This window comes from Equus asinus, unplaced genomic scaffold (genome assembly GCF_041296235.1).
Source record: "Equus asinus isolate D_3611 breed Donkey unplaced genomic scaffold, EquAss-T2T_v2 contig_89, whole genome shotgun sequence".
NCBI classification, from domain to species: domain Eukaryota; kingdom Metazoa; phylum Chordata; class Mammalia; order Perissodactyla; family Equidae; genus Equus; species Equus asinus.
Window position 1 is genome coordinate 1 of NW_027225543.1, and position 288,358 is coordinate 288,358.

Here is a 288,358-nt window from a genome sequence, read left to right on the forward strand (position 1 = left end):
CAAACCTCTGTAATGAGGAGAAAATAGACCTAGATTGGTTGGTCTGTGAGCTAAAGATCATATCAGACTGGGGAAAAGGTCGATGTGTATGTGTATTCCAAGTGGCAGTTTGGATTTATTCAAATTGAAAGAATTGTATGCAGATCTCAAGTTGGTCTTATGTTACACACACACACACACACACACGCACAGAGGCATACATTGGGGATATTGTGGGTTTGGTTCCAGACCACCACAAGAAGCAAATAGCACAATAAAGCCAGTCACAGGAACTTTTTGGTTTCCCAGGACATATAAAAGTTATGTTGACACTATGCTATAGCCTATTAAGTCTATTAATATTAAGTGGCATTATGTCTGAAATATATACATGCCTTAATTAAAAATACTTTATCGCTAAAAAATGCTAACCATCATCTGAGCCTTCTGTAAGTCATAATCTTTTTGCTGGTGGAGGGTCTTGCCTCAATGCTGATGGCTGCTGACTGATCAGGGTGGTTATTGCTGAAGGTTGGGGTGGCTGTGGCAACTTCTTAAAATAAGACAACAGTGAAGTTTGCCACATTGATTGATCTTTCTTTCATGAATGATTTCTCTGCAGCATGTGATGCTGTTTGATAGCATTTTACCCACAGAACTTCTTTCGAAATTGGAATCAATCCTCTCAAACCCTGCTACTGCTTTATTGACTAAGTTTATGTAATATCCTAAATTCTTTGTTGTCATTTCAATAATCTTCACAGCATCTTCTCCAGGAGTAGATTCCATCTCAAAAAACCACCTTCTTTGCTCATCCACAAGAAGCAACTCCTCATCTGTGAAAGTTTAATCATGTGATTGGAGCAATATAGTCACATCCTCACGTTCCACTTCCAATTCTAGTTCTCTTGCTGTTTCCACCACATCTGCCGTTAACTTCCTCCGCTGAAGTCTTGAACCCCTCAAAGTCACCCATGAGGTTTGGAATCAACTTCTTCTAAACTCCTGTTAATGTTGCTATTTTGACCTGTTCCCATGAATCACAAATATTCTTAGTGGCATCTGGAATGGTGAATCCTTTCCAGAAGGTTTGCAATTTACTTTGCCCTGGTCCATCAGTGGAGTCACTAACTGTGGCAGCTATAGCATTACAAAATGTATTTCTTCAATAATAAGACTTGAAAGTTGAAGTTACTCCTTGGTCCATGGGCTGCAGAATGGATGTTGTGTGAGGAGGCACGAACACAATATTAATCTCGTTGCAGTCTCCATCAGAGCTCTTGGGTGACCAGGTGCATTGTCAATAAGCAGTAATATTTTGAAAGGAATCTTTTGTTCTGAGAAGTAGGTCTCAATGGTGGGCTTGAAATATTGACTCAACCATGTTGTAAATAGATGTGCTGTCATCCAGGCTTTGTTGTTTGATTTATAGAGCTTAGACAGAGTACCTTTAGCATAATTCTTAAGGGTCCTAGGATTTTCAGAATGGTACATGAGCATTGGCTTTAACTTGAAGTTACCAGGTACATTAGCCCCTAATGAGAGAGTCAGCCTGTCCTTTGAAGCTTTGAAGCAAGGCATTGACTTTTCCTCGCCAGTTATGAAAGTCCTAGATGGCATCTTCTTCTAATATAAGGCTGTTTTGTCTACATTGAATATCTGTTGTTTAGTGTGGCCACCGTCATCTTTATCCTGGTTAGATCTTCTGGAGAACTTGCTGCAGCTTCTATGTCAGCACTTGCTGCTTCACCTTGCACTTTCTTGTTATGGAGATGGTTTCTTTCCTTGCAAGTCATGGACCAACCTCTGCTAGCTTCAAACTTTTCTTCTGCAGCTTGCTCACTTCTCTCAGCCTTTGGAGGATTGAAGAGTTAGGACCTTGCTCCGCATTAGGCTTTGGGTATAGGGGATGTTGTGGCTGGTTTGATCTTCTATCCAGACTACTAAAACTTTCTCCATATCAGCAATAAGGCTCTTTCGCTTTTTTATTTGCGTGTTCGCTGAAGTAGCACTTTTAATTTCCTTCAAGAACTTTTCGTTTGCATTCACAGCTTGGCTAATTGTTTGGCATAAGAGGCCTAGCTTTCAGCCTGTCTTGGCTTTTGATATGTCTTCCTCACTAAGCTTAATCATTTCTAGGTTTTGATTTAAAGTGAGAGACATGCGACTCTTCCTTTCACTTGGAACACCCATAGGCCATTGTAGGGTTATTAATTGGCCTAATGTTAATATTGTGTCTCAGGGAATAGGGAGGCCAGAGGAGTGGGAGAGAGAAGGGAAATTGCTGTCCGAACACACATCTATTCAGTTTGCTGTCTTATGTAGGTGAGGTTTGTGGTGCCCTAAAACAATTATAGTAGTAATCTCAAAGACCACTGATCACAGATCATGATAACAAATATAGTAATAATGAAAACATTTGAAATTTTGCGAGAATTTCCAAAATGTGGTGCACAGACATGAAGTAAGCAAATGCTCTTGGAAAAATGGCACCAACAGACTTGCTCAAGGCCACAGACCTTCAATTTGTAAAAAGTGCAATGTGTGAGAAGAGCAATAAAATGAAGCGCAATAACACGAGGTATGTCTGTGACTATGTTTATTTTTTTTTTTTTTAAAGATTTTCTTTTTCCTTTTTCTCCCCAAAGACCCTGGTACATATTTGTATTATATTCTTCGTTGTGGGTCCTTCCAGTTGTGGCATGTGGGACACCGCCTCAGCGTGGTTTGATGAGCATGCCATGTCCGCGCCCAGGACTCCAACCGACGAAACACTGGGCCACCTGCAGTGGAGCGCGGGAACTTAACCACTCGGCCGCGGGTTTATGTTTTTAAGCATTGTGGCATGCTGACTATTATATATAAAACATCTAGGAAAGCAAAGAACTCGATAACCTGGAATATAAGAAAAAATATACAATATGGCCATATAGAGTAGTGATTAAGAGGGCAGTGTCTGATCTGAATTTCAGTTCCATGACCGTGGGACTTTGTGTCTTGGTTTCCTCATCTGGAAAATGTAGCTAACAAGTGTTTATCTGCCTCAAAGGGCATAAGGATTACATGAGATAACCCAGATAAAGGCTTAGTATAGTGATATACTAATATTATAGTATTCATATATAGTGTTATTCTATAGTAAAATATTGTTTTGTCAATAAGTGCAAGAAAAGAAGACGGGTCAAAAAGCACTTTCCGAATAAAGTCAAAATACGACACTAGCACTTTCAGGTCAATGGGACTGACCTGGACCCCCCACGACAAGGTAGACGGGATCAAACGACGTAGACCGCCTTAGCAACAGGCCCCCAACGAAGGTGTGTCTTCGCAGCCAATAAGCGCCTGCGCCGCGGCGGAGGGAGCCGGTGGACGACGGGACGCGGCAGAGGGAGGCCGCGCCACCTCTCCTGCCTGAGCCTCGGCCCCACAGAACGGCGGCGGCGACGGCGGCGCTTTGTTTCCGCGGCTCCTGCGGCGGTGGCGGCGGCAGCGGCCTTCGAGCTGTGGGGAGGATCCAGCAGCAGCTGCGGTGACGACGACGACGAGGCCGGTGCATTTCTGTGGTAACCGGGCGCCGGGAGCGCAGAGTGGTGCCCTCCGCTCGCTGAAGCCAAGTAGGCATTGAAGCGAAACCGTGACTGCTGAACCCCTGAGGTAAAACAAGCCCGTCTCCCGGGTCCTGGCGGCTGGGCCTCCGCGCCCTCTGCGTCGGGAAGCGCTGGCGTGAGGGCTGAGGCTGGCGCGTTGCTTGGCGGCGAGAGGCATCCTTTTCCCTTTGGGGAGAAGGCTTCGGCGCTAGACTCAGGCCGGGGTGGGGGTGGCGTGGGGGGCGCTCCCTCCAGCCTCCTGGGCCGCCGCGGCTCAGCCGCCCTCCTCTGTTGCTTCTCCGGAGCTGGTGGGATTGAGACTCCCAAGCCGGAGGCGGGTGTTGGTATCCCGGTCATTCCTCCTAATCTTGGGGCTGGAAACTGCGTGGGGCAGCGGTGGGGGTGGGGGGTGGGAAGCGGGGGAGGGGCGGGCGAGCGGGCGGGAGGATGCGAGATCCTGGGACAGCTCAGTGGCGTTTCGGCTGCTGGAGACGGGAAGTACCCCGGCCTTGCGGAATGTTTTTTTCGGCAGCCCCTGGGGTCAGTCCGTTTTTTGGGGGTGAGTGGGAGGGCTTGCCTGGCATTTCCGTTCTTTCTGTGCGCTGATATCCTTGGGTCTACCTCGAGGCGGGGGATACTAACGCAGGGTTTTCCTCCTGGAGGACTCGTGTGCGTTGCTTTTTGTGAAGTCTGGCTTTAGTGGGTGGGAAGGCAGACCTCAAACGTTTCTCCACTTTCTGGGCAAATTTCGAGCAAAAGTAATTAGAGCCTATTTATTTCTTCCACGAGGGATGGGAAGCTGGTTAACGTGGGTTGATGGGAAGTAAGATTTATTGCAAGGGAAGCTGTGCCTGGCAGGCCACCTCTTAGCAATCAAGTGCGTTTGGAGGCTGTTTTTCTCTTGTGCTTTTTTTTTCTTTTAAAGATTGTATTTTTCCTTTTTCTCCCAAAGCCCCCCAGTACACAGTTGTGTATTTTCAGTTGTGGGTCCTTCTAGGTGTGGCGTGTGGGACGCCGCCTCAGCGTGGCTTGATGAGCGGTGCCGTGTTCCCGCACCCAGGATTATGAACCGGCGAAACCCAGAACCGCCGAAGCGGAGCGCAGGAACTTAACCCCTCGGCCCTGGGCCGGCCCCTCTCTTGTGCTTCTGATTTGCGTCCTGATAGTGTCTAAAAATATGGGTTGTTCATATCAGATGTATACCACTTTTACACAGCTGGCTGGCTTGCTTTTCAGGCAGTTTGACGTTTGACTTTTCATCCCTAGTGAATTAAGTAATTTTTCTACTGTGAGATGTATCCTTGGCGCCTAGTGGCAAAGTAAAGAAAATTACAGGGAGCAGGGATCAGAATTCCATTCGTAGCTGGCAAAAAGGTGCCTTTGAGTAACTGTTAGGATGGTATACGTTTCTAGAGCACTTTAGCTAGCGTGTAGAGTTTGGGAATGAGCCTCTGATACCTCTTATGCCTATTTTTCTGCATTAACAAGCAGTAGATAGATGTTTTTTTTCCCCTCAAGAAAAAAAAATACGCTTTGGTTCTTAGATTATGGATCCGTAATTGTGTAAAGATTGTCGCTTTGGTTTCTGAACTTGTGTTAATTGGCCCAAGTACAATAAACCTTTATTTACGGGTTATTGGGCACATGAGGTACCCAGTACAACTTGTTGGTTGTTTATTATCAGGCATTCATGTTCATATACATGAAGGGTGTACCTTACAGTTAAATATGACCTTTAGATTTCACTAAGTCTCACAAAGTCTGCATTTAAGACCATAGGTTGAACTTGGATTTTCTCTCGTTCTTTAGGGTGAACAAATTATTTATGTCTAGACTTTCAGGATAGAATTATTCATGTTATGCCAGGGTCACTTTTTCTTATGGGTCTTGAATTTCTGTAGATCTTGTTGCTAAGAGTAATAATCATAACTAAAATCGAGTGCTTATTGTTAACCTTTACCTGTATAATCTTGATTACTTCTCGAAACAACCCTATGGAGAAGGTACGTGGTGTTCCTCATTTTACAGATGAGGAGGAAACTGAGACAGAGAATCAAAGAACTTGACCAAAGTTATGTAGTTTGTAATTGGTGGAGCTGGAATTGAACCCACTCTTGACTCTGAAGCTTATGTTCTTAACCACAAGACGTTAATGCCTCCTTGAGCTGCCAGATGTAACGCGATTCTGACCATTTTAATTTGGCCCCAGTATTATAATGGAAGAAGTTCATGGTAGCTACTGTTGTGGTCATTTGGTGTAGGTCTTTGAGTTTGTAGCTGTTTATAATATTTTGACTTGTGTGTCCAGATGAGATAGTGAGATAACCGAAACATTTAATTCCAGGAGAGTCTTAAGCTATGTGAAAAACCGTCTGTAAAGAACCACAAATATAAATGTAGAGAATTAATTTTAAAAAGTTTTTCCTTCCTGATTATTTACTATGAAGGAGCTCAAAGTGGGTGTTGAGAAGAACTTTCTCAGGCTGAAGTGTCATTCATCTCAAGTCATAATCGTAGTTAAAGGATAATGTAACAGTAATGCTTGAGTGAGTTGAACCCACAATACTGAATCACTCTTGATTCTCTTATAATATGAAATAATACGAACTATATAATACATTATCATTAACTTTATTTTACACAAATAGTTCCAGGTGTTTTCTTTATCAGATCTTCTGTCGAACACTAAGAGCAAAGATTAGTTCTAATTTTTACTTGTGTTTATAAACAAAGAAAGTTTTCTAGGGTTTTGTGGTGGAAAAATAGCACAAAGGCAAGAGGCAGGAAAAGAAACGGATGACCTGGCTAAATCATACATTGAAAAATCAGTGGGGGAAAAAAAAACCTTTAAAGGTTTTGTTATTGTTTTTAGAGAGTTTTTAAAATTTGTTTTATTTTAAATAGGATTGGCTTGTTTTTTCAAATGTTTGGCATTATGAAAGACCAGCCTCTGATTGACAGGTAAACTTAGCTGTAATTTATTTTCATGTAAACCTCTTTGAGATTTGATGTGACTTGTCATTTTAATCCTTATGGCAGCTGATTAGTTGAAAAGCTGACAGCAGTATAACTAGTTATTGGTCTTAAATTTAAAAAGGCAGAATGTCTTAAGAAGTGTCTGTTAGGCTGGTAGTTCACAATCAGTTACACACTACGCTAATTTTTTTTTTTTTTTTGAAGATTGGCACCTGAGCTAACGTCTGTTGCCCATCTTCTTCTTTTTTCTTCTTCTCCCTGAAGCCCCCCAGTACATAGTTCTATATTCTAGTTGTAGGTCCTTCTGGCTCTGCTCTGTGGGACACTGCCTCAGCATGGCCTGATGAGCAGTGCTAGGGCCGCGCCCAAGAGCCGAACCAGGGAAACCCTGGGCCGCCAAAGCAGAGCGCTTGAACTTAACCACTTGGCCACGGGTCCGGCCCCCATACTAACCTAATTTTTGAAAAATGTAACCTGTGAAGTGTTTGCATTCTCACTATGTGGAAAGCATTAAGCCAGGCCTGTGGTGGGAGAGTAGATGCAAATTTTATAAAGGGTTTTGAAAGCATTTAAATACCAGCTGTTTGGTTATGTTATTGCTTGGGGCTTTAATTTTGATCAGGGCAGTTCTCATTATTGGCACCCTCTGGTGTAGTTGGCCATGAGTTTTCAGTTATATGTTGTATTTCTAGAGATGAGATAAATGTGGTACTTAAAGGAATTTCTGTATAGATATAGGTGTGTGAAATAATTTTTTTCTGTAAGAAATTGTGTGAATTTATGTGCTTATTTCACTCTTGGAGTCTGAATAAGTTTATGGATTGGGTGACAGGATACAGGCAATTGTTGGGTTTACATGAGGTCCTTTCCTCTAGACCTTGAATGTTTTCTTGGACGTGGCAGAAGCTGTTCAAATGGTTTAAGTCACTGGAAAATGGTGTATGGATCTTTCTTTAGGAATGTTGAATCTAGCAGGGCAGTAAAAGGAGTGTCCAAGTAGGATCTCTCTGTACCTGGGTTTTTTTTTTTTTTTGAGATTTTATTTTTCTTCCTTCTCCCCAAAGCCCCCCAGTACATAGTGGTATATATTTTAGTTGTGGGTCCTTCTTGTTGCGGTACATGGGATGCCGCCTCAGCCTGGCCTGATGAGAGGTGCTGGGTCTGCGCCCAGGATTCGAACTGGTAAGACCCCGGGCCACCGAAGCAGAGCACGCAAACTTTGCCACTTGGCCATGGGGCCGGCCCCTGTACCTGTTTCTTAATGCTTGTCTTATGATTGGCTTGATAGCTGACATACAGGATGGTTAACCTCCATTTCTCCATCTGTGAACTGGGAGTGAGTTTAATAGATACTGCTAAAGTGTAAAGTTGTTCAGGGGGAGGTAACATGGTTGTAACAGCAGTTCTTAGAAGACAATAAACTAAAGCTCTTTGGGGTCTTTGTTAATTTTTAAGTGTTTTAAGAGCATAAAGAGATCCCGAGACTAAAAGTTTGACAACTGCTGGTGTAGAGGAATGAACACTGAACTTGGAGCTAAACCTGGTTTTCTGGTTATAGCCCTGTTGCTTAACTGATTGTGTGGCCTTGGACAAATCATTTATCCTTTCTAGAGCTCTACTTTGTCATTTACAAAATGAAGTTGTACTAGATGTTCTATCGTTATTTAAAAACTCCTGCTTATGTGTGTTGATCCTTTTTTGATTTTACTTGCCTTTTGTGGGGGTAGAGAGAAGGGTGGTGATGAGGTTAAGTTTCTTTATTCAATGTATGCATATCTTTTTTGCCTTAAAGCTTACGTTGGTTGGGATACAGGTGTTTTGTTGCTAATATGATGTCATAGTATCATGTACACATACTTTTGCAAACGTTTATTGGAAAGGAAAAACTTTTTGATGGGAAGTTTGTTAATGTGCCTTAGGATATCTTCTGTTTTGAAAGATTACTATATTCAGTGTATTATATTTCTGCCCTTTAATGATTGGAGATGATGCTTTTGAAAAGACCTATATTAATTCTAGTCATTAATACTTTCTGTCCTGGGAAAAGTTTCTGCGACTTTTTTACTGTAGCCACTATTTTCACCTCCTGACTCTGAGACTCTCAGTTTTGGTTTGAAGTAGCAATTCTTGGTATCTGTAGTCTGGCTTTTTTGTTAACTGTTCCATGCAATATTTGTTTAAGAATTATTGGTATGGCTGTGGTGTTCATGTATGTGTGTGTGTGTGTGTGTATCTCCTATACTTTTTATTTTGGGGGAATGCTTTATTAGTCGATCAAATACTTGAGTATCAGCTAGGGACCAGGCACGGTGCTAGGGTATCCAAAGGGTAATAAGATAAAATTCCTGCCTCCTTAAGGCGTTCTTTTTTCTTTTTTTGGAGGTAGATTCTCCCTGAGCTACCATCTTGCCAGTCTCCCTCTATTTTGTCTGTGGGTCACCACCACAGCATGGCTCCTGATGAGTGGTGTAGGTTTGTGCCTGGGAACTGAACCTGGGCTGCCAAAGCGGAGTGTGCTGAACTTCACCACTAGGCCATGAGGCCAGCCCCCCTTAAGGCATTCTTAATCTAGTTAGGGAGATAGTAAGTAAATAAGCAGTTACAAAGCAGTGCTAAAATGGAGGTATATTGGCTGTGTTAGGCATCAGAAATGAAGGAAAGCCTAATTTGGGGGATGTCTAGGAAAGTTTTTCAGAGGAGATGGTATCTGTATTGGGTGTCGAAGATGAGTTAGGATGAGTTGAGGATTGGCTGTGAAAAAGGGCAGTCCAGGCAGAGGGATTAGTATGGTTAAAGATTAGTCTTATTTTCCACATAGCAGAGCAGATAAGATATGTACACAAATAGTTTTAAACCAGGATATAAAATGATGAATGCTGCATTAGGTCAAAACTAAGTTTCTGTGGGAGTTCAGAGTAGGAAGAGATTTGTGATGAGGTCCGGGAAAGGCTTTATGGAAAGATAGCATTTGAATCTTGGAGAAGGGGCACAGTTTTGACAAAGAAGACTGGGGCAGGATTCCGGATGTGAGGTATAGCAGTTTGAGCAAGGAATGTATAAATTAGTGTTTTCTGTTTGGAAGAAGGTCAACTTAAAAGCTCAACTCCTGGACGAATAGTGTATAATGATTGTGCAATTAGTATGTTTTTCCCAGCTCTATTGATATGTAATTGACGTATGTCATTGTGTAAGTTTAAGGTGTGTAGTGTGATGATTTGATGGATGTATATATTTTGAAATGATTAGCACAATAATGTTAGTTGATACATCCTTCACCTCACATAATTAACGTTTTTGTTAATTATGTTGTTGTGGTGAGAGCATTTAAGATCTACTCTCTAGCAACTTTCAAGTACGTAATACAGTATCATTAACTATAGTCTCCACGCTGTACCTTAGATCCTCAGAACTTTTTCATCTTATAGTGCAGTTTTGGTATGCTAACTTTTGTGGCTTCATCTTGTAAAAGCCACGTGCCCTTGTGAATGATCCTGATAATTTCAGTTCAGAAGAACTGTCAAAAGTATTTCTCACTTTTCTTAAGGATTGTGTAGAATTTAACACAGATTTTGAATGACTATGATTGTTCAAAATCTGTCCTTAGTTGTCTTTGCTTTGGTCATTTGATGTGGTCAGTTGACTTTTGGGTGACATTTGATTTATAAAATGAAAAATCAAAAATAATTTATTTTCCAGTAATACTAGATTTATTTTGCCTTTTGAATTACATTGTTTTTTTTTTTTTGGTTTATTTGCTAGCATTCCAAACTTAGTTCTGCTGTAATGCTTGTTTTGAAAATGTTGATTTGGTTGAACAAAATTAATCTATCGGAACAATTTGAGCCTAAGACAAAATTTGCATTTGCAAATAAACAGGATTTGGTCTGCAAGGTCAAGGGTCAGCAAACTATGGCCACTAACCAGTGGCCTATTTTTGTGAAATTGGAATACACCCAAGACCATTTGTTTACATTGTCTGTGGCTACTTTTGTACCACAGTCTCAAAGTTGAATAGTTGCAATAGAGACCTAATGGCCCACAAAGCCTAAAATGTTTACTATCTGGCCTTTTATAGAAAGATTCTGCCCTAGGTGAATGCAGAAAACTGCATCCAGCTGAACTGAGCTATATTAAAATACATGGATATATGTGCACACACCTCAAACATACATCAGCTCCCTCAGTTTACCCCTTGTGTTATGAGCCACATCCATCACATCTGTTGTTACAGTTGTCCATCCAATTTCAGATAACCGTCCTTCCATCACTTTATAATAATTCATAAGCTGCAACCCTTCTGAGGCCCATTTCCACAGGCACATGTCATGTCTTTTTCAAGGTAAGTGCCATATTACTGTATTTGTGTATTTCTTAATCACTTAACATGTGTACACTTGTGCTACTGTGTTTTTTAGGTTTCTATCTTTTTAAAAAATGTGTCACTGATGAAACTTTTTGAGTCTTACTGCTTCTAAGTCCATTTTTCCTGTGAGTCTTATGGTGTTCGTTGCATAATATTGCATAACCTGGTGATTTTTAGGAACTCATGTTGTGTGATTGCAGAACTGACTGTAATTGTCATCCTTCGAAAGTACTAATTCATTTACCAGATATTTCTTGGACTGTGTGAGGATTAAATGAATTAGTGGACACAAAACACTTAGATTAGTGTCTGGGACATAATAATTACTCAAATATTAGTTATTACTGATTACTATTACCATGTGCCAATAACTGTTCTAAGAATTGCTTAGGTGAACAAGACAAATTAAGACCCCACCCCCATGGAGCTTTCATTATGCTTTAAAAAACCTGTATTAATATACATTTTGGCTAGTAACTCAGTCCTCCCCACAAAAGACATTGTTTGTTTTTTTTTCCTGCTTTTTCTCCCCAGATCCCCCCAGTACGTAGTTGTATGCTTTAGTTGTGTGTCCTTCTAGTTGCGGCATGTGGGATGCTGCCTCAACATGGACTAATGAGCCGTGCCATGTCGGCACTCAGGATCTGAACCAGCGAAACCCTCGGCCGCCAAAGCGGAGTGCGTGAACTTAACCACTCGGCCATGGGGCCAGCCCCAGACATTTTGTTTTTATAAATAATATTTTTTTAATATCTATCCGTTTGCTTAAAACAATTTTCTAGTCACTGTCTCATTGACCTTATGTAATGTTTTATTGAATAAGTTTTTGAATTTTTTATAACTATAACCCCGGGAAATGAATCTGATCTACCTTCAAGGAGATAATTATCTCCTTTTTTACTATAGTTCAAAATAAAAAGGTAAACAATATAATTTCAGACTTAGAAAATTTTACAAATTAGAAAATAATACAAAGATTCTCATATGCCCTTCACCCAGATTTAGCACATGGTAATATTTTACCACATTTGCTTTATCATTCCCTATTATTATTTTTCTGAGTCATTTGGGAGTAAATTTCAGACATGATCCTTCTTTACACTGAATACTTTGACATGTATTCCCCCCAAATAGAAGTATTTTCTTATGTAACCTCAGTATAGTTAGCAAATTAGAAGTGAACACTGATAACGATACTATTTCTAATCTATAGACCTTATTCATATTTTACCACTTGCTCCATAATGTCTTTTATACTGAGAGACAAAGATTTCTTTTTTTTCTGGCCCGGGATTCAATTCTGGGACATGCATTGCATTTCATTGTCATGTCTCTTTAATCTTCTTTAATCTGGAGCAGTTCACCTTGCTGTTTTCTCCCTTCAGTCTTTTGAAGAACACAGGTCCATTAATTGGGGTTTGTCTGATGTTTCTTTGTGATTCTGTATTTTGCTAGGAATACTATGAGGTGATGTGTCTTTCTCTCAGCACATTTTATCAGGAGGCATATGATATCTTTGCTTTTACTGTATTTTAAAGTGATTTTGCTTTTAATACTGATTGTTAATCAGCTCATTCTCTGCCATTAATGTAGAGATTTGAAGGTAGGCTTGGTTAATTTCTATAGAGTCGGAGAGAATTTCTCCACCTCTCATTTCTCTTGTCATTCCCCTTCCCTCCTTCCTCAGATACCCCCCAAATTCAAAACCAAAACACCCTGTTTATGAACTCTCGTTGTGTATTCTGAGTATCTACTAAAAATAGAGAACTAAGAGTGAATGTCTCACATTAAAGTGACTGAACCTGTTACTCATTAAGTATGTGAAATAATACATTTCGTTCAAAGGCTGACTATAGTGCATCCAACACAGCTTACTGAATACCTCACTTTAGAGACAGAAGGGAAAATATTTGAGGGCACTGAAAGACTTCAGGGTTTTAAAAAAATAGCTCAACAAATCACCACTCTGTTAAGGACTCCCTCGCCAGGCATTATCTTCATTTTAATAAACATTTATTATTCCTCTGTACAAGGCAATTGGTTATTTCCCACGTGGGGAAAAAGAGCTGAACCCAGACCAGTTTCCTTCTTTGAGGAGCTTACACTCTAGTAGAGAGTACTCGGAGTTTTAAACAAGGAACTACAAGCAGAATGTATTGCTTATTATAAGAGAAGTAAAAGAAAATTCAGTGGGAGAAGAAGGGAAAGAGAACCTTCTTTGAGCTAAGAGTTGTGGTAAGATAAGATTGGAAAGTCGTGTGAATTTCTTGCAGAGAGCTTTGAATGCTATGCTTAGGAATTTGTACTTTATCCTTATTTATAGACATGGGAAGCCTTTGAATATTTTGAGCATGGAGGTGACAGATGTTTGAGTCTATACTCGATTATGCCAATTACTGGAAATACTGAGAAGATAGTACAGTCCTTTAGGCAAGGAGTATTTTTAGGAGGACATAGGCATATACTTGTAACTCCTATCCCCCCCCAGAAAAAAATAGGAGCATATGCTGAGCACCAACTGAGTGCTACAGGTAATATGTGGTATAATGATAGAGTAGTTTAGTACTCAGATGAGGGGTAGAATGAATTTGGGTAAAAGATGGAGTTTCAAGGCAGGTAAAGATGACTTTTGGGTACACCTTCTTCCTCCTTCCTTCCCAATTTCAAATGTAGTATTAAAATATTTAGATAACTTGTATTCCTTCATACTACCAACTGCTTATTACTGTTTTCCGTGATTTGTCTCTGACATCTGAATTCTAAATGTTTGTCCAATTATTTTTGATGGGAGCTAGGGTTACCTGTCTTACTTGATGGATGAATTGTGGAAACAGGTGCCGTTTTCTGCCTCTAAAGTCTAAACTCATTAAAATTGTGTGGGGTTTTTTTCCCTGCAGAGAAAGAGAACCCCTGTTCTCTCCTAAATACCCTTTTCTTATAATTCCTCACAACAAGAATAAAACTTTTTGCTTTGCTTTCTTGCTTTTGTCACATTCTTTGCCTCCTGTCTCCATTTGAAGAGTCTGCCTTTGGGTGGGGGTTTGGAGTGGTGTATCGATGAAGTTAATGTATTGAGTAAAGCAAAAATCAGTGCACCAAATAAAATGAAACATTTCTTAAGTTCCCAGTAATTTGGCCCACATGAACATGTGACCTTTATTGCAATGTAAGTTTTATTGTTTTGAGTATTATATAGAGACCACTATTTAAACATAATAAGGTAAAATGCAGATCTTATTCAAATATTGCCGCTCTGTTACTAAAATATGTTATTTCTGGGGCTGGCCCGGTGGGGCAGTGGTTGAGTTCGCACGTTCTGCTTCAGCGGCCCAGGGTTTGCCGGTTCGGATCCCAGGTGTGGACATGGCACCGCTTGGCAAGCCATGCTGTGGTAGGCGTCCGACGTATAAAATAGAGGAAGATGGGCAGGGATGTTAGCTCAGGGCCGGTCTTCCTCAGCAAAAAGAGGAGGATTCGTAGCGGATGTTAGCTCAGGGCTAATCTTCCTCAAAAAAAAAGAAGGTATTCCTTACCTCCATCAGAACATTTGTATCTTGTATTTAAAACAATAGACTAGAATTTGTTCAGTCCTTTGTTGTTTCTTAAGTGTTTTGGAAAGCTTGACATTTTCAGACAAATTCTGAATAATGTTTGTTTGCCCAAGGAGGTTCTATAGTACTGAGCCTTATAAAACCAGGAATCCCTAGGTTTTGCCCTTAAGTGCTTTTAGATTAAAAATAAATAAGAAAAGATATTTCGTAAATGATATAAATATATTTTCCTGGCAACGAATATGGAGATAGCGTATACATGCACACCTGTGAACTTTCATAACAGATTTTAAAGATGACTCAGGCTGGAAGGGAGAACATTAATGGACAAAGATTGGGGTTACTAACCTTGTTATTTGTATATTCCTTTTCTGTTTTTTTAAAATTATGGTAAAATACACATGGTATAAATTTTAGTATTTTAACCACTTTAAAGTGTACAATTCATTGGCATTAAGTATATTCACAATGTTGTGCAACCATCATCACTAATCTCGGGACATTCCCTTTACCCTAAAAAGAAACCCTGTATCTCCTAATGCTCCTTTCCCCATCCCCTTGCAAGCACTAATGTACTTTCTAACTCAGTGGATTTGCCTGTTGTGGAAATTTCGTATAAATGGAATCATATAATATGTGGTCTTTTGTGTCTGGCTTCTTTCACTTAGTATACTGTTTTGAAGACTTATCCATATTGTAGCATGTATCAGTACTTCATTCCTTTTTTTAAAAATTTTTATTGAAAAAAATTTTTTTGAAGATTGGCACCTGAGCTAACAACTGTTGCCAATCTTCTTTCTTTGCCCTGCTTTTTCCCTCCAATCCCCCCCAGTATATAGTTGTATATTTTAGTTGTGGGTCCTTCCAGTTGTGGCATGTGCGACATCGCCTCAGCGTGGTTTGATGAGCGGTGCTGTGTCCCTGCACCAAGGATTATGAACCGGCGAAACCTGGGGCCGCTGCAGCAGAGCGTGTGAACTTAACCACTCAGCCACAGGGCCAACCCCAAGTACTTCATTCGTTTTTATGACTAATTGATACTCCATTGTATGGATATCCTACATTTGTGTATCCATTCACCAGTTGATGGGCATTTGGTTTGTTTCTCCCTTTTGGCTATTGTGAATAGTGCTACTATGAACATTTATGTACATTTTCTTGTTTGGACATATGTGTTCATATCTCTTGGATATAAACCCAAGAGTGGAATTGCTGAGTCGTAATCATAATTTATGGTAATTCTGTGTTTAACTTATTGAGGAAATGCCGAACTGTTTTCTACAGTGGCACATCTTAACATTCCCATCAGCTGTCCTTGAAAGTTTCAGTTTCTGCAGCTCCTTGCCAACGCTTTTCTGGTGTTATAAAAAAAAATATGGCCATTCTAGTGGGTGTGAAGTGATATCTCATTGTGGTCTATTTTATTTTTTTATTTAAGCAAGTTTATTTAGAACCTGTTTAAAAAGACCAAGCAATACTCAGTATAAAAAAACAATTTCAACCAAGATACTTTTAGTATGAGATTATAAACGCTGTAAAATGTGATTAGGGACTGGAGACGAGTAGTGAGAAATAATTTGTACTAATTTTGAATAAAATTTACTATGTACTGTTTATTAAAATAAAAGTTTTGGAGATTCTTTTACATATTTGCGAATGTCTGTGTATTATGGGGAACCCAGCTTTTCTCTCATAGCATAAGGGGAAGTATAGCTTAATGGTAATAAAGACATGGGTTAAAATCTTAATTCAGTTCCATGCTTGCCTTGGAAACTCATTCAATCTCTGAATCTTGATGATTACTTCTACTGAAAATGGGTATTAAAAGTAAAGAAGTGGGGCTGGCCCCGTGGCCGAGCGGTTACGTTCGCGCGCTCCGCTGCAGGCGGCCCAGTGTTTCGTCGGTTCGAATCCTGGGCGCGGACATGGCACTGCTCGTCAGACCACGCTGAGGCAGCGTCCCACATGCCACAACTAGAGGAACCCACAACGAAGAATACACAACTATGTACCGGGGGGCTTTGGGGAGAAAAAGGAAAAAATAAAATCTTAAAAAAAAAAAAAGGTAAAGAAGTAATTGGAAGTGAATATTAAATAAGATAATGTCATGTACATTTTAAGAGTTCAATATTATTATTGATCAGAGTAGATGTTGTAAGGTGGGATGTTGCAATTTCATAAGGTGCTGTCTTAGTAGGAGAGAAGGCCATAGAGGAAACAGGGGCTCCCATCTTGTAGGACCTGCAAGAAAACCTTAAGGCTTTGGCTTTGGCTTTGTTTATTTAATTGTAATAAAATTTACAAAACATAAAATGTACCATTTTAACTATTTTTAAATGTACAATTCAGTGGCGTTAAATAATTCACATTGGTGTGCAGCCGTCACCTCCATCCATCTCCAGAACTTTTTCATTATCCCAAACTGAAACACTGTACCCATTAAACAATGGCTCCCCAATCCCCTCTCCCCCCAAACCTCTGGTAACTACCATTCTATTCTCTGTCTCTGAATTTGACTTTTCTAGATACCTCTATATAAGTGGAATCGTGCAATATTTGTCCTTTTGTGTTTGGCTTATTTAACTTAGCATAATGTCCTCAAAGTTCATCCATTTTGTAGCCTGTATCAGAACTTAATTCCTTTGTAAGGCCGAATAATATTCCATTAATTGTATGTATATACCATGTTTATCCATCCATCTGTTGATGGACATTTGGTTCGTTTCTATCTTTTGAGTATAGTGTGTAGTGCTGTTGTAAACAGTGGTGTACAAATGTCTGTTCTCGTCCCTGCTTTCACTTCTTTTGGGTGTACACCTAGAAGTGGAATTCTATCTGTAATGTCTTGAGGAACCAAAATCTGTTTTTTACAGCAGCTGTACTATTTTACATTCCCTGCAATGTATAAGCATTCCACTTTCTTCACATTCTTGCCAACAATGCTTTTTATTTTATTTTTCTGATAATAGCCAACCTAATGGATGTAAAGTGTTATCTCATTGTGGTTTTGATTTGTATTTCACTAATGATTACTGATGTATAGCATCTTTTCACGTGCTTATTGGCTGTTTATGTATCTTCTTTAAAGAAATGTCTGTTGAAGTCTTTTGCCCAATTTTAAATTAGGGTGTTTGGTTTTTTTTTTGTTTAGTTGTAGGAGTCATTTATAAGTTCTGGATATTAATCCGTTATTAGATAGATGATTTGTGAGTATTTTTTCCCTTTCTGTGGGTTGTCTTTTCACTCTCTCGGTTGTGTTCTTTGATGCTCCTCTGTGGTGTCTACATGGGCATCAGGGAATCCGTATTCTGTTTTATCTGACCTGTTGTATTTTTCATCTCTAGTATTTCTAGTTGGTTCTTCTTTATAATTTCGATCTGTTTTGTGAAGTAACTCCAGAACTCATTGACTTGTCTGTCTATATTTCCCTTTACCTCATTGAATATTTTGAGGATAGCTATTTTGAACTCCTCTTCACTTAGTTTACCCACTTCCAAGCCCTCAGGACCTACTTCTGTATTTTTATTGTTTTCCTTTTGGACTGGAGCTTTTATAAATTGCTTGATGGTAGAGGAGCGGTTTTTTCACACTGCTATTATTAGGCTGCAGTTACAGCCTGTCGCCACTAGATGGGGGTCGAGAGGCTTCTTTTCTGAGCCCTGCGCCTTCAGCCAAGATGGCCGCGCCCAGCGTGGGTTGGGGGAGGAGGGGCACTTTCATTTACGCTGACCTGGATTGGATCAGCTCTCACTTTCTGGTCTCCCGGGGCCCAGGCTTGCTGGGGCTCTCATACGCGAAATCTTTCCCCTGTTAGAGGGTTTCACTGCATGGGCAGTGGGAGTCCTGGACAATCCCCTGAGGTGCAGCCCCTCCCCCACTTCTTCCCTCACCTGCGGCAGTGATCCCAGTCTCTAGGGGAGGTAGCGATGTTCTATCCTACCTTGTTGCAGCTCCTCCGAGGCTGGCTGCAGTCTCTCCGCCTTCCATCGTTTGGCTGCTGTCAGTCTCTGATGATTTCTGTTATTAGGATTGTTTTTTTGGTTGGGAAGCAGTTGCTCTTTTTGGTTGTACTTTGGAGGGGAGAGAGTCCTGGGTGAGCTCACACCGCCATGTTGCTGATGTCCCATATTTCATTCTTTTTAATGTTATTGTAAATGGAAGTGTTTTCTTAGTTTCCTTTTTGGATTGTTCATTGCTAGTGTATAGGACTATAACTTTGACTTTTGTGTGTTGATCTTATATCCTGAAACGTTGCTGAATTCATTTATTAGCTCTAGTAGCTTTTCTGTAGATTCTTTAGGATTTTCTGTATATAAGATCATGTCCTCTATGAATTACTTCCTCCTTTCCTATTTGGATACCTTTTATTTATTTTTCCTTTCCAATTGCTGTTGAATAGAAGTGGCAAAAATACATACTTGTCTTGTTCCTGATCTTATGTGGAAGGCTTTTAGTCTTTCACTATTAAGTATGATGTTACCTTTGGGTTTTTCAAAATTCTCTTTATCAAGTTGAGGAAATTCCTTTGTCTTCCTAGTTCTTTGAGTGTTTTTATCGTGAAAATGTGTTGAATTTTGTCAACTGCTTTTCCTCTTTCAATTTAGATGGTTATGTGATTTTTCTGCCCTTTGTTTATGTGGTCTATTACATCGATTTATTTTTGTGTCACGCTTTGTATTCCTTGGATAAATCCCACTTGGCCATGGTGTATTATTCTTTTAATGTGTTATTGAGTTCTGTTTGCTAGTATTTTGGTTAGGATTTTTGCATCAGTATTCATAAGGAACATTGGTCTGTAATTTTATTTTGTTGTGCTGTTTATGTCTGACTGGTGTCAGGGTACTACCAGCCTCAGAGAATGAGTTAGGAAGTATTCCCTCCACTTCTAGTTTTTTGAAGAGTTTGAGAGGGATTGGTGATAATTCTTCATTAAATGTAAGGTAGAATTTACCAGTGAGGCATCTGATCCTGGGTTTTTCTCTTTTCGGGGTGTTTTTGATTAGCAACTCAAGGAAAGAGTTTGAATAGTTACAAGCCAAAAAAAAAATATATATATTAGTTTTGGTATTTACCTATGTAGTTAGTTTTACCATTGTTCTTTATTTTACAGTATAGGTCTGTGTTACACTGTGGTGTCCTTTGATTTCAGCCTGATGGACAGCCTTTAGCATTTCTTGTAGGGCATGTATACTAGCAACAAATTCCCACAGGTTTTGTTTTTTGGCACATTTCTTCTTCACTTTTCAATGATACGTTTGCTGGATATAGAATTCTTGGTTGTTAGGACTTTTTTCCCAGCACTTTATCTGTTTTCACTGTTCTCTAGTCTCCTTGGTGTTCAACTGTTAATCTTAATGAGAATCCCTTGTAGTTGTCACTTCTCTTGTTGATTTTGCAATTTTCTTTGGCTTTTGACAGTTTATTTATATTTTGTCTCAGTGTGGATCTCTGTTTATCCTACTTGGAGTTCATTGAGCTTCTTGGATGTGTAAATGCATGTATTTCATGAAATTTAGGGAGTTTCTGGCTGTTGTTTCTTAAAACATTTTTTGTGCTCCTTTTTCTCTATTCTTTCTGTGGCTCTTATTATGCATGTGTTGGTATACTTGATGGTGTCTCTGATGGTCTGTTCATTTTTCTTTATTCTTCTTTCTGTTCCTCATACTGGGTAACTTCAATGGGGCTATCTTCAAGTTTACTGATTATTTCTTTTCCTTGTTCAAGTCTTCTGTTGAACCTCTATGGTGAATTTTTTTTGGTGAGGAAGATTGGAGCTAACATCTGTGCCAGTCTTCCTCTATTTTGTATGTGGGATGCTGCCACAGCATGGCTTGATGAGTGGTGTGTAGGTCTGTGCCTGAGATCTGAACCCGTGAACCTTGGGCTACTGAAGCGGAGTGTGAGAACTTAACCACTTTGCCACTGGGCCAGCCCCATGAAGTTTTCACTTCTGTTATTGCACTTTTCAGCTCTCAAATTTTATTTGGTTTCTTTATGTAATTTATTTTTCCGGATTTTCTTACCTTGGTAAGATATCCTTGTTTCCTTTAGTTCTTTGTTCATGGTTTCCTTTAGCTCTTTGAGTGTATTTCAGACAGTTGATTTAAAGCCCTTGCCTACTAATTCCAATGTCTGGGCTTCCTTAGGGACAGTTCTGTTAATTTCTTTTCCTGTGAATGGGCCATACTTTCTTGTTTCTTTGTATGCTTGTAACTTTTTGTTGAAAATGGACATTTTGAATATTGTAATGTGGTAACTGGTAAACATCCTTCTCCCTCCCCAGAGTTTGTTGCTGCTGCTTGTTGTGGGTTGTCGTTTTTGCTTGGTGAACTTTCTAACTTATTTTTATAAAGACTATTTTTTGTCTTGTGTGGACACTGAAGAGTTTGTTCTGGTAGCTTACTGGTCTGTTAGTGGTTTAACAGAACTTTCCTTAAATGCCTAGAAGCAAAAACAAAAAACAAATCAACTCTCCCAGTCTTTGCAGATTGACTCAGTGTTGGGGCACTTTGCAGTGCTTAGCCAGTTCATTTAAGACTCTTCCCTAGCCCTTACTTCTTGATTGTGTGGAGGCTAGAGGTCAGCTAGAGGTGAATGCTTGTAGCCTTGTCATGTCTTTTCTGAGCTTGTCTCCAGCCTTGGGCGTATGTGTGGCCTTCCAAATTTCCTGGTATGTGCAGGAGCCTTTTGGAACCCTTATTCCTTCACGTTCTCTTTCTTCAGCTTCTTTCTTCCCATTCTTTTATGTCTGTTTAGTGCCTGGCCTAGTTGTTATCCCTTGTCCCACATGGCTGTAAATGGTATATTTGCCTTTAAATGCTTTAGACAAACCCCACTTGTCTCAGGAACTTCTCCTGAGAAAGTTCTGAGGTGAGTGAAAAAAGGAGAACCCCTGCCCTAATCTGTCAGATAACGACCAAACAAGTCAAAACCACAATTCTTTAATAATAAGGTTGATATTTCCCTCTTTGCATGTGCAGGTTGCACTAGGTATGTGGGCCACTGTCTTCATGGCTGCCACCTAGATGGGGGGTGGGGTATGGTAGGTGCATAAGTTAAAACACCACAGTGCTCTCATACCAGAGTTTAGCACCTCTTTCTGTTATGTGTTCTCCTGGCGATTGTAAGTTTTTGATTAGCTTGTAGAGTTTCAAAAAAGTTGATTCTGATGATTTTTACCAGCATAATTGTTGCCTTAGTGGAGGGATGGAGTTTTGGAGTTACCTGCTCCACTCTTGTGTATGATGTCATTCCTGGTGTGTTTGTCTTAATCCCTATGCCAGTGCCACGTTTTCTTAACTATCACTTTTTATGAAGTCTTGGTATCTGCTAGGGCGTTAATGCCCACACTGTTCTTTGTACTGTATTGTGTATCTTGAGCCTGTACTGTTCCATATTATGTATTCCTTTTTATGTTTCTAAGTTCCTTGATAAATGTTTTATTCTATTTTGATAAACACTTTAAAGGCTTAACGTGAGCCAAGTATTGTTTTGGATCAAGGTTTCTTAACCTTGGCATTATAGACATTTTGGTCCAGATAATTCTTTGTTGTGGATTGTGTCCTGTGTATGGATTGTGTTCCTGGCCTCTACCCAGTAGATACCAGTAGTGCCCCTCCCCCCAGTTGTGACAACTGAAGATGTTTAGAGACATTGTTAGATGGTCCCTGTGGGTGGTAGGGTCATGTATGAGGGTGGCATAGTCCTCCTGTTTGAGAACCATTGTTTTAGATGATAAGGATTCACAGATAATACTGAGCTAAGTAGAAAAATAAATAGTTGAAATGCAGTAGTCTCCTCTTATTCACAGTGTTGCTTTCTGTGGTTTCAGTTTCATGTGATCAACCATGGTCTGAAAATATTAAACAAAATTCCAGAAATAAAGAATTCATAAGTTTTGAGTCATGCACCATTATGAGTAGTGTGATGAAATCTCATGCTGTCCTGCTCTGTCCTGCCAGGATGTGAATCATCCCTTTGTCCAGCATATCCACACAGTATACACTACGTGCTCGTTAGTCACTTAGTTGCCATTTTGGTTATCACATCACCTGTTGTGGTATCACAGTGCTTGTGTACAAGTAACCCTTATTTTACTTAATAATGGCCCCAAAGTGCAAGATTAGTGATACTGGCAACTTGGATATGCCAAAGAGAAGCTATCAAGTGTTTTAAGTGAAAAGGTGAAAGTTCTCAACTTAATAAGGAAAGGACAAAAACATATGCTGAGGTTGCTAAGATCTGTGGTAATTTTTATTACAGTATGTTGTTATAATTGTTCTACTTTATTATTGTTGTTAACCTCTTACCGTGCCTAACTTGTAAACTGAACTTTATCGTAGGTCTGTATGTATAGGAAAACATAGTATAGTTAGAGTTTGGTGCTATCTGCAGTTTGAGGCACCCACTGGGGGTCTTGGAATGTATCCCATGCGGGTAAAGGGAGACTACTGTACGCTGTGATGTGGTTAAGTACAGTTACAAAGATATGAACCAGGAAATGTGGAAGAACAACAAATTTGCCTTGAAGAGTGGATGGCAAGTATTTTCCAAAGAGAGAGATGACAATTTTGAGTTGGGTCATAAAGCAAGGTGTTGGTGTTGGTTAGGAGGGTGGATATTCTAGGTGGTGAAAAGGGCGTGTCTAGAGGCTTGGTAGAAGGGCCCTTGTCTGCCTTGAGAACAGTGAGGCATTGAGTGTGATTGGAGAGGACAGGTGAGGTAGAGTTGAAAAAAAGGAAGGTAGTTGGAGTTGTAACCATGGGTCTACTAGGACTGGTTCACCTGACCCCATCTTATCAACAGAGTAATTAAGAGTTGTGTTTCAGGAACTGAGAGTTCCCCCTTGTCCAGTTCAGGCCGGTTGGGACCACCAGCCCATCAACTGGGCCTCCGCAAATGCTCTAAAAGTGTCCTTTTGACGTCAAGGGCTGAAAACTCCACCCTCAGATCATACTCCCACAAGCGTTTGAGAACACGTGTCCTGTGAAGAGCCCTGAAGCTTGACTACACTTGCACAGATCATCAGTTACCTCACTTATCCTCACCTCCAATCCTCTGTCTCCATACTTGAGACCACCCTGCCCTCTGTCCCATACATTTTACCCTAAGCCCTGGATTGGGGAGACAGATCTGAGAGCTTATGCGTTCTGTCTCTTTGCAGGTCGATCTTGCAGTAACGCTGTGTTCTTTTATCAAAAGCTGAAGCTGTAATGATTGGCTCTGTATGTGCATCAGGCAAGAGAACCCCAATTTTGTGTGTAACAGGGTCAGATTTCAAAAGGCTTTTTATGCTGTTTCAGTTTTTGCCTTTTCATTATAGGAAACTAACAAATACTTTAAAAGTCTTTAGAGTAATATGATCAAGTTTTTTAAAGGAACAGTAATATAGTGAAATGATAAAAAGCAGATGGTTAATATTAAACTCAAGAAGATAACTCTAGCCTATAAAGTAGGAAAATAGGAAGGGATGGAGATTTATGTAAAACTAAAACTACATGTCAGAAGTTGCTCTCAAATCACATCACCTTGTGTGTAGACTTTTTTCATCCTATATTTGTGAAAATTCTTGTATATTATCAACACTGATGATGATTCTTGGTATTTAAAGCAGGAGTAAAGTTGGCAAATGTGCAAAGTTGTGTTTTTTCAAGCAAGTTGTTAGAGTGATATATTGTAAACTTATCTGCTTTCTTGGATTGGACCGGTAGTCGGATTAACTGAAACTGCTCCTATAATAGTTCTGTGCTCTGAGAAAAGGAAAATACTTGAAGAAGAGTTAAAATGCTACATATTTTCTGGTGACTTTTATTGTGATATTATTTCACACTTACGTAAGCATTACAAGACTAGTACAAAGAACTCCTGTTTACCCTTTATCTAGAGTTCCATTGTTAACATTTTGTCCCAACTACTTAATTAGTTGCATTTTCTCTTCTTATATTCATTTTTTTTCTGAACCATTTGAGAGTGAGTTGCAGACATCATGCTCCCTTTCCCCTGAATTCTTCAGTATTTCGGAAGGACAAGAATATTCTTTTATGCAAATAACAAATCAGAAACTTTAAATATGTATAATACTCTTATCTAATGCAAAATCCATATTCAGAGTTTCCACTTGCCCTGATGTCTTTTAATTTGGAACAGTTCTTCTGCCTCTCATTGTCTTTCTTAACTTTGATATTTTTGAGGAGCACAGGCCAGTTATGTTTTTATAAGGTCCCTCAGTTTGGGTCTGTGTGATGCCTCCTTATGATTAGATTAAGGTTATGCATTTTTGGTAGAAATACAACAGAAGTGATACTGTGTTCTTTTTAGTGCATCTTGATAGGAGACACATGATGTCAATTGATCCCAAGACTAGTGATGATAATTTCGATCGCTTGGTTAAAGTGGTATCCACCAGATTTTTCTATGTAAAGTTAATTATTCCCCATTTTTAACCACTAAATAATTTGTGGGGAGATACTGAGACTGTGTAAATATCTTATTCCTTAATAAACTTTCACTTACTAGTTTTAGCATTAATTTATTACTATGACTTTTAAAAAATGTGGTGATTGATTTCATTTATTTTACGCTTACTGGCATTTACAAAGATGCATTTGAAGAACAACATTTTTAAAAGTTATTTTATCGTGGAGAAACGATGGTGTAAAACAGTAATAGGTCTCAAATTTGAAAATAAATTGCTATGATGAAACAAATGAGAATGTGGAGTCATAAAATATAATAGAAAATAGGGGTGCATGGGATTCTTGGGATTGCTGATTTCAGGTTCTTAGGATAGATACCCAGTAGTGGCATAGCTGGGTCATAGGGTATTTCTATTTTTAACTTTTTGAGAAATCTCCATACTGTTTTCCATAGTGGCTGCACTAGTTTGCATTCTCACCAACAGTGTATGAGGGTTCCCTTTTCTCCACAACCTCTCCAACATTTGTCACTTTTTGTGGTTTTGGATCAGCAATCCTAAGAATCCCATGCACCCCTATGTTCATCGCAGCATTATTTACAATAGCCAAGACATGGAACCAACCTAAATGCCCAGAAACTGACGACTGGATAAAGAAGATATGGTATATATACACAATGGAATACTACTCAGCCATAAAAAAGGACCAAATTGTTCCATTCGCATCAACATGGATGGACCTTGAGGGTATTATGGTAAGCAAAATAAGCCAGACAGAGAAAGACGAACTCTATATGACCCCACTTATAGGTGGAAGTTAACATATAGACAAGGAAAACTGATCGGTGGTTACCAGGGAAAAGGGGGGGTGGGGGGAGGGCACACAGGGTGAAGTGGTGTACTCACATCATTACTAACGATAATGTACAACTGAAACCTCACAAGGTTGTAATCTATCATAATCTTAATAAGAAAAATCATAGAAAAAATATAATAGAAAATAATACAAAGCCAACATATGGATAGGTCTATGGAAATTGTGTTAAAAGCCTGCCAATTCCAGATTTGTTCTATTTCTTGTAATTTGTTTAAGAACAGTTTGCAGAAAAATAACCCATGTGTAACAATTTGCTGCTTTTCCCATTTTTGACCTTTGGTTCCCGACCTTTCTCTAGAATAAAAAATACGGATTGAGGGGGAGATTTGTAGGGGAAAGAAAAAGAGCCCCAACTGCTGAGCCTTTAATGAATTTTTATTTACCCTGCAGTCGTTAAAAACAATATAGACACATTAAATAAAAGAGAACTCTCCAAAAATCTTGTTAAAGCAGGATTTCTCAGCAGGATCACTGTTGATGCATTGGGCCAGATGATTGTTTGTCGTGGGGGCACTCTTGGGTGCGTCGTAAGATGTTTAGCAGTATCCTTCGCCCCTTCCCCACTATATGCCAGTGATGACCCCATCCGCTGTTGTGATCTCCAAAATAGTCTCCAGACATTGTCACATGTACCCTGGGGGCAAAATTGCCCCCAGAGAGAGCTGCTGTCCTCCAGCGGTGTTTTGCTCCAGCTCCCGTGGTGCTTTAAAATTCCTTGGACATGTGCATGTATAATGTTCACATAGTTAGAAATAGTTTTGATTAAATTTGAGAATCAGTATTTTCACTTAAAAATGTAGTTTACGTAGTTATTTTTTCCATCTTTTTTATTGTGGTAAAAATATACGTAGCATAAAATTTACCATTTTAACCATTTTTAAGTGTACAGTTCAGTGTCTTTAAGTAAATTCATAGTATTGTGTAACCATCGCCACAGTCTATTTGCAGAACTTTTTCATCATCCCAAAGAGAACCTGTGTATCCATTAAACAGTAATTCCCCGTTCCTGCTCTCTCTATCCTCTGTTAATTTCTGTTCTGATTTCTGTTTCTTTCAGTTGTTTTTAATCCATTTAGCTATAGTGTAATTTACTCTATTATTCTCTGTGACAATGGCTTCATTCATTCTTATAAGGCGTTTTAAAAGGTGATTTCTTTAGTTTATATTCCTAAGAGAGGGATTAGTGAATCAAAGGTTATGACGTTTATGATTCTTCTGTAATTTACCAATTGCTTTCTAAAGGGTTTATACTTATTTACACTGTTAGCATAATGTGTGAGAGTACCCATTTCACTGTACCTTCATTGGGCATTATATTTTCAGTTGTTGGGTGTAAAATGGTACCTTGCTATAAAGAGGTTAAAGGTAGTTCAACACATTTTACTAATTGCATCTTTTGTGAGAATTGTTCTATTCTTTGTCCTTGATGTCCTTGTCTATTCCTTTGATGACAAAATTTTTTAAAATGTATTTGATATCTTAATAGAATATAGATGTTAGTTTTTCATCATATTTCTGGGGGTATTTTTCTTGGCTTGTTTTCCTTTTTATTTAAATTGTTACGGTCTTGAAACTTACAAATATAACTTGGCTTGGCTTAGGTCTTTCACCATAACAGATTATAGTTGGCAGGGATGGGGAATAGCATTCTGTGAAAATCAGAAGTAATTTTTATGTGACTGGAAATGTTCTTTTAACATGTTCATAGTCATGTCTAAGAATATACTGTTTATACTGTTTTACCTTTTTTTTTTTGAGGAAGATTAGCCCTGAGCTAACATCTGCTGCCAGTCGTCCTCTTTTTGCTGAGGAAGACTGGCCCTGAGCTCACATCCGTGCCCTTCTTCCTCTACTTTATATGTGGGACGCCTGCCACAGCATGGCTTGACAAGCGGTGCCATGTCTGCAGCCAGGATCTGAACCCGTGAACCCCGGGCCCCCAAAGAGGAACGTGCAAACGTAACTGCTGCACCACCGGTCTGGCTCCTGTTTGCTTTATCTTTAATAATTTAAGTGGATTTTTCTAACTTTTGTTTTATTTCTAGTGTTGTATTTGAATTTGCTATTCCTTTCTCTAAAAGAGAGCTCTGCAAGTTTTTATGTAATAACGATTTTAGAAGTGAAATTTTCATGGTTTTGAATCTTATAATGGTATGGCTAGTCTTTTGCTTTCTAAGAACTGGCTAAGACCATATGCGTAGATACATTTATTTCCTCTTATTTACTGTATTTCTGTTTTTCAAGAAAAGTACCTGAGGACAGGATTTTTCCTCCATGTGGACGCTAGACATATTTAATGATATCCTTCTAAGGAAGCAAGGGTATGGTTCATATTTCCTTAGTTTTGAGTAGTGTGGCCTAGTTGTGATCCAGTTATAAAAGAGTGAGGAGTTCAAAACATTTCCTTTTATTCATAAATTTGTTTCATCGAAGTTATTGTTAAAGCCAACATTTATTTGTGTAACGATAGGTAATAAATCTTTGTTATTTGTTGCATGTGCTTTTCTAAAAATTAGGAAACATGGTAGGGGGAGGAAGTCTGTTTTTACTCTTGGGCCAGATCTCTGTGAGGATTATTGAGTCTCTTGCTTTTGAAAAGATAATTAGTTAACAATGATAAACAGTGGAATGATGGGCAAAGTAGATTTATTATATGACACAGCTCCCGTTCAGCGATGATAGCTAGCTTGATTTACACTTAGACTTAAATAGTTGGTGAAGGAATGAAATAACTTTGAAACTTTGGGTGATATAAAGTAAGTCAAGGTATTATCAGGTTATGGGTAGTGTTTTTAATAGAATGAAATATTGAAAAAGCACTGGAGTAATACCATGCTTTCTGTAACTTAGTTCTGGGTCTTCTATTACTTGTGTGTCCCTAGGTCTCAATTCTTTCTTTCTTTCTTTTTTATTTGTGTGAGGAAGATTGGCCCTGAGCTGACATCTGTTGCCAATCTTCCTCCTTTTGCTTGAGGAAGATTGTTGCTGAGCTAACATCTGTTCCAACCTTCCTCTATGTTATGTGGGATGCTGCCACAATGTGGCTTGATGAGCAGTGTGTAGGTCTACACCCAGGATCCAAACTGGGGAAACCCGTGCTGCCAAAGCGAGTGTGTGAACTTAACCACTTGGAAAGTCAAATATAAAGTTGGATTGATGATCCCTTTCAGAAGCAAATTTAATAGCTGGAACGTTATCTTAACAGTCATCTAGTAAAGTTCTCTCATTTTACAAGTGAGGAAATTGAGCTCTACTGAGGTTGCAGTTTGCTTAAGGTCATAACTCTAAGTAGTAATTAGGACTAGAACCAAGATTATTTGACTCCCAGATCAGGGTTCTTGGTGCAGTACTATGCTTTTAATAGCCCATTAGGATTTTTTGTATGTATTTTATAACAATGAAGAATGTAGAATATTTTTCTGTAAGTCATGTCAGAACTCTTGTTCAAGAAACCAAAGGACACTTGTTATGTCTTAAAGTAATTTTTACAGTTTTGTGTCATTGCTACAGTCTCAAGGAAGTAAATTAGCTACAATTCTATTGTTGTGACAGTGGATTATTTAGAATCTTCTTGATTCCTTGTGTTTTTGTTCATATGCTTCAGAGTTGTTTCCTTACTATTTAAATTAAGATAAGGTGATTATTTACTGAAATCACTACAACATAACTCAGAAGCTAAGGGAACTTTCTAGGAGTGTGCAATTAGTGACATAGTTGTTTTCGATCAGAAAAGTTTCCTTTTCTAATCTCAAAGTAGTTTGTATGTGTTCTTTGTTCTGATGTACAGTTTCTACTTTGGATTTGCATGCTCCATAGTTTTGACTCTGTTTTAAGTTCCATAACCAGTTTAACAGTATGACCTTTAGAGGTCAGAATAAATTCCATTTGCTAGGTGGAAAGGTCTTGATGCCTACCTATAGCAGGAGGAAGTCTGGAATAGGAGAAAAAAAGTGAGAGTAAACCAATTCTAGTCTTCTATAAAATTTGAGTAATTTAAACTAATCTTTCTGCTGTGAAAAAATATTCCTTATTTGACCTTTCCATCGTATGTCTTATATTAGAACTTGGAATTCCATTTCTTTATTACCTATGTGATTTTATTATGGTGAAAAATGTGGAATAAGTTAGAAGTTGGCCAAAGAACAGTTACCCTTCCCTTACATTCTTTGATCAGAGTGGGGAAAGTCCAGAAGCTTGGATCAGATTTATGGAACTCATGTCAAGTCCTGGTAACTCTCTTACTACTTTCCTAAATGCACACTATAATAATAGATCAAGAAATATGGAGGTACCCAGAAGATTTAGAACTTAATTGTCCATAAAAACAAGGATCAGTATCTTTCTACAAGATTATCGTTTAATGGGGAGCCAGGATTAGTTACACCTTTAATACTATAAATAGTTGAAACAGCTTATTTTATCTGCAAAGTAAAAAACATCCAACTATACAAATAAGATAAGGATTGTTTTAACCATTCAGCTTATTCAGCAAATACTTATTAAATGGCTGTTTATTTACTAGGGGATACAGTCGTGACGTCCATACTATCCTGTGGCTCTAGAGAGCTGTTTCTTTCTAGTGTCATATGTATTTGTGGAATTTTTATGTAATCAAGTAGAATATGTTTAATTATAGCTGTGTTTGATTTGCTGTAAATTCAGGACATTGGACTCACTTGTTTAAAGCCCCCATCTAATTACAACATTGCTAAGAATTGTTTTTCCTGAGTACTTTCTTTTTTTTCTTTTTTTCCTGAGTACTTTAAAAATCTCTCCCCATTTTTTACTTGCTATATTAAATGAAAGCAAACCTCTACTTCTTAAGTACTTTGTAATTCAGATCTGGCTAAGGTATGATTTGGGAGTTATCAACTACATTTAGATTCTGGCTCCACAATTTATTTACATTGTGACTTCGGGCAAGTTACCTAACCTCCCTGTGCCTCAGTTTTCTCATCCGTACAATGGAGATAATAATAGTACCTATCTTATAGGGTAGTTCTGAGGATTACCTGAGATAATGCGTGTTAAGCACTTAGAACAGTGCTTAACCCAGTAAATGTTACCTATGGCGGTTGAATCTTCTCTAGGAACACCCAGTGAGGTGTAAGGGCAGGGGACGCTTGAAATGAATGACTTGTATGTTTTTATGTCATGAATTCACAAATAAGCATTAATCCATGTTTAACTGAATATAATCAGAAGTGTGTGAGTTTAAATTCTAGATTTCCTTACTTATATAAATGCTTATCTATACAAATTTGAGTACCTACTGTTTATAGGCCACTTATTCTAGGGTATAGAACACTGAGCTAGGTGTTAAAATAATATTCTTTATATATTTAACTTTCTTATTCTGGAAAATCACAAGTGTATTCAAAAAGAAGAAAATAGAACCCTGCCAAGTACCTGTCACCAAGCTTCAACAATTACCATCTCATGGTTAGTTGAATTTCATATATACCCACCCAGGTCCCCCCTCACTGGATTATTTTGAAACAAATTCCAGACATCATATTATTATATTGAATTTTTTTGTTTTTTAAAAAAACTGTGCCGTAGAGTGTTTGCCTAAAATGAACTATTTGCAAAAAGACAAGTTGATTTTTTTTTTATTTTCTTTTGGTGCCAATACAAGAAACAGGTAGCATTCTTGATTTCCTTTAAGTGGTAGTATCTTTGGTGTTTGGCGTCCATCATAATTGTAGTTTAGAGGTTATTATACTCTCATGTTATTTTTTTAAAGATTTTTTATTTTTTTCCTTTTTCTTCCCAAAGCCCCCCAGTACAGAGTTGTACGTTCTTCGTTGTGAGTCCTTCTAGTTGTGGCATGTGGGATGCTGCCTCAGCGTGGTCTGATGAGCAGTGCCATGTCTGTGCCCAGGATTCGAACCAACGAAACACTGGGCCGCCTGCAGTGGAGCGCGCAAACTTAACCACTCGGCCATGGGGCCAGCCCCTACTCTCATATTATTGAAGTATAAATATTTCAACATTTTATTATGAAAAATTTTCAAACTTACAGCTAGATTGAAAAAATTTTACATATACTTACTGGAGTCTACCTTTAGTATTTTACTGTACTTATTTCATCACATATTTATCTATCTATCCAACTCTCCATTGATGTAACAATCCATCTTGTTTTCTTATTCATTTCAAAGTAAATTGAAGAGATCAGGATAATTGAAGTTTAATTTTTAAAGTTGCCTTTTCAACTAGATTTTATCAGATTTCTTGTTCTGCATAAAATTTGTTGTTGTGAATGATGGTTTATATCTGAAGTTCTGAGTTGTGACAACTCATTCTCTGTGGTTTCAGTGCTTCTCATTTTGAACTTTGCTTTCATACACTGGGAACCTTTCTTAGAGTATTTAGCTTATGTCCCAGTAATTCATATTTAGCCAACACTAAATAGAATGAATAATGAGGGTTTTGCATGTGTGTTTTCACTGGTCTTTTAAAAAACACTATTCTAGGAAGTCCTTGTGTGTCCCAGGGTGATACAGCAAACTAATATGCTATTTTAGGAATCTCCTTTAAATTTTTCCATTTAACGATTATTTTGAGGGCCAAAAGTCGCTGTTTTGGTGTGTAGCTCTTTTTCTTGGATCTTGGTATTCTGTAAAGTGCCTAAATATACTTTGATCTCCACATGACTGTGTAACTTGTGACAGAAAAAGCTGTTCTCCACACCATGAGCTTCTTGAATGCTAATGATAGCCATGTAGTAAATGCTTATTGAGTAAATAAGTAAGGCAAATGTATCAATTCTTATCTTTATTTTGTTTTTTGAAGTTTTCGTTTCCCTTAAAACTTACATGAAGGAAAGAAGGCTACTTTTATTCTCTGTAGAACAAAGTGAAGTAAGTTGTTTATATTCTAAATACTTCGTTAGCATATTTTCAGACTTAAGTTATTGTAAGGTAGAGGTAATGAGAGTTCTAGAACATGCACACTCTGAATTTATTTAATTGTGAAATATTCCAGACAAGAACACCATATAAATACCTTTCCACCTACTACCCAGCCTTATGAAATCTTATGTCACATTTGCTTCAGATTTCTTTTAGAGAAGTAAAACATTACAGGTAGACGTGAGGTCTCATGGATTTTAAAATATTGTCTACATATATGAACATATAATGGACACGTTTTTACGTAGTCATAAACATTATTTAGAATTCTTTTGGTTTCCTAAGTTTAAGTTGCACCCTACAGTACATATTATTTTACAGCTTGCTTTTTTGTTTAGTGTTGTTTTGGGGAGTATGAAGTAGCCTCAGATCAGCACTATCCAAAACAATAGCCACTATCTCTGGCTATTGAGTATTTGAAATGTAGCTAGTGTGAATTGAGATGTGCTGGAAATGTATTTGCACAATGGGTTAAGACAAAATGAAAAAATTATGTAAAATCTCATTACGAATTCCTTTATATTGTATATTGAAGTGATAATTTGGATATATTGGGTTAAATAAGATATTAAAATTAATTTCACCTGCCTTTTCAATTTCCTTAACTTGGCTTCTAGAAAATTTTACATTATATTTGTGGCTCATGTTTGTGGCTTACATTACATTTCTTTTGGACAACACTAATCTAGATTGCTCACTTTTCATTCCTGTTTAGTATTAAGTTGTATGAGTAAACTGTAATTTATCTACCCTTGGTGGATTTTTGAATCTTTTTCTAATTTGGTGCTATTAAATGTGGTTCCATAAACACTCTTCATCATGTCTCCTTTGAACATATGCTAGCGTTTCTTCAGGAGATCAATTTTACTTAGGTCATAATAGTTTATAACATTGTGAAATTCCAGTTGTACATTATTATTTGTCACTCACCATATATATGTGCCCCTTTAGCCCTTATCCCCACCCCCGAACCTCCTACCCTTAGGTAACCACTAATCTGTTCTCTGTCCATGTATTTATCTTCCACATGAGTGAAATCATACGGTGTTCATCTTTTTCTGTCTGGCTTATTTAGCTTAACATAATATCCTCAAGTTCCATCCATGTTGTTGCAAATGGGAAGGTTTTGTCTTTTGTTATGGCTGAGTAGTATTTCATTGTATATAACTACCACATCATCTTTATTCAATCATCAGTCGATGGGCACTTGAGTTGCTTCCACATCTTGACTATTGTGAATAATGCTGCAAAGAACATAGGGGTTCATGGGTCTATTTAAATTGTTGATTTCAAGTTCTTTGGATAAATACCCAGCAGTGGCATAGCTGGATCATATGGTAGTTTTATTTTTAATTTCTTGAGAAATCTCCATGCTGTTTTCCATAGTGACTGCACCAATTTGCATTCCCACCAGCAGTGTATGAGGGTTCCCTTTTCTCCACACCCTCTCCAACATTTGCTCTTTTTTGTCTTGGTGATTATAGCCATTCTGACAGGTGTAAGGTGATACTTAGTGTAGTTTTGATTTGCATTCTCCTGATGATTAGTGATGTTGAACATCTTTTCGTGTGCCTGTTGGCCATCTGCTTTGGAGAAATGTCTGTTCATATCCTCTGCCCTTTTTTTTTTTTTTTTTGGGTGGCTCAAACAGCAGAAGTTTATTTTCTCATAAGGAGGCTGTAAGTCAGAGATGAAGGTGCCACCAGAATTGGTTTCTGGTGAGACCTCTCTTCTTACCTTGTGGACAGCCACCTTTCCCTGTGTCCTCACATTCCTCTGCCCATTTTTTGATTGGGTTGTTTGTTTTTTTGTTGTTGAATTGTATGAGTTCTTTATATAGTATGGAGATTAACCCCTTGTTGGATATATGACTTGCAAATATTTTCTCCCAGTTGGTGGGTGGGTTGTCTTTTTGTTATGTTCTTGGTTTCCTTGGCCTTGCAGAAGCTCCTTAATCTGATGAAGTCCCATTTGCTTATTTTTTCTTTTGTTTCCCTTGCGAGAGTAGACATGGTATTTGAAAAGGTACTGCTAAGACCGATGTCAAAGAGTATACTGCCTATATTTTCATCTAGGAGTTTTATAGTTTCACGTCTTATCTGCAGGTCTTTAATCTCTTTTGAGTTGATTTTTGTGTATGGCGAGAAAGATAATGGTCTACTTTCATTCTTGTGCATGTAGCTGCCCAGTTTCCCCAGCACCATTTATTGAAGAGACTTTGCTTTCTCCATCGTATGTTCTTAGCTCCTTTGTCGAGGATTAGCTGTCCATAGATGTGTGGTTTTCTTTCTGGCTTTCAGTTCTGTTCCATTGATCTATGTGTCTGTTTGTGTACCAGTACCATGCTGTTTTGATTACCATAGCTTTGTAGTATATTTTGAAGTCAGGGATTGTGATGCCTCCAGCTTCATTCTTTTTTCTCAGGATTGGTTTCACTGTTTGGGGTCTTTGGTTGCCCCATATGAATTTTAGCCTTCTTAGTTCTCTTTCCCTGAAGAATATCATTGGGATTCTGATTGGGATTACATTGGATCTGTAGATTTCTTTAGGTAGTATGGACATTTTAACTATGTTTATCTTCCCAATCCATATGCCTGGAATATTTTTCCGTTTTATAATGTCATTATTGATTTCTTTCAATAATGTCTTATAATTTTCATTGTATAGGTCTTACCTCCTTGGTCAAATTTATTCCTAGATATTTTATTCTTTTTGTTGCACTTGTAAATGGGATTGTATTCTTGAGTTCTCTTTCTGTTAGTTCATTATTAGAGTATAGAAATGCAACTGATTTTTATAAGTTGATTTTGTACCCTGCAGCTTTGCTGTAGTTCTTCATTATTTCTAGTAGTTTTCCAGTGGATTCTTTAGGATTTTCTATATATAAAATCATGTCATCTGTAAACACTGAGAGTTTCACTTCTTCATTGCCAGCTTGGATTGCTTTTATTTCTTTCTCTTGCTTAATTGCTCTTGCCAAAATATCCACTACTGCATTGAATATTAGTGGAGATTGTCTTCTTCCTGTTTGTCTTAGAGGGATGGTTTTCAGTTTTTCCTTGTTGAGTATGATGTTGGCTGTCAGTTTGTCATATATGGCCTTTATTATGTTGAGGCACTTTACTTCTGTACCCATTTTGTTGAGAGTTTTTATCATAAATGGCTGTTGGATCTTGTCAAATGCTTTCTCTGTGTCTGTTGAGATGATCATATAGTTTTTATTCCTCATGTTGTTAATGTGGTTTATCACATTGATTGATTCGCAGATGCTGAAGCATCCGTGCATCCCTGTATAAATCCCATTTGATCATGGTGTATGATGCTTTTAATGTATTGCTGCATTCAGGTTGCCACTGTTTTGTCGAGGACTTTTGCATGTATGTTCATCAGTGATACTGGCCTCTAATTTTCCTTCTTTGTGTTTTCCTCATCTGGCTTTGGGATCAGGGTGACAGTGGCCTTGTAGAATGTGTTAGGAAGTGTTCCATCTTCTTGAATTTTTTGGAAAAGTTTGAGAAGGATAGGCACTGACTCTTCTTTGAATGTTTCCTAGAATTCTCCAGAGCAGCCATTTGGTCCTGGACTTTTGTTTTCTGGGAGGCTTTTGATTACTGTTTTAGTCTCTTTGCTTGTGATTGGTCTATTCAGATCCTCTGTTTCTTCTTGACTTAGTTTTGGGAGGTTGTATGAGTCTAAGAATTTATCCATTTCTTCTAGATTGTCCCATTTGTTGACATACTGTTTTTCACAGTCTTCTCTTATAATCCTTTGCATTTCTGTGGTATTCGTTGTAATTTCTCTTCTTTCATTTCTAATTATATTTACTTGAGCCTTTTTCCTTTTTTCCTTAGTGAGTCTGGCTAAGGGTTTGTGAATTTTGCTTATCTTCTCAAAGAACCAGCTGTTAGTTTCATTGATCTTTTCTACTGTTTATTTGATTTGTTTCATTTTTTTCTGAACTTAGTTTTTATTATTTTCTTCTTTCTGCTGACTTTGGATTTTGTTCTTCATTTTCTCTGTTAGGCATAGTTTAAGATTGCTTATTGGAGATTTTTCTTGTTTCCATGGTGGACCTGGATTGCTGTGAATTTCCCTCTCAGGACCTCTTTTGCTGCATCCCATATGACTTTGTATGATGTGTTTTCATTTTCATTTGTCTCCAGATATTTTTTGATTTTTCCTTTGATTTCTTCAGTGATCCATTGGTTGTTCAGTAGCATGTTGTTTAGTGTCCACATATTCATGACTTGCCCAGCTTTTTTCTTGTAGTTGACTTCTAGTTTCATAGAATACAGTTGAAAAAGATGCTTGATATGATTTCAGTCTTAAGTTCTTGAGGCTTGCCTTGTTTCCCAACATATGGTCCGTCTTTGAGAATGTTCCACGTGTACTTGGGAACAATGTGTATTCTGCAGTTTTTGGATGGAATGTTCTATACATATCTGTTAAGTCCCTCTGCTCTAGTTTTTCATTTATATCCCATGTTTCCTTGGTGACTTTCTGTATGATCTATCCATTGATGTAAGTGGGGTGTTAAGGGCCCCTACTATTATTGTTTTGCTGTTAATATCTCTGTTTAGGTCAGTCAGTAGTTACTTTGTGTACTTTGGTGCTCCTGTGTTAGGTGCATATACTTAAAAGTGTTATATCCTCTTGGTGTAGTGTCCCTTTTATTATTATATACTGCCTGTGTTGTCTCTCATTGCCTTTTTTATCTTGAAGTCTACTTTGTCTGATACAGGTATGGCAAGACCTGCTTTCTTTTGTTTTCCCTTAACTTGGAGTATTGTCTTCCATCCCTTCTAAGCCCGTATTTGTGTTTAGAGCTGAGATGTTTCCTGGAGGCAGCATATTGTTGGGTCTTGTTTTTTTAATCCATCCAGCCACTCTGTGTTTTTTGATTGGAGAATTCACTCCACTTGCATTTATAATGATTATTGACATATGAGGGCTTAATGCTGCCATTTTATCACTTGTTTTCTGGTTGTTCTGTATTTCCCTTGTTTCTCAATCCGGTGTATTTCTGACTGTGAATTAAGTTTGGCGACTCTCTATGAGGGTTTTCTCAGTTTTGTCTTTATTTATCATTTGTGTCTCTGTTCTGAGTTTTTGTTCAGTAGTTATCGTGAGGTTTGTATAAAAGATCTTGTAGATGAAATAGTCCATTTTCTGATAGCCTCTTATTTTCTTAGTCTGAGCAGGTTCCATCTCTTCCTTCTTCCCTGAGTTATTGTTGTCACAACTTAATCCGTTTTGTGAGTTTTGGTTAAAATGAAGTGATTATAGTTATTTTTGATGTTTTCCTTCCCTTTTTCTTTAACGTTATAATTGTTTGCTAACCTGTTGTGATAGAGAGTTGTAATATTCTGTTTTTGTCTATCTCCTCGCTCAAGGCTTGGTTAACCCTTTTTTTTGAGGTATGAGGGCCTTCGTGATCATTTCTTTTATGGGAGGTTTTGTGGCAGTGAACTCCTTTAGCTTTTATTCATCTGGAAAAGTTTTTATTTCTCCAGCACATCTGAAGGATATTTTTGCTGGGTAGAGTATTCTCGGCTGAAAGTTTTTGTCTTTCAGAATTTTGAATATATCATTCTGCTCTCTCCTAGCCTCTAAGGTTTCTGCTGAGAAATCTGAAAGCCTGATAGGGGTTCTGTTCTAGGTTATTTTCTTCTGCCTTGCTGCCCTTAATACTTTTGGTCTTTGATTTTTGCCAGTTTTACTAATACATGCCTTGGAGAAGGTCTTTTTATGTTGATGTAATTAAGAGTTCTATTGACTTCATTTACTTGTAATTCCAGCTCCTTCCCTGGCTTTGGGAAGTTCTCAGCTATTATTTCTTTGAACAAGCTCTCTGCTCCTTTCTCCCTCTGGAATACCGATTATCCTTATGTTACATTTTGTAATTGAGTTGGATATTTTTTCATTTGTTTGTAGTCTTACTTCTATCTCCTCATCCTTCTGAAGCATTTGCATATTTCTTTCTTCTAAATTGCTAATTTTGTCCTCCATAATATCACCTCTGTTTAAAGACTCCAAATTTTTCTTTATCTTATTCATTGTGTTTTTCATTGCCAGCATTTCTGATTTTTTTTTCTATATCTCATTGAGTTTTTTTGTGATAGTTATTTTGAATTGTCCGTCAGTTAGATTGTAATTTTCTGTGGCTTCAGGATTCATTTCTGGGTCATTTACTTTCTGGTCTGTAGTGTTAATATATCTCTTCATACTATTTGATGGGGTGGATTTGTGCTGTTGCATAGTGGTAGTATCTAGTCACAGCTGCCTCTTCCCACCACGGGAGGGCCGGGCAGAACCTGTGTATTCTGAGCCCACTGCAATCCCTGGCAGGTGTGCTTGTCCTTTGGAAGTTGTGCTGACAGGGCCCATCTGCATTTGCCCACTGGCCACCGCTGCTTTACACACATAGGTGTGCAGGCGCTCTGGTGAGAGTCCCTTGCTCTGGATGAGCTGATGTGCCAGGCAGGGGAAGGCCGCTTTCTTTTGCTGCGTGATCCTGGGGGTGCTCCTGCTCTGTACTCACTCTCTGCCCTTCTGGGCTGCTCAGCTTGGGGAAGACGCCCCCGTGATTGCTAAGCCTCCTCTGTGTGGAGTGTTGCCACAGGCTGGGAGACAACTCTGAGATTGAATGCGTTCCCCTGGAGGGCTGCCCTTTCCCCCTCTCTTCTCTCAGAGCCATGCATGGTGTTATGCTCTAGATTGCTGCCGTTCGAGGGGGGACAGGAGATCCCCTTACCTCCTTCCGCTGCCTCCTGTGTGGTCCAGCACCTTCATCTTCAGACATATGGCTGTGTGGATCTCTCAGACATCTCTTGTATTGTGTCAGTTTCCTCTGTTGGTTTATGAGTGTCCTTTTCATTGTATCTTAGGGGGGGAGAGTGTAAGGCAAGACCTCACTCTGCCATGATGCTGATGTCACTCCTTTGTTTCTTATTAGAATTGCCAAATTGCTCTCCATAATGACTTTATTAATTTACACTTCCACTGGCAGTTTGAGAATTTTCTTGTTCTGCAGTTCTTTATTGTGGCCAGTGTGTTTTTGTAGACACCTATAACTTAACACTGAAGTTTTTAACAGCGCAGACAAGCATTGGTAATTCTTTAAGTGAAGATAAAATAAGTGTCACCATATTTTTCTCAGCGAAACTTTTGTAATAGTTAATACACGTAGCCCTTTTTTTTGTGGTACTTATGATCTGAATAAATAAAAATTGATTTTAAAATTTACCAGCTGTGCTATATATCCTATTAGTATGCAGCTGCAATTCTTACAATGAAAGCATATCCCTCTTTAAGTGCTGTTAGCTGGAAAAAAATCTTATGGCATCTTTACATGATGGAATACTATGCTGCCACTAAAAATTATGTTTTAGAAGAATATTTAATGTTGCAGGAAAATATTTACAGTATATTAATGGACAGGAAAGGTTACAAACCAGTAGAGTAACCATTCAGTTTTGTTAAAACCAAATGTGTGTTAACATTTTCCCCTACGATTATCTCTGGATGGTGGGATTTTAGATGACATTCTATTTTGTACTTCACACTTTTCTTTATATTTTACTTTCAGTAGTGGATTTATCATCAGGGAAGAAGGATGTGGAGGAGAGTCCTTAGTAACCATATGCTAAAACTTCCACACCTGGACTATTGTTATAGAAAAGATAAGTGAGTAAATGAGCTGTAATTGTTTTCATTTTCAAAGACGAATTAATGCTTTTCTTTTATTAAATATCAGGCTTTCCTTAAGATGCAAATGGAACCAAGCTATATTATTGTTTACCGGTTGTTTTTCCATTATTAGAGGAATATTTCAAAGAATATCTCATAAATTATTTAGGGATTGTCATTTAACTTAAGTAAGAGGTCTATTTGCATTTGGTATTTTCTCTTCTCGGGGAAAGGAAGTAGAGGAAAATCGATTAATCTCCAATCCTTTGGAATACAATTCAAATAGTTTGAGCTCTACTCTCAACTTGCTTTCATTTGGAATTACATGATATAGCGATAGATTTGGGTTCAAATCCAATTCTCTTGCTTTGTAACTTTGGGTGACTTTGGAAAGTTGGTTTTTCATCTGTGCAATGGAAACAATAACACCTAAATGAAAATCTTTATAAGATGTTTAGCATAGTGTAAGCTCTTAACAAAATTGACTAGCTTTCTTTTCTTTTTTTTGAGGAAGATTAGCCCTGAGCTAACATCCGTGCCCATCTTCCTCTACTTTGTATGTGGGATGTCTACCACAGCATGTCTTGCCAAACAGTGCCATGCATGTCTACACCTGGGATCCGAATCGGTGAACCCCAGGCCTCTGAAGCAGAATGTGCACACTCAACTGCTGTGCCAATGGGCCGCCCCCCCCTTTTCTTTTTCTTAAGATTTTATTTTTCCTTTTTCTCCCCAAAGCTCCCTGGTACATAGTTGTGTATTTTTACTCGTGGGTCCTTCTAGTCGTGGCATGTGGGATGCCGCCTCAGCATGGCTTGATGAGCAGTGTGCCATGTCTGTGCCCAAGATTCGAACCAGTAAAACCCTGGGCCACCAAAGCAGAGCCCGTGAACTTAACCATTAGGCCACGGGGCCAGCCCCTTGACTTTCCTTTTTTGCTCCTTTTCTATTTTTTGGAGTGGATTTACTTAACAGTTGGAGAGAGAATTGATTAGGTATGAATTCTATGAAAAGAGCTATGAATAGCTGTGATGTACATATCCCAAAGTATGGAAGTTACCATATAAGTTGATTCTGATTTTTCATACCTTCCTTCTCAGGTGTCTATCACCTGGAGTATCGAGTTCACTACATTCTAAAGATGAGCTAAACACTGTTTTTTCGAAGATGATCTAATGTGTTTATATATCTTTTGCCTCTGGCATGATGGTTTTATTGCTTGTGTAAAAAACTTAATATTATTTCAGAGCTTAATTAATATTTTTCAAAACTCTGTTTAGATAGCCACTTGTGTTGCAGATTTTATCTGATTCAGTTTTTATTGATTAGGGAAATAAGCTTTGTTTTTATCTGGAGAGATTTGCTTTTTAGCACTCTCTCAAAATTGAGTAGTAGTCCACAAATTAAATGGTTACCATAGTAGCTTGTGGATGGGCTTAGTTATGACACTAAATATTTAGCTATAGAATAGGAACGTGACTTTTGTTTTCTCTCAGGAAATCTAGATTTTGGTTTTCTCCACTTTCTTCTTTACCAAAAGAGAAATAAGGCTTTTATTTAAACTGGGTTTAAGTACTCTTTGTATGACAATATATAGGGATATAAATTCACTCTGAATCAAGTTCTAGAGGAAAATAGATTTTGTTACAATGAGTAGAAGTAAAATTGTATTTCTGCTTCATTTGAGGGTAGTTTGTCTTTTAACTTACTTAAATCTAAATTCATTCCCTTTGAGCTAAAATAAAGTTCATCCTGTTAAAAACCTCCTAAAGGTATGCTTTTGTAGAAAATAAAGGCAGTAATACTTGTTTACTTTTTGTGTTAAAGTGAATAGAATGTATTGAATTTGGGTAGATTTGCCTTGAATGGAATGGTAAATCTAAGCTTTGCAAATATTTACCACCTTCAAGTGATCTACGTTTTCCCTTGACTTTATGTTAAACCATTACACCTTTCTCTTTTAATACAGGAAACATTTGTGGTTCAGTGTTTGCTTTTCCAAGGTATTCTTTCAGGAAATTCCTGACCCTCTAGCAAATTTTGGTTCTTAAAATGGAGGTTAGCAGTTGTTGGAAATAAGGTAAAGAGTTTTAACCCTAAAGGAAGCTGTATAAAAATTAGGTGTAGTCAAAGATTTAAAAAGCATTAGGTAATTCATAGTTATAGGGACGGACCCCCCTTTCTTCCCTAGATTACTCCTGGGCTACTTAACAGCCTTTTTTCACTATTAGATTGTGAGTTCCTTGAGGTGAGGTCTTAATATATTTTTTATTCCAATACCAAGTGTCCAGAATAGATTCAGCATTTGGTAAATATTGTAAAATGACTAAGTGAATCTAACTCCTCATGAATAAGACGTGAAATCTGACTGGTTAACTGGGGTTAAAACCCTTATCAATTCGGGAAGAGTTTAAATGGAAGTTTTCCAGGCAACAGATATTTGTGAAGGTGACCTGAATTGCCTTTGCTTTGTAATTTTAATGCTACACGGTTACTTTAAAGGATTTTCAAAAAAGCATCAACCATTAGAAAGTTATATCTATTAGTCTTGTTTCCTTATTATATTGTTACTCCTAGATTATGACTCATCTTTCCCCTGAGGCATCAGCCTGCTAAAACAGACCCATATGACTTTTTCATGTGTTAAACCAGACTGGAAAATTCGAAACTCAGGATCTTTGGCCATTTCTGAATCTCTTTTATTAATCATAATGGAATTATAAGAAAACCATTTAATAGTTAAAGAAGATAGGCTATTTGCATTCTGGGAGTGGTATTAATTTTAGTTTTCTGAGATCGGTGCCATCAGCTGAAAAGAAATGAATGAGGAAGTTTAACCAGAGTGACAAGGAATGAGTTGTAGTTTTGGGTGGTAAGACGAGAATTAGGTTTTACGTACAGGGCAAGATGCTCAACTATCAGAATGAGTACACACAGACTAGGAACTCTAGTTGTCTTGAGGTAGGAGGATTAGAGCTGATGTTGGACAGGTTTGTTGGGTTGTATTCTACTCCTCATCTATCAGAATTGCAGAACTTACTGATTTTCTCTTGTTTCTTCTTAGTTGAGTCCTCTCTTTATGCTAATCTTCATGTAACTTTAATGGTTAGGCACGGCGTACAGAATTAGTTTGCTTCTGATCAACTCCTTATGAATTCTTCCGTTTACTTCTGCAAAGTCTTAAGATGGCTTCTACAAAATGTAGAACCGCTATTCTGAGTTTTTACTCAAATGAGTTAGATCCAAGGTTTTGTGAAAAAAAGGATCGCCTCCTTTTTGTTTTTAGAGAAATCTTCAGTGGTATTCAAGAGATTTTCCGTGGCTCTTTGTATGCAGGATACTTATTTATGAAGGACTACCTTTTAATGTATCTTGTGTGAGGACTCAAAGAGAAGGTCTTAGGTTTCAGTAATGCCATGTTGGTTGTGGTAAACTTTGGACGCTGTCTTTAGAAAAATAAAATTAATCTTCTAAGATGACTATTCTGTGTTACCCATGCTGGTGTGACCTGTTGTCTCATATACTTAATTTTTATATCCTTAGATGGCTGGGAGGCCTGAATGGTTTTTTGAGATGATGTAGAATAGACACCAGTCTTGTTTATTTCTTGTTTCAGTATTTTCTCTTCCCCTCCTTTTTTTTCTTTTTGAAAAGGAACAAAAGTTTGTTATATTCCCAGAAATTTTTGAAGTTTAAGATGTTAATATTTCTCAAGGGTCAAGAGAAGCACGTGGGTTTAAAAAGTCTAGGTCTTTTAGAGGATCTCTAGAGAGATCTCTGAAGAATTAAAAAGGGAAGATACCATTTGACTTCCCTTATTTGTGGCACAAGCTTCCTGCCAGACTGTCTGGTACTTTGGTCCTTTCTGTGTCCCAGTACAAAATTAATATTAAGCAATTAATGTTAAATAGAAAGTAATACAATAATAAGATTCAAGTAGAGTTGAAGGCCAAAAAATCTTATTATAGAGAACAGAAATTGTAAAATCACATTGTAAAAACCTTGTGCCCTTGATGAACATAAAGTGTGGACACTTGGTTTTTTTCTTAATACTGAATGTGGAATTTTTCAGAAAGCAGAGCTTCATTAAAGAGTTGATATCCTAGGGTGAGATCCTTGGTGGAAGGAACTTGTGCTGCTTCTGCTCATTTTTAATATAGTCAATCAATGTTCACTACTGCTTGGCCTCAAAAGGCAACAAAATAATTGTCTTGACAGATAAGTTAAAAAATATGTATATTTATAACAGATTATTTTAATTTCTATTTCCATTCCATAATTTTATAATCTCTGCTGAAGCAAAAAATTCAAGCAATTACAGATTGATTACTTCCTATTTATTCCTTTTAAAGCTCAGGATTCAAATAATATTTTCAGATCATGTTAAATCTTTTAGTTTGAGTTAGGTTTTTCCTCCCTCGTTCTTCTTTGGGCTAGAAATTGTATTAAAGGACAAAATTCCAGTGCAATTACTGTCAAAAGATCTATCAGCAATTCAGTTAATGTGCGTCATTTTTTTAAAATAACAGCTTTATTAAAATAAATCACATTCCACACAGTTTACCCATTTAAAGAGTACATTTCAGTGGTTTTAGTATAGTCACCACAATATTTATCACTCCAACAAGAATCCCCATACCAATTAGTGGGCATGCCTCATTGCCCCTCACAACTTCTACCCTGGATCCTAACAACCACTCTTTTACTTTCTATCTCTATGTATTTGTGTATTCTGAATATTTTATATAAAAGGAATCATACAACATGTGGTCTTTTGTGACCAGCTACATTGATTTTAACATAATGTTTTCAAGGTACATCCACGTTGTAGCATGACTTAAAACTTCATTTCTTTTTATTGTTGAATAATATCCCATTCATCATTTGACAGATATTTGGTTTGTTTCTACTTTTTGGTTATTATGAATCGAATTATGAGTGTGTATAAATTTTTGTCTGGGCATATATTTTCTCTTCTCTTTGGTATATACTTAGGAGTGGAATTGTTGGGTCATGTGGTAACTCTGTTTATCTTTTTGAGGAACTTTCAGAACTGTTTTTCAAAGTGACGATACTATTTGACATTCATATCAGCATTGTATCATGGTTCCAATTTTTCCACATCCTTACCAACACATCCTATTGTCCATCTTTTTTTATTATACCCATTCTAGTGGATGTGAAGTAGTATCTCACATTTATTTTTATTGTGGTAAAATATATCTAACACAATATTTATAATTTTAGCCATTTGTAAATGTGCAATTCAGTGACATTAAATGCATTCACAGTATGTAACAATCACCACCATCTATACTCAGAGCTCTTTTATCATCCCTGACAAAAACTGTATACCTTTCTTGATAGTCTCTTCAGTGAATGGTGCTGGGTCAACTGGATATCCACATGCAAAAGAATGAAGATTGGATCCTTACCTTATACTTTATACCACAACTCACAATGGATCAAATACCTAAATTAAAGACCTAAAACTATAAAACTCTCAGGAGAAATCATAGGGGCTAATCTTCATGACCTTGGATTTGCCAGTGGTGTCTTAAATAAGATGCACAAAACACAAACAACAAAAGAAAAAATAGTTTGGATTTCCTTAAAATTAAAACCTTTTTTCACATCAAAGGGCACTGTTAAGAGAGTGTAAAGATAATCTACAGAATGGGAAAAAATATTTGCAAATCATATATCTGATAAGGGTTTACTATCTAGAATATATAAAAAACTCTTACAACTCAGTGACAAAAAGACAAACAACTCAATTAAAAAATGGCAAAGGACTTGAATATACATCCCTTTACTTTTTAAAAAAATATTGTGGTGAACTACCCATACATAACATAATATTTACCATTTTAACCTTTTGTTGTTGTTGTTGTTGTTGAGGTAGATTCACCCTGGCAACATCTGTTGCCAATCTTCCTCTTTTTGTATGTGCGCCACCACCACAGCGTGACCACTGACAGAGGTCTGTGCCTGGTAACTGAACCCAGGCTGCCGAAGTGGAGCGTGCCAAACTTAACCACTGGGCCACCTGGGCTGGCCCCCATTTTAACCTTTAAATGTACATTTCAATAGTGTTAAGTACATTTACATTGTTGTGCAACCAATCTTCAGGACTTTCTCTTCTTGCAAAACTGAAACTTTATACCCATTAAACAACAAGTCCCCATTTCCCCCATCATCCCTTTACTTAAAATCACTATGGTTATGTTTATTTTTATTTACTTATTTATTCATTTATTTATTTATTGAGGAAGATTAGCTCTGAGGTAACTGCTGCCAATCCTCCTCTTTTTGCTGAGGAAGACTGGCCCTGAGCTAACATCCATGCCCATCTTCCTCTACTTTATATGTGGGACGCCTACCACAGCATGGCTTGCCAAGCGGTGCCGTGTCTGCACCTGGGATCCAAACTGGCGAACCCTGGGCCACCAAAACGGAACATGCGAACTTAACTGCTGGCCAGCCCCAATATTGTTATGTTTCAAGTGGGTTTCTTGTAGACAACATATAATTGAGTCTTGTTTTTTAATTCATTCTGACACCTGATTGTATCCACACTGACACTCTGACACATTCTGACTCTTAGTTGATGTATTTAGATCATTTACATTTAAAGTTAATTTTTATATATTTGGATTAATATCTGCCATGTTTGTAGCTGTTGTTTATTCATTGCACTTGTTCTTTGTTTTCTTTTTTCTTTTTATCTTCCCCATTTTGCCTTTGGTTTTAAACATTTTATATGATTTCATTTTCTTTCCTCTTTTAACTTATAAATTATACTTCTTTAAAACAATTTTTATTGGTTGTCTTACAGTTTGCAATATACATTTATAACTAGTCTGAGTCTACTTTCAAATAAAACCATACCATTCACAAATAGTGTAGGTACCTGATAATAGAGCGTTCCCAATTCTTCCTCTTATCTGTAAGGGGATCACACTCACCCGATACATTTTTGCTATTAGGTAAGTTAAGAATAAGAAACATAAAAGATGTTATTTTCCCTTCATTTATTCCTTCTCTAATGCTCTTCCTTTCTTTATCAGATGTGTGTTTCTGACCTATATAATTTTCTTTCTCTTTGAAAAACTTCTTTTAACATTTCTTGCAAGGCAAGTCTCCTGGCAACAGATTCTTTAAGTTTTCATTTGTTTGAGAAAGCCTTTATTTTTCTTTCGCTTTCAAAGGATCATTTTGCTGGATACATTGTTCCTGCTTGGTGGTTTTTTTATTTCCTTTAAACACTTTAAATATTTTATTCCGTGCTCCTCCTGCTTGCATGGTTTCTGACCACATGTCAGATGGAATGCTTATCCTTGTTTCTCTTTAGATAAGGTGTCTTTCTTCTGCCTTCTTAAAATTCTTCTCTGTCTTTGTTTTTTTGCCTGTTTGCATATGATATAGCTCGGTGTAGATATTTGGTATTTATCTTGCTTGATATTCTCTGTGCTTCCTGCGTCTGTGGTATCTATCATTAATTCTGGAAGATTTTCCACCCACCATTATTTCAAACATTTCTTCTGCTCTTTTCTCTCTCTTTCTTATTCCATTATGTGTATGTTACAACTTTTGTAATTGTCCTATAGTTACTAGTTTTTCTGTTTTCTTTTTTTTCTCTCTTTTCTCTTTTGCATTTCAGTTTGGAAAATTTCTGTTGACGTATCATCAACCTGACTGGTTCTTTCCTCTTCGAGCTCATTGATTCTTTCCTTGCCTGTGTCCAGTCTATTGATGAGCCCATCAAAAGCATCTTTATTTCTTTTACAGTGTTTTAGATTTATAGCATTTCCTTTTGTTTTATTTAATAGAGTTTCCATCTCTCTGCTTATATTACCCATCTATTCTTGCACGTTACCTGCTTTTTTTTATTGGAGACCTCATCATACTAGTCACAGTTATTTTTAATTCCCCTGTCTTATAATTCCAAAAACCTGTGTCTTATCTGAGTCTGGTTCTAATGCAGTCTTTGTCTCTTAAGATTGTGTTTTTTCTTGCCTTTTAGCATGACTTGCAATTTTTTTTGAAAGCCAAATATGATATTTCTGGTGATAGGAACTGAGGTAATCAGGCTTTTAGTGTGAGCTTTTATGTTAATCTCACTAGGAACTGGGTTGTGTTTAATATTTGCTGTACCCGTAGGTGACAGAGGCTTCATTTTCTTCTAGTTTCCTTGTTTTAATTTTTTTCTTCCTGTTTTCTTTGGATTTCCCTAAGTAAAAACTCCTTCTTAAACAGAGTCTGTTATCTTGCTGTATTCTCACTTGTAATTCACTGTTGTTATGGTGGATCCCTGTTGATGGGGTGATAAGCAGTTGGGGAGGGAAAGTGTTCTGTAATCTTACGATTAAATCTCATTTTTTTCTAGTGGTCCTGAGTCCCTGGACTGTGACCTTCAAAAGTGTCTTTTAGCCCTCCCTCCCTCCCCCAGCTTCGGTGAGACAAGAAGGCTGGTGGAGGCTGAGGTTGCCTAATTGCTCTTCCTCCAGGTAGATGATGCTCTGCTAAAGTACTTTATCTTCAGGGTGTGACTTTGTTAAGAAGAGAATGTTCTGGGCATATTTCAGTATGGTTACTTTCCCCTTCTCCTGCTCAAAGCAGAAGAGGATTTTCCTCAGATCTTCATTGTGAAAACCTGAAAACCTCCTAGGGTTCCTGGACGTAAAACCCAGGAAAGTGTGGGCCCCCCCCCAAAACTGGGACCCCAAGATATTTTAACTCTCAGGCTGATCCATACTTGGTCTCCTACAGTTTGTCAGTTACTGTTGAAGTGTTCCCACTCCAGATAAGCTGTGATTCTCTGTATCTGCCTGTCTCCAGTGTTTTCAGTGGTGATTTGCCCTGTGACCTCAGTTTTCTAAGATGTTATTGATTTACAGTTTCCTTTATCTTTTTTCTTGTTGTGAGCATAGGAGTGAGGACTTATAAGCTCCTTATGGGCTGTAGCTGACTGGTTAGTGTTTTTTGTTTTTTTTTTAAATGGTCCTATGTGAAATGCCATAGCTGTCTGTGGCTTTAGTTTTCGTACTGTCCTTTGCTTGAAATACTTTTGTAACGCCTGTCAAGTCTTGGTCTTTGTGAGGATCGGTTCCAGTTTTAGTTGGAAGTTTTAGGAATTGATTTTAAAATGATTTACTTTTCTTATTGTTAGTGACTTATCTTTAGTTGCTGCTATGTCCAAGTGAAAATAGTGTGGTAAGCACAGTGGCTTAAGCATGAGCAGTAAAGCCAGAGAACTCGGGTAATTTCATGTGTCCATAAAGTGTCTTATTAAAAAAGTAAATTAAATCAATGAGTGTATATAAAACAATAAAGATAGCAATGAACAAAGATGAAAAACTTTGGAAAAGTATGCTCTAGTAACTGAAAGCACTTTCATGGACGTCTTAGTTTGTCCATAGTCCTTTTAAGTACAGACGGTTCCCAACTTAATGGTGGTTCAACTTAACGATTTTTTGACTTTACAATGGTGCAAAAGCGATACACATTCAGTAGAAACTGTACTTCAGATTTTGAGTTTTTTGAGGATTATCTTTTAGGGTAACTACTTTTTCTATTCATTAAATTATATTTGTCACTGTGCCTGGAGTTCCCCTAAGGGGTGCAGTATAGCGTAGGCTTTGGTTGGAGATAGAATTCCTAATTTTCCACTTAGTAGCTGTAAGTGCAAATTATTTAACTCCCTTATTGCATTCAGCAAATAAGTGCCTTTCTGAGCCTCAGGTTCCTGTAATAAAGTTCTCATGAGGTTTAAATCAGGTCAGTGTGCATAAAATGCACATGTTAAAATTTGGTAAGTTTTTGTAAGGAAACCCAAGACACGTGGACCCACTGAGAAAAATTCCACCATTTACCCTAACAACCGGAAGCAGTGGTTAAGTATTCAGCAGCGTAGTGGAAACCTGTATGGGCCTGTATCACATTTGCGACTAAAATCAAGGCATAAAAAGTTTATAGACAATTAGACTTTATTTTATATGCTTATGTAATTAATACTTGGAAGATTTTGATAGAATTTCTTATAATTTTACTTGAATAAGGACATAAGATTTCTAACACTAAAGCAAGGAGTAAACTTGTAAATAAAGGAGGTGTGAAAAGCTAACTATCAAATACTGTTTGATTTATAACTGAAGTTATTATGGATACTAACAAATAAATGAGCTGTATATTTTATAATGCATTGTAAATAGATACAATAATTTTAAAACTAAAAACACATGCACATATGAGTAATTTCTTGAATGGGAGTGGATTACCTTGCAAAATCTTAGGAAAATTAAGTTTTCAACTTTTAAGTTTAGTTTACCTCATACATCTCCAATCTTCATTTATGAACTATAAAAGAAAATTACATGAATTAAAAAAGAAAACAACTTTTACAGCATAAAAGCGATAAATTTATAATATGAAAAGGTAGAAAAAGATCACCTATAATATTATCATCTAGATAACACCTACTATTAATATTTCTGACAGTATTTTACTGTAATAGTTTTATTTTATTTTATTTTATTTCCTTTTTTTTTTTGGTGTGTGTGAGCAAGATTGGCCCTAGCTAACATCTGTTGCCAATCTTCCTCTTTTTGCTTGAGGAAGATTGTTGCTGAGCTAACATCTGTGTCAATCTTCGTCTATTTTATGTGAGATGCCGCCACAGCGTGGTTTGACAGTGGTGCTAGGTCTGTGCTCAGGATCTGAACCTGTGAACCCCAGGCTGCTGCCAACTTAACGACACTATGCCACCAGGCTGGCCCCCTATTGTATTTTTTTTTGTTGAGGAAGATTGGCCCTGAGTTAACATCTGTTGCTTATCTTCTTTTTGCTTGAGGAAGATTGTTGCTGAGCTAACGTCTGTGCCAGTCTTCCTCTATTTTGTATGTGGAACACCGCCACAGCATGGCTTGATAAGTGGTGTGTAGGTCTGAGACTGGGATCTGAACCCATGAACCCCGGGCCGCTAAAGTGGAGCACGTGAACTTAACCACTATCCCACAGGGCTTACCTCATGTGCTTTTAAACATAGTTGTGATCATATTTTGTCTACAACTTATAGCCTGCTATTTTTGGTTAGCATTGTAGTGTGAACTATTTTCCATATTATAATTGAACTTTTTTGAATTATTTTTAATGGATGGTATGATATTGTATGACTTTTATGCATACCTGTTTATTTAGCCATTATTATACATTTTAATTATTTACAGTGTTTTCGCTGTTGTAAATAACTCATAGATCAGTATCTTTTGTGAGTAAAGTTATTTATTAAGAATTATTTTCTTTGTATAGATAAAAAGAAGCAGAATTACTCAAGAGATCAAAGGCTTATTGCCAAGTTGTTTTCTAAATCCTTTTATTACCACTGTCCATATGTGAGAGTGTCTACTTCAGAGTAAGTTGTCCTACAATGGGTAGTCTTTTTTTCCCTTAAGTATTTGATAAGTAAAAAAAGATATACATTTAACACTTTTTTATGGAGTTAATGATAGGTTACAATCTTGTGAAATTTCAGTTGTACATTAATGTTTGTCAGTCGTGTTGTAGGTGCACCACTTCACCCTTTGTGCCCACCCCCCACCCCACCTTTCCCCTGGTATCCGCTAAACTGTTCTTAGTCCATAATTTTAAATTCCTCATATGAGTGGGGTCATACACAGATTATCCTTCTCTTGCTGGCTTATTTCACTTAACATAATTCCCTCAAGGTCCATCCATGTTATTGCAAATGGAATGATTTTGTTCTGTTTTACAGCTGAGTAGTATTCCATTGTATATATGTACCACATCTTCTTTATCCATTCATCTGTTGCTGGGCACTTAGGTTGCTTCCACATCTTGGCTATTGTAAATAGTGCTGCAATAAACATTGGGGTGCATAGGACTTTTGGGATTGCTGACTTCAAGCTCTTTGGATAAATACCCAGTAGTGGGATGGCTGGATTGTATGGTAGTTCTATTTTTAATTTTTTGAGGAATCTCCATACTGTTTTCCATAGTGGCTGCACCAGTTTGCCTTCCCACCAGCAGTGTATGAGGGTTCCTTTTTCTCCACAACCTCTCCAACATTTGTTAGTATTAGTTTTAGATATTTTTGTCATTCTAACGGGTGTAAGGTGATATGTTAGTGTAGTTTTGATTTGCATTTCCCTGATGATCAGCGATGATAAGCATCTGTTCCTGTGCCTATTGGCCATCAGTATATCTTCTTTGGAGAAATGTCTGTTCATGTCTCCAGCCCATTTTTTGATTGGGTTGTTTGATGTTTTGTTGTTGAGTTGCGTGGGCCCAGGCGACTCGGCCCCCACTGCAGCCTTGGTCCTTCCTGCGGGAGCGGGCGGAGGTGCCGGGTGTCCGTGTGTCCGCTGGCCGCATCCTCAGTGCACCTGCTGTCTGCTGCCCTGTTGACGTTTATGTGACTGGCTCCTACCTTATGGTGTGCGTTAGCGCTACATCCTGCGTTGTGGTTACGTTCTGCCCTGTTGGTACTTTGTGCACTGTCGTTATTTTGGACGTTCTGGTTACTTGGTACTTTGTCGTGACGTTCCACACTGTCGTTCCATATTGTTACCTTGTATGTTGTGGTACTTTCTGCCCTGTCCTGACATTCTACGTTTTGTCGTGTGGAACCGGCACCAAGACTACAGAAGCCAGAATACTCACCCCCTCACCCGATTTTTGAAGAGAAAACTTTCCGGTGTCCTCTGCAGCTTCAGTATGTTTTCTCAGCCTCTAAGGAGCAGGGGAAGCTGGGGCGGGCAGACCCCTTTGTTCCCAGTGCGTTTTCAGGGAGGGAACAGCTGCTTGGCTGCATCTGGGTCCCAGGCTGGGGCCTCAGCGTAGAACCCGCTCCTCCGCGAGGAGCCTGTGGCAGGTCCCCTTTAGTCGTGGGCGGGCGGGCAGGCTTTGCTTCTGGGGAGAGCGCCACCTCCCCGCTGTGCGAGCGCTGGCAGGCGGCCCCAGATCTGCCCCAGATCGGCTGTCCTTGCTGACCTGTTTGTGCCCTGTGCGTCCACACTGAGCCACAGCCGGGGTCCCTGCAGACACCGCCCCCTGCAAGGCCTCCCGCACCCTCAGCAGTCGCGCAGAGAGCTGCTCGGTCAGGGCGCGCCAGCTGTCCCCTCCCGCCTGCACAGCCGCCGGCCCGCCCGCCCGCGGGAGGGGTGGCCTGCCACCCCTCCTCCAGCCATGTGCCCTCCTCAGCCTGTGGAACGCGCGCCGCCTGGGCCGGCCCCCACAGCGCCTGGCCAGCGACTCACGGAGTGCGCTGAGCCCAGCCACCCCAACCGTCCTGCCGGGCGCAGCTGCCGCCCCGAGCCCAGCGGCCCCAGCCAGGCCCAGCCCCGAGAGCAAGAGCCAGAGCGAGGTGCCTGGCCCGGGCCCTGGCGGCCCACGCGAGCCGACATGCGGCTCCACGAGCCGTCGCTGTGCCAGGACCCCAGCCTGAGGCAGGAGCTGGCCTCACTGGCCCGCGGCTGCGACTTCGTGCTGCCCTCCCGCTTCAAGAAGAGGCTCAAGGCCTTCCAGCAGGTCCAGGTCTGCCGCATGTCACCCCCCCGGCCCACCCGGGTCCCTCCCGAGTCCCTCCCTGGTGTGGGGGGGGCGGGGGCTGCTCGCACCCACCCGTGCAGGGAGCGTGGGTCCCGCGTGAAGTCGCTGGGAGAGCTCCTAAGAGCTCGCCCGTTGCTGGAGTTTTGGCGGCAGGTGCCGCGGTGTGGCCAGGATGCAAGCCCCCGGCGCGTGGACAGGTTCTGGCTCGGGTGGGGACCTGACCCTGTGGTCCCGGTGGGAAGCCTGGCCCATGGTCACGGCCATCTCCGTGATGACACGGCCCTGTGGGACGCCTGGCCTTCTCGGCCACATGGTGTTTACTGGGCTGTGGGGATCTGCACACATGGGCCGGGCAAGTGGATGGCTCGGTGCTGATAGTGAGTAGTTGGCGTGTAGACACCCTCTCCATGGTTGTGTGTGCTCAGAGGAGTAAGACCTGCTGTGTCTACACCTTGGACGTGTTACGAGTTAGTTTGAGGGACCCAGTCGTTTGGAAGCATCAGACAGCCCGTGATCCCCAGAGTCTGTCTGTGACTCGAGGGGTCTCTCCGTGGCATATCTTGTCCTCGCCTCAGCTCTGGGCCGGTGCTGGGGGCAGGGCCACAGGGCTTGGGGCCGGGGCTCCTGCTCCTGAACGCCTCACCTCTTGCAGTTAGACACCCGCACTTTTTCTGTAGGCCAGGACTTAACGTCCTGTTGTGGCCAAAAAAAATGACATCCAATCAGACCGGGCCATCTGGGGGAAAAAAAGACCTGCCTTCTGCTGATATTTTAATGGGAGTTTTTCTGGGATCATATCTCAGCTTTTACACAGCTTGGGAATTTTTCCTGTCTTGTGTCTTCCAACTTCTGAAGTTTTGTCTGCAGCTGGGGAAGGTGTGAGTCTGTCCCTAGATTTTAAGGAAAGTGCCTGCATTTGGAGACCCAGGAGTGGAATCTGCCCCACGCGGGTCCTGCTTTGACGATAGGAAAACAGATGTGGGGCAGTTAGGGTTTCTCCTGATGGTCCACTGGGCTGTGTGGGAGACCCGGAAATCCCTCCAGCCTCGCCCAGGATGGTCGTGCCTGGGGGCCCGGCTCCCCACAGAGCCCATGCAGGAAAGTCTGCATTGCTTTAGGGCTGCTGCTTATCAAATGAAAATCACTTTTTGGGAATCAAACTTTATGAATTCATTTCATGGGAAGTTGTTTCTTGTCACAGAAAACATGTCTCAACCTTGCTTCTCAGCCGTGACGATGTGCATTGCGTAACGTGAGTGCTCCCTGGGCTGCAGGCGGTGGACCAGTGGGTCTTTCTCATGGGGGTTGTGGGAGGAGCAGAAGGAGAGTTCTCCTGGCTCCTTTCACCCCAAGATGTTGGAGGGCGGATTCGGGACACAGCCTTGGGGGGGGTCAGCAAACATCTTTGGGAGAGGCTGGGGGTAGAGGGAGAGGCTGGGGGTGGAGGGAGGGAGGTGGTGCTTCAGCCTGACGGCCACGCCACCCGCTCAGTGGGCCCCCCTGGCCCGGAGCAGAGGACCCTGGGGCACGGCTGTGCCATCCACAGTGGAGCCATCCCTGCTCCCGCCTCCCATGTCCACCCGCCCACCCTGCCCAGGGATTCTCGGGCCTTCTGGGCGCCGAGCAGCGCCAACTCCCGGTGGTCACTGCAGGCTCTCTCAGGCCCAGGACATGCTCGGTTCGCCCCGCTGGAAGGGGTCCTGAGCGTCCTGTACCCCGGGGGTCCCCTCGCCCACTCTCCACAAACAGGCTCAGGCACAGTTGACGGGCGCCTCTGCTCCTCCACTCTGTCACCTTGCTGTGGGCCCGGACACGCTGTCCAGCCTCCCTGCAGGGTCCTTCAGGGCACACAGACCCCGCTGAGCGTCATTCCAGACCCCAGTGTGGCCACCCCCTGGGGACAGTCCTGGACTCTGAGCTGACCTCCCCTCCCTGGGGTGACAGCGTGGCCTCCCAGCTCTGCCTGTCCCAGATGGCAAGTGGGCCACAGTCTGGGGTCCTAGTCTGGGTGGGGTCACAGTACCCTGCAGGAAGGGTCATGAATACCCCCTTTGATCCACATTCCCAGGACCCTGGCAGCTGGAAGCGGCCCCTCTGTCCACTCGGCTGTGGATGCAGGTTCCCCTCACAGGCCACTCCAGAGCCGCACACACGCCCCCTTGGGAGCCCGTCCTGTGGGGCAGGTGCAGAGCCAGGCTGACAGTCAGTGTCCAGGCCGGGGACCCCGCTCAGCCGGGCTCCCCCGTCTGTGTCAGTGTTGGGAACACAGCTCTGCTCCCTCCTGTGAACGCGGCTGGCCCAGCAGCCTCCACAGTGAGCCCGGCCCCTCCTGTGCTGGAGGGAGATCCTTCGCACGAACCCGTGTGCAGGGCCTGGCTCCCCCGTTGTTGTCTTTGGCTCCCCTGTGTTAAACTTTGACCTCTGGCTCCCATCTGTCAGCGTGGAGTGTCGTTCACGCGTTTAGTTGGCGCACCTCCTGCCAGCTGGTGTGGAGGGTCCACGGGAGCCGAGGAGAAAGCTCGCGGCCCACAGGGGCCTCCTGTTGGGTGCAGCATCTTTGGGGCCTGGGCTCACCTGGAATCCACAGGCTGTCCCCCTGAGCTCCCTGGCCCCGTCCAGGGCCCCGTCCCGGCCTTGCTGCTGCATCCGGTCTCAGACGGGGCCGCCCAGGACGCTGCTGGGCTTGGCCGCTCCGGCCCAGCGTCCCTGCCTGGCCTGCTCTCATTCTGCCACCTGTGCCCTGTCCTGGCCCGTTGGAGTCGGAGGGACCCATCTGATGTCCCAGCACGTGCCGTCTGACCCCTCTGGGACCTGACCGTCCGAGGCTGGTGTTGGGAGGTGTGACCCCAGAGACACAGCTGGACGGATTTCTGCTGGGCTCCCCCACACCCTTCTGCGGGAGAAGAGATGCCTTTGCTTTATCCCAGGGCTTGGATTTTGGTCGTGGGGGCACCGCTCCGCCCCACTGTGTGTTCTGGGAGGCCCATGGGCGAGTCTGAGGTCCCAGGAGTGGGGTCGAGTCAGGGAGCAGGCGGCTGGGGCCCTCTACAGAAGTAGCTCTCCGTGAGGCCGTGCCCCTTGATCGGGGCTGCAGGGGGCCTGCGTGGGGCGGGGCGGGTGGGAGCCCAGGCAAGAGGCTTGGGGACCCGAATGCCCCTTGGTCGGCTGGTTGCCATTTTTTAAGAGGCCTGAGCCGTACTTTAGGACTCTCCTTTCACACACACACGTGTGTGTTTTTGCCACTTTTGTTCATTCCAGTCATCTGGCCGCGTCCCCTGGAGGTCGGGGAATGCGCCCCACGGTCCCTGCAGGACCTGCTGAGACCTGTTTTGCGGCCCAGGAGGTGGCCAGCCCCCAACGGCGTCCTGTGTGTTGGAAAAGAATGTGAGAGCTGCAGCTGTGCTGGGGCCGCATCTATTTCTGTCCCGGAGATTAAACTTGTAAATCTCCCGTGTCTGCAGCAGGCTGTTTGTTTCTCGTTGTCCGGTCAGCTCCGTCATCGCTCCGGGGAGCTGGGCCCGGCCTCCCTGGGGGCTGGACCTCTGCTTTTCCCTGCAGCGTCTGCCGTGTCCGTGTGGGGCTCCTGGGGCCGGCATCGGCCAGCTCTGAGGCATGTCGTTTCCCCTGGTCGCCTGCCCTGACGCGGTCCCTGTCTCTCTCTAGTACTGTCCACACCTCCACCTCTTGTGTGCACGTCAGTCCAGCCACCCCACGGCCCCTCTACCCTTTTCCGTCTTTTGAGAAGATGTTCACCCTCTGCACCCTTACGTCTTATGTGTGTCTCTTGTGAATAGACACGATTCTCTTTTTCCTTCTGATCTTCATCTTTTAACTGTGCCGTTTGTCTGTTTCCACGTGTTATGACTGTTCGTCCATCTTGGTTTATTTTCGTCCTGTCCTTTCTTGCCTCCTCTTTCTCTTTTCCTCTCCTACTTTGGAGTATTCCCTTGCTCCTAGCTGACTGCTCATCCTAGAAATGGCCACTACTGGATTTTTCCAGGTGAAAAATTAATACCTTTGCCTTCCAGCTCAAAACACTCAGATGGGGGCTGGCCCAGTGGCGCAGCAGTTAAGTGAGCATGTTCTGCTTCAGCGGCCCGGGGTTCACCAGTTCGGATCCCAGGTGCAGACATGGCACCACTTGGCAAGCCATGCTGTGGTAGGCGTCCCACATATAAAGTAGAGGAAGATGGGCACGGATGTTAGCTCAGGCCCAGTCTTCCTCAGCAAAAAGAGGAGGATCGGCAGATGCTCAGGGCTAATCTTCTTCAACAAAAAAAAACAAAACTCTCAGACACTTCCATTCCATGACCCCATTCATTTTATACTGCTGTTGTTGCCTTCGGAGGGTTTTTAAAAAGAAATAAAATCGCCGCCTTATGATGATTCACACAGTCAGCGTGTTGAGATTTGCCCCCCATACGCCCCTTTCCTGCATCTCCGACCTGCGTCAGGAGCACTTGGCTTCTGCCTGACGCACGGTCCCCCGCACATCCTGGACCAGCGTCTGCTGACAGTGGCCGGCTCGCTTTTGCTTTTCTTCCGTTTTGGTCTCAAACTGTCTCCATGTTGGTTTTGTGTGGCAGACACCTCCCGGGAGGTGGCGTTTGGGCGAAAGGGCAGCCGCTCTCCTCCAGCTCTGGCCCCTGCATTTCTGTCGAGAAGCTGGCTGCAGGGCTCCTGGGTCGCTCCTTTGGAGACGGTCCCCTTTTCTGTTCCGTTCCGTCTCCTTGTGGCAGGTTCTGAGGATCTGCCGCTGTCTTGGGTGTTGTCCCGTCTCGTCGTCTGGTGTGCAGTGTGGGTCGCTCCAAGGACTCCTGCTTGGGGTTCCTTGGGCCTCGGGTCTCAGGATGTGTCTCCAGCTCTGCAGCTGCAGGCTCAGCACCTGCGTCTCCTCCCTCCCGGGGCACGAGTCCCTCCCAGCTGTGCTGCTCTGCTCTCCAACCCAGAAAGCAAGTGTGTTTCCTGTTCTTCTGGACGTTTTATTTGGGGCTGTCTTAAGTCTCCTCACTCTTGCATCTTCAAGCCTCTCCCTGTCTTGATATATGAAGCGTGTCGGCTCTCATTCTCAACAACGTCAGAGTCCGGAGTCTTCGCCAGCCCAGCTGCTCCCTGCTTGCCGGCTCTCCCTCATGGTGCCTTCCTTTCATGTGTGTTTGTGCATTTTGATCATGAACGCCTCACTTTCCTTGGAACTTGGGGCGTTTTCTGAGTCCCGAGTTGAGGATGGTTCACCTCAGCACATCTTGCTGCTTCCGGGCACTGCTGATCTGTGGCAGCCTGACGTCGTCGGCTGGAGGGTTTGGGGACCAGGCACAGGATGTACATTTGGTTTGCACACTTGACTGGGAGTCTGCTGTGAGCTCTCGGGAGCTTTGCCACCACCCCTGCCCGCAGCCCCTTGATGCAGCACCAGCTTTCAGGCCTATGATTGTCCTTTCCTTCCTGGGGTCAGAGGTTGGTGGGGATTTATTTCCACTTCATTCTTCTCGCTGCAGGGGCAGCCCCCAGGATCCCGCTCAGGGGGCAGCCTCCGTCGAGGATGCTGGATGTTGCCTCCTGTCCCCGAGCTCTGCAACACTGTGAGGTGACGGTCACTTCACCCCCTTGAGTGCACTCCCTGAAGGCAGCGCCTGTCCAGCCTCTCCTGGCCTCGCTGGGTGCCCCTTCCCAGCGTCCGTGCCCTGAGAGTCCTTCCTCTCTTGCCAGTCCGTGAGGCACTCAGGAAGATGTTTGTCAAGTGCTCTCCCCAGCATTTCCAGCTGCCTTCCTCAGAAGGGCTGGTCCGGGTACCTGGGTCTTGACAGGGCCGCAGAAAGAGCACACATGTTAGCATTTACTTCTCCCTGAGTCGATCCTGCAAGTCCAGCACCAGAACTGGGTCATCCAGTGTTGCGCTGTGCCTCAGGGAGTGAGTTGGTGGGAGACGCTTGCTTCCCCATGAGTGTGAGAGACATGGAAGGTTCCAGGCTGGGAGAGACTCACTGTGGACAGAGGGAAACAGAGTCATGTGGCCAAGTTCTCTGAGGTAGCAGCTTTCCGAACACAGCGAAAGGTGTTTTCCTTTCAGGGGAGCTCTTTGGGATGTGCGTTCCATCACTGCATATTGCTGGGGGCCTGCTCTGTGCCAGGCACTGGAGGGTAGCTGCACCTTCTAGTTGGGATGACAGAAAAGCCTACAGAGCCTGACTGGGATGACAGTACCTGTGAAGGGGCGGCAGGTGGGGTGGGATGTGTGTTCTGTCAGGGATGACCTTGTGACCTGCGGTGATGTATTCTGTGAGGGGGCAGCAGATGGGGTGGGATGTGTGTTCTGTCAGGGATGACCTTGTGACCCGGGGTGATGGTTCCTGTGAGGGGGCAGCAGATGGGGTGGGATGTGTGTTCTGTCAGGGATGACCTTGTAACCTGGGATGATGGTTCCTGTGAGGGGGCAGCAGGTGGGGTGGGATGAGTGTTCTGTCAGGGATGACCTCGTGACCTGGGGTAACGGTTACTATGAGGGGGCGGCAGGTGGGGTGGGATGTGTGTTCTGTCAGGGATGACCTTGTGACCTGGGGTGAGGTTCCTGTGAAGGGGCGGCAGGTGGGGTGGGATGTGTGTTCTGTCAGGGATGACCTCGTGACCTGGGGTGATGGTTCCTATGAGGGGGCTGCAGGTGAGGTGGGATGTGTGGTGTGTAGGATGACCTTGTGACCTGGGGTGATGGCTCCTGTGAAGGGGCAGCAGGTAGGGTGGGATGTTTGTCCTGTCAGGGATGACCTTGTGACCTGGGGTAACGGTTACTATGAGGGGGCGGCAGGTGGGGTGGGATGTGTGGTGTGTCAGGGATGACCTTGTGACCTGGGGTGATGGTTGGTGTGAGGGGACGGCAGGTGGGAGTGGGCTCAGGCGGGGGGTGTTGTGTTGTCTATTGATGACATGCTAGTGGCAGGTGGGATCTGATCATGGTCTTAGATGAGGTAAGGCAGTGTTTGTGGGGCGCCTGGGAACAGTAGGCACAAAGGCCCTGAGGTGGGCAGTGACAGGGGCAGTCATTAGCGCCTCCACACACCCGCTGTGCCCCAGGGAGCTGTGGTGCAGTGGTTCTCAAACTCCTGACCCAGGGGACCGTCCTCCTGTACCAGCGTGTTGGTGGAAGGGACGTGTGGCACCCTCAAGGGAAGCCCTCCTGCTGGCAGCAGCCAGTGTGGCCATGCGGGGTGTCTGCAGGGCGCTGTCAAGAGCACCAAAGACCTGTGGTTGTGTCTTTGCCCCTAAGTTTGTAGCTGTCTCCCTTCCTCCCTCCCTCCATCTGCCAAATTCCCCCCAAATTCCCCCCGTCCGCATGGCTCTGACCACAGGGGCCGTCTCTCACTGCGCAGCCCATGTGGGCGTCCTCCCTCCACCATGGTCAAGCTCCCCAGGCAGTAAGCTCGCTCGTGTCCCACTCTGCTCGTCCTGTGCCGCTGTCCAGAAGGTCATGTCTCATGGAGCTATGCGTGTGTCCTCGGGGCCAGGCCTCAGGGCCCGGAGCAGAGGAAGACAGGAGCTCTGCTGTGTTCCAGGGTCAGAAGGACCCGGGCTGCCGCACGAGGCGAGGGGTTCCTGGAGATCAGCGAGCTGTGTGTCCACCCCCAGGAACAGACACACGAGCTGAGGCAGAGACAGGCCCTCGCGTGGCAGCCCTGGGCGTGGAGGCCTCATGCGTGTGTGTGCGTCTGTGTGTGTGTCTCCATCGCGACCAGCAGGCCCTTCCCCGCCAGTCCTGACTGGGAGGCCCATTTGGCTGTTGGGCCCCATCCCCTTCCTGTTCCTGCCCCTGGAGACAAGCGGACCAGCAGACGGTGGGGGATGGAGAAGGAGGAACAGGTGACTGAGCCGGTGCCATCGCTGTCGTGGGAATCTCTGCGCCATGTGCTCAGGAAGCGGGTAGAAACCGTCAGATGTGGTTCATCCCGTGCAGTGTGAATACTGCCTCCTAGAGTGCTCAGTCTTTGCAGCTTCGGAAGACACGTTGGCGCGTCTCCACCCACAGAGGTTTGGTGAACTTGCTCCTGACGCGTGGTTTCTGCCCCTTGCGAGGCCCACACAGGACCTGGGGCTCCCCGTGCCCTTGGCCCAGGCTGGCCCCTCTGCCCGGGTGGCCCATCAGCTTCTCCCTCTCGGACTGCGGCCGAGCCTGCATCACGGGGGCCCGGTGTCCATCCTCCTTGGAACTGGCCCCCCATGTCCTTCTCTATACCTCTGGCCTCTCCTGTTGTCCGAGGCCTCCCCGCCCAGCAGGGCCATGGGAGGGTCGATGGGCCACTGTACAGACCTCAGACGTTGTCCCCGTGGTGCCGGTCGTTCTGAGTTCGTGAGCACAGGGCACGTGCTCAGATGTCATAAAGTAGCTCCCAGTGCTGCCTTGGACCATCTGTTAGACCAACGAGAGAATGAAGCCGACTACAAACGTGATCTAAAAACTCCCGTGTGGTGACAGACGTCACAAAGTAAATAAAAAGACGTGGGGCCTGGGGACGGAGGACAAAACTCACAAAGCCGAAGACACGTGCCGCCCTGGGAATGGTCAGAGGAGGAACAGAAATGACGGCACAGCGTGGAGTAGAGAAGGGGCAGGGAAGATGGTGTCCTTGCCTTTTAGACAAATGAGGAGATGCTCCACCTGGTTCAGAGTACGGTGGGGGTGGAGCATGATGCCTGTGTGGTGTCTTAGTTCCCCCAGACGGCGGAACCTCAGTTTGACAGCGCCCTCTGCTGACGGGGCAGGAGGGAATGCGGTGTCGGAGATGGTGGTGGCCCCCGGAGCTCCTCCCGCAGGAGCACGTGGACGAGCCACACTCTTGCGGTGCTGAGGCCGTGCCGGCTGCCTCCCTGTGCTCCCATTCAGATTGGGGCCTTTGTAAGCTTCTTGCACTCGCTCACCTTTAAACAACGCAGGACAGGCGCCTAGCCCGTGGTGGGGACCGCCCACCTTTAGGACTGTGGTGTGTGCAGACACCAGCACCAGGGACACCAGGCCCCCAAAGCCCCCTCAGGAGGTGCTTGCATGTATCCTCACGCCTAGGACAGGAGCCACGAGCACTCGCTGCTGCTGCTGCTGCTCCACAAAGGGGCATGCTGGCCTCCCGCCCTCCCCTCACGTGTGGTGGCGGCCGGGTCACCGCGAGGTCACCAGGGCACAAAGGCCACGTTACTTCCCCAGGCAGAGCCACCAGGACCCCAGGGCAAAGCCTTGCTCGCGGATCCCAGCCTGGATTCGCATCTGCGTAGACTGCGGATTCATGAGGAGGTCTGGTCGCCACGCGTGACTTGTGCAGATGAAGACAGACTTCCTCGTGAGTGTCCAGCGAGGTTCCAGAGCTGTCGCTTGGCAGCCCTTGGGCAGGAAATGTCCCTATGTCTCCACAGGAGGGGGGCACAGATAGTGGGCGTGAGCGACACAGGGCCTGACACCACATGTCCAGGACGCCCCAGTGAGCCCACCCCGCTGCTTTCAGGGCTTCGTGTGGTGGAGTCAGCATCACGCCGTCGCCAGCTGGAGTGTGCCTGTGGCCATCCAGGGGGAGGAGGGCACCCATGGGGACGCTCGGGCCAGCCAGGGGGGCGAGGGTGAGCCTCGTGGTGGATTGCTGTGCACTGACAGCCGCAGGAAGATTTGATTTAAGTTCTTTGTCACGTTCTGTCCATTTTGTCAAAGTCCATTTCTCAGGACCGGCCTGAGTATTAACTGTGTAACGGGTCTGGCAGAAGCCGGCTGACACGGTGACAGCAACCTCGTTTTCAGGAATCACACCTGGTCGTAGGCGAGAGGCCGAGCAGTGTGTCTGCATGGAGGCGTAGCAGCGCTGTCATCCCTCTTCCTTGTCCTTTCCCAGGTGACCAGGTGCGCGGCCTCCTAGCGCTGACCAGCAGCGAACGACGTCCCTGTGACTTAGCAGCCCAGGGGTCTGTGTCAGCCCAGCCATGGACTGGGGAGAAGGCACATGGTTGACAACGGCTCCAGAACCAGCCCAGGGGCAGCCACCCCACAGTGTAGGTGCCCTGCCCTCTGCCTGGAGCGCCAGACTCCTTGTGCCTCAGTTTTCCCACCGTGAATACAGGATGCTGGTGGCACGTCAGTCACAGATTGTCCTGAACGCGGCAGTTGAGTGAGATGGCTCATGGGAAGATGTGGTCGGTGCTCAGGAAACACCAACACCGTATTGCACAAAGGTACAAGGGCAGCGACTGTGGCCGACAGCTCAGGGCATTGGGCTCGCAATTCATTCCGCCTCGCGGGAGAGAAGAAAAGAGAAAGACGGGAAAACGGAACCACCGCCACAAGGCAAGGAAACAGGCACTCAGGGGCCTGCCCCGGGGGCACAGCAGTTAAGTTTACAGGCTCCGCTTCGGTGGCCTGGGGTTCGCGGGTTCGGATCCCAGGCGCAGACCTAGCACCGCTCGTCAAGTCACGCTGAGGCGGCCTCCTTCATATGAAGTAGTAGACGATTGGGACAGATGTTAGCTCAGTAACAGTCTTCCTCACAAAAAATTAAAAAAATGAAAAATGGCCCTCAGTCTTTGTTCCAGAAATCGAGGGGAAAAGTTATCTTCCTCAAAGCGAATCGTGGGCACCCCCAGCAGATCTGTTGAACCGAACCCTCTCCTTCCAAGGAGGCAGCTCTGGGTGTGGCTTCCCCTCCCGCCTGTCCCTGGGCCACGGTGGGTGTGGTTTTGGCTCAGTGCTGCTGTGCAGGGCTGTCACATCAGGACTCAGTGATTCTGACACTGTAACCCAATCCCCGTGGAACAGGACATCCCGGGCTGGGAGGAGGGGGATCAGCCTGTGTCCCTGGGTGCTGACTCGGGCCGAGTCTCGTGAAGGGTGGGCCCGAGGTCATCGTCCAGCCTTTGCTCTGCTCTGAGGCTTAGTCCACAGTGTGGTCCTCGTGCTTCCCACCGTCCATGGCAGATCCACCTCGCTCAGCACAGCCGGCCTGCAATAGGTGCCGGAACCTCAGGGCCGCCCTTTGCAGCCTCTCCTTTCTGATCACCGTGCCGTCCACATCTGCCTCTCGGCTCTCAGCACTGAGGTGACCCTGCGTCAAACCCCTGACTGTTTTATTTGCCCTGTTGTGATCACAGGGCTCATTGTCGTGCGTCTGCAGGCTCTCCCCATAGCCCCCCAGTACAGCAGACTCAGGACAGCAACACCTCTGGACGTGTTGCTGTCGTCTGTGGGTCACGTCAGTGGGGCAGGACAGAAAGCGTTTACAAGTGACTCCTCCTCCTAGTGCTGGAGGGAAAACAGACAGGTGACACAGGGCGTCCCGGGACATGACTGAGGGGACGCGAGGCCGTCCCGAGATGTGACTGAAGGGGACATGGGGCCATGCTGAGACGTGACTGAGGGGATGCGGGGCAACCCTGAGACATGACTGAGGGGGACATGGGCCCCTCCCGAGACGTGAGTGAGGGGGACGAGGGACCGTCCCGGGACGTGAGTGAGGGGATGCAGGGCCGTTCTGAGACGTGACTGAGGGGGACGTGGGGCCATCCTGAGACGTGACTGAGGGGACGTGGGGGGCCACCCCAAGACATGAGTGAGGGGGACGTGGGGCCATCCCGAGACGTGACTGAGAGAACATGGGCCGTCCCTGAGATGGACTGATGGACTGAGGAGGACACTAGCCGGTCCCAGAGGCTGCAGCTGGGTGGTGAAGAGGCCCCCGTTGCAGGACGAGATGTGTAGGACACCCGCAGGTTTCAGTGGGGAGCCGTGTTGACTGTGTATCCTGGTGGCAAATTGGTAGTGCTGTTGGTGTCTGGTGTTCCAGCCCCTGGTCCCTGTGGCATGAGGCGGTGGCTGCATGAGCTGTGCTCTGTCACTCGGCCTTGGGGAGGGTGGCTGACATGTGAGTGCCCCGTGGCGCATGGAGGGGACCCCCCACCTGGGCGTTCGGGCCTGCTGGCGGTGCCATTCCTCTGGGTAAGAACCACGCTGTGCCCGGTCACTGGGCCGGCCCTGAACCCTCTGTGGTGTTTCCTCGGCCTGCTGTGTTGTGTGTGTGTCTCCTGCACGCTCAGGGTCTGCAGGTCCTATGTGGTCCCGTGGTGTCCCGTGTGCATTGGGTTCCCCAGACCTTGTTGAGTTGGGGACCCTCACAGTGCACTCTCCTGACCATCTGCCCACTCCCGGCCCCATCAGCCCCCGTGGCCTCAGGCATTGGGTTTTTGCTGCTCAGTCCAGTCCTTCCCCAGTAGGACGCTGGGCTGTTCCTGCCTCCTGAGACTGTGGCCTCGTGTCCCCAGCCCTAGAGAATGTAGGGTGTAGACCGGAGATGCGTCCATGGGCCAGACTGTGCCTCCCCGTCACTGCCCGTCGAGGCCGACCGGGTGCCTGGTCCTCGGCGGCCGTCTACGACCCGGCTCCCAGGAGCTGTTTCTGGCCCCAGAAGGCCTCTCCTGAGTCAGCAGGGAGATGCTGCTGAGTCCTGCTGGGCGACCGTGCCCACCGTAGTGGGAACAGCGAGCCTCATGGGCTCGGCCTCAGAGGAGATTCAGAGCCTCTCCCCCCTCGGTGCTGCAGACCCGGCCTGGGGCCAACTTTCGGCAGTCATTCCTTAACCGGGTCCACTGAACAGCTCTTTCTGCTTGGGGGCATTTTAAACAACCGTGTTTTATATACAGAGTCCCCCCTTCCGCCTGTAACGACAGCCCCACAGCAGGTCAGCTCCCTGAATCCCCGAGGGCACGTCCCGACACCACTGTGTCTTGGAAAGCATGTCAGGAGGTCAAACTTCTCCGAAGTAGTTGCTGCTGAAGGTGCTGGCTTCACTTGGGGTGGCTCAGCTGCCGTTCTGCCTTCTGGCGAGAAAGAGGCTGCAGGGCCAGATCCTTTCCCGGAGGGCCATCCCAGGTCAGGTGACAGACGTACGTCCCATTCTCCGGGAGGCACACGTGGGAACCAGCGACTGCAGGTGTGGGCCCCAAAGAGAGGCCACACCTGTCCTGGCTGTGAGCGAGCGCCATTGACGGCCCGCCTGGAGGACCCTGACCCCAGGAGGACTGCGGGGCAGGCTCCCCACAAGGACCTGTGCCAGCCTCCCTGGCAGCCTGGGCCGTCAGCTGTCACTGTTGCGGGGTCACACTGAGGCAGGGCTGGGGGAGGCTCAGCAGTGTGGATCAGTGGTATGTGACGCTCTCTTGTGGTGTGTGACCTTTCGGATGCGGGTGGCCTCATGGCTGGAGTTGGCCCCCAGGATTGTCTGGCGTTCTGTGCACATTGGGGTTCCGTGGCCCCGTGCGCTCACTTTGAGAACGGTGCCGCCTCTGTCTGTTACGGGTTCATGTGAGGACGATGTTTCCTGTTCCCAAGTCCTCACCACCTGTCTCATTTCTCAGGTCCAGACAAAGGAGGAGCCCCTGCCACCAGCCAGCAGCCAGAGCATCCCCACCTTCTACTTCCCCCGAGGCCGTCCGCAGGGGACAGTGGACGTCGATGCCGTCATCGCCAAGATTGAGCGGACCTTCGCCCAGTTTCCGCACGAGAGAGCCACCATGGAGGACATGGGCAAGGTGGCCAAGGTGGGTGCCCTGCGTGCTGCCTCTGGGCAGCACCACGTTCACGGGTTGGTGCTTGTGTTCTGTTTTCAGGATCTGAAACACAGTGGAGACTCTGTATTAACGGTTGTGCCAAATATTGAAGACAGACATGCCTGTGCGTTGTTGCCCTCCCAGATGGAGCAGCGTTCACCTTTGCATTTTTTAAGCAACTGATCCCCTGAGGTCCAGCCTGGGCCTTCCTCTCCGCCCTCCTGCCCCGTGTCTCTCCCTGTGTAGGGTGGGTGCTAGTGGACCCACAGTCCATGCGCAGCAACATGTCGATTTTGAACTTAGCCTAACACATGATCCCCCGTGCATTGTCTCACCATTTGGTTTTGAAATTCGGTGGCATGTCTCCAGGCCATCCATGTTGACATGTGTAGACACACGTAGACGAGCACAATCGTGGTTTCCCACATCGCCTCAGCCGCGTGGGAAGGCTCCCGTGTAGCCGGCGGCTGGCACGGCCCCTCCTGGGTGCTGGCGTTGACGCGTCCCGCTCCCCCATGGATCGGGCTGCCTTGGGCTGTGCTCCTGAGCTCCGCCTTCAGGCCGCATTGGGGTGCTTGTGCTTCCCCTTTGCCCCTGTGCTTCCGGGGTGCTTTCTCTCTCTTTCTTCATCCCCACCCTCCCCTCTGGAATGTCTCTTCCTATTCTGGATGCTGACCCTCCGTCCATGTGTGTTGTGAGCAGGTTCTGTTCCACCTGCTGAATGGTTCACGTGCTTCCTTTTGCTTGCAGTTTTTAGGGCTTGTCCTCTTTTCTTGTTGGAACTGCTTTATTGAGATATAACTCTCGGACCACAGTTCACCCATTTAAAACGTACAACTCAGCACAATGCAGTGTATGCCCGGAGTTGTGCAGCCATCATCGTAGTCAACTGGAGGACATTTTTGTCACCCCCTAAAAGAAACCCTGTACCCTTTAGCTGTCATCCCCCCTCCCCCACCCCCAACTAATCCACTTCCTGTCTCTGTAGGTTCGAGTATCCTGGACATCTTATGTAAACAGATCCATACCATGTGTGGCTTTTTGTGTCTGCCTTCTTTCCCTCAGCACACAGCCAGACCCGGGCGACACTGGGGGCTCGGCTCCAGGCCCCCACAACAAAGTGAATGTCACCATAAAGCAAGTCACACGAATTGTTTGGTTTCCGAGTGCAGATAAAAGTTAGGTTTATGCTATGCTGTAGTCTAAGTGGGTGATAGCATTATGACTAAAGAAAAGTGCATACCCTAATTAAAAAATACCATATTGCTAAAAAATGCTAACCAGCACCTGAGCCTTCAGCAAGTCATCTTCTCTTTGCTGGTGGAGCATCTGGTGAAAAACGCAATAAAGCAAAGCGCGGTAAAGCGAGGAGCAATAAAGGAAGTGCTTTATTGCAAAATAAAGCAAAAATACAAGCGAGCCTGTGTTTTCAAGGTTCGTCTGTATTGGGGCGTGTGTCAGTGGCACGTCCTTTCAGCGTCCCGTTGTGCATTTATCCATTCATCAACTGATGGACGTCTGGGTTGGCCCACCTTTGGGCTGTGGTGCACAGGGCTGCTGGAACACGCGTGTGCGAGTCTTGGTGTGCAGGTGTAGGGTTCTCTCAGATATACACACCTAGGAGTGGAATTGCTGGGACACATGGCGACACCATGTTTAACGCTTTGAGGAGCCACAAGACCATTTCCCAAAGCAGCTGCCCCATTTTGCATTCCCACCGGCAGCGTAGGAGGGTTCCGATCTCTCACACCCTCGCCAGCACTTGTGTCTTGCTGATTGTAGACAGCGTGTCCTAGGGGGCACGAAGTGTCTCCTGGTGGTTTTGACTCGCATTTCCCTGAAGACTGTCATGTTGAGCAGCTTTTCATCTGCTTATTGGCTATTTGTGCATCTTCTTTGTAGAAATGTTTGTTTAGATCCTGTGCCCGTTCTTTAACTGGATTGTCACTTTATTGTCCAATTGTAAGAGTTCTTTATATATTCTAGATTCAAGTCCCTTATCCAATACTTGGTGTGCATTTTTTCCCATTCTCTGAGTTGTTTTTTCTTTTTTTTAATTATATGTACTCAGCACCTGAAAAACTGAGAATTGACCTGAGTCTTTTTTAACCTTTTCTTTTTTGCTGAGGAAGACTGGACCTGAGCTAACATCTGTGCCAGTCTTCCTCTATTTTGGATGTGGGCTGCTGCAACAGCATGGCTTGTTGAGCGGTGTGTAAGTCTGTGCCCAGGATCTGAACCCACCAACACTGGGCCACTGAAGCAGAGTGTGCAAACTTAACTACTGTACCACCAGGCTGACCCCTTTTTTCAGTTTTTGATAGTCTTCCATGATGCCAAAAAGTTTTTGTTTGTTTGATAAAGTTCACTTTATCTGTTTTTTCATTTGTTGCCCGTACTTTTGCCGTCATATCCAAGAAATCATTGCCAGATGCAAGGTCATGAAGATTTGCTTTTGTTTTTTCCTGAGAGTTTCTAGTTTCGGCCTTTACGTCTAGGTCTTTGATCCATTTTGAGTTAATTTTTGAATATAGTGATGCAGCGGTCAAACTCCATTTTTTACGTCTGGAAATCCAGTTGTCTCAGCACCAAGGCTGAAGAGACCATTCTTTCCCCGTCCAGCGGCCCTGGCCCCCTTGTTGAAAATCAGTTCCCCATAAATATGAGGGTTTAGTACTGGATTCTGATTCTAGCCCTTGACCTGTCCTTGTGTCTTTATGCCAGTTCCACCCTGTCTTGATTACTGCTGCTTTGTAGTCGGTTTTGAAATGGGACGTGTGAGTCCCTTCTCAAGCTTGTTTTGGCTCTCCGTGGACCCTTGCAACTCCTTATGGATTTTAGGGTCAGCTTGTCAGTTTCTGCAGAGACGCCAGCTGGGGTTCTGCTGGGCTCGCGTTGACTCTGTAGATCGGTGTGGGGAGTATGGCCGTCTTACTACTGTCTTCTCATCCGTGTACATAGGACGTCTTCCACTCATTTAGGTCTTAGTTTCTTTCGAAGATGTTTTGTAGTTTTCAAGTATAAGTTTTGCACATCTTCTGTTAAATTTGTTCTGAAGCATTTTATTCTTTTTGATGCTATTATAACTGGAATGCTTCTCTGAATTTTATTTTCAGCTTGTTCATTGCAAGTGTATAAAAATGCAATTAATTCCTGTGTACTGATCTTGTATCCTGCAGTCCTCTGAACTCATTTATTCGTTCTAATAGTGTTTTAGCGTATTCCTTAGGATTTTGTGTGTACATGATCATGTTACCTGCGGCTAGAAATAGTTTCGCTTCTTCCTTCCCGGTGTGGATCTGTTATTTCCTCGTCGCGCCCGACTGCTCTGGGAAGAACCTGTAGCGTGGTGTGGTGTTGATGTCCGAGAGTGGAGGTTCTTGATCCTGCCCTTGGGAAAAGCATCCAGTCCTTCACCGCTAAGCATGCTGTGAGCGTGGGTTTTCACAGATACCCTTTATCGGGTTGGGGACCTTCCTTTCCATTCCTGGTTTGGTCAGCGTTTTTATCAAGAAAAGATGTTAGCTTGGTCGGATGTTTTTCCTGTGTCTGTTGAGAGGCCCGTGTGGTTTGGTTCTTTATTCTATGGATGAGGTGCATTACGTGAGTTGGTTTTTCCAATGTTAAACCAACCTTGCGTTCTGGAGCAAATCCCACTTGGCCATCGTGTGTGGTCCTTTTTCTGCGTGGCTGGATTTCACTGGCTGGTATTCTGTGGATGGTTTTTGTGTCCGTATCCAGAAGAGATACTGGCTGGCAGTTTTCCTGTGATTCCTGTGTCTGGTTTTGGTATTAGGGTAACACTGGTCCAAGAGGAAGATCGGAAGTGTCCCCTTCTCTTCTGTTAGAGATCGCCTTTTTAAAGTATGTTTTTAAATTTTGTTTTATAAGTATGTAAAAACGTACATGGTTCCAAGGTCAAAACTCACAAACCAGATATATTCCCATAAGTCCAGAGTCTACCCCTGTCTGTTCAACTCTGCTCTCTTCCTCCCCCATAAGTAACAGTTTTCATAAATTTGGCTTATCCTTTATTTTTTAATATGAGCAAATACCTACAAATATACATCTGTGTATGTACACACATATTTAATTTCTTCCCTTTCTTGGATGAGAAGTAGCATGCTGTTCTATGCTTGGGTGTGTTCTCTCTGAACATTATGGGTGGCGATCACTCCCCATTGGCGAGGTGGTCCTCGCTTTGCATGTTCGTGTGGGAGCATGAAAGTGACCCCACGAGCTGAAACCTGTGTAGCTTTTCTACTTCTTTGGCGGCTTTCTCCGGGCACGGTTGCTGGGTGAGAAGCAGTGGGTGTCTGCTGTGGACAGTTTGGTGAGCTCCAGTGGGCCTGTCAAGCCGTCAGCACAGTCAGCATGATGAGCGTCTCCACTGGCCCCTAAACTCTGCTTCATTCTCATCCCTCCCGCCCCCAGCCCCAGGCTCCCTGTGGTCACTATTGATTAGGGATTTCTAGAATTGTACATAAACTAAATCATACTGCAGATACTTTCATTCTTTTTATGGTGGTAAAATTCACATAAAGTTCCACCAGCATTTTAACCATTTTAAGATGTACAATTCAGGGGCCTTTATTTCATAGACAGTGTTGCACAACCATTACCACTGTCTGGTTCCCGAACATTCACATCCCCCTACAAGGGAATCCCGGGTTCTGTAGCAGTCACTCCCCATTCCCCACGCCCAGCCCCTGGCAACCATGAGTCCCCTTTCTGTCTGTGGATTGGCCTGTTGTGTTTCAAAAAGATCTGGGCAAAAGTTTTGATACAAATGAAAATAAAACCAAACCCACCTTCCCTAAGCGTCATTTTTTAAGAACAGCCAGAGAAGTGTGATGGTTTGGTGCCTAAGCTTCCTTTCCTGCTGAAATTCTCATCCAGCCTGGCACCAACCTGAAGGAAATCACCTCACTCCTCATGCTCATCGCCCTTCCCTCTTGGGACCTGGGACCTTCCTCCCAGGACCGTGGGGTTAGGGGCTAATAATGGAAGTGAAGTCACTTAGAAAACACAGAAAAGCAACTTTAGGAGATATGTCACTTCAGGTAATCTAATCCCATCCATCAAACAAAATCTGCAAGTGTTTGGTGGTGAGGATGTGGTCTATTTTCCAGAAATCACAGACAGCTTATATTGCTTCCTGTGAAAACTTTTTCACCTCCTGTACAAGCTCCCATCCAACCCAAGTACGTTTCTTAAGTAGTCTCAACAGAAAAACTAACCTGAGAATGATTTAACGGGACTTTCAATTCTAAAAGATCCAGTGTCAAACGCTTTATGATCAACTTCCTTTGGCACCGCAGAGCCCACGGCCTCAGCACGCTCTCCCGGCTGCATCCTCTCTCTCATTGCCTTCTTCACAGCAGCGAGGCGACCCCCATCTGCGATCCCAGCATCATCATGTTTTGGTTCACTCGCTATACCCGAGACAACTTTTTCCTACAAAGAGAAATTATGACATTTACTAAAGCAACTCATTACCATCTTATAAGAAAAATGAATAAAGCATGCCTAAAATATTTCACACATCCATCTTATGCTTATCAAGTTCCTAGTATGTGCTAAACATGCTGGGGGTCAAAGGTAAAGGACAAAGTTCCTGCCCTCAAGGAGTTAGTTGTGGTTGTCGTTTAATGTAAACAAAGATAGGACCCTTCAACATGTCTAAAAACTGATGGAAAAGAGAGAACAAGGCTAACTGATGGGATGAGAGGTCAATGAATAAGAGATCTGGGGGAATGGTTCCAAAGTATAGATAAAAGATTAGTTTGATTTTAACTGTTCAGTAGTCTTAACGGTGGCCTATAAAATAATGTAGGAGAGAAACACTGGTGGTAAGGGGCAGAATTACAAGGCTCCGACATAATGCTGTCTTGACACAGCCGTTATCTGCGTCACTGATGGTGTTATGTCCCCAGGACTAAGCACCCGATAAGAAATGCGCACGGCAGGTCCAAATGTCCCAGCATCCTTCCTGTTTAACAGACTTGAAATTCATTCAATCAATCTCGTCACTGTCCTCAGGGCCTTTGTCATTAGTAAGACATTACTAACGTCTTACTAAGACATTACTTCATTAGTAAAATAAGGAGACTTCATTAGTAAAACAATCCTACAATAATCCTTTAATACTCTAACATCTTAAACTCCTAAGACAGAATTCAAAACAGAGTTTTTATTTGGATTACACAGCATAATAAAGTACCAGTTTAGAAACCTGATTTTACAACCAGAGGCATTTTTCTAAAATCTAAAAGAAAAAGTGGCAGGGCTCCAAGCTGGCTTGAGAAGTAGCAATTCTGAACCAAAAGCTTGGAGTTAAAATATTTTGGGAAAAAAATTAGTACAAATAGATAAGAATGGAATCTATCATGTCAACAAAGCCAATTTTACAGAGAAAATAGGAAATTTTACATGATAAAATTTGGGAAAAGAGAGAGAGTCTAAGAGTCATTGTTCCTCTTTTCTACTTAAAAAGTTCTTTCATTTTGAAATATATCACACACAAGAGTATAGAAAGCAGAGATGGCATAACCTGTGGGTTAAGAACATGGGTTCTGGAATGAGAAACCCAGCTCCACCCTGGGCACGTGCTCGAGTCTTCCTGGCCTCAGATTCCCCACCCGGGGATAACGGCACCCACCTCACAGGACTGTTGTGAGGATTAACTGAGTCAATGTGTGTGAGGGCCTGGGAAGCATAGTTGGCACATTATATAAATTATGTACTACTGCTATTATTACTGCAAAACAATGTATAGGTACAGTTTAAAGAATAAAACACACTGGTACATACCGTTACTTAGCAACTCAGAAGCTCTCAGGAGGACCAAATCCAATCTCAGCCCCACCTCCCCCGCCAGAAATAACCATCCTGAATTTTGTGTTGACCTTTCCTCACTCTTCAAGACAATCAGGACATTGTAATAGATGACACGTTTTGTGAAATGAAAAACCTGAAGCTAAATGTTTCTAAAGCTTAAATTCATTAAAGTAAAAGTCTATATTAGAAATCCACAAATTTACCTGAAACACATCTTTGCTCGTATTGCTGGCTTTCTCCCATCCACACTCCTCAAGTATGGTCAGATTGTTGAATTTCTGGCGTAGATCCTGTATCTGTTAATAAATGAAGCACAAGTTTATCAGATTAATGCTAACCATATTAAATTTACAAATTAATGCCCAAAAGCTTCAAACAAATTGACAACGACTTGGACTGGTGACATAAAATTAGACTGTCATTGTCAATTTTGTATTCAAATGAATTCTTATGGTAAAATTGTTCATTGTTATTTTATGTTAAAAATCTACATAAAGGATGTCATATGTGAATAACTCCCAAACTATTTTGATGACTAAAATGGTAGGAGAGATATCCTAAATTATACAGTGTGAACACAATCTCTCCGTTTTTTTTTTGTTTTTTTGTTTTTTTTTTTACAGTTTATTTATCCCTTCTCCTACTGAGGAGCATATCCATTGCTTCCAAGTCTTGGCAATTATGAACAATGCTGCTATAAACATCTGTGCACATGTTTGTCTGGACACAGGTTTTCAGCTCATTTGGGCAAACACCAAGGAGCGTGACTGCAGCATCGTATGGTAAGACTCTGTTTAGTTTTGTAAGAAACTGCCAAACTGTCTTCCAAAGTGGCTGCACCATTTTGCACCCCCACCAGCTATGAATGAGTGCTCCTGTTGCTCCACATCCTCACCAACATCCGGTGCTGTCAGCGGTTTGGATCTTTGCCATTCTAATAAGTGTGTACTAGTGTCTCATTTTACTTTTAACTGGCAATTCTCTAAGGGCATATGATGTTGAGCATCTTATCTTTTCATACACTTACTTACCATCCATCTGTCTTCTTTGATCAAGTGTCTGTCTGTTCAGTTCTTTTGTCCATTTTTAAATCAGGTTGCTTGTTTTATCATTGTTGAGTTTTAAGAGTTCTTTGTATATTTTAGAAAACAGTCCTTTATCAGATAGGTCTTTTGCAAAAGTTTCCCCTAGTCTGTAGCTTGCCTTCTCTTTCTCTTGACATAATCTCATTTTATTTTCATTTTTATTGTTTTGGTGAGGAAGATCGGCCCTAACATCTGTTACCAATCCTCTTCTTTTTTCGCTTGAGGAAGACTGGCCCTGAGCTAACATCTGTGCCAGTCTTCCTCTATTTTGTACGTGGGTCACCACCACAACATGGCTTGATGAGTGGTGTAGGTCCATGCCTGGGATCAGAACCCGCAAACCCTGGGGCAATGAAGTGGAGTGTGCCAAATTTAACCACTATACCACTGGGCTGACCCTGGCACAATCTCATTTTAAAGGATTCAAATAATATACATACTAGCAGGATGGGAATGTATGATCCCATCCTTCTGGTATTTCCAATCTCCTCAAAGTGGTAACCACTGTCAACAGTTGGGTAAATATGCTTTGAGTCTCTGTTTATACAAATAGGTACTCTATTTGCATTTATACAAATAGGTACTCTCAATCTCCCTTTCTCAAAAAAATTTAAATGTCAAAAAGACTCAGGATTACACTTATGACCAATTGATTTTCAACAAAAGTGCCAATGCAATTCAGTGAGGAAAAGATAGTTTTTTCCAACAAACAGGACTGAGAAAAGTGGATATCTGCAAGAAAAAATATGAATTTGGGCTCTTTCCTACACCATACACAAAAATGAACTCCAGAGCCAGCCCTGATAACCTAGTGGTCAAAGTTCAGTATGCTGTGCTTTGACAGCCCAAGTTCAGTTCCTGGGTGTGGAACCACATGACTTGTCTAGCAGTAGCCATGCTGTGGTGGCAGCTCACACAGAAGAACTAGTAGGACTTACAACTAGAATACACAATTATATACCAGGGCTTTGGGGAGGAAAAAAAAGAGAGGAAGACTGGCAACAGATTTGCTCAGGGCAAATCTTTCCTAGCAAAAAATAATTAATCACAACTTAATTTTTTTAAAAAATGAACTCCAAATGTTCACAGACCTAAGTGAAAGAGATAAAGCTTTTAGAAGTAAACATAAGATAAAATCTTTGTGACCTATGGTTAGGCAAAAAGAGTTCTTGGAAATAATGCCAAAATCACAACATTAAAAAAATTGATAAACTGAACTTCATCAAAATTAAAAACAGCTGTGTTCCAAAAGATACCATTAAGAAAATTAAAGAACAAGCCACAAACTGGGAGGAAATATTTGCAAATATTTCTGATAAAGGACTTGTATCCAGAATATACAAAGAACACTTACAACTCAATAATAAAAAGACAGACCCAATTAAAAATGGGCAAAAAGATTTGAATAGATATTTCACCGAAGACGACATACAAATGTCTAATAATAAGCACATGAAAAGATGCTGATCATCATTACTCATTAGGGAAATGCAAATCAAATCTACAATATGACAGTTCACACCCCACAGGATGGCCAATACTAAGAGAGACAGGAGCAAGCACTGGTGAGGATGCGGAGCAACAGGAGCTCTCACACACTGCTGGCGGGCACGTGAAAGGGTGTAATCAATTTGGAAAGCAGTTTGGCAGTTTCTTAAATAGTTAAACAGAAATTTACCACATGATCCAGCCATATCTACCCAAGTGAAAGAAAACATGCCCACATGAAGATTTGTAAGTGAATATTCATAGATTATTCGTAATCGTCAAATAGTGGAAATGTCCATCAACTGGACGATACAGACTGATGTCTCCATGAACCGCTACTCAGCCATGAAAGGAACAAAGTACAGGCATGTGCTGCAACATGGAGGAACCCCAGAGACACCACGCCGAGGGAAAGAAGCCACATACAAAAGACCACATATTGGGTGATTCTTAGAATGAAACGTTCAGAAAAAGCAAATCTATAGAGACAGTAAGGAGACTCGTGGTTGCTTGGGACTGGGAGTGGCAATGGGAACTGACTGAAAACAGGCAAGAGGCATCTTTCTGCGGTGAGGAAAACGTTCTAAGTTTGGATTGCAGCGACGGTTGCACAACTCTGTAAATTTACTAAACATCATTGACTTTTACACTTAGAATGGGCAGATTTTATCATATGTAGATTGTTTATCCTCAGTATAGCTCTTTAAAATAAATAAAAGCCCCAGGAGCCAACTTGAAGAGGCTCCCACTGGCCAAAACTGGGAAATGAGCATCACTAAAGATAATGACTGTAAAAGATGCCAACACAAATACTTTTAAATCCATAAAATAATTATGATACTAAGAAAGACAAAATTAATTGGTCACCATTGAAGGATGCTAGTGAACCAACTCATTATTATGTCAACTGGTCATAAAGTGACTCCATAAACACTATTCACTTCTGCGCCATATAATTACCAGAATATTGTGTTTCTTCACATTTTTCTCTAGACTTCATCATTGCTTTGCTTTTTGTTTGCTTAGTTTTTTAATGTATCTATCATCAATTTGCCTCTAAAGTCTGCACAGTATGTATAAATTCCCTCTTAATACAACTAGAAAAGCAAACCACTCGGGTATTCTGTTCCGTTCAGCCTCAGAGACAGTATCTCGCCGAGCCCCAGCCTCCTGCTCCAGTCTGAACAGCTGCTTCCTAAGCCTGCTGCTCACCCTCTTTACTCACCTCAGCCACAATTCCCTTAGACTTTTTGGGGATCTGTCCCAGCTCCTTCCCCTTTCTTGGCTTACTCCCTCATTTTTGTGAGGGCCGTTCTCAGTTTCCTGAGAAAGGGTGCCTGGGAGGTAAAATTTCAGACTGTGTGTGTCTGAAACATGCCTTTCCACCCTCAAGCGTGACTGGCTGGGTATACAACACCAGGCTGAGTGTTATTTTCCCCGAGAAGTTCGAGGGCCTTGTTCTCCCAGCTTTCGATGTCGCTGTTGAGAAATCTAGGGATATTCTGATTTTTGACCTTTTGTATGAAACTTGTTTTTGCTCTCTGGAAGTTTCTAGATGTTTCTCCTCATCCCAAGAGTTGTACAATTATATTTCATTGTGCATTGGTGTGTGTCTACACTGACATACAGTGCTAGGCACTCAATGGGCTCCTTCAATCTGGAATTCAGGTCCTCCAGTTCCAGGAAAATGTCAAACTATTTCATTGATCATTTCCTCTCCACTATTTTTTCTGTTCTCTTTTTCTGGAATCCCTGTTATTTGGATATTATACTTCCTAGACTGGTCCCCTTAATATTCTTATCTAGTCTCTCCTCTTTTATCTCTCTCTTTTTGCTCTAATTTATGGGAGATCTCAGCTTCATATTCCATCTTTCTAGTGAATCTTACATTTCTGCTCATATAGTTTTTAACTTCAAAGAGCTCTTGTTGTCGTTCTCTGAATGTTCTTTTTTGCATAGCTGTTCTCATTTGGCAGAAAAAATGCCTGGTCTCTTTGAGCATATTAACACTTGCTTTTAAAGTTCTTTCTCCTGGATCAGCCCACGGCCTCATCCAGACAGCTTCCTTCCTGTGCTGCTGCGGCCCCTTCTTCCAGGTTTCGGGCTGTCTGCAAATGTCTCATGGTTCTTGGCCACTGGTTCTTGAATTAGTATTTTATATGCTTATTTCTAAAATAAGCTCAAAAAGCTAGAAATTGTCATCTCCCTACCTTCACTGATTTTCCTAGTAACGGCCTCTATCAGCGCTTTCTACACCAGATTGGTATGAGGGCTATGTCTGACTCTGATAAAACTATAAACTCCTCTGGGGTAGAGAATGTGCCTATTTGTCAGCTCCTCATACAACGCCTGACACACAGCAGGGACAATAACTGCTCGATGGACCCAGCTACTGAAGACTCGTCCTCATTTTCGCACACATGGAATCATCACAGACTAGGCAACAGCTGAATAGAATCTCAATTTCCAACCCATATAGAAATTACCCTGACAGTATGCAGGAGGAGGGGACAGCAGCCATAAAATTTAGACAGTGCTTTACAGTTTGTAAAGGGGCTAATATCTCCTTTAATATTACAGATACCTAAGCAGCCTCTACTACTCCCATTTTACTACTGTTACCTCACTTCCAAAAACATGCGACTCGAAAGTTAAGCCATTCCAAATCCTGGCCACATACCTGAAGGCTGGCCATGTTCCAGAACCCATCCAGGTCTGCACAGGTGGTATCCTTTTTGCCTCATTTGTATTCCAAATTGTCCACCAGTTCTTCAAGCCGTTTGAATATTTCTGCCTTAAGGAGTCTTTTTTGACCAACTGCGAGGGGAATAAGATCTTCTGCTAAGGAAAAGATGAGATTTTTAAAAGCTAGAGAACAAAACAGGACCTTGATTGCAAGTCAGCCAGCTGATAAGACGACCTCACCCCAAATATCCTGGGGCTTCCAGAATCAAACTCTTACCTTAAAGCAAAACAAAAAAACATCGACTACAAAACTTTGTCATACCAATACTGAGCATTAACTGTCTGCTTCTGTTCCCACTAAAACGTAGCAATATTCATTCTCATATATGTTGCTACATAGTAAACAGCATTCTGCTCACCTTGTATTTTACAAGAATTCAACCTCAAACAACTCACTGTACATCAGCATCTAAGGACTTCACACAGCACACAAATGATTTTTTCTAAAAAGCTTCTCCAAATAAGATTAAGGAAATATCAGAAAATTTGTTCCATATTTATTTAGGTCATTTTCATTCAGAAAATATTTTGCATAATTAAACAATACTAGATATAGATGTCACTCAAAAAGTCATAAAAAATCTAACAATAAATAGGCAAACGTTTAACTCCCAGGAATGATTGCTAACATTCTAATTACTTACACCTTATAAGTCATCTACCATTTTAGCACAGAGATACTAGTGAACGTATGTTGAGAAATGAAAAGTCTTGCTATTTTGATTAACAAAACTATAAAGTTCGGCAACACTAGATTTTTGTTTCAGATAAATGTAGACATATTAAAATAAACAATGCAGAGCCACCCTGGTGGCCAAGTGGTTGGGTCCATGCACTCACCTGCAGCAGCCCAGGGTTCACTGGTTCAGATCCTGGGCCCAGACCTACACACCGCTCATCAGGCCATGCTGTGCTGGCATCCCACGCAGAAGAACTAGAATGACCTACAACTAGGATATACAGCTATATGTCAGGGCTTTGGGGAGAGGGAAAAAAAGGAGGAAGACTGGCAACAGATGTTAGCTCAGGGCCGATCTTCCTAAAAAGAATAAATACATAAATAAAATAAAATAAACAAAGCTAAGACAAAAAACATAAATGTTCCCTCCCCTTTGTTTGGAATCTATACTTCAAGCTTCCTTTCCCACTCAAGGCAGTCGGTCAATATTAATTCCTCTCTTTCATATCAGAGAATCTTTCTAAAATTATGACATGTTTCAGCTTTACAAATGTTTCTCATACTAATATCTAAGTATTAGCAATATGACACTTATACAATAGCGATTTTCCAGAGCTGATGCTTATTTTATGAACTGTGATATATTAAAATCCATAAATACAAGTTGATATCCTATACATGTCCATCTTTCTACACCTAAAACTTACGTGGATGGTTAATGCCAAGAGCAACTTTCCAAGCTAATATTTCTAGTTCTTTCCGTTCTCATTTATCAGAGATGAAACAGAAAGAACCAGACATGCCTGAGTTCTGTCTTTACTTCTGGTATTGCCCATGGAACTGAGACCAACCCAACTGCCCAGAGTAAGTTGAAGCTAAACCCTGTAAGACTGGAATTACAGTGTCAGGGCCTCACAGATTCTAATTAGTAGGCTTTGCTTGTCCAAGGGCGGTAGTTCTCAACACTGGTCAATTTTGCCCCCCAGGGGACATCTGGCAGTGTCTAGAGCACCTTTGTCACAAACAAGAGGAGTGCTACTGGTCTGGGACGTTACACAACATCCTGCGATGCAGAGGACGGCCCCACAACAAGAATTATCCAATCTGAAATGTCAGTAGTGCAAGTTGAGAAACCCCGGCCCAAGATAAATTGAATCTGTCTCTTTATAAAAAGCATCTTAGCAGGAGAAACTGAGGATAGTTTTTTTTCTTAGAAGAAAAAATTAGCTGTTTATATCTAATGAAAACTTAATTAATGAGAAAGGAGACTTGTCTTAGATCCGACATTATTTAGTTGGGTAAATTGCTTATTATCTCAATGTCTCAGTCCAACAACACGGTGGACTAGCTCATCTCTAAAATCCCTTACAATCATAAAACCTTACGTTCTACAAACAGCTGAAGTGGCTCTGAAATATACTCATTCATAATAGAACAAATGAGTATTAAAAGTATAGGAAGATAATATTTCTCCTCTATTTGATTGTCAAAGCCCAAAAAAGTGGTTAGTACTGTATTGGAAAAGATGTGAGAATCTCCTTGCTACATTCACTCAAGAACATAGTATGTCATCATTTCCTGTGTGATGTGGAGCGTTGGGGCCTTTCTCCAGATGCAGTCCTCTGATCTGTGTCCAAGGCATTTAGGTGACATGGCTTTTAGGTTCCCAAACAGGAACTCTAATTTTCAGTCTTCATAGTTGGAGAAACATAATCCTATCTTATGATTTAGTGGGCCAAGGAGCCTACCATCATCTCCCTCTATCCTTCTTTTGTAAAATAAACATTAACTTAGTTTCTTTGTTTGAAAAAAAAAGGTATGATAAAATAGGAACTCCCATATTTTGCTGAGGGAATGTAAATTGAGGTCTTTATTTATTTGCACAGGAGAGGATTGAAAAGCATCCAGGCTTGTTTTTTGCAGGCTTGACAGTAATACTACCAGACTGAACTCAATGGAAACAACCAGCAACAGGGACCTACTAAGTAAATCGTGGTGTAGCCATACAATTGGATACCATGCGGCCATTAAAACACACACAAAAACAGCATGAGAAAGTTCTTAAAGGACTCAAATGGAATATCTCCTACATTTAACATTAAATGAAAACAGAATAGTATGCTACTGTTTACATTTAAAAAAAGTTTATCTACATATGCATTATGTATCTCTGGAAGAATTCACAAGAAATGAATAACACTTGCCTCTGTGGAAGGTTCGAACTGTAGGGTTGGGAGTTCTCACTTGTACCTCTTTCTATCTTTTAAGTTAGCAACCACATGAATATACTAGCCATTGAAAAAGATTTTTAATTTAAAAGATAAATAAAAATCACTCAAGGTCAGTTTCCTCCTAATTCATCTACGTATTATATTAAGGTTAAAATAGTTTAATTTTGGTTTTAAATGTCTAGACATTAATACAAAATGCTTACACTGGGAACAAACGCACAGACCTGAAATGCAGCACATGTCGCTGCTGAGATGTCTGATCCTCCTTTATTTCAAGTGATGGGACTTCTTTTATTGGAAAGCCATGTAAATTTTCAGTAGTAGTTTCATTTTTATTTAAGACACGATCTATAGATTAAAGAAAACATTACATATACATTTCAAAGCAGCAACTCCTATAATGACATCCCCCACAAGACAAATTTCTTAAATCCTTCAATTTTTTCAACATTGAAATTTAAAATTGTAAATAAATTTAAAATTTAAATAAAATTTTATTTCTGCCTCAAAGATTTCATTCATCAGATCTCCTTTTACAGTGTCTCTCAATGTTCTTCATCTCTTGAAATTTACATTTCGGTCCTCCTCTCAGTCTGCAGTCCTCATTCCAGCTCTGTTTCCAGATAGCCCTCCCCATGCTTTTCCGTCTCTTCTGACCCTGAGATCACACCCTGAGCTACATGGTGAGACACATGGTGGAAAAGACTCTAAACGATCTCTGATAAACCATAACCCAGAGAAACAAGTAAAAAATTCATGAAAATACCATACCTGTGCTCCCAACTGTCAGAGAACTCAAAGGACGGCGTAATTCGTCGGAATCTTGATGTACTGAAGTTTCACTTTTGTGTGCCAACATTTCTTTTGTTACTTCTGGAGCCTCATCACTAAGCAAGAGCAAAAATACACTTCGTAAAACATGAACCCATACATCTCACTGAAGGATTTCAAAATTATGTTGTTTTTTAAAAACATGGGATAAAATAGAAATATGTTTCTGTTTTTTAAAACATGTCTAATCTAGAGGGAAAAACCGTAAACACCTCCAGCGGGAAGGCCCGTCTCTGCCCCCTGTGATGAGATCCACAGATGCAAAGCCCTCTCAACCGGACATACACACTTAGGAGTCTCAGATGCCGCAGAGCAGTTCTCGGTCAATCTGCCGCCAGCCAGCCTTTGGAAAGCAACCTTGCCATTTCTTGTAAAGATTCAAACTGATTTTTTCTCCCCACTTTACAAGTTAATCATTTTGTCTTTTGAGATAGCTTTTATAAAGTAGTACTCAGTAAAAAAAACACAAACAAAAAAATCCAAACCATGTCTGAGCTGCAGTATAGCAATTTCTTCTTTCTAAAAATTTATTTCTAAGTGTTGCAATTAAGTCACTTCTTAAAAGCAAAAAAAAGCAAATTGAATCGTGAAAATAATAATGCACAGAAAATATCAAATCTGTCAAATACATTATTGTATCCTTCTGAAAAATTTTTTGGAGAGGTCAAATTTTCATGATTTGTAATGAACATAGTTTACTAACTAAATAACTTAAAAAGCACAGGCCAAATTTAAGAAAGGCATTCGTTCTCCATGTCAGCAAGGAATTCATTAATAACATCTCATTCTGTCACTGGCTGTCAAAGTAGCGGTGCTTGTTGGAGTCTAGGTGTTACGTCATAGCTCTTCAGACCATCTGGTGGCCGAAACAGAAAATCTACTGGTGCGAAGGATGGCCTCCCTTTCACTTCTGCAGGATTTGTCTCAGGTAACTTTTCCACTTTGGATAAGACTCCATCTGGATCCCTTCCGTTTGTCACACTGGTTTGTGATTCCAAAGTATTTACTTCGCTATCAACTTTAAAAGACATGACCTGGATGTGAATAAACAGAATAGAGTGAGAGTCTCTCTTCTTGGGATATATTCCACCAATTTTTTAGGCCCGAAAATGTGAAAGTTAAGAGATATATCCCACGTACATAATTTAAGAAACAAAAACAAATACAATTAAATGTTTACATGGAGTCAGAAGACCAGCTACATAAACCATTGCTATGGTCCAGAAAGAGGGAGAACCAATCCATATTAAAAAAACTATGTAATAGGTTTTAGGTATTACCAAAAATTAAAATATATGAAAACTAAGGTGGAAAAATTCACTCACCTAACAAATACGTATCTTTTTACTTAAATTATATTGATAATTACAAAGGTTTGAGAATCAGAAATCCAATGTTTATTGGATTACCAGTATTGTCAAGGACATAATCTTTTTTAATAACTTTGGATTATTATAAATAAGTTTATCATATGAGCAAAACTATTTTTCAATGTGGCACAATAAGATTAACCATATAAAATGTGAAGCGTATTTTCTTTTTCAAGTCAATTTGTTATTTGGTAGTTTTTTTTTACTGTAATATAATTGGCATACAACATTACATTAGTTTCAGGTATACAACATGATTCAATATTTGTATATTGTGCAATGATCACCCCAGTTAGTCTAGTTAACATCCATCACCATGCACAGTTACAAATTTTGTTTTCTTGTGATGAGAACTTTTAAGATCTACTCTTAGCAACTTTCAAATATACAATATTATTAACTGTAGTCACCATGCAGTACATTACATTCTCTACTTACTTATTTTATAACTGGAAGTTTGTACCTTTCAACCACCTTTGCCAATTTAATCCACTCATTTCAACATAATTTTTAGAGGTTTCTACGTTTCTGAGTTTTAATGAGATACGTATTTCTACCCGGACTAGAGTTTAAGGGTAACACTGTGCTTGAGGCCTGTGTGGCTGCAAAGGTAGACACTAGCGATAATCCTTAAGGAGAAAACCAACCTTGAGGGAGGAGCTGTGAGGTCCAGCTGCTCGCCTGTGAAGATCACCCTGTACTGCCTTCCTTGGAGGATCTATGTCTGATTTTTGGTAAGAACCTAGCCAGGTTTCTTACACTTTGGCATAACTTTGTTTTTTTTTTTAAGGCTAAGGAATTATAGCATGGATTATAAATTAAGGGATTGGGTCCTCGAAATGGTGGCTCTTTTTGAAGACTCTACCAGGCACTATGCTAGATGCTGTCAGAAACGTCAGGTGATTTCATTCTTGAAACTACTCTGTGTAGATATTACATGTTACAGCTGGGAGAACAAACTCATAGCTTCCCCAAGATTATATAGCCAATTGGAAGCGAGACAATAGGCAAACTCAGGCCTAGCTGAATCCAGAGTCAACGCATTTCACCCACTGCACCCATCTCCTAGCCGATGCTCACATGAAGGTTTCCGTCAGCTGTGTTTTTATTTTCTCTCTTCTGTTAACCAAACTACACATTCTCTACCTATAAGGTTTTAAAGATGAGACACCTCACAAACCATAACAGTAAACCCTCTTGACGCTTCCTTGTGCTTCAAGAGGTTTTCACACACGTGGAGGTTAACCTCTTGAAGCAGTTTTGTAAGCTTAATTTCAGCTTCATGAAAATAAAAATGAGATTTTCCAAATGTCTAGAAATAAACAGATACTTATACTCTACCTTGCCTGGTTCTTCTTCGATCTTTTTGGCAGGCCTTCCTTGATCTGGTACTTTTCTTTCTGTTATATTATCTAAAATAAAAATGACATAACAGATCCATTTTGACTAGATAGAAAATTCTGCATTAAAAATGCTAGGTAAGGAGCCGGTCCAGTGGCATAGCAGCTGAGTTCATACACTCCACTTTGGTGGCCCGGGGTTTGCTGGTTCAGACCCTGGGCATGGACCTATGCACTGCTTATCAAGCCATGCTGTGGCAGCTGTCCCACATATAAACTAGAGGAAGATGGGCACAGATGTTAGCTCAAGGCCAATCTTCCTCGAAAAAAATTAAAAAGTACTAGGTAATTTGGGAAAGAAAAAAAGGCAACAATATGAATCTATGCCTTAATGGATTTTATGATTAAAAGTCATTTTAAAATATCCTATTTAAAATACCCTATTTAAATACGATAAATACAGATAAAACTTCCTGCCAAGTATAGGATATCTGTTTACAAAACCAAAGGTGCTAAAGTATTTTACCTTTTGCCTCTGACTATCAAATGCATATTTATTATAGAAAATCAGGAAAAGCAAAGCGCAAAAAACATCACCCCAGAGGGGCTGGCCCCGCTGCGCAGCAGGTAAGTTCACGCTTCTGCTTTGGCAGCCCAGGTGCTCAGATCCCGGGTGCGGACCCACCCACTGCCTGTCGAAAACATGCTGTGGTGGGTGTCCCACATATAAAGCAGAGGAAGATGGGCACGGATGTTAGCTCCGAGCCACTCTTCCTCAGCAAGAAAGAGGAGGATTAGCGGCAGATGTTAGCTCAGGGCTAATCTTCCTCAAAAAATAAATAAATAAAAATCACTCAAGATGACCTTATTCAGAAATCATCACTGCTGACAATTCAGGGTATGCTTTTCCAGTTTTTTTCCTATGTTCACATATTCACATACATATTTTAGAATTGTGATCACACTGTTCAGAATTGGACCTGTTTTCTTTGCCCACTTAATACATCCTGGACCATGTCATGAAGTGTCTTTCACAGGATCGTTCTTAAACGCTACACTGTATTCCACCAAACAAATGGGCTGTAATTTACTGGGGCCATTAATCTTCACTTTGTGGCGCTGCCCACCGGTGCACATGCTTCACCGCTTGAGCGCCCACTGTGTGCTAACTGGATGGTGGGGCACTGAACCTGTCTTGGGGACCTGGAATCTCCCGTTTCCTCCTCGCCTACTCAAAGAAGTACACGATGACTTTAAAAACTGAACACGAAAAACCTCAGGGACCAGAGCATTCTACTTCAGCCACTGATGAAGGAACAGTTCTCACCACGTGCCGCTCGCGTGGCCGGCACAGCCAAGGCTGCTCCCGCAGAGGCTGCACTGGCGGTGCCTGCCCCCGAGGTCTGCTTCGCTCTTTGAGTCATCGACCGAGTGGTTCTCACGCACGTGGGCATTGCAGGCTGCCCTGCTGCGGGAACCATGAAATTAAATGCTTTCGGTAATTACTAAAGCATTGTTGCGGCAACGTCAGAGCTTATAATAATAAGCTACCTTTTTCTCGTTGGACACTTTCTTTTCAGAGGTTTGTCTTTGACCAGATCGTGTTGCTCGAACATCACTCCTATTAATGATCTATTGAAAAGATTAGGTGGTATGTGATTTAATTGCTTGATGAATCAAATTACCACATTTTCAATCGGTATTTTGACCCCTCATCTGAAATCTATTGTAAATGACCCAGCAAAAAATCCACCACCCCAAATAAGATGAGATGAAAAAAGTTTTCCATTATATAGATTTCCTTACAAACTTTTTGTAGAATCCTAGAATTTTGAAAATGCTAATAGCCTAAGCTATTCTAAATAGCTGACTATAATCTTCTGAGAGTCCTTAAACATACCAGCATGTTTTCGCTTCAAAACTTTTGAATTTTGTCTGGAAAAATCTTCTCCTGGATAGAAAACTCTTCCCACAGTGCACTCTGCAACTTCCTTGGAGACTGCATTCAAAGCGCCACCGTCTCAGTGAGGCCCCATCGGAAGCTCACCCTGTACCAGCTTCAATACTCCCCATCTGCCTTCTTTTTTTTTTTTTATTTCCCGCATAATACTTAGGACCATCACATACTATATATTTTTCTTTTCATTGCCTATCTCACATGTAAGCTCCATGAAAACAGGGAATGTTGCTTTATTCATTACTATATCCTAGAGCCTAGAGGAACATGGCAGTGACTCAATTTATTGAATACGTGAAACGGAGCCTTCTCACCTGATAAAGAGACATGCTATTTACCTCCTTGCCCACTTCACTTTATTTTAGTAATCGTCCTATTAACTTTGTCCATAATGGTGTTCTGAAGACCCGTAAGTTTATCCCCCACCCTACGTGCTTTATATCCCTATCTGCATTTTATAGTGACATGGATGCATAATAGAGCCCAGTAAACAAACAGAGTGACACACAGAGTTGGTATAGATCTCATAAGGGATGTTTGGCAATGAATATTTCAAGTGAGTACTTCCTTAGCATCTAGCCAAAACTGCTCTATGTCACCATGCCAATAACAGGGAGTTTGGTACTGTTAACTCTAGTAAAATAATCACTCTGATTGAAGCTGATAATAGATTTAAAATGAATTTACTTACTCTGAGAAAAGGAGCACGATTCATCATTTTAGTAACAATTATCTACTATCAACTTCACCCTAGTCAGCTCCATTTGGGCTTTGGCCTTTGACCTGGCAATCCATACAAGATGGAACAGCATTAAAACAATCAAAAGCAGACAAAGTTAAAAAAAATGAACTGCCATAATTTACTTCCATGTCTCATTACAAAATAAAGTCTCCATTTTAAAGTTAAATTTTACCCTTAGTCATCCAACCCTTAATCATTTATGGCAAAAAGATACTTGCTAACTTAAATTACTCTCTTTTCTGGTTCTGGTTTGATTTAAATTATGCTTAAAAGCCTCAAAACTTACTCATATTTCTCAGTGAGCACAAAGGAGAAATTTCATACTATATTTTCCAGGTATTAGAATCCTTGTTAATATGATGAACTGGAAATATTTGGAAGGGGTCAATGAAGAAACTAGAGTATTAAGATCTCTTCTCTCCTGTTTATGAAAAGATACTGCACAGCTTACTTTCTTAGCTTTGACAGTTTGCCTTCAAATCCAATGATTGTGCACTTGTCCTCTGTCCATAAGAAAATGGAGACCTGATCACAAAGCAAGGAAGAAATCCAGCAAGAGAAGGATTGATTAAAAGTGATAAGTTATTTATCAACTCTAAAATTCCTGAAGAAGCACAATCAGACTTCTTCTGTAGATTAGAAGCCACTTGCTTCTCCAAATCTCAGGGAAGATCTAGTGCTGAAGAAACGAGGCACAAAGTAAACAATATTCAGCGATGGCTATTGTCTAAGTAGAATAAAAAACTACTGGTGAATCGTATTATTTAACACAACAATGTGTGTCTTTTTCCTCCTACATATAACACTTTGTAAATAGCTGTTTACAGTTTAGACCAATGACTGGTGCCTTACATACTCTTGAGAAGCCAGATTAAATTCAGCGCCTTCCAAGAGGTCTTCTCTGATGTTCCTCCAAACAGAAACAATCTCGCCCTCCTCGAACACATACACACCATATTTTTCTGTATCTTTCCACCTTGAGCTACATTCTACTAATTTTGGTCACTTCCACCTTATCCTAAGGTCACATGCAGAGTAATCAAAGGTCTCTCAAATCAATGACATTCCTGAAGCAAACAAAAACAGGCGATATCTTGAGCTTTTATATTATTCAATTCTTATTTAAATCAGGAATGAATACACAGCCAACAAGAGACGACCTTGAAAAGAGCAAATCACCAGTGACTACCTAATTTACAAATCCAGCTGCCTGTGTTCAAACTTCATCCCCCTTAACTCATGGATCATTCTCTTCTTTAGATCACCCCTCCTCCAGCTTCTGTCCTGTTTTAGCTCTCCTGACAATCTGACCTATCACTGGTACCTGACTTCTGCCCACTTGAAGGTGCTCTCTAGTCCTCACTCTTTCACAATGTGTATATCTTTACTGGAGTGGTCTCATTTAGCCCTACAGCTTAAACCCCCATCCATACTCCCAATATCATATCCTAAATCCACCACTCAGCATGGATCTCCGTCCTGATTTTCAAATTTTTATTCCCAACTGCCTGTTATCCAGATGGCCCAAATGAGCTGCAGAAAAAGCAGGAAAAGCATTATCAATATGCACCCACTTAGGCATGTTCCTTTTCCTGCCTTCCACCCCTCTTTTAGCAGCAGCACAATTTATATGGTTGCTCAAACTAATTTATCTTCAGAATCATCTTATCTCCGACTCTTCAATTTCCTTCACCCCTCACCATCTGCTTGGTCCCCGTCAAATTTATCTCCTGAGATGTCTCACACCTGTTTCTTCCTTTAAGCCCACTGCCCCAGTCCCCTTATCCTGTCTCATCTATTCCATCACGACAGTCTCACTACAGTCTTCCTACCTATAAGTTCTTCCCCTTCCAGACTACGATCTTCCAGCCTAGGGTAATCTTCCTGAATTATTAATCTGATCATGGTACAAGCTCATGTATAAGCCTCTCTTGACTCTCCGCATCCGACAGGGTGGACGCCAGATCCTTCGCCCGGCCTTGCCCGTCCAGCCTGGCTCTGACTGCTTTGCTAGTTTTATCCCGTGTCAACCTACCTATGGCTGCACCGAGAGACCTCATCTCCATCTTCTGAACTATTAGGATGTCACTCCCAGCTCCTGCCAACTAGCTAAGTGAATAAAGGGACTACAGGGAAAGGGTTGTTTTAGTCATTTAAACTCTCAAATAATCGCTTCTTGGCCTCTTGGCTAAGATCAAGTATAATCTCTTAAAGAAAAGTCTGGTTAAGAACTATTCCTGAATATCAAGTTATGATACTAAATTTACCTTTTTTGGTTGGTGTGCTGGTATTCATGAAAGAAAAATAGTCTTATCATGTCTATAAACACCCACTATAAATGGTCATCGCTGAAGGTTTCTCAATTTTTTCAGTCGCTTTTCCTCTAGGTATTTCTGGAACATTTGTCTTCGTTGATCACTTAGAAGAGACTTTGCTGATCCTAAGCAGGGGGGAAAATAGCATATAAAACATTCAAATAAAAAGTTATCCAAATGTCTAAAATACCATTATCTAACTTCAACAGCTGCTAAGCAATACTTTCAGTAACTTCGTATTGATTCCTTAGCACGCTAACCACACAAGTCATTTCAACCCCTGTTCTTTCAAAATTTCTCTCCCTTTTGCCTTCTCTTGTTCACAAATTAACTGCTTGCCATCCCCTAGGCATCCATTACTTCACTTTTAAATTAATTAACTTCTATGATCACCCACCTCCAAGCTGACCTCCAACAATTCTCACCTCCTGGTAGTCATGCCCTTGTGTTGTCCCCTCCACACAGAATAGGGCTGAGCTGTGTCACCAAGAAAAGTGTGGGAATGATGGAGTGTGGCTTCCAAGACTGTATCATTAAAGACAGTGCAGCTTGGCCCTGCTCTCTCTCAGATCACTTGCGCTGGGGAAGTCAGTGGCCATGTGGAGCCTTAAGGAGATTCAGGCAGCCCTGATGGGGATTTTTAGGCTGCTTAATTTTAAAACAGTTTATGATGAGGATTTTTAGGCTGGTTACTTTTAAAACTACAGATAAGAAGCAGGCTCCAAGGAGTGGAATTTGTTTGCCCTTTGATCAGAGGCAATTGCATTTGTAAAGGAAATCTTCATGCCTCCCTCTCTGGAATTTGTTTGCCCCTTGTTGGGAAAACATTTACATTTCTAAGGGAAACCTCTATCTGTGAAGATGCCTCCCTCTCTGAGCCAGGAGGAAGGGGGGATGGCCTTATCTTTGGAAACTGTCTGGCAACCTCATGTAACTGACCCCCCACCCCAAAATCCTCCTTTGTCTTTAGCCGAGGATAATATTTGAGCGGTGACTTCTGCCATTTACTCAATCCGGTTTGATTCTTATCTAAAAGTTGTGGGACCGCCAAATGGCCAGACCAAACGGGCACTAATAAAGAGATAACTCACACACCTATGCCTTAAATATTGGCCCCAACCCTCAGTTCGGGGCAGCAGCAGAAGCTCCGACTGCCCATGGGTCCTGTCCCCATGCTATTCCACACTATTCTCTAAATAAAAGAGCACTACTGCCAGATCTTGAGAGTCTAAGAAATCTTTCTTTCGACTCCTCGGCTCACCGACCCCGCGTCAGCCCTATGGAGACACCATATGACGAAGAACTAAGGCCTCCTGCCAAAAGCCAGCATCGACTTGCCAGTCATGTGAGTGAGTCATCTTGGAAACAGCTCCTCCAGCCTCAGTCAAGCTTCAGAGGCATCCCTGGATGACACCTTGACCTGTCAGATTCCTTATCTCCCACCTGTGATTCTCAACTCAGGTTTCTACTATGTATTTTCATGTTTATTTAAACTTGTTTGAAAAATGTGAGTGGCTACTATGTACCAGACATTTTTAGGAAGTAAGAATAAGAGAATTTCTGCCCCTGAAGGGCTCACAGTATCGTGGGGGAGATGAGCACAGTTTCAATTTGGTTTAGCATGGAATGAAGACTACGAGAATGCACAATCGAGAATCAGTATAAACCTGTCTGGGGAGGTCAGGAAAGGCTTGTCAGAAGAGAGAATACCCGAGAAGGTTTCTGAAGAATGAGAGTGCGTTTGCCCACTGGGTGAGGGTTTAAAATAATCCAGGGAGATGACTGCACAACTCAGTAAATTTACTAAACAAAAGGCATTTACTTAAATGGGTGAATTTTATGGTATGCAAATTCTACCTCAATAAAGTTGTTTAAAAGAAATAATCCAGGCAGAGAACAGAAGATGCGAAAGCTCAGATGATGAAGTGGTTAATCATCGATGAAACCCCTATATCCTCAACTTCCCTGAAGTTCCTCTTCCCTTCATCTCTTGATCTAACCGTAACCTGGCTCTCCCCTGAAGACAACGCTCCCCTAGTTGTCCTCTCAAGTGGTTGACTGTTTTCTTCTCCCACAAAGGTCATATCACTGGGCCTGAAGCGGGCCGGGGTGGGGGGTGGTCCCTCATTGCTGTTTCTCAATTATTTCTTCCTCTTCACTAAAACAGCCCAGCTTTATATTTCACATCATCAGACCATACTAGACAGCACCCTGACTTGCCATCTATAGATGGCAAGTTCTTCTCTCAGTATTTTACAACTTAGTAAATGGCCACTCCATTTTTTTAGTTGCTCAGGCCAAAACCCTTAGAACCATCCTGACTTTTCTTTATCAACCTACATCCACTCTATTAGGAAATCCTATTGGTTCAAACTTCAAAATGTAACCAGAATGAAACCACCCAGGGTTGCCGTTCCCACTGTGGTCAACCATGAGCTAAATTATTGCAGTTATCTCCCAGCTGGTCTTCTGGAGGCCATGCTGGTCACCCTACCATCCGTAAGTGATGCTTTAAAACATAAAGCAGATTATAAACACACTAATCCAATAATGGCTTCTCATGTCACTCAGAGTAAAGCTGGTCTCCCTGTAAAGAAGGCCCTTGGGCTGCATATTTCACTGGTCCTGGAAAATGACAAAATTGAAGCAGTGAACATTTAAACAACTTGAGACCTGATTTAGCTACAAAACTTCTATTTTAATGTCCCTTATCAATTAATCTTGTCAACACTTATCTTATTCAAACTCCAGAAGTCAGAACTTACAACACTCCACAAGCGAATGGAACTTTCACAGCCTTTACCTTAAATAGGAAGTATTTAGTCATAGAAAATATCAAGTTATTTAGAATGGTATTTCAAAACTCCATTCTTCTGGTAAGTTTTTTTTTTTTTTTTGATGTGGAAGATTGTCCCTGAGGTAACATCTGTTGCCAAAGCTTCCTCTATTTTGTTTGCTGGATGCTGCCACAGGCTTGAGGAGCAGTATGTAGGTCCACGCCCAGGATCCGAACCCACAAACCTCGGGCCGCAGAAGCAGAGTATGTGAACCTAACCACCACACCACCCAGCTGGCCCCTGGTCAAGGATTTTTTAACCTCAGGTATTAAACCAACTTTTTTCCCCTCTTCAAAGCAGTTAAAATTACAATAGCTCTTTACTTACTTTGCCTCACACTCATCTCTTCTGGAATAGGCTCTTGAGATGTCTCCTCTAATTCAAGATTTCTACCTTCCAAGGTTGGAAGGTTGACATCCGTCAAACCAGAGTGTCTTTTTCGTTCATATTTATCATATCTGTCTGCTTTCTGAGAGAGAAAACTCTCCTCAGCAATTTTAGTTCTAATCATCTCAATACTTAAATCCTTTCTCAGTTGACTGGCAAAATGTGATGCAGCCATCCTGCCAGGGAAAAGAAAGGTAGACAACTTATATAGATTTTCATATTATTTAAAAAATTAAGATTCCAGTTCACCTCCTGCCCCACCTCAGAGCATTCTGAAATAAAAAATTTTCAGTACAAAATGGAATAAATATACGACACTGCAGAGTGGGAAGAAAGTTATCAAAAGATAGTACGATCTATTTTGGGCTTCTACATAGGGCCTTGCTTGACAGATGAAGTGAAGCCCAGGAAGCTGTGGGCCATAACACAAACAAGAGGCTCTAGGCTCACCGCACAGCATTACAAAGTGACAAGAGTGAAGGAAAGGAGAGAATAGGGAAAGTAAGTGAAGGACAGTATACAGAATCGTTTCCTAACCTTTCCCTGTGATGAAGGCAGGCAGCCTGGCATTTTTTCTCAAGCCAAAAAACAAAACAAACCAAACACACGAGATGCCTATTAGACAGACAGGGATGATAAGCAGGCAGTTGGATATACAAGATTGAGCAAAAGATGGGATTTTAGAAGAACTACCATGGTGATACAGAAGGATAAGCATAGTTTGCCATTTGAGGGCATAATGAAATTATTTTCGGCCATGTGAAAAATCATATTGTTTACCTGGCCCATACTCTTTTCTTAGAAAGATTCTTGAGAACGTGTTCAAGCAAAACAAGGGAGAAGGACAAGAAACAGGATGCCATGTGTTCCAGGAAATCCTTCATTCAAATGAGGAAAAGAATAAAGGAAAGTGGAAAGTCTAAGGGAGTCACCTATGCAGCTGGTATAGAAAAGAACCAAGCCCAATGGGAGAAAGATGACTGATTCTCCACAAGTGTTGCTGGCTCAAAAGAAAAAAAAAAGAAAGAAAAAGGGGAAGGTCTGCAATAGGAAGATAGAAAAGTTCTAAGCACACTATACTCTTCAACAACAAGAATAACTGAGACAGTCCACTAGAAAACTCCAGATAAAAGAAAAATCTGCACAAGAAATGCAACCCATTAAAATGTTACATGATTTTAAGCAATCAACAGAGTATATAAAAAATGAGAATTCTTCTGACCTGGATGCTAATAACATTCTCCTGTAAGAGCCCAGGGGAAGTGACAAAGGACTCTACTTTTCAGTAAGCATGCTCCTCTACTATTTGACTTGCCACCTCCTGCAAGTATTAATGTGCTAAATGTTAAACAATAAACCATTAGTTATTTTAAAATACTGCATAGGACTATGCTCCACAAAGAGAGACAGGGTGTGTGCAAAAGCTCGAGTTAATAGTAAAGGCGTGTTTAATTGTCACCTAAACCAGCACAGGTGGTTAGTGTCATCGCTGTTACACAGGTGAGGGAGAGAACTGCCAACAGGCGCTGGAGCTGGGATCTCAAGCCCCGCAGCCTGGCTCTTCACATACAGGACATCTAAGTTCCCCTCTTGGCTGAGTGGAGTTTCTTCCAGCTTGAAAGTCTAGAATGCCTTCGTCTTGCTTGCCTAGAGGTTCCCAACCAGGGCGGGTTTAGTTGTCGCTGGCTCTGGGAGCAGCTACTGGAATTGAAGGTCGGGGCCAAGGATGCTAAGCATCGTCCCGCCCCAGAGGCCAATCACGGCCCAGTGGTGAAACGCTGACTGCTGCATAGATTATGGCAACAAATACTTACTCTTCTGGAGGACGGAGCCATCGGCTGCGGGAAGGACAGGTAAGTGGTCCTAGAGGAGCCTCCCCCAAGCGGCGTCCAGCTCGCCACTGCCCACCTCAGACCCTTCCAGACCTTCTAGGAGGAGGCGAGCCAGCGCCCTTCCTCCAGCTCCCAGCACTCACCTTCCTCAGGCAGCCTGTCGCGTGAAACCTCAGTCAAACCAAAAGGAAAGGAACGCTCCCTGTCTGGAGAGCCGCCGCCGCCGCCTCGGAGCAGTGCCGCCTACACCTCAGCCGCCCAGAATCCGAACTTCCCACACCCAGCCTCTGATTGGAGGGCCTTTGAGCAACCCCTGCGGGAAAGGGGCCCGCCCCTTCTCTCCCACGAGGCTTGCGATTGGTTCTCTCCCTGTGCTATTCGAACTGATTGAAAGGTGAACGCACGGTTCAAAGGATGGGCGGGTACGACGGGATTATGCCTGAGGGGCGGGGCCGGGGCGCAGGTGAGGCGTTAGGGTCCCTAATCCGACCGGAGCTCCAGGGCCCCAGCATCCGAGGAAAAATGAAAGCGCTCCTCGGAGCAGAAGGGATTCACTGTTTGCAGGGCTTTTTAACGTCCTTATTTAGTCACACAAATACAGCTCAGCTTATTGGAACGTTTTCTTCACTTAATATTTTTTAAAAAGGGTTTACTACCGCAGATTTCTCCTTACATCGCTTAGCGTTACTTTCCAACATCGCCAGGCTTTTTTTTTCCCATCCGCTTTTTATTGAGGTAAAATTTAAATACCGTGGAAAGGATTGATCTTTTAGTGTGTGATTTGATGAGTTTTGCTAAACGTAAACAGCTGTGTAAGCACCACCCAATCGGGATACAGAGTATTTCCATCACTGAGAGTTCCCTCATCCCCTTTCCAGGCGCCCACTGTTAGGCAGCCAACCTCTGCTCTGATTTCCATCACCACACACATAAAGGGGGTAGGTCCTCTCCCAGGTGGGCCTTCTTTCTCTAACCATGCTTTCCAGATCCATCCCTACTGTTGCGTGATCAGGAGTTGGATTTTATTGCTGAAAAGAATTCCATCGAATACTTTGTCTACCCATTCACCCATTGCTGGACATCTGGATTGTTTCCGTTTTTAGCGATTATGAATAAAGTTGTGTGGAAATTAATAAATAGAAACTTCATTAAATTGGAGTCTTGGGGCCCAAAGGCGGAGCTCTCACACCCTACCTTCTAGCAGAGCCCAACAGGAAGAAGACAGACTTCTTCTTGACCAAGAAGCTCAGCCAATGAGAGACTATCACAACTCAGCTAGTGAAACGCTGCTATACCTCTGGACTCCATGTTTACAATGGCCGTCCCAACTTGCTCTTCCTCCCAGAATAGAGTTTCTCCTCCATGCTGCTAGCGACTTGCACCTGGCTCGAGATGGTTTCAGACTTTGAACTGCAATTCTTTCCTGGTCCCCCATAAACCCATTTTTGCTGGAGAAATAACTGACTGTCTGTTTAAGGTCAACAGTTGCTATAAACATTCTTGTACAAGTCTTTTTTGTGGGCATGTTTTATTTCTCTTGGGGAAATATAGATGTGGTATTTCTGGGTCATTCTGGGTATGCTTAACTTTATAAGAAATTGCCAAGCAGTTTTCCAAAAGAAAGCTGGCACATTGTTAGGAACAGAGAGGGTCATGGTGCAATGATAAAACATTCTATTCGCCAAGCTAGAGCAATTTTAAACATGTATGGAGCTAATAAAATAGGCTCACTATTGATGAAGCAAAAATCTACAGAACTACAGAGAAAAAATGATGAATCCGCCGTTATCGTGAGTGATTCAACACACCTCTCTCAGCACTGATTGACCAAACAGACACAATTCAGCAACGATATAAAGAAGATCTCAACAAAAGCATTAACCAACTTGACCGAATGGACATTCAATAATCAGAGAACACATATTTTCCTTGAGCACGTATGGAGGAGTTACAAATGATCACACACTAGGCCATGAAGAAAACTTCAACAAACTGCATAGACTCAAGAAAGTTAGAAATTAAAAGCGAAAAATAAATTTAAAATCCCTGTGTAGTAACTTCTGGGTTTAAGATGAAACTTATGATGGAAAATGTAAATGTCTAAAACCAAAAGATAATGAAGAAGCAAATCAAGACTAGTGGGATTAGGTGCTTTGAAAGGAATTTTGAAAGAAATTTTAAATGCTTATATTAGAAAAGAAGAAAATCTTAAAATTAATATGTGTCCCTCTTAAGAAATTAGAAAAATAATAACTGAGTAAAGTCAAAGAAAATAGAAAGATAGTAAAAGAAAGTACACAAACCAGTGAAATAGAAAGTAAAGATACAATAAGAAAATCGACAAAGTTAAAACTTCATTCTTTGAAAAAATTAAAATAGATAAAACTCTAGCAAGATTGATCAAAAAAAGAAGACACAAACAGTATCATGAATGAGAATACACAAAGGGGACTATATGCGTTACTTATTCCTTTGTAGCAGATTACCCCAAAATGTGCAGCATAAAACAACCACCATTTTATTTGCTCTTGATTCAGTGGGTCAGGAATTTGGGCAGACCTCAGTGGAACAAGTCATCTGTGTTTCATGTCTGTGTTCTCAGCTGGGTTGGCTCAAAGGGCCAGGCACTGGCTGGGATGGGTATTGATCCCCTTTCTAATTCTCTCTTCTCATTCTCCCACTAGAGTGAGAGAATCCACGGCCGTCTCGCTCATCTTTGTGGACCCAGTTGCTGACTATCAAGTGGGGCCATTCTCTCCCTTTGGTTAGGCTTTCCTTCCCCAGCAGATTCTCCATTTGGTCTCTCTTGGACTTCTTTGCCTGGTAGCTGGGTTCCTTCTTGGCATATGTGGAAAGCCTCATAAGACCTCGATTTGGAAGTTCCATATTGGCAGAGGAGAAAAACAAGAGCTGGAGGTAAAGGAACTTGCCCACCTTCTGAAGGAAAGTAGACTGTGAAGAGGGCACTGAGTCTGTGTGCTTGCCTGTGCCATCTTGCACTCTCTCTTATTCAGGATGATGTGTAGTTTTACATGAAGTTTAGATCTCAGGAGTAAATATATAGTGTAGTGTGCACTGATAGAGATTACATACAGGAACTTTGATGGAATTTAGCAGGGTGCTGGAATATATCTTTAAAGTGGTTTTACTGTACCAGAGGACATGATTTTTTTTGCGACTCTGATAAAGAAATATTTTGAATGATTTCTTCTTTTGAAAGACGGCGTGCTCATTACCATTGCCTTGTCACTCTTGCTAATTTTTGTTAGTGTTTCCTTCTAGTCGTTTCTCAAGTATTTCTTTTTGGCTAAATTATTTGTTTATCTATATAAAGCTAAGGGGGTTTGTTTTTCGGTGTGGATTTTTTAGCAGCTCTTCCTAATATGGGAAGGAATTTAATAGTGAATTTTTAAAGTAAAGGCCTAGTGCCCATAGGCACATTTTAATGTGTGAATTCTTTATTAAGTATGTCTTATAAATGTTGATGAGGCAGTGTGTTAAAATAGTCATTTATTTTTAACTAACCTAATTTTTGTTAGAAAAGGATTGCATCATTAAAAAAATTAAAATAAAAAAGCTTAAAATGAAAATAACAAAGTCTCCCTCCTCTTCCCAGTTTTCTCCTCTTCTCCCTAGGCCCTAACTCATTTCCCAGAAATCACCTCTGTTAATAGTTTTTAGTTTAGTTTTATATCATATTTCTTCAAGTTTTATCAAGTTTATACAGAATCTATTGATATTCCACTCTGAGGGACTAAGAATTTATCATGATTTAACTCCCCTTCCACCTCTGGATTATATTGTTTATATTTTTATTTTCTAGTCATTGCCTTATTTACTCTAAATAGCATATATAAATGTTTAATTCTTGATTTATCAAATTTACTATGGATTCAGTATCCACAATGAAAGGCAAGAACACTACCCTTCTACTCCTCTTCTCTCTAGTTACCTCCCTATTGTTCTCAGTTATGTTAATATTGTCTGAAAAATACTGTGTGATCTTAATTCATGTTTCCCCTTTTCCATTTTTCCATTCAAGCAGTAACATGCTGTGAATTTTATTGCCTCAGGAGAGGCACAGGGCAGGGAGGAGGGCAGAGTTAGCCAGTCAAATGTTTGCCTGTTTTACTTGTCCACACACCTGAGCTCAGCGAGGAGCACACGACGTTCAGGAGGACGCAGGGGCCCTGGAGGAGCAGGGGCAGGAGAGGCTCCCCCGTCGGAGGTCCGCGAGGGCCGGAGCGGTGCTGAGAAGCTACGTGGGAAACAAACACTGCTCCATGGTGGAGCCCTAGGAGGGGCAAACCTCAGAAAAGGTAGTGGTGTCAGCTATTTGGGGAAAGCAGGACCCTAGCACAGGGTTCCAACCTCAGCTGAGACTCCCATGCCGCGCGTGGAGCCCCAAAGGAGCAGAGATCTGCTGCGCTGCAAAGAGTCATTCATGGAGGCTCCCGGTTACCCGGGTGTGCAGATCACTGAAGCCTGGGGGGCGCCCTTCTCTCTGAATATTTGGCAACTGCATACCTTGGTGGGACCCCAGGAGGGCAGAGAAAGCCCAGGAATGTCTGTGGTTACATTTCCCATCAAGCAGGTCTTATGAGAGAGGTAGAGGGAGAAAGAGAATATTTCCCAGAGGTGGAAATTAAACTGAAATGTAGAAAATAAAGTGATATTTCTTATACACTTGAATTTGTTGGCTGAGATACCCTGCCACGTAATCTTTAAATTGCCAAGATTTATGAGATTTACTTGCTCTTCTGTAATATAATTATTAAATCTTCTGTGCTTTTGACATTGTTTGACACCCAAAAGTGAAAACCAATACACGGCATGTACAATATTAAGATTACATAAGTATTATTCACCGCAAACCAAACATTGCGATTGAACTAATTTAGAAGGAAACTGAAGGCTACGACATTAAAAGTTTGCTGCTTAAATTTTTCTTTTATTTTTTCTGGTTGTACTTAGTTGCCACCATTATGTACAATCTGATGTCTTGGTTTCCCATTTTTGGCCTGAAGAACTTCAAGTAATTGTTTTCTCGTGGGGAGACTGAATGGTAACTTTTTAATTTCCAGATGTCTTCATTTTATCCTGATGCTTAATTAACAATAAGGCTAAATTCAAAAAGTCTTTCCCTAGACCTTTGAAGACATTACTGCACTTTCTTCTATTTTCTTACTTTTGTCTACTTGCTCTAAAATAGATCGAGAGAGGTGAACTGAAGGCTCCATCTCTAGTGGGTTTCTATTTCTCCTTGCATCTCCTACAGTTGTTGCTTGATCGATATTGATGCTATGTTATTTGGTGCAGAGATTTTATACCTTCATTGCAAATTCCCCCTTTAATATTATAAAGTATCTTGTTTTAATGCTTTTTTGGGTCTAAATTCTGACATTACTACAAGTCTGGCTTTGGTTTTTCTCTCAGGCCCAAATACTCTCACGAGGAAGCATCTTGAGGGAACTCCACTGATGGTTGCTCCACAGCCAGCTCCTCCCTTTGAATCCGCTGATGCTGAGCCTAGAGCTTATCTGAGGCTTCCTAGAAAGAACCTGGCTTGGCTTTGGTGTCCTGAGATGCAATTTCTTCTCTTTTGATTTTTACAGGAAATTTCAACCCATTTGCTTTCTATTTTCCAGGTAGTCCTCAAAATTTCTGGCACACTGACGAGACTGTAATCGTTTTCTACAGATATAGTTCTGTGATTTTGAAAAGTGTCTGTGTTGGAATTTCAGTGGGAGATGAGAGAGTGGGGATTAATCATGTGTCACAGCGTACATCTTGACCTGGAATCTTTCCTGCAAGAGATTCTCAATTGTAAGCTCCACATTTATAGAAATAAAACATTGTTCAGTGCCCATCCACTTTCTTCTTCCCTCTCTTCCTCTTCAACATGTATTGCATGTGCACACAAAATCATTTCATTTAACACGTGAATACTTTTCCTTAAGATTCACTAAAACTCTCAGTGCTTGAGTTCTCTTTCCTTCCCATGCTGAAAATGTAAAATACTGGAGAGATCTGTCTGAACAACGTATCTCTAGTGAGCATTCAGAAATTTCACATGGTTTCCTTTGCTGTGCAGAAGCTTTTTAGTCTGATGTAGTCCCACTTGTTCATTTTTTCTTTAGTTTCCCTTGCCCGGACAGACGTGTGACTTGAAAATATGCTGCTAGGACCGACGTCAAAGATCGTACTGCCTATGTTTTCTTCCAGGAGTTTCATGGTTTCAGGTCTTACATTCAAGCCTTTAATCCATTTTGAGTTGATTTTTGCGCATGGTGTAAGGGAATGATCTTTCATTCTTTTGCATGTGGCTGTCCAGTTTTCCCAACACCATTTATTGAAGAGACTCTCTTTTCTCCATGGTATGCTCTTGGCTCCCTTGTCGAATATTAGCTGTCCATAAATGTGTGGGCTTATTTCTGGGCTCTCGATTCTGTTCCCTTGATGTGTGTGTCTGTTTTTGTGCCAGTACCATGCTGTTTTGGTTACTGTAGCTTTGTAGTATATTTTGAAATCAGGAAGTGTGATACCTCCAGCTTTGTTCTTTTTTCTCAGGTGTTCTTTGGCTATTCAGGGTCTTTTGTTGTTCCATGTAAATTTTAGGATTCTTTGTTCTATTTCTTTGAAAAATTTTGTTGGAACTTTGATAGGGATTGCATTGAATCTACAGATTGCTTTAAGGAGTATGGACATTTTAATGATGTTGATTCTTCAAGTCCAAGAGCATGGAATATCTTTCCATTTCTATGTGTCTTCTTTGGGTTCTTTCATCAATGTTTTATAGTTTTCGGTGTACAGATCTTTCACCTCTTTGGTTAAGTTTATTCCTAGGTATTTTATTCTTTTGATTGCAATTGTAAGTGGGATTGCATTCTTAATTTCTCTTTCTTCTGCTTCATTGTTAGTATGTACAAACGCAACTAATTTTTGTACATTGATTTTGTTTCCTGCGACTTGACTGTATTCCTTTATTGAGAAGATATTTGCAAACCATATACCAGATAAGGGGCTGGTATCCAAAATATACAAAGAACTCATACAGCTCAACAAGAAAACCAACAATCCAATTAAAAAATGGGCAAAAGATCTGAACAGAGATTTCTCTAAAGAAGATACACAGATGGCAAACAGGCATATGAAAATGTTCTCAACATCATTAGTTATCAGGGACATGCAAATCAAAATTACAATGAGGTATCACCTCCCTCTGGTCAGAATGGCTATAATTAACAAGACAGGAAACAACAAATGTTGGAGAGTATGTGGAGAGAAGGGAACCCTTGTACACTGCTGGTGGGAGTGCAAACTGGTGCAGCCACTATGGAAAGCAGTATGGAGTATCCTCAGAAAATTAAGAATAGATCTACCATATGATCCAGCTATTCTGCTGCAGGGTATTTATCCAAAGAACTTGAAAATACAAAAGCATAAAGATGCATGCACCCCTATGTTCATTGCAGCATTATACACAATAGCCAAGACTTGGGAGCAAACTAGGTGCCCATCAAGGGATGAATGGATAAACAAGATGTGGTATTTATACACAATGGAATACTACTCAGCCATAAGAAATGATGAAACATGGCCATTTCTGACAACATGGATGGTCCTTGAGGGTATTCTGCTGAGTGAAATTAGTCAGAGCGAGAAAGTCAAATACCGTATGACCTCACTCATAAGTAGAAGATAAAAGCAATGACAAACAAACACATAGCAATGGAGATTGGATTGGTGGTTGCCATAGGGAAAGGAGGGGAGGGCAAAAGGGGTGATTAGGCTGACATGTGAGGGGATGGACTATAATTAATTTTGGGGTGGTGAACAGGATGTAATCTACACAGAATTCGAAATATATTATGATGTACATCCAAAAGCTATATAATGTTATAATCCAATGTTACTGCAATTAAAATATAAATAAATAAATAAATTTCAGAGTGTATATATATATATATATATTTTTTTTTTTTTTAGGCAGATTAGCCCTGAGCCAATCCCCCTCTTTTTGCTGAGGAAGACTGGCCCTAAGCTAACATTCATGCCCATCTTCCTCTACTTTATATGTGGGATGCCTGCCACAGCATGGCTTGCCAAGTGGTGCCTTGTCTGGACCCGGGATCCGAACAGGTGAACCCTGGGCCGCTGAAGTGGAGGGTGCAAACTTAACCACTGTGCCACTGGGTATATTTTAAGAGACATTGCTGTTATGTAGCCATTAGAGAGTGGCATAATTCTGAGGGGAATCACAGCAATTTGTGGTCAGAATACAGAGCAGTATACAGAATACATTATAGTAATAAAAAATATATCAATAAGTTCAAAGTTTTGAATAAATTGCTTGCATGTAACTTTATTCTTATACTTTCTACACATCACCAGGTTCAAGGCATTTTACAGCTAGTGGGTGATAATATTTGCAATAAGTCAGTTTTGTCTTTATATGATAAATACACAAGCAGAGAGTTATATGTTCAATTTAACTATAAAGACATGTGATGTTACTATCTGCCTGATCTTAAATCCTCCTTTTGGAAGATAAATATTTTTTTATTTAATAGAAACATTAGTTCATCTACTTTGTTAGCCCCATCAGCATCTGTATTATCACTTTTCCTTTTGGAAATCGAATGGCTTGAGCCCTTCTCTAAAGGAACCACTTAGCATTGTGCAGACTCACCATGTGGTGCACCTGAAAGCCCAAAACCCATCATCATACAGACTTGTATTGGGCATGTCCAAAAATTTAGACAGACAGCTATCTTGTAGGTAGCAACAGGAAATAAAAGAGCTGCAAGACAGTCATAGTAAAAGGATGCTGGAAACGTTCTAGATCTTGATCTGGGTGATGGTTACACAGGTATATACATATGTAAAAATTCATCAAGATATATATTTAAGATTTGTGCATTTTACTATATGTCTGTTATTCCACAATAAAAAACAATTTGTGAATATAAATGAGAACCAATTTATATAAGCCTCTAAACTTTGCCCAATTATTGAATATAGCAACAGAAATTTTCAGAGGAGTACTAAGTATTAGAAATTTCCCTAAACGGTATGAAACTATTTTATGGTAGTTATTTTAGTTTCCTGCAATAAATTTAAAACATTCTAAAATTTTCAACTTAAGTTAAAACTGTACCATCAACCGCACAACAGTACAATGGATGGATAATCATGGGTATGATCACATTTTGGAACACTGTGCAGCAATGACAAGTAAGGAAGCACAGCGGCACTCATAAACATGGATAAACCTCACAAGTGCAAGGTTGGGTGAAAGAAACAAGTCACAAAGAAGCTATCAAAGGTAGTCAAAAGGAGCTATATCGTTATGCATGCTTACACAGGTGGCAAACCTAAAGAGATGCCAGAGAATGATGAAAAAAGCCAGTCGTTACCCCTCAAGGGAGGGAGGAGGATGCTGATATAGGAAAGAACCACAGATGGCGCTAAGGTACTGGCATCGTTCTGCTATGTTTCTTCACCTGGGGGGTGGTTACACACGGGTTTACTTTAGGATTGCTCTTTAAGTATAAAAGAGCCATACTAACAAGTAAAAATCCAATAATCAGCTATTTCATGGTCCAGAAAGCCCAGGGGTTTACCCTTTGGGAAACTGAAAGTAGTTGCAGGTAGCCGGCATTATGTGTAGAGTTGCCAGATTTAGCAAATAAAAATAAGAAATTACAGCAAATAAAAACACTGGATGCTCAGTTACATGTGAACTCTGATAAACAATGAATAATCTTTTAGATAAGCATACCCCATGTAATATCTGGTCCCATGCAATATCTGGGACATACACGTACTGAAAAATAATGCGCTGTTTATCTGAAATTCACACATTACTGAGCATCCTGTATTTTATCTGGCAACCGTAAATATGTGGCAAGCTGCACAGGCAGAAGCAGTTCTCGGTGGCCCGGTGAGGGGAGTACTCAAAGGAGGGCCAAGGAAAGGGAAGAGAAAGAAGAAGAAAAGTCTTAAATTAGCCTGACCCTAAGCTATTTGAACAATAGAGTAAGTGAATTAGCTGAGTTCAACCATTATTGCAATAGTTCAGGAGTAATGAATTCACACAATGTATCAAATAATTTCTATCAACAAAAAGCAGTATCAGCAAATGTTTAAAAGAGCCATCAGTGTTTCTCCTAAAAATTGTGTCTCTCTCACTACATCAGCCTCTCTTCTGATCACTTGGGATGAAAATATTGTGAAAGATAGCCTTGAGGATGCTCATTCTGTGACTAAGTTTTCTTAATCTGTAGACAGTGATTAGGAGTCAGGTTGCAATGTAGGTTGTTTCATCTTGTTTTTATTCTACAAATATTATCTGACCACCTATCATGTTCCAGGAACCCGTCTTAGACCCAAAGGACAGATAATGAGTGACACAAACATAGTCCCTTCCTGTGGAGCTCAGAGTCTAGGCCCTAGTGGACTATAAAATAGATAGATAGATAGATAGATAGAAAGATAGATAGATAGATAGATAGACAGACAGATAATTACATGCCCTTGGGAAAACATTATCTAGCAATAGTGGATATTTGCTCTTTGCTGCCCAGCATCCCTCTTTCTTTTGGGAAACCATCCAGACTCCATTTTATGTTAATTTGTTTGCCTGGAATTGATCCACAAGCCCGTTGCCACGATTGATGATGTTTGATTCAAAGATTGGTATACAATCCAATTAGAACTGATGAACCCTTGAGAGCCAGTAAGTAGAGGCTTCTGGAAAAGGGAAGCATTCCCCCCTGCCTTTGGTAATGGATAGGGGAGCTATCCAGATGATCAGGGCCATCAGGTACACACCCCTAGAGGACACCATTCACATACGCAAAAGATGAAGTCATGACCCAGGAAAAGCATCCTGGTGACATTGCAGAGCCGTGATTCAAGATGAACTGAAACTCCCCCCAGATTTTTCAGTTACATTAAGCCAACAAATCCACCCACTTCTTAGAGCAGGTTGAGTTTCCGTTTTCCGTCATTTGCAGCATAAAGTCCTAACTGATGCAATAAAAGTCTAAGAGGAAAGAAAAGGTTTCTTGCCTGTTCCCAACCTCCAGTTTCATGCCCCGGAGGTAATCACTGTGATGCTGCGTTCAGACATTTGGGTGCACACGTATGTATAACGCATGCCTTTCATGCAAATCGAATTGTATTGTATACATGGTTCCACCACTTGCTCATTCTAAACTTATGTTGTATTGTGGAGATCTTCATTTGTTGATACAGACTATTCGGCAATTGGATGTATCATCATCAATTTGATCTGTCTTCCACTGGTGAAAATTTATTTTCTCTTCAATTTTTTACTATGATAAACAATACCTTTATACATATATCTGTGTGCATTCATGCAATTATATCCAAAGGGAAAAAACCCTAGAAATGGAATTGGTCTTTCAAAGGGAATGTAAAAAATGTTGCCTTCCAGAATGATTATACCAATACAGTCTTCTCAAAAACACATGAGAATGTTTCTTCTCCACCATTAGTAACACTGTGTTTTGCCAAATATAAGAAATTTTGCCAATATGATAGTGAAAAGCAGTATTGTTTTCTCAATTTGCATTTGTTTGATGAGTGTATACACACACATAGACACACATGGAGAGAGATTCATATATATTTAGGCTATATATTTTATAAATTCATTAGCTATTTTTCTATAAATTCCCCATTCATATCCTCCACAGATTTTTCTCTTGGGTCATTTATCTTGTCCTTATTGATTTGTCTTTACATATCAGGAAAATAGACCCTTTTCTCATACATGTTCCTTTTTTTTTTAAGTATGCTTTTCCTTTTTTTTTGGTGAGCAAGAGTGGCCCTAAGCTAACACCTGTTACCAATTTTCCTGTATTTTTTTTCTCCCCAAAGCCCCAGTACGTAATTGTATATCCTAGTTCCAAGTCATTCTAGTTCTTCTATGTGGGATGCTACCGCAGCATGGCCTGGTGGGCAGTGTGTAGGTCCACACCCAGGATCCGAACCAGCAAACCCCAGCCTGCCAAAGATGAGCACATGAACTTAACCTCTCGGCCACAGGGCCCACACCCATACATGTTCTGAATATATTTTTCCAAGTTTGTTGTTCACCCTTCAGCATTGCTTTGTTTCTTTATCATTTTTTTAAGTATAACATTTCAAGTGTACAGAAAGCAGGAGAGAATTATATAATAGCACCTATATGTCCACCATCCAGTTTTAAAATGTTACCGTGATTTTGCAATATTTGCTTCACCTTTGTTTTTTAAAGAATAAAATGTTACAGGTACAGCTGAAGCTTCTCTTCCACTCTCACTGATGCCGTTCTTCTCCACGTCTCCCCACAGGTGACCACCACCTCGAAGGTGACGTGCATCATTTGTGGAGACCCTTTGTACACCTGAAAACCCCCTCACATGCACCAAAGGTTTAAATATTTTCCTGTGTCTTTTAGAAGAAAAAAAGACAGCAATAATGAATTGTCTGTGGACAGTTGTTCTCAAGTAAGCCTTCCCGGGATCTGCAAGCATCTTTCCAAGAGAGACCAGGTTCACATCGTTGCAACAGTGAGGCTCGCAAAGTTCCCGTGAGAAGCTGTTCACAAACTGTGCCACCTTCTGACTGATGTTGCTAATAAAGAACAGAGAAGAATCTGCCCGTCAAACTTGCCTCAAAGGAGGTCGTTGAGTTGCGATTGGATATATTATATATTATACAATAATTTATTTTGACCCTAGGAGAGGTTCATTTGAAAAAGGCCATAATACCTCTTTCTGCCCACTTTGGAGCAGATTTTAGCTGGGGTCAAAGCTCTAACGTCTGCCTCTATGAAAGGTTGCAGGCAGGGGGCCTGGGGCGTTCCTATCTGCTCGGGCACATGAAAAATGAAGACATTTCCTGAGGAGGCTGATGGAACCAATGTGCTCATGTCTGAACGTTTTTGCAGAAAGAATTAAAGGACGGTAAAAGAAACTTCTGAATACTCTCTAGTCTTTGGATATTCTGAAACTTCTACCTCATTGCTTATTTTTAAAAGAACCCAAATTGGGCTTGGCCTAAACAAGGGAGTCACCTGTGATTTTGACAACACCTTAAACAATACACTCCCATGGTTTTATACTTTTTCACAGATCTGTTTCTTTAAAAAATGTATATATATAATTTTTTAAAATTATAAAGTTTCTATAAATTGCACCAGACTGTGCATATCATTCTGCAATTCAGCATGGTTATTCACTATGACTTCAAAATTTATCCATGTGGATGCATATAGATTGAGATTATTCCTTTTAACTACCGAATAGTAGTCCCTTTTATGAATATATTTTTCTATTTTAAAATTAATAAACATTTAGATTATTCCTTTTTCCTTTAGTAAAAACAATGCTGCATTGACATATCTCCTTGTGCACGTGTCCAAGGATTTCCCTAGTGTGTCTGTCTACAAGGGAGGCTGTTGGTTTGTGAGTCCTGCACCCTCCTTACTGGCTATTGTAAAGTGTTCTTCAGCGTGGTTGTCTCCTAGAGTTCATACTTTTCCCTAGTACTAAGTGAGGATTCCTCTTACCCACATCCTTTCTGTCTCTTGTGTGTATCCTCTGTGTTTGGGAGTTGTATGATTTTGATAGTAGTATAATTTATCAAACTATTGCCTTATGGCTCCTGGCCCGTGTGTGTGTGTGTGTGTGTGTGTGTGTGTGTGTGTGTGTGGTGTAGGGTGGTGTGCGTGTGTTTTGTCATGTTTAGAGGTTTTTGGTCACGTTTAGTTTTGGCAGTAAATGGTTACTGCAGCTTAACTTGCAAATATAGTTTTCAGGTTGTTCATTTTGTTTCACAACGATGACATTAAAAGAGAATAGTACTAATAGTCCAGAAATCTGGTAATCCTGCAGCAGGATTCTATCCAGACTGTGCAACACTTTGCCTGCCAGATATTAAGGGAGGCTAACGGTGAGGTTAAATTAAATTCAGAAACCTTCAATTGGGAAACCATGCTAAACACTGTATGTAGTAGCCAGACGTCTTCGTTGAAAGGCTTCTGCTCACTGCCCAGAGCCGGGTTGTCTAATGCAGCATTGATAACTGTATCAGGTCGAGGGCGAAGATTGATCTGGAGGGTTCAGTACTGATGCTCCTTTCTCCCTATCTTCCTTGTCCTACATCTTTTGAATAATGTTCACTTTCTCCTCATTATCAGGTCAAAGTTTCAGGAAAGTCCTAGATGTAACAAAGTTCAGGCTAAAAATTTTTGAAATGTTAAGCTTATGCAAGACATTAAACTTTGTCACGCCATCCCAGCCAAAAATAAACTAAAACTCCAAACCTGTTGCATAACCAGACGTGACATCTGCAGAGCCGGCCTGTAGAAATAAGCAATAAACTACACAGTGAACAAGGAACATAGCAGGTGTGGTCAATCAGGAAGAGCTTTTTGACACAAAATGATGATATTTTTACTTCTGGAACAATCAGAGGTATGTTCTTATTTTATGTGTTCAATCTTTTTTGTAAAACATATTATTTAATAACAGTATAAGATCTAATAATGGTTTATTGCACTATCTGTGGGGGTGAGGGTAGGGCTTACTTTCTTTCACCATCTAAATGTCCCTAAAAGAATCTTTACCTCAACACGTGCATTCCTCCAAATTATGTGTGAAATTTCCTTTGAAGAGAACTCAAATACTTCAGAAAAGTTTGGATCCTACATAAGCAAAGTCATTTTGATTTTCAATTTTCATGATCTTTAGAAGGCGGTAATGTCTTTAAACCCTTTTGGCTAGAGGTGGATTTTTTAATAAGAACGTGAAGAAAACAAGTCTTGACTCAAAGCACGTGGAAAGACATCCGTAGTTTTCAAAGCCTTCTTAGACCATTAGGGTAAAGTCTTCGTAATCCTATTCTGTCCTCAGCAAACTCTAAGGCACTCATGGTTACAATTTGTGTGGCACATCTCATTTCTGTATGACATTTTGGTTACTTAATTATTGGAACTCACCATTCCATAAATCTGCGCTTGCCATTTGCCTTCTGACTCCAATTCCTGCCTCGTGCCTTCCTGCAACTCCAGCTCTCAGGTGAGATGGGTCAGCTCAGACCTGAGGAGGGAGTGACGGCTGCTTGAGATGATGGAGATGTTGGATTCAGAGCAGCTGCTTGGGAAGCAGGCAGTTGTTCTGAGCAAGAAGGCTCAGTGCTTCAAGGCCGTTACTCTCAGCCCAGGAATAAAATTCTACGGGACACAGTTTAATTGCTTCAAGATTCAATTCATAACCCTTTTTCCTGCATCCTGTCATTATTAGGCCATTATTTTTTTGTCCCTTTTATTACATTCCAACAGATCCAGGCAAATATTTGCAAATATTTTTAGAGATGAAGCTACATGTGACTCTTCACTCAAGTGCTGAGTGACTACTATCATAGGCTACAACCAGTAAGCAGTGAAGCCTAGACAAAGGTCCGGATACGAAGGGTAATAATTAGTATATTCATCTCTCTTGTTTGTAGTTCCCACAGATACTAAGTGGTTAATTTATTAGCTTAAGAAAGATACTTCACTGTATCATAATTGTCAAGGAGTGAAAATATTGCCTAAAAGCATTGGCCGAGCTGTGCCTCTGCTGTGAAATCTTTTATGTAGGAAACGTTAACGTGTCATCATATGCCGATAGGAACCAAGGCCTTTGAGGAAGGTATAAGAAATTAAAGACCAAAATCATTTAATTTGAGAATAGATGCATTAACAAGATCAAATACAAGTTACTTGTCTTTTGTTTCAGATACTACCCTGAGAAAATTTTCCTCAGCACATATTGACTATATTTTGAAGGAAAAGGAGCATAATATAACCTTTGAGTCCTGAGAAGAGCAATTGCAATCAATGGACTTAATGTCTTAAATGGCTTTTATTATCATCATTGGTGGTATATAGAAAAAGGTTAATAAAGCCTCTTTCACAGCTGGAACTTACAAATTAATCCTGTTCAGCAGCATTCTCTCTCTGTGCTCACTAATCAGCTCATGCAGCTGGTGGCTGACGGTCATCTCTTCCTAATTAGAGGAGCACGTGCTGCAGAGCCATCATTCTGAATGAGAGCCATGGTGTTTACTCTGTTTCCCTCACCCTTCCTGCTTCATTCACCGTTAAGCAACCCGTGACAATGACACAGGTTGTCACACAGAGTATGAGGAGATGGAATCACAACATTTGGAGGTAGATTGCTTGGATTTGAGTCTAGGCCTTCAACTAGCTGTGTGACCTCAGGCACGTTACCTAATCTCTCTGAGCCTCGGATTCTCCATCTGTAAACAGTCGTTCCAGTTGCTTCCTAAGTTCTGATGATTAAATGAGATAATACATGGAAAAGCACTACGCAAATATCTTTTTACATTTTTAATTGTTGAAAATTTCAAACCTATTCTAAGGTTGAGAGAAGACAGTTGTACCCTCATGTGCCCATCACCCAGCTTCAACAATCATCCATTCACGGTCAGTGATGTTCATCTATACTCCAACCAGTACTCTCTCTTGCCCCCAAAGGAATCTTATACAGCAAGTTCCAGATGTCATATCATCCCCATGCTTACATATTTTAGTGTGTATCTCTAAAAGGTAAAGTCTCTTTTTTAAAAGCCTAACTATAAAGCCATTATGCTACTTAAAAATTTTAACACATACCTAGTCAGTGGCCATTTCCCAGTTGTCTCATAAAATCTTTTTAGAATTATTTTGTTTGACTCAGGATTTAAATAAGGTCTACACATAGCATTTGACTGACCTGTCTCTTTAGTCTGATCTATAACTGCACTGTTCAACATGGCAGCTACTAGCCACATGTATCCATTTAAATTTAAACACAAATTAATTCAAATTAAATAAAATTAAAAATTCAGTTCCTCCATTGCAACAGCCACATTTCAAGTGCCAAATAGTCGCATGGATAGTGCAGATACGGAACATTTCCACGATTGCACAAAGTGTTATAGGACAGTGCTGATCTACAAGTCTCTCTTCCCTCTCTGTTTCATCCATTTTGATTGTCAAAAAAAACCCAAGTCATTTATGTCATGGAATTTCCCACATTCTGGAGTTTTCTGATTGAATCCCCATGGTGCCATTTAACATGTTCCTTGGCCCTCTGTATATAATTGATGGTTACAGCTAGAGGCTGAAAAGCTGTTTGTCTGTTTCATGAGCTCAAGTCCTACCATGTGACCTTAAGCAGGTAACTTGACCCCTCTAAACGTCCATTCCCTCACATATAAAACAGGAATAGTAACAGTACCTACACCATTGGGTTGTTATGAATGTTAAAGGAGATAATCTGAAGTGCTTGGCCTGGTGCATGGCTCATGGCATGGATTAAGTATACATTAGTTATTATTTGCATTATTATACTTGTTATTAGGCACTGACTCTCAAATCTTAGTCCATGCATTGGCTGTGTCAAAATCCTCCACAGACATAAACAAAAGCTTTCCAGAGATTCTAATTCAGCGGGCTGTAATGCAGTCTCATTATATTTGTTAAAATAAATCTATCAAATCTTTGTCTAGGATTTACTTTTATTAATTGATTTGCATTCAAGTGATTAGGATGATTACAATAATTATCCAGTGAACTCTTAGAATTTTACTAAGATTCCTCTCTTTGGGTATGCTTGGAAAATCTGTCCCTAAATCAATATTGCAAAGTATATACAAAATATTCACCACAGCACCTTTACAATTAAATATTCATTCCATTTTTATTATTATAGCTTAGCCTAGAGAATTAAGTAAACATGTGTTACTTCACTCCTACACACCGTTTAAACGCAGCTAACAGGCTTTCTGAATAAACCAGCCCGCCCCCGGCGGTATCAGGAGTTAGGTTCCGCATATGCTTTCGCCAGGCTGCAGCCGCCTGAGGGGACTCGCCCGGGGCCCCGCCCTCAGAGCTCACACCCGCCTTGCGCTCGCGCCCCAGGGGCCGCCCCCCGACACTCCAGTGCGACTCTGCGTGCACAGGCCAGAGGCTCAGAACCAGCGCCGGGCTGCCCTGCTCGGCCTCCTGGGCGCAGCGGCGTTTGCCCGTGCACGTGCCCTCGCATCGCGCGCTCCGGGGCCGGGCTCCGGGCGGTTCTCGCCGCTGCAGTTCCACCGGGACTTCCGCGCTTCGGCGGCCTGTCTGACGAGCCGCCGCGCCCAGAGAGGTTCAGGTTGGAGCGACACTTCCCAGAGGGCAGCGGTCACGCCAGATCTTTGGCTTCCATTCCGTTTTCGCGCGCTTCTCCCACTTTGCAAGGTGAGTTGAGCTCATTTGTGGATGTGTTAGCACAGGATGCGGGAATCCTGTGAAGCGAGTCAATTCGGAGCCCGACGTGAACCAGGTGGGGTGGCGGCAGAAGCGCTCACAGGGTGGAGGCCCGTAGTAAGGACGCCAGTCCTCAGGGGACTCTCGGGCATGAACGGCAGAGGACGGTGTGTGTCTGTGGGGACAGACGGGCAGCGTGTGGCGGGGTGTGTGTGAGAGACGCGAGTGAGTGGTGGGATGCGCCTCCGTGCCGTGGGTGTGGCTGCGAGGCTGTGACAGGTGCGTGGCTGTGCTGGGGTGACGGGGATTTGGTTGCATGTCCTTTACCTGTGCAGGTGTGATGGCTGTGGCTCTGTGGCGTCACTGTCTGGTGGCTCTGGGCTGCCTGGCGCTTCCTCCTCTTCTCTCCTCACAGCCACTTGGCTGCAAGAGGGAAGTAGGACATTGAGCCCTAAAGAAAGATTTCCAGCCAGGGGGCACCGAGGTTAGTTTGGGAAAGCCTGGGGAGTTCTCTACTTGGGAGCTCTGAGGGGCAGCTACTGTCTCAGAGCCTCGGGGTTCCCAGAGCTCGGACCCCAGGAACGTGCTGTAAACCTATACCCGTAGTCCAGGCTCTGTCGTCTTTTCCATCTGTTTATGTGTATGAGCAGGGCGGGTGTGGACCTGGAGAGTGTCGTGTAAGAGAGTCATTCTGTGCCCCAAGAACAGCCTGGTGCCTGGTGACTTCCTCCTCAGTCCTGCCATCCCCCAAAGAAGAACCTTGGGGAGGGGAAAGAATTGTTTTCATGCAAAAATCAACATTGAGGATAGTTGTTTCTTTCTTTCATAAATTCACTGATTTTAAATTATTGATATAAGAAAAATTTAACAAAACTTTGCAATAATATCTGATTTTTAGTTGTCTTCCCAAAAAGATTTCCAAATACTGATTGAAATACAAGAAAATAAGGAATCGTTTTATTTACCCACATGCCTTTTGTTGCTGCTTCAGGGCACTGAGAGTCTTACTGATGTTCTCACTTTATGAGACGCTTGATCACATCAGCTTCTTTGCGCAGGTTGTGATTCACAAATGTCTCTTTGTTTCTGCTGCATTTCGGCGGGAGGGAAATTTCCTCCTCCTCTTTTCTAGAAACTCTTGATGTATGAATTAAAAATGCATTCTCAAGCAAAAGATCTAATTTTGCCCATTATTTTTGTGAGCATTATCAGAGCAGGGCTGATAAGCACAATTTTACTCTAGGAAGGAGAATCGTTTCTTTTATAATACCCAATTAGGGGACATGCAATGTTCTTCAATAAAAATAGCTAACATATTTATATTTATATGGGATTACAACATATTACTAAGTTTTAATGTAGATCATATTTCTCCAACATATTCATGCTAAGTAAGTGATCTTCGTACTCTTGCCTTTACTGATGAAAAACCCAAGACACTAAAATGTCATGAACTCTAAGAGCAGTTACATTTAGAAAATCTGAGAACAGAATCTATGTCTTAAGTTTCAACTGGATACCATTCCCCGGTTATGAGTGTGTACTTTACACTGGGACCAGTATCATCCTGATTAATAATCCTGTACATGCCATCACACAGCAGAACCAAATTAATTAACCTGTTCCCTGTTAGATTTTTGTGTTTCTAGTTTTTGGCTGTCAAAAACTCTGTATTGAAGATACTCGTACATGCATTTCTTTATCTCAATATTTTCTTAAGAAATGTCTAGAACTAGAATTTGGGGTAAAATAATCAGATTTTTAGTAAATGCTTATCATATGCCAGACCATGCCATCTTAGTATTTGGGGTGATAAAAAGACTCAAATGACACTGTTGATACTCTTATGTTCCTTCTGGTAGGTAAAGTAAACCCTGAATAGGAATAGATGCATTGAAGGCCACTAGGGAGATTCAGATAATGTGACTTGGTGTTTGATAAGGCAGTGATGTCATTCTGACTGCAGCCACCACTGTCGGGTTGCGATCAAACTATGATGACCTATGAGAGCACCATGATGGTAAGGAATTTATGTTGTAAATTTTTACCTTACTTTTTCAGTTGAGATATATACATGATCATAAAATTCCCCCCCCTTTTTTTTTTTGGTGAGGTAGTTTGGCCCTGTGCTAACACCTGTGGCTAATCTTCCTCTTTTTGCTTGAGGAAGAGTGGCCCCGAGCTAACATCTGTGCCCGTCTTCCTCTGTTGTGTATGTGGGGTGCCACCACAGCATGGCATGATGAGTGGTGTAGGTCCATGCCTGGGACCCAAACCTGTGAACCCGGGCCACCAAAGCAAAATGTGCTGAACTTGACCACTACGCCACTGGGCCAGCCCCAAATTCACCTTGTAAAAGTGTACTCAAAAGAAAACTTTTTACTATATTCACAAGGTTGTACAAATCAGTACCACTATCTAATTCCAAAATATTTGATCACCTTAGTAAGAAACCCTGTCCTTGTCAGCTGTCACTTCCTATCCCTCGTCCTCCCATACTCTGGAAACCACTAACACGTCGTCTGTCTCCATGGATTTGCTGAGTCTTGAAATTCAGTCTACATGGAATCATGCAGTATGTGTCCTTTTATGTCTAGCTCCTTTCACTTAGCCTGAGGTTTTCAAAGTTCGTCCATGTGGTAGATAAGCACATCATTCTTTTACTTTATTTTGGAAAGTATACACGGCATTACATTTGCTATTTTAACCACTTTTCAGTGTACAGTTCTGTGACAGTAAGTACATTCACACTGTTGTACAACCATCAGCACCACCCACTTCCAGGACTTTTTCATCTTCGACTGAAACTCTGTCCCATTAAACACTAACTCCCCATTCCCCTCTCCTCCCAGTCCTGGCAACCACTGTTCTCCTTTCTGTGTCTATGAATTTGACTTCTCTAGGACCCTCATAGTAGAGCAATCGTGCAAAATTTATACTTTCGTGACTAGCTCATTTTACTTAGTGCAGTGTCCTCAAGGTCATCCATGAGGAGTCGGTATCAAAATAGCCTTATTTTTCTGGCTGCGTAATATTCCCTTATATCCATAAATGGCATTTTCTTCATCCATCTGTTGATGGACATTTGTATTGCTTCCACTTTTTGGCTGTGACAAATGTGAACATTTGTGTACTAGTTTTTGTGTGAATGCATATTTCCATTCTCTTCAGTATATACCTAAGGGCAGAAGTGCTGGGTCACATGGTAACTCCTACTTTACATTTTTTATTCTGATGATGATGGTTGCTGAGTGAGACTGATGGGATAAGATAATTGAGCAGCTTTCTGGAGGACGTGGCTAACAGGATGGGAACGGGTTCCATGAAGAGAACTTGCAAAAGGATGTAGCCCCGAGACCAGCAACAATACATATTAGCTATACTCAGGGACTTCAGCCATCTGTCTAGACAGTAATCCAGCAATGAGCATGCCTAGAAACCTGAGAGGAGATTGTGTCACTGGTAACTGAAGGAAACAAAAACCATTTAATAAAACAACCCAAATTTAGTACATTTCCCCAAGACCAACTAAACTCTGTTTAGAAGAATGAACTTTCCACATTTTGGAAAACAGCTTCCACTTAACACACAACAAATCTTCACATGCATAGATATTTTAACAAATGAACATTCAATCAGCAAGTTAAGATATACTCAACAAACAAAATCCCCCATCAGGGGCAAAAGATAAGCACTGTCAACATGTAAATGTAAAACTTTCTAGATTTTTTCTGTCTATTGAAGTCTGATGATTTTTCAGTCGTTTGATATTGAGATACACATATGTTCTTCAAATGGTATCATATTGTACCTATAGTTTTATAACCTGATTTTTCTACTGACAGTGTTTCCGGAATGCTTTCCATGTTCACGATATTTTTCCTGACTTCACGTTTATTACGTGGATATGTTGTAATGTGTTTAATCACAGTCAGTTTTTCTGGAATTGGAATACTGAATATTTCCTGACCAGTTCTATGTCTTTTCTAACCTCTTCAACCTCACCTGACCCCAAGGCCATGAGGTTAGGTGTGCCTGGATGGCGTGGCTCCTTTTCAGTCCTGGAAGGTGTGAATGGAGGGAGGAGGACCTGTTCAGGGCTGGGCTGAGCAGCCTAGTCTCAGGTGCAGAGCAGCTTCCCCAAAGTGGAGGTCTGTCCAGAAAACTGTCTGCTGAAGTGTTTGGGTTTCCTGGGCATTAGGGGAAGAGTTTGGGTTTATCTACAGTCCTTCTAATTTTTTCATATTGTTATGTTTGTACAGTTAGAGGTATTATGCAAAATGGAATGGAGGAGCCAAATGTTACTTCCTCTCATGGTAACCCTAAATTATGCTTGCTCTCATGGTCTCTTTTTCCTTTCCCAGCTCTGGATTCTCTTTGTTCTTTCCCAGTAGAGGAATCCCAAGGAGGACTGATCCGTTTTGGCAGGTGCACAACCATGGTATGTGTAAGTTAGTGTTTCCTTCTCATTGAAATAGTGGGACGTAAATGTTTTCATTAATTGTTCTGAAGCTTCCTACCCAAAAGAACCCCATGTTATTATGTGCTTCCCAGTTCCTCCCATTCCAGTGAACTGAACAATGGTTCCAAATAACCTAGTCCTCCTTATGTGGCCGAGTCTCTTCTAGCCAGTGTTTATGTATTCACTGACCAGATTATTCTCTCCTATATGTTCAACTTAGTAATATTAAGAGCTATAATGGAGGAATGAAGAAATTAAGTCCTGTCAAGAAATGATTTGAGCTTCCCGTGTCAGGACTGTAGTTGCATGAGAGATGGAGATCCCATTTGGCCAAGCAGGGAAAGACTCTGACATTCTCACAGACGTGAGTTTTCTAGATACACGTGATAAAGCCCAGCAATGAACGATCTCTGGAGGCTGAGATCCAATGCTCTGTGAGGTTTTTGGAATTGAATAGCAATATGATTTAAGACTTGAAAATATATGGATCATGGTCCTTGGTAAGGGATTCCTGAATGATAAATATGACTATTTTATTGCTGACTAGGATGCGATGAATTTTAATGACTTTGATATAATTCTGGATCATCCTACATTAGTATCCTCTAACTCATGAACCACAGAAGTACTAAGTCGGATTGCTAGTGGCCATAAGAGAGAGTAAAATCATGTCTTAAATTAACAGAGAGCAAGAGCAGAAAAGACCTTAGATATGTTGTCCAACTTAATGTATAAAATCATAATCATCTAAACATGATTAATTCTATTATACCATAAGTTAGAGTGCTATGCAGCCATTCAAAATATTTTTCAAAATAATGAAACTACATATGATAGAATTTAACAAAGAATTTGAGTATTTAAGATATTCTTTAGTTTCTTTTTAAATGCTGTTTTTCTATCTGTTATGACAAACTCTAAGTTTCAATTGGAGAATTTTATCCTTTTACATTTAATATAATTATTGACAGTTAGATTTAGGTCATCCATTTTACTATATGTTTTCTTTTTTTCCGTTTGGCTTTTGTTCCCCTTTCTCTTTTTTTCTTCTTTGGGGTTAATAATATTTATTTAAAATTCCATTTTAACTTGCTTTTTCTATATGTGCCTATTTTTAGTGGTCAGTGTCTGTATTTAAATATATATATATGTATATATATATGTATTTATATATATATATAATTATTTTATTGGATCATATTGGCTTTCAACCTTGTATACATTTCAAGTGTCTATCATTATATTTCGGTTTCTCTTTAGACTGCATTGTGTTCATCACCAATAATTCAGTTTTTATCCATCACCATACATATGTGGCTTTACCATTTCATCCTCCCTCATCCCTTTTTCCTCTGGTAACCACTAATCTATTCTCATTTATGTGTTTGCTTATATTCCACATAGGAGTGAAATCATACAGTATTTCTTTCTCTGTCTGACTTATTTTGCTCAAGATCCATCCATGTTGTCTCACATGGGAGGAGTTTGTCTGTTTTTATGGGTGATTAGTATTCCATTGTATATATATACAACACCTTCTTATCCATTTGTCTCTTGATGGGCACCTAGGTTGCTTCCACATCTTGCCTATTGTGAATAATGCTGTGGTGAGCATACGGGTGCATATATCTTTTTGAATTAGTGATTTCATGTTCTTTTGATAAATACCCAGTAGCAGAATGGCTGGATCATACAGTATTTCCGTTTTTAAGTTTTTGAGAAATTTGCATACTGTTTTCCATAGTGGTCACACCGGTTTGCATTCCCACCACCAGTTTATGAGCATTCCCTTTACTCCACATCCTCTCCAACGTTTGTTATTTTTTGTCTTGGTAATTATAGCCATTTGACTGGTCTGAGGTGATATCTCATTGTCGTTTTGATTTGCATTTCCCTGATGATTAGTGATGTCGAACATCTTTTCGTGTGCCTGTTGGCCATCTGGATATCGTCTTTGAAAAATGTCTGTTCGTATCCTCTGCCCATTTTTTTATTGGATTATTCTTTTTTCTTGTTAATGAGTTGTATGAGCTCTTTATATATTTTGGAAAGTAACGCCTTGTCAGATGTATGATTTGCAAATGTTTTCTTCCCATTGGTAGGTTGTCTTTTCGTTTTGCTGATGGTTTCCTTTGCATTGCAGAAGCTCTTTAGTCTGATGTAATCCCATTTCTTTATTTTGTCTTTTGATTCCCTTGCCTGTAGAGACATGGTATTCAGAAAGATACTACTAAGACCTACATCAAATCTGTACTGCCTATATCTTCTTCTAAGAGTTTTATGGTTTCAGGTCTTACGTTCAAGTCTTTAATCAATTTAGAGTTAATTTTTGTGTATCATGTGAGACAATGGTCTACATTCATTCTTTTGCATGTGGCTGTCCAATTTTCCCAACACTATTAATTGAAGAGATTTTCCTTTCTTCATTGTGTGTTCTTGCCTTCTTTGTTGAAGATTAGCTGTCCCTTGATGTGTGGTTTTACTTCTGGGCTTTCAATTCTGTTCCATTGATCTGTATATCCGGGTTTTTTATGCCAGTACCATGCTGTTTTGACTACTACAGCTTTGTAGTATATTTTGAGTTCAGGGAGCATGATACATCCAAATATTGTTTCTTTTTTCCCCCCTCAGAATTGCTTTGGCTATTCAGTGTCATTTGTTTTTCCATATAAATTTTAAGATTCTTTTTTCTCTTTTCATGAAGAATGTCATTGGTATTCCATTCGGGTTTGCATTAAGTCTGTAGGTTGATCTGTAGATCAATCTGTAGATTGATTTAGGTAATATGGACATTTTAACTGTGTTTATTCTTCCAATGCGTGGGAATGGAATATCTTTCCATTTCTTTGTCTTCTTTGAGTTATTTCATTAATGTCATAGTTTTTGGAGTATATGGCATTCACCTCCTTGGTTAAATTTATTCCAAGTATTTTATTCTTTTTTGTTGCAGTTGTAAATGGGATTATAGTCTTGACTTCTCTTTCTGGTGGTCCATTACTAGTGTATAGGAATGCAACTGATTTTGTGTGTGTGAGGAAGACTGGCCTTGAGATAACGTATTTTGCCAATCTTCCTCTTTTATTTTCTCCCCAAAGCCCCAGTACATAGTTGTATATCCTAGTTGTAAATAGTTCTAGTTCTTCTATTTGGGATGCCACCACAGCATGGCCTGATGAGCGGTGTGTAGGTCCACGCCCAGGATCCCAACTGGCAAACTGCAGGCCCCCGTTATGGAGTGAAACGCAAATGATTTTTGAATGTTGATTTTGTACTCTGCAGCTTTACTGTATTCATTGATTATTTCTAATAGTTTTTTGTTGGATTCTTTACAGTTTTCTGTATATAGAATCATGTCAACCACAAATAGTGACAGTTTTAATTCTTCCTTTCCTTTTTGGATACCTATTATTTCTTTTTCTTGCCTTACTTGTTTGGCTAAAATTCCCAGTACTATGTTGAAGAAGAGTGGCAAGAGTGGGCACCCTTGTCTTGTTCCTGTTCTCAGAGGAATGGCTTTCACTTTTTGACCATTGTGTGTGATGTTGGCGGTGGGTTGGTCATATATGGCCTTTGTAATGTTGAGGTACTTTCCCTCTATACCCATTTTATTGAGAGTTTTTATCATAAATGGATATTGGAAAAGAAATTGAACTGAATCCTCTAAAAAGTAATGTAAACTTCAGATCAATAAGAAAGTTTATGAAATCTATAAAAATCTTTTTCATTCTCATATTTCAATAGTGAAGAAAGAATAAAGTGTAAAACAGTATCATTTGCAATCTCAATAGAAACATCAGACACTTGGGAATCATATTTATGTGGACCCTAACTAAATTTATAAAGAGATTTAATTCATTCAACAAATATTCATTGAACCATTAGTCTTCTGGGTACTGCAGTAAATAAGATAAACAAATGGGAGAAAATGTTTTGTTTTGTACTTGTAGTCAGAAATACAAAATGTAGGCAGGGTATGAATTTTCTGGTCCAAGGTGCTGGGAAGAATATATGAATGGAGCTTGGAGCACCATGGACAGTACAGACAGTCGTGCTAGCATGTTTAGTTGGCAATAATTATTCTGATGCAGAGATCTGGAAGAGTAGGAACCAGAGATAAATCTAAAACCTAATTTGCAGCTATGAAGGTTACAGGAACAGATTCTGTCTCCAAAAAATATGTGGTTCTCCCACTTTTTTCCCCAATGAGTTGAGGTTACTCACTAAAAGACTTCATGATACTATTATTCATTTTCTGACCATTTTTTACATTTTTTTGTGTTACAAGTATAATATTTGATTCCATTATTGAAATAATGTACAATGTGTAATTGAAAAAGTAAATGATTAGACATTATATATGAATGGAGTTATAGCTGAAGCCTTGTTTATTTCTTTCCATCCAAGCAGGACCAACAGAACATCAAAGAGGTATTAAAATATGAAAAAATGTTGCTATGTGATGGAAAACAGCACCTTACAAAAAGCCTGAGAGAAAAGTGCTTTAGGATAAAAGTAAGTGCCCCTGTTCAAATTACAAATAAATATTGGGGCCCTTCCAAAGGCCTGAGGAGTCACAGGCACCTCTATGGAATGAATAGATAATGCTCAGTATTCTTCTAAACTTCATAATCTAGTACAGATATGTGTGTGCATACATGCATACATACACAAACAAAACAGTGGGGTTTGGGGCCGGCCCTGGGGCCAAGTGGTTAAGTTTCTGCTCCCGCTTCGGCAGCCCAGGGTTTCCCCAGTTCAGCTCCTGGGCACAGACATGGCACCGCTTGTCAGGCCACGCTGAGGCAGCATCCCACATAGCACAACCAGAGGCACTCACAACTAGAATATACAATTATGTACTGGGGAGGCTTTGGGGAGAAGAAGAAAAAAGATTGGCAACAGATGTTAGCTCAGGTGCCAATCTTTGAAAAAAAACAGTAGGGTTTATGATTTTGAGGCTTCACTGGAAAGGTGGTATTTCAGCAGATACCTGAAAGGAGTCAATGGTTGAGACATACAGGTATCTGGTGGAGAGCAGAACAGGCAGGGAGAACAGCAAGGACAGAGCTCCTGAAGCAGAAGCTGCCTAGTGGGCTCCAGCAACATCAACAAGGGGGAAAGCTAATGAGAAACAAGGTCAGAGTTAACAGGAGGAAGCAGGCTGTGGGGCTTTTAAAAGACTTTGGGTTTTACTCTGAACGAGATGTGGATCCACTGGAGAGTTTTGACCATGAGAGAGACATGGTCTGACTTACATTTTAAAGGGATAGCTCTGATTGTTGTGTTGAAAATTAAGTGATAGCAGGAAGACTATTTGAAAGACTAATTTCAGTAATCATGCGAAGATGGTGATGGCTTGGCCCAGAGAGGTAGTAGTGGAAGCAGTGAGAAGTGTGTGGATTCTGAACATGTAGTGAGGGTAAAGCCAACAGGATTTACTGTCACCCCTATTAGAACACAAGATCCCTAAAGACTTCTGTGTGTTGTTTATGGCTGCATCACTTAGCACAGTCCTGACAGAAGTCAGCCTCCAATATGTATTTATTAAAAGTACAAATGAATGACTAGACAGTGCTGCTCCAACCATAAGGTGATTCCTCCTAAGACCAAAGGCAAGAATCCCCTCTCCAACATCCCAGATTAATGAACATCTATCTAGGTTTTCCTTAAATTATTAAAAGGAGAGCTCATTATTGTCAGAAGCCCCTTACTCTATTGTTTAGCACCCTGAACTAAATATGTTAATACCCGATTGAATGTAAAGTGTTCTTCCACCTGTGCCCTGACCAGCTTGTCACCTGTCTGGTCTCTAGAAAGTTGAGCTGCTGGGCCTGGGCCTAATGGGTGTCTGCCATACACAAGGCACTAGACTGGGTGCTTTAACTCATGAGACAGAGTTTATTGTTCCATTTATAAACAAAGAAATTGAGGCCCAGGAGGAAGTTTAGTCATTGCCCAAGGTCACACAGCTGGTAAATTGGTAAAATTAGGATTTGAAACCAAGTCTAAGTTTAAAACTTGGGTATAGAAGCATTTCTACAAATATAATTTTATTTCCTTAATTTATAGTGTCTATATGTATTTTATAGGTTATATATAGATATTATCTAACATTTTACTTAATTCCCTAGAAAACTTTGTGGAAATTATTGTAGTCTTCATTTTGTAGTTGGGAGAATGGCTCAAGGATTTCCCCAGTCAGGAAGTGACAGGGCTAGAACCTGAACTCTAACTCTGATAAAAGGTGAGAAATCTCAGATTCTAGGCAGATAATAGAACGTAGGTCATGTGATTTGTTGTCACTCATTTTGATGCTGGCTCAGTGAGCTGAGGAGTCGAAAGAAACATTTCTTGGACTCTCAAGGTCTGGCAGTAGTGCTCTTTTATTCAGGAAGTAGCATGGAGTAGCATGGGGACAGGACCTATGGGCAGTGAAGAGCTGCAAACATGGGTTGAGGGTAGGGCTAAATTTATAAGGCATAAGTATGTGAGTTGCTTCTTTACAAGACAAAGGAAAAATTAGGTAAAAAAAGTATCAGTGCAGGTGGAGTCTGGTTATCAGGTGGTCTTATAACTTTGGGTAAGAATCAGATTGAATGAGGTCAGGATGTCCCATGCTTCTGTGAGGATGATATAGATTGGTATGTAGGCCAGGAAGCCTTGGGCTTTTCTCCCTGAGGCATCCTTGATCCTCATCAGTTTTATCTGCTCACTCACACCACCTATTGTCAACAGAAGCTAGCATTCAGCCTTGAGCTACAATACATACTAGATTGAATTCATGCAAATTTCTCTTCCAACTTTGTAAATGTTCATTCAAATCATGGATGTTTAGAAGACTAAAAGAAAATGTATCAAAATGATAACAATGGTTGTTTCTGGTTTTCTTTGTTATAGCTGTTTTATAGAGGATTAGAATTGGCCACCCCAAGATATATCTCTTTGGCATGAAGATTATTTTGGGCTGGTTACTTTCAAAAACTGCAGACATGAGAGAAACTCTGAAAAGTAGAAGTTACCCTTTGTAAGAGACATTTCCATTTGTAAGGGAAATCTCCATCTGTAAAGATGTCTCCCTCTCTGTACCAGGAAGAAGGGGGATGACCTTGCCTCTAGAAACTCTTATCAATGCGGCAAGGCAAGGACTTAAATCTGCATAATAACCTTACTCTTGTTTACTGTACTTGTCTGGTAACCTCCCATACTGACTCCCCCTACCCACAACATCCTCCTTTGTCTTTAGCTGAAGATGATATTTAAGGTGAGAGCTTCCGCCATTTGGGTGAGTTGCTCAGTTTTCCTGGGTCTCTCCCATGTATACATGTTATAAAGCTTTGTTTAATTTTCTCCTGTTATTCTGTCTCATGTGAATTTAATTCGCTGTCCAGCCAGAAGGACTTAGAGCGTGTAGAGGAAATATCTTCCTCCCCTACAGTTTAAACTTCTTAAATTTCCACAATGATTATAATTATATCTATAATCCAAAATCGACAATAACATTTTCTTTTTGTTTTTTATACACAAAAGTCTCAATTTATTTCTGCCCTATAGAAAGTGTTAAAGCATAGATTTTGTTACAATTCCAGAGCTAGGACTACTTATTGTTAAAGTAGAATGAATTATTAAATTGAATGAATTCTCACTGCCTTTAGGAGCTTCTGAAGAGATACACAGAGATGGATAGTCATTATGAGTGCTTAAATGGACTCTGTCTTGACTTGGAGAGGGAAATTGAAACCCAAAGAGAGCTTTCAATTAGAGTAAAAGCAAACCTCTCACCTCCACATCCACAAACCAGACAGATTCAGAAACTTCTCACTGCCAACCAGAGATGTTCCATGGAGTTCCACAGAGTCATGAAGAAACTCAAGGTACCACCTGTTTTAGTAATATCTTTGTAAATATTGCCATTAATTTCAGTTACAAACCAGTATATTTAAGTCCTGCTTTGGGAGTTGGTGTATTTGCTAATTAGTACATTTGCTACTGAATTAAAGATGGCATGGGTCTGAGAATAGCATGTGCAGGATCCTCAGTGCATCTAGGACCTGCTCATTCAACAAAACCTGAGCTCTGCCTTTGGCCTTAACAATGTGTCAGGGTGCTGGGGAGACAGAGATGAGCAACCGCTAAATCTCTCCTAGTCCAGTGGGTGAGGCAGACATTTGAACAGGTGAGAAGTGCAGTAGTGGACAATGTCCTGGAGAACAAGTTGAAGACAAGACTGGACTGGAAGCTGGGCTCAAGCAGTAAAGCTTAGAGTTCATTTTAGAGATGAGGAGGGGTCACTGGACAGTTATTTTAAGTGGTGGCAGTAATGTGATCGGGTTGCCATTGTAGAGACTTCACTACAGACAAAGAAGAAATGAGTCTGCAGGGGATGATAAGCCTGGTGGCAGAGAGAAGAGACAAGAGGCAGTTACAATTGTCCTGAAGAGATGTGATGGGTGACAGTACTATGGGGGAAGGATTCATAGGGATGGAAAGGATGAAAGAAGTTAAAGAAATATTTGGCAGTTTACAATAGTAGGTCCATGTGCTTGACAGTGGAGGGAGGGGAGGGAAGTTCAGACTGAGCCCCAGGATTTGGGCTTAGCCGGGTTTGTGGATAGTGGTGCCATTAACTGATAGAAAGAAAAAACGAAAGGGAGAAGGCAGGTGAGGCAGGAGGAGAGATCTGGTGTTTAATTTGAGATGTTTTGAGATAGAAATAACTATAATGGAACATCCAGGAAGAGAAACCAAGTAGGCTTTTAGTTGTGAATCTGAGGTTTGTCAGGAGAAAAATCAGGACCACAGATAAAGATGTGGGATCCATCAGCATTTGGTGATAGATAGTACAACAGGTGTGAATGAGGCCACCCAGAAGCATAATAGAGTGAAGATAAAAGAGAACTCTGGAAAAGATCAGTTCTCAAGAGGCAGTAGCAGAAAAGAGAGCAACACATGAGTTTGAGGTTGGAAAAGTCAGAGAGATAAGAGAGAACTGAGCAAAAGTGCCATTGGTCAAGTCAGTGGAGGAGAGTGTGTCAAAGATGAAGTGGTCAAGAGTGGCAGATGCTTCAGACAGCCAGAACATGAATGAAGAGATCCCCTCAATTGTTGACAATAGAGCTTACTGGTGACCTTTGTCAGAGCAGTTTTAGTTGAGTGGTTAGGAAAGAGGCCAGATTGTAAATTGTTAAGGAATGGTGGAAGTTGAGGAAGTAGGAAGCGGTATCTTCCCTACCTAGGTAGATTGCCCCTCAGGCTCTAATAGTCTTCAAAAGCCTAACAATCAGATATCCAGAACTTATTCATGAGGTCCATAGAACCAGGGCATTCAAATTCTTGTCCCCTTTAAGCCACACTTGACAGGTAAGTCCTGAGGCAGGGCACACTCACGTTGGCCACCCAGCTGACATAGGCAGGAGAGGATGTTGAAATGAATCTCACTGGGAAAACTGCGTGATATAATTAACCAAAAGGAGGCAATAGAAAAAGGTGGGTTTATAGGGAAAGGCATCATGTTACATTGTAAACATATTGAATCTGAGGTAACTGTAGGACATCCCTGAGGTAGCTCCAGAAGGAAGTCAGAAATAAGAAACTAGAGGTCTGGAAGTCACTCTCCGAAGACGCTGAGAGTAGAAACTTGGGAATAGAGAGAGGTTCTTCCCTTCTTCCTCACTCCTCAGAGGATAGAGACAAACAAGACAAGCCGCCCCACCTCTTAGTCTTGAGAGTTTAGAACTTCCTCTAAACGTGATAAAAGTTTCATTTCCCAATTTGTTTCATGTTTTCCTGCAAGTATGTGTTAAGCCATGTTACAAAGATAAAGGAAGAACAACATGAATCCATCAGTAAACTTGAAATGGTTTTTATTGATGAAGTGGAAAAGCAAAATGAACTGCTAAGTAAAATGCAGCATCTTCAACAAGATGATGATGTACCATCCAGAGAATTAGGGGACCTCCAGTTGAGCCAGAAAATGGATCTACATATTGAGGTATGATTTATTTAAAATGGATTTAATTAGATTTTAAGTCTTTTTATCAAATAGAAAGGTACCTCTTCATGTGCTTAGAGTCATTTTCATTTATGAAATTAAAAACAGCTTGCAGAGGGGCCAGCCTGGTGGCGTAGCAAGTGGGTTCCTGTGCTCTGCTTTGGCAGCCTGGGGTTCGCTGATTCAGATCCTAGGCGTGGACCTGGCACTGCTCGTCAGGCCATGCTGTGGCAGTGTCCCACAGAGAAGAACCAGAAGGACCTAGAACTAGGATATACAACTATGTACTACTGGGGCTTTGGGGAGAAAAAAAATAGGTTGCAGGATGACAGCTGGCCAGATGTAAAGAGTGCCAAGTCATAGACTAGCCTCCTTTCAGAACTACACAGATATAGAAAAGTAGACTTAATATCAGCAAGTAGGATTTCTTGGAAGGCCAGAATAAGTTTCCAAATGCCTTCTAAAACTTCCTAGATCTGTGACTGGGAGTCACAGACATTTGTATTGTAGCAACCCCACATGGAGTGTCCTGCTCTCACCCAGCAGTGTGAGGCCCCTGCAGTTCCCAGTATGCATGCAAGGCCTGCTGTATGCACAGAAAAGCTGCATCCAGAAGCACTTCAGACACTGTCACAGATTCATTGTTTCGAACAGGTTTTAAAAATGCCAAAAGGCAGAATTTGTAGATGTGCCTCTGTTACATAGCCTATACTGCCAAAATTTTATTATTTAAATTAGAATTATATTTCTAATATAATGAGGATAAATTAGAATTATGTTTACTTCAAAATATTAGAAGTGAAAGTTCAGTAAGGTTATTTTCCCCTTTTTATGATATTTGTCTGATATTTAGATAAAAACTTTCCTAAGATTCAGGAGATTCAATGCTTATTTTTCACACAGGAAATTCTCAAAGATTTTTCGGAATGTGACTTCCACAGCATAAAGATGGAATTTCAACAAGTACTGAGTAATAGGAAAGAAATGACCCAGTTTTTGGAAGAGTGGTTGAATACTCATTTTGATATAGAAAAGCTTAAAAATGGCATCCAGAAAGAAAATGATAGGATTTGTGAAGTCAATATCTTTTATAATAAAAAGATAATTGTAAGTAGTACTTTTTTTGTGCTCATTCTTTTTTTTTGTTTGCTTTAATTTTTCTGCCTCATTCTTAAAAAGACTTAGAGCAACTTAATTTTAAGTATATTTTCTTTCATTTATTTGTATATGCTTCTTTATTTTTTTATTTGAAAAAGAGTGACTGTAAATGTGTTCTTCCTCTAACACATTTTGCTTCCTTAAGGTAATTAAATATATCAACTTGTAAAGAAGATAATAAAATGTTGCAGTATAACAATCCATTTCCACTGGTGAAACCTCAAATCTTGCCATTTTCCTCTGTCCTTTCTCGCTTCCGTAGGACCTGAGCCTTTTCCCCCAAGTATCCTCAAACAAGGTGAGATGCTAGCCTGTTTCAGGGCTGTGGGCAGCACCTGTGGTCAAGCCAAAGACAGCTCTAGTCCACTAATTAGTGAGGCCTTGTGCTTCTCACCTCGGTGCTGTTGCTATCATACGTGCTGATCCTTCAACTGTGAGGTTCAAACATGTGGTTTGTATCATTGTTCCCAAGGTGACCAGCCCTTGTGGACAGATTCATATGAACCAAGATTGCTTGAGATCAGTTTTATTAATTTGTTTTACTTTCCACTGATGAGAAGATTCATTCGGCTTTCTGAAGTAATCTCTACCTCATACACCTGGTAAAATTGTCATTAATCAGAAAGTTGCTTGTTATATAGGCAGTTGGAGCAAAGGGAGCTAGATTAATATTATAGCTCCTAAGATTGGTTTTATATTTCATTTGTTTGGGTAGTTCTTTCCTGACACTTTAATTTCATCTGGAAACTATACTTAAATCACATTGAAATGTAGATAACATTTTTAAAAAAGGTTTTCCTGTGGATAGTGAATCCCATTTGTCGAATACCCCAAGCTAGCAAAACAGTAAATGAGCTTTTAAAATAAAAAAAAATGGTCCACAATCAATGAAGAAAAGCATAAAACCAGTGTTTGGGATAAGATAATTTCCATATAATTCAGTGTTTTTCTCATAATATTGAGGGCTCACTTGTGGTTAGAAAGTAGAGATTTCTGCTCTGTGGATCAGCATGGATATGTGGCTTCTTCCACCATCTGAGCATAGCAATTGATAACTTGGTGTGGTGTGGGGTCAGTAGTCCAGAACCAAGGAGAGTCCAGGGTGCCAGCAAGAACACAACTAATTTAGGATCCGCATCTCACAGAACTACCATAAAGCCACAAAGAAAGATACAGGTAAGGCCAAGAAGGCATTCATGATGAGAGCAAAAAGTACATCCCATAGGAATAGGAAGTAAAAAGATGATAGAAGCAATTTCAGAGTGAGTCAGCCTTTGATGTAACGAGGGTATGGATTGGCTGTTACTCCCTGCACGGAAATAGAAGATTTTCAGATTACGAAAAGTCAGTAAATTTTTTTCCTTATAAACACTGAGGTTTGAAATGAAAGAGGAAAATAGATTGTTATTAAGTTTACTGGGTATGCTCTGCTATTAGATGTCAGTTAATGTTTATATATGACATTATATATGTCATAACATACATAATGATTTTAACCTGACCAGTTCTTCAGATTCCTCTTCATATGTCAGTGCTGATCTAATAGAATGAGATTATCATCTTGCAAATCAATATGAATCCTCTCTAGTCCTTATTCTTCTTTTATTCTCATAATCAATATCCAGCGTCTTCTGAAATGTCAGGAACTGGTGCAAGCCACAAAGAATGTTCACATTCTTTTAAAGTACTATTCTAGAATGTTCTGAATAATGAATTTCAACATATGCCTTGTCCTAGAACTCTAGTATTTTCCATAGTGGTTTTTTTAATACGTAATTCATTTTAGAAGCTATAGTGTTGTCTTTACTACTCAATAGGCTATAATAAATGAATCAACAGAGTTTGAGGAAAGAAATGTGACCATCACCAAAGAATGGGAACATGACCTGAAATCAGTGAAAGAGAAAAATGAAAAACTGTTGAAAAACTATCAAACTTTGAAGATCTCTCGAACATCTGGTGCCCTTGTTAATCCTACTACACAAGGCGATAAGAATCTTCATGTCACATCAAGAGCTACACAACTAACCACAGAGGTATGAGATTTCTTATAAGATGTTTTTCAATTTGCAGCTTCATTGTAGAGTTAAAGATGTATCATATGTAACATTTCAGAGCAAAATCACAGTATTGAAGGTATTAGGGAACATGCATGATGGACTTGTTTTTTAAATATAGTTCTATTGGGGCGCTCACTCAACTAATTATAAAGCTACATGTTACATAAGATCTTACCTTTGAATTATAAAATAGAAGTAACTCATGCCTTAATTTGATTAATAGGTATGTATACCACTTAAGGTGTTATTACCATACATTATAAGTTTTCTAAATCATGTGACTTTCTATTAAATTATAATCTATGTCTATAGTACCAAACTAGTTTAGAGGGAAAGAGCAATTTAGCTTTTCTCTAATTATCATCAGTGTCTTTAATATTGGTTAATGTGATCAAAACAAAAATGGAAGAGGCTAAAAGTATAATAAATTTCTTATACAGATTAACCTGTGCCCAAGAATCAGTACATTATTTGAATAATCCAATAACTGTATTAACTGCCCTTACTTGGGAATCTGTACAGCAAACACGCTGTTTTATTTTGTTAGCACACACGTCTTAGTGGGGAACCCGAGTGAATTACAACTTAGCATTTTTACCAAAATAAATATTTATAATAAAACATCAACTGCCAGTTTAATAATTATTACTAGTGGAAACTAGAAGATCACTAATATAGAGTTTATTGATTTGCTGATCACTACAGACCTCAGTCAGCTGTAGAGGTAAAAATAGTGGAAATATGAAACCCATCTTCCAAAGCAATAAGATAAACAAGCACAAGGAAATCCCATTTTCAATGACCCCAGGAAATACCCCATCAGATAATAAATCGTATGTTATTAGTTTGATAATTAGGCCAAATCAGAGTAGCACAGAGCAGGTCAGTGATGTGGAGGTAGAGCAGTGGGGCAGGCAGAGAGTTGGGCAGTCCACCCAAACAAGTAGGAGAATTCAGTGCATGACAGTAGGAGCAGTCAACTCAGGGGGGAAAGATAGTCTGCTTAATGTTTGAATCAGAACAACCAACTAGCCATCTTAGAAGAATAAGTCTGGACTCCTACCTCATTCATTAAACAAAAGTAAATTCCAGGTGGACCAAAAAGAAACGTTTTCCAGGAAAACCTGCATGTGTGTATATGTGAACAGTCTTATATTATGAACAAATTAAGATATTTTTGTACTTATAAAAAACTGGAAATAACCTAAATGTTCATTAGTAGGTGACAGGTTAACTAGTTTATAGTACCTCCATGAAATAGGATATATTTACCCATGAAAACAAAAATGCGAGAGATCTATGTGTTGATAATGAAAAGATCTGGAAAATATATTATCAAGTGAAAATAAAATTTTTAATTTTTTAAAAAGCAGGAGGCCAGCCCCATGGCATAGTGGTTAAGTTTGCATGCTCTACTTCGGCGGCCCAGTTCATGGTTCAGATCCCAGGCACGGACCTACACCACTCATTGGCAGCCATGATGTGGCAGCAATCCACATATAAAATGGAGGAAGATTGACATAGATATTAGCTCAGGGCTAATCTTCCTCAAGCAAAAAAAGAGGAAGTTAGCTCAGGGCTCATCTTCCTCAGCAATAAAAACCCACAAAAAACCAGAAGTATATATTTATTGTTGTTATGTGCTGTAGAGTCAGCTCTGATTCCTGGCAACTCTATGAATGAGTGATGTCCAATATCCTGTCCTCAAGAGCCCTACTCAGCTCCTGTAGACTCACGCCTATGGCTTCCTTTCTGGAATTACGCCATCTCGTATTTCGTCTTCCTCTTTTCCTGCTGCCTTTTACTTTTCATCATGTCCCCAAGGTAGGATAGTCTCAGTTTTACAATTTTTGCCTCCAGAGATAGGTCAGGCTTAATTTGCTCTTGGACCCACTTGTTCATTTTTCTGGCAGTCCAGGGTATCGGTAGAGCTCTCCTCCAACACCATATCTCAAATGAGTCCATTTTTTCCTGTCAGCCTTCTTCACTGTCCAGCTTTCGCACCCACACATAGTAATTGGGAATGCGAGGGTGTCGATAATCTTGGCCTTGGTCTCTAATGATACTCCCTTACTGTTGATGATCTTTCCTGATTCTTCCATCGCTGCCCTTCTGAGTCACAGTCTTCTCTTGATTTCTTGGCTGCGGTCTCCATTTAAACTGATGACTGAACCAAGGGAAACAAAACCTTTAACAATTTCAGTGTCTTCATGGTCTACATTAAAGTTGTATAGTTCTTCTGTAGTCATATCTGTCTTCTTCATGTTCGAATGCAGTCCTGCTTTGGCTCTTTCTTCTTTCACGCTATTCTGTGTGAACTTTCTTCTTACACACTATTGTGTGTGTGACTTACTGTTTTTGTAAACTGTATATTCACATGCGTAGATACATATAGAAAATTTCTAGAAGGATACACTTGAAAGAGTTTAGTAGTCATCGCTTTAGAGTCAGTGGGGGTTCTGAGATGGGGGAACTTAATCTTAATTATATGCCTTTGGATTTTTCCACATACTTGTATTTTTCAGCATAAAAACTAGGTAATAAAAATAAAGGGAAAGATATGTTACATGTATTCCTCTAAAGTGTCAATTAACAAATATACTTTCTGTAAGTAGTGTTAATTTAAAATGTAAGTGCCTATTTAATATGCTTAGCACCATGCTAACTAGTAAATAAAATAAGTACTAACCTTATATAAAATCTGGGCCTCTTTTAGTCCTAAATGATCAGCTTCTAAATGAAAAAAATAATACATGTATAAATTGAGTGACATTTGGAGTCTCCATCTATCCTATGTTGATGCAATCTGAAAGATTAATACCTATATATGATCTTTGTTTCATATAAACTGTGATTCTGTCTTCAAGGCACACCTTATATATGTGTGTTTTTTTTAATAGAAGATTCAAGAGCTGGAAACTTCACTACGTGAAGCTAAAGAAACTGCCATGCAAAAGGAAGACAAGATTATAAAGATGCAGAAAGAGCTTGAGATGACTAATGATATAATAGCAAAACTTCAATCACAAGTTAATGAATCAAATAAATGCCTTGAAAAAACAAAAGAAATGATCCAAGTACTTCAGGTAACTTAAAACTCATTTTATAAATAAAGGCATAATTTTATAAATTATGCATAATAAATATAAATAAATGCATACGTTTATTTTCATGCCAAATAATGATTGTTTTCATCTTCCTGTAAAAATTATTTTTAAAAAACATAAATATTCTTGACAGTTTAAAATATATCTTATTTTTTTAATTTTTTTTAATTTTTTTACTTTTCAAAGTAAGGAAATTTTTTATTTTCACTTTAATTTCTGAATGCCAAAAATGTAGAGGATGTATGTTTGTATATCTCTAGTAGTATATTGCAACATTTTTTCATAAATATGTTTTTTTTAAATTTTTCATTATTGCAGTAACATTGGATTATAACATTATATAACTTTCAGGTGTACATCATAATATATTTCGAATTCTGTGTAGATTACATCATGTTCACCCCACAAAGACCAATTATCCATCACCACACGTGTGTCTAATCACCCCTTTTGCCCTTCCCCCTCCTCCCTTCCCTTCTGGTAACCACCAATCCAGTCTCTCTTGCTCTGTGTTTGTTTGTCATTTTTATCTTCTACTTATGAGTGAGATCATATGGTATTTGACTTTCTCCCTCTGACTTATTTCACTTAGCATAATACCCTCAAGGTCCATCTATGTTGTCACAAATGGCCAGATTTCATCATTTCTTATGGCTGAGTAGTATTCCATTGTGTATATATACCACATCTTCCATTCGTCCCTTGATGGGCACCTAGGTTGTTTACAAGCCTTGGCTATTGTGAATAATGATGTGATGAACATAGGGGTGCATATATCTTTTATGCCTTTGTGTTTTCAAGTTCTTTGGATAAATACCCAGCAATGGGATAGCTGGATCATATGGTAGATCTATTCTTAATTTTCTGAGGCGTCTCCATACTGTTTTCCATAGTGGCTTCACCACTTTGCACTCCCACCAGCAATGTTTGAGGGTTCCTTTCTTTCCACATCCTCTCCAACACTTGTTGTTTCCTGTCTTGTTAATTATAGCCATTCTGACCAGAGTGAGGTGATATCTCCTTGTAGTTTTGATTTGCATTTCCCTGATAGCTAATGATGTTGAACATCTTTTCATGAGCCTGTTGGCCACCCATATATCTTCTTTGCAGAAATCTCTGTTCAGATCTTTTGCCCACTTTTTAATTGAGTTGTTGGTTTTTTTCTTGTTGAGACTTTCTTTTTATTTTTCAAAAAAATATGCTTCTTATCTAAATATTTAATACTCTGTTAGATAAGTACATTTTAAAATTATATTTTTTTCTACTTAATCCCCTGTTATTGAGTCCCACCTGGTAGCCTATGGGCTTAATCTAACCTGTTTTCTCTAGAAAGAGCAGAGTTGAAATGTTTTTGAGCTTGAATGCCGTTACACAAGTCGCACCCTCCTTCATCACAGCCTTCCTTCCTCGTCTGAGCCACAGCTACTTCTCACTCTTCTGCTACTTGGGTCGGATCCTAATAGGCATTTTGTTCACTGTTCCTGCTCCAGTGTCTCTTCTCTTCATTCAAAAATTAGAAACAAGCCAAGAATGCCTACTCTTTTCATTATTTAACATTGTTCTAAAAATTCTGGTTCTTTCAATGAGACATGAAACAGAGAGGCAAGAGAAAATAATCTTAATTTTGTTTTTAGAAATTGTTAGTATAGCTAAAAACCAAGAAAATCAACTGTAAAGCTTTAAAATCTTTGAGAGTAATTTTTTAATACTTCAAATAACTAAATGATCACATTTTTATTCATTCAACAAGTATTTGTTGAATACCTACTATGTGTTGGTCATTGTTCTAGATGCCATGTGTACTGCAATGAAAAAAAATAAAGCCTCCTTGAAGAGGCTTACATTCTGCTTCATGAAGTCAGAAAATAAACAAGTATATATGTTTGTTAAACGGTGAGAAGTGCAATGGAAAAATATTAAGCCAGACAGAGGTATATAGGTGCAGGGTGAGAGTGGGTGTGAGTAGGAGTGTGATTTTGTAAGGGGAGTTGAGGAGAGCCGCACAATTAAGATGACGAAGTGATGGTGTGAGCTGTCTGGTAGGGAAGGGCCTTCTAGGCAAAAGAAGTAGCAAATGCGAAGGCCACAACACAGAAGTAGTTGAGATGTATTCAAGGAAACAGCAAGAAAGCCAGCGTCTCCTGAGCAGCGTGGGCAAGGATAGAAGGGGAAATAGGTGAGAAGTAGCAGAGAGCCAAATCATAAAGCATCTTGAAAGCTATTTGTAAGCACTTTGGGTTTTATTCTGGATGAGATGGGAAGTCATCAGAGGATTTTGGCAAAATGATATAGTCTGACTTAAATTTTTAAAGGCTGCCCTTTGAAAATAGAATCCAGGAAGGCGTGTTTGTTAGTGACGTGCCAGCTCCTACAACAAAGGGAACCACAAAATGCAATGGCTCAAACAAAACAGAAGCTTATTTCACACGTAAAAGTGTGGGTTCCAGCTTGGCAAGTGGCTCCTTTCCACATGGTCATTCAGAGGCCCCCGTTTCTCCCATCTTGTTTCTCCAGCACTTCCTTGGTGCTGTTTTCATCTGCATGGTTAAAGCCCAGTTGTAAGCTGTCCGTGCTCAGGCTCACAGAAAAGGGACAAGATGGAGAAGCTAAAAATTGTCTTAAAATCTGTACTCATAAAGGCTCTGGCCCAGAAGTGGCACATGTCTCTTCCTCTCATATTTCTTTTTTTTTGCAAAATATTTAGATTCAATTTATCAAAGAGAAAGCCAAACACGTACCTCTCGTATTTCTTGGAGTCAGAGATGATTCCAAAGTTTTTGGCCTGAGCAGCCAAGAAGATAGAGTTGCTACATACGGAAATGGGAAAGACTGCCAGAAGAGGAAGTTTGAAACCAGGAAAGTTCAGTTTTGGACATGCTGAATTGGAAATGCCCCCTGGGGACACCCAAGTTGAGATATGACTTAGGCAATTGAATATCTGAGTCTGAGCAAGATATAGGCGAGAGGTTTAAGTTTGGGGAATCATCAGCATATAAAAATCATGAGACTGGACGAGGGCATAAGCATAATGGAGAGGAGATGTGGAGTAACCAAATGATACTGAGATGGAGCAGCCAGTGAGTGAAAAAGAAAAGGGGGTCTGGGCAACAGAGTGGTTCCAGTTTCTTCATATAAGTGAAGCTAGTGTTTCAAGAAAGAGGGAGTAAGCGACAAATTTCTCCACACTCAGTATAGATTGGTACAGGTGTCTATGGAGAGAGGAATATCTTTCCTGCATACTAAAAGTAACCATTTAGATAATATAATAGAGTATGCCATTGTACAGCATCCATGAGGAAAGAAAGCAAAGTATAGGGTATCCATAAAATCTTTATACAGTTTGAATTTTTAAGAATCTGTTTCTGTATTTTATATAAATATTCTATAAAATGCAACAGTATATTTAACTCGAGATTTGGCATAGTAAAATGCAAAGATATTAACTTTTAACCTATTCACCACTATTTTAATTCACCTGGATATAGCTGTCCAATATAATGTAGGGTTTATTAAGTGAATATAGAAGAAAGTAATTTGAACAAATGACTCATTAACAGTTTTGTTTAAATCTTGATACATTTCCTCTGTTGTATCTTTACAAATTATTTATATCAAGTAGCAGTAAATTTGTTAAAAATTCAAACTGTGCTAGTACTTTAGGGACATCCTGCACAGTGGGAAAAAAAGATCTTATTTATAACTGGCACAAAATATAAAATGCTCAAGTGACTAACCTTAACAAAAAATGAGGCAACATATATGAAAAGAACAACAAAACTCTAAAAGGAAATATAGGAGAGCATGTGGTTTAAAATAAGAAATATGCCATTTCCTAGGTTGTAACCTAAATACTGTACAACCATCAGTTTTTCCCAAATTAATTTCTAAAGTTAATGTAATTCAAATCAGAATCTCAAAGGAATTCTTTTTCTGGTAGAGCAAAGAAAGTTTCTCAGCAGACTCCATCTAAAATAGGATGAGCAGGTGCTGTTCACTGAGAACACAGGCGCTCAGACTCCTCAGGCGGCTAGAGGATGTTTAAGGCTGTCAGCGCTTCTGAGTGCAGCTTGGGCACACGTCGTGTGTTTGAAATAAGGAATTCTCACTGTCTTTCATTTCTAAGAGAGTATTTCCAATTTCAATTTCTTTTACTCAAGAATTGCTTTAAAACTGTTATATATGACTAATTTATTTCATTATATTGTGGCAAAAAAATTACTGCAATTTCTCCATTTTTAGAATATATTGAAATTTTCTTTTAGGTGTCATAAATGAATAAATATTTTTAGAGTTCTTTGAACTTTTAAATCAAAATGTATACAAATAGATCAATGGAACAAAATAGAGAGCCCAGAAATATATACAAATATAGTCAGTTCATCTTTGACAAAAGAGCAAAGGCAATTCAATGGAAAAGGGTAGTCTTATCAACTAGCGGTGCTGAACAACTGGGCACCTTTCACAAAAATTAACTCAATTGATTGTAACCTAAATCTAAAACACAAAACTAGAAAATGCCTAGAAGATAACGTAGGAGAAAATCGAGGTGACCTTGGGTTTGGCATTGACATTTTTTTACATACAACACCAAAAGCATAATCTATGAAGGAAAAAAATTGATAAACTGGACTTCATTTAAATTAAAAATGTTTGCCCTATGAAAGACAAGCCACAGACTGGAAGAAAATCTTTGCAAAACACATATCTTTCAAGAACTGTTATCCAAAATATACAAAGAACTCTTAAAACTCAATAATTAGAAAGCAAACAGCCTGATTTAAAAATAGGCAATGGATCTGAACAGACACTTCACCAGAGAAGATACACACATGGCAAATAAGCATATGAAAAGATGCTCCACATCATATGTCATTAGAAAATTGCAAATTAAAAAACAATGAGATACCACTGTACATCCACTGTATCTCAAAATATAATGGCCAAAATCCGGAACACTGACTACACTAAATGCTGGCAAGGAGTGGGGCCAGGAGCTCTTGCTCACTGCTGGTGGGAATGCAAGTGGTACAGTAGCCACTTTAGAAGAGAGTTTGGCAGTTTCTTACAAAACTGACACCACTCCAGCCAGTCATATGCTCAAGGAGTCCCTGATATCAGCATCTGGTCCAGAAAGCCAGGGTATTTTACTGGTGCCATGACTGAGCAAATACTGGGCTCCTCCCAGAATGGGCTTATCTGACCTAGTCAGCAACCCTCTTAAGCTGAGCATCTCAGCTTTGGAAGCTTGCATCTTTTTAGTCTTTGCTAACTACGTGTGTGTGCAAATGTTTTTATAGGCACTAGGGGTAACGCCTAGAGGAATGAAGAGCTCTCTGGGTCCCTATTTAGATGGGTTTATTTTTGTATTCAATATATAATAGTAATCCATAGTATGGCTGTGGTAACAGCAATAAAAGAAATGAATGATTTATTCAGCAATAATAAGAAATGAGCCATCAAGCCACAAAAGACATGGAGGAACCTTAAATGCACATTGCTAATTTTAAAAAGCCCATCTAAAAACACTGCATACTGTATGACATTCTGGAAGAGGCAAAACTAGGCGAACAGGAAAAGATCAATGATTACTAAGGGTTCTGGGGGAGGGTGGAGGGATGGATAAGTGGAGCACAGGAGATTTTTAGGGCAGTGAAACTATTCTGCATGATACAGTGATGATGAACACGTGTCATACATTTGTCAAAACCCATGGACTATACAATGCAAACAATAGACTCTAATGTAAACTGTGAACGTCAGTTAATAATGTATCGATATTGGCTCATCATTTGTAACAATCATACCACACTAAGATGTTAATAATAGGAGAAACTAGGGGAGGACACGGGTATTACCGGGACTCTATGTACTCTGCTCAATTTGTCTATAAACCTAAAATTGCTCTAAAAAGTTAAACCTATTTATTAAAAAAGATTTTTGTATATGTTTGTATGTATATATGACTGATTTTTTTTCTGAGTCGAAGTAGATGTATGGCTAGATTGAACCAACCTTGAGTACAGAATATCCCCAATAATGTTATATAATATTTTGTGCCTTGAATTCAGTTCTACTTTGATATTTATATTACTGTTCATCTCTTGTCTTATTTTCCTGATTTACCTTTATCTACCCATTTCATTCGTTTCAACCTTTCTGTTTCATTTTGTTTAAGTATATTGTTTTTTAATTGGGAAAAATATTTGTTTTAAGAAATAGAAGTCATAGGTTTTCTAATTACACATTAGCTTCCAATAGCTTCACATGTACTTCACATCAAATATCTATTTGTTACTCATTTTAGGGTTAAAATTTGTGCCTTTCCTCCTTTTCATATGTTTGGAGTTTGCTGTTTTAAAATGTTCCTACTATATTAGGTAGTTAACAAGTCTTTGAAACTGCTCTAAAATTACTTTATTTCTCTTTTCTCTAAAACCTTTAGGACAAAGTTGCTTTAGGAGCTAAGCCCTATAAAGAAGAAATTGAAGAGCTCAAAACAAAGCTGGTGAAAATAGACCTAGAGAAGATGAGAAATGCCAAGGAGTTTGAAAAGGAGTATGTCTTTGTCTTAATTGAATATGACTTTAGTAGCTTAAACTTCCTTTCTAAACTGTATAAATTTAAAATATATTAAGATATTGTTATTGCTTTTTATAAAATAAATACAAACATCTACAGATTTTAAAGTTATTAAATTCTCATTATGTATGCAAAGGTTTTGAAAACAAGCACAATTCTGATCAATTACTGACATACTATGTCTTTGGATACTTCTTGTTCAATCATATAGGAACAGCTTAAAAATGGCCTTTTTTGTTTGAAAGTGAATATTAAGAACGTGTGTGTGTTTTTAGCAGTTTGTCTAAGGTTTCTGTTGGTTCTCTTAATTTCATTTGTTCTTCCTATTGTATTTTTGTGTAAGGTTTTATTTCCTTTTAAATTGTAGTACTTAGTGCCCAAGAGCATATTCCCTTTTTATTGATTTATTTATGTATAGTACCATATACAATAGCATGCCTAAAGTTCTTTGTGGTATAGCATAATGAAAAGAACATTAAACAGAGAGTCAAGGAAACTGAATTAGAAATATAATGTTGCCACTTATTAATATGTCACCTCTGACTCCTCACACTTTTTATTCTTCCTGTAAATGTTTAATAAATGTTTAATGATTATATCTAATTTTGCCCAAAAAGTCGCACTCTGAATCTTCATGCATTCTAACCAGCCTTCTATTGATAGGACTGTTGGTTTTAGTGGAGCATCATTAAAAAGGCAATTTTAGTGGCCAGCCCAGTGGCACGGTGGTTAAGTTTGCACATTCCGCTTCGGTGGCCCAGGGTTCACCATCCTAGGTGTGGACCTACACATCACCTGTCAAGCCATGCTGTGGTAGGCATCCCACATATAAAGTAGAGGAAGATGGGCACCGATGTTAGCTCAGGGCCAGTCCTCCTCAGCAAAAAGAGGATTGGTGGCAGATGTTAGCTCAGGGCTAGCTAATCTTCCTCAAAAGAAAAAAATTTTTTTAAATAAATGCAAAGCAATTTTATATAGAATAGAATCAGCAGATACTTTCAGTCTCTAAGAAAGGCAGAAAGTCTCATAATTTAGCATTGCCAATTAACACTCAAGCAAATAATTAACAGAATGTCTTTTTCTCCTGGGTGCAATGAGCAGACTGTGACCTCTGACTGTGTCACCTCAGATCAGAGCTGCAGTCGAGTGTGCTTTCCTTACAGTGTATACAGAAGGTGCTTTTGGTTTTACGCTTTGGTAATTGTTGTACCTTCAAGAGGTTTCTAGGACCTCATGATAACAACCCAATTATTTGTTTTATGGTGCCCCTGAATGTAATTTTGCTCAATATCCAGTTAATGATACCTATTGGGCTTTCAGAAATTTTAAAAGAATTGGTTTCTCAATGTTAAAAAAAAATTGCCCCTGCAGCCAAACAGAACACTTCCAATTTGATGGTGTTATTTATGGCTATAAAGTGCATGATACCAGGGGGTATCGTGAGGGCTTACCTACTGCTGCTTATGCATATCATATCAATGTGATGTATCTTATCAGAAAATTCTTGACAGCAGTTCTGTTTATTCTTCCATTAAAAATTAGTTGCTGGCCTTTTACATATTTCTGTTGTTATTCTTAATAGAATTACTTGTACAAAAGCCACTGTAGAACATCAAAAAGAAGTTATAAGGCTATTGAGAGAAAATCTTAGACGAAATCAGCAGGCCCAAGATACTTCAAGTAAGTAGAAAATGCTGATATTTCCAGATCTTTTTCCGTCTTACTTCTCAGTATACTTACACATTTTGAAGACTGCTACTATATATATGACAGTCAAGAATAAACCTGTTAATCACTAATTTATAAAGAACTATTTTTAAAATGAATTCATTGAGATCATATTTATCCTGTGATACCTCCTTAAGTTTCCTGTAATCTCAACTATTTATCCATTATAGATTCTTAAAAACTATGAATGTAACCTGTGCGCTATCAGATCTTTACATATCAGTGAAGATACCTTCAGTAGTATACAAGAATGACTTACCTGTCAAGGTAGACGTACCCTTCCCAATAAAACACAAGCATATCTTAATAGATTTTAACCATGTGCACTGTAAAAACATAGTCAGTATACAGTAAATATTATCCTACTTGTTGTTGGTACTGAAAATACAGACTTGATGCTTACTGGCAAACTCTTTGAAACTTATCTTAGATACAGTTTTCAAATCTAATCATCAAATTTCTGCATATACATTCCTCAAACTGTATCTTTTCCCATATTTCTGTCTCTTATGTTTCATTTGAAAAGAGAGAATGCTGAACAGTACTTGGGGCAGCTTTGTGTAGTGGGTCCAGCATCGAAATAACGTCACGAACAGTTCTCTAAGCTGACTGCCCTCACTTAACAGCCTGTGAAATCATGAGGAGAACGCCTGACCTTCTAGATTGGATATAGACTTGTAAGGATCAGGCTAAAAGTTGTGTGTGAAAGCACACTGAAAATTCTAAATGTCAGGCAAATGCAAGATGATGTTTGTGTGTATTATTGTCCATGCATTGTCTGGTGCTTGTTTAGTTTGAACTGCCCTAGTGTCCATTGCAGGATAATTGCAGCTCCTACCTGGAAAACTTCAAGGGGTAAAAATAGAACTTTTGTTGTTAGAGAAGGGTCAGGATGATTCCTTCTAATTTGTGACTTTCAGGTACGTGTTATACCTGAATTCAGAATAATTGAAAAGGAAATGGACATTGAGTGTCTTCCCCACACTCATCTTGCCCCTCCCTTGTAAACAGTCAGTGACCCAGTGGATCATTCCACTTTCTAAGCACCTCACACTTTTATGCAATTTTACCTAAAATTTACAAAACAGTTCTTTACATTACTTGTACACATATGGTGTAAAATACTGAATAGTATATTCTTTAATAGCAGTCTAAGGTTTATTTAGTTAACAAATACGTGTTGAGTATTGGGAGCACATTGACTGCCTTGGGGTGGACCCCACACACGCTGTGTGGTGGAAGCAGCCCTCCAGGGGACCCCACTGGCGTCGAGAGTAGACAGTGAAGGGCAGCTCCGACTGCTGCCGTCACCGTGAGTGATCCTAGCAGGTGGTGGTGGTGGAGGTAGTGGGTGGAGAGAAGCAGGGGTTCCACAGATACTTAGAATCCATGATGGAATTGGCATAGGAGGTGAGGGAAGAGGAGGAAGTCAAGGATGACGTTCAGGGAGATGGTGCTGAGATGCTTTGTTTTTTATAGTGATTTATTGAACTTACTAATGTTTCCTTTATTGTGAACTTTGGAGATAATTAAAATTATCACCTGCCTGTGTGTTTGCCTCCCACAGTGATATCAGAACATACTGATTCTCAGCCTTCAAGGAAACCCTTAACCTGTGGGGGTGGCAGCGGCATTGTACAAAGCACAAGAGCTCTTATTTTGAAAAGTGAATATATACGGCTAGAAAAGGAAATTTCTAAGTTAAAGCAGCAAAATGAACAGTTAACAAAGCAATGGAATGAACTGTTAAGGTAAGATCTGCTTACCTGATACAGGAATTATGCTTATGGTGGTACGTGTGGGAGAGGATGATGCCTACACATGCATATATATTTTTTGCAGTGGGCAACCCCTCACACATATAGGGGAAGTAATTTTTAGAGCTCATGTAATGTGTCTTTTTTAAAAGGAATGAGAATATGGTAGCACCATTCCAGAGGTTTGCTATCCATCAACTGACCTTTTTTTTTTCCTGAGGAAGATTCCCCTGAGCTAACATGCCAATCTTCCTCTATTTTTAGTATGTGGGCTGCCAGCACAGCATGGCCACTAACAGAGTGATGTGGGTCCACACTCGAGAACCAAACCCAGGCTGCCAAAGTGGAGTGCCCGGAACTTAACCACTAGGCCACAGGGCTGGCCCATCAACTGATTTTAGCTAAGCCTGTTTTTAACTAAGCCAAGAACCAAAAAGTAAACCAAGATCTTTGAGGGGAGCTTAAATATGCCACAAATATGCCCAAGTCAGTGAGGCTTTACTCAAAGGAGAATCCCTGAGGTCCATTATTGTAGCCCATTAACCTTTATAAACAGTTGTAAAAAATTTAATTAATTGGCTTCTACCAAAGATTAGAATCTTGTGCTAATCTTTACTAATGATGCAATAGAAGAAAAATAGGCATTAAATAAATATGCAAATAGCTACTGTTCTGTGTGAGGCTATTAAACAACAAAAAAAGCAAACAGGACATTATGAAAGGGTCCAACAGAGGGATCAGACCTTATCTAGATGTGGGGAGGGGCGGTGATCAAGAAACTAATATGTAAGAGTAGATCTGAAAATGAGTAGCAGTTAGGCTTGATGACAGGAGAGATGGCTAAGCCTTCTAGGCTGAGGGAACAGCATGTGCACAGGCTTTGAGTCAAAGAGGAAAGTGGAACAGAAAGACATGCAGTGTGGCCAGAGCATACAGAATGAGGCAGAGTAAGTGCAAGATGCGATGCCAGAGGCCACTGGTCCAGATTACACATTGCAGGTCATTCTGAGGCAGCTGGGGTGGTCTCCTAAATGTAACGGGAGGATTACCACCACTGGAGGATTTTAAGCTGGGGCCTAATGAGCTCATACGGCGTCTCTAGCTGCTAGAGCAGAATGGGGGGGAACCCAAAAGTGTGAGGTTGTATCACAACACTTGGCTGACTGATCAAAGAAAGGAGAGCAGGGCCTAGGATTGCTTCCCAGGCTTCTCTGAAGGAGTGAATAAATGCAGGCAGCATTTCCTGTGGGAAGCAACACTATAAGTAATCCAGAAAAGCACAGTGTAATATATCTTTTAAAATAACAAAGGTACATTAAAGATTCATCCATCCAGAAGACTAACTTATCAAATTATTGCCACAGAGCATCAGTAGATAAACCATGCTGGACGACATCACTGATTCATTTGAAACCTAATATCATACTTTTCAAGATTCTGTGATCACGGAGATTTAGTACAATTTTTCAATTTATATTGACCTCATTTCATTTTCTGAACTGTGGAAATAATCCAAACTTAGGAAGCATTAGGTTGAAATTAAAATGTAAATATGATAAAATGGTAAATTATATGTCACATATATTTTACCACAATTAAGAAAAAAAATTTTATGTAAATATGAATATATTTCTGGAATTGAGCAGTCTTACAGTCTCTTTTATTTTTCCCCACATTTAAGCAATAATCATCATCTTTCCAATGAGGTCAAAATGTGGAAGGAGAGAACTCTTAAAAGAGAAGCTCACAAAGAAGTGACTTGTGAGAATTCTCCAAAGTCTCCTAAAGCGACCGGACCAGCTTCTCAAAAGAGACAGCATACGCCTTCTCAATGCAAGGAACGGAATTTACAAGATCCTGTGCCAAAGGACTCACCGAAATCTTGGTTTTTTGATGGCCGATCAAAGTCTTTCCCAGCACCTCACCCAGTTCGCTATTTTGATAACTCAAGTCTAGGCCTCCGCCCAGGTGGGTAAATATACTGGTTACTTGGGGATCGGGGATAACGGTTGGAACTCATTTGTCACCTGTGGCCCCAAAGGGCAAGTTTAGACAAGAGAAGATGTCATGGAGAAGCTGCACTGCAGAGATGTCATTTGCTGTCTCTGTGAGAAGTTTCTCCAAAGCACAGCACTGAAGTGAAATCACTTTTTACCCCGAGGGAAGTCTTATTCTGCCTCCTGAACCTTCAACTTTTCCCTCAGATAGACAAGCAGCTCTCGAGGACACAGAGAGACACCATCCTACAAACATAACTACTTTTACTGCAAAAGACCTTCTTATCAATTCAATGGGCCAGTATTTCCAGTAGCATTATATTCATTTTACACAAGCCAGATCATAGACTTATATCATTTACATATTCATTCAATGAACAGAAATTTTTGGTCTCCACCTATGTGTCACATATTGCACCCTGATGGTACATTGATAACCAAACCAGATATGGCCCCTGCCTTCCTGGAGTTCACAGTCTAGTGGGTATAGACGGTGATCAAGTAGTCAAAAAAGGTACAGTTCTAGAGTTCAAAAGCCTATGAGTTTTTAATAGGTTGTTTTAGGAACATAAGGAAGTCTTCCTTGAAGAAGGGGACTGAGATCTAACAGGTTAAGGTGAGTTAGCTTAACAAAGAGGGGAGGGGAAGGCGATTCAGGCAGAGGGAACAGGGTCGGCCCAGCTGGGAGAGACCGTAACCAGGGGAAGGGTTGGAAAACCACGTGTGGCCAGAGCGCAGTGCACACAGGTTCCTCTGGGTGAAGTCGGTGAAGCCAGAGAGAGAAGAGCCAGATGCGCAGGACTTTGTGGGTTGTGGAGAGGAATTTTTACTTCATCCTGGGAGCATGCTAGAGGAAGCCGTTGAAAGATGTTAAAGAACAGCAGGAGAACATAATGGGTTATCAATTTGAAAACATTACCTCAGCTGTAAGGTAAACTGTATATAAGCTGTATGTTGTGTTGCAACCAAACGTGTTTTTTAATAAGATGACTTTTGCTTTCTATTTTTTTCTCAGAAGAACAAACTGCTGGAGCAGAGAGTGTGGATCCTCAGCCAGGCCCTTGGCACGCCTCCTCAGGACAAGCTGTGCCCGAGTGCAAGATTCAGTAAACTCTGCTGTCACTTTTCTAGGGGCCTAGTGTTCCTTATTTAGAAATGACTGTATTTGTTACTTTATTTTTCTATCCCTGGCAATGATGTCACAGTCCAACTTAATTTCAATTCAGTTTGCACTTTGCCATTAGAAATTGAGGCATTCCAGTCATTTAGAATGGTGATAGACTGCCTTCTTCCTGAATGTGGTAATACTTTAGAAGTTGAATTGTTTTATTTATTTATATATTTTGTGAAGAATAAAGTTATTGAAGGAAATTTCCAGTCTTTCCGTGTATACATAAAATGTATACATTTTCATTAATCTCGTAATCCACATGTGACTTAGATAATACATAAATTAAAGCATCATTTAATTAACAAAATTCCTAAACCTGGGCTCCCCGCAACACATAAAGCATCTATGGATGGGCTTCACACAATCTGTAAAACCTCTGAAATTTTATCTTTTGTGTGTGGATTCAGTTTTCTAGGATACTAGGGTCCCTACTTTCTTATAACATACTCTCTGAGAGGTCTGTTACTCTATAAGAGGTTAAGAACTGTGGTTTTAGAGAGTATCTGATAGTACTTTTATATCATATGACTTTGAAAAACCATATAAAACAGCAAGTTGCATAAGGTTTAGAACACAGTTAGTGATTTCAAGGCATTCTTGGCTCTTTGGTAAGAAGACTTATTCAAAGGGAGAGATTATTAATTGTATCATAGCCATCACTGTTAAAGTCTATGAATTGGTTATTTCCCTTACCTTAACACACTGTCACAGGTTCACTAGGGTGAAGTGAAACTGTGCCTTCCTATAACGCTGTCCCTCAGGCCTGTCCCTTGGGAGTTTGGTTTCTCCTCTGCACCCAAACCAGACATGATTACAGAGCTGCAGGTTGATTCTCTACGATGTTCACTCCTCCACTGAATAAGAGTATTGCAAAGTAGTAGGTATGTTCACCTGGGTAATAAAACGACTTTAAGGCCATTAAAAATATAATCAGTCTTAAAAATAGATGATGACATAAAGAGATGGAAAGAGATTCCACGCACATGGATTGGAAGAATAAACACGGTTAAAATGTCCATACTACCCAAAGCAATCTACAGATGTAATGCAATCCCAATCAGAATCCCAATGACATTCTTCATGGAAACAGAACAGAGAATCCTAAAATTCATATGGGGCAACCAAAGACGCCAAATTGCTAAAGCAATCCTGAGAAAAAAGAACAAAGCTGGAGGTACCACCATCCCTGACTTCAAAGTGTACTACAAAGCCATAGTGATCAAAATGACATGGTACTGGTACAAAAACAGACACACAGATCAGTGGAACAGAACTGAAAGCCCAGAAGGAAAACCACACATCTATGGACAGCTAATCTTTGACAAAGGAGCTGGGAACATACAATGGAGAAAGGAAAGTATTTTCAACAAATGGTGTTGGGAAAACTGGACAGCCACATGCAAAAGAATGAAAGTAGACCATTATCTCATGCCATACACAAAAATAAAATGGATCAAAGACTTGAAGATAAGTCCTGAAACCATAAAACTCCTAGAAGAAAATAGAGGTAGTAGACTCACTGACATCAAACTTAAAAGGATCTTTTTGAATACCAGGTCTTCTCAGACAAGGGAAACAGAAGAAAAAAATAAGTGGGACTTCATCAGACTAAAGAGCTTCTGCAAGGCAAAAGAAACTAGGATCAAAACAAAAAGCCCACCAAGTGGGAGAAAATATTTGCAAATCATATATCTGACAAGGAGTTAATCTCCATAATATATAAGGAATTCACACAACTGAACAACAAAAAGACAGCACAATCAAAAAATGAGCAGGGGATATGAACATTTTTCCAAAGAAGATATACAGATGGCCAAGAAACACATGAAAAGATGTTCAACATCACTAATCATCAGGGAAATGCAAATCAAAACTACACTAAGATACCACCTTACACCTGTTTAAATGGCTATAATCACTAAGACTAAAAATAACAAAAGTTGGAGAGGGTGTGGAGAAAAGGGAACCCTCATACACTGCTGGTGGGACTGCAAACTGGTATAGCCACTATGGAAAACAAGATGGAGGTTCCTCAGAAAACTAAAAATAGAAATACCATATCCAGTTATTCCATTACTGGGTATCTACCTAAACAACTTGCAATCAATAATCCAAAGAACATATGCACCCCTGTGTTGATAGCAGCACTATCCACAATAGCCAAGACCTGGAAGCAACCCAAGTGCCCATTGACCAATGATTGGATAAAGATGATGTGGTATATATACAATGGAATACTACTCAGCCATTAAAAGAAGACGGATCCATCCCATTTGCAACAACATGGAAGGACCTGGAGGGAATTATGCTAAGGGAAGTAAGACTGAAAAAGACAAACACCAGATGATTTCACTCACATGTGGAATATAAACAAACACATGGACAAAGAAAACAGTTCAGTGGTTACCAGGGGAAGGGGGGTGAGGGGTGGGCATAGGGGGTGAAGGAGAACACTTACGTGGTGACAGACAAGAAACAATGTACAACTGAAATTTCACAATGATGTCAACTCTTATGAACTCAATAGAAATTATATATATATATAAGATCAGTCTTCAGATATCCAGTCTAGTAGAATGTTGCTTAACTCTTGAATTTGGATATCTTTCATTCCTCAGATTTGGGAAGTTTTTGGCCATTATTTCCTCAAATAAATCTTTTGTCCCTTTCTCTTTCCTTCTGGAAGTTCCATGATGCATATATTGGTCCACTTGCTGATGTCCCATAAGTACCTTAGGCTCTCTTCACTTTTCTTTATTCTTTTTTCTTTTTTCTTCTCTAACTGAGTAATTTCATATGACCTGGTTTCAACTTATTGATTCTTCTGCTTGATCAAGTCTGCTATTGAACCCCTCTGTGAATTTTTCATTTTAGTTATTTGTATTCTTCAGCTCCAGAATTTCTGTTTGGTCCTTTTTTATAGTTTCCATCTCTTTAATATTCTCATTTTGTTTGTGCATCATTTTCCTGATTTCATTTAGCTGTCTATTGGTGTTCTCTTGTAGATCATTGAGCTTCCTTAAAACTATTATTTTCAAGTGTTTGTCAGGTATTTGTTCATAGGTCACCATTTCTTTGGAGTTGGTTTCTGGAGATTTAGTTTGTTTCTTTGATTGCATCGTGTTTCTCTGTTTCTTTGTGTGCCTTTTGATTTTTTTGCTGACTTTTATGCATTTGAAAAATAGCCACCTCTTCCAGTCTTTGTGGGCTGCTTCATACAGGGGAAGACCTTCATCAGTCAGCCCAGTTATAGACTGTGGGCCCTCTGAAAGCTTTTGGGCAGATGTGACTCTCTAGGCTTGTGTATGTGATTTGCCAATTAGAGAGGTTTGCCAGTTTCTTTTTCAGGAGCTCATAATCTCTTGCTCCCTCTAATATCTGTCTGTAGTACTGCAGCTTCTTTGGTGCTGCAGCAGGAAGCCACCCCACTCTCCTTTGTTCTCATTGGCCCCCAGGCATCCAAATTACGTCAGCTCCCATCAGCACCCCAAATCAGGTGAGATAGAAACCAGTCCCAATGGCAGCCCTCCAAAACGCTGGCACATAAGACACACGCTCTGCTCTCCTCCCTCCCTCCCTCCCGAGGATGAAGCTTCGAGTTGGGCACCTACTCCTGATGGTGCTGAGCCACGCTAGGCTCTGTCTGGTGCCAGACCATGCCAGTTCCATCAGCAGTTCGGGTCAAGTGAGACAGAAACCAGTCCTTCAGGCAGCTCTCCAAAAAGACGGAACTGTGACTGAATTTTCCTCTCTTTTCTTTCCCCTGCTCCTCACGATGGAGGAGCTGTAAGCAGGGGTGAGCTGTGCTGGCTTGGGGGAGAGGTGGTCGCAGGGAAAATGAAAGGGCTCTTCTGCCTAGTTTCAGGGTGGAAGTTGTTAGCTTTGCCCTTACCCAGGGGACTGCAACTTCTTACCTGGCTTCTGAAGTTCTCACAAAGATACTTTGGTCCATGTATTGCTGTTACGACAGTGTCTCTGTCAGGGAAAAAGAGCCGGGACTTTGTATTCCTCCGTCTTGCTGATGTCTCCCTCAGAATGTTGCTTAACTCTTATGACCTGAGTTTCAGTGTCATGATGAAAGATTGTGAAGGAACAATGATGAAAGTTAGCAATGGAAACTTGCGAGAATGTTAAAAAGCAATAAGATGGTCAGACAACACTAAAATCTGAAAAGTCAAGTCAGGACCAGAGAAGACAAAATACAGTATTGTGCATAGGAAACATTTTCTTGAGAGCCTAGCAGAATCATGTTCAGGAAACTTATTGAGAGCCTGCCATTCATACTCAAATATTTAACTACCTTCTACTGTGTGCTGATCACTGGTCTAGGCACCGAAAGGCACTGCCTTTGTGGGACTCATGTTGTAGCTGGAAAACAAATAACTCATACTTTTAATATGAGCTGATCACAATGTAAGGGTGAAAAAGATATGGTCCCTAACCTTAAACAAATTTAGTCCACTGACTATACAGAGGGGTAAGCAAATATCTGCAATACCATGTGACTTAGGCGGTCGTAGAGTAAGCATAATTGTTGAAGATCTGTGAATAAAGGGAGGCTGAAGACAGCTGCATCGAGAAAGAGGTACCTGAGTTGGCCTTGATTAGGGAACTCTCATATTCATAAAAAGTCTATTCCAAAATCCTCAAAAGTCAAAGGAAAGGTATTGGCGCTGGCCCCATGGCCAAGTGGTTAAGTTCGCATGTTCTACTTTGGTGGCGTGGGGTTCACTGGTTCAGATCCTGAGCGTGGACCTACCACCGCTCATCAAGCCATGCTGTAGCAGTGTCTCACATAGAAGAGCTAGAATGACCTACAACTAAGATATACACCTATGTACTGGAGCTTTGGGGAGAAAAAAAATAAAGAGGAAGATTGGTAACATGTTAACTCAGGGCCAGTCTTCCTCACCAAAAAAAAAGCATAAAAAAAAGAAAGGAAAGATGTTGTTAGGAACACAAGGAGCACAGCTGCGTGTGATTACAGTCATTAGACCCAGTGTTAGAAGCTACAGTGGGGCAATGAGAGACAGTTTTACCAAAGACCTTATGTGAACACAAGCAGAAACTAGGGCAGGGTTTTAAAAAATCTTTAAGGGTAATTTTTACCATCCATTATAATTGGATTTCTAATAATCATTCACATTTTTAAGTACAAATGTAACAAATATTGTACATGCCAAGTCCTTCCTCCTCACAACATCCCTGAGGTAGGTGCTATGCCTACCTTCATTTTACAGACGTGAAACAGGTTTGGTCAGCTGTGTAACTTATTCACTTAGCTGGTGAGGGAAAGATGTGGGACTTACCTGCATCTTTCTGACTCCACAGTCTGTTCTTAACCACTGTGACTGTTACGGATACACTTAGCTCCAAGAACGAAAAACCTGAAAAGTGACTAAAGTTTATTTTTCTCACATAAGAAGTCCAGAGGAGTTAGTTTAGGGATTTTGTCTTAAGCCTGTCTTCAAGGAACTAGGTTCCTTTTCTTCCCTATTGTCCTTAGTGTGTGCCTCTGACCTCAGACCAAGTCACAAAATGGCTGCTAGGTCCCAAGGCACCATATCCACGTTCCAGGACCGCCCCCCCCCAAAAAGGAAGGAGCAAAAGCCAAAGGCCTTTCTATCCAAGAAGAAAGGCCTCCTCAGAAACTCCAGCCCACATTTCATTGGCCAACCCTAGCAGCAAAGGAAGCTGGCAATTTGAGAGTTTTGTTTTCAGCCCCTTGACACAAATAATCCACATCAATCTACAAATCAAAATTGGGGTGAATTTATTATGAGTCAGGTCTGAGGACTAGCCTGGGGCCTTCCTCCCCCAAGGAAGGAAGGGCACCAAAGAAGTGGGGTGTACCGAGTGGTTATACACAGTCTTGGAACAAAGAGCATCCATCATATATGGCAGGAATATCCCTTTTACAATTATCGCGAGATGCTTTGCTGGCCCAGCAGGTCAGAGGTCAGTAGGTCAGTGGTCACAAGGTGGGTGGTCACACGGTGAGCACAGCAGGTCCATAATTAATCCTTAGTTTAGGGAGAGATGCATATTAAAGGAAATGCCGATGTCGGGGGAAGCTACCTCCTTATCTTTAAGGGCATTGTTCTTATCTTTGGGACATTGTAAGCGTTTAAAGCAGATGTACAATGCATGCTCAACAGACCTTTCTGGAAAAACAAGGTCAGGTCAAATTAGTTTCAAACCAAATGGCTTCCTCATATCCTCCAATATAGCCTACTGCTTGTCATTTATTTATCACCCTTACAGTGTAGGAGGCAGGTGAAAGTGAGTTGGGTGGGTGCTGAGTGAAGCCACTTAAACAGCACGTGCACAAACAACCTACACACTCACTCTGCTCAGTTACCTGCCTGAGAAAGTTGGAGTTACGAAGCCTAGTGTAGAGGGCTCACGTGACCCAGTCCTTTCTTTTCCTTCTTGTGTATCTGTTCTCTTCAGCCAGACTTGGCTTTTTGCTCTTACCCAGCATGTTCTTTCCTTGAAGCCTCCACACTCCCACTGAGGCTCAACCTGCTCCCTGACGCCACCGCCAGTGCAGTCAGGACGCCTGCATTCCGCCACTAAGCGTGTATTAGTGTTAGAAGAGACGGCGCGTCACAAGAGAACCACAACCATACCTTCAACGCGAGAGAACGTGTGCTGCCCTCTCAGCAATCATGTCAAGGGCCAGGAGAGAAGGCTCTAGTATCTTCAGTGACCTGGGCTCCTTCTGTTTCGCGGCTCTGCCGTCTTCCACATGCGACTTCTGCCTCATTCCATCTTGAACACCGCAGAACGGCACGTAGTAGACACAAACGACAGGGACTGAGAGGGGTCAAAGCCAAGGGAGTGGTTTCCAGTCCTGAGCATGCTGCGGGGGCTTTTTCCGCTTTTCACCGTTTACTCGGAGTTAGCAGTTCGACCTGAGCTCCACTAGACGGCAGCACGTACACACATTGAGTATACCAATGTGCGAATCCTTAAAAACTCAAGGAAACAGAACCAGCAAACTCGGAAGAAACCTGAACTACACATCCCAGCATTCATCATTAAGCGCCTGACTTGTCTGCACGAAGGTCGGTCTCCGTTTGCCGCTCGCGCAGTGACCTGGAGGACGCCATCCACCTGCTGCTACTCTAAAGTAAGATTTCCTGGTATTTTTTCAATGAAACTTTAAATGGACTGGGAAAAGGAGATGTTTAATTTTTAGATGTTGCTTTGCTCTGCACGTTACTTATTTCAGGAAATCTTAGCAGTTAGATCAGGATAAGGATGCATTTGGAAGTCTGGTATCTTAAGTTTTTCAAAATAACCAAAGAAGAGAGGATTTTTCAGTGTTTTAAGTGAACATTTTTCTTCCGGGCTCACGAAGACAGAATTCCTGAAAATGCTCTGTCTCTGATAATGAAAAATTAACACTTTGATTCCAGTGTTTACAGTAAGAAAGCCATCAAGTTTGCTTTTCATATTGGATTTTACCATTTCAGTCTATGTTTGCAACTCATTTTCCCAAAAACTCTGTTTTAGCGTGGCAGTGCAGTTGACCTAACAGTAAACCTTCGGCTCCAAACTCCGGGCCCAGAAAGGCGGGGAGGCCGCCCGGAGCCCGGCGCCCAGAGCCGCGGGGCGCACGGGCTCAAGTCACAGCGTTTGATCCGCACGCTCAGGACTGGGGGTGGGTAAAGGTTCCTGGAGTCTCTCATTCCTAAAGTACATACTGAAAATATCTCAACTCTCCCCAAGTTTAAAGTGAGTATGAACCTCTCGTGTAAGAAGGGGGAAAACCGGTGAAAATTTCGTTGCCTCAGAGTGGCTGGGCTTCTTGGTGGCTGGCGAGGGCGGCCGCGGTCGGAGCGCCTCGGGCAGCGGCGAGCTGGTCCCGGAGTCGGGCGCCGGCAGCTCGGGGCAGCGCTGGGAGCAGAGGGAGCGAGCGCCCGGGCAGGGGCGGGGACGGCGGGGCACCCCCTGGAACGCCCGCCGCCTGTCCGCGCGTGGACGCCGCGGGCCCCGGGCGGCCGAGGGCTGGACGGCAGGCGTCCGGGCGACACGAGGCCCGCTGGGCCGGCTGGTGGGAGGCCCGGGTGCGACGCCGGCTGGGACGCGGGAAGGAGCGCGCGGGACCGGGCCGCACCTCGGGCCTTCGCCCCGCGCCCCGCCTCCCCCGGCGCGCCCGCCCCCGCCTGCCTGACGCCCCCCGCCCCGCCCCACTGGCGCGCCCGCCCCCGCCTGCCTGACACCCCCCCCCGGCGCGTCCGCCCACGCCTTCCTGACGCCCCCCCCCCGCCCCCGGCCCTCCCGCCCCCGCTTGCCTGACGCCTGCCCGCGTGAGCGCCCCCGGCGGGCGGAGCCGCGCGTGGCTGAGGAGGACGGAGTGGGGCTCGGGAGGAAAGGGCTTCGGGGCCCAGGCTGGAGAAGCCGCCTGCGCCTTCTCGGGCGCGGTGTGTGTGCGCGCGTGCTGCTTGAGTGCGTTCGCTCAACGCCCTCCCAGCTCGCTTCCCTGCCTTTCCCATCCTGAGGGGGGAAGACGGCGCCCCCACACGCCGGCCCCCGCGGCTGCTAGGGCTGGCGGGTGAAACGTGGGCCGGGGTTCTGAGCAGGCCTTCCTTCTTGGGTAGAAAGACCTTTGGCTTTTGCTCCTTCCCTTGGTGTTTTTTGACGCGGATGCGGATATGGTGCCTTGGGACATAGCAGCCATGTTGTGACTTGGCGCGAGGTCAGAGGCACACGTTGAGAACAGCAGGATGGGGGAGAGAGCCTGGCTCCTTGAAGACCACCTCATTTGATCATCGTTTGACTCCTCGCCACCCCGACCTCAGCACTAGCCGTTCCGCGCGCCCTGCAGTCGGCACTGATCAGACCTGATGCACGCCACCTTTCCCCCGGTCACAGTGTCTCAGTCCTGCCTGTCAGAAGTGACTGACTGTGGCTGTTAAAGCGTTAACTCCCGCCGGCTTAAGCTTGAGAAGAGGATCGGCAGCGTTATGGGGAGGCCTGCGTTTCGTCTGTCTCTCTCACCTGGACCAGGCCACATCAGTTTCCTCATCTGTAAAATGGGGGTATTGGACATGATTTGATTTTCCGGTTCTTTTGTTCAGTGACTTTCTGAGGCCGATGGTGAAATCTTTCCAAGGGACAAGGAAAAACCACAGATGAGAGCCAGCCCTGATGGCTTAGTGGTTAAAGTTTGGTGCACTCCACTTCAGCCTCCTGGTTCAATGTTAGCTTAGGGCGAATCTTCCCCTGCAAAAATAAGAATATAAATAAACAAACTAGAAATGATTGATGGTGCAAACCCAACGGAAGTTTACAGGACAGAAAGCAGGAAGGACATGCCCAGTGGCATAGCAGTGCGTGCGGGCACAGCGGGGAGGATGGGGAGGGGAGGACTCCACCCCTTCTGGATCAGCATTGGGTTCTCAAAAAACCGAAAGGTGGGTCAAGTCCAATGTCTGTCTCTTACTGAGTATCAGTTGAGTGGGCTGTGCCAAATGGTTTTGATGTACAAAGCTAGGTATCTAGAGTGGGTGCTCTTGGAGAATTCTCATGGTGGGAATATTTGTGCTGAGGTGCCATCTTCAGGTTCTTAAAGGAGTACATTGAACCATTCATTCTAGATGTTACTGCATAGGACCATGTCTACAGTGCATGCCATTAAATACACGTGTCTGTAGATTAAACCGCAGGTTCCGTTATGGGTCGACTTGATGGGAAGGTCATCGTCCTGACAGCTGCTGCTCAGGGGATCGGCCGGGCCACTGCCATAGTAAGTTACTATCTCTGTTTGCTTCCTGCCTTTGGAGGTGTTGAATCACGTGGACAGATCCCATGGCTGTTTAATTCTGCTCTACTTCTTTTTTTTATTGGCTTTTGTGCTTCTGTTGTCTTAAGTTACAAAAATAAAAGTTGCTACTCTTGATCCCAGGCAGATGAAGCAAGGCTTACCTCACATATTTATTATGTGACGTCTCATAACTTTTGACGCTGAGAACTTATTTCTTTGCCTCAGTTTCTCTGCACTGTAATAAATTTGTTACAGCGGGCCTAAAGGAGTACATAGCCCTCTGAAATCACCTCAGTTCAGACATAGGACTCCAGAGTTCTAAGACTATCAGGTTACCTTTACCTTGTAATTTATAGCAGCTTCTTGCACATTATAGTCCTCACTTGAGCTAATAATGCAGCTTAACTGTAACGGTAGGATTAGTTTGATATTTGTGAAAACACTAGTATACTCTTAGGAGGAAAAGTGTTGAAATAACCCATTTTTCTCATTATTTGGGGTTTAGTCACCTGCTCAGAAATGGAATAAAGGCTGTCAAATCATAGAATAGTAGTATTTTGAGAGGTGTTAATAACAGAATCCTAGTTTTTTAAAAACACTATTGTATTTGATGTTACTAAAAGGGACAAAGTCAGATGACAAGCACAATGTATGTCATGTTGTACTAATTAATGATAAAAATAACAATGGGAAGGGCTAAGTGAGACTAGATAGTTTGAAATTCCACCCATGTATAAGGAAAACAATGAAAATAAGATAAAGGGAGAAAAGGCTAAAGGATTTTCTATTCATGAGAGCAGCTTAACCAAGTAAACAAAGGATTCATTTGTGTGTTGTCTTCCAGGCTTTTGCAAGAGAAGGTGCCAAAGTCATAGCCACAGATATCAATGAGTCCAAACTTCAAGAACTGGAAAAGTACCCGGGTAAGCAACTCAGCAGCTTGAACTTGGGATTCAGAGTCCATAAGGTATTATAAAAAACAGTACTCGTCTGCTGAAAGAAAATTACTTGGCTGGTCAGCTCCACCGGCCATCTTCTTAGAGCCTGATTCTTTGATATCAAATCTATATCCTGTGAACCTACAGACAAAAATCTGTATACTTAAATATATAAAAGTTGTATACTTAAAATTTTTTTTATCCAGCATGTTGAAGGATTCAGTACCTAATTACAAAGTTGTATGTGAAATTTAACAGTTGTTGCGTTAACTTTTAATGACAACTTTCACTTCTGTGCCCTACTCAGCACAGTGCTGTCCAGTAGGAAAATGATGTGAACCACGTGTGTGATTTAAATTTCCTGTGGCTACATTTAAAAAGTAAAAAGAAACAGATGAAAATTAATTTTAGCAATGTATTTTATTTAACTAAATATATCTAAAATACCATTTTAACATACTCAATATAAAAAAAATTTATGGAATATTTTACATTCTTTTTTCATACTAAATCTTTTAAATTCACGTGTGTTGTACACTTACAGCGCATTTCAGTTCTGACTAGCTGCATTTCAAGTGCTTAGTAGCCACATGTGCCTGGTGGCTACCATATTGGAGACAGCTCAGCCCTAAAGTCACATATGATCAGAAACCCTAAGAGATTATGCAAATTATTTCGCTGTGTATCACCCCTTACTGCACCACACTGAACTCAACTCCAGCATCAAAGGACTTCAACTAGAGTTCCTCTGAAAGAAATCAGAACAGACAGCTCATTTGAAAGTTAATTCTTCCAGCAAAATAGAACAGGTTATATAATCAAATGCAAATTAGCACATTGAATTCATGAACGGAATTAGACTATGCTATTTTAATTATTGGATTGTTTATTTATTATTGGAAAATTATTTAATTTTAATAATAGGGAATTTTAACTCCAAGTCAGAAAAACGCTGTTGTACTGAAAAAGTATTGAAAAAGTACTAAGGGAAGAAAGTCCTCCCAAAACTTTCTCCCCTTTCTCTCCTTTTCTATGTTTATAATCTTTTCTTTCTATATCTATAAAAGAATAATAAACCATATTTTTTTTAAAAACATTAAAATAGTGACTTTCTTTTATTAGAGAATGTTTGGGGTTTTTTAGTAACTATTACAGTGTGTCTCTGAGATCCAATGCTGGATCTCTCATGTCTAGCTTTCAAGTGTTTCATCCCTTCTCCTGGCCCCTCATTTCTTCTCCTCGCAATTTAGTGCAGAAATAAGTGATTATACCCTTGACTGACAAAGTTGTTTCCAATAAATAATGGAATTGACATGAAGGTAAAGTGCACAAATGGAAGCAGTCTCCTGTCTCACTGCCCTGCCCTTCCCTACCCCTCACTCAGATAGGATTCAGTGTTCCTGGGGCAGTGACTCACCTCTGGGGAAAGAGCAAGCCTGCGCTCTGTTATTACTGCTGGCTCACTGAGAAGCATCTAATATAGATCATACTTCACTGTAAAGTCTTTTCTCAGAAAAGGCCTTTAGTATTCAATTTAGAGAGTGAAGAGAAAGGGAGGGAAAGAGAGGTGTGTTATTGGGAGTTCAGGATGGGGAGGATTTTAAGATTTTTATTAATGAGATTCTTAAGATTCTTAAGACCCTACCAATGGTCAACAATCCTATGAAGGCAAAATGGACAGATACTGTAATCTTTGTACTTCAAAGCAGCTACATCTACAAGACTAAACATTTTTTATGGGTATAAGTAAATAATTTCCCTTGTTTTATGTTTCAGGTATTCAGACTCGAGTCCTGGATGTCACAAAAAAAAAAACAAATTGATGAGTTTGCCAATGAAATTGAGAGAGTTGACATTCTCTTTAATGTTGCTGGGTAATTCATAACTTTTTAATTTCATTCTCCTCACAGAAAGTTTTCTATGTCTTTTATTAAAAGAAATTTGATAATATGGCCAAATTATTCTTTGTGAACCCTAATATATTCCTTAGGAAATAAAGCTGGATTTTGGACAGAATTTTTGTTACAAGTAAGATTCAGCAAGTAAAACAGCCATAGAAGTTGACATGTGCTTGGGGCCTAAAGGCACTTAAGGATACTCAAGACAACTGCTACCAATCCAACGCTGTTGATCTACCTAAGGCTGGGGACAGGCTCACACCAGTGGACTTGTCACTGATGTTCCACTAAGACTTATAAAATAAAATTAAAAACTGTTTTCCAGGAGTGTCTTTAAGGCAAAGTATATCTGCCAAAAACTGAGTACTCAGTTTATTGAAATGCGAATGTTCCCCATTTGTTGGCACAACATTCTGGCAAGTTCTTTCTACCTCCCAAGCGCAGCATTTCTTATTAGGACAATTAATCCCAGCAAAAGAAGTTTCACTCTGTTGCTTTATATACAGCACAAAGAGAATGGCTTAATTGAACTTGATAGAGTAGTACCAAACTTGCTGAACCATGCTTGAAGGATGAGAGACTGGAGCTGGAGCAGCCCCATGTGGAGCAGCTAGTGCTTGTGCTCACTCTCCCTTTTCAGGCATGACAGTAGAGATGAGGACAGTTGAGGCTTACGCAGGACTAAGTAGATAGAGTCTGATGTTCCACTTTTCTTGTGTGGTGTTAACGTTTATACTGTGGCATTGATAGAAAAATCCTAGAGCCTTCTTATGTATTTTTATGATTCTTCCTAATCATGTTTCAGTATGAAAAAAGTCTGTCTATTCATAGTTTATCATGTGTTACAATGTATGGAAATTAAAGCAACAATTTATGATTATCTATTTTATAAATAATCTGCTCATCTTTCATAGAAGAATATATTCAGAACCATGAAAAAATCAACTAGCAAAATTATTTTTTGAGCATCTATTAAATTTTCAGCAAAGTAAGGGATATAGAAATATAGCATGTGGTTCTTGCTGTCATTTGATTGAACTGGAAGTACAGTGGTACATGGGAATCACAACTGACAATATTTTATAAGTAATTACATAATTTTGGTCCAGGGGACAGTGAAATCAATTAGGACCCCATTGTTATAAAGCTTCCTTGAGGAAATGTGACTTGGAAAATAGCAAAGGCTATTTTGAGGGTTTTCTTTTGTTCTGCTTTGTTTACTCAGTATGTCAGAACTGTACAGTAGCGATATTACTTTGCTGCCCTGAGATGGTGAGATACTTGTTTTCCCTGCAACTTTGATTTCCCTTGAGAATGATAAGTTCTTGCCACCTGAGGGCACTGCTGCTCTTGAAATCAGAGTCCACTGGGGCAAGTGTCCTCAGTTGTTTGTAATGGCGTTGATATTTCCTGTGCATTTGGTATAGAGCTTCTTATGTTTGGGGGCTCCAGACACTTGCCGCCTTCTTTTAAAAGAAGGATCTTGTTTTCAAATAATGAATTTTTTACCTTAAGTTGTTGAGACACTTACTTACCTAATGTACCAAGTGATACTATGTTTGAATTGTTAAAAGTCTTGGTTAGGGAAGGGACAATGGTCTAAGTCAATAAATGAAAATAAAAATGAAAAGGAAGTGGAATAGAAATCGTTTTTAATGATAATTTTTCCCCATTGTTTAATTACTCTTCCAGTTTTGTTCATCATGGAACCTGGTGACTTTTATTGTGATATTATTTCACACTTACGTAAGCATTACAAGACTAGTACAAAGAACTCCTGTTTACCCTTTATCTAGAGTTCCATTGTTAACATTTTGTCCCAACTACTTAATTAGTTGCATTTTCTCTTCTTATATTCATTTTTTTTCTGAACCATTTGAGAGTGAGTTGCAGACATCATGCTCCCTTTCCCCTGAATTCTTCAGTATTTCGGAAGGACAAGAATATTCTTTTATGCAAATAACAAATCAGAAACTTTAAATATGTATAATACTCTTATCTAATGCAAAATCCATATTCAGAGTTTCCACTTGCCCTGATGTCTTTTAATTTGGAACAGTTCTTCTGCCTCTCATTGTCTTTCTTAACTTTGATATTTTTGAGGAGCACAGGCCAGTTATGTTTTTATAAGGTCCCTCAGTTTGGGTCTGTGTGATGCCTCCTTATGATTAGATTAAGGTTATGCATTTTTGGTAGAAATACAACAGAAGTGATACTGTGTTCTTTTTAGTGCATCTTGATAGGAGACACATGATGTCAATTGATCCCAAGACTAGTGATGATAATTTCGATCGCTTGGTTAAAGTGGTATCCACCAGATTTTTCTATGTAAAGTTAATTATTCCCCATTTTTAACCACTAAATAATTTGTGGGGAGATACTGAGACTGTGTAAATATCTTATTCCTTAATAAACTTTCACTTACTAGTTTTAGCATTAATTTATTACTATGACTTTTAAAAAATGTGGTGATTGATTTCATTTATTTTACGCTTACTGGCATTTACAAAGATGCATTTGAAGAACAACATTTTTAAAAGTTATTTTATCGTGGAGAAACGATGGTGTAAAACAGTAATAGGTCTCAAATTTGAAAATAAATTGCTATGATGAAACAAATGAGAATGTGGAGTCATAAAATATAATAGAAAATAGGGGTGCATGGGATTCTTGGGATTGCTGATTTCAGGTTCTTAGGATAGATACCCAGTAGTGGCATAGCTGGGTCATAGGGTATTTCTATTTTTAACTTTTTGAGAAATCTCCATACTGTTTTCCATAGTGGCTGCACTAGTTTGCATTCTCACCAACAGTGTATGAGGGTTCCCTTTTCTCCACAACCTCTCCAACATTTGTCACTTTTTGTGGTTTTGGATCAGCAATCCTAAGAATCCCATGCACCCCTATGTTCATCGCAGCATTATTTACAATAGCCAAGACATGGAACCAACCTAAATGCCCAGAAACTGACGACTGGATAAAGAAGATATGGTATATATACACAATGGAATACTACTCAGCCATAAAAAAGGACCAAATTGTTCCATTCGCATCAACATGGATGGACCTTGAGGGTATTATGGTAAGCAAAATAAGCCAGACAGAGAAAGACGAACTCTATATGACCCCACTTATAGGTGGAAGTTAACATATAGACAAGGAAAACTGATCGGTGGTTACCAGGGAAAAGGGGGGGTGGGGGGAGGGCACACAGGGTGAAGTGGTGTACTCACATCATTACTAACGATAATGTACAACTGAAACCTCACAAGGTTGTAATCTATCATAATCTTAATAAGAAAAATCATAGAAAAAATATAATAGAAAATAATACAAAGCCAACATATGGATAGGTCTATGGAAATTGTGTTAAAAGCCTGCCAATTCCAGATTTGTTCTATTTCTTGTAATTTGTTTAAGAACAGTTTGCAGAAAAATAACCCATGTGTAACAATTTGCTGCTTTTCCCATTTTTGACCTTTGGTTCCCGACCTTTCTCTAGAATAAAAAATACGGATTGTGGGGGAGATTTGTAGGGGAAAGAAAAAGAGCCCCAACTGCTGAGCCTTTAATGAATTTTTATTTACCCTGCAGTCGTTAAAAACAATATAGACACATTAAATAAAAGAGAACTCTCCAAAAATCTTGTTAAAGCAGGATTTCTCAGCAGGATCACTGTTAATGTATTGGGCCAGATGATTGTTTGTCGTGGGGGCACTCTTGGGTGCGTCGTAAGATGTTTAGCAGTATCCTTCGCCCCTTCCCCACTATATGCCAGTGATGACCCCATCCGCTGTTGTGATCTCCCAAATAGTCTCCAGACATTGTCACATGTACCCTGGGGGCAAAATTGCCCCCAGAGAGAGCTGCTGTCCTCCAGCGGTGTTTTGCTCCAGCTCCCGTGGTGCTTTAAAATTCCTTGGACATGTGCATGTATAATGTTCACATAGTTAGAAATAGTTTTGATTAAATTTGAGAATCAGTATTTTCACTTAAAAATGTAGTTTACGTAGTTATTTTTTCCATCTTTTTTATTGTGGTAAAAATATACGTAGCATAAAATTTACCATTTTAACCATTTTTAAGTGTACAGTTCAGTGTCTTTAAGTAAATTCATAGTATTGTGTAACCATCGCCACAGTCTATTTGCAGAACTTTTTCATCATCCCAAAGAGAACCTGTGTATCCATTAAACAGTAATTCCCCGTTCCTGTTCTCTCTATCCTCTGTTAATTTCTGTTCTGATTTCTGTTTCTTTCAGTTGTTTTTAATCCATTTAGCTATAGCGTAATTTACTCTATTATTCTCTGTGACAATGGCTTCATTCATTCTTATAAGGCGTTTTAAAAGGTTATTTCTTTAGTTTATATTCCTAAGAGAGGGATTAGTGAATCAAAGGTTATGACGTTTATGATTCTTCTGTAATTTACCAATTGCTTTCTAAAGGGTTTATACTTATTTACACTGTTAGCATAATGTGTGAGAGTACCCATTTCACTGTACCTTCATTGGGCATTATATTTTCAGTTGTTGGGTGTAAAATGGTACCTTGCTATAAAGAGGTTAAAGGTAGTTCAACACATTTTACTAATTGCATCTTTTGTGAGAATTGTTCTATTCTTTGTCCTTGATGTCCTTGTCTATTCCTTTGATGACAAAATTTTTTAAAATGTATTTGATATCTTAATAGAAATAGATGTTAGTTTTTCATCATATTTCTGGGGGTATTTTTCTTGGCTTGTTTTCCTTTTTATTTAAATTGTTACGGTCTTGAAACTTACAAATATAACTTGGCTTGGCTTAGGTCTTTCACCATAACAGATTATAGTTGGCAGGGATGGGGAATAGCATTCTGTGAAAATCAGAAGTAATTTTTATGTGACTGGAAATGTTCTTTTAACATGTTCATAGTCATGTCTAAGAATATACTGTTTATACTGTTTTACCTTTTTTTTTTTGAGGAAGATTAGCCCTGAGCTAACATCTGCTGCCAATCGTCCTCTTTTTGCTGAGGAAGACTGGCCCTGAGCTCACATCCGTGCCCTTCTTCCTCTACTTTATATGTGGGACGCCTGCCACAGCATGGCTTGACAAGCGGTGCCATGTCTGCAGCCAGGATCTGAACCCGTGAACCCCGGGCCCCCAAAGAGGAACGTGCAAACGTAACTGCTGCACCACCGGTCTGGCTCCTGTTTGCTTTATCTTTAATAATTTAAGTGGATTTTTCTAACTTTTGTTTTATTTCTAGTGTTGTATTTGAATTTGCTATTCCTTTCTCTAAAAGAGAGCTCTGCAAGTTTTTATGTAATAACGATTTTAGAAGTGAAATTTTCATGGTTTTGAATCTTGTAATGGTATGGCTAGTCTTTTGCTTTCTAAGAACTGGCTAAGACCATATGCGTAGATACATTTATTTCCTCTTATTTACTGTATTTCTGTTTTTCAAGAAAAGTACCTGAGGACAGGATTTTTCCTCCATGTGGACGCTAGACATATTTAATGATATCCTTCTAAGGAAGCAAGGGTATGGTTCATATTTCCTTAGTTTTGAGTAGTGTGGCCTAGTTGTGATCCAGTTATAAAAGAGTGAGGAGTTCAAAACATTTCCTTTTATTCATAAATTTGTTTCATCGAAGTTATTGTTAAAGCCAACATTTATTTGTGTAACGATAGATAATAAATCTTTGTTATTTGTTACATGTGCTTTTCTAAAAATTAGGAAACATGGTAGGGGGAGGAAGTCTGTCTTTACTCTTGGGCCAGATCTCTGTGAGGATTATTGAGTCTCTTGCTTTTGAAAAGATAATTAGTTAACAATGATAAACAGTGGAATGATGGGCAAAGTAGATTTATTATATGACACAGCTCCCGTTCAGCGATGATAGCTAGCTTGATTTACACTTAGACTTAAATAGTTGGTGAAGGAATGAAATAACTTTGAAACTTTGGGTGATATAAAGTAAGTCAAGGTATTATCAGGTTATGGGTAGTGTTTTTAATAGAATGAAATATTGAAAAAGCACTGGAGTAATACCATGCTTTCTGTAACTTAGTTCTGGGTCTTCTATTACTTGTGTGTCCCTAGGTCTCAATTCTTTCTTTCTTTCTTTTTTATTTGTGTGAGGAAGATTGGCCCTGAGCTGACATCTGTTGCCAATCTTCCTCCTTTTGCTTGAGGAAGATTGTTGCTGAGCTAACATCTGTTCCAACCTTCCTCTATGTTATGTGGGATGCTGCCACAATGTGGCTTGATGAGCAGTGTGTAGGTCTACACCCAGGATCCAAACTGGGGAAACCCGTGCTGCCAAAGCGAGTGTGTGAACTTAACCACTTGGAAAGTCAAATATAAAGTTGGATTGATGATCCCTTTCAGAAGCAAATTTAATAGCTGGGACGTTATCTTAACAGTCATCTAGTAAAGTTCTCTCATTTTACAAGTGAGGAAATTGAGCTCTACTGAGGTTGCAGTTTGCTTAAGGTCATAACTCTAAGTAGTAATTAGGACTAGAACCAAGATTATTTGACTCCCAGATCAGGGTTCTTGGTGCAGTACTATGCTTTTAATAGCCCATTAGGATTTTTTGTATGTATTTTATAACAATGAAGAATGTAGAATATTTTTCTGTAAGTCATGTCAGAACTCTTGTTCAAGAAACCAAAGGACACTTGTTATGTCTTAAAGTAATTTTTACAGTTTTGTGTCATTGCTACAGTCTCAAGGAAGTAAATTAGCTACAATTCTATTGTTGTGACAGTGGATTATTTAGAATCTTCTTGATTCCTTGTGTTTTTGTTCATATGCTTCAGAGTTGTTTCCTTACTATTTAAATTAAGATAAGGTGATTATTTACTGAAATCACTACAACATAACTCAGAAGCTAAGGGAACTTTCTAGGAGTGTGCAATTAGTGACATAGTTGTTTTCGATCAGAAAAGTTTCCTTTTCTAATCTCAAAGTAGTTTGTATGTGTTCTTTGTTCTGATGTACAGTTTCTACTTTGGATTTGCATGCTCCATAGTTTTGACTCTGTTTTAAGTTCCATAACCAGTTTAACAGTATGACCTTTAGAGGTCAGAATAAATTCCATTTGCTAGGTAGAAAGGTCTTGATGCCTACCTATAGCAGGAGGAAGTCTGGAATAGGAGAAAAAAAGTGTGAGTAAACCAATTCTAGTCTTCTATAAAATTTGAGTAATTTAAACTAATCTTTCTGCTGTGAAAAAATATTCCTTATTTGACCTTTCCATCGTATGTCTTATATTAGAACTTGGAATTCCATTTCGTTATTACCTATGTGATTTTATTATGGTGAAAAATGTGGAATAAGTTAGAAGTTGGCCAAAGAACAGTTACCCTTCCCTTACATTCTTTGATCAGAGTGGGGAAAGTCCAGAAGCTTGGATCAGATTTATGGAACTCATGTCAAGTCCTGGTAACTCTCTTACTACTTTCCTAAATGCACACTATAATAATAGATCAAGAAATATGGAGGTACCCAGAAGATTTAGAACTTAATTGTCCATAAAAACAAGGATCAGTATCTTTCTACAAGATTATCGTTTAATGGGGAGCCAGGATTAGTTACACCTTTAATACTATAAATAGTTGAAACAGCTTATTTTATCTGCAAAGTAAAAAACATCCAACTATACAAATAAGATAAGGATTGTTTTAACCATTCAGCTTATTCAGCAAATACTTATTAAATGGCTGTTTATTTACTAGGGGATACAGTCGTGACGTCCATACTATCCTGTGGCTCTAGAGAGCTGTTTCTTTCTAGTGTCATATGTATTTGTGGAATTTTTATGTAATCAAGTAGAATATGTTTAATTATAGCTGTGTTTGATTTGCTGTAAATTCAGGACATTGGACTCACTTGTTTAAAGCCCCCATCTAATTACAACATTGCTAAGAATTGTTTTTCCTGAGTACTTTCTTTTTTTTCTTTTTTTCCTGAGTACTTTAAAAATCTCTCCCCATTTTTTACTTGCTATATTAAATGAAAGCAAACCTCTACTTCTTAAGTACTTTGTAATTCAGATCTGGCTAAGGTATGATTTGGGAGTTATCAACTACATTTAGATTCTGGCTCCACAATTTATTTACATTGTGACTTCGGGCAAGTTACCTAACCTCCCTGTGCCTCAGTTTTCTCATCCGTACAATGGAGATAATAATAGTACCTATCTTATAGGGTAGTTCTGAGGATTACCTGAGATAATGCGTGTTAAGCACTTAGAACAGTGCTTAACCCAGTAAATGTTACCTATGGCGGTTGAATCTTCTCTAGGAACACCCAGTGAGGTGTAAGGGCAGGGGACGCTTGAAATGAATGACTTGTATGTTTTTATGTCATGAATTCACAAATAAGCATTAATCCATGTTTAACTGAATATAATCAGAAGTGTGTGAGTTTAAATTCTAGATTTCCTTACTTATATAAATGCTTATCTATACAAATTTGAGTACCTACTGTTTATAGGCCACTTATTCTAGGGTATAGAACACTGAGCTAGGTGTTAAAATAATATTCTTTATATATTTAACTTTCTTATTCTGGAAAATCACAAGTGTATTCAAAAAGAAGAAAATAGAACCCTGCCAAGTACCTGTCACCAAGCTTCAACAATTACCATCTCATGGTTAGTTGAATTTCATATATACCCACCCAGGTCCCCCCTCACTGGATTATTTTGAAACAAATTCCAGACATCATATTATTATATTGAATTTTTTTGTTTTTTAAAAAAACTGTGCCGTAGAGTGTTTGCCTAAAATGAACTATTTGCAAAAAGACAAGTTGATTTTTTTTTTATTTTCTTTTGGTGCCAATACAAGAAACAGGTAGCATTCTTGATTTCCTTTAAGTGGTAGTATCTTTGGTGTTTGGCGTCCATCATAATTGTAGTTTAGAGGTTATTATACTCTCATGTTATTTTTTTAAAGATTTTTTATTTTTTTCCTTTTTCTTCCCAAAGCCCCCCAGTACAGAGTTGTACGTTCTTCGTTGTGAGTCCTTCTAGTTGTGGCATGTGGGATGCTGCCTCAGCGTGGTCTGATGAGCAGTGCCATGTCTGTGCCCAGGATTCGAACCAACGAAACACTGGGCCGCCTGCAGTGGAGCGCGCAAACTTAACCACTCGGCCATGGGGCCAGCCCCTACTCTCATATTATTGAAGTATAAATATTTCAACATTTTATTATGAAAAATTTTCAAACTTACAGCTAGATTGAAAAAATTTTACATATACTTACTGGAGTCTACCTTTAGTATTTTACTGTACTTATTTCATCACATATTTATCTATCTATCCAACTCTCCATTGATGTAACAATCCATCTTGTTTTCTTATTCATTTCAAAGTAAATTGAAGAGATCAGGATAATTGAAGTTTAATTTTTAAAGTTGCCTTTTCAACTAGATTTTATCAGATTTCTTGTTCTGCATAAAATTTGTTGTTGTGAATGATGGTTTATATCTGAAGTTCTGAGTTGTGACAACTCATTCTCTGTGGTTTCAGTGCTTCTCATTTTGAACTTTGCTTTCATACACTGGGAACCTTTCTTAGAGTATTTAGCTTATGTCCCAGTAATTCATATTTAGCCAACACTAAATAGAATGAATAATGAGGGTTTTGCATGTGTGTTTTCACTGGTCTTTTAAAAAACACTATTCTAGGAAGTCCTTGTGTGTCCCAGGGTGATACAGCAAACTAATATGCTATTTTAGGAATCTCCTTTAAATTTTTCCATTTAACGATTATTTTGAGGGCCAAAAGTCGCTGTTTTGGTGTGTAGCTCTTTTTCTTGGATCTTGGTATTCTGTAAAGTGCCTAAATATACTTTGATCTCCACATGACTGTGTAACTTGTGACAGAAAAAGCTGTTCTCCACACCATGAGCTTCTTGAATGCTAATGATAGCCATGTAGTAAATGCTTATTGAGTAAATAAGTAAGGCAAATGTATCAATTCTTATCTTTATTTTGTTTTTTGAAGTTTTCGTTTCCCTTAAAACTTACATGAAGGAAAGAAGGCTACTTTTATTCTCTGTAGAACAAAGTGAAGTAAGTTGTTTATATTCTAAATACTTCGTTAGCATATTTTCAGACTTAAGTTATTGTAAGGTAGAGGTAATGAGAGTTCTAGAACATGCACACTCTGAATTTATTTAATTGTGAAATATTCCAGACAAGAACACAATATAAATACCTTTCCACCTACTACCCAGCCTTATGAAATCTTATGTCACATTTGCTTCAGATTTCTTTTAGAGAAGTAAAACATTACAGGTAGACGTGAGGTCTCATGGATTTTAAAATATTGTCTACATATATGAACATATAATGGACACGTTTTTACGTAGTCATAAACATTATTTAGAATTCTTTTGGTTTCCTAAGTTTAAGTTGCACCCTACAGTACATATTATTTTACAGCTTGCTTTTTTGTTTAGTGTTGTTTTGGGGAGTATGAAGTAGCCTCAGATCAGCACTATCCAAAACAATAGCCACTATCTCTGGCTATTGAGTATTTGAAATGTAGCTAGTGTGAATTGAGATGTGCTGGAAATGTATTTGCACAATGGGTTAAGACAAAATGAAAAAATTATGTAAAATCTCATTACGAATTCCTTTATATTGTATATTGAAGTGATAATTTGGATATATTGGGTTAAATAAGATATTAAAATTAATTTCACCTGCCTTTTCAATTTCCTTAACTTGGCTTCTAGAAAATTTTACATTATACTTGTGGCTCATGTTTGTGGCTTACATTACATTTCTTTTGGACAACACTAATCTAGATTGCTCACTTTTCATTCCTGTTTAGTATTAAGTTGTATGAGTAAACTGTAATTTATCTACCCTTGGTGGATTTTTGAATCTTTTTCTAATTTGGTGCTATTAAATGTGGTTCCATAAACACTCTTCATCATGTCTCCTTTGAACATATGCTAGCGTTTCTTCAGGAGATCAATTTTACTTAGGTCATAATAGTTTATAACATTGTGAAATTCCAGTTGTACATTATTATTTGTCACTCACCATATATATGTGCCCCTTTAGCCCTTATCCCCACCCCCGAACCTCCTACCCTTAGGTAACCACTAATCTGTTCTCTGTCCATGTATTTATCTTCCACATGAGTGAAATCATACGGTGTTCATCTTTTTCTGTCTGGCTTATTTAGCTTAACATAATATCCTCAAGTTCCATCCATGTTGTTGCAAATGGGAAGGTTTTGTCTTTTGTTATGGCTGAGTAGTATTTCATTGTATATAACTACCACATCATCTTTATTCAATCATCAGTCGATGGGCACTTGAGTTGCTTCCACATCTTGACTATTGTGAATAATGCTGCAAAGAACATAGGGGTTCATGGGTCTATTTAAATTGTTGATTTCAAGTTCTTTGGATAAATACCCAGCAGTGGCATAGCTGGATCATATGGTAGTTTTATTTTTAATTTCTTGAGAAATCTCCATGCTGTTTTCCATAGTGACTGCACCAATTTGCATTCCCACCAGCAGTGTATGAGGGTTCCCTTTTCTCCACACCCTCTCCAACATTTGTTCTTTTTTGTCTTGGTGATTATAGCCATTCTGACAGGTGTAAGGTGATACTTAGTGTAGTTTTGATTTGCATTCTCCTGATGATTAGTGATGTTGAACATCTTTTCGTGTGCCTGTTGGCCATCTGCTTTGGAGAAATGTCTGTTCATATCCTCTGCCCTTTTTTTTTTTTTTTTTGGGTGGCTCAAACAGCAGAAGTTTATTTTCTCATAAGGAGGCTGTAAGTCAGAGATGAAGGTGCCACCAGAATTGGTTTCTGGTGAGACCTCTCTTCTTACCTTGTGGACAGCCACCTTTCCCTGTGTCCTCACATTCCTCTGCCCATTTTTTGATTGGGTTGTTTGTTTTTTTGTTGTTGAATTGTATGAGTTCTTTATATAGTATGGAGATTAACCCCTTGTTGGATATATGACTTGCAAATATTTTCTCCCAGTTGGTGGGTGGGTTGTCTTTTTGTTATGTTCTTGGTTTCCTTGGCCTTGCAGAAGCTCCTTAATCTGATGAAGTCCCATTTGCTTATTTTTTCTTTTGTTTCCCTTGCGAGAGTAGACATGGTATTTGAAAAGGTACTGCTAAGACCGATGTCAAAGAGTATACTGCCTATATTTTCATCTAGGAGTTTTATAGTTTCACGTCTTATCTGCAGGTCTTTAATCTCTTTTGAGTTGATTTTTGTGTATGGCGAGAAAGATAATGGTCTACTTTCATTCTTGTGCATGTAGCTGCCCAGTTTCCCCAGCACCATTTATTGAAGAGACTTTGCTTTCTCCATCGTATGTTCTTAGCTCCTTTGTCGAGGATTAGCTGTCCATAGATGTGTGGTTTTCTTTCTGGCTTTCAGTTCTGTTCCATTGATCTATGTGTCTGTTTGTGTACCAGTACCATGCTGTTTTGATTACCATAGCTTTGTAGTATATTTTGAAGTCAGGGATTGTGATGCCTCCAGCTTCATTCTTTTTTCTCAGGATTGGTTTCACTGTTTGGGGTCTTTGGTTGCCCCATATGAATTTTAGCCTTCTTAGTTCTCTTTCCCTGAAGAATATCATTGGGATTCTGATTGGGATTACATTGGATCTGTAGATTTCTTTAGGTAGTATGGACATTTTAACTATGTTTATCTTCCCAATCCATATGCCTGGAATATTTTTCCGTTTTATAATGTCATTATTGATTTCTTTCAATAATGTCTTATAATTTTCATTGTATAGGTCTTACCTCCTTGGTCAAATTTATTCCTAGATATTTTATTCTTTTTGTTGCACTTGTAAATGGGATTGTATTCTTGAGTTCTCTTTCTGTTAGTTCATTATTAGAGTATAGAAATGCAACTGATTTTTATAAGTTGATTTTGTACCCTGCAGCTTTGCTGTAGTTCTTCATTATTTCTAGTAGTTTTCCAGTGGATTCTTTAGGATTTTCTATATATAAAATCATGTCATCTGTAAACACTGAGAGTTTCACTTCTTCATTGCCAGCTTGGATTGCTTTTATTTCTTTCTCTTGCTTAATTGCTCTTGCCAAAATATCCACTACTGCATTGAATATTAGTGGAGATTGTCTTCTTCCTGTTTGTCTTAGAGGGATGGTTTTCAGTTTTTCCTTGTTGAGTATGATGTTGGCTGTCAGTTTGTCATATATGGCCTTTATTATGTTGAGGCACTTTACTTCTGTACCCATTTTGTTGAGAGTTTTTATCATAAATGGCTGTTGGATCTTGTCAAATGCTTTCTCTGTGTCTGTTGAGATGATCATATAGTTTTTATTCCTCATGTTGTTAATGTGGTTTATCACATTGATTGATTCGCAGATGCTGAAGCATCCGTGCATCCCTGTATAAATCCCATTTGATCATGGTGTATGATGCTTTTAATGTATTGCTGCATTCAGGTTGCCACTGTTTTGTCGAGGACTTTTGCATGTATGTTCATCAGTGATACTGGCCTCTAATTTTCCTTCTTTGTGTTTTCCTCATCTGGCTTTGGGATCAGGGTGACAGTGGCCTTGTAGAATGTGTTAGGAAGTGTTCCATCTTCTTGAATTTTTTGGAAAAGTTTGAGAAGGATAGGCACTGACTCTTCTTTGAATGTTTCCTAGAATTCTCCAGAGCAGCCATTTGGTCCTGGACTTTTGTTTTCTGGGAGGCTTTTGATTACTGTTTTAGTCTCTTTGCTTGTGATTGGTCTATTCAGATCCTCTGTTTCTTCTTGACTTAGTTTTGGGAGGTTGTATGAGTCTAAGAATTTATCCATTTCTTCTAGATTGTCCCATTTGTTGACATACTGTTTTTCACAGTCTTCTCTTATAATCCTTTGCATTTCTGTGGTATTCGTTGTAATTTCTCTTCTTTCATTTCTAATTATATTTACTTGAGCCTTTTTCCTTTTTTCCTTAGTGAGTCTGGCTAAGGGTTTGTGAATTTTGCTTATCTTCTCAAAGAACCAGCTGTTAGTTTCATTGATCTTTTCTACTGTTTATTTGATTTGTTTCATTTTTTTCTGAACTTAGTTTTTATTATTTTCTTCTTTCTGCTGACTTTGGATTTTGTTCTTCATTTTCTCTGTTAGGCATAGTTTAAGATTGCTTATTGGAGATTTTTCTTGTTTCCATGGTGGACCTGGATTGCTGTGAATTTCCCTCTCAGGACCTCTTTTGCTGCATCCCATATGACTTTGTATGATGTGTTTTCATTTTCATTTGTCTCCAGATATTTTTTGATTTTTCCTTTGATTTCTTCAGTGATCCATTGGTTGTTCAGTAGCATGTTGTTTAGTGTCCACATATTCATGACTTGCCCAGCTTTTTTCTTGTAGTTGACTTCTAGTTTCATAGAATACAGTTGAAAAAGATGCTTGATATGATTTCAGTCTTAAGTTCTTGAGGCTTGCCTTGTTTCCCAACATATGGTCCGTCTTTGAGAATGTTCCACGTGTACTTGGGAACAATGTGTATTCTGCAGTTTTTGGATGGAATGTTCTATACATATCTGTTAAGTCCCTCTGCTCTAGTTTTTCATTTATATCCCATGTTTCCTTGGTGACTTTCTGTATGATCTATCCATTGATGTAAGTGGGGTGTTAAGGGCCCCTACTATTATTGTTTTGCTGTTAATATCTCTGTTTAGGTCAGTCAGTAGTTACTTTGTGTACTTTGGTGCTCCTGTGTTAGGTGCATATACTTAAAAGTGTTATATCCTCTTGGTGTAGTGTCCCTTTTATTATTATATACTGCCTGTGTTGTCTCTCATTGCCTTTTTTATCTTGAAGTCTACTTTGTCTGATACAGGTATGGCAAGACCTGCTTTCTTTTGTTTTCCCTTAACTTGGAGTATTGTCTTCCATCCCTTCTAAGCCCGTATTTGTGTTTAGAGCTGAGATGTTTCCTGGAGGCAGCATATTGTTGGGTCTTGTTTTTTTAATCCATCCAGCCACTCTGTGTTTTTTGATTGGAGAATTCACTCCACTTGCATTTATAATGATTATTGACATATGAGGGCTTAATGCTGCCATTTTATCACTTGTTTTCTGGTTGTTCTGTATTTCCCTTGTTTCTCAATCCGGTGTATTTCTGACTGTGAATTAAGTTTGGCGACTCTCTATGAGGGTTTTCTCAGTTTTGTCTTTATTTATCATTTGTGTCTCTGTTCTGAGTTTTTGTTCAGTAGTTATCGTGAGGTTTGTATAAAAGATCTTGTAGATGAAATAGTCCATTTTCTGATAGCCTCTTATTTTCTTAGTCTGAGCAGGTTCCATCTCTTCCTTCTTCCCTGAGTTATTGTTGTCACAACTTAATCCGTTTTGTGAGTTTTGGTTAAAATGAAGTGATTATAGTTATTTTTGATGTTTTCCTTCCCTTTTTCTTTAACGTTATAATTGTTTGCTAACCTGTTGTGATAGAGAGTTGTAATATTCTGTTTTTGTCTATCTCCTCGCTCAAGGCTTGGTTAACCCTTTTTTTTTGAGGTATGAGGGCCTTCGTGATCATTTCTTTTATGGGAGGTTTTGTGGCAGTGAACTCCTTTAGCTTTTATTCATCTGGAAAAGTTTTTATTTCTCCAGCATATCTGAAGGATATTTTTGCTGGGTAGAGTATTCTCGGCTGAAAGTTTTTGTCTTTCAGAATTTTGAATATATCATTCTGCTCTCTCCTAGCCTCTAAGGTTTCTGCTGAGAAATCTGAAAGCCTGATAGGGGTTCTGTTCTAGGTTATTTTCTTCTGCCTTGCTGCCCTTAATACTTTTGGTCTTTGATTTTTGCCAGTTTTACTAATACATGCCTTGGAGAAGGTCTTTTTATGTTGATGTAATTAAGAGTTCTATTGACTTCATTTACTTGTAATTCCAGCTCCTTCCCTGGCTTTGGGAAGTTCTCAGCTATTATTTCTTTGAACAAGCTCTCTGCTCCTTTCTCCCTCTGGAATACCGATTATCCTTATGTTACATTTTGTAATTGAGTTGGATATTTTTTCATTTGTTTGTAGTCTTACTTCTATCTCCTCATCCTTCTGAAGCATTTGCATATTTCTTTCTTCTAAATTGCTAATTTTGTCCTCCATAATATCACCTCTGTTTAAAGACTCCAAATTTTTCTTTATCTTATTCATTGTGTTTTTCATTGCCAGCATTTCTGATTTTTTTTTTTTCTATATCTCATTGAGTTTTTTTGTGATAGTTATTTTGAATTGTCCGTCAGTTAGATTGTAATTTTCTGTGGCTTCAGGATTCATTTCTGGGTCATTTACTTTCTGGTCTGTAGTGTTAATATATCTCTTCATACTATTTGATGGGGTGGATTTGTGCTGTTGCATAGTGGTAGTATCTAGTCACAGCTGCCTCTTCCCACCACGGGAGGGCCGGGCAGAACCTGTGTATTCTGAGCCCACTGCAATCCCTGGCAGGTGTGCTTGTCCTTTGGAAGTTGTGCTGACAGGGCCCATCTGCATTTGCCCACTGGCCACCGCTGCTTTACACACATAGGTGTGCAGGCGCTCTGGTGAGAGTCCCTTGCTCTGGATGAGCTGATGTGCCAGGCAGGGGAAGGCTGCTTTCTTTTGCTGCGTGATCCTGGGGGTGCTCCTGCTCTGTACTCACTCTCTGCCCTTCTGGGCTGCTCAGCTTGGGGAAGACGCCCCCGTGATTGCTAAGCCTCCTCTGTGTGGAGTGTTGCCACAGGCTGGGAGACAACTCTGAGATTGAATGCGTTCCCCTGGAGGGCTGCCCTTTCCCCCTCTCTTCTCTCAGAGCCATGCATGGTGTTATGCTCTAGATTGCTGCCGTTCGAGGGGGGACAGGAGATCCCCTTACCTCCTTCCGCTGCCTCCTGTGTGGTCCAGCACCTTCATCTTCAGACATATGGCTGTGTGGATCTCTCAGACATCTCTTGTATTGTGTCAGTTTCCTCTGTTGGTTTATGAGTGTCCTTTTCATTGTATCTTAGGGGGGGAGAGTGTAAGGCAAGACCTCACTCTGCCATGATGCTGATGTCACTCCTTTGTTTCTTATTAGAATTGCCAAATTGCTCTCCATAATGACTTTATTAATTTACACTTCCACTGGCAGTTTGAGAATTTTCTTGTTCTGCAGTTCTTTATTGTGGCCAGTGTGTTTTTGTAGACACCTATAACTTAACACTGAAGTTTTTAACAGCGCAGACAAGCATTGGTAATTCTTTAAGTGAAGATAAAATAAGTGTCACCATATTTTTCTCAGCGAATCTTTTGTAATAGTTAATACACGTAGCCCTTTTTTTTGTGGTACTTATGATCTGAATAAATAAAAATTGATTTTAAAATTTACCAGCTGTGCTATATATCCTATTAGTATGCAGCTGCAATTCTTACAATGAAAGCATATCCCTCTTTAAGTGCTGTTAGCTGGAAAAAAATCTTATGGCATCTTTACATGATGGAATACTATGCTGCCACTAAAAATTATGTTTTAGAAGAATATTTAATGATGCAGGAAAATATTTACAGTATATTAATGGACAGGAAAGGTTACAAACCAGTAGAGTAACCATTCAGTTTTGTTAAAACCAAATGTGTGTTAACATTTTCCCCTACGATTATCTCTGGATGGTGGGATTTTAGATGACATTCTATTTTGTACTTCACACTTTTCTTTATATTTTACTTTCAGTAGTGGATTTATCATCAGGGAAGAAGGATGTGGAGGAGAGTCCTTAGTAACCATATGCTAAAACTTCCACACCTGGACTATTGTTATAGAAAAGATAAGTGAGTAAATGAGCTGTAATTGTTTTCATTTTCAAAGACGAATTAGTGCTTTTCTTTTATTAAATATCAGGCTTTCCTTAAGATGCAAATGGAACCAAGCTATATTATTGTTTACCGGTTGTTTTTCCATTATTAGAGGAATATTTCAAAGAATATCTCATAAATTATTGAGGGATTGTCATTTAACTTAAGTAAGAGGTCTATTTGCATTTGGTATTTTCTCTTCTCGGGGAAAGGAAGTAGAGGAAAATCGATTAATCTCCAATCCTTTGGAATACAATTCAAATAGTTTGAGCTCTACTCTCAACTTGCTTTCATTTGGAATTACATGATATAGCGATAGATTTGGGTTCAAATCCAATTCTCTTGCTTTGTAACTTTGGGTGACTTTGGAAAGTTGGTTTTTCATCTGTGCAATGGAAACAATAACACCTAAATGAAAATCTTTATAAGATGTTTAGCATAGTGTAAGCTCTTAACAAAATTGACTAGCTTTCTTTTCTTTTTTTGGAGGAAGATTAGCCCTGAGCTAACATCCGTGCCCATCTTCCTCTACTTTGTATGTGGGACGTCTACCACAGCATGTCTTGCCAAACAGTGCCATGTCTACACCTGGGATCCGAATCGGTGAACCCCAGGCCTCTGAAGCAGAATGTGCACACTCAACTGCTGTGCCAATGGGCCGCCCCCCCCTTTTCTTTTTCTTAAGATTTTATTTTTCCTTTTTCTCCCCAAAGCTCCCTGGTACATAGTTGTGTATTTTTACTCGTGGGTCCTTCTAGTCGTGGCATGTGGGATGCCGCCTCAGCATGGCTTGATGAGCAGTGTGCCATGTCTGTGCCCAAGATTCGAACCAGTAAAACCCTGGGCCACCAAAGCAGAGCCCGTGAACTTAACCATTAGGCCACGGGGCCAGCCCCTTGACTTTCCTTTTTTGCTCCTTTTCTATTTTTTGGAGTGGATTTACTTAATAGTTGGAGAGAGAATTGATTAGGTATGAATTCTATGAAAAGAGCTATGAATAGCTGTGATGTACATATCCCAAAGTATGGAAGTTACCATATAAGTTGATTCTGATTTTTCATACCTTCCTTCTCAGGTGTCTATCACCTGGAGTATCGAGTTCACTACATTCTAAAGATGAGCTGAACACTGTTTTTTCGAAGATGATCTAATGTGTTTATATATCTTTTGCCTCTGGCACGATGGTTTTATTGCTTGTGTAAAAAACTTAATATTATTTCAGAGCTTAATTAATATTTTTCAAAACTCTGTTTAGTTAGCCACTTGTGTTGCAGATTTTATCTGATTCAGTTTTTATTGATTAGGGAAATAAGCTTTGTTTTTATCTGGAGAGATTTGCTTTTTAGCACTCTCTCAAAATTGAGTAGTAGTCCACAAATTAAATGGTTACCATAGTAGCTTGTGGATGGGCTTAGTTATGACACTAAATATTTAGCTATAGAATAGGAACGTGACTTTTGTTTTCTCTCAGGAAATCTAGATTTTGGTTTTCTCCACTTTCTTCTTTACCAAAAGAGAAATAAGGCTTTTATTTAAACTGGGTTTAAGTACTCTTTGTATGACAATATATAGGGATATAAATTCACTCTGAATCAAGTTCTAGAGGAAAATAGATTTTGTTACAATGAGTAGAAGTAAAATTGTATTTCTGCTTCATTTGAGGGTAGTTTGTCTTTTAACTTACTTAAATCTAAATTCATTCCCTTTGAGCTAAAATAAAGTTCATCCTGTTAAAAACCTCCTAAAGGTATGCTTTTGTAGAAAATAAAGGCAGTAATACTTGTTTACTTTTTGTGTTAAAGTGAATAGAATGTATTGAATTTGGGTAGATTTGCCTTGAATGGAATGGTAAATCTAAGCTTTGCAAATATTTACCACCTTCAAGTGATCTACGTTTTCCCTTGACTTTATGTTAAACCATTACACCTTTCTCTTTTAATACAGGAAACATTTGTGGTTCAGTGTTTGCTTTTCCAAGGTATTCTTTCAGGAAATTCCTGACCCTCTAGCAAATTTTGGTTCTTAAAATGGAGGTTAGCAGTTGTTGGAAATAAGGTAAAGAGTTTTAACCCTAAAGGAAGCTGTATAAAAATTAGGTGTAGTCAAAGATTTAAAAAGCATTAGGTAATTCATAGTTATAGGGACGGACCCCCCTTTCTTCCCTAGATTACTCCTGGGCTACTTAACAGCCTTTTTTCACTATTAGATTGTGAGTTCCTTGAGGTGAGGTCTTAATATATTTTTTATTCCAATACCAAGTGTCCAGAATAGATTCAGCATTTGGTAAATATTGTAAAATGACTAAGTGAATCTAACTCCTCATGAATAAGACGTGAAATCTGACTGGTTAACTGGGGTTAAAACCCTTATCAATTCGGGAAGAGTTTAAATGGAAGTTTTCCAGGCAACAGATATTTGTGAAGGTGACCTGAATTGCCTTTGCTTTGTAATTTTAATGCTACACGGTTACTTTAAAGGATTTTCAAAAAAGCATCAACCATTAGAAAGTTATATCTATTAGTCTTGTTTCCTTATTATATTGTTACTCCTAGATTATGACTCATCTTTCCCCTGAGGCATCAGCCTGCTAAAACAGACCCATATGACTTTTTCATGTGTTAAACCAGACTGGAAAATTCGAAACTCAGGATCTTTGGCCATTTCTGAATCTCTTTTATTAATCATAATGGAATTATAAGAAAACCATTTAATAGTTAAAGAAGATAGGCTATTTGCATTCTGGGAGTGGTATTAATTTTAGTTTTCTGAGATCGGTGCCATCAGCTGAAAAGAAATGAATGAGGAAGTTTAACCAGAGTGACAAGGAATGAGTTGTAGTTTTGGGTGGTAAGACGAGAATTAGGTTTTACGTACAGGGCAAGATGCTCAACTATCAGAATGAGTACACACAGACTAGGAACTCTAGTTGTCTTGAGGTAGGAGGATTAGAGCTGATGTTGGACAGGTTTGTTGGGTTGTATTCTACTCCTCATCTATCAGAATTGCAGAACTTACTGATTTTCTCTTGTTTCTTCTTAGTTGAGTCCTCTCTTTATGCTAATCTTCATGTAACTTTAATGGTTAGGCACGGCGTACAGAATTAGTTTGCTTCTGATCAACTCCTTATGAATTCTTCCGTTTACTTCTGCAAAGTCTTAAGATGGCTTCTACAAAATGTAGAACCGCTATTCTGAGTTTTTACTCAAATGAGTTAGATCCAAGGTTTTGTGAAAAAAAGGATCGCCTCCTTTTTGTTTTTAGAGAAATCTTCAGTGGTATTCAAGAGATTTTCCGTGGCTCTTTGTATGCAGGATACTTATTTATGAAGGACTACCTTTTAATGTATCTTGTGTGAGGACTCAAAGAGAAGGTCTTAGGTTTCAGTAATGCCATGTTGGTTGTGGTAAACTTTGGACGCTGTCTTTAGAAAAATAAAATTAATCTTCTAAGATGACTATTCTGTGTTACCCATGCTGGTGTGACCTGTTGTCTCATATACTTAATTTTTATATCCTTAGATGGCTGGGAGGCCTGAATGGTTTTTTGAGATGATGTAGAATAGACACCAGTCTTGTTTATTTCTTGTTTCAGTATTTTCTCTTCCCCTCCTTTTTTTTCTTTTTGAAAAGGAACAAAAGTTTGTTATATTCCCAGAAATTTTTGAAGTTTAAGATGTTAATATTTCTCAAGGGTCAAGAGAAGCACGTGGGTTTAAAAAGTCTAGGTCTTTTAGAGGATCTCTAGAGAGATCTCTGAAGAATTAAAAAGGGAAGATACCATTTGACTTCCCTTATTTGTGGCACAAGCTTCCTGCCAGACTGTCTGGTACTTTGGTCCTTTCTGTGTCCCAGTACAAAATTAATATTAAGCAATTAATGTTAAATAGAAAGTAATACAATAATAAGATTCAAGTAGAGTTGAAGGCCAAAAAATCTTATTATAGAGAACAGAAATTGTAAAATCACATTGTAAAAACCTTGTGCCCTTGATGAACATAAAGTGTGGACACTTGGTTTTTTTCTTAATACTGAATGTGGAATTTTTCAGAAAGCAGAGCTTCATTAAAGAGTTGATATCCTAGGGTGAGATCCTTGGTGGAAGGAACTTGTGCTGCTTCTGCTCATTTTTAATATAGTCAATCAATGTTCACTACTGCTTGGCCTCAAAAGGCAACAAAATAATTGTCTTGACAGATAAGTTAAAAAATATGTATATTTATAACAGATTATTTTAATTTCTATTTCCATTCCATAATTTTATAATCTCTGCTGAAGCAAAAAATTCAAGCAATTACAGATTGATTACTTCCTATTTATTCCTTTTAAAGCTCAGGATTCAAATAATATTTTCAGATCATGTTAAATCTTTTAGTTTGAGTTAGGTTTTTCCTCCCTCGTTCTTCTTTGGGCTAGAAATTGTATTAAAGGACAAAATTCCAGTGCAATTACTGTCAAAAGATCTATCAGCAATTCAGTTAATGTGCGTCATTTTTTTAAAATAACAGCTTTATTAAAATAAATCACATTCCACACAGTTTACCCATTTAAAGAGTACATTTCAGTGGTTTTAGTATAGTCACCACAATATTTATCACTCCAACAAGAATCCCCATACCAATTAGTGGGCATGCCTCATTGCCCCTCACAACTTCTACCCTGGATCCTAACAACCACTCTTTTACTTTCTATCTCTATGTATTTGTGTATTCTGAATATTTTATATAAAAGGAATCATACAACATGTGGTCTTTTGTGACCAGCTACATTCATTTTAACATAATGTTTTCAAGGTACATCCACGTTGTAGCATGACTTAAAACTTCATTTCTTTTTATTGTTGAATAATATCCCATTCATCATTTGACAGATATTTGGTTTGTTTCTACTTTTTGGTTATTATGAATCGAATTATGAGTGTGTATAAATTTTTGTCTGGGCATATATTTTCTCTTCTCTTTGGTATATACTTAGGAGTGGAATTGTTGGGTCATGTGGTAACTCTGTTTATCTTTTTGAGGAACTTTCAGAACTGTTTTTCAAAGTGACGATACTATTTGACATTCATATCAGCATTGTATCATGGTTCCAATTTTTCCACATCCTTACCAACACATCCTATTGTCCATCTTTTTTTATTATACCCATTCTAGTGGATGTGAAGTAGTATCTCACATTTATTTTTATTGTGGTAAAATATATCTAACACAATATTTATAATTTTAGCCATTTGTAAATGTGCAATTCAGTGACATTAAATGCATTCACAGTATGTAACAATCACCACCATCTATACTCAGAGCTCTTTTATCATCCCTGACAAAAACTGTATACCTTTCTTGATAGTCTCTTCAGTGAATGGTGCTGGGTCAACTGGATATCCACATGCAAAAGAATGAAGATTGGATCCTTACCTTATACTTTATACCACAACTCACAATGGATCAAATACCTAAATTAAAGACCTAAAACTATAAAACTCTCAGGAGAAATCATAGGGGCTAATCTTCATGACCTTGGATTTGCCAGTGGTGTCTTAAATAAGATGCACAAAACACAAACAACAAAAGAAAAAATAGTTTGGATTTCCTTAAAATTAAAACCTTTTTTCACATCAAAGGGCACTGTTAAGAGAGTGTAAAGATAATCTACAGAATGGGAAAAAATATTTGCAAATCATATATCTGATAAGGGTTTACTATCTAGAATATATAAAAAACTCTTACAACTCAGTGACAAAAAGACAAACAACTCAATTAAAAAATGGCAAAGGACTTGAATATACATCCCTTTACTTTTTAAAAAAATATTGTGGTGAACTACCCATACATAACATAATATTTACCATTTTAACCTTTTGTTGTTGTTGTTGTTGTTGAGGTAGATTCACCCTGGCAACATCTGTTGCCAATCTTCCTCTTTTTGTATGTGCGCCACCACCACAGCGTGACCACTGACAGAGGTCTGTGCCTGGTAACTGAACCCAGGCTGCCGAAGTGGAGCGTGCCAAACTTAACCACTGGGCCACCTGGGCTGGCCCCCATTTTAACCTTTAAATGTACATTTCAATAGTGTTAAGTACATTTACATTGTTGTGCAACCAATCTTCAGGACTTTCTCTTCTTGCAAAACTGAAACTTTATACCCATTAAACAACAAGTCCCCATTTCCCCCATCATCCCTTTACTTAAAATCACTATGGTTATGTTTATTTTTATTTACTTATTTATTCATTTATTTATTTATTGAGGAAGATTAGCTCTGAGGTAACTGCTGCCAATCCTCCTCTTTTTGCTGAGGAAGACTGGCCCTGAGCTAACATCCATGCCCATCTTCCTCTACTTTATATGTGGGACGCCTACCACAGCATGGCTTGCCAAGCGGTGCCGTGTCTGCACCTGGGATCCAAACTGGCGAACCCTGGGCCACCAAAACGGAACATGCGAACTTAACTGCTGTGCCACCGGGCCAGCCCCAATATTGTTATGTTTCAAGTGGGTTTCTTGTAGACAACATATAATTGAGTCTTGTTTTTTAATTCATTCTGACACCTGATTGTATCCACACTGACACTCTGACACACTCTGACTCTTAGTTGATGTATTTAGATCATTTACATTTAAAGTTAATTTTTATATATTTGGATTAATATCTGCCATGTTTGTAGCTGTTGTTTATTCATTGCACTTGTTCTTTGTTTTCTTTTTATCTTCCCCATTTTGCCTTTGGTTTTAAACATTTTATATGATTTCATTTTCTTTCCTCTTTTAACTTATAAATTATACTTCTTTAAAACAATTTTTATTGGTTGTCTTACAGTTTGCAATATACATTTATAACTAGTCTGAGTCTACTTTCAAATAAAACCATACCATTCACAAATAGTGTAGGTACCTGATAATAGAGCGTTCCCAATTCTTCCTCTTATCTGTAAGGGGATCACACTCACCCGATACATTTTTGCTATTAGGTAAGTTAAGAATAAGAAACATAAAAGATGTTATTTTCCCTTCATTTATTCCTTCTCTAATGCTCTTCCTTTCTTTATCAGATGTGTGTTTCTGACCTATATAATTTTCTTTCTCTTTGAAAAACTTCTTTTAACATTTCTTGCAAGGCAAGTCTCCTGGCAACAGATTCTTTAAGTTTTCATTTGTTTGAGAAAGCCTTTATTTTTCTTTCGCTTTCAAAGGATCATTTTGCTGGATACATTGTTCCTGCTTGGTGGTTTTTTTATTTCCTTTAAACACTTTAAATATTTTATTCCGTGCTCCTCCTGCTTGCATGGTTTCTGACCACATGTCAGATGGAATGCTTATCCTTGTTTCTCTTTAGATAAGGTGTCTTTCTTCTGCCTTCTTAAAATTCTTCTCTGTCTTTGTTTTTTTGCCTGTTTGCATATGATATAGCTCGGTGTAGATATTTGGTATTTATCTTGCTTGATATTCTCTGTGCTTCCTGCGTCTGTGGTATCTATCATTAATTCTGGAAGATTTTCCACCCACCATTATTTCAAACATTTCTTCTGCTCTTTTCTCTCTCTTTCTTATTCCATTATGTGTATGTTACAACTTTTGTAATTGTCCTATAGTTACTAGTTTTTCTGTTTTCTTTTTTTTCTCTCTTTTCTCTTTTGCATTTCAGTTTGGAAAATTTCTGTTGACGTATCATCAACCTGACTGGTTCTTTCCTCTTCGAGCTCATTGATTCTTTCCTTGCCTGTGTCCAGTCTATTGATGAGCCCATCAAAAGCATCTTTATTTCTTTTACAGTGTTTTAGATTTATAGCATTTCCTTTTGTTTTATTTAATAGAGTTTCCATCTCTCTGCTTATATTACCCATCTATTCTTGCACGTTACCTGCTTTTTTTTATTGGAGACCTCATCATACTAGTCACAGTTATTTTTAATTCCCCTGTCTTATAATTCCAAAAACCTGTGTCTTATCTGAGTCTGGTTCTAATGCAGTCTTTGTCTCTTAAGATTGTGTTTTTTCTTGCCTTTTAGCATGACTTGCAATTTTTTTTGAAAGCCAAATATGATATTTCTGGTGATAGGAACTGAGGTAATCAGGCTTTTAGTGTGAGCTTTTATGTTAATCTCACTAGGAACTGGGTTGTGTTTAATATTTGCTGTACCCGTAGGTGACAGAGGCTTCATTTTCTTCTAGTTTCCTTGTTTTAATTTTTTTCTTCCTGTTTTCTTTGGATTTCCCTAAGTAAAAACTCCTTCTTAAACAGAGTCTGTTATCTTGCTGTATTCTCACTTGTAATTCACTGTTGTTATGGTGGATCCCTGTTGATGGGGTGATAAGCAGTTGGGGAGGGAAAGTGTTCTGTAATCTTACGATTAAATCTCATTTTTTTCTAGTGGTCCTGAGTCCCTGGACTGTGACCTTCAAAAGTGTCTTTTAGCCCTCCCTCCCTCCCCCAGCTTCGGTGAGACAAGAAGGCTGGTGGAGGCTGAGGTTGCCTAATTGCTCTTCCTCCAGGTAGATGATGCTCTGCTAAAGTACTTTATCTTCAGGGTGTGACTTTGTTAAGAAGAGAATGTTCTGGGCATATTTCAGTATGGTTACTTTCCCCTTCTCCTGCTCAAAGCAGAAGAGGATTTTCCTCAGATCTTCATTGTGAAAACCTGAAAACCTCCTAGGGTTCCTGGACGTAAAACCCAGGAAAGTGTGGGCCCCCCCCCAAAACTGGGACCCCAAGATATTTTAACTCTCAGGCTGATCCATACTTGGTCTCCTACAGTTTGTCAGTTACTGTTGAAGTGTTCCCACTCCAGATAAGCTGTGATTCTCTGTATCTGCCTGTCTCCAGTGTTTTCAGTGGTGATTTGCCCTGTGACCTCAGTTTTCTAAGATGTTATTGATTTACAGTTTCCTTTATCTTTTTTCTTGTTGTGAGCATAGGAGTGAGGACTTATAAGCTCCTTATGGGCTGTAGCTGACTGGTTAGTGTTTTTTGTTTTTTTTTTAAATGGTCCTATGTGAAATGCCATAGCTGTCTGTGGCTTTAGTTTTCGTACTGTCCTTTGCTTGAAATACTTTTGTAACGCCTGTCAAGTCTTGGTCTTTGTGAGGATCGGTTCCAGTTTTAGTTGGAAGTTTTAGGAATTGATTTTAAAATGATTTACTTTTCTTATTGTTAGTGACTTATCTTTAGTTGCTGCTATGTCCAAGTGAAAATAGTGTGGTAAGCACAGTGGCTTAAGCATGAGCAGTAAAGCCAGAGAACTCGGGTAATTTCATGTGTCCATAAAGTGTCTTATTAAAAAAGTAAATTAAATCAATGAGCGTATATAAAACAATAAAGATAGCAATGAACAAAGATGAAAAACTTTGGAAAAGTATGCTCTAGTAACTGAAAGCACTTTCATGGACGTCTTAGTTTGTCCATAGTCCTTTTAAGTACAGACGGTTCCCAACTTAATGGTGGTTCAACTTAACGATTTTTTGACTTTACAATGGTGCAAAAGCGATACACATTCAGTAGAAACTGTACTTCAGATTTTGAGTTTTTTGAGGATTATCTTTTAGGGTAACTACTTTTTCTATTCATTAAATTATATTTGTCACTGTGCCTGGAGTTCCCCTAAGGGGTGCAGTATAGCGTAGGCTTTGGTTGGAGATAGAATTCCTAATTTTCCACTTAGTAGCTGTAAGTGCAAATTATTTAACTCCCTTATTGCATTCAGCAAATAAGTGCCTTTCTGAGCCTCAGGTTCCTGTAATAAAGTTCTCATGAGGTTTAAATCAGGTCAGTGTGCATAAAATGCACATGTTAAAATTTGGTAAGTTTTTGTAAGGAAACCCAAGACACGTGGACCCACTGAGAAAAATTCCACCATTTACCCTAACAACCGGAAGCAGTGGTTAAGTATTCAGCAGCGTAGTGGAAACCTGTATGGGCCTGTATCACATTTGCGACTAAAATCAAGGCATAAAAAGTTTATAGACAATTAGACTTTATTTTATATGCTTATGTAATTAATACTTGGAAGATTTTGATAGAATTTCTTATAATTTTACTTGAATAAGGACATAAGATTTCTAACACTAAAGCAAGGAGTAAACTTGTAAATAAAGGAGGTGTGAAAAGCTAACTATCAAATACTGTTTGATTTATAACTGAAGTTATTATGGATACTAACAAATAAATGAGCTGTATATTTTATAATGCATTGTAAATAGATACAATAATTTTAAAACTAAAAACACATGCACATATGAGTAATTTCTTGAATGGGAGTGGATTACCTTGCAAAATCTTAGGAAAATTAAGTTTTCAACTTTTAAGTTTAGTTTACCTCATACATCTCCAATCTTCATTTATGAACTATAAAAGAAAATTACATGAATTAAAAAAGAAAACAACTTTTACAGCATAAAAGCGATAAATTTATAATATGAAAAGGTAGAAAAAGATCACCTATAATATTATCATCTAGATAACACCTACTATTAATATTTCTGACAGTATTTTACTGTAATAGTTTTATTTTATTTTATTTTATTTCCTTTTTTTTTTTGGTGTGTGTGAGCAAGATTGGCCCTAGCTAACATCTGTTGCCAATCTTCCTCTTTTTGCTTGAGGAAGATTGTTGCTGAGCTAACATCTGTGTCAATCTTCGTCTATTTTATGTGAGATGCCGCCACAGCGTGGTTTGACAGTGGTGCTAGGTCTGTGCTCAGGATCTGAACCTGTGAACCCCAGGCTGCTGCCAACTTAACGACACTATGCCACCAGGCTGGCCCCCTATTGTATTTTTTTTTGTTGAGGAAGATTGGCCCTGAGTTAACATCTGTTGCTTATCTTCTTTTTGCTTGAGGAAGATTGTTGCTGAGCTAACGTCTGTGCCAGTCTTCCTCTATTTTGTATGTGGAACACCGCCACAGCATGGCTTGATAAGTGGTGTGTAGGTCTGAGACTGGGATCTGAACCCATGAACCCCGGGCCGCTAAAGTGGAGCACGTGAACTTAACCACTATCCCACAGGGCTTACCTCATGTGCTTTTAAACATAGTTGTGATCATATTTTGTCTACAACTTATAGCCTGCTATTTTTGGTTAGCATTGTAGTGTGAACTATTTTCCATATTATAATTGAACTTTTTTGAATTATTTTTAATGGATGGTATGATATTGTATGACTTTTATGCATACCTGTTTATTTAGCCATTATTATACATTTTAATTATTTACAGTGTTTTCGCTGTTGTAAATAACTCATAGATCAGTATCTTTTGTGAGTAAAGTTATTTATTAAGAATTATTTTCTTTGTATAGATAAAAAGAAGCAGAATTACTCAAGAGATCAAAGGCTTATTGCCAAGTTGTTTTCTAAATCCTTTTATTACCACTGTCCATATGTGAGAGTGTCTACTTCAGAGTAAGTTGTCCTACAATGGGTAGTCTTTTTTTCCCTTAAGTATTTGATAAGTAAAAAAAGATATACATTTAACACTTTTTTATGGAGTTAATGATAGGTTACAATCTTGTGAAATTTCAGTTGTACATTAATGTTTGTCAGTCGTGTTGTAGGTGCACCACTTCACCCTTTGTGCCCACCCCCCACCCCACCTTTCCCCTGGTATCCGCTAAACTGTTCTTAGTCCATAATTTTAAATTCCTCATATGAGTGGGGTCATACACAGATTATCCTTCTCTTGCTGGCTTATTTCACTTAACATAATTCCCTCAAGGTCCATCCATGTTATTGCAAATGGAATGATTTTGTTCTGTTTTACAGCTGAGTAGTATTCCATTGTATATATGTACCACATCTTCTTTATCCATTCATCTGTTGCTGGGCACTTAGGTTGCTTCCACATCTTGGCTATTGTAAATAGTGCTGCAATAAACATTGGGGTGCATAGGACTTTTGGGATTGCTGACTTCAAGCTCTTTGGATAAATACCCAGTAGTGGGATGGCTGGATTGTATGGTAGTTCTATTTTTAATTTTTTGAGGAATCTCCATACTGTTTTCCATAGTGGCTGCACCAGTTTGCCTTCCCACCAGCAGTGTATGAGGGTTCCTTTTTCTCCACAACCTCTCCAACATTTGTTAGTATTAGTTTTAGATATTTTTGTCATTCTAACGGGTGTAAGGTGATATGTTAGTGTAGTTTTGATTTGCATTTCCCTGATGATCAGCGATGATAAGCATCTGTTCCTGTGCCTATTGGCCATCAGTATATCTTCTTTGGAGAAATGTCTGTTCATGTCTCCAGCCCATTTTTTGATTGGGTTGTTTGATGTTTTGTTGTTGAGTTGCGTGGGCCCAGGCGACTCGGCCCCCACTGCAGCCTTGGTCCTTCCTGCGGGAGCGGGCGGAGGTGCCGGGTGTCCGTGTGTCCGCTGGCCGCATCCTCAGTGCACCTGCTGTCTGCTGCCCTGTTGACGTTTATGTGACTGGCTCCTACCTTATGGTGTGCGTTAGCGCTACATCCTGCGTTGTGGTTACGTTCTGCCCTGTTGGTACTTTGTGCACTGTCGTTATTTTGGACGTTCTGGTTACTTGGTACTTTGTCGTGACGTTCCACACTGTCGTTCCATATTGTTACCTTGTATGTTGTGGTACTTTCTGCCCTGTCCTGACATTCTACGTTTTGTCGTGTGGAACCGGCACCAAGACTACAGAAGCCAGAATACTCACCCCCTCACCCGATTTTTGAAGAGAAAACTTTCCGGTGTCCTCTGCAGCTTCAGTATGTTTTCTCAGCCTCTAAGGAGCAGGGGAAGCTGGGGCGGGCAGACCCCTTTGTTCCCAGTGCGTTTTCAGGGAGGGAACAGCTGCTTGGCTGCATCTGGGTCCCAGGCTGGGGCCTCAGCGTAGAACCCGCTCCTCCGCGAGGAGCCTGTGGCAGGTCCCCTTTAGTCGTGGGCGGGCGGGCAGGCTTTGCTTCTGGGGAGAGCGCCACCTCCCCGCTGTGCGAGCGCTGGCAGGCGGCCCCAGATCTGCCCCAGATCGGCTGTCCTTGCTGACCTGTTTGTGCCCTGTGCGTCCACACTGAGCCACAGCCGGGGTCCCTGCAGACACCGCCCCCTGCAAGGCCTCCCGCACCCTCAGCAGTCGCGCAGAGAGCTGCTCGGTCAGGGCGCGCCAGCTGTCCCCTCCCGCCTGCACAGCCGCCGGCCCGCCCGCCCGCGGGAGGGGTGGCCTGCCACCCCTCCTCCAGCCATGTGCCCTCCTCAGCCTGTGGAACGCGCGCCGCCTGGGCCGGCCCCCACAGCGCCTGGCCAGCGACGCACGGAGTGCGCTGAGCCCAGCCACCCCAACCGTCCTGCCGGGCGCAGCTGCCGCCCCGAGCCCAGCGGCCCCAGCCAGGCCCAGCCCCGAGAGCAAGAGCCAGAGCGAGGTGCCTGGCCCGGGCCCTGGCGGCCCACGCGAGCCGACATGCGGCTCCACGAGCCGTCGCTGTGCCAGGACCCCAGCCTGAGGCAGGAGCTGGCCTCACTGGCCCGCGGCTGCGACTTCATGCTGCCCTCCCGCTTCAAGAAGAGGCTCAAGGCCTTCCAGCAGGTCCAGGTCTGCCGCATGTCACCCCCCCGGCCCACCCGGGTCCCTCCCGAGTCCCTCCCTGGTGTGGGGGGGGCGGGGGCTGCTCGCACCCACCCGTGCAGGGAGCGTGGGTCCCGCGTGAAGTCGCTGGGAGAGCTCCTAAGAGCTCGCCCGTTGCTGGAGTTTTGGCGGCAGGTGCCGCGGTGTGGCCAGGATGCAAGCCCCCGGCGCGTGGACAGGTTCTGGCTCGGGTGGGGACCTGACCCTGTGGTCCCGGTGGGAAGCCTGGCCCATGGTCACGGCCATCTCCGTGATGACACGGCCCTGTGGGACGCCTGGCCTTCTCGGCCACATGGTGTTTACTGGGCTGTGGGGATCTGCACACATGGGCCGGGCAAGTGGATGGCTCGGTGCTGATAGTGAGTAGTTGGCGTGTAGACACCCTCTCCATGGTTGTGTGTGCTCAGAGGAGTAAGACCTGCTGTGTCTACACCTTGGACGTGTTACGAGTTAGTTTGAGGGACCCAGTCGTTTGGAAGCATCAGACAGCCCGTGATCCCCAGAGTCTGTCTGTGACTCGAGGGGTCTCTCCGTGGCATATCTTGTCCTCGCCTCAGCTCTGGGCCGGTGCTGGGGGCAGGGCCACAGGGCTTGGGGCCGGGGCTCCTGCTCCTGAACGCCTCACCTCTTGCAGTTAGACACCCGCACTTTTTCTGTAGGCCAGGACTTAACGTCCTGTTGTGGCCAAAAAAAATGACATCCAATCAGACCGGGCCATCTGGGGGAAAAAAAGACCTGCCTTCTGCTGATATTTTAATGGGAGTTTTTCTGGGATCATATCTCAGCTTTTACACAGCTTGGGAATTTTTCCTGTCTTGTGTCTTCCAACTTCTGAAGTTTTGTCTGCAGCTGGGGAAGGTGTGAGTCTGTCCCTAGATTTTAAGGAAAGTGCCTGCATTTGGAGACCCAGGAGTGGAATCTGCCCCACGCGGGTCCTGCTTTGACGATAGGAAAACAGATGTGGGGCAGTTAGGGTTTCTCCTGATGGTCCACTGGGCTGTGTGGGAGACCCGGAAATCCCTCCAGCCTCGCCCAGGATGGTCGTGCCTGGGGGCCCGGCTCCCCACAGAGCCCATGCAGGAAAGTCTGCATTGCTTTAGGGCTGCTGCTTATCAAATGAAAATCACTTTTTGGGAATCAAACTTTATGAATTCATTTCATGGGAAGTTGTTTCTTGTCACAGAAAACATGTCTCAACCTTGCTTCTCAGCCGTGACGATGTGCATTGCGTAACGTGAGTGCTCCCTGGGCTGCAGGCGGTGGACCAGTGGGTCTTTCTCATGGGGGTTGTGGGAGGAGCAGAAGGAGAGTTCTCCTGGCTCCTTTCATCCCAAGATGTTGGAGGGCGGATTCGGGACACAGCCTTGGGGGGGTCAGCAAACATCTTTGGGAGAGGCTGGGGGTAGAGGGAGAGGCTGGGGGTGGAGGGAGGGAGGTGGTGCTTCAGCCTGACGGCCACGCCACCCGCTCAGTGGGCCCCCCTGGCCCGGAGCAGAGGACCCTGGGGCACGGCTGTGCCGTCCACAGTGGAGCCATCCCTGCTCCCGCCTCCCATGTCCACCCGCCCACCCTGCCCAGGGATTCTCGGGCCTTCTGGGCGCCGAGCAGCGCCAACTCCCGGTGGTCACTGCAGGCTCTCTCAGGCCCAGGACATGCTCGGCTCACCCCGCTGGAAGGGGTCCTGAGCGTCCTGTACCCCGGGGGTCCCATCACCCACTCTCCACAAACAGGCTCAGGCACAGTTGACGGGCGCCTCTGCTCCTCCACTCTGTCACCTTGCTGTGGGCCCGGACACGCTGTCCAGCCTCCCTGCAGGGTCCTTCAGGGCACACAGACCCCGCTGAGCGTCATTCCAGACCCCAGTGTGGCCACCCCCTGGGGACAGTCCTGGACTCTGAGCTGACCTCCCCTCCCTGGGGTGACAGCGTGGCCTCCCAGCTCTGCCTGTCCCAGATGGCAAGTGGGCCACAGTCTGGGGTCCTAGTCTGGGTGGGGTCACAGTACCCTGCAGGAAGGGTCATGAATACCCCCTTTGATCCACATTCCCAGGACCCTGGCAGCTGGAAGCGGCCCCTCTGTCCACTCGGCTGTGGATGCAGGTTCCCCTCACAGGCCACTCCAGAGCCACACACACGCCCCCTTGGGAGCCCGTCCTGTGGGGCAGGTGCAGAGCCAGGCTGACAGTGTCCAGGCCGGGGACCCCGCTCAGCCGGGCTCCCCCGTCTGTGTCAGTGTTGGGAACACAGCTCTGCTCCCTCCTGTGAACGCGGCTGGCCCAGCAGCCTCCACAGTGAGCCCGGCCCCTCCTGTGCTGGAGGGAGATCCTTCGCACGAACCCGTGTGCAGGGCCTGGCTCCCCCGTTGTTGTCTTTGGCTCCCCTGTGTTAAACTTTGACCTCTGGCTCCCATCTGTCAGCGTGGAGTGTCGTTCACGCGTTTAGTTGGCGCACCTCCTGCCAGCTGGTGTGGAGGGTCCACGGGAGCCGAGGAGAAAGCTCGCGGCCCACAGGGGCCTCCTGTTGGGTGCAGCATCTTTGGGGCCTGGGCTCACCTGGAATCCACAGGCTGTCCCCCTGAGCTCCCTGGCCCCGTCCAGGGCCCTGTCCCGGCCTTGCTGCTGCATCCGGTCTCAGACGGGGCCGCCCAGGACGCTGCTGGGCTTGGCCGCTCCGGCCCAGCGTCCCTGCCTGGCCTGCTCTCATTCTGCCACCTGTGCCCTGTCCTGGCCCGTTGGAGTCGGAGGGACCCATCTGATGTCCCAGCACGTGCCGTCTGACCCCTCTGGGACCTGACCGTCCGAGGCTGGTGTTGGGAGGTGTGACCCCAGAGACACAGCTGGACGGATTTCTGCTGGGCTCCCCCACACCCTTCTGCGGGAGAAGAGATGCCTTTGCTTTATCCCAGGGCTTGGATTTTGGTCGTGGGGGCACCGCTCCGCCCCACTGTGTGTTCTGGGAGGCCCATGGGCGAGTCTGAGGTCCCAGGAGTGGGGTCGAGTCAGGGAGCAGGCGGCTGGGGCCCTCTACAGAAGTAGCTCTCCGTGAGGCCGTGCCCCTTGATCGGGGCTGCAGGGGGCCTGCGTGGGGCGGGGCGGGTGGGAGCCCAGGCAAGAGGCTTGGGGACCCGAATGCCCCTTGGTCGGCTGGTTGCCATTTTTTAAGAGGCCTGAGCCGTACTTTAGGACTCTCCTTTCACACACACACGTGTGTGTTTTTGCCACTTTTGTTCATTCCAGTCATCTGGCCGCGTCCCCTGGAGGTCGGGGAATGCGCCCCACGGTCCCTGCAGGACCTGCTGAGACCTGTTTTGCGGCCCAGGAGGTGGCCAGCCCCCAACGGCGTCCTGTGTGTTGGAAAAGAATGTGAGAGCTGCAGCTGTGCTGGGGCCGCATCTATTTCTGTCCCGGAGATTAAACTTGTAAATCTCCCGTGTCTGCAGCAGGCTGTTTGTTTCTCGTTGTCCGGTCAGCTCCGTCATCGCTCCGGGGAGCTGGGCCCGGCCTCCCTGGGGGCTGGACCTCTGCTTTTCCCTGCAGCGTCTGCCGTGTCCGTGTGGGGCTCCTGGGGCCGGCATCGGCCAGCTCTGAGGCATGTCGTTTCCCCTGGTCGCCTGCCCTGACGCGGTCCCTGTCTCTCTCTAGTACTGTCCACACCTCCACCTCTTGTGTGCACGTCAGTCCAGCCACCCCACGGCCCCTCTACCCTTTTCCGTCTTTTGAGAAGATGTTCACCCTCTGCACCCTTACGTCTTATGTGTGTCTCTTGTGAATAGACACGATTCTCTTTTTCCTTCTGATCTTCATCTTTTAACTGTGCCGTTTGTCTGTTTCCACGTGTTATGACTGTTCGTCCATCTTGGTTTATTTTCGTCCTGTCCTTTCTTGCCTCCTCTTTCTCTTTTCCTCTCCTACTTTGGAGTATTCCCTTGCTCCTAGCTGACTGCTCATCCTAGAAATGGCCACTACTGGATTTTTCCAGGTGAAAAATTAATACCTTTGCCTTCCAGCTCAAAACACTCAGATGGGGGCTGGCCCAGTGGCGCAGCAGTTAAGTGAGCATGTTCTGCTTCAGCGGCCCGGGGTTCACCAGTTCGGATCCCAGGTGCAGACATGGCACCACTTGGCAAGCCATGCTGTGGTAGGCGTCCCACATATAAAGTAGAGGAAGATGGGCACGGATGTTAGCTCAGGCCCAGTCTTCCTCAGCAAAAAGAGGAGGATCGGCAGATGCTCAGGGCTAATCTTCTTCAACAAAAAAAAACAAAACTCTCAGACACTTCCATTCCATGACCCCATTCATTTTATACTGCTGTTGTTGCCTTCGGAGGGTTTTTAAAAAGAAATAAAATCGCCGCCTTATGATGATTCACACAGTCAGCGTGTTGAGATTTGCCCCCCATACGCCCCTTTCCTGCATCTCCGACCTGCGTCAGGAGCACTTGGCTTCTGCCTGACGCACGGTCCCCCGCACATCCTGGACCAGCGTCTGCTGACAGTGGCAGGCTCGCTTTTGCTTTTCTTCCGTTTTGGTCTCAAACTGTCTCCATGTTGGTTTTGTGTGGCAGACACCTCCCGGGAGGTGGCGTTTGGGCGAAAGGGCAGCCGCTCTCCTCCAGCTCTGGCCCCTGCATTTCTGTCGAGAAGCTGGCTGCAGGGCTCCTGGGTCGCTCCTTTGGAGACGGTCCCCTTTTCTGTTCCGTTCCGTCTCCTTGTGGCAGGTTCTGAGGATCTGCCGCTGTCTTGGGTGTTGTCCCGTCTCGTCGTCCGGTGTGCAGTGTGGGTCGCTCCAAGGACTCCTGCTTGGGGTTCCTTGGGCCTCGGGTCTCAGGATGTGTCTCCAGCTCTGCAGCTGCAGGCTCAGCACCTGCGTCTCCTCCCTCCCGGGGCACGAGTCCCTCCCAGCTGTGCTGCTCTGCTCTCCAACCCAGAAAGCAAGTGTGTTTCCTGTTCTTCTGGACGTTTTATTTGGGGCTGTCTTAAGTCTCCTCACTCTTGCATCTTCAAGCCTCTCCCTGTCTTGATATATGAAGCGTGTCGGCTCTCATTCTCAACAACGTCAGAGTCCGGAGTCTTCGCCAGCCCAGCTGCTCCCTGCTTGCTGGCTCTCCCCCATGGTGCCTTCCTTTCATGTGTGTTTGTGCATTTTGATCATGAACGCCTCACTTTCCTTGGAACTTGGGGCGTTTTCTGAGTCCCGAGTTGAGGATGGTTCACCTCAGCACATCTTGCTGCTTCCGGGCACTGCTGATCTGTGGCAGCCTGACGTCGTCGGCTGGAGGGTTTGGGGACCAGGCACAGGATGTACATTTGGTTTGCACACTTGACTGGGAGTCTGCTGTGAGCTCTCGGGAGCTTTGCCACCACCCCTGCCCGCAGCCCCTTGATGCAGCACCAGCTTTCAGGCCTATGATTGTCCTTTCCTTCCTGGGGTCAGAGGTTGGTGGGGATTTATTTCCACTTCATTCTTCTCGCTGCAGGGGCAGCCCCCAGGATCCCGCTCAGGGGGCAGCCTCCGTCGAGGATGCTGGATGTTGCCTCCTGTCCCCGAGCTCTGCAACACTGTGAGGTGACGGTCACTTCACCCCCTTGAGTGCACTCCCTGAAGGCAGCGCCTGTCCAGCCTCTCCTGGCCTCGCTGGGTGCCCCTTCCCAGCGTCCGTGCCCTGAGAGTCCTTCCTCTCTTGCCAGTCCGTGAGGCACTCAGGAAGATGTTTGTCAAGTGCTCTCCCCAGCATTTCCAGCTGCCTTCCTCAGAAGGGCTGGTCCGGGTACCTGGGTCTTGACAGGGCCGCAGAAAGAGCACACATGTTAGCATTTACTTCTCCCTGAGTCGATCCTGCAAGTCCAGCACCAGAACTGGGTCATCCAGTGTTGCGCTGTGCCTCAGGGAGTGAGTTGGTGGGAGACGCTTGCTTCCCCATGAGTGTGAGAGACATGGAAGGTTCCAGGCTGGGAGAGACTCACTGTGGACAGAGGGAAACAGAGTCATGTGGCCAAGTTCTCTGAGGTAGCAGCTTTCCGAACACAGCGAAAGGTGTTTTCCTTTCAGGGGAGCTCTTTGGGATGTGCGTTCCATCACTGCATATTGCTGGGGGCCTGCTCTGTGCCAGGCACTGGAGGGTAGCTGCACCTTCTAGTTGGGATGACAGAAAAGCCTACAGAGCCTGACTGGGATGACAGTACCTGTGAAGGGGCGGCAGGTGGGGTGGGATGTGTGTTCTGTCAGGGATGACCTTGTGACCTGGGGTGAGGTTCCTGTGAAGGGGCGGCAGGTGGGGTGGGATGTGTGTTCTGTCAGGGATGACCTCGTGACCTGGGGTGATGGTTCCTATGAGGGGGCTGCAGGTGAGGTGGGATGTGTGGTGTGTAGGATGACCTTGTGACCTGGGGTGATGGCTCCTGTGAAGGGGCAGCAGGTAGGGTGGGATGTTTGTCCTGTCAGGGATGACCTTGTGACCTGGGGTAACGGTTACTATGAGGGGGCGGCAGGTGGGGTGGGATGTGTGGTGTGTCAGGGATGACCTTGTGACCTGGGGTGATGGTTGGTGTGAGGGGACGGCAGGTGGGAGTGGGCTCAGGCGGGGGGTGTTGTGTTGTCTATTGATGACATGCTAGTGGCAGGTGGGATCTGATCATGGTCTTAGATGAGGTAAGGCAGTGTTTGTGGGGCGCCTGGGAACAGTAGGCACAAAGGCCCTGAGGTGGGCAGTGACAGGGGCAGTCATTAGCGCCTCCACACACCCGCTGTGCCCCAGGGAGCTGTGGTGCAGTGGTTCTCAAACTCCTGACCCAGGGGACCGTCCTCCTGTACCAGCGTGTTGGTGGAAGGGACGTGTGGCACCCTCAAGGGAAGCCCTCCTGCTGGCAGCAGCCAGTGTGGCCATGCGGGGTGTCTGCAGGGCGCTGTCAAGAGCACCAAAGACCTGTGGTTGTGTCTTTGCCCCTAAGTTTGTAGCTGTCTCCCTTCCTCCCTCCCTCCATCTGCCAAATTCCCCCCAAATTCCCCCCGTCCGCATGGCTCTGACCACAGGGGCCGTCTCTCACTGCGCAGCCCATGTGGGCGTCCTCCCTCCACCATGGTCAAGCTCCCCAGGCAGTAAGCTCGCTCGTGTCCCACTCTGCTCGTCCTGTGCCGCTGTCCAGAAGGTCATGTCTCATGGAGCTATGCGTGTGTCCTCGGGGCCAGGCCTCAGGGCCCGGAGCAGAGGAAGACAGGAGCTCTGCTGTGTTCCAGGGTCAGAAGGACCCGGGCTGCCGCACGAGGCGAGGGGTTCCTGGAGATCAGCGAGCTGTGTGTCCACCCCCAGGAACAGACACACGAGCTGAGGCAGAGACAGGCCCTCGCGTGGCAGCCCTGGGCGTGGAGGCCTCATGCGTGTGTGTGCGTCTGTGTGTGTGTCTCCATCGCGACCAGCAGGCCCTTCCCCGCCAGTCCTGACTGGGAGGCCCATTTGGCTGTTGGGCCCCATCCCCTTCCTGTTCCTGCCCCTGGAGACAAGCGGACCAGCAGACGGTGGGGGATGGAGAAGGAGGAACAGGTGACTGAGCCGGTGCCATCGCTGTCGTGGGAATCTCTGCGCCATGTGCTCAGGAAGCGGGTAGAAACCGTCAGATGTGGTTCATCCCGTGCAGTGTGAATACTGCCTCCTAGAGTGCTCAGTCTTTGCAGCTTCGGAAGACACGTTGGCGCGTCTCCACCCACAGAGGTTTGGTGAACTTGCTCCTGACGCGTGGTTTCTGCCCCTTGCGAGGCCCACACAGGACCTGGGGCTCCCCGTGCCCTTGGCCCAGGCTGGCCCCTCTGCCCGGGTGGCCCATCAGCTTCTCCCTCTCGGACTGCGGCCGAGCCTGCATCACGGGGGCCCGGTGTCCATCCTCCTTGGAACTGGCCCCCCATGTCCTTCTCTATACCTCTGGCCTCTCCTGTTGTCCGAGGCCTCCCCGCCCAGCAGGGCCATGGGAGGGTCGATGGGCCACTGTACAGACCTCAGACGTTGTCCCCGTGGTGCCGGTCGTTCTGAGTTCGTGAGCACAGGGCACGTGCTCAGATGTCATAAAGTAGCTCCCAGTGCTGCCTTGGACCATCTGTTAGACCAACGAGAGAATGAAGCCGACTACAAACGTGATCTAAAAACTCCCGTGTGGTGACAGACGTCACAAAGTAAATAAAAAGACGTGGGGCCTGGGGACGGAGGACAAAACTCACAAAGCCGAAGACACGTGCCGCCCTGGGAATGGTCAGAGGAGGAACAGAAATGACGGCACAGCGTGGAGTAGAGAAGGGGCAGGGAAGATGGTGTCCTTGCCTTTTAGACAAATGAGGAGATGCTCCACCTGGTTCAGAGTACGGTGGGGGTGGAGCATGATGCCTGTGTGGTGTCTTAGTTCCCCCAGACGGCGGAACCTCAGTTTGACAGCGCCCTCTGCTGACGGGGCAGGAGGGAATGCGGTGTCGGAGATGGTGGTGGCCCCCGGAGCTCCTCCCGCAGGAGCACGTGGACGAGCCACACTCTTGCGGTGCTGAGGCCGTGCCGGCTGCCTCCCTGTGCTCCCATTCAGATTGGGGCCTTTGTAAGCTTCTTGCACTCGCTCACCTTTAAACAACGCAGGACAGGCGCCTAGCCCGTGGTGGGGACCGCCCACCTTTAGGACTGTGGTGTGTGCAGACACCAGCACCAGGGACACCAGGCCCCCAAAGCCCCCTCAGGAGGTGCTTGCATGTATCCTCACGCCTAGGACAGGAGCCACGAGCACTCGCTGCTGCTGCTGCTGCTCCACAAAGGGGCATGCTGGCCTCCCGCCCTCCCCTCACGTGTGGTGGCGGCCGGGTCACCGCGAGGTCACCAGGGCACAAAGGCCACGTTACTTCCCCAGGCAGAGCCACCAGGACCCCAGGGCAAAGCCTTGCTCGCGGATCCCAGCCTGGATTCGCATCTGCGTAGACTGCGGATTCATGAGGAGGTCTGGTCGCCACGCGTGACTTGTGCAGATGAAGACAGACTTCCTCGTGAGTGTCCAGCGAGGTTCCAGAGCTGTCGCTTGGCAGCCCTTGGGCAGGAAATGTCCCTATGTCTCCACAGGAGGGGGGCACAGATAGTGGGCGTGAGCGACACAGGGCCTGACACCACATGTCCAGGACGCCCCAGTGAGCCCACCCCGCTGCTTTCAGGGCTTCGTGTGGTGGAGTCAGCATCACGCCGTCGCCAGCTGGAGTGTGCCTGTGGCCATCCAGGGGGAGGAGGGCACCCATGGGGACGCTCGGGCCAGCCAGGGGGGCGAGGGTGAGCCTCGTGGTGGATTGCTGTGCACTGACAGCCGCAGGAAGATTTGATTTAAGTTCTTTGTCACGTTCTGTCCATTTTGTCAAAGTCCATTTCTCAGGACCGGCCTGAGTATTAACTGTGTAACGGGTCTGGCAGAAGCCGGCTGACACGGTGACAGCAACCTCGTTTTCAGGAATCACACCTGGTCGTAGGCGAGAGGCCGAGCAGTGTGTCTGCATGGAGGCGTAGCAGCGCTGTCATCCCTCTTCCTTGTCCTTTCCCAGGTGACCAGGTGCGCGGCCTCCTAGCGCTGACCAGCAGCGAACGACGTCCCTGTGACTTAGCAGCCCAGGGGTCTGTGTCAGCCCAGCCATGGACTGGGGAGAAGGCACATGGTTGACAACGGCTCCAGAACCAGCCCAGGGGCAGCCACCCCACAGTGTAGGTGCCCTGCCCTCTGCCTGGAGCGCCAGACTCCTTGTGCCTCAGTTTTCCCACCGTGAATACAGGATGCTGGTGGCACGTCAGTCACAGATTGTCCTGAACGCGGCAGTTGAGTGAGATGGCTCATGGGAAGATGTGGTCGGTGCTCAGGAAACACCAACACCGTATTGCACAAAGGTACAAGGGCAGCGACTGTGGCCGACAGCTCAGGGCATTGGGCTCGCAATTCATTCCGCCTCGCGGGAGAGAAGAAAAGAGAAAGACGGGAAAACGGAACCACCGCCACAAGGCAAGGAAACAGGCACTCAGGGGCCTGCCCCGGGGGCACAGCAGTTAAGTTTACAGGCTCCGCTTCGGTGGCCTGGGGTTCGCGGGTTCGGATCCCAGGCGCAGACCTAGCACCGCTCGTCAAGTCACGCTGAGGCGGCCTCCTTCATATGAAGTAGTAGACGATTGGGACAGATGTTAGCTCAGTAACAGTCTTCCTCACAAAAAATTAAAAAAATGAAAAATGGCCCTCAGTCTTTGTTCCAGAAATCGAGGGGAAAAGTTATCTTCCTCAAAGCGAATCGTGGGCACCCCCAGCAGATCTGTTGAACCGAACCCTCTCCTTCCAAGGAGGCAGCTCTGGGTGTGGCTTCCCCTCCCGCCTGTCCCTGGGCCACGGTGGGTGTGGTTTTGGCTCAGTGCTGCTGTGCAGGGCTGTCACATCAGGACTCAGTGATTCTGACACTGTAACCCAATCCCCGTGGAACAGGACATCCCGGGCTGGGAGGAGGGGGATCAGCCTGTGTCCCTGGGTGCTGACTCGGGCCGAGTCTCGTGAAGGGTGGGCCCGAGGTCATCGTCCAGCCTTTGCTCTGCTCTGAGGCTTAGTCCACAGTGTGGTCCTCGTGCTTCCCACCGTCCATGGCAGATCCACCTCGCTCAGCACAGCCGGCCTGCAATAGGTGCCGGAACCTCAGGGCCGCCCTTTGCAGCCTCTCCTTTCTGATCACCGTGCCGTCCACATCTGCCTCTCGGCTCTCAGCACTGAGGTGACCCTGCGTCAAACCCCTGACTGTTTTATTTGCCCTGTTGTGATCACAGGGCTCATTGTCGTGCGTCTGCAGGCTCTCCCCATAGCCCCCCAGTACAGCAGACTCAGGACAGCAACACCTCTGGACGTGTTGCTGTCGTCTGTGGGTCACGTCAGTGGGGCAGGACAGAAAGCGTTTACAAGTGACTCCTCCTCCTAGTGCTGGAGGGAAAACAGACAGGTGACACAGGGCGTCCCGGGACATGACTGAGGGGACGCGAGGCCGTCCCGAGATGTGACTGAAGGGGACATGGGGCCATGCTGAGACGTGACTGAGGGGATGCGGGGCCACCCTGAGACATGACTGAGGGGGACATGGGCCCCTCCCGAGACGTGAGTGAGGGGGACGAGGGACCGTCCCGGGACGTGAGTGAGGGGATGCAGGGCCGTTCTGAGACGTGACTGAGGGGGACGTGGGGCCATCCTGAGACGTGACTGAGGGGACGTGGGGGGCCATCCCAAGACATGAGTGAGGGGGACGTGGGGCCATCCCGAGACGTGACTGAGAGAACATGGGCCGTCCCTGAGATGGACTGATGGACTGAGGAGGACACTAGCCGGTCCCAGAGGCTGCAGCTGGGTGGTGAAGAGGCCCCCGTTGCAGGACGAGATGTGTAGGACACCCGCAGGTTTCAGTGGGGAGCCGTGTTGACTGTGTATCCTGGTGGCAAATTGGTAGTGCTGTTGGTGTCTGGTGTTCCAGCCCCTGGTCCCTGTGGCATGAGGCGGTGGCTGCATGAGCTGTGCTCTGTCACTCGGCCTTGGGGAGGGTGGCTGACATGTGAGTGCCCCGTGGCGCATGGAGGGGACCCCCCACCTGGGCGTTCGGGCCTGCTGGCGGTGCCATTCCTCTGGGTAAGAACCACGCTGTGCCCGGTCACTGGGCCGGCCCTGAACCCTCTGTGGTGTTTCCTCGGCCTGCTGTGTTGTGTGTGTGTCTCCTGCACGCTCAGGGTCTGCAGGTCCTATGTGGTCCCGTGGTGTCCCGTGTGCATTGGGTTCCCCAGACCTTGTTGAGTTGGGGACCCTCACAGTGCACTCTCCTGACCATCTGCCCACTCCCGGCCCCATCAGCCCCCGTGGCCTCAGGCATTGGGTTTTTGCTGCTCAGTCCAGTCCTTCCCCAGTAGGACGCTGGGCTGTTCCTGCCTCCTGAGACTGTGGCCTCGTGTCCCCAGCCCTAGAGAATGTAGGGTGTAGACCGGAGATGCGTCCATGGGCCAGACTGTGCCTCCCCGTCACTGCCCGTCGAGGCCGACCGGGTGCCTGGTCCTCGGCGGCCGTCTACGACCCGGCTCCCAGGAGCTGTTTCTGGCCCCAGAAGGCCTCTCCTGAGTCAGCAGGGAGATGCTGCTGAGTCCTGCTGGGCGACCGTGCCCACCGTAGTGGGAACAGCGAGCCTCATGGGCTCGGCCTCAGAGGAGATTCAGAGCCTCTCCCCCCTCGGTGCTGCAGACCCGGCCTGGGGCCAACTTTCGGCAGTCATTCCTTAACCGGGTCCACTGAACAGCTCTTTCTGCTTGGGGGCATTTTAAACAACCGTGTTTTATATACAGAGTCCCCCCTTCCGCCTGTAACGACAGCCCCACAGCAGGTCAGCTCCCTGAATCCCCGAGGGCACGTCCCGACACCACTGTGTCTTGGAAAGCATGTCAGGAGGTCAAACTTCTCCGAAGTAGTTGCTGCTGAAGGTGCTGGCTTCACTTGGGGTGGCTCAGCTGCCGTTCTGCCTTCTGGCGAGAAAGAGGCTGCAGGGCCAGATCCTTTCCCGGAGGGCCATCCCAGGTCAGGTGACAGACGTACGTCCCATTCTCCGGGAGGCACACGTGGGAACCAGCGACTGCAGGTGTGGGCCCCAAAGAGAGGCCACACCTGTCCTGGCTGTGAGCGAGCGCCATTGACGGCCCGCCTGGAGGACCCTGACCCCAGGAGGACTGCGGGGCAGGCTCCCCACAAGGACCTGTGCCAGCCTCCCTGGCAGCCTGGGCCGTCAGCTGTCACTGTTGCGGGGTCACACTGAGGCAGGGCTGGGGGAGGCTCAGCAGTGTGGATCAGTGGTATGTGACGCTCTCTTGTGGTGTGTGACCTTTCGGATGCGGGTGGCCTCATGGCTGGAGTTGGCCCCCAGGATTGTCTGGCGTTCTGTGCACATTGGGGTTCCGTGGCCCCGTGCGCTCACTTTGAGAACGGTGCCGCCCCTGTCTGTTACGGGTTCATGTGAGGACGATGTTTCCTGTTCCCAAGTCCTCACCACCTGTCTCATTTCTCAGGTCCAGACAAAGGAGGAGCCCCTGCCACCAGCCAGCAGCCAGAGCATCCCCACCTTCTACTTCCCCCGAGGCCGTCCGCAGGGGACAGTGAACGTCGATGCCGTCATCGCCAAGATTGAGCGGACCTTCGCCCAGTTTCCGCACGAGAGAGCCACCATGGAGGACATGGGCAAGGTGGCCAAGGTGGGTGCCCTGCGTGCTGCCTCTGGGCAGCACCACGTTCACGGGTTGGTGCTTGTGTTCTGTTTTCAGGATCTGAAACACAGTGGAGACTCTGTATTAACGGTTGTGCCAAATATTGAAGACAGACATGCCTGTGCGTTGTTGCCCTCCCAGATGGAGCAGCGTTCACCTTTGCATTTTTTAAGCAACTGATCCCCTGAGGTCCAGCCTGGGCCTTCCTCTCCGCCCTCCTGCCCCGTGTCTCTCCCTGTGTAGGGTGGGTGCTAGTGGACCCACAGTCCATGCGCAGCAACATGTCGATTTTGAACTTAGCCTAACACATGATCCCCCGTGCATTGTCTCACCATTTGGTTTTGAAATTCGGTGGCATGTCTCCAGGCCATCCATGTTGACATGTGTAGACACACGTAGACGAGCACAATCGTGGTTTCCCACATCGCCTCAGCCGCGTGGGAAGGCTCCCGTGTAGCCGGCGGCTGGCACGGCCCCTCCTGGGTGCTGGCGTTGACGCGTCCCGCTCCCCCATGGATCGGGCTGCCTTGGGCTGTGCTCCTGAGCTCCGCCTTCAGGCCGCATTGGGGTGCTTGTGCTTCCCCTTTGCCCCTGTGCTTCCGGGGTGCTTTCTCTCTCTTTCTTCATCCCCACCCTCCCCTCTGGAATGTCTCTTCCTATTCTGGATGCTGACCCTCCGTCCATGTGTGTTGTGAGCAGGTTCTGTTCCACCTGCTGAATGGTTCACGTGCTTCCTTTTGCTTGCAGTTTTTAGGGCTTGTCCTCTTTTCTTGTTGGAACTGCTTTATTGAGATATAACTCTCGGACCACAGTTCACCCATTTAAAACGTACAACTCAGCACAATGCAGTGTATGCCCGGAGTTGTGCAGCCATCATCGTAGTCAACTGGAGGACATTTTTGTCACCCCCTAAAAGAAACCCTGTACCCTTTAGCTGTCATCCCCCCTCCCCCACCCCCAACTAATCCACTTCCTGTCTCTGTAGGTTCGAGTATCCTGGACATCTTATGTAAACAGATCCATACCATGTGTGGCTTTTTGTGTCTGCCTTCTTTCCCTCAGCACACAGCCAGACCCGGGCGACACTGGGGGCTCGGCTCCAGGCCCCCACAACAAAGTGAATGTCACCATAAAGCAAGTCACACGAATTGTTTGGTTTCCGAGTGCAGATAAAAGTTAGGTTTATGCTATGCTGTAGTCTAAGTGGGTGATAGCATTATGACTAAAGAAAAGTGCATACCCTAATTAAAAAATACCATATTGCTAAAAAATGCTAACCAGCACCTGAGCCTTCAGCAAGTCATCTTCTCTTTGCTGGTGGAGCATCTGGTGAAAAACGCAATAAAGCAAAGCGCGGTAAAGCGAGGAGCAATAAAGGAAGTGCTTTATTGCAAAATAAAGCAAAAATACAAGCGAGCCTGTGTTTTCAAGGTTCGTCTGTATTGGGGCGTGTGTCAGTGGCACGTCCTTTCAGCGTCCCGTTGTGCATTTATCCATTCATCAACTGATGGACGTCTGGGTTGGCCCACCTTTGGGCTGTGGTGCACAGGGCTGCTGGAACACGCGTGTGCGAGTCTTGGTGTGCAGGTGTAGGGTTCTCTCAGATATACACACCTAGGAGTGGAATTGCTGGGACACATGGCGACACCATGTTTAACGCTTTGAGGAGCCACAAGACCATTTCCCAAAGCAGCTGCCCCATTTTGCATTCCCACCGGCAGCGTAGGAGGGTTCCGATCTCTCACACCCTCGCCAGCACTTGTGTCTTGCTGATTGTAGACAGCGTGTCCTAGGGGGCACGAAGTGTCTCCTGGTGGTTTTGACTCGCATTTCCCTGAAGACTGTCATGTTGAGCAGCTTTTCATCTGCTTATTGGCTATTTGTGCATCTTCTTTGTAGAAATGTTTGTTTAGATCCTGTGCCCGTTCTTTAACTGGATTGTCACTTTATTGTCCAATTGTAAGAGTTCTTTATATATTCTAGATTCAAGTCCCTTATCCAATACTTGGTGTGCATTTTTTCCCATTCTCTGAGTTGTTTTTTCTTTTTTTTAATTATATGTACTCAGCACCTGAAAAACTGAGAATTGACCTGAGTCTTTTTTAACCTTTTCTTTTTTGCTGAGGAAGACTGGACCTGAGCTAACATCTGTGCCAGTCTTCCTCTATTTTGGATGTGGGCTGCTGCAACAGCATGGCTTGTTGAGCGGTGTGTAAGTCTGTGCCCAGGATCTGAACCCACCAACACTGGGCCACTGAAGCAGAGTGTGCAAACTTAACTACTGTACCACCAGGCTGACCCCTTTTTTCAGTTTTTGATAGTCTTCCATGATGCCAAAAAGTTTTTGTTTGTTTGATAAAGTTCACTTTATCTGTTTTTTCATTTGTTGCCCGTACTTTTGCCGTCATATCCAAGAAATCATTGCCAGATGCAAGGTCATGAAGATTTGCTTTTGTTTTTTCCTGAGAGTTTCTAGTTTCGGCCTTTACGTCTAGGTCTTTGATCCATTTTGAGTTAATTTTTGAATATAGTGATGCAGCGGTCAAACTCCATTTTTTACGTCTGGAAATCCAGTTGTCTCAGCACCAAGGCTGAAGAGACCATTCTTTCCCCGTCCAGCGGCCCTGGCCCCCTTGTTGAAAATCAGTTCCCCATAAATATGAGGGTTTAGTACTGGATTCTGATTCTAGCCCTTGACCTGTCCTTGTGTCTTTATGCCAGTTCCACCCTGTCTTGATTACTGCTGCTTTGTAGTCGGTTTTGAAATGGGACGTGTGAGTCCCTTCTCAAGCTTGTTTTGGCTCTCCGTGGACCCTTGCAACTCCTTATGGATTTTAGGGTCAGCTTGTCAGTTTCTGCAGAGACGCCAGCTGGGGTTCTGCTGGGCTCGCGTTGACTCTGTAGATCGGTGTGGGGAGTATGGCCGTCTTACTACTGTCTTCTCATCCGTGTACATAGGACGTCTTCCACTCATTTAGGTCTTAGTTTCTTTCGAAGATGTTTTGTAGTTTTCAAGTATAAGTTTTGCACATCTTCTGTTAAATTTGTTCTGAAGCATTTTATTCTTTTTGATGCTATTATAACTGGAATGCTTCTCTGAATTTTATTTTCAGCTTGTTCATTGCAAGTGTATAAAAATGCAATTAATTCCTGTGTACTGATCTTGTATCCTGCAGTCCTCTGAACTCATTTATTCGTTCTAATAGTGTTTTAGCGTATTCCTTAGGATTTTGTGTGTACATGATCATGTTACCTGCGGCTAGAAATAGTTTCGCTTCTTCCTTCCCGGTGTGGATCTGTTATTTCCTCGTCGCGCCCGACTGCTCTGGGAAGAACCTGTAGCGTGGTGTGGTGTTGATGTCCGAGAGTGGAGGTTCTTGATCCTGCCCTTGGGAAAAGCATCCAGTCCTTCACCGCTAAGCATGCTGTGAGCGTGGGTTTTCACAGATACCCTTTATCGGGTTGGGGACCTTCCTTTCCATTCCTGGTTTGGTCAGCGTTTTTATCAAGAAAAGATGTTAGCTTGGTCGGATGTTTTTCCTGTGTCTGTTGAGAGGCCCGTGTGGTTTGGTTCTTTATTCTATGGATGAGGTGCATTACGTGAGTTGGTTTTTCCAATGTTAAACCAACCTTGCGTTCTGGAGCAAATCCCACTTGGCCATCGTGTGTGGTCCTTTTTCTGCGTGGCTGGATTTCACTGGCTGGTATTCTGTGGATGGTTTTTGTGTCCGTATCCAGAAGAGATACTGGCTGGCAGTTTTCCTGTGATTCCTGTGTCTGGTTTTGGTATTAGGGTAACACTGGTCCAAGAGGAAGATCGGAAGTGTCCCCTTCTCTTCTGTTAGAGATCGCCTTTTTAAAGTATGTTTTTAAATTTTGTTTTATAAGTATGTAAAAACGTACATGGTTCCAAGGTCAAAACTCACAAACCAGATATATTCCCATAAGTCCAGAGTCTACCCCTGTCTGTTCAACTCTGCTCTCTTCCTCCCCCATAAGTAACAGTTTTCATAAATTTGGCTTATCCTTTATTTTTTAATATGAGCAAATACCTACAAATATACATCTGTGTATGTACACACATATTTAATTTCTTCCCTTTCTTGGATGAGAAGTAGCATGCTGTTCTATGCTTGGGTGTGTTCTCTCTGAACATTATGGGTGGCGATCACTCCCCATTGGCGAGGTGGTCCTCGCTTTGCATGTTCGTGTGGGAGCATGAAAGTGACCCCACGAGCTGAAACCTGTGTAGCTTTTCTACTTCTTTGGCGGCTTTCTCCGGGCACGGTTGCTGGGCGAGAAGCAGTGGGTGTCTGCTGTGGACAGTTTGGTGAGCTCCAGTGGGCCTGTCAAGCCGTCAGCACAGTCAGCATGATGAGCGTCTCCACTGGCCCCTAAACTCTGCTTCATTCTCATCCCTCCCGCCCCCAGCCCCAGGCTCCCTGTGGTCACTATTGATTAGGGATTTCTAGAATTGTACATAAACTAAATCATACTGCAGATACTTTCATTCTTTTTATGGTGGTAAAATTCACATAAAGTTCCACCAGCATTTTAACCATTTTAAGATGTACAATTCAGGGGCCTTTATTTCATAGACAGTGTTGCACAACCATTACCACTGTCTGGTTCCCGAACATTCACATCCCCCTACAAGGGAATCCCGGGTTCTGTAGCAGTCACTCCCCATTCCCCACGCCCAGCCCCTGGCAACCATGAGTCCCCTTTCTGTCTGTGGATTGGCCTGTTGTGTTTCAAAAAGATCTGGGCAAAAGTTTTGATACAAATGAAAATAAAACCAAACCCACCTTCCCTAAGCGTCATTTTTTAAGAACAGCCAGAGAAGTGTGATGGTTTGGTGCCTAAGCTTCCTTTCCTGCTGAAATTCTCATCCAGCCTGGCACCAACCTGAAGGAAATCACCTCACTCCTCATGCTCATCGCCCTTCCCTCTTGGGACCTGGGACCTTCCTCCCAGGACCGTGGGGTTAGGGGCTAATAATGGAAGTGAAGTCACTTAGAAAACACAGAAAAGCAACTTTAGGAGATATGTCACTTCAGGTAATCTAATCCCATCCATCAAACAAAATCTGCAAGTGTTTGGTGGTGAGGATGTGGTCTATTTTCCAGAAATCACAGACAGCTTATATTGATTCCTGTGAAAACTTTTTCACCTCCTGTACAAGCTCCCATCCAACCCAAGTACGTTTCTTAAGTAGTCTCAACAGAAAAACTAACCTGAGAATGATTTAACGGGACTTTCAATTCTAAAAGATCCAGTGTCAAACGCTTTATGATCAACTTCCTTTGGCACCGCAGAGCCCACGGCCTCAGCACGCTCTCCCGGCTGCATCCTCTCTCTCATTGCCTTCTTCACAGCAGCGAGGCGACCCCCATCTGCGATCCCAGCATCATCATGTTTTGGTTCACTCGCTATACCCGAGACAACTTTTTCCTACAAAGAGAAATTATGACATTTACTAAAGCAACTCATTACCATCTTATAAGAAAAATGAATAAAGCATGCCTAAAATATTTCACACATCCATCTTATGCTTATCAAGTTCCTAGTATGTGCTAAACATGCTGGGGGTCAAAGGTAAAGGACAAAGTTCCTGCCCTCAAGGAGTTAGTTGTGGTTGTCGTTTAATGTAAACAAAGATAGGACCCTTCAACATGTCTAAAAACTGATGGAAAAGAGAGAACAAGGCTAACTGATGGGATGAGAGGTCAATGAATAAGAGATCTGGGGGAATGGTTCCAAAGTATAGATAAAAGATTAGTTTGATTTTAACTGTTCAGTAGTCTTAACGGTGGCCTATAAAATAATGTAGGAGAGAAACACTGGTGGTAAGGGGCAGAATTACAAGGCTCCGACATAATGCTGTCTTGACACAGCCGTTATCTGCGTCACTGATGGTGTTATGTCCCCAGGACTAAGCACCCGATAAGAAATGCGCACGGCAGGTCCAAATGTCCCAGCATCCTTCCTGTTTAACAGACTTGAAATTCATTCAATCAATCTCGTCACTGTCCTCAGGGCCTTTGTCATTAGTAAGACATTACTAACGTCTTACTAAGACATTACTTCATTAGTAAAATAAGGAGACTTCATTAGTAAAACAATCCTACAATAATCCTTTAATACTCTAACATCTTAAACTCCTAAGACAGAATTCAAAACAGAGTTTTTATTTGGATTACACAGCATAATAAAGTACCAGTTTAGAAACCTGATTTTACAACCAGAGGCATTTTTCTAAAATCTAAAAGAAAAAGTGGCAGGGCTCCAAGCTGGCTTGAGAAGTAGCAATTCTGAACCAAAAGCTTGGAGTTAAAATATTTTGGGAAAAAAATTAGTACAAATAGATAAGAATGGAATCTATCATGTCAACAAAGCCAATTTTACAGAGAAAATAGGAAATTTTACATGATAAAATTTGGGAAGAAGAGAGAGAGTCTAAGAGTCATTGTTCCTCTTTTCTACTTAAAAAGTTCTTTCATTTTGAAATATATCACGCACAAGAGTATAGAAAGCAGAGATGGCATAACCTGTGGGTTAAGAACATGGGTTCTGGAATGAGAAACCCAGCTCCACCCTGGGCACGTGCTCGAGTCTTCCTGGCCTCAGATTCCCCACCCGGGGATAACGGCACCCACCTCACAGGACTGTTGTGAGGATTAACTGAGTCAATGTGTGTGAGGGCCTGGGAAGCATAGTTGGCACATTATATAAATTATGTACTACTGCTATTATTACTGCAAAACAATGTATAGGTACAGTTTAAAGAATAAAACACACTGGTACATACCGTTACTTAGCAACTCAGAAGCTCTCAGGAGGACCAAATCCAATCTCAGCCCCACCTCCCCCGCCAGAAATAACCATCCTGAATTTTGTGTTGACCTTTCCTCACTCTTCAAGACAATCAGGACATTGTAATAGATGACACGTTTTGTGAAATGAAAAACCTGAAGCTAAATGTTTCTAAAGCTTAAATTCATTAAAGTAAAAGTCTATATTAGAAATCCACAAATTTACCTGAAACACATCTTTGCTCGTATTGCTGGCTTTCTCCCATCCACACTCCTCAAGTATGGTCAGATTGTTGAATTTCTGGCGTAGATCCTGTATCTGTTAATAAATGAAGCACAAGTTTATCAGATTAATGCTAACCATATTAAATTTACAAATTAATGCCCAAAAGCTTCAAACAAATTGACAACGACTTGGACTGGTGACATAAAATTAGACTGTCATTGTCAATTTTGTATTCAAATGAATTCTTATGGTAAAATTGTTCATTGTTATTTTATGTTAAAAATCTACATAAAGGATGTCATATGTGAATAACTCCCAAACTATTTTGATGACTAAAATGGTAGGAGAGATATCCTAAATTATACAGTGTGAACACAATCTCTCCGTTTTTTTTTTGTTTTTTTGTTTTTTTTTTACAGTTTATTTATCCCTTCTCCTACTGAGGAGCATATCCATTGCTTCCAAGTCTTGGCAATTATGAACAATGCTGCTATAAACATCTGTGCACATGTTTGTCTGGACACAGGTTTTCAGCTCATTTGGGCAAACACCAAGGAGCGTGACTGCAGCATCGTATGGTAAGACTCTGTTTAGTTTTGTAAGAAACTGCCAAACTGTCTTCCAAAGTGGCTGCACCATTTTGCACCCCCACCAGCTATGAATGAGTGCTCCTGTTGCTCCACATCCTCACCAACATCCGGTGCTGTCAGCGGTTTGGATCTTTGCCATTCTAATAAGTGTGTACTAGTGTCTCATTTTACTTTTAACTGGCAATTCTCTAAGGGCATATGATGTTGAGCATCTTATCTTTTCATACACTTACTTACCATCCATCTGTCTTCTTTGATCAAGTGTCTGTCTGTTCAGTTCTTTTGTCCATTTTTAAATCAGGTTGCTTGTTTTATCATTGTTGAGTTTTAAGAGTTCTTTGTATATTTTAGAAAACAGTCCTTTATCAGATAGGTCTTTTGCAAAAGTTTCCCCTAGTCTGTAGCTTGCCTTCTCTTTCTCTTGACATAATCTCATTTTATTTTCATTTTTATTGTTTTGGTGAGGAAGATCGGCCCTAACATCTGTTACCAATCCTCTTCTTTTTTCGCTTGAGGAAGACTGGCCCTGAGCTAACATCTGTGCCAGTCTTCCTCTATTTTGTACGTGGGTCACCACCACAACATGGCTTGATGAGTGGTGTAGGTCCATGCCTGGGATCAGAACCCGCAAACCCTGGGGCAATGAAGTGGAGTGTGCCAAATTTAACCACTATACCACTGGGCTGACCCTGGCACAATCTCATTTTAAAGGATTCAAATAATATACATACTAGCAGGATGGGAATGTATGATCCCATCCTTCTGGTATTTCCAATCTCCTCAAAGTGGTAACCACTGTCAACAGTTGGGTAAATATGCTTTGAGTCTCTGTTTATACAAATAGGTACTCTATTTGCATTTATACAAATAGGTACTCTCAATCTCCCTTTCTCAAAAAAATTTAAATGTCAAAAAGACTCAGGATTACACTTATGACCAATTGATTTTCAACAAAAGTGCCAATGCAATTCAGTGAGGAAAAGATAGTTTTTTCCAACAAACAGGACTGAGAAAAGTGGATATCTGCAAGAAAAAATATGAATTTGGGCTCTTTCCTACACCATACACAAAAATGAACTCCAGAGCCAGCCCTGATAACCTAGTGGTCAAAGTTCAGTATGCTGTGCTTTGACAGCCCAAGTTCAGTTCCTGGGTGTGGAACCACATGACTTGTCTAGCAGTAGCCATGCTGTGGTGGCAGCTCACACAGAAGAACTAGTAGGACTTACAACTAGAATACACAATTATATACCAGGGCTTTGGGGAGGAAAAAAAAGAGAGGAAGACTGGCAACAGATTTGCTCAGGGCAAATCTTTCCTAGCAAAAAATAATTAATCACAACTTAATTTTTTTAAAAAATGAACTCCAAATGTTCACAGACCTAAGTGAAAGAGATAAAGCTTTTAGAAGTAAACATAAGATAAAATCTTTGTGACCTATGGTTAGGCAAAAAGAGTTCTTGGAAATAATGCCAAAATCACAACATTAAAAAAATTGATAAACTGAACTTCATCAAAATTAAAAACAGCTGTGTTCCAAAAGATACCATTAAGAAAATTAAAGAACAAGCCACAAACTGGGAGGAAATATTTGCAAATATTTCTGATAAAGGACTTGTATCCAGAATATACAAAGAACACTTACAACTCAATAATAAAAAGACAGACCCAATTAAAAATGGGCAAAAAGATTTGAATAGATATTTCACCGAAGACGACATACAAATGTCTAATAATAAGCACATGAAAAGATGCTGATCATCATTACTCATTAGGGAAATGCAAATCAAATCTACAATATGACAGTTCACACCCCACAGGATGGCCAATACTAAGAGAGACAGGAGCAAGCACTGGTGAGGATGCGGAGCAACAGGAGCTCTCACACACTGCTGGCGGGCACGTGAAAGGGTGTAATCAATTTGGAAAGCAGTTTGGCAGTTTCTTAAATAGTTAAACAGAAATTTACCACATGATCCAGCCATATCTACCCAAGTGAAAGAAAACATGCCCACATGAAGATTTGTAAGTGAATATTCATAGATTATTCGTAATCGTCAAATAGTGGAAATGTCCATCAACTGGACGATACAGACTGATGTCTCCATGAACCGCTACTCAGCCATGAAAGGAACAAAGTACAGGCATGTGCTGCAACATGGAGGAACCCCAGAGACACCACGCCGAGGGAAAGAAGCCACATACAAAAGACCACATATTGGGTGATTCTTAGAATGAAACGTTCAGAAAAAGCAAATCTACAGAGACAGTAAGGAGACTCGTGGTTGCTTGGGACTGGGAGTGGCAATGGGAACTGACTGAAAACAGGCAAGAGGCATCTTTCTGCGGTGAGGAAAACGTTCTAAGTTTGGATTGCAGCGACGGTTGCACAACTCTGTAAATTTACTAAACATCATTGACTTTTACACTTAGAATGGGCAGATTTTATCATATGTAGATTGTTTATCCTCAGTATAGCTCTTTAAAATAAATAAAAGCCCCAGGAGCCAACTTGAAGAGGCTCCCACTGGCCAAAACTGGGAAATGAGCATCACTAAAGATAATGACTGTAAAAGATGCCAACACAAATACTTTTAAATCCATAAAATAATTATGATACTAAGAAAGACAAAATTAATTGGTCACCATTGAAGGATGCTAGTGAACCAACTCATTATTATGTCAACTGGTCATAAAGTGACTCCATAAACACTATTCACTTCTGCGCCATATAATTACCAGAATATTGTGTTTCTTCACATTTTTCTCTAGACTTCATCATTGCTTTGCTTTTTGTTTGCTTAGTTTTTTAATGTATCTATCATCAATTTGCCTCTAAAGTCTGCACAGTATGTATAAATTCCCTCTTAATACAACTAGAAAAGCAAACCACTCGGGTATTCTGTTCCGTTCAGCCTCAGAGACAGTATCTCGCCGAGCCCCAGCCTCCTGCTCCAGTCTGAACAGCTGCTTCCTAAGCCTGCTGCTCACCCTCTTTACTCACCTCAGCCACAATTCCCTTAGACTTTTTGGGGATCTGTCCCAGCTCCTTCCCCTTTCTTGGCTTACTCCCTCATTTTTGTGAGGGCCGTTCTCAGTTTCCTGAGAAAGGGTGCCTGGGAGGTAAAATTTCAGACTGTGTGTGTCTGAAACATGCCTTTCCACCCTCAAGCGTGACTGGCTGGGTATACAACACCAGGCTGAGTGTTATTTTCCCCGAGAAGTTCGAGGGCCTTGTTCTCCCAGCTTTCGATGTCGCTGTTGAGAAATCTAGGGATATTCTGATTTTTGACCTTTTGTATGAAACTTGTTTTTGCTCTCTGGAAGTTTCTAGATGTTTCTCCTCATCCCAAGAGTTGTACAATTATATTTCATTGTGCATTGGTGTGTGTCTACACTGACATACAGTGCTAGGCACTCAATGGGCTCCTTCAATCTGGAATTCAGGTCCTCCAGTTCCAGGAAAATGTCAAACTATTTCATTGATCATTTCCTCTCCACTATTTTTTCTGTTCTCTTTTTCTGGAATCCCTGTTATTTGGATATTATACTTCCTAGACTGGTCCCCTTAATATTCTTATCTAGTCTCTCCTCTTTTATCTCTCTCTTTTTGCTCTAATTTATGGGAGATCTCAGCTTCATATTCCATCTTTCTAGTGAATCTTACATTTCTGCTCATATAGTTTTTAACTTCAAAGAGCTCTTGTTGTCGTTCTCTGAATGTTCTTTTTTGCATAGCTGTTCTCATTTGGCAGAAAAAATGCCTGGTCTCTTTGAGCATATTAACACTTGCTTTTAAAGTTCTTTCTCCTGGATCAGCCCACGGCCTCATCCAGACAGCTTCCTTCCTGTGCTGCTGCGGCCCCTTCTTCCAGGTTTCGGGCTGTCTGCAAATGTCTCATGGTTCTTGGCCACTGGTTCTTGAATTAGTATTTTATATGCTTATTTCTAAAATAAGCTCAAAAAGCTAGAAATTGTCATCTCCCTACCTTCACTGATTTTCCTAGTAACGGCCTCTATCAGCGCTTTCTACACCAGATTGGTATGAGGGCTATGTCTGACTCTGATAAAACTATAAACTCCTCTGGGGTAGAGAATGTGCCTATTTGTCAGCTCCTCATACAACGCCTGACACACAGCAGGGACAATAACTGCTCGATGGACCCAGCTACTGAAGACTCGTCCTCATTTTCGCACACATGGAATCATCACAGACTAGGCAACAGCTGAATAGAATCTCAATTTCCAACCCATATAGAAATTACCCTGACAGTATGCAGGAGGAGGGGACAGCAGCCATAAAATTTAGACAGTGCTTTACAGTTTGTAAAGGGGCTAATATCTCCTTTAATATTACAGATACCTAAGCAGCCTCTACTACTCCCATTTTACTACTGTTACCTCACTTCCAAAAACATGCGACTCGAAAGTTAAGCCATTCCAAATCCTGGCCACATACCTGAAGGCTGGCCATGTTCCAGAACCCATCCAGGTCTGCACAGGTGGTATCCTTTTTGCCTCATTTGTATTCCAAATTGTCCACCAGTTCTTCAAGCCGTTTGAATATTTCTGCCTTAAGGAGTCTTTTTTGACCAACTGCGAGGGGAATAAGATCTTCTGCTAAGGAAAAGATGAGATTTTTAAAAGCTAGAGAACAAAACAGGACCTTGATTGCAAGTCAGCCAGCTGATAAGACGACCTCACCCCAAATATCCTGGGGCTTCCAGAATCAAACTCTTACCTTAAAGCAAAACAAAAAAACATCGACTACAAAACTTTGTCATACCAATACTGAGCATTAACTGTCTGCTTCTGTTCCCACTAAAACGTAGCAATATTCATTCTCATATATGTTGCTACATAGTAAACAGCATTCTGCTCACCTTGTATTTTACAAGAATTCAACCTCAAACAACTCACTGTACATCAGCATCTAAGGACTTCACACAGCACACAAATGATTTTTTCTAAAAAGCTTCTCCAAATAAGATTAAGGAAATATCAGAAAATTTGTTCCATATTTATTTAGGTCATTTTCATTCAGAAAATATTTTGCATAATTAAACAATACTAGATATAGATGTCACTCAAAAAGTCATAAAAAATCTAACAATAAATAGGCAAACGTTTAACTCCCAGGAATGATTGCTAACATTCTAATTACTTACACCTTATAAGTCATCTACCATTTTAGCACAGAGATACTAGTGAACGTATGTTGAGAAATGAAAAGTCTTGCTATTTTGATTAACAAAACTATAAAGTTCGGCAACACTAGATTTTTGTTTCAGATAAATGTAGACATATTAAAATAAACAATGCAGAGCCACCCTGGTGGCCAAGTGGTTGGGTCCATGCACTCACCTGCAGCAGCCCAGGGTTCACTGGTTCAGATCCTGGGCCCAGACCTACACACCGCTCATCAGGCCATGCTGTGCTGGCATCCCACGCAGAAGAACTAGAATGACCTACAACTAGGATATACAGCTATATGTCAGGGCTTTGGGGAGAGGGAAAAAAAGGAGGAAGACTGGCAACAGATGTTAGCTCAGGGCCGATCTTCCTAAAAAGAATAAATACATAAATAAAATAAAATAAACAAAGCTAAGACAAAAAACATAAATGTTCCCTCCCCTTTGTTTGGAATCTATACTTCAAGCTTCCTTTCCCACTCAAGGCAGTCGGTCAATATTAATTCCTCTCTTTCATATCAGAGAATCTTTCTAAAATTATGACATGTTTCAGCTTTACAAATGTTTCTCATACTAATATCTAAGTATTAGCAATATGACACTTATACAATAGCGATTTTCCAGAGCTGATGCTTATTTTATGAACTGTGATATATTAAAATCCATAAATACAAGTTGATATCCTATACATGTCCATCTTTCTACACCTAAAACTTACGTGGATGGTTAATGCCAAGAGCAACTTTCCAAGCTAATATTTCTAGTTCTTTCCGTTCTCATTTATCAGAGATGAAACAGAAAGAACCAGACATGCCTGAGTTCTGTCTTTACTTCTGGTATTGCCCATGGAACTGAGACCAACCCAACTGCCCAGAGTAAGTTGAAGCTAAACCCTGTAAGACTGGAATTACAGTGTCAGGGCCTCACAGATTCTAATTAGTAGGCTTTGCTTGTCCAAGGGCGGTAGTTCTCAACACTGGTCAATTTTGCCCCCCAGGGGACATCTGGCAGTGTCTAGAGCACCTTTGTCACAAACCAGAGGAGTGCTACTGGTCTGGGACGTTACACAACATCCTGCGATGCAGAGGACGGCCCCACAACAAGAATTATCCAATCTGAAATGTCAGTAGTGCAAGTTGAGAAACCCCGGCCCAAGACAAATTGAATCTGTCTCTTTATAAAAAGCATCTTAGCAGGAGAAACTGAGGATAGTTTTTTTTCTTAGAAGAAAAAATTAGCTGTTTATATCTAATGAAAACTTAATTAATGAGAAAGGAGACTTGTCTTAGATCCGACATTATTTAGTTGGGTAAATTGCTTATTATCTCAATGTCTCAGTCCAACAACACGGTGGACTAGCTCATCTCTAAAATCCCTTACAATCATAAAACCTTACGTTCTACAAACAGCTGAAGTGGCTCTGAAATATACTCATTCATAATAGAACAAATGAGTATTAAAAGTATAGGAAGATAATATTTCTCCTCTATTTGATTGTCAAAGCCCAAAAAAGTGGTTAGTACTGTATTGGAAAAGATGTGAGAATCTCCTTGCTACATTCACTCAAGAACATAGTATGTCATCATTTCCTGTGTGATGTGGAGCGTTGGGGCCTTTCTCCAGATGCAGTCCTCTGATCTGTGTCCAAGGCATTTAGGTGACATGGCTTTTAGGTTCCCAAACAGGAACTCTAATTTTCAGTCTTCATAGTTGGAGAAACATAATCCTATCTTATGATTTAGTGGGCCAAGGAGCCTACCATCATCTCCCTCTATCCTTCTTTTGTAAAATAAACATTAACTTAGTTTCTTTGTTTGAAAAAAAAGGTATGATAAAATAGGAACTCCCATATTTTGCTGAGGGAATGTAAATTGAGGTCTTTATTTATTTGCACAGGAGAGGATTGAAAAGCATCCAGGCTTGTTTTTTGCAGGCTTGACAGTAATACTACCAGACTGAACTCAATGGAAACAACCAGCAACAGGGACCTACTAAGTAAATCGTGGTGTAGCCATACAATTGGATACCATGCGGCCATTAAAACACACACAAAAACAGCATGAGAAAGTTCTTAAAGGACTCAAATGGAATATCTCCTACATTTAACATTAAATGAAAACAGAATAGTATGCTACTGTTTACATTTAGAAAAAGTTTATCTACATATGCATTATGTATCTCTGGAAGAATTCACAAGAAATGAATAACACTTGCCTCTGTGGAAGGTTCGAACTGTAGGGTTGGGAGCAGAGTTGGAAAAAAGGCTTCTCACTTGTACCTCTTTCTATCTTTTAAGTTAGCAACCACATGAATATACTAGCCATTGAAAAAGATTTTTAATTTAAAAGATAAATAAAAATCACTCAAGGTCAGTTTCCTCCTAATTCATCTACGTATTATATTAAGGTTAAAATAGTTTAATTTTGGTTTTAAATGTCTAGACATTAATACAAAATGCTTACACTGGGAACAAACGCACAGACCTGAAATGCAGCACATGTCGCTGCTGAGATGTCTGATCCTCCTTTATTTCAAGTGATGGGACTTCTTTTATTGGAAAGCCATGTAAATTTTCAGTAGTAGTTTCATTTTTATTTAAGACACGATCTATAGATTAAAGAAAACATTACATATACATTTCAAAGCAGCAACTCCTATAACGACATCCCCCACAAGACAAATTTCTTAAATCCTTCAATTTTTTCAACATTGAAATTTAAAATTGTAAATAAATTTAAAATTTAAATAAAATTTTATTTCTGCCTCAAAGATTTCATTCATCAGATCTCCTTTTACAGTGTCTCTCAATGTTCTTCATCTCTTGAAATTTACATTTCGGTCCCCCTCTCAGTCTGCAGTCCTCATTCCAGCTCTGTTTCCAGATAGCCCTCCCCATGCTTTTCCGTCTCTTCTGACCCTGAGATCACACCCTGAGCTACATGGTGAGACACATGGTGGAAAAGACTCTAAACGATCTCTGATAAACCATAACCCAGAGAAACAAGTAAAAAATTCATGAAAATACCATACCTGTGCTCCCAACTGTCAGAGAACTCAAAGGACGGCGTAATTCGTCGGAATCTTGATGTACTGAAGTTTCACTTTTGTGTGCCAACATTTCTTTTGTTACTTCTGGAGCCTCATCACTAAGCAAGAGCAAAAATACACTTCGTAAAACATGAACCCATACATCTCACTGAAGGATTTCAAAATTATGTTGTTTTTTAAAAACATGGGATAAAATAGAAATATGTTTCTGTTTTTTAAAACATGTCTAATCTAGAGGGAAAAACCGTAAACACCTCCAGCGGGAAGGCCCGTCTCTGCCCCCTGTGATGAGATCCACAGATGCAAAGCCCTCTCAACCGGACATACACACTTAGGAGTCTCAGATGCCGCAGAGCAGTTCTCGGTCAATCTGCCGCCAGCCAGCCTTTGGAAAGCAACCTTGCCATTTCTTGTAAAGATTCAAACTGATTTTTTCTCCCCACTTTACAAGTTAATCATTTTGTCTTTTGAGATAGCTTTTATAAAGTAGTACTCAGTAAAAAAAACACAAACAAAAAAATCCAAACCATGTCTGAGCTGCAGTATAGCAATTTCTTCTTTCTAAAAATTTATTTCTAAGTGTTGCAATTAAGTCACTTCTTAAAAGCAAAAAAAAGCAAATTGAATCGTGAAAATAATAATGCACAGAAAATATCAAATCTGTCAAATACATTATTGTATCCTTCTGAAAAATTTTTTGGAGAGGTCAAATTTTCATGATTTGTAATGAACATAGTTTACTAACTAAATAACTTAAAAAGCACAGGCCAAATTTAAGAAAGGCATTCGTTCTCCATGTCAGCAAGGAATTCATTAATAACATCTCATTCTGTCACTGGCTGTCAAAGTAGCGGTGCTTGTTGGAGTCTAGGTGTTACGTCATAGCTCTTCAGACCATCTGGTGGCCGAAACAGAAAATCTACTGGTGCGAAGGATGGCCTCCCTTTCACTTCTGCAGGATTTGTCTCAGGTAACTTTTCCACTTTGGATAAGACTCCATCTGGATCCCTTCCGTTTGTCACACTGGTTTGTGATTCCAAAGTATTTACTTCGCTATCAACTTTAAAAGACATGACCTGGATGTGAATAAACAGAATAGAGTGAGAGTCTCTCTTCTTGGGATATATTCCACCAATTTTTTAGGCCCGAAAATGTGAAAGTTAAGAGATATGTCCCACGTACATAATTTAAGAAACAAAAACAAATACAATTAAATGTTTACATGGAGTCAGAAGACCAGCTACATAAACCATTGCTATGGTCCAGAAAGAGGGAGAACCAATCCATATTAAAAAAACTATATAATAGGTTTTAGGTATTACCAAAAATTAAAATATATGAAAACTAAGGTGGAAAAATTCACTCACCTAACAAATACGTATCTTTTTACTTAAATTATGTTGATAATTACAAAGGTTTGAGAATCAGAAATCCAATGTTTATTGGATTACCAGTATTGTCAAGGACAAAATCTTTTTTAATAACTTTGGATTATTATAAATAAGTTTATCATATGAGCAAAACTATTTTTCAATGTGGCACAGTAAGATTAACCATATAAAATGTGAAGCGTATTTTCTTTTTCAAGTCAATTTGTTATTTGGTAGTTTTTTTTTTTACTGTAATATAATTGGCATACAACATTACATTAGTTTCAGGTATACAACATGATTCAATATTTGTATATTGTGCAATGATCACCCCAGTTAGTCTAGTTAACATCCATCACCATGCACAGTTACAAATTTTGTTTTCTTGTGATGAGAACTTTTAAGATCTACTCTTAGCAACTTTCAAATATACAATATTATTAACTGTAGTCACCATGCAGTACATTACATTCTCTACTTACTTATTTTATAACTGGAAGTTTGTACCTTTCAACCACCTTTGCCAATTTAATCCACTCATTTCAACATAATTTTTAGAGGTTTCTACGTTTCTGAGTTTTAATGAGATACGTATTTCTACCCGGACTAGAGTTTAAGGGTAACACTGTGCTTGAGGCCTGTGTGGCTGCAAAGGTAGACACTAGCGATAATCCTTAAGGAGAAAACCAACCTTGAGGGAGGAGCTGTGAGGTCCAGCTGCTCGCCTGTGAAGATCACCCTGTACTGCCTTCCTTGGAGGATCTATGTCTGATTTTTGGTAAGAACCTAGCCAGGTTTCTTACACTTTGGCATAACTTTGTTTTTTTTTTTTTAAGGCTAAGGAATTATAGCATGGATTATAAATTAAGGGATTGGGTCCTCGAAATGGTGGCTCTTTTTGAAGACTCTACCAGGCACTATGCTAGATGCTGTCAGAAACGTCAGGTGATTTCATTCTTGAAACTACTCTGTGTAGATATTACATGTTACAGCTGGGAGAACAAACTCATAGCTTCCCCAAGATTATATAGCCAATTGGAAGCGAGACAATAGGCAAACTCAGGCCTAGCTGAATCCAGAGTCAACGCATTTCACCCACTGCACCCATCTCCTAGCCGATGCTCACATGAAGGTTTCCGTCAGCTGTGTTTTTATTTTCTCTCTTCTGTTAACCAAACTACACATTCTCTACCTATAAGGTTTTAAAGATGAGACACCTCACAAACCATAACAGTAAACCCTCTTGACGCTTCCTTGTGCTTCAAGAGGTTTTCACACACGTGGAGGTTAACCTCTTGAAGCAGTTTTGTAAGCTTAATTTCAGCTTCATGAAAATAAAAATGAGATTTTCCAAATGTCTAGAAATAAACAGATACTTATACTCTACCTTGCCTGGTTCTTCTTCGATCTTTTTGGCAGGCCTTCCTTGATCTGGTACTTTTCTTTCTGTTATATTATCTAAAATAAAAATGACATAACAGATCCATTTTGACTAGATAGAAAATTCTGCATTAAAAATGCTAGGTAAGGAGCCGGTCCAGTGGCATAGCAGCTGAGTTCATACACTCCACTTTGGTGGCCCGGGGTTTGCTGGTTCAGATCCTGGGCATGGACCTATGCACTGCTTATCAAGCCATGCTGTGGCAGCTGTCCCACATATAAACTAGAGGAAGATGGGCACAGATGTTAGCTCAAGGCCAATCTTCCTCGAAAAAAATTAAAAAGTACTAGGTAATTTGGGAAAGAAAAAAAGGCAACAATATGAATCTATGCCTTAATGGATTTTATGATTAAAAGTCATTTTAAAATATCCTATTTAAAATACCCTATTTAAATACGATAAATACAGATAAAACTTCCTGCCAAGTATAGGATATCTGTTTACAAAACCAAAGGTGCTAAAGTATTTTACCTTTTGCCTCTGACTATCAAATGCATATTTATTATAGAAAATCAGGAAAAGCAAAGCGCAAAAAACATCACCCCAGAGGGGCTGGCCCCGCTGCGCAGCAGGTAAGTTCACGCTTCTGCTTTGGCAGCCCAGGTGCTCAGATCCCGGGTGCGGACCCACCCACTGCCTGTCGAAAACATGCTGTGGTGGGTGTCCCACATATAAAGCAGAGGAAGATGGGCACGGATGTTAGCTCCGAGCCACTCTTCCTCAGCAAGAAAGAGGAGGATTAGCGGCAGATGTTAGCTCAGGGCTAATCTTCCTCAAAAAATAAATAAATAAAAATCACTCAAGATGACCTTATTCAGAAATCATCACTGCTGACAATTCAGGGTATGCTTTTCCAGTTTTTTTCCTATGTTCACATATTCACATACATATTTTAGAATTGTGATCACACTGTTCAGAATTGGACCTGTTTTCTTTGCCCACTTAATACATCCTGGACCATGTCATGAAGTGTCTTTCACAGGATCGTTCTTAAACGCTACACTGTATTCCACCAAACAAATGGGCTGTAATTTACTGGGGCCATTAATCTTCACTTTGTGGCGCTGCCCACCGGTGCACATGCTTCACCGCTTGAGCGCCCACTGTGTGCTAACTGGATGGTGGGGCACTGAACCTGTCTTGGGGACCTGGAATCTCCCGTTTCCTCCTCGCCTACTCAAAGAAGTACACGATGACTTTAAAAACTGAACACGAAAAACCTCAGGGACCAGAGCATTCTACTTCAGCCACTGATGAAGGAACAGTTCTCACCACGTGCCGCTCGCGTGGCCGGCACAGCCAAGGCTGCTCCCGCAGAGGCTGCACTGGCGGTGCCTGCCCCCGAGGTCTGCTTCGCTCTTTGAGTCATCGACCGAGTGGTTCTCACGCACGTGGGCATTGCAGGCTGCCCTGCTGCGGGAACCATGAAATTAAATGCTTTCGGTAATTACTAAAGCATTGTTGCGGCAACGTCAGAGCTTATAATAATAAGCTACCTTTTTCTCGTTGGACACTTTCTTTTCAGAGGTTTGTCTTTGACCAGATCGTGTTGCTCGAACATCACTCCTATTAATGATCTATTGAAAAGATTAGGTGGTATGTGATTTAATTGCTTGATGAATCAAATTACCACATTTTCAATCGGTATTTTGACCCCTCATCTGAAATCTATTGTAAATGACCCAGCAAAAAATCCACCACCCCAAATAAGATGAGATGAAAAAAGTTTTCCATTATATAGATTTCCTTACAAACTTTTTGTAGAATCCTAGAATTTTGAAAATGCTAATAGCCTAAGCTATTCTAAATAGCTGACTATAATCTTCTGAGAGTCCTTAAACATACCAGCATGTTTTCGCTTCAAAACTTTTGAATTTTGTCTGGAAAAATCTTCTCCTGGATAGAAAACTCTTCCCACAGTGCACTCTGCAACTTCCTTGGAGACTGCATTCAAAGCGCCACCGTCTCAGTGAGGCCCCATCGGAAGCTCACCCTGTACCAGCTTCAATACTCCCCATCTGCCTTCTTTTTTTTTTTTTATTTCCCGCATAATACTTAGGACCATCACATACTATATATTTTTCTTTTCATTGCCTATCTCACATGTAAGCTCCATGAAAACAGGGAATGTTGCTTTATTCATTACTATATCCTAGAGCCTAGAGGAACATGGCAGTGACTCAATTTATTGAATACGTGAAACGGAGCCTTCTCACCTGATAAAGAGACATGCTATTTACCTCCTTGCCCACTTCACTTTATTTTAGTAATCGTCCTATTAACTTTGTCCATAATGGTGTTCTGAAGACCCGTAAGTTTATCCCCCACCCTACGTGCTTTATATCCCTATCTGCATTTTATAGTGACATGGATGCATAATAGAGCCCAGTAAACAAACAGAGTGACACACAGAGTTGGTATAGATCTCATAAGGGATGTTTGGCAATGAATATTTCAAGTGAGTACTTCCTTAGCATCTAGCCAAAACTGCTCTATGTCACCATGCCAATAACAGGGAGTTTGGTACTGTTAACTCTAGTAAAATAATCACTCTGATTGAAGCTGATAATAGATTTAAAATGAATTTACTTACTCTGAGAAAAGGAGCACGATTCATCATTTTAGTAACAATTATCTACTATCAACTTCACCCTAGTCAGCTCCATTTGGGCTTTGGCCTTTGACCTGGCAATCCATACAAGATGGAACAGCATTAAAACAATCAAAAGCAGACAAAGTTAAAAAAAATGAACTGCCATAATTTACTTCCATGTCTCATTACAAAATAAAGTCTCCATTTTAAAGTTAAATTTTACCCTTAGTCATCCAACCCTTAATCATTTATGGCAAAAAGATACTTGCTAACTTAAATTACTCTCTTTTCTGGTTCTGGTTTGATTTAAATTATGCTTAAAAGCCTCAAAACTTACTCATATTTCTCAGTGAGCACAAAGGAGAAATTTCATACTATATTTTCCAGGTATTAGAATCCTTGTTAATATGATGAACTGGAAATATTTGGAAGGGGTCAATGAAGAAACTAGAGTATTAAGATCTCTTCTCTCCTGTTTATGAAAAGATACTGCACAGCTTACTTTCTTAGCTTTGACAGTTTGCCTTCAAATCCAATGATTGTGCACTTGTCCTCTGTCCATAAGAAAATGGAGACCTGATCACAAAGCAAGGAAGAAATCCAGCAAGAGAAGGATTGATTAAAAGTGATAAGTTATTTATCAACTCTAAAATTCCTGAAGAAGCACAATCAGACTTCTTCTGTAGATTAGAAGCCACTTGCTTCTCCAAATCTCAGGGAAGATCTAGTGCTGAAGAAACGAGGCACAAAGTAAACAATATTCAGCGATGGCTATTGTCTAAGTAGAATAAAAAACTACTGGTGAATCGTATTATTTAACACAACAATGTGTGTCTTTTTCCTCCTACATATAACACTTTGTAAATAGCTGTTTACAGTTTAGACCAATGACTGGTGCCTTACATACTCTTGAGAAGCCAGATTAAATTCAGCGCCTTCCAAGAGGTCTTCTCTGATGTTCCTCCAAACAGAAACAATCTCGCCCTCCTCGAACACATACACACCATATTTTTCTGTATCTTTCCACCTTGAGCTACATTCTACTAATTTTGGTCACTTCCACCTTATCCTAAGGTCACATGCAGAGTAATCAAAGGTCTCTCAAATCAATGACATTCCTGAAGCAAACAAAAACAGGCGATATCTTGAGCTTTTATATTATTCAATTCTTATTTAAATCAGGAATGAATACACAGCCAACAAGAGACGACCTTGAAAAGAGCAAATCACCAGTGACTACCTAATTTACAAATCCAGCTGCCTGTGTTCAAACTTCATCCCCCTTAACTCATGGATCATTCTCTTCTTTAGATCACCCCTCCTCCAGCTTCTGTCCTGTTTTAGCTCTCCTGACAATCTGACCTATCACTGGTACCTGACTTCTGCCCACTTGAAGGTGCTCTCTAGTCCTCACTCTTTCACAATGTGTATATCTTTACTGGAGTGGTCTCATTTAGCCCTACAGCTTAAACCCCCATCCATACTCCCAATATCATATCCTAAATCCACCACTCAGCATGGATCTCCGTCCTGATTTTCAAATTTTTATTCCCAACTGCCTGTTATCCAGATGGCCCAAATGAGCTGCAGAAAAAGCAGGAAAAGCATTATCAATATGCACCCACTTAGGCATGTTCCTTTTCCTGCCTTCCACCCCTCTTTTAGCAGCAGCACAATTTATATGGTTGCTCAAACTAATTTATCTTCAGAATCATCTTATCTCCGACTCTTCAATTTCCTTCACCCCTCACCATCTGCTTGGTCCCCGTCAAATTTATCTCCTGAGATGTCTCACACCTGTTTCTTCCTTTAAGCCCACTGCCCCAGTCCCCTTATCCTGTCTCATCTATTCCATCACGACAGTCTCACTACAGTCTTCCTACCTATAAGTTCTTCCCCTTCCAGACTACGATCTTCCAGCCTAGGGTAATCTTCCTGAATTATTAATCTGATCATGGTACAAGCTCATGTATAAGCCTCTCTTGACTCTCCGCATCCGACAGGGTGGACGCCAGATCCTTCGCCCGGCCTTGCCCGTCCAGCCTGGCTCTGACTGCTTTGCTAGTTTTATCCCGTGTCAACCTACCTATGGCTGCACCGAGAGACCTCATCTCCATCTTCTGAACTATTAGGATGTCACTCCCAGCTCCTGCCAACTAGCTAAGTGAATAAAGGGACTACAGGGAAAGGGTTGTTTTAGTCATTTAAACTCTCAAATAATCGCTTCTTGGCCTCTTGGCTAAGATCAAGTATAATCTCTTAAAGAAAAGTCTGGTTAAGAACTATTCCTGAATATCAAGTTATGATACTAAATTTACCTTTTTTGGTTGGTGTGCTGGTATTCATGAAAGAAAAATAGTCTTATCATGTCTATAAACACCCACTATAAATGGTCATCGCTGAAGGTTTCTCAATTTTTTCAGTCGCTTTTCCTCTAGGTATTTCTGGAACATTTGTCTTCGTTGATCACTTAGAAGAGACTTTGCTGATCCTAAGCAGGGGGGAAAATAGCATATAAAACATTCAAATAAAAAGTTATCCAAATGTCTAAAATACCATTATCTAACTTCAACAGCTGCTAAGCAATACTTTCAGTAACTTCGTATTGATTCCTTAGCACGCTAACCACACAAGTCATTTCAACCCCTGTTCTTTCAAAATTTCTCTCCCTTTTGCCTTCTCTTGTTCACAAATTAACTGCTTGCCATCCCCTAGGCATCCATTACTTCACTTTTAAATTAATTAACTTCTATGATCACCCACCTCCAAGCTGACCTCCAACAATTCTCACCTCCTGGTAGTCATGCCCTTGTGTTGTCCCCTCCACACAGAATAGGGCTGAGCTGTGTCACCAAGAAAAGTGTGGGAATGATGGAGTGTGGCTTCCAAGACTGTATCATTAAAGACAGTGCAGCTTGGCCCTGCTCTCTCTCAGATCACTTGCGCTGGGGAAGTCAGTGGCCATGTGGAGCCTTAAGGAGATTCAGGCAGCCCTGATGGGGATTTTTAGGCTGCTTAATTTTAAAACAGTTTATGATGAGGATTTTTAGGCTGGTTACTTTTAAAACTACAGATAAGAAGCAGGCTCCAAGGAGTGGAATTTGTTTGCCCTTTGATCAGAGGCAATTGCATTTGTAAAGGAAATCTTCATGCCTCCCTCTCTGGAATTTGTTTGCCCCTTGTTGGGAAAACATTTACATTTCTAAGGGAAACCTCTATCTGTGAAGATGCCTCCCTCTCTGAGCCAGGAGGAAGGGGGGATGGCCTTATCTTTGGAAACTGTCTGGCAACCTCATGTAACTGACCCCCCACCCCAAAATCCTCCTTTGTCTTTAGCCGAGGATAATATTTGAGCGGTGACTTCTGCCATTTACTCAATCCGGTTTGATTCTTATCTAAAAGTTGTGGGACCGCCAAATGGCCAGACCAAACGGGCACTAATAAAGAGATAACTCACACACCTATGCCTTAAATATTGGCCCCAACCCTCAGTTCGGGGCAGCAGCAGAAGCTCCGACTGCCCATGGGTCCTGTCCCCATGCTATTCCACACTATTCTCTAAATAAAAGAGCACTACTGCCAGATCTTGAGAGTCTAAGAAATCTTTCTTTCGACTCCTCGGCTCACCGACCCCGCGTCAGCCCTATGGAGACACCACATGACGAAGAACTAAGGCCTCCTGCCAAAAGCCAGCATCGACTTGCCAGTCATGTGAGTGAGTCATCTTGGAAACAGCTCCTCCAGCCTCAGTCAAGCTTCAGAGGCATCCCTGGATGACACCTTGACCTGTCAGATTCCTTATCTCCCACCTGTGATTCTCAACTCAGGTTTCTACTATGTATTCTCATGTTTATTTAAACTTGTTTGAAAAATGTGAGTGGCTACTATGTACCAGACATTTTTAGGAAGTAAGAATAAGAGAATTTCTGCCCCTGAAGGGCTCACAGTATCGTGGGGGAGATGAGCACAGTTTCAATTTGGTTTAGCATGGAATGAAGACTACGAGAATGCACAATCGAGAATCAGTATAAACCTGTCTGGGGAGGTCAGGAAAGGCTTGTCAGAAGAGAGAATACCCGAGAAGGTTTCTGAAGAATGAGAGTGCGTTTGCCCACTGGGTGAGGGTTTAAAATAATCCAGGGAGATGACTGCACAACTCAGTAAATTTACTAAACAAAAGGCATTTACTTAAATGGGTGAATTTTATGGTATGCAAATTCTACCTCAATAAAGTTGTTTAAAAGAAATAATCCAGGCAGAGAACAGAAGATGCGAAAGCTCAGATGATGAAGTGGTTAATCATCGATGAAACCCCTATATCCTCAACTTCCCTGAAGTTCCTCTTCCCTTCATCTCTTGATCTAACCGTAACCTGGCTCTCCCCTGAAGACAACGCTCCCCTAGTTGTCCTCTCAAGTGGTTGACTGTTTTCTTCTCCCACAAAGGTCATATCACTGGGCCTGAAGCGGGCCGGGGTGGGGGGTGGTCCCTCATTGCTGTTTCTCAATTATTTCTTCCTCTTCACTAAAACAGCCCAGCTTTATATTTCACATCATCAGACCATACTAGACAGCACCCTGACTTGCCATCTATAGATGGCAAGTTCTTCTCTCAGTATTTTACAACTTAGTAAATGGCCACTCCATTTTTTTAGTTGCTCAGGCCAAAACCCTTAGAACCATCCTGACTTTTCTTTATCAACCTACATCCACTCTATTAGGAAATCCTATTGGTTCAAACTTCAAAATGTAACCAGAATGAAACCACCCAGGGTTGCCGTTCCCACTGTGGTCAACCATGAGCTAAATTATTGCAGTTATCTCCCAGCTGGTCTTCTGGAGGCCATGCTGGTCACCCTACCATCCGTAAGTGATGCTTTAAAACATAAAGCAGATTATAAACACACTAATCCAATAATGGCTTCTCATGTCACTCAGAGTAAAGCTGGTCTCCCTGTAAAGAAGGCCCTTGGGCTGCATATTTCACTGGTCCTGGAAAATGACAAAATTGAAGCAGTGAACATTTAAACAACTTGAGACCTGATTTAGCTACAAAACTTCTATTTTAATGTCCCTTATCAATTAATCTTGTCAACACTTATCTTATTCAAACTCCAGAAGTCAGAACTTACAACACTCCACAAGCGAATGGAACTTTCACAGCCTTTACCTTAAATAGGAAGTATTTAGTCATAGAAAATATCAAGTTATTTAGAATGGTATTTCAAAACTCCATTCTTCTGGTAAGTTTTTTTTTTTTTTTTTGATGTGGAAGATTGTCCCTGAGGTAACATCTGTTGCCAAAGCTTCCTCTATTTTGTTTGCTGGATGCTGCCACAGGCTTGAGGAGCAGTATGTAGGTCCACGCCCAGGATCCGAACCCACAAACCTCGGGCCGCAGAAGCAGAGTATGTGAACCTAACCACCACACCACCCAGCTGGCCCCTGGTCAAGGATTTTTTAACCTCAGGTATTAAACCAACTTTTTTCCCCTCTTCAAAGCAGTTAAAATTACAATAGCTCTTTACTTACTTTGCCTCACACTCATCTCTTCTGGAATAGGCTCTTGAGATGTCTCCTCTAATTCAAGATTTCTACCTTCCAAGGTTGGAAGGTTGACATCCGTCAAACCAGAGTGTCTTTTTCGTTCATATTTATCATATCTGTCTGCTTTCTGAGAGAGAAAACTCTCCTCAGCAATTTTAGTTCTAATCATCTCAATACTTAAATCCTTTCTCAGTTGACTGGCAAAATGTGATGCAGCCATCCTGCCAGGGAAAAGAAAGGTAGACAACTTATATAGATTTTCATATTATTTAAAAAATTAAGATTCCAGTTCACCTCCTGCCCCACCTCAGAGCATTCTGAAATAAAAAATTTTCAGTACAAAATGGAATAAATATACGACACTGCAGAGTGGGAAGAAAGTTATCAAAAGATAGTACGATCTATTTTGGGCTTCTACATAGGGCCTTGCTTGACAGATGAAGTGAAGCCCAGGAAGCTGTGGGCCATAACACAAACAAGAGGCTCTAGGCTCACCGCACAGCATTACAAAGTGACAAGAGTGAAGGAAAGGAGAGAATAGGGAAAGTAAGTGAAGGACAGTATACAGAATCGTTTCCTAACCTTTCCCTGTGATGAAGGCAGGCAGCCTGGCATTTTTTCTCAAGCCAAAAAACAAAACAAACCAAACACACGAGATGCCTATTAGACAGACAGGGATGATAAGCAGGCAGTTGGATATACAAGATTGAGCAAAAGATGGGATTTTAGAAGAACTACCATGGTGATACAGAAGGATAAGCATAGTTTGCCATTTGAGGGCATAATGAAATTATTTTCGGCCATGTGAAAAATCATATTGTTTACCTGGCCCATACTCTTTTCTTAGAAAGATTCTTGAGAACGTGTTCAAGCAAAACAAGGGAGAAGGACAAGAAACAGGATGCCATGTGTTCCAGGAAATCCTTCATTCAAATGAGGAAAAGAATAAAGGAAAGTGGAAAGTCTAAGGGAGTCACCTATGCAGCTGGTATAGAAAAGAACCAAGCCCAATGGGAGAAAGATGACTGATTCTCCACAAGTGTTGCTGGCTCAAAAGAAAAAAAAAAGAAAGAAAAAGGGGAAGGTCTGCAATAGGAAGATAGAAAAGTTCTAAGCACACTATACTCTTCAACAACAAGAATAACTGAGACAGTCCACTAGAAAACTCCAGATAAAAGAAAAATCTGCACAAGAAATGCAACCCATTAAAATGTTACATGATTTTAAGCAATCAACAGAGTATATAAAAAATGAGAATTCTTCTGACCTGGATGCTAATAACATTCTCCTGTAAGAGCCCAGGGGAAGTGACAAAGGACTCTACTTTTCAGTAAGCATGCTCCTCTACTATTTGACTTGCCACCTCCTGCAAGTATTAATGTGCTAAATGTTAAACAATAAACCATTAGTTATTTTAAAATACTGCATAGGACTATGCTCCACAAAGAGAGACAGGGTGTGTGCAAAAGCTCGAGTTAATAGTAAAGGCGTGTTTAATTGTCACCTAAACCAGCACAGGTGGTTAGTGTCATCGCTGTTACACAGGTGAGGGAGAGAACTGCCAACAGGCGCTGGAGCTGGGATCTCAAGCCCCGCAGCCTGGCTCTTCACATACAGGACATCTAAGTTCCCCTCTTGGCTGAGTGGAGTTTCTTCCAGCTTGAAAGTCTAGAATGCCTTCGTCTTGCTTGCCTAGAGGTTCCCAACCAGGGCGGGTTTAGTTGTCGCTGGCTCTGGGAGCAGCTACTGGAATTGAAGGTCGGGGCCAAGGATGCTAAGCATCGTCCCGCCCCAGAGGCCAATCACGGCCCAGTGGTGAAACGCTGACTGCTGCATAGATTATGGCAACAAATACTTACTCTTCTGGAGGACGGAGCCATCGGCTGCGGGAAGGACAGGTAAGTGGTCCTAGAGGAGCCTCCCCCAAGCGGCGTCCAGCTCGCCACTGCCCACCTCAGACCCTTCCAGACCTTCTAGGAGGAGGCGAGCCAGCGCCCTTCCTCCAGCTCCCAGCACTCACCTTCCTCAGGCAGCCTGTCGCGTGAAACCTCAGTCAAACCAAAAGGAAAGGAACGCTCCCTGTCTGGAGAGCCGCCGCCGCCGCCTCGGAGCAGTGCCGCCTACACCTCAGCCGCCCAGAATCCGAACTTCCCACACCCAGCCTCTGATTGGAGGGCCTTTGAGCAACCCCTGCGGGAAAGGGGCCCGCCCCTTCTCTCCCACGAGGCTTGCGATTGGTTCTCTCCCTGTGCTATTCGAACTGATTGAAAGGTGAACGCACGGTTCAAAGGATGGGCGGGTACGACGGGATTATGCCTGAGGGGCGGGGCCGGGGCGCAGGTGAGGCGTTAGGGTCCCTAATCCGACCGGAGCTCCAGGGCCCCAGCATCCGAGGAAAAATGAAAGCGCTCCTCGGAGCAGAAGGGATTCACTGTTTGCAGGGCTTTTTAACGTCCTTATTTAGTCACACAAATACAGCTCAGCTTATTGGAACGTTTTCTTCACTTAATATTTTTTAAAAAGGGTTTACTACCGCAGATTTCTCCTTACATCGCTTAGCGTTACTTTCCAACATCGCCAGGCTTTTTTTTTCCCATCCGCTTTTTATTGAGGTAAAATTTAAATACCGTGGAAAGGATTGATCTTTTAGTGTGTGATTTGATGAGTTTTGCTAAACGTAAACAGCTGTGTAAGCACCACCCAATCGGGATACAGAGTATTTCCATCACTGAGAGTTCCCTCATCCCCTTTCCAGGCGCCCACTGTTAGGCAGCCAACCTCTGCTCTGATTTCCATCACCACACACATAAAGGGGGTAGGTCCTCTCCCAGGTGGGCCTTCTTTCTCTAACCATGCTTTCCAGATCCATCCCTACTGTTGCGTGATCAGGAGTTGGATTTTATTGCTGAAAAGTATTCCATCGAATACTTTGTCTACCCATTCACCCATTGCTGGACATCTGGATTGTTTCCGTTTTTAGCGATTATGAATAAAGTTGTGTGGAAATTAATAAATAGAAACTTCATTAAATTGGAGTCTTGGGGCCCAAAGGCGGAGCTCTCACACCCTACCTTCTAGCAGAGCCCAACAGGAAGAAGACAGACTTCTTCTTGACCAAGAAGCTCAGCCAATGAGAGACTATCACAACTCAGCTAGTGAAACGCTGCTATACCTCTGGACTCCATGTTTACAATGGCCGTCCCAACTTGCTCTTCCTCCCAGAATAGAGTTTCTCCTCCATGCTGCTAGCGACTTGCACCTGGCTCGAGATGGTTTCAGACTTTGAACTGCAATTCTTTCCTGGTCCCCCATAAACCCATTTTTGCTGGAGAAATAACTGACTGTCTGTTTAAGGTCAACAGTTGCTATAAACATTCTTGTACAAGTCTTTTTTGTGGGCATGTTTTATTTCTCTTGGGGAAATATAGATGTGGTATTTCTGGGTCATTCTGGGTATGCTTAACTTTATAAGAAATTGCCAAGCAGTTTTCCAAAAGAAAGCTGGCACATTGTTAGGAACAGAGAGGGTCATGGTGCAATGATAAAACATTCTATTCGCCAAGCTAGAGCAATTTTAAACATGTATGGAGCTAATAAAATAGGCTCACTATTGATGAAGCAAAAATCTACAGAACTACAGAGAAAAAATGATGAATCCGCCGTTATCGTGAGTGATTCAACACACCTCTCTCAGCACTGATTGACCAAACAGACACAATTCAGCAACGATATAAAGAAGATCTCAACAAAAGCATTAACCAACTTGACCGAATGGACATTCAATAATCAGAGAACACATATTTTCCTTGAGCACGTATGGAGGAGTTACAAATGATCACACACTAGGCCATGAAGAAAACTTCAACAAACTGCATAGACTCAAGAAAGTTAGAAATTAAAAGCGAAAAATAAATTTAAAATCCCTGTGTAGTAACTTCTGGGTTTAAGATGAAACTTATGATGGAAAATGTAAATGTCTAAAACCAAAAGATAATGAAGAAGCAAATCAAGACTAGTGGGATTAGGTGCTTTGAAAGGAATTTTGAAAGAAATTTTAAATGCTTATATTAGAAAAGAAGAAAATCTTAAAATTAATATGTGTCCCTCTTAAGAAATTAGAAAAATAATAACTGAGTAAAGTCAAAGAAAATAGAAAGATAGTAAAAGAAAGTACACAAACCAGTGAAATAGAAAGTAAAGATACAATAAGAAAATCGACAAAGTTAAAACTTCATTCTTTGAAAAAATTAAAATAGATAAAACTCTAGCAAGATTGATCAAAAAAAGAAGACACAAACAGTATCATGAATGAGAATACACAAAGGGGACTATATGCGTTACTTATTCCTTTGTAGCAGATTACCCCAAAATGTGCAGCATAAAACAACCACCATTTTATTTGCTCTTGATTCAGTGGGTCAGGAATTTGGGCAGACCTCAGTGGAACAAGTCATCTGTGTTTCATGTCTGTGTTCTCAGCTGGGTTGGCTCAAAGGGCCAGGCACTGGCTGGGATGGGTATTGATCCCCTTTCTAATTCTCTCTTCTCATTCTCCCACTAGAGTGAGAGAATCCACGGCCGTCTCGCTCATCTTTGTGGACCCAGTTGCTGACTATCAAGTGGGGCCATTCTCTCCCTTTGGTTAGGCTTTCCTTCCCCAGCAGATTCTCCATTTGGTCTCTCTTGGACTTCTTTGCCTGGTAGCTGGGTTCCTTCTTGGCATATGTGGAAAGCCTCATAAGACCTCGATTTGGAAGTTCCATATTGGCAGAGGAGAAAAACAAGAGCTGGAGGTAAAGGAACTTGCCCACCTTCTGAAGGAAAGTAGACTGTGAAGAGGGCACTGAGTCTGTGTGCTTGCCTGTGCCATCTTGCACTCTCTCTTATTCAGGATGATGTGTAGTTTTACATGAAGTTTAGATCTCAGGAGTAAATATATAGTGTAGTGTGCACTGATAGAGATTACATACAGGAACTTTGATGGAATTTAGCAGGGTGCTGGAATATATCTTTAAAGTGGTTTTACTGTACCAGAGGACATGATTTTTTTTGCGACTCTGATAAAGAAATATTTTGAATGATTTCTTCTTTTGAAAGACGGCGTGCTCATTACCATTGCCTTGTCACTCTTGCTAATTTTTGTTAGTGTTTCCTTCTAGTCGTTTCTCAAGTATTTCTTTTTGGCTAAATTATTTGTTTATCTATATAAAGCTAAGGGGGTTTGTTTTTCGGTGTGGATTTTTTAGCAGCTCTTCCTAATATGGGAAGGAATTTAATAGTGAATTTTTAAAGTAAAGGCCTAGTGCCCATAGGCACATTTTAATGTGTGAATTCTTTATTAAGTATGTCTTATAAATGTTGATGAGGCAGTGTGTTAAAATAGTCATTTATTTTTAACTAACCTAATTTTTGTTAGAAAAGGATTGCATCATTAAAAAAATTAAAATAAAAAAGCTTAAAATGAAAATAACAAAGTCTCCCTCCTCTTCCCAGTTTTCTCCTCTTCTCCCTAGGCCCTAACTCATTTCCCAGAAATCACCTCTGTTAATAGTTTTTAGTTTAGTTTTATATCATATTTCTTCAAGTTTTATCAAGTTTATACAGAATCTATTGATATTCCACTCTGAGGGACTAAGAATTTATCATGATTTAACTCCCCTTCCACCTCTGGATTATATTGTTTATATTTTTATTTTCTAGTCATTGCCTTATTTACTCTAAATAGCATATATAAATGTTTAATTCTTGATTTATCAAATTTACTATGGATTCAGTATCCACAATGAAAGGCAAGAACACTACCCTTCTACTCCTCTTCTCTCTAGTTACCTCCCTATTGTTCTCAGTTATGTTAATATTGTCTGAAAAATACTGTGTGATCTTAATTCATGTTTCCCCTTTTCCATTTTTCCATTCAAGCAGTAACATGCTGTGAATTTTATTGCCTCAGGAGAGGCACAGGGCAGGGAGGAGGGCAGAGTTAGCCAGTCAAATGTTTGCCTGTTTTACTTGTCCACACACCTGAGCTCAGCGAGGAGCACACGACGTTCAGGAGGACGCAGGGGCCCTGGAGGAGCAGGGGCAGGAGAGGCTCCCCCGTCGGAGGTCCGCGAGGGCCGGAGCGGTGCTGAGAAGCTACGTGGGAAACAAACACTGCTCCATGGTGGAGCCCTAGGAGGGGCAAACCTCAGAAAAGGTAGTGGTGTCAGCTATTTGGGGAAAGCAGGACCCTAGCACAGGGTTCCAACCTCAGCTGAGACTCCCATGCCGCGCGTGGAGCCCCAAAGGAGCAGAGATCTGCTGCGCTGCAAAGAGTCATTCATGGAGGCTCCCGGTTACCCGGGTGTGCAGATCACTGAAGCCTGGGGGGCGCCCTTCTCTCTGAATATTTGGCAACTGCATACCTTGGTGGGACCCCAGGAGGGCAGAGAAAGCCCAGGAATGTCTGTGGTTACATTTCCCATCAAGCAGGTCTTATGAGAGAGGTAGAGGGAGAAAGAGAATATTTCCCAGAGGTGGAAATTAAACTGAAATGTAGAAAATAAAGTGATATTTCTTATACACTTGAATTTGTTGGCTGAGATACCCTGCCACGTAATCTTTAAATTGCCAAGATTTATGAGATTTACTTGCTCTTCTGTAATATAATTATTAAATCTTCTGTGCTTTTGACATTGTTTGACACCCAAAAGTGAAAACCAATACACGGCATGTACAATATTAAGATTACATAAGTATTATTCACCGCAAACCAAACATTGCGATTGAACTAATTTAGAAGGAAACTGAAGGCTACGACATTAAAAGTTTGCTGCTTAAATTTTTCTTTTATTTTTTCTGGTTGTACTTAGTTGCCACCATTATGTACAATCTGATGTCTTGGTTTCCCATTTTTGGCCTGAAGAACTTCAAGTAATTGTTTTCTCGTGGGGAGACTGAATGGTAACTTTTTAATTTCCAGATGTCTTCATTTTATCCTGATGCTTAATTAACAATAAGGCTAAATTCAAAAAGTCTTTCCCTAGACCTTTGAAGACATTACTGCACTTTCTTCTATTTTCTTACTTTTGTCTACTTGCTCTAAAATAGATCGAGAGAGGTGAACTGAAGGCTCCATCTCTAGTGGGTTTCTATTTCTCCTTGCATCTCCTACAGTTGTTGCTTGATCGATATTGATGCTATGTTATTTGGTGCAGAGATTTTATACCTTCATTGCAAATTCCCCCTTTAATATTATAAAGTATCTTGTTTTAATGCTTTTTTGGGTCTAAATTCTGACATTACTACAAGTCTGGCTTTGGTTTTTCTCTCAGGCCCAAATACTCTCACGAGGAAGCATCTTGAGGGAACTCCACTGATGGTTGCTCCACAGCCAGCTCCTCCCTTTGAATCCGCTGATGCTGAGCCTAGAGCTTATCTGAGGCTTCCTAGAAAGAACCTGGCTTGGCTTTGGTGTCCTGAGATGCAATTTCTTCTCTTTTGATTTTTACAGGAAATTTCAACCCATTTGCTTTCTATTTTCCAGGTAGTCCTCAAAATTTCTGGCACACTGACGAGACTGTAATCGTTTTCTACAGATATAGTTCTGTGATTTTGAAAAGTGTCTGTGTTGGAATTTCAGTGGGAGATGAGAGAGTGGGGATTAATCATGTGTCACAGCGTACATCTTGACCTGGAATCTTTCCTGCAAGAGATTCTCAATTGTAAGCTCCACATTTATAGAAATAAAACATTGTTCAGTGCCCATCCACTTTCTTCTTCCCTCTCTTCCTCTTCAACATGTATTGCATGTGCACACAAAATCATTTCATTTAACACGTGAATACTTTTCCTTAAGATTCACTAAAACTCTCAGTGCTTGAGTTCTCTTTCCTTCCCATGCTGAAAATGTAAAATACTGGAGAGATCTGTCTGAACAACGTATCTCTAGTGAGCATTCAGAAATTTCACATGGTTTCCTTTGCTGTGCAGAAGCTTTTTAGTCTGATGTAGTCCCACTTGTTCATTTTTTCTTTAGTTTCCCTTGCCCGGACAGACGTGTGACTTGAAAATATGCTGCTAGGACCGACGTCAAAGATCGTACTGCCTATGTTTTCTTCCAGGAGTTTCATGGTTTCAGGTCTTACATTCAAGCCTTTAATCCATTTTGAGTTGATTTTTGCGCATGGTGTAAGGGAATGATCTTTCATTCTTTTGCATGTGGCTGTCCAGTTTTCCCAACACCATTTATTGAAGAGACTCTCTTTTCTCCATGGTATGCTCTTGGCTCCCTTGTCGAATATTAGCTGTCCATAAATGTGTGGGCTTATTTCTGGGCTCTCGATTCTGTTCCCTTGATGTGTGTGTCTGTTTTTGTGCCAGTACCATGCTGTTTTGGTTACTGTAGCTTTGTAGTATATTTTGAAATCAGGAAGTGTGATACCTCCAGCTTTGTTCTTTTTTCTCAGGTGTTCTTTGGCTATTCAGGGTCTTTTGTTGTTCCATGTAAATTTTAGGATTCTTTGTTCTATTTCTTTGAAAAATTTTGTTGGAACTTTGATAGGGATTGCATTGAATCTACAGATTGCTTTAAGGAGTATGGACATTTTAATGATGTTGATTCTTCAAGTCCAAGAGCATGGAATATCTTTCCATTTCTATGTGTCTTCTTTGGGTTCTTTCATCAATGTTTTATAGTTTTCGGTGTACAGATCTTTCACCTCTTTGGTTAAGTTTATTCCTAGGTATTTTATTCTTTTGATTGCAATTGTAAGTGGGATTGCATTCTTAATTTCTCTTTCTTCTGCTTCATTGTTAGTATGTACAAACGCAACTAATTTTTGTACATTGATTTTGTTTCCTGCGACTTGACTGTATTCCTTTATTGAGAAGATATTTGCAAACCATATACCAGATAAGGGGCTGGTATCCAAAATATACAAAGAACTCATACAGCTCAACAAGAAAACCAACAATCCAATTAAAAAATGGGCAAAAGATCTGAACAGAGATTTCTCTAAAGAAGATACACAGATGGCAAACAGGCATATGAAAATGTTCTCAACATCATTAGTTATCAGGGACATGCAAATCAAAATTACAATGAGGTATCACCTCCCTCTGGTCAGAATGGCTATAATTAACAAGACAGGAAACAACAAATGTTGGAGAGTATGTGGAGAGAAGGGAACCCTTGTACACTGCTGGTGGGAGTGCAAACTGGTGCAGCCACTATGGAAAGCAGTATGGAGTATCCTCAGAAAATTAAGAATAGATCTACCATATGATCCAGCTATTCTGCTGCAGGGCATTTATCCAAAGAACTTGAAAATACAAAAGCATAAAGATGCATGCACCCCTATGTTCATTGCAGCATTATACACAATAGCCAAGACTTGGGAGCAACCTAGGTGCCCATCAAGGGATGAATGGATAAACAAGATGTGGTATTTATACACAATGGAATACTACTCAGCCATAAGAAATGATGAAACATGGCCATTTCTGACAACATGGATGGTCCTTGAGGGTATTCTGCTGAGTGAAATTAGTCAGAGCGAGAAAGTCAAATACCGTATGACCTCACTCATAAGTAGAAGATAAAAGCAATGACAAACAAACACATAGCAATGGAGATTGGATTGGTGGTTGCCATAGGGAAAGGAGGGGAGGGCAAAAGGGGTGATTAGGCTGACATGTGAGGGGATGGACTATAATTAATTTTGGGGTGGTGAACAGGATGTAATCTACACAGAATTCGAAATATATTATGATGTACATCCAAAAGCTATATAATGTTATAATCCGATGTTACTGCAATTAAAATATAAATAAATAAATAAATTTCAGAGTGTATATATATATATATATATTTTTTTTTTTTTTAGGCAGATTAGCCCTGAGACAATCCCCCTCTTTTTGCTGAGGAAGACTGGCCCTAAGCTAACATTCATGCCCATCTTCCTCTACTTTATATGTGGGATGCCTGCCACAGCATGGCTTGCCAAGTGGTGCCTTGTCTGGACCCGGGATCCGAACAGGTGAACCCTGGGCCGCTGAAGTGGAGGGTGCAAACTTAACCACTGTGCCACTGGGTATATTTTAAGAGACATTGCTGTTATGTAGCCATTAGAGAGTGGCATAATTCTGAGGGGAATCACAGCAATTTGTGGTCAGAATACAGAGCAGTATACAGAATACATTATAGTAATAAAAAATATATCAATAAGTTCAAAGTTTTGAATAAATTGCTTGCATGTAACTTTATTCTTATACTTTCTACACATCACCAGGTTCAAGGCATTTTACAGCTAGTGGGTGATAATATTTGCAATAAGTCAGTTTTGTCTTTATATGATAAATACACAAGCAGAGAGTTATATGTTCAATTTAACTATAAAGACATGTGATGTTACTATCTGCCTGATCTTAAATCCTCCTTTTGGAAGATAAATATTTTTTTATTTAATAGAAACATTAGTTCATCTACTTTGTTAGCCCCATCAGCATCTGTATTATCACTTTTCCTTTTGGAAATCGAATGGCTTGAGCCCTTCTCTAAAGGAACCACTTAGCATTGTGCAGACTCACCATGTGGTGCACCTGAAAGCCCAAAACCCATCATCATACAGACTTGTATTGGGCATGTCCAAAAATTTAGACAGACAGCTATCTTGTAGGTAGCAACAGGAAATAAAAGAGCTGCAAGACAGTCATAGTAAAAGGATGCTGGAAACGTTCTAGATCTTGATCTGGGTGATGGTTACACAGGTATATACATATGTAAAAATTCATCAAGATATATATTTAAGATTTGTGCATTTTACTATATGTCTGTTATTCCACAATAAAAAACAATTTGTGAATATAAATGAGAACCAATTTATATAAGCCTCTAAACTTTGCCCAATTATTGAATATAGCAACAGAAATTTTCAGAGGAGTACTAAGTATTAGAAATTTCCCTAAACGGTATGAAACTATTTTATGGTAGTTATTTTAGTTTCCTGCAATAAATTTAAAACATTCTAAAATTTTCAACTTAAGTTAAAACTGTACCATCAACCGCACAACAGTACAATGGATGGATAATCATGGGTATGATCACATTTTGGAACACTGTGCAGCAATGACAAGTAAGGAAGCACAGCGGCACTCATAAACATGGATAAACCTCACAAGTGCAAGGTTGGGTGAAAGAAACAAGTCACAAAGAAGCTATCAAAGGTAGTCAAAAGGAGCTATATCGTTATGCATGCTTACACAGGTGGCAAACCTAAAGAGATGCCAGAGAATGATGAAAAAAGCCAGTCGTTACCCCTCAAGGGAGGGAGGAGGATGCTGATATAGGAAAGAACCACAGATGGCGCTAAGGTACTGGCATCGTTCTGCTATGTTTCTTCACCTGGGGGGTGGTTACACACGGGTTTACTTTAGGATTGCTCTTTAAGTATAAAAGAGCCATACTAACAAGTAAAAATCCAATAATCAGCTATTTCATGGTCCAGAAAGCCCAGGGGTTTACCCTTTGGGAAACTGAAAGTAGTTGCAGGTAGCCGGCATTATGTGTAGAGTTGCCAGATTTAGCAAATAAAAATAAGAAATTACTGCAAATAAAAACACTGGATGCTCAGTTACATGTGAACTCTGATAAACAATGAATAATCTTTTAGATAAGCATACCCCATGTAATATCTGGTCCCATGCAATATCTGGGACATACACGTACTGAAAAATAATGCGCTGTTTATCTGAAATTCACACATTACTGAGCATCCTGTATTTTATCTGGCAACCGTAAATATGTGGCAAGCTGCACAGGCAGAAGCAGTTCTCGGTGGCCCGGTGAGGGGAGTACCCAAAGGAGGGCCAAGGAAAGGGAAGAGAAAGAAGAAGAAAAGTCTTAAATTAGCCTGACCCTAAGCTATTTGAACAATAGAGTAAGTGAATTAGCTGAGTTCAACCATTATTGCAATAGTTCAGGAGTAATGAATTCACACAATGTATCAAATAATTTCTATCAACAAAAAGCAGTATCAGCAAATGTTTAAAAGAGCCATCAGTGTTTCTCCTAAAAATTGTGTCTCTCTCACTACATCAGCCTCTCTTCTGATCACTTGGGATGAAAATATTGTGAAAGATAGCCTTGAGGATGCTCATTCTGTGACTAAGTTTTCTTAATCTGTAGACAGTGATTAGGAGTCAGGTTGCAATGTAGGTTGTTTCATCTTGTTTTTATTCTACAAATATTATCTGACCACCTATCATGTTCCAGGAACCCGTCTTAGACCCAAAGGACAGATAATGAGTGACACAAACATAGTCCCTTCCTGTGGAGCTCAGAGTCTAGGCCCTAGTGGACTATAAAATAGATAGATAGATAGATAGATAGATAGAAAGATAGATAGATAGATAGATAGACAGACAGATAATTACATGCCCTTGGGAAAACATTATCTAGCAATAGTGGATATTTGCTCTTTGCTGCCCAGCATCCCTCTTTCTTTTGGGAAACCATCCAGACTCCATTTTATGTTAATTTGTTTGCCTGGAATTGATCCACAAGCCCGTTGCCACGATTGATGATGTTTGATTCAAAGATTGGTATACAATCCAATTAGAACTGATGAACCCTTGAGAGCCAGTAAGTAGAGGCTTCTGGAAAAGGGAAGCATTCCCCCCTGCCTTTGGTAATGGATAGGGGAGCTATCCAGATGATCAGGGCCATCAGGTACACACCCCTAGAGGACACCATTCACATACGCAAAAGATGAAGTCATGACCCAGGAAAAGCATCCTGGTGACATTGCAGAGCCGTGATTCAAGATGAACTGAAACTCCCCCCAGATTTTTCAGTTACATTAAGCCAACAAATCCACCCACTTCTTAGAGCAGGTTGAGTTTCCGTTTTCCGTCATTTGCAGCATAGAGTCCTAACTGATGCAATAAAAGTCTAAGAGGAAAGAAAAGGTTTCTTGCCTGTTCCCAACCTCCAGTTTCATGCCCCGGAGGTAATCACTGTGATGCTGCGTTCAGACATTTGGGTGCACACGTATGTATAACGCATGCCTTTCATGCAAATCGAATTGTATTGTATACATGGTTCCACCACTTGCTCATTCTAAACTTATGTTGTATTGTGGAGATCTTCATTTGTTGATACAGACTATTCGGCAATTGGATGTATCATCATCAATTTGATCTGTCTTCCACTGGTGAAAATTTATTTTCTCTTCAATTTTTTACTATGATAAACAATACCTTTATACATATATCTGTGTGCATTCATGCAATTATATCCAAAGGGAAAAAACCCTAGAAATGGAATTGGTCTTTCAAAGGGAATGTAAAAAATGTTGCCTTCCAGAATGATTATACCAATACAGTCTTCTCAAAAACACATGAGAATGTTTCTTCTCCACCATTAGTAACACTGTGTTTTGCCAAATATAAGAAATTTTGCCAATATGATAGTGAAAAGCAGTATTGTTTTCTCAATTTGCATTTGTTTGATGAGTGTATACACACACATAGACACACATGGAGAGAGATTCATATATATTTAGGCTATATATTTTATAAATTCATTAGCTATTTTTCTATAAATTCCCCATTCATATCCTCCACAGATTTTTCTCTTGGGTCATTTATCTTGTCCTTATTGATTTGTCTTTACATATCAGGAAAATAGACCCTTTTCTCATACATGTTCCTTTTTTTTTTAAGTATGCTTTTCCTTTTTTTTTGGTGAGCAAGAGTGGCCCTAAGCTAACACCTGTTACCAATTTTCCTGTATTTTTTTTCTCCCCAAAGCCCCAGTACGTAATTGTATATCCTAGTTCCAAGTCATTCTAGTTCTTCTATGTGGGATGCTACCGCAGCATGGCCTGGTGGGCAGTGTGTAGGTCCACACCCAGGATCCGAACCAGCAAACCCCAGCCTGCCAAAGATGAGCACATGAACTTAACCTCTCGGCCACAGGGCCCACACCCATACATGTTCTGAATATATTTTTCCAAGTTTGTTGTTCACCCTTCAGCATTGCTTTGTTTCTTTATCATTTTTTTAAGTATAACATTTCAAGTGTACAGAAAGCAGGAGAGAATTATATAATAGCACCTATATGTCCACCATCCAGTTTTAAAATGTTACCGTGATTTTGCAATATTTGCTTCACCTTTGTTTTTTAAAGAATAAAATGTTACAGGTACAGCTGAAGCTTCTCTTCCACTCTCACTGATGCCGTTCTTCTCCACGTCTCCCCACAGGTGACCACCACCTCGAAGGTGACGTGCATCATTTGTGGAGACCCTTTGTACACCTGAAAACCCCCTCACATGCACCAAAGGTTTAAATATTTTCCTGTGTCTTTTAGAAGAAAAAAAGACAGCAATAATGAATTGTCTGTGGACAGTTGTTCTCAAGTAAGCCTTCCCGGGATCTGCAAGCATCTTTCCAAGAGAGACCAGGTTCACATCGTTGCAACAGTGAGGCTCGCAAAGTTCCCGTGAGAAGCTGTTCACAAACTGTGCCACCTTCTGACTGATGTTGCTAATAAAGAACAGAGAAGAATCTGCCCGTCAAACTTGCCTCAAGGGAGGTCGTTGAGTTGCGATTGGATATATTATATATTATACAATAATTTATTTTGACCCTAGGAGAGGTTCATTTGAAAAAGGCCATAATACCTCTTTCTGCCCACTTTGGAGCAGATTTTAGCTGGGGTCAAAGCTCTAACGTCTGCCTCTATGAAAGGTTGCAGGCAGAGGGCCTGGGGCGTTCCTATCTGCTCGGGCACATGAAAAATGAAGACATTTCCTGAGGAGGCTGATGGAACCAATGTGCTCATGTCTGAACGTTTTTGCAGAAAGAATTAAAGGACGGTAAAAGAAACTTCTGAATACTCTCTAGTCTTTGGATATTCTGAAACTTCTACCTCATTGCTTATTTTTAAAAGAACCCAAATTGGGCTTGGCCTAAACAAGGGAGTCACCTGTGATTTTGACAACACCTTAAACAATACACTCCCATGGTTTTATACTTTTTCACAGATCTGTTTCTTTAAAAAATGTATATATATAATTTTTTAAAATTATAAAGTTTCTATAAATTGCACCAGACTGTGCATATCATTCTGCAATTCAGCATGGTTATTCACTATGACTTCAAAATTTATCCATGTGGATGCATATAGATTGAGATTATTCCTTTTAACTACCGAATAGTAGTCCCTTTTATGAATATATTTTTCTATTTTAAAATTAATAAACATTTAGATTATTCCTTTTTCCTTTAGTAAAAACAATGCTGCATTGACATATCTCCTTGTGCACGTGTCCAAGGATTTCCCTAGTGTGTCTGTCTACAAGGGAGGCTGTTGGTTTGTGAGTCCTGCACCCTCCTTACTGGCTATTGTAAAGTGTTCTTCAGCGTGGTTGTCTCCTAGAGTTCATACTTTTCCCTAGTAGTAAGTGAGGATTCCTCTTACCCACATCCTTTCTGTCTCTTGTGTGTATCCTCTGTGTTTGGGAGTTGTATGATTTTGATAGTAGTATAATTTATCAAACTATTGCCTTATGGCTCCTGGCCCGTGTGTGTGTGTGTGTGTGTGTGTGTGTGTGTGTGGTGTAGGGTGGTGTGCGTGTGTTTTGTCATGTTTAGAGGTTTTTGGTCACGTTTAGTTTTGGCAGTAAATGGTTACTGCAGCTTAACTTGCAAATATAGTTTTCAGGTTGTTCATTTTGTTTCACAACGATGACATTAAAAGAGAATAGTACTAATAGTCCAGAAATCTGGTAATCCTGCAGCAGGATTCTATCCAGACTGTGCAACACTTTGCCTGCCAGATATTAAGGGAGGCTAACGGTGAGGTTAAATTAAATTCAGAAACCTTCAATTGGGAAACCATGCTAAACACTGTATGTAGTAGCCAGACGTCTTCGTTGAAAGGCTTCTGCTCACTGCCCAGAGCCGGGTTGTCTAATGCAGCATTGATAACTGTATCAGGTCGAGGGCGAAGATTGATCTGGAGGGTTCAGTACTGATGCTCCTTTCTCCCTATCTTCCTTGTCCTACATCTTTTGAATAATGTTCACTTTCTCCTCATTATCAGGTCAAAGTTTCAGGAAAGTCCTAGATGTAACAAAGTTCAGGCTAAAAATTTTTGAAATGTTAAGCTTATGCAAGACATTAAACTTTGTCACGCCATCCCAGCCAAAAATAAACTAAAACTCCAAACCTGTTGCATAACCAGACGTGACATCTGCAGAGCCGGCCTGTAGAAATAAGCAATAAACTACACAGTGAACAAGGAACATAGCAGGTGTGGTCAATCAGGAAGAGCTTTTTGACACAAAATGATGATATTTTTACTTCTGGAACAATCAGAGGTATGTTCTTATTTTATGTGTTCAATCTTTTTTGTAAAACATATTATTTAATAACAGTATAAGATCTAATAATGGTTTATTGCACTATCTGTGGGGGTGAGGGTAGGGCTTACTTTCTTTCACCATCTAAATGTCCCTAAAAGAATCTTTACCTCAACACGTGCATTCCTCCAAATTATGTGTGAAATTTCCTTTGAAGAGAACTCAAATACTTCAGAAAAGTTTGGATCCTACATAAGCAAAGTCATTTTGATTTTCAATTTTCATGATCTTTAGAAGGCGGTAATGTCTTTAAACCCTTTTGGCTAGAGGTGGATTTTTTAATAAGAACGTGAAGAAAACAAGTCTTGACTCAAAGCACGTGGAAAGACATCCGTAGTTTTCAAAGCCTTCTTAGACCATTAGGGTAAAGTCTTCGTAATCCTATTCTGTCCTCAGCAAACTCTAAGGCACTCATGGTTACAATTTGTGTGGCACATCTCATTTCTGTATGACATTTTGGTTACTTAATTATTGGAACTCACCATTCCATAAATCTGCGCTTGCCATTTGCCTTCTGACTCCAATTCCTGCCTCGTGCCTTCCTGCAACTCCAGCTCTCAGGTGAGATGGGTCAGCTCAGACCTGAGGAGGGAGTGACGGCTGCTTGAGATGATGGAGATGTTGGATTCAGAGCAGCTGCTTGGGAAGCAGGCAGTTGTTCTGAGCAAGAAGGCTCAGTGCTTCAAGGCCGTTACTCTCAGCCCAGGAATAAAATTCTACGGGACACAGTTTAATTGCTTCAAGATTCAATTCATAACCCTTTTTCCTGCATCCTGTCATTATTAGGCCATTATTTTTTTGTCCCTTTTATTACATTCCAACAGATCCAGGCAAATATTTGCAAATATTTTTAGAGATGAAGCTACATGTGACTCTTCACTCAAGTGCTGAGTGACTACTATCATAGGCTACAACCAGTAAGCAGTGAAGCCTAGACAAAGGTCCGGATACGAAGGGTAATAATTAGTATATTCATCTCTCTTGTTTGTAGTTCCCACAGATACTAAGTGGTTAATTTATTAGCTTAAGAAAGATACTTCACTGTATCATAATTGTCAAGGAGTGAAAATATTGCCTAAAAGCATTGGCCGAGCTGTGCCTCTGCTGTGAAATCTTTTATGTAGGAAACGTTAACGTGTCATCATATGCCGATAGGAACCAAGGCCTTTGAGGAAGGTATAAGAAATTAAAGACCAAAATCATTTAATTTGAGAATAGATGCATTAACAAGATCAAATACAAGTTACTTGTCTTTTGTTTCAGATACTACCCTGAGAAAATTTTCCTCAGCACATATTGACTATATTTTGAAGGAAAAGGAGCATAATATAACCTTTGAGTCCTGAGAAGAGCAATTGCAATCAATGGACTTAATGTCTTAAATGGCTTTTATTATCATCATTGGTGGTATATAGAAAAAGGTTAATAAAGCCTCTTTCACAGCTGGAACTTACAAATTAATCCTGTTCAGCAGCATTCTCTCTCTGTGCTCACTAATCAGCTCATGCAGCTGGTGGCTGACGGTCATCTCTTCCTAATTAGAGGAGCACGTGCTGCAGAGCCATCATTCTGAATGAGAGCCATGGTGTTTACTCTGTTTCCCTCACCCTTCCTGCTTCATTCACCGTTAAGCAACCCGTGACAATGACACAGGTTGTCACACAGAGTATGAGGAGATGGAATCACAACATTTGGAGGTAGATTGCTTGGATTTGAGTCTAGGCCTTCAACTAGCTGTGTGACCTCAGGCACGTTACCTAATCTCTCTGAGCCTCGGATTCTCCATCTGTAAACAGTCGTTCCAGTTGCTTCCTAAGTTCTGATGATTAAATGAGATAATACATGGAAAAGCACTACGCAAATATCTTTTTACATTTTTAATTGTTGAAAATTTCAAACCTATTCTAAGGTTGAGAGAAGACAGTTGTACCCTCATGTGCCCATCACCCAGCTTCAACAATCATCCATTCACGGTCAGTGATGTTCATCTATACTCCAACCAGTACTCTCTCTTGCCCCCAAAGGAATCTTATACAGCAAGTTCCAGATGTCATATCATCCCCATGCTTACATATTTTAGTGTGTATCTCTAAAAGGTAAAGTCTCTTTTTTAAAAGCCTAACTATAAAGCCATTATGCTACTTAAAAATTTTAACACATACCTAGTCAGTGGCCATTTCCCAGTTGTCTCATAAAATCTTTTTAGAATTATTTTGTTTGACTCAGGATTTAAATAAGGTCTACACATAGCATTTGACTGACCTGTCTCTTTAGTCTGATCTATAACTGCACTGTTCAACATGGCAGCTACTAGCCACATGTATCCATTTAAATTTAAACACAAATTAATTCAAATTAAATAAAATTAAAAATTCAGTTCCTCCATTGCAACAGCCACATTTCAAGTGCCAAATAGTCGCATGGATAGTGCAGATACGGAACATTTCCACGATTGCACAAAGTGTTATAGGACAGTGCTGATCTACAAGTCTCTCTTCCCTCTCTGTTTCATCCATTTTGATTGTCAAAAAAAACCCAAGTCATTTATGTCATGGAATTTCCCACATTCTGGAGTTTTCTGATTGAATCCCCATGGTGCCATTTAACATGTTCCTTGGCCCTCTGTATATAATTGATGGTTACAGCTAGAGGCTGAAAAGCTGTTTGTCTGTTTCATGAGCTCAAGTCCTACCATGTGACCTTAAGCAGGTAACTTGACCCCTCTAAACGTCCATTCCCTCACATATAAAACAGGAATAGTAACAGTACCTACACCATTGGGTTGTTATGAATGTTAAAGGAGATAATCTGAAGTGCTTGGCCTGGTGCATGGCTCATGGCATGGATTAAGTATACATTAGTTATTATTTGCATTATTATACTTGTTATTAGGCACTGACTCTCAAATCTTAGTCCATGCATTGGCTGTGTCAAAATCCTCCACAGACATAAACAAAAGCTTTCCAGAGATTCTAATTCAGCGGGCTGTAATGCAGTCTCATTATATTTGTTAAAATAAATCTATCAAATCTTTGTCTAGGATTTACTTTTATTAATTGATTTGCATTCAAGTGATTAGGATGATTACAATAATTATCCAGTGAACTCTTAGAATTTTACTAAGATTCCTCTCTTTGGGTATGCTTGGAAAATCTGTCCCTAAATCAATATTGCAAAGTATATACAAAATATTCACCACAGCACCTTTACAATTAAATATTCATTCCATTTTTATTATTATAGCTTAGCCTAGAGAATTAAGTAAACATGTGTTACTTCACTCCTACACACCGTTTAAACGCAGCTAACAGGCTTTCTGAATAAACCAGCCCGCCCCCGGCGGTATCAGGAGTTAGGTTCCGCATATGCTTTCGCCAGGCTGCAGCCGCCTGAGGGGACTCGCCCGGGGCCCCGCCCTCAGAGCTCACACCCGCCGTGCGCTCGCGCCCCAGGGGCCGCCCCCCGACACTCCAGTGCGACTCTGCGTGCACAGGCCAGAGGCTCAGAACCAGCGCCGGGCTGCCCTGCTCGGCCTCCTGGGCGCAGCGGCGTTTGCCCGTGCACGTGCCCTCGCATCGCGCGCTCCGGGGCCGGGCTCCGGGCGGTTCTCGCCGCTGCAGTTCCACCGGGACTTCCGCGCTTCGGCGGCCTGTCTGACGAGCCGCCGCGCCCAGAGAGGTTCAGGTTGGAGCGACACTTGCCAGAGGGCAGCGGTCACGCCAGATCTTCGGCTTCCATTCCGTTTTCGCGCGCTTCTCCCTCTTTGCAAGGTGAGTGGAGCTCGTTTGTGGATGTGTTAGCACAGGATGCGGGAATCCTGTGAAGCGAGTCAATTCGGAGCCCGACGTGAACCAGGTGGGGTGGCAGCGGGAGCGCTCACAGGGTGGAGGCCCGTAGTAAGGACGCCAGTCCTCAGGGGACTCTCGGGCATGAACGGCAGAGGACGGTGTGTGTCTGTGGGGACAGACGGGCAGCGTGTGGCGGGGTGTGTGTGAGAGACGCGAGTGAGCGGTGGGATGCGCCTCCGTGCCGTGGGTGTGGCTGCGAGGCTGTGACAGGTGAGTGGCTGTGCTGGGGTGACGGGGATTTGGTTGCGTGTCCTTCACCTGTGCGGGTGTGATGGCTGTGGCTTTGTGGCGTCACTGTCTGGTGGCTCTGGGCTCCCTGGCGCTTCCTCCTCTTCTCTCCTCACAGCCACTTGGCTGCAAGAGGAAAGTAGGATATTGAGCCCTAAAGGAAGATTTCCAGCCAGGGGGCACCGAGGTTAGTTTGGGAAAGCCTGGGGAGTTCTCTACTTGGGAGCTCTGAGGGGCAGCTACTGTCTCAGAGCCTCGGGGTTCCCAGAGCTCGGACCCCAGGAACGTGCTGTAAACCTATACCCGTAGTCCAGGCTCTGTCGTCTTTTCCATCTGTTTATGTGTATGAGCAGGGCGGGTGTGGACCTGGAGAGTGTCGTGTAAGAGAGTCATTCTGTGCCCCAAGAACAGCCTGGTGCCTGGTGACTTCCTCCTCAGTCCTGCCATACCCCAAAGAAGAACCTTGGGGAGGGGAAAGAATTGTTTTCATGCAAAAATCAACATTGAGGATAGTTGTTTCTTTCTTTCATAAATTCACTGATTTTAAATTATTGATATAAGAAAAATTTAACAAAACTTTGGAATAATATCTGATTTTTAGTTGTCTTCCCAAAAAGATTTCCAAATACTGATTGAAATACAAGAAAATAAGGAATCATTTTATTTACCCACATGCCTTTTGTTGCTGCTTCAGGGCACTGAGAGTCTTACTGATGTTCTCACTTTATGAGACGCTTGATCACATCAGCTTCTTTGCGCAGGTTGTGATTCACAAATGTCTCTTTGTTTCTGCTGCATTTCGGCGGGAGGGAAATTTCCTCCTCCTCTTTTCTAGAAACTCTTGATGTATGAATTAAAAATGCATTCTCAAGCAAAAGATCTAATTTTGCCCATTATTTTTGTGAGCATTATCAGAGCAGGGCTGATAAGCACAATTTTACTCTAGGAAGGAGAATCGTTTCTTTTATAATACCCAATTAGGGGACATGCAATGTTCTTCAATAAAAATAGCTAACATATTTATATTTATATGGGATTACAACATATTACTAAGTTTTAATGTAGATCATATTTCTCCAACATATTCATGCTAAGTAAGTGATCTTCGTACTCTTGCCTTTACTGATGAAAAACCCAAGACACTAAAATGTCATGAACTCTAAGAGCAGTTACATTTAGAAAATCTGAGAACAGAATCTATGTCTTAAGTTTCAACTGGATACCATTCCCCGGTTATGAGTGTGTACTTTACACTGGGACCAGTATCATCCTGATTAATAATCCTGTACATGCCATCACACAGCAGAACCAAATTAATTAACCTGTTCCCTGTTAGATTTTTGTGTTTCTAGTTTTTGGCTGTCAAAAACTCTGTATTGAAGATACTCGTACATGCATTTCTTTATCTCAATATTTTCTTAAGAAATGTCTAGAACTAGAATTTGGGGTAAAATAATCAGATTTTTAGTAAATGCTTATCATATGCCAGACCATGCCATCTTAGTATTTGGGGTGATAAAAAGACTCAAATGACACTGTTGATACTCTTATGTTCCTTCTGGTAGGTAAAGTAAACCCTGAATAGGAATAGATGCATTGAAGGCCACTAGGGAGATTCAGATAATGTGACTTGGTGTTTGATAAGGCAGTGATGTCATTCTGACTGCAGCCACCACTGTCGGGTTGCGATCAAACTATGATGACCTATGAGAGCACCATGATGGTAAGGAATTTATGTTGTAAATTTTTACCTTACTTTTTCAGTTGAGATATATACATGATCATAAAATTCCCCCCCCCTTTTTTTTTTTTGGTGAGGTAGTTTGGCCCTGTGCTAACACCTGTGGCTAATCTTCCTCTTTTTGCTTGAGGAAGAGTGGCCCCGAGCTAACATCTGTGCCCGTCTTCCTCTGTTGTGTATGTGGGGTGCCACCACAGCATGGCATGATGAGTGGTGTAGGTCCATGCCTGGGACCCAAACCTGTGAACCCGGGCCACCAAAGCAAAATGTGCTGAACTTGACCACTACACCACTGGGCCAGCCCCAAATTCACCTTGTAAAAATGTACTCAAATGAAAACTTTTTACTATATTCACAAGGTTGTACAAATCAGTACCACTATCTAATTCCAAAATATTTGATCACCTTAGTAAGAAACCCTGTCCTTGTCAGCTGTCACTTCCTATCCCTCGTCCTCCCATACTCTGGAAACCACTAACACGTCGTCTGTCTCCATGGATTTGCTGAGTCTTGAAATTCAGTCTACATGGAATCATGCAGTATGTGTCCTTTTATGTCTAGCTCCTTTCACTTAGCCTGAGGTTTTCAAAGTTCGTCCATGTGGTAGATAAGCACATCATTCTTTTACTTTATTTTGGAAAGTATACACGGCATTACATTTGCTATTTTAACCACTTTTCAGTGTACAGTTCTGTGACAGTAAGTACATTCACACTGTTGTACAACCATCAGCACCACCCACTTCCAGGACTTTTTCATCTTCGACTGAAACTCTGTCCCATTAAACACTAACTCCCCATTCCCCTCTCCTCCCAGTCCTGGCAACCACTGTTCTCCTTTCTGTGTCTATGAATTTGACTTCTCTAGGACCCTCATAGTAGAGCAATCGTGCAAAATTTATACTTTCGTGACTAGCTCATTTTACTTAGTGCAGTGTCCTCAAGGTCATCCATGAGGAGCCGGTATCAAAATAGCCTTATTTTTCTGGCTGCGTAATATTCCCTTATATCCATAAATGGCATTTTCTTCATCCATCTGTTGATGGACATTTGTATTGCTTCCACTTTTTGGCTGTGACAAATGTGAACATTTGTGTACTAGTTTTTGTGTGAATGCATATTTCCATTCTCTTCAGTATATACCTAAGGGCAGAAGTGCTGGGTCACATGGTAACTCCTACTTTACATTTTTTATTCTGATGATGATGGTTGCTGAGTGAGACTGATGGGATAAGATAATTGAGCAGCTTTCTGGAGGACGTGGCTAACAGGATGGGAACGGGTTCCATGAAGAGAACTTGCAAAAGGATGTAGCCCCGAGACCAGCAACAATACATATTAGCTATACTCAGGGACTTCAGCCATCTGTCTAGACAGTAATCCAGCAATGAGCATGCCTAGAAACCTGAGAGGAGATTGTGTCACTGGTAACTGAAGGAAACAAAAACCATTTAATAAAACAACCCAAATTTAGTACATTTCCCCAAGACCAACTAAACTCTGTTTAGAAGAATGAACTTTCCACATTTTGGAAAACAGCTTCCACTTAACACACAACAAATCTTCACATGCATAGATATTTTAACAAATGAACATTCAATCAGCAAGTTAAGATATACTCAACAAACAAAATCCCCCATCAGGGGCAAAAGATAAGCACTGTCAACATGTAAATGTAAAACTTTCTAGATTTTTTCTGTCTATTGAAGTCTGATGATTTTTCAGTCGTTTGATATTGAGATACACATATGTTCTTCAAATGGTATCATATTGTACCTATAGTTTTATAACCTGATTTTTCTACTGACAGTGTTTCCGGAATGCTTTCCATGTTCACGATATTTTTCCTGACTTCACGTTTATTACGTGGATATGTTGTAATGTGTTTAATCACAGTCAGTTTTTCTGGAATTGGAATACTGAATATTTCCTGACCAGTTCTATGTCTTTTCTAACCTCTTCAACCTCACCTGACCCCAAGGCCATGAGGTTAGGTGTGCCTGGATGGCGTGGCTCCTTTTCAGTCCTGGAAGGTGTGAATGGAGGGAGGAGGACCTGTTCAGGGCTGGGCTGAGCAGCCTAGTCTCAGGGGCAGAGCAGCTTCCCCAAAGTGGAGGTCTGGCCAGAAAACTGTCTGCTGAAGTGTTTGGGTTTCCTGGGCATTAGGGGAAGAGTTTGGGTTTATCTACAGTCCTTCTAATATTTTCATATTGTTATGTTTGTACAGTTAGAGGTATTATGCAAAATGGAATGGAGGAGCCAAATGTTACTTCCTCTCATGGTAACCCTAAATTATGCTTGCTCTCATGGTCTCTTTTTCCTTTCCCAGCTCTGGATTCTCTTTGTTCTTTCCCAGTAGAGGAATCCCAAGGAGGACTGATCCGTTTTGGCAGGTGCACAACCATGGTATGTGTAAGTTAGTGTTTCCTTCTCATTGAAATAGTGGGACGTAAATGTTTTCATTAATTGTTCTGAAGCTTCCTACCCAAAAGAACCCCATGTTATTATGTGCTTCCCAGTTCCTCCCATTCCAGTGAACTGAACAATGGTTCCAAATAACCTAGTCCTCCTTATGTGGCCGAGTCTCTTCTAGCCAGTGTTTATGTTTTCACTGACCAGATTATTCTCTCCTATATGTTCAACTTAGTAATATTAAGAGCTATAATGGAGGAATGAAGAAATTAAGTCCTGTCAAGAAATGATTTGAGCTTCCCGTGTCAGGACTGTAGTTGCATGAGAGATGGAGATCCCATTTGGCCAAGCAGGGAAAGACTCTGACATTCTCACAGACGTGAGTTTTCTAGATACACGTGATAAAGCCCAGCAATGAACGATCTCTGGAGGCTGAGATCCAATGCTCTGTGAGGTTTTTGGAATTGAATAGCAATATGATTTAAGACTTGAAAATATATGGATCATGGTCCTTGGTAAGGGATTCCTGAATGATAAATATGACTATTTTATTGCTGACTAGGATGCGATGAATTTTAATGACTTTGATATAATTCTGGATCATCCTACATTAGTATCCTCTAACTCATGAACCACAGAAGTACTAAGTCGGATTGCTAGTGGCCATAAGAGAGAGTAAAATCATGTCTTAAATTAACAGAGAGCAAGAGCAGAAAAGACCTTAGATATGTTGTCCAACTTAATGTATAAAATCATAATCATCTAAACATGATTAATTCTATTATACCATAAGTTAGAGTGCTATGCAGCCATTCAAAATATTTTTCAAAATAATGAAACTACATATGATAGAATTTAACAAAGAATTTGAGTATTTAAGATATTCTTTTGTTTCTTTTTAAATGCTGTTTTTCTATCTGTTATGACAAACTCTAAGTTTCAATTGGAGAATTTTATCCTTTTACATTTAATGTAATTATTGACAGTTAGATTTAGGTCATCCGTTTTACTATATGTTTTCTTTTTTTCCGTTTGGCTTTTGTTCCCCTTTCTCTTTTTTTCTTCTTTGGGGTTAATAATATTTATTTAAAATTCCATTTTAACTTGCTTTTTCTATATGTGCCTATTTTTAGTGGTCAGTGTCTGTATTTAAATATATATATATGTATATATATGTATTTATATATATATAATTATTTTATTGGGTCATATTGGCTTTCAACCTTGTATACATTTCAAGTGTCTATCGTTATATTTCAGTTTCTCTTTAGACTGCATTGTGTTCATCACCAATAATTCAGTTTTTATCCATCACCATACATATGTGGCTTTACCATTTCATCCTCCCTCATCCCTTTTTCCTCTGGTAACCACTAATCTATTCTCATTTATGTGTTTGCTTATATTCCACATAGGAGTGAAATCATACAGTATTTCTTTCTCTGTCTGACTTATTTTGCTCAAGATCCATCCATGTTGTCTCACATGGGAGGAGTTTGTCTGTTTTTATGGGTGATTAGTATTCCATTGTATATATATACAACACCTTCTTATCCATTTGTCTCTTGATGGGCACCTAGGTTGCTTCCACATCTTGCCTATTGTGAATAATGCTGTGGTGAGCATACGGGTGCATATATCTTTTTGAATTAGTGATTTCATGTTCTTTTGATAAATACCCAGTAGCAGAATGGCTGGATCATACAGTATTTCCGTTTTTAAGTTTTTGAGAAATTTGCATACTGTTTTCCATAGTGGTCACACCGGTTTGCATTCCCACCACCAGTTTATGAGCATTCCCTTTACTCCACATCCTCTCCAACGTTTGTTATTTTTTGTCTTGGTAATTATAGCCATTTGACTGGTCTGAGGTGATATCTCATTGTCGTTTTGATTTGCATTTCCCTGATGATTAGTGATGTCTAACATCTTTTCGTGTGCCTGTTGGCCATCTGGATATCGTCTTTGAAAAATGTCTGTTCGTATCCTCTGCCCATTTTTTTATTGGATTATTCTTTTTTCTTGTTAATGAGTTGTATGAGCTCTTTATATATTTTGGAAAGTAACGCCTTGTCAGATGTATGATTTGCAAATGTTTTCTTCCCATTGGTAGGTTGTCTTTTCGTTTTGCTGATGGTTTCCTTTGCATTGCAGAAGCTCTTTAGTCTGATGTAATCCCATTTCTTTATTTTGTCTTTTGATTCCCTTGCCTGTAGAGACATGGTATTCAGAAAGATACTACTAAGACCTACGTCAAATCTGTACTGCCTATATGTTCTTCTAAGAGTTTTATGGTTTCAGGTCTTACATTCAAGTCTTTAATCAATTTAGAGTTAATTTTTGTGTATCATGTGAGACAATGGTCTACATTCATTCTTTTGCATGTGGCTGTCCAATTTTCCCAACACTATTAATTGAAGAGATTTTCCTTTCTTCATTGTGTGTTCTTGCCTCCTTTGTTGAAGATTAGCTGTCCCTTGATGTGTGGTTTTACTTCTGGGCTTTCAATTCTGTTCCATTGATCTGTATATCCGGGTTTTTTATGCCAGTACCATGCTGTTTTGACTACTACAGCTTTGTAGTATATTTTGAGTTCAGGGAGCATGATACATCCAAATATTGTTTCTTTTTTCCCCCCTCAGAATTGCTTTGGCTATTCAGTGTCATTTGTTTTTCCATATAAATTTTAAGATTCTTTTTTCTCTTTTCATGAAGAATGTCATTGGTATTCCATTCGGGTTTGCATTAAGTCTGTAGGTTGATCTGTAGATCAATCTGTAGATTGATTTAGGTAATATGGACATTTTAACTGTGTTTATTCTTCCAATGCGTGGGAATGGAATATCTTTCCATTTCTTTGTCTTCTTTGAGTTATTTCATTAATGTCATAGTTTTTGGAGTATATGGCATTCACCTCCTTGGTTAAATTTATTCCAAGTATTTTATTCTTTTTTGTTGCAGTTGTAAATGGGATTATAGTCTTGACTTCTCTTTCTGGTGGTCCATTACTAGTGTATAGGAATGCAACTGATTTTGTGTGTGTGAGGAAGACTGGCCTTGAGATAACGTATTTTGCCAATCTTCCTCTTTTATTTTCTCCCCAAAGCCCCAGTACATAGTTGTATATCCTAGTTGTAAATAGTTCTAGTTCTTCTATTTGGGATGCCACCACAGCATGGCCTGATGAGCGGTGTGTAGGTCCACGCCCAGGATCCCAACTGGCAAACTGCAGGCCCCCGTTATGGAGTGAAATGCAAATGATTTTTGAATGTTGATTTTGTACTCTGCAGCTTTACTGTATTCGTTGATTATTTCTAATAGTTTTTTGTTGGATTCTTTACAGTTTTCTGTATATAGAATCATGTCAACCACAAATAGTGACAGTTTTAATTCTTCCTTTCCTTTTTGGATACCTATTATTTCTTTTTCTTGCCTTACTTGTTTGGCTAAAATTCCCAGTACTATGTTGAAGAAGAGTGGCAAGAGTGGGCACCCTTGTCTTGTTCCTGTTCTCAGAGGAATGGCTTTCACTTTTTGACCATTGTGTGTGATGTTGGCGGTGGGTTGGTCATATATGGCCTTTGTAATGTTGAGGTACTTTCCCTCTATACCCATTTTATTGAGAGTTTTTATCATAAATGGATATTGGAAATTGTCAGATGTTTTCTCTCCATCTATTGATATGATCATGTGATTTTCATTCTTCATTTTGTTAATGTGGTACATCACATTGATGGATATGCTAATGTTGAACCATTTCAGCACCCCTACAGTAAATCCCACCTGATTGTGGTCTATGATCCAATTAATGTATTGTTGTATTCAATTTCCTAATATTTTGTTGAGTACTTTTGCGTCTATGTTCATCACTGATATTGGCCTGTAATTTTCCTTTTTTGTGTCATCCTTGTCTGGTTTTCATATCAGGATAATGTTTGCCTCAGAAAATGAATGCAGAAGTGTCCCATCCTCCCAATTTTTCAGAATAGTTTGAGAAGCATAGGAATTAAATCTTCTTTGAATGTTTGTTAGAATTCACCAGAGAAGCTGTATGGTCCTGGACTTTTTCTTTGGGAGGCTTTTGATAACAGTTTCAATCTCTGCTTGTGATTGGTGTATTCAGATTCTTTATTTCTTCATGATTCAGTTTTCAGAGGTCATATGGTTCTAAGAATTTATCCATTTCTTCCAGGCTATTCAGTCTGTTGACATATAGTGTTTCATAGTATTCTTCTGTAATCCAATGTGTTTCTGCAGTGTCCATTGTAGTTACTGCTCTGTAATTTCTGATTGTATTTATTCGAGTCTTCTCTCTTTTTTTCTGAATCTGGCTGAGATATTGTCAATTTTGTTTATCTTCTCAGAGAACCACTTCTTAGTTTCATTGATCCTTTCTATTGTTTTTCTACTTCCTGTTTCATTTATTTCTGCTCTGATTTCATTATTTCCTTCCTTTTCCTGATGTTGGGCTTTGTTTATTCTTTTTCTAGGTCTTCCAGGTATAGTGAGGCTGGTCTATTTGAGACCCCCCTGGCTTTCTGTTGGCTCCCATAGGCTTGGATGCTGCTGCCCCATCATGACCGGTGATGCTTGTCCTGGGTTGTCTGAAGGTGCTCACTGCACTGCTGCCAGGGGTGCTGGGTTCACAGGTGTCACTATCCCTGCCAGGGACCTGGAGAACTATATGTATCTCCTGCTGCTGCTGAGCTGGTGTTGGGGGGTGCCACCAGTGGGGGCTAGGTCACCAGATCTGCTGTGTTTCCTGAAGCCTCTGGTCACAGGTTCCACCTGCCACTGCTGGGGCAAAGGGGCTATTTCTTCTGCCCCCACCCCGTTTGCTCACAGTTGTGTGGGCCAGGCCACCTCCACTGTGCCAGCAGTCACACAGGCCAGGCTGGGCTGTCCTCACCACTTGTGCAAGCCACTGTGTGAGGATCCACAACCTGGATTGCTGCCACTCAGGGAGGGTGGTGGGGGCTTCTCCCCTAGTTCCACTGCTTACTGGGGGTTGAGTCCACCCACCTTCAGATGTATAGACGCATGGATCTCTTAGGCATCCTCTAGTGCTGTATAGGAAATCCTCTCTTGGTCAGTGCATGTCCATTTGGCTGTAACTTAGAGGGGAGTGACAAGGGGGAAAATTCCACCATGAGGCTGATGTCACTCATGTTGTCTCACCTTTTTTGAACTTTCCAAAAAACCAGTTTAAAAAAAATTATTGTGGTCTAACTAGTTTATAACATTGTGAAATTTCAGTTGTACATCAGTATTTATCAAACACCATATCGATATGCCACCTCACCCCTTGTACCCACTCTCCTGCTGCCACAGTAACCACTAAATTGTTCTCTTTGTCCATAAGTTTGTTTATATTCCACATATGAGTGAAATCATATGTTCTTTTCTCTCTCTGTGTGGCTTATTTCTCTCAACATGATGCCCTCAAGTTCCACCAATGTGGTTGTGAATGGGACGATTATGTGCTTTTTATGGTGGAGTAGTATTCCATTGTATATATATACCACATCATCTTTATCCAATCATCAGTCGTTGGGCACTTGGGTTGCTTCCACATCTTGGCTATTGTGAATAATGCTGCAATGAACTTAGAGGTGCATACATCTCTTATTGTTGATTTCAAGATCTTTGGATAAATACCCAGTAGTGGGATAGCCTGGTCATATGGTAATTCTATTTTTAACCTTTTGAGAAATCTCCATACTGTTTTCCAAAGTGGCTGCACAAGTTTGCGTTCCCACCACCAGTAGATGAGGGTTCCCTTTTCTGCACAACCTTTCCAACATTTGTTATTTTTTTGTCTTGGTGATTGTAACTGTTCTAACAGGCATACGATGATATCTAACTGTAGCATTGATTTGTATCTCCCTCATGATTAGTGATGTTTAGCACCTTTTCATCTGCCTATTGACCATCTGTATATCTTCTTTGGAAAAATGTCTCTTCATATCCTCTGCCCACTTATTGATTGGGTCATTTATTCTTTCATAGTTCAGTTGCGTGAGCTCTTTATATATTGCAGAGATTAATCCCTTATCATATATATGATTTGCAAATATTTTCTCTCAGTTCCTGAGTTGTTTTCTCATTTAGATCTTGGTTTCTTCTGCCTTCCAGAAGCTCTTTAGTCTGAGGAAGTCCCGCTTGTTTATTGTTTCTTTTGTTTCCCTTGTCTGAGTGGACACTATGTTTGTAAAGATCCTTTTAAGGCTGATGACAAAGAGTGTACTGCCTATATTTTCTTCCAGAAGTTTTATAGTTTCTGGTCTTACATTCAAGTCTTTGATTCATTTTGGGTCTATTTTTGTCTATGGAGAAGGATAATGGTCTACTTTCATTATTTTAGATTTGGCTCTTTAGTTTTCTCAGCACCACTTATTGAAGTGGCTTTCCTTACTCCATTCTATGTTCTTGGTTCCTTTATTATTTATTTATTTATTTGTTTTTGAGGAAAATTAGCCCTGAGCTAATGTCTGCTGCCAATTCTCCTCTTTTTGCTGAGGAAGGCTGGCCCTGAGCTAACGTCTGTGCCCATCCTGCTCTACTTTATATGTGGGATGCCTACCACAGCATGGCTTGCCAAGTGGTGCCATGTGCACACCCAGGATCCAAACTGGCCAACCCTGGGCCACCAAAGAGGAATGTGCAAACTTAGCCACAGCACCACCAGGCCAGCCCCTCTTGCTTCCTTTATTGAGGATTAGCTGTCCATGTATGTGTGGTTTTATTTCAGGGCTTTCAGTTCTGTTTCACTGACCTGTGTGCCTGTTTTTGTACTGGTACCATGCTGTTCTGATTACTACAGTTTTGTAATATGTTTTGAAATCCGGGATTTCGATGCCATCAGTTTTCTTGTTTCTCAGGACTGCTTTGGCTATTCTGGGTTTTTTGTTGCCCCATACGAATTTTAAGATTCTTTGTTCTATTTCTGTGAAGATTGTCATTGGGATTCTGATTGTGATTGCATTGAATCTGTGGATTGCTTTAGGTAGTATGGCCATTTTAACTATGTTTATTTTTCCAATCCGTGTACATGGACTATCTTTCCATTTCTTTATGTCATTATCGATTTCTTTCAGTAATGTCCTATAGTTTTCCTTGTATAGGTTTTACACATCTTTGGTTAAATTTATTCCTAGATATTTTAATCTTTTTGTTGAAATTGTAAATTGGGTTGTATTCTTGAGTTCTTGCTCTATTAGTTCATTATTAGAGTAGAGAAATGCCACTGATTTTTGTACGTTGACTTTGTATGCTACAACTTTGCTGTAGTTGTTGATTATTTCTAAGAGTTTTCCAATGGATTCTTTAGAGTTTTCTATACATTTTATGTATAGAAATCATGTCGTCTGCAAAGAGTGAAAGTTTCACTTCTTCAGTGCCTATTTGGATTCTTTTTATTTCTTTTTCCTGCCTAATTGCTCTGGCCAAAACCTCTGGTACTATGTTGAATAAGAGTGGAGAGAGTGGGCATCCTTGTCTTGTTCCTGTTATCAGTGGGATGGCTTTCAGTTTCCCCCACTGAGTATGATGTTGGCTGTGGGTTTGTCATATATGACCTTTATTGTGTGGGGATATTTTCCTTCTATACCCATTTGATTGAGAATTTTTATCATGAATGGATGCTGGATCTTGTCAAATGCTTTCTCTGCTTCTACAGAGATGATCATGTGGTTTTTCTTCCTCCTTTTGTGTTTATATGTTATATCACATTTACTGATTTGTGGATGTTGAAACATCCCTGTGTCCCTGGTATGAATACTACTTAATCATGGTGTATGATCTTTTTAATGTATTACTGTATTCAGTTTGCCAATATTTTGTTGAGGATTTTTGCATCTATGTTCATCAGCGATATTGACCTGTAATTTTCCTTCTTTGTATTGTTCTTGTCTGGTGGTGGGATCAGGGTGATGTTAGCCTCATAGAATGTGTTAGGGGAATTTCCATCTTCCTCAACTTTTTGGAATAGTTTGAGAAGAATAGGTAATAAACTGTCTTTGAATGTTTGGCAGGATTCTCCTGAGAAGCCGTCTGGTCCTGGACTTTTATTTTTGGAGAGGTTTTTGATTACTGTTTCAATCTCTTTACTTGTGATTGGTCTATTCAGATTCTCTGTTTATTCTTGATTCGGTTTTGGGAGGTTGTAAGAGTCTAAGAATTTATCCATTTCTTCTAGGTTGTCCAGTGTGTTAGCATATAGTTTTTCATAGTATTCTCATAATCTTTTGTATTTCTGTGCTATCCATTGAAATTTCTGCTCTTTCATTTCTAATTTTATTTATTTGAGCCTTCTTTCTTTTTTTCTTAGTCTCACTAAGGGTTTGTCAATTTTGTTCATCCTCTCAAAGAACCAGCTCCTTGTTTCATTGATCCTTTCACAGTCTTTTTTGTTTCTATTTCATTTATTTCTGCACTTAATTTTTATTATTTCCCTGCTTCTCCTGAGCTTGGGCTTTGTTTCTTCTTCTTTTTCTAATTGTGTTAGGTGTAGATTAAGATAGTTTATTTGAGCTTTTTCTTGTTTGTTAACGTGGTGCTGTGTTGCTATAAACTTCCCTCTTAGGACTGCTTTTACTGCATCTCATAAGAGTCAACATGGTGTTTCCATTTTTGTTTGCCTCTGAATATCTTTTGATCTCTTCCTTTATTTTTTTGATGACCCTTTGGTTGTTCAGTAGCATGTTGTCTAGTCTCCACATTTTTGGTTCCTCTCCCAGCTTTTTTCTTGTAGTTGATTTCTAGTTTCACGGCATTATGGTCAGAAACGATAGTAGATATCATTTCAATCTACCTAAATTTATTAAGGTTTGCCTTGTTTCCCAATATTTGCTCTATCCCTGAGAATGTTCTATGCGTTCTTGAGAAGAATGTGTATTCTGCTGTTTTGGGATGGAGGACTCTATATATGTCTACTATGTTCATCTCATCTAGTTTTTCATTTAAGTCCAGTATCTGTTTGTTGGCTTTTTGTCTAGATGATCCATCCACTGATGTAAGTGGAGTATTGTGGTCCCCTACTATTATTGTGTTGTTGGTAATATCTCCTTTTAGCTTTGCTAATAGTTGCTTTATGTACTTTGGTGCTCCTGTTGGGTGCAGACATGTTTATAAGTGTTATGTCTTCTTGGTGGTGAGTCCCCTTTATTATTATACACTGCCCCTTTCTGTCTCTCTTTATCAGTTTTATCTTGAAGTCTACTTTGTCTGATATAAGTATGGCATCACCTGCTTTCTTTGGTTTGCCATCAACTTGAAGTATTGTCTTCTATCTCTTCACTCTGAGCCTATGTTTGTCTCTAGAGCTGAGATATGTTTCCTGGAGGCAGCATATTGTTGGCATTTGTTCTTTAATCCATCTTGCCACTCTGTATCTTTTGATTGGAGAATTCAATCCATTTACATTTAGAGAGACTATTGATATATAGGGCTTAACACTCCCATCTTCTCACACATTTCCTGGTTCTTCTGCATTTCCTTTGTTTCCTTCCTATGTATTTTGGACTACCAATTTGATTAGGTAGTTTTCTCTGTTGTTTTTCTTCTTTTCCTCCTCGTTTATTGTAAAGATGTCTGTTCTGATTATTTGTTATTGGTTACCCTTAAGTTCATATAAACAATCTCATAGTTGAGATAGTCCATTTTCTGACAGCCTCCTACTTCCTTAGACTATACTGATTCCATCCCTTTACTATTTCCCTTCTAAGTTATTTTGTCATATCTTTTTCCAACCTGTGTTGTGCATCTATGGATAAAAAGATGAGGTCATTTTTGTTTTGGTATTTTCTGTTTATATTATCCTTGACGTTAGAATTGTTTACTAACCTTATCTGATAGAGATCTGCCACTTCTTGATTATTGCCTGCCTATCATCTCCTTGCTCAGGGCTTTGTAGCGCCTTTCCTATTTCTTTTTTCAGATATGAGGGCCTGCTTGAGGATTTCTTGTAGGGGGGCACTTGTGGCAATGAACTCCCTTAGCTTTTGTTTATCTGGGAAAGTTTTTCTCTGTCATATCTGAAGGAGATTTTCATTGGATAGAGTATTCTTGGCTGGAAGTTTTGTCATTCAGGATTTTGAATAGATCATTCCACTCTCTTCTAGACTGTCAGGTTTCTGCTGAGAAATCCACTGAAAGCCTGATGGGGTTCCTTTGCAAGTTATTTTCTTCTGCCTTGCTGCCTTAGTATATTTTCTTTTCTTTTTTTTTTTTTTTGAGGAAGACTAGCCCTGAGCTAACTACTGCCAATCCTCCTCTTTTTGCTAAGGAAGACTTGCCCTGAGCTAACATCGGTGACCATCTTCCTCTACTTTATATGTGGGACACCTGCCACAGCATGGCTTGCCACGTGGTGCCAGATCCACACCTTGAATCCGAACCAGTGAAACCTGGGCCGCCAAAATGGAACATGCAAACTTAACCACTGCACCACCGGGCCAGCCCTGGTTGTCTTTTCATTTTGATCCTTGTTCCCTTTTCCTTGCAGAAGCTCTTTAGTCTGATGAAGTCCCAGTTATTTCTTTTTTTCCCTTGCCTGAAGAGACATGGTATTCAAAAAGATCTTTGTAAGACCCATGTCAAAGAGTCTACTGCCTATATTTTGTTCTAACAGTTTTATAGTTTCATGTCTTACCTTCAAGTAGTTGATCCATTTTGAGTTAATTTTTGTTTATGGTGAAAGATAATGGTCTACTTTCATTCTTTTGCATATGGTTGTCCAGTTTTCCCAATGTCATTTATTGAAGAGTCTTTCCTTTCTACATTGTATGTTCTTAGCCCCCTTGTCAAAGATTAGCTGTCTGTAGATGTGTGGTTTTATTTCTGGGCTTTCTCTTCTGTTCCACTGATCTGTGTGCCTGTTTTCTTACCAGTACCATGCTGTTTTGATTACTATATTTTTGTAGTATATTTTGAAGTCAGGGATTGTGATGCCTCCAGCTTTGTTTTTTTTTTTTTTTCCTCAGAATTGCTTTAGCTACTTGGGTTCTTTTGTTCCCCCATATGAATTTTAGGATTCTTTGTTCTATTTCCGTGAAGAATGTCATTGGGATTCTGATTGGGATTGCATTGAATCTGTAGCTCACTTTAGGTAGTATGGACATTCTAACTATGTTTATCCTTCCAATCCAAGTTCATGGAATATCTTTCCATTTCTTCATGTCATCATCAATTTCTTCCAGTAATGTCTTATAGTTTTCATTGTATAGGTCTTTTACCTCCTTGATTAAATTTACTGCTAGATATTTTATTCTTTTTGTTGCAATTGTAAATGGGATTGTATTCTTGAATTCTCTTAGTTCATTATTAGAGTATAGAAATGCAACTGATCTTTGTAAGTTGGTTTTGTACCCTGTATCTTTGCTGTAATTTTTTATTATTTCTAATAGACTTCCATCTCTGCTCTATTCTTGATCATTTCCTTCCTTCTGCTTGCTTTTGGTTTTGTTTGCTCCTCTTTTCTACCTTCAATTAGAACAATTAGGTATTTATTTAAAATAATTTTTTCTAATATAGGTGTTAAAGCTATAAATTTTCCTCTGCATCCTCGTTTACTTCTAATCTGTTGTGAGATGTTGTTTTTGTTTCATTCATTCAAATTATTTTTAGTTTCCATTGTGATTTCTTCTTTGACATATGGGCGGTTTAGAAGCATGTAGTTTAATTTCCAAACTTTGAGATTTTTCCCACATTTCTTTCTGTTGCTTTTTAATTCAATTATGTTGTGATAGGAGAACTTTACATTATTTCAGTTCTTTTAAATATATTGAGTCATTTTATAGCCTAGCATATGGTCTCTGCCTCTATTCTACACATGTGATGTCAATCAAATTGGCAGATAAGATTGTTCATATTCATTTTTTAATCTAGTTTTTCTCTCCATTATTGGGAATGCTGTGTGACAGTTAAAAAATTATTGACTCAGCTATAGTTTCATTCATTCTGGCTGCTCTGTAAATACATCTGTGCTCTTTAATCACACACTCATCCTTGGGTTATTTTATGGCAGAGTATCCCCTTGGCTCCTGTGTCACTCAGAGCATCTCCAGTGCCTGGTGCCAGCAGCTCACAGTAATCAGCAGTTTCCATGTGTGTCCTCCATTGCACAGGTTCGCACTTAAGTATCTCTGGTGAGATGCCCCACGGACAGCTTTACGCAGCACACTAGGAGGTGGGCTTCTTGAAGATCCATTACCATGGCTTACTCGCAGAGTCCTTTCAGTAAGTAAAGGCCTTGCCCTCTCCCACAAGGTCTGGATCTCAGTCCTGTCAAGTGGATCTCCCATGGGCTCTCAATCTCAGCCCTGTTTAGTGTTCCTTATATCTGTAGTCTTATACTCTGTAGCGTACTGTTTACTTACTTGCTAATCTCTCATTATTCTAATCCCCTTATGTAAGTATTAATTAATAGTTAGTCATTTATATTAACAGTTTCCTGTTCAAATTACTGTGAGGTTTCTCTTCCTTCATTGGACCCAGACTGAGAATGGCATATTAAAGACCCCAGCTATTGTTGACAATTTGTTTATATCTTCTTTAATTCTGCCAGACTTGCTTCATATATTTTGTTGCTCAGCTGTCAAATATGTTTATGTCTATAATTGTTAAATATTTATGTAAGTTTCCCTTTTCCTCCTTATAAAATATTCCTTTTTGTCTCTAGTGACATTTTTTGCATCAAACAGTATTTTGCCTGATATTGATATAGCCACTCCAGCTATTTTGTTACTATTTGCATGGTGTACTTTACTATGATTTACTTTGAACCTATTTGTCTATTTGAATTTAAAGTTTGTCTCTTGTAAACAGCATACAGTTGTATATTGTTTTGTTTTGAGACTGACAATCTTTGCTTTTTTTTTTTACCCCGAGGACGATTGGCCCTGAGCTAACATCTGTTGCCAATCTTCCTCTTTTTGCTTGAAGAAGATTGTTGCTGAGCTAACATCTGTGCCAATCTTGCTCTGCTTTAGTGGGAATGCTGCTGCAGTGTGGCCTGATGAGAGCTGATAGCTCCCACCTGAGATCAGAACCTGCAAACCTTGGGTGACCGAAGCAGAGCACATGAACTTAACCACTGTGCCACAGAGCTGGCCCCAACCATCTCAGCTTTCAATTGGAGTACTTCATACATTTCAAATTTAATTCAATTATTGATATTGTTAACTTTTTATCTCCCATTTTGCTGTTTCCTATGTCTTATGTGTTTTTGTGCCTTTTTTACTGCTTTTTCATATCAAATATATTTTTTTCTAGAGAAACATTTTACTGGTTGTCTTAATAGCCTGAATTATTTTCTTAGTAGTTACTCAAGGGAAGACAATATACATCTTAACATAATACTCTTCAGATTAATATTTACTTCCAGTAAGGTTTAGAAACTGTTTCGATATAGCTCCATTCTTCCCTGTCTTTGTGCAATTTTCATATATTACATATTTATATAGGTCCAATATTACAGTTTTTTCATCGTTTTGTGCAATCATCTTTACAATCAGTTGAAAGAAAGAGAAAAATGCATTTTCAATGTCATCTGGCCTGCATTGTTTCTGAAGAGAAGTCAGCTGTCAGTTGCTTGTGGTTCCCTTGTACATAACGAGTCCTCTTTCTCTTGCTTCTTGCAAGATTTTCTACTTGTCTTTGGCATTCAGTAGCTTGACTATGATGTGTTTATATGTGAATTTCCTTTTGTTTATCCTACTTGAAGTTTGTTGACCTTCTTGGATTTGTAGATTGGTTTTTCCTCATTTGGGGAAATGTGGGGCCATTATTTCTTCAAAGAACTCTTCTGTCCTTTTCTCTACTCTCCTTCAAAGTAACTATTATACTCCTGGAACTTCTGTCGTGTATGCTTGCTATGCTTGATTGTTTTCCCAGCAGGTTGTGACATTCTGTTAATTTTTATTCCTTTTATCTTTGTTTCTTCAGACTGGATAATCTCCATTGACCTATCAGCAGGTTCACAAAATCTTCCTTCTGACAACTCAATTTGCTGTTGAGCTTCTCTTTGGAACTTTTCATTTGAGATATTCAACACTTTATATCTTGAATTTCTATTATGTTTTTAAAAAGTAATCTCTCTTTATTGATTCTCTATTTGATGAGCCATTGTACACATTATTTTAGTTCATCAAATATGGTTTCATTTCGATCTTTGAATATATTTGTAGTAGCTCCTTTTAAGTATTTTTTTCCTGAGTCCACTATCTTCACCTCCCCCAGAAACAGTTTCTGTTGACTTTTCCCCATGTATGGTTCACACTTTCCCATTTCTTTGCAGTTCCCATTTTTTATTGTTGACAACTGGACATGTTAGATAATATATTGCACCAACTCTGGATTTAGATCTACTACTCCCCCAGGAACTGATATTGTTTTTTGTGTACTGACTTGGCTAATTCTGTGATCTGTCTCCTTTGCAACGTGGAGATGCTGATGTCTCCAACCACTTTATTGTTATTTTTTAAATTCTTTTTTTCCTTTAAGCCTGGCTTCACAGCGTCACTTCTGGGTCAGCATAGCTTAGTGGTCAGCCAATGAATGCTCAGATGTTGTCCATAAGCCCCTTGATTAGGTGAGCCTTCTACCCCTTGGCAATGGCTCTGAGTGTTGGTTGGGAAACACATTAAAATCCCTGGCTTTTACCAGACAGAAAAAGACAAACACCATATGATTTCACTCATAAGTGGAAGATAAACTAACACACAAAGAGAACAGTTTAGTGTTACCAGAGGCGAAGGGTGTTGGGGGGTAGGGACAAGGGATGAAGGGGCACATTTATATAGTGACTGACAAACAATAATGTACAACTGACATTTCACAATGATATAAATTATTATGACCTCAATAAAATAAAACAAACAAATCCTTGGCTTTTTACTTTCTGCAGGGCCTTCTCCTGTCACCTCTTTGCATACTCAAGGCCTCATATTCAGCCAGAGATGAACAGATGGCTAGGGTTCTCACAACTTTATGCATAAACCAACCTTCCGGACCACCACGAATATGTCAAATCTTATTAAGAACTTCTCTGGCTTTCTCATTTCCAGAATTGTCTTAACCTCTGGTTAGTCTCATGATATTGCACCCTCAGACCGTCTGTGTTGGCTATCCATCCCCAGTTGTTTGCACTGAGGTTCACATTCCTTTTGCACAACACCTCCAGGCATGGGGTTTTTCCAGACTCCATTCCAACTCATGTCAGTCTCCCAGAGCTCAATGCTGCTGGTTTTCAGAGCTTGTTCAACTCTGGTAAAACAAAGCCAGAGGCAGATGGGAGCATCCCTAGGCTAAAACTCTGGACACTCCCATTGTCCCTTCCTGGAGTTCAGTAGTTTTGCTTGAATAAATGCTTCTTGATTCATTTATATGTTTGCTCAATTTCCACAGAGTGAAAGTAATTGTTTTAATAACGTTATTCAGTTTCATCGTTGCTTTGTGGGGAAAATTGCCAAGCTCCTCATTACACCATTCTGAGGGTCCCACTCAGTTATCTTTTTACTAATTTAAAAAATAAGAAAGAAATATACTTACACACATTTTTATCATGTCTTGTGTAGATCTAAGTTTTCATCTGATTTTATTTTCTATCTGTCTGGGGGACTTTAACATTTTTATAGTGCAGGTATGCTGTTAAATCAATTCTTTCATTTCTTATGTCTGTGAGAAAATTGGACATACACTAATTTTTACTTTTTTACGAAAATATTTTACTTTACATAGAATTCAAGGAAATATTTTTCTTTTCAGCACTGCAGAAGGAGTTTGCTCAATTGCCTTCTACCTTCTTGTTTCCAAATAGAAATCTGATTTTATTCTTGTTTTTGTTCTTTATATAATGAGTCTCCTTTCTCTGCTGACTTCCTCTTTACTTCATCACTGTTTCAAAATCATGGGTTATGATCAGCCTTGGTTTATATTTCTACATTCCTATGATTACAGTTCACTGAGTTTTAATTTTAGGTCTATAATTTTCATCAATTTTGGAAAATTGTTTACCATATTCTTCAAATAATTTTTCAGTCCCCTCCTCTTTCTTCATTCTTTGGGAGCTTTAATGACAATATTAGTTCACTTAAAGTTGTCTCACAGCTCACTGATAAGTTTACAGTCTTTTCATTCTGTTTCTTTTTGATTAGTATACCTTCAACCTCAATAATCTTTCCTCTGCAGTACCTAATCAGTTGTTAATTTCCCCAATGTAGTTTACATTTCAGGCATTGTAGTTTTCATTTCCATATGTTTAATTTGGGTTTTTAAAAATCTCCCATGACTCTCTTAACATGCTCATATTTTGCTCTACCTTTGTCACCATATGAAACATAGGTATAACTATTTTAATAACCTGTCTACTAATTCTATATCTGAGTCAGTTTTGAATATTGATTTTTCTCCTGATTGTGTATCACATTTTCCTGCTTCTTTGCAGGTGGTATAACTTGGAAAGTGTTTGATCCTTTCAAGGTGCATTTTGAAGCTTTGTTAGGCAAGACCAGAATAGCTTTTAAAAAGTTAAGGGCTTTTTTATGTCATAGGTCTAATTTTTCCTCTCTATTAAGCCAGTCTCCTTTTGCGTACTTTACCCAATATTCCATATATTATGGAGTTTTTCCACTGTGGCTATTGGTTCATTACGTTTGGAGAAATAATAGGGTTCACCTTGACTGTTTATGCAGTCAGGGATCTTAGTCTTGAGCAGTTGACTAATGTCTGAACACTGTCATTTCACACATATTTTTATATTTTTAAGTTGTTTGAGGTGAAAGAGTGCCTGCTATCCTTGTTACTCTATCATAGGGGAGGAAGGGTCTGAAACTATAACTTAACCCATCTCAATCACGTATTTGTAAGAAGGAAATAAAGGAAAGATATTTAGGGGCCTCCATCGCAAGGTCACCAACACCTAGGCCCTGACTGAGAAATATTTGGTTGATAAGCTAGATCCAAAACATTCACTTTTTGTGATTACACTTTGTGTGTGTGTGTCAGGCAAAAACATGGAAACTGCAGGAATTATCTAAAATCGTCCAGTTATCATAATCACAGGGGAAATATGGTAAGAAATGAGAATATGAGTAAGTATAAACATAAAAATGGTAATAACAAAATGTAAGTCAACATTTTTCCAACTTACTATTTTTAAACAATATTTTTGCATATTGTTTCTACTAGACAAGAATTAAGATGCTTTCAAATATCTGACAAAGATTTATGATTTTAACCATATGCTTTACAGTACTCAATTAATTTTGCAAATGATTAAATGTGTGGCAGTATTTAATTAGTTAAATCCATAAAATTCTCTTTATTTATGTAAAATGTAGGTATTCAGAATATTCCTATGTGATAGAAAGTTTTATGATGATAGAAAACTTCTTTATCTGTAAAGTCCGATACACATGGCTAGTGAACACTTTGTTATGGCTAGTACCCGTGAAGGATTCAATTTTTAATTTTATTTAATTTTAATCAATTAAATTTAAATAGCCACAAGTAGCTAGTGGCTATTGTATCTGACAGTGCAAATCTAGAGGGATGTTGATAGTTTAATGAAATGACAATTATTTGACAAATTATAACTTTAGGCATGATACATTAAACAAATAAAACCATTAGTGGATATTTCTCACCCTGCTTTAAAACCTTCACACATTAAAGAATCTGCACTATTGTTAAGTTTGCTGGTAAGTATCGAAACACGGCTAAGTAGCCACATGGCATTTTATACTCTCGTAGACTGGCCCTGAGCTCCAGCATACTATTGGCCAAGAACACATGATACCTGATTTTCACTGAGGGGCTCATTTAGAGATGCTCCTTTTATGTGGGACCCAGCGGTACTACCAGGATGAGAAGTGCTCAAAGGAATTGGGCTGGGGCAGGTACCCAGGTAATCTGTTGGCTTCAAACAAAGTAGAAATGGAAACACTAGTCTGTCAGATGAATTTGGGAAAGTGGTTAACACTCTAATATTAAAATCGCAAGAAAGGAAATGAAATGAAAAAACAGAGCCATATGGGTTTGCAATCAAGTTGAACGTTGATATTTTTTTTTATTTTTTGGTGAGGAAGATTGGCCCTGAGCTATCATCTGTTGCCAATCTTCCTCTTTCTGCTAGAGGAAGTTTGTTGCTGAGTGAATACCTGTGCCAATCTTCCTCTATTTTGTATGTGGGATGCTCACCACAGCATGCTGTGATGAGCAGTGTATAGGTCCATACCCAGGATCTGAACCTGTGAATTCTGGGCCACAAAAGTGGAGCATGCAAGCTTAACCACCAGGCCTGCACCTCTAACTTTTAATGGACATGTAATGGCGATAACAAAAATTTAAGACTATTAAATTCTTAATTTTGAGTATTAATGTATGAAATCAATATTAATACCAATTTTGAATATTTGTACAAAACTTATGAATAAAATATTCACAAGAAAAACTGAGCAGTTTTTCAAGAGAATAATATGCCATGGCCAAGCATGTTATACTCTGCCTCAAGTGTTATATGTGGTTTTATTCATTGTTATATGCGGTTTTATTGCACGGTCCTCCTCAGCTGTCTGGCTATTCGGTGTCTGGTTATTAAGGAATTCTTAATCCCCTAAATATGCCAGCTACCTTGTCACTAACATATATTTAGGAAGACCAAAGCTGCTCTCTACTTTGTGTCCACTTGGTGAGTGAAAGCCAAGGGGGAGGGAAGAAGCCCAAGGCAGAGAGCCTCGAGCACCACCGCAGTGCATCCCCCTGAGTGACATTCATTCAGGAATTCCTCTACTGCCGTTAACTGAGGATCAGCAGTTTTTTTCATAAAGGGCCAGATAATAAATATTTTTGTAGTTACTCAGCTCTGCTGTTGTAGCTGGAAAGCAGCCATCGACAATATATAAACGAATGGGTGTGGCTGTATTCCAATCAAATTCTCTTACCCCTTGGTTTAAATTAATAGATAAAAAGCTCTCAGAGATCTCCTGAGTTTGTGTCTGCCAGGTGTAAGAATTTTGGAGGGGAAGTGGTGGAAGAATGAATTTTTAAAATTTCTTTAAAAAAGGACTAAATGCATAAAGCAAAAATAATAATGATGCATTGTATGATGTACATTATAGGCAGAAGTGAGCTTATGATGAAAATAATCCAAAGGATAGGCAGGCGAAAGGTAAATATACTGTTGACTTAGTGTGATCAGTTCTCAATATATACAAATATTGAATCAATATGTTGTACACCTGAAACTAATATAATGTGATGTTGCTGACGAAATGAAGAAAGTTGGGGCCCCAAAAAAGAGACGGACACTGGTGTCGACAGTGGAAGAAAAAAAGCCCCGTCTGGCACGGGCTGTTTATATTTATATCCCCCTAGACAAAGCCGGCAACTAGCCAAAGGCGGTGACTCATCATACATGCTTCTATGCAAGCACGCTCACGTGCTTACAATGCTGTGTTTGTTTCCCATCCCTAGGCTGAATTCCAGGATCTGAGAACACTCCTGTTTGCAGGCAATGTTCTCCCCGGAAGGGCCATAAGAGGAATGGGCAGAACATCCTGTTTGCAAGCCAGCTCAGCCGCAACTCAGCTCCATGAAATGTCCTGTATGCAAGCACATTCATGTTCTTAGGCCAGATCTCCTTCAATGTTATATGTCTATTATATCAAAATTTTAAATAAACGAATCCAAGTGTATACTTTAAATATGTGCTGTGTTCTATATCAATACAGATGTTATTAAAAACATGGTATTATAGTTTTATATAAAGATAGATGTAATATATATGACAGCTGCAATATAGAAGATGGGGCTATAAATTGCAAGGTTCTTACACTTGACGAGTAAGAGCAGAGTTCAATATTAACTCTAAGTAGATTCTGAATAGTTAAGAATATATATTATAATACAGACCGTGACCACTAAAAATGATCACAAAGTATAGCAAAGAAGCAAATTAACATGGAATTTTAAATAAATACTTAATTAACCCAAGAAGACAAAATAGAGCAATATGGGAACAAAAGCCAGATGGAAAAGACAGAAAATAATAAAATGGGTGACCTTAATCTAACTGTATCAATGATTACATTAAATGTAAATGGGCTAAACACTCCAAATGAAAGAAAGACATTGTCACAAGGGACAGAAAAATAAGAGGGTTTGATAAACTAAGGGATGTCTTCAATCCTCAAGTTCTTTATGTTAAATCCTATGCCACATAGTTTTCTTATTTTAACAAATATTTTGAATGGCTGCATAGCACTCAAACTTACAGTTATAACAGATGTAATCATCTCCAGATGACTAGGTTTCTATACACTAGGTTGGACAACATATCTAAGGTCTTTTCTGTTCTTCATCTCTGATAACTTAAACAGCTTATGTTTTTATTCTCTTTTATGGCCATTAACAATCCTTCACTGAACATTTTTGCGGTTCCTGATTTAGAGAATACTCGATGTATGATGATGCAGAATTATACCAAGGTCATTCAATTTCAGCACATCCTAGTCAATAATAAAATATTCATTGTACTCATCATTCAGAAATTCCTTACCAAGAACCATGATCCATATATTACAATCACTAATTCATATTGCTATTCAATTCCAAAAACCTCACAGAGCATTGGATCTCAGCCTCCAGAGACCGTTCATTGCTGGGCTTTATCACGTGTATCTAGAAAACTCATGTCTGTGAGAATGTCAGTCTTTCCCTGCTTGGCCAAATGGGATCTCCATCTCTCATGCAACTACAGTCCTGACATGGGAAGCTCAAGTCATTTCTTTATAGGACTTAATTTCTTCCTTCCTCCATTATAGCTCTTAATATTACTAAGTTGAGCACATAGGAGAGAATAATCTGGTCAGTGAATACGTAAACACTGGCTAGAAGAGACTGGGCTAGAAGAGATACGAGTATCTTCAATACGCAGTTTTTGACAACCAAAACCAGAAACACAAAAATCTAACAGGGAACAGGTTAATTAATTTGGTCCTGCTATGTGATGGCATGTACAGGATTATTAATCACGATGATACTGGTCCCAGTGTAAAGTACGCACTCATAACTGGGGAAAGGTATCCAGTTGAAACTTAAGACATAGATTCTGTTCTCAGATTTTCTAAATGTAACTGCTCTTGGAGTTCATGACATTTTAGTGTCTTGGGTTTTTCATCAGTAGAGGCAGGAGTATGAAGATCACTTCTTAAGCATGAATATCTTAGAGAAATATAATCTACATAAAAACTTAATAATATGTTGTAATCCTGTATAAATATGTTAGCTATTTTTATAGAAGAACATTGCATGTCCCCTAACTGGGTATTATAAAAGAAACAATTTGCCTTTTTAGGATAAAATTGTGCTTATCAGCCCTGCTCTGATAATGCTCACAAAAAAAAAGGGGGGGGGGGAATCAGGACTTTTACTTGAGAATGCATTTTTAATTTATAAATCAAGAGTTTCTAGAAAAGAAGAAATTTCCCTCCCACCGAAATGGAGCAGAAACAAAGAGACATTTGTGAATCATAACCTGCTCAAAAAATCCGATGTGATCAAGCGTCTCATAAAGTGAGAACATTAGTAAGACTGACAGTGCCCTTAAGCAGCAACAAAAGGCATGTGGGTAAATAAAATGATTCCTTATTTTCTTCTATTTCATTTAGTATTTGGACATGTTTTTGGGAAGACAACTAAAAATCAGATATTATTGCTAAGTTTTGTTAAATTTTTCTTATATCAATAATTTAAAATCAATGATTTTATGAAAGAAAATCAACCATCCTCAATGTTGACTTTTGTGTGTAAAACAATTCTTTCCCCTCCCCAAGGTTCTTCTTTGGGGTATGGCAGGACTGAGGAGGAAGTCACGAGGCACCAGGCTTTTCTTGGGGCACAGAATGACTCCCTTACACGACACTCTCCAGGTCCACACCCGCCCTGCTCATACACATAAACAGATGGAAAAGACGACAGAGCCTGGACTACGGGTATAGGTTTACAGCACGTTCCTGGGGTCCGAGCTCTGGGAACCCCGAGGCTCTGAGACAGTAGCTGCCCCTCAGAGCTCCCAAGTAGAGAACTCCCCAGGCTTTCCCAAACTAACCTCGGTGCCCCCTGGCTGGAAATCTTCCTTTAGGGCTCAATGTCCTACTTCCCTCTTGCAGCCAAGCGGCTGTGAGGAGAGAAGAGGAGGAAGCGCCAGGCAGCCCAGAGCCACCAGACAGTGACGCCACAGAGCCACAGCCATCACACCTGCACAGGTAAAGGACATGCAACCAAATCCCCGTCACCCCAGCACAGCCACGCACCTGTCACAGCCTCGCAGCCACACCCACGGCACGGAGGCGCATCCCACCGCTCACTCGCGTCTCTCACACACACCCCGCCACACGCTGCCCGTCTGTCCCCACAGACACACACCGTCCTCTGCCGTTCAGGCCCGAGAGTCCCGTGAGGACTGGTGTCCCTACTACGGGCCGCCACACTGTGAGCGCTTCCGCCGTCACCCCTCCTGGTTCACGTCGGGCTCTGAAGTGACTCGCTTCACAGGATTCCCGCATCCTGTGCTAATACATCCACAAATGAGCTCCACTCACCCTGCAAAGAGGGAGAAGCGCGCGAAAACGGAATGGAAGCCGAAGATCTGGCGTGACCGCTGCCCTCTGGGAAGTGTCGCTCCAACCTGAACATCCCTGGGCGCGGCGGCTTGTCAGAAAGGCCGCCGAAGCGCGGAAGTCCCGCGAGAACGGCAGCGCGAGAACCGCCCGGAGCCCGGCCCGAGCGCAGGTCTCTCCGCCAGGAGCGCGACGCGAGGGCGCGTGCGCGGGCACGGAGCCTGCGAGGAGGCCGCTGGTGCGCGTGCTCGGTCCAGAGGTGCCGCTGCGCCCAGGAGGACGAGCAGGGCAGCCCGGCGCCGCTCCGAGCGTCCGGCCTGTGCGCGCAGAGCCGCGGGGGAGGATCGGCGGGGCGGCCCCGGGGCGAGAGCGCACGGCGGGTGTGAGCTCTGAGGGCGGGGCCCCGGGCGAGTCCCCTCAGGCGGCTGCAGCCTGGGGACAGCATACGGGGCAAGCAACTCTTGATCCGTTTAAATGGTGTGTAGGAGTGAAGTAATACACATTTACTTAATTCTCTAGGCTAAGCTATAATAGTCAAAATGGAATGAATAATTAAATGTAAAAGCGATCTGGAGATACACCTGCATATGTTTTTGTAATATTAAGTTAGGGACAGATTTTCCAACCATAACTGAAGAGAGAAATGCTAAATAAATACTGAGATTTGACTTGATAATTATGTGTGAACATCCGAATCATCTAAATGACAATCAATCAATGAAATAAAAATTGATGCAAGACAAAAATTCAATAACTTGACTCATATAATGAACAGACAGATAATCTCAAGGCACTGTGTTTTTGTCGCTCAAAATAATGGTCACTAGTCTAAGAGGAGAGTAGCAATAACTATAGAAATATAAATTATATATGCAAATTATCAGCATTACATGATGATAGTTGAAAATACAAATTACCATTAGTAATAAACATTATCATCAAATACATCAGAATCAGAATTACTTGACCTTTTAGGAATTGATCCTGCTCTCCATAATGAGTAACTAAGAAAATATGGGTCATTTTTTTCCCTTAACTCTGTTTATGCTCCTGAATCTCCTGATGCATTTTATTGCTCCATCTTTTTCATAATTATTTTTTGTAGCTTCTTTCTCTTCAGCTGAGACATCTCCTACATTCTCTTTACACTATTCCATAAATGATCCCAATTTCTTCCTAGGCATCATTGGTGAATTCCATGCTTTTGATGACAATGTAATGATAAATTATCGATGTGTTTTTTCTTCCAGTTTTGTCTATTCCTCAAGTGACTCTCCTGGATGTAGCAATAGGCCAGTAGCGATGCATGACATTTTGGTCAGGTCAGGCAGTGAGAAGGAAAGAAAATCTAAACTCTCTCTTTGAGATTTTCAATGCAAGATCTGAGTGGAAGCCGACAAATAATTTGGAAGTACCCAGATTAGTCAGTATGAGGATTTTATGCTCCCTCAAGAGTAATTGAGGTGGGGGGTCGGGATGGGGGGTGAAAGGGATGAAGAGGGTTGAATAACAAACTTCCAGCTATAAATAAATGTCTTGGGGATGTAACGCACTTGTTGACTCTATTTATATTTATATTAACTATAGTTAATAAGCTATATTGTATATTTGAAAGTGGCTGAGTAGATCTTAAAATTTCTCATCAGAAGAAAACAATATGTAATTATGTATAGTGGTGGATGTTAACTAGACTTATTGTGGTGACCATTTCACAATATACACAGATATTGAATCGCTATGTTGTACACCTGAAACTAATATAATGTGTCAATTATATCTTAATTATTGTTTTTAAAAAGAGTACTCGAGGTTGTTTTATCAGATGGACAAAAGAAGCTATTTCAAAGGGAAACAAGAAGACCTAATATTTAGAGTCTAATATTTAGACTCCGTGGGGTCCTTGAGAAATGACTCTGTGTCCTGGCCACACTACTGGACAGTGCACTTGAAATACCAAGTAAAGTAAAAGAAATAACTGATATCAGTGCCCCACAAACATTTTCACGTAGGATGATGTAGGAATCCCGGGTTCCCTCCTACCCTGTCCCCCACACACAAATCTTGACCAGGGACAGAATTACAGAAAAGAAAAGGCTGAGTAAATTTACACCACAGTCATCACCACACACCCACCAGAAGCCTCAAATTAAAATCTGGACAGTATTAAGTGTCAGCAAGAATGTGAAGATATGGGAATTACAGTGTGGGACTATCAATTGGTTTGTTGACTTTGAAGGAAAAAAAGACAATATCCCCAGTAAAACTGAAGATATGGTTACCCTATGATCCCTGCTTAATACCATAAGTAAATCCATGCGAATGGTAACCAGATATATATATATGTGTATATATATATATATATACACACACACAGAAGAATCATCTCAGAAGCATCATTTGTAACTGCCAAAAGTGAACACAATCCAGACCTCCATCAACAATCGAAGGAATAAACAAAATGGTATATTAATAGGATTAACTTGCAACACTGAGTATGAATCTTAAATACTTAATATTGAATGAAAGAAATCAGATGCAACAGTATATATATATGTTACCCTAATTACACAAGGGAAAAAAAACAGGCAAAAATCAGACTATGATTTTGGCATAGAAATAGACATGATAAGAGTATAAAGAAAGACAAGGGAGGGTTATTATGCTAATTTGGATATTCGATATCCTGGGGGCAAGTGGAGTCTAGCAACAGTAGGGGGCATGCAGGAGACCTACTGGTGGTAGTAGTACTCTATTTCTTGACCTGGGTTGATGTCACACAGTTGTTTATTTAATAACCATCTATATGTATCCATTTTTTTTGTTAAGATTATGATAGTTTACAACCTTGTGAGATTTCAGTTGTACATTATTGTTGGTCATGTTGTGGGTACACCACTTCACCCTTTGTGGCCCTCTCCCCACCCCCCCTTTCCCCTGGTAACCAACGATCAGTTCTCCTTGTCTACTATGTATCCATTTTTGTGTTTGTATATTTCACCATGAAAATGAAATAGAAGAAAGGAAGGTGAAAAGAAAGAAATTTCTCTATTCATGAAGTTCTTAAAGTTATAATTTTGGTCAATCAGGTTCTTCTCCAAATTCAGATTCTAAAAAAGTGAAAGCACAAACACTGTTTTCAGGACAAGTGTAACTGTTCTTTGTAAATGTATTTCACGTCAATGACCAGCTCACACTGACCTCTGAGTCCGTAGGTTACAATCTGATTGCCTCAGTACTTAAAATAAGCTTAACTGGACATTTTCAAAGATTATTTTCACAGAGCTACAATTCACTCAGGCTCTTTTTTCTGTGGATCTCAAAACAGGAATCCTGCCTCAGCAAATCTAGTATTTATTTGTCAGTATGCTTTGGAGAAGAAAGAAGAAAATTCTTAATTTTGTCAACTTAATAATGGAAATTGAATGTGACTGTTGGGGGAGGCGAGCCTCCTTTCACAATTATGAAAGAACACAGGTTTATTAACCGTGCAGGATCCCAAAGTGAAACCTCTGGGTCTCTTCCTAGGTCTGAGTTGACTTGTGGTGTCTTCTTTTTGTCCTTTTCTTCATATTCTGATGATTCAGACCACTTAACCCTCCTTCATGCTGACAGATCACCATTGGAGCTGTGAGGTTCCTGTTACCCCAACCTGGTGGCATAGTCTCTCCAGTTCCCGCTTTCCTCATTGCCACTGGAACAATCCCCTAGGTTTCCTCAGTTTGAAGTTCTGCTTATTTCAAAATAGTTTCATTATCCCCGCTACTGCCAACATCTCGCCCTCTTGTTTCCAAGAACAATGTTTAATGAAAAGACCTCTTCTCAAACTAAAGATGAAATCCCATCATTCTACTTATTGTATGTAGGAAATCCACATCTACAGGACCCTTCAGAGAGGGACCCCTCTTGCCCTGGAGTAATCCTATTAAGCACCTTCATCTCACTGTTTCTAATTATAATAAGAAAGACAGAAGAAACTCAGTTTCTCCTATAATGAATTCATACAAGAATTTCTGCAAGTGACAAAACATTGGAGAGAATGACTTCAACATTCAACAGACTTATTTTGAAAGAAAGAATAGATCTGATTATTTCCTACAATGTGAACAGCCTTTGTGTGTCTCCTATGGTTTGACTGACTCCCAAAGTTGTCCTTTCTTTCCCTCCAATACCAGAAGTTGGAAGGAAACCTCTCCCAGCTACTGTAACGTATAAGCATGTAACTCATTGGCTAAACACTGTAATCGTGGAGGATATTAAAACTTGGCAAAGTGGAGAAGATTGTTCTGTGCCATGCATCATGAGGTCATGATCATCAACGAAGACTGTCAGAGCCCTCAGTGGCCAGATGGCCCGCGTGCATCAACTGGCGTGGTGTCACTGAGTTGGAGATCTCTCCTTGTGTTCCAGGAGTAAACACATGGAAGATGTCATAGACATACAGAAGGGAATGCTGTGTGAGGTCGTAGCGAGGACTCTCCTCTTCAGACCAGGGCAGGGAACCCAGCACACCAGAGGGATATGGCACCTGCATAACTGCTTCAGTGTTTTTGTTATTATTGTTGTTTTTTATCAAAATAAAGCATTGTTTGCTTTGATTCTCATTCAGAATTTTCTTGAAGATACATTCCATCCTTTGAATTATAGAAAATTCCTGTATTTCAATGAGGCAAGGACATATTCACAGGAAAATGGAGTTCCCTTATACGTATGAACCTTCTTGTGTCCATTAAGGAGACATGGCAAGACAAAGTTTTCCTCAGCACACTCCACAGACATCCACTGTTAACTCTTCCCTCTTCCAATGTCCTATTTCAACATGTCAGTTCTGACACTCCAAAAGTAAGTAATAGTTCTTCTAAGTGATCTAGGGTTAACAGAAAAATTTCTCTGCTCAGGACGTTATCCCTATAGTGGAAGCCTAGGCTGAGAGACCCTGAAATCCAGCTTAATAAAGTTTCTCTCTGTTGTCATTCATTCTGCTGCAGTAGAGATTTTTAAAAAGTTCTGGAACCTACCCAATATCCCCTTTTGGTCTTGGGTCATTTTTTCCAAATCCAGCAGTCCCTGTGGCACTGGAGTCTCAGGGAAGGAGTAATTAAATCAGCTAGCTCAACATGATATTCGTGATCAAGTTGTTTAACACAGCCTGATCATATGTACCCCTCCCAGAAAAGAGAGACAAAGGATGCAGCGATCTGTGAACATCTTTGGGGAGGCCAATGGCTCCATCACTTGATGTTGGATCTTTCTTTTGTAAAAGGGGTAAAAAAGAAAATAAAATTCATATAAAATAAAAGAAGATCCAGGGACCAGCTCCATGGCCGAATGGTTAAGTTCGTGCACTCCGCTGTGGCGGCCCAGGGTTCGGATCCTGGGCGCGGACATGACACTGCTCGTCAGGCCACATTGAGGCGGTGTCCCACATCCCACAACTAGAAGGACGTGCAACTAAGATATACAACTATACAGGGGGGGTTTGGGGAGATAAAAGCAGAAAAAAAAAAGATTGGCAACAGTTGTTAGCCCAGGTGCCAATCCTTGGGAAAAATAAAAAAATAAAGAAAAGAAGATCGGGCTTCTCTTTGGCTTTAGGCAGAGTTCTTAAAATCTGTATAGGAAGGAAACTCAGAATTCCTGTCCTACAATGCCTACCTTTGTGATTGCATTCCAAGGCTCCCTTTCCAAAATTATTGTTTAAAGAAATACTAATCCCTTATGGTAACGCTGTTGAGGTAAGAAACTTTATGTAGTGCTGGTGGAAATATAAATTAGGAGCAATTAAAATTTTTCTCAGTTCATGCTCTCTTATACGTCTAGCGTAAGAAAATAAAAAATATACAGAATGTTTTAGTATGATTAATACCAGCATCATTTATAATCGCATATTATGGAAAACAACTAAATTTCCCAAAGATTGAGATGGTTAAGTAAGTAATGAAACACGCTCAATATAATTTTGTAGCTGTTAAAATGTTTAAGTGTTTATTTTTTTGTATGGGGAAATTATTTTGTTATGATACTGATAGCTGAAACTGGGTTATAATTGTATATTAAGTTTAATACTTTAAAATGCACACACACACGCAAAATTCTATAGCACACAAACAAATTTTCACATTTCTTTTTATTGTACAAGCATCTTATGGCCATTTGTCTCTCCTTTCCTGGCTTGTGTGATTTCCACATTTCCTCAGATAATATTATTAATTCTTATAATAGAATTATTAAAGAACAGCTATTTCATGTCACTTCCTTCTCTGTTCCTCTTTGAGGTTCCTGGACCCAGGACCCTGGACCAGCTGGCTGTCCTACAATGCAACTCAATTCACCCAAATTCTGACACTGTTTACCTGGAGACAGCATCAGATTCCACAGGTTGAGGGTTCAGTCCTACCAGACTGTTCCCCCCCAACCTCAGATTCCAATCCCAAGCCCCGGTTGTCACTTACACTTCTGACCGACAGGCTATAGATCAGACGTTCCCACAACCTCCTCCTTGGGTTCAATTTAATTTGCTACAGCAGCTCAAAGAACTCAGAGATATGTTTTACTTTTAAGATTACCAGTTTATCATAGAAGAATATAACTCTGAAACAACGAAATGGAAGAGATGCCTAGGGCAAGGCATGGGGAACCGGCACAGATCCATGCACTCTCCAGGCGTGCTACTCTCCCAGCACCTCCACGTGTTCACCCAGAAACTCCCCAGACGCTGTACTGTTGGGGTTTTCTGGAGGCTTTCTCTCGTGGGCATGATCAATTATTAACTCCGTTTCTAGCCCCTCTCCCTCTCTGGAGGATGAAGGATGGGGCTCAAAATTCCAAACTTCTAGTCAAGACTTGGTCTTTCTGGTAACCCGCTCCCATCCTGGAGTCATCCGGGGGCCCACCAGAGTCACCTGTTGGGACAAAAGATGCTCCTACTGCTCTCACCACTTAGGTTTTTACAAGGGTTTGAGGAGCTCTGTGTCAGGAACCAGGGGAAGACATCAATATATATATTTCTTATTATTTCACAGTTCCCAACTCATGTTTACTCCTATTCCATGAGCTTTCAGTGTCCACAAAATGTAACATTTTTTTAAACAGTTAAACTCTTTATAGAGGTACTGGATCATGTTCTCAGCCTAGTTTTTATCCATTGTCAGAGATTGAAATACCCTAAGTGATCTTAGAAATATGTGTGTGAATGAGATTTTATTTTGCTGAACCTACAAAAAGAATAATATTGCAGTCTTCTCCTGTTTGTAGTACAGATGTGGCTAAAGTGACAAGTGTGGAATCCTCGCTGAGCCTTGACACAGAGGGAAAATGTCTCTTTGAATGATATTTGAGGTGAGGAGAAAGTAGAGCATTAGCGCAAGAAGAATGGAGAATCAGAGTAGGAACTGTGGGCTGGGGAAACAGACACTCACATTGCTGTGAAAACGCAAAATGGTACAGTCACCGTGAGAAATTTTTCAAGTGAAAAGACACTCAAGTGAAAATTCATCACAAGTGAAAATGCACACAGAAAATACACTTTTGAAAATTTAACTTACGTGTAAGCCTACATAGATGCAAACTGTAGTTTATGCAGGTTTAATAATTGGAGCGCTGCTTGTAAGAATACAGGGAAATCCTTAACGCGTGTTACTAGAAGACGGGTTATTTAGCCTAGGGTGCAGCCACACATACTGTGACCTAACTTGAAGCTGTGGGAAATGACGACACGTCTAATGTACTGATTTGGAACCACATGTGTGTGAAGAAATAGATAAATACTTAGAAATGCATATATGTATTTGAGATTGCATATTAACATAGTATAGACCTATATATTTATATACGCATATAGGTAGGTGTGTGTATTTTCAGCATCTGCCTATTTGTATATGAAAGTAACTTCTCTGCAAGGATACACACCAAAATTAAAGCTCTGTTCTCTCTGAAGTGAACTACTGTGTGTCTGAGCACTTGGAAGGAAAGTTTGCCTTTTGAACGGTTGTGCTATGTATGCAATACATACTTAAATATATAATAATGCTGATAACTAAAATGTGGGCCTCCTTTGAGGAGAACTTTACATTTCCCATTTGCTCCAGTTCCTCATGAATCTAACTACTGTAGTGGAGCAGAATTTGCTGCCCCAAAATGTGTCTCTTTGGCTTGATCAATTTTAAGAGCCAAAGACTTTGACCTTCCCCATAACTGCCTAAAAGAATTCTAGATGGAAGGCCTGTTCCAGGAGGGAACTCTTACCATGGAAACTACAGTGTGATATGAACGAGGTGTGACAGACAGCGAGGAACCTAGAAAGGCCCGGTGGATCACAGTCCTCTCTGTATCCAAAGTCTCTGCCAGGTACGGCAAACAATTATTTACCAAACATTTGCTTTTCCATCTCCACATGAATTGCCCCTGGAAGTCCCAAACCCCCACCGCCAACATCCCCTATGTCTTCAGCTTGAGTTGGTAATTAAGGTGGTGGCTTCAGCCATTTTGGTGAGTTACTCAGTTTTCCTAGGTTTCTCCCATGCATACATGTTATTAAACTTTGTTTT

At 41.2% G+C, this 288,358-nt stretch overlaps 3 protein-coding genes and 4 long non-coding RNA genes across 23 annotated transcripts; 3 read left to right on the forward strand and 4 right to left on the reverse strand.

The window, feature by feature from the left end:
• Positions 1-2,561: 2,561 nt before the first annotated feature.
• On the reverse strand, positions 2,562-3,932 carry LOC139044487 (uncharacterized). 2 transcript variants are annotated; one of them, XM_070503931.1, is made up of 2 exons: positions 3,226-3,932; positions 2,562-2,762 (listed from the first exon to the last, which is right to left on the reverse strand). In XM_070503931.1, the coding sequence occupies exon 1, from the start codon at positions 3,921-3,923 to the stop codon at positions 3,255-3,257; it is 669 nt and encodes a 222-aa protein (XP_070360032.1). In that variant the 5' UTR covers positions 3,924-3,932; the 3' UTR covers positions 2,562-2,762; positions 3,226-3,254. The 2 variants fall into 2 exon arrangements, with proteins under 2 accessions (XP_070360032.1, XP_070360031.1); XM_070503930.1 differs by having other exon boundaries at positions 2,562-2,874.
• LOC139044486 (centromere-associated protein E-like) lies at positions 3,494-148,681 on the forward strand. 2 transcript variants are annotated; one of them, XM_070503918.1, is made up of 16 exons: positions 3,494-3,633; positions 67,291-67,473; positions 105,530-105,636; positions 108,527-114,465; positions 118,839-118,915; positions 123,344-123,448; positions 126,589-126,807; positions 128,727-128,924; positions 129,828-130,031; positions 131,900-132,118; positions 135,043-135,228; positions 141,692-141,804; positions 143,411-143,508; positions 145,124-145,307; positions 146,995-147,281; positions 148,326-148,681. In XM_070503918.1, exons 5-16 carry the CDS (start codon positions 118,913-118,915, stop codon positions 148,418-148,420), a joined length of 1,911 nt encoding a protein of 636 aa, XP_070360019.1. In that variant the 5' UTR covers positions 3,494-3,633; positions 67,291-67,473; positions 105,530-105,636; positions 108,527-114,465; positions 118,839-118,912; the 3' UTR covers positions 148,421-148,681. The 2 variants fall into 2 exon arrangements, with proteins under 2 accessions (XP_070360019.1, XP_070360018.1); XM_070503917.1 differs by lacking the exons at positions 3,494-3,633; positions 67,291-67,473; positions 105,530-105,636; positions 108,527-114,465 and having other exon boundaries at positions 114,964-118,915; positions 123,341-123,448.
• LOC139044490 (uncharacterized) lies at positions 67,412-74,938 on the reverse strand. Its single transcript, XR_011501450.1, has 3 exons — positions 74,526-74,938; positions 72,723-72,939; positions 67,412-67,545 (listed from the first exon to the last, which is right to left on the reverse strand). It is a non-coding gene; the product is annotated as an uncharacterized lncRNA (long non-coding RNA).
• Positions 75,274-98,836, reverse strand: LOC139044489 (uncharacterized). The gene is made up of 3 exons (XR_011501449.1): positions 91,058-98,836; positions 86,093-86,163; positions 75,274-84,415 (listed from the first exon to the last, which is right to left on the reverse strand). It is a non-coding gene; the product is annotated as an uncharacterized lncRNA (long non-coding RNA).
• Positions 148,682-153,875: 5,194 nt separating the features above from the next.
• On the forward strand, positions 153,876-163,519 carry LOC139044488 (uncharacterized). Its single transcript, XR_011501447.1, has 4 exons — positions 153,876-155,616; positions 158,147-158,238; positions 159,101-159,179; positions 160,971-163,519. It is a non-coding gene; the product is annotated as an uncharacterized lncRNA (long non-coding RNA).
• A 23,002-nt stretch (positions 163,520-186,521) lies between these two features.
• On the forward strand, positions 186,522-281,268 carry LOC106836995 (serine/threonine-protein phosphatase 2A regulatory subunit B'' subunit beta-like). 15 transcript variants are annotated; one of them, XR_011501443.1, is made up of 5 exons: positions 186,564-192,457; positions 205,544-205,726; positions 257,114-257,190; positions 269,322-269,433; positions 276,670-277,847. XR_011501443.1 is itself a non-coding variant. In XM_070503921.1 (4 exons), the coding sequence occupies exons 1-3, from the start codon at positions 192,110-192,112 to the stop codon at positions 229,143-229,145; spliced, it is 660 nt and encodes a 219-aa protein (XP_070360022.1). In that variant the 5' UTR covers positions 186,549-192,109; the 3' UTR covers positions 229,146-229,177; positions 237,121-243,798. The 15 variants fall into 15 exon arrangements, 11 of the variants coding, with proteins under 11 accessions (XP_070360020.1, XP_070360022.1, XP_070360023.1 ...); XR_011501444.1 differs by lacking the exon at positions 276,670-277,847 and adding an exon at positions 270,186-276,663; XM_070503921.1 differs by lacking the exons at positions 257,114-257,190; positions 269,322-269,433; positions 276,670-277,847 and adding exons at positions 229,017-229,177; positions 237,121-243,798 and having other exon boundaries at positions 186,549-192,457.
• LOC123277823 (uncharacterized) lies at positions 213,527-233,413 on the reverse strand. The gene is made up of 3 exons (XR_011501448.1): positions 229,332-233,413; positions 224,367-224,437; positions 213,527-222,685 (listed from the first exon to the last, which is right to left on the reverse strand). It is a non-coding gene; the product is annotated as an uncharacterized lncRNA (long non-coding RNA).
• Positions 281,269-288,358: the final 7,090 nt, after the last annotated feature.

Coding starts and splice junctions, on each gene's coding strand:
- LOC139044487 (XM_070503931.1), bottom strand. CDS start 3,923: ATGACCGGGATACCAACACCCGCCTCCGGCTTGGGAGTCTCAATCCCA.
- LOC139044486 (XM_070503917.1), top strand. CDS start 118,748: ATGCAAAATGGAATGGAGGAGCCAAATGTTACTTCCTCTCATGGTAAC. Junction 126,808..128,726: donor GAGTCATGAAGAAACTCAAG/GTACCACCTGTT, acceptor TTTTCCTGCAAG/TATGTGTTAAGCCATGTTAC. Junction 145,308..146,994: donor CAATGGAATGAACTGTTAAG/GTAAGATCTGCT, acceptor CCCACATTTAAG/CAATAATCATCATCTTTCCA.
- LOC106836995 (XM_070503919.1), top strand. CDS start 192,110: ATGTGCCCTCCTCAGCCTGTGGAACGCGCGCCGCCTGGGCCGGCCCCC. Junction 192,452..205,543: donor GGCTCAAGGCCTTCCAGCAG/GTCCAGGTCTGC, acceptor CTCATTTCTCAG/GTCCAGACAAAGGAGGAGCC. Junction 205,727..276,669: donor ACATGGGCAAGGTGGCCAAG/GTGGGTGCCCTG, acceptor TCCCATCCCTAG/GCTGAATTCCAGGATCTGAG.